Source organism: Stegostoma tigrinum, chromosome 8, assembly GCF_030684315.1.
Source record: "Stegostoma tigrinum isolate sSteTig4 chromosome 8, sSteTig4.hap1, whole genome shotgun sequence".
Classification (NCBI taxonomy): Eukaryota; Metazoa; Chordata; class Chondrichthyes; order Orectolobiformes; family Stegostomatidae; genus Stegostoma; species Stegostoma tigrinum.
The window spans coordinates 54,083,825-54,372,182 of NC_081361.1; positions in this window are offsets into that span (position 1 = coordinate 54,083,825).

Here is a 288,358-nt window from a genome sequence, read left to right on the forward strand (position 1 = left end):
ACTGGTCAGCATCAGCAAAGCACCAGCCTCACTACATCTCGAAACAACTCATGAGTTCAACACTTCATTACTGCAAGTTGCGGCTACTTAAAGTATATGAAGTGAGTCCCTTCAAAGGGCAATTGCATTAATCGGGCACTCATAGATTCCACATTAAAGACATCGGCAATTATGGCATTCTGCATATGCACCTCATGCATTCACCTACAATTAGGATTACAAATCCTGGGCAGAGCAATGCTGACTACATCATTGATCAAAACAAATTAATACTAGTAATCTCTGTGAAGCAGAAGTGATCACAGGCAATCTCAAAATCTTACCTGTAGTTGCAAATTCCCAAACGCATTCCAATGTCTCATGTTCCACAAAGGCATGGGGCCCATGTTTAGAAACACAGTCATAGAGCCACCTGCATGGAAAAAGGCTATGTCGACCCACAGACTCCAAACTACACTAGTCCCATTTACCTCCACTTGGTTCATAGCCGACTATGCCCTGGCATTTTAAGTGCTCATCCAGTTGCTTCATAAATGTTGAGAGAATATCCGCCTCTAGATCTCTTGCAGGCAGCATATTCCAAAGATTTACCACCCTCTGGGTGAAAATAAATTTCCTCAGATGTCCTCTTACTCCCAAACTTAAACTTAAGCTGTCTGATCTTAGACACGTCTGCCATGGAGAAAAGATTTTTACAATTTTACCCTGTCTATGCCTCTCATCATTCTGTATACTTCAATCCACTTCTCCTTCAGCCTCCTCTGTTCCAAGGAAAACAAGCCAAGTCCATCCAGTCCCTCCTCATAACTGAGACTTTACATCCCATTCCAGCCAACATCTCCTCTGTGCTCTCTCCACTGCAAAGATGTCCTTTTGATAGTACGGTTAATGGGACTGCATACACTATTCCAATTGTGGCGTAGCCACTTGACGAGACTTCCTTGCTCCTAAAATCTACACTCTGATTATTGGAGGCAAGGATCCCATATGCCTTCCTCACCACCCTGTTCATCGATTCTGACACCTTGAGGGCCCCATGAACTCGTACACCAAGGTCACTTTATTCCTTAGCACTCCAAAGGGACCTACCATTCATTGTGTATATCCTCCCTTTATTAGACCTCCCAAAATGCATCACCCTGCACTTATCAAGATTAAATTCTACCTGCCATTTTTCTGCCCAATTTACCAGCTGATCAATATCAGACTATCCTCCTCACTACTAACAACACCACCAACTTTGATGTCATCTGCAAATTTACTAATTATAGAGTCATAGAGGCATACAGCAAGGAAACAGATCCTTCAAAACAACTTGTCCGCACTGATCAGTCATCCTAGTCTGACCTGGCCCCATTTGCCAGCATTTTGCCCACATCCCTCTAAACCCTTGCTATTCATATACCCATCCAGATGGCTTTTAAGTGTTGTAATTGTACCCACCTCCACCACTTCCTTTGGCAGCTTGTTCCATACAAGGACCACCTCTGTGTGAGATAACAAAGTGTGAAGCTGGATGAACACAGCAGGCCAAGCAGCATCTCAGGAGCACAAAAGCTGATGTTTCGGGCCTAGACCCCTGAAGGGTCTAGGCCCGAAACGTCAGCTTTTGTGCTCCTGAGATGCTGCTTGGCCTGCTGTGTTCATCCAGCTTCACACTTTGTTATCTTGGATTCTCCAGCATTTGCAGTTCCCATTACCACCTCCGTGTGAACTTCCTTTTGGTATCCTCAAATATGGGTCTTATTGTCAGTTTATTTTTAAATTCCTTGCTTATTTGCCCTCATAGTTTATTTTATCTGTCTTTGTTATGTTTTTATACCTTCTTTGCTGGATTCTGAATGTACCCAGTCTTTGGGGCTTGTACTGACTTTAGCCTCCTTATGTGACATAATTTAACTAAATGTAAGTCATTAACACACAAAACAAACAGTGGTACATTTTATCAGCGATAATGGGAGCTGCAGATGCTGGAGAATCCGAGATAACAAAGTGTGAAGCTGGATGAACACTAAGGCCAAGCAGCATCTTAGGAGCACAAAAGCTGACGTTTTGGGTCCACGCCTGAAACGCCAGCTTTTGTGCTCCTAAGATGCTGCTTGGCCTGCTCTGTTCACCCAGCTCCATACTTTGTTATCTCAGTGGCACATTTAAGGTTTTTTGCAAAGATTTGTTCATTGCTGCTCATAGGTTTCCAATCACAAAAACAACTCTTCAATTTCACCCTTTGCTTCCTATTTGCAAGCCAATTTTGTATCTAGTTTGCCAACCTGGATCCAATGGGGTCTTACCTTTTGGACAAGCCTGCCATGTGGGGCCATATCAAAGGCCTTATTGAAATCCATGTAAACCACATCAATAACACTACTGTCATCATATTTAGCCACCTTTCCAAAAATGAGCTCTATTAATTTGGTCAGACAGAATCTCCGTCTATCAAATCTATGCTGACTACCCCTGCCTTTCCAAGTGATGATTAATCCTGTTTCTCAGGAATTTTAAAATAATTTCCCCTCCACTAACATTAGACTGGCCAGCTTGAAATTACCTGGCCTAACAATGCTGTCCTTCTTGAACAAAGGAACCACATTAGCTGTCCTCCAGTCATCTGGCATTTCACCTGTGGCCAGCAAAGTTTTAAATATTTCCATCAGGGACGTAGCAATCTCCTCCCTTGCCTCCAATAGCAGTTTGGGAAACATCTCATCAGGCCCTGGGGATTTATGCACCTTTGTGCCTGTTCAAATGCCTAATGCCCCTGCCCCCTTTTTAATCTTAAAATAACCTCACCATTCCAGTTGAAATCTCCAGCTAGACTTACGATCTTACCAATGCCATCTGCTCCACATTTTGTCTCGAACAGTCCCCACTCGTATCCTGGTAATCATTTTAGGATTAATGTACTTATAAAATGCCTTGGGGTTTTCCTAATTTTATCTGTCAAAAACACTTTGTGGTCCCTCTTTGCCCTCCCAATTTCTTTTTTGAGCCCCCCACCCATTATTCTCTATACTTTTGAAGGCCTTCCCTGCTTTACCGAGTCGCAAAGTATTGGCAGTTTTTGTTTATTCAATCTTTGGTTTGTCTGCTGTTTAATAAATGCTCATTTAAACAATGGTTTGAAGGATAGCATTTGACGCTCTGACATTCAAGAATGAAAACTTGCTATGTCAGGAGAAATAGCAGCATTTCTTGAGATATAGCTCTAACATCATGTGTGCTTCAAAAAGGTAGCTCGGAACTGCAGTTAAAATGACACTTAATCAAATGGATGAATTAAAGTATTGAACCCCCAAAGTGTGGATGCATGACCATTTGAGTCTACACTGATCCACTGAAGATTCCACCCAGACTACCCCTTTCCCAATAATCCGGCATTTCCCATAGTTTTCCACCGAACCAAAACATCGCTGAACACTATGGGCAATTTAACATGGCCATCCACCTAACCAGCACATCTTTGAACTGTGGGAGCAAGCTGAAGCACCCAGAGGAATCCTGTGCAGACATCGAGAGAATATACAAACTCCACACAGGCAGTCGCAGAGGGTGGAATTGAAACCAGGTCCCTGATGCTGACGACATCCGAGCTAACCCCTGGGCCACCATGTGCTGCCCTTTATAAAGTCATTTTACAACAAGTGTGATATTCTGTGCACAATGAATCCATGTCTCTGGAACAAATTGAAGCTCTAAGTGAGAGGAAAGTGGATTTTACAGCTGTTAAGCATTGGTGTAATTGGTCATGAGGGAAGGCCATGAGGTGTCCCAGGTGAATGGATGGGAAGCATGGAGGGCAGGAAGGTTAATACTTTGGCAGAAATGGTGTGGGTGAGAGCCATTGGAAGAAGATGCTGCCTGCAGCAGTGAGAGTGGTAGACTATTAGCCTTGGTGGGAGATGGGTGCTATAATAGAGCTTGACTGAGTGTGAGGGAGCAGAGAGCAGGTGGTGACCCTCACCCTTTTGGAGCACAGAATGTCATTAAACCTTCTTGTGCCTATGCTGCGCATTCCTCGGGATTATGGACGCTTCACTATCTTGGGTGACAAAGTTGGGCTAGGCTGGCAGGATCTGATGCTGTGGTCTCCTCTGGCTGTCATGGGAAAAGATGATGGCCCTTGTCAGCACCACTCTATCCACCAGGACCTCCGTTAGCAAAACAGGATGCTAATTTACTTCTGTCAATCACTTACTTGGAATAGTAGAGTCATGTGATCAGTGAAAGGCAACTTCTGGCCTGCAGTGCTTGAAATAGTTGTGCTGCTGAAGTTCAAATATGGCAGCTTACAGCTTGAAAGCCAGAATGTCCTGACACCAGTGAGCACTTTCATATCTGTTGAGCTCAAGGTTGTGTGAGAGCAGCTTGTGGAAGCAGGGTGCATATTTATAGAAGAGCCAAGAACTGCAAGAGAAGAATCACCATAACTCATGAAGGGAACTCCCCGAAAAATATGGGCACGTACTTATTACCAGTGCTTTGTAGTTTTGCAGCATGTAGCTGTGGTTGAAATTGTCAGTAGGTTTAACATCTAATAATAACAACTGATAACATTCAATGTCTTAGTTATATAATGACTGTGATTCTTTGGTCGGTTCCAAGGCACATTATTTTTCGAAGATATAGCAGTTAGAGACTGTGTTTGAAGCAAGAGTAACCGTGCATGATAATTCCCTAATTTCAGGCACTACATCCTCCCTGTTCTGTTAATCATATCCAGCCACACTGAAGGAAAATTGCAGAGAGTACATGCTTTGTTGGTGGAAGGGATTGGTAACATTGAGGTATGTGTGAGGAGTTTTGAAAGAATTGCTGCTTAACATCTAGGCCAGGGCAGACACTTGGGCAGAATTTTCCCAGCCCCTGTACAACACTGGCTTTAGTGGGTTAGTTGGCAAAATGTGGTGAAATTGGCAGAAATTAGGTTCTTCATGTCACAAAGAAAAATTTCAATTCTCCAATCTAACATTGAACACTGAGACAAGAATCTCTCAAGTGAGCAGCGAGTGGTCTGTTTGTATCGATTTGAATGCAGTAGCAAGTTATTACTTCCTAATCTCACCTCGCTGATATGCAGTTTCCCATTCTATAAATTAGCACATTGAAATTAGATGGTGACAACTCCAAACATGAACATCAGAGTCGGTAGACAAACAGGAAGCTGGAAGAACACAGCAAGCCAGGCAGCATCTGGAAAAAGGAGCAGTCAGCATTTCCTGTATTACCCTTCTTCAACACTGGATGTGGGGCTAGGGGGAGCTGCAGATAAAGGTGAGGAGGGCTGGTACCTGGCAACTCTAGCTCGCTGCTTGCTTCTTCAGGTTTTTTTTCTTTGGCATTAGCCACCACCATTTCAGGACAAGCTCTATGGACAGTAATTGTCTACACCCTGTCGAAATTGTTGATATTGGAAACATACCAGCCTCACTGCACTATTACCTCCAATCCATGACAATACCCATTACAATACAATGCTGCACTTTGGTGCAGTGGACTGGTACCTCTGATTCTAATTCTGCTGCTAGGACAATTTGGATGTAGGGCAGGCACCCAACTCATGGATCGGACTAAGTGGAGTTTGCACATTCTCCCTGTGTCTGCGTGGGTTTCCTTCAAGTGCCCTGATTTCACCCCACAGTCCAAGGATATGCAGGTTAGGTGGATTGACAATGCTAAATTGCCCACAGTGTCCAGGGATGTGCAGGTTAGGTGGATGAGCCCATGAGAAATGCAGGGTTACAGGGATAGGGTGGTGGGGGGGGAGGGACATTGGGTCTGGGTGGGGTGTTCTTTGGAGGGCCAATGTGGACTCAATGGGCTACTTCCACGCTGTGTAGGGACTCTATGATTCTAAGGTGCAATCCGGGACTCCTTCCTTGCATGCTGAGTGCTCATTCACTTGGTGCCTACTAGAATACTCAGAGCATTTTCTGTTTTTCTCATTTTTCCTCTTAGCTCACAGTTAAAGCCTCAGAGGACTGTTTGGCCTTACCTTTTAGTACTAAGCAAAGCCAGACAACTTACGATTGTCAACTGTTATCAGTCAAGGTGGTGGACGGTTACTGTACCTACCATTCTATGCCCCTCTCACACCTAAATTGTCCACTAGCAGCTTACATGGCAAACACACTAAATATGTTTTGACCAAATGGCCATCCCACAAAGTCTAAGCAGAAAAGTCCTCAGTGAAGCCAAGGGCAACCGATTTCAGTCAGTTAGGATCTTGGCACAGTTAAGTCAAGGGCAGTGTCCAAACTCAGGGATCATAGGAGGCAGTTCAGAGAAGGTCCATCTGGATGATTCCAGGTACAGAGGGATTGTCTTATGAGCAGATTAAACAAGTTAGGACTCTACTTATGGAAGTTTAGAAGAATGAGGTGATCTCGTTGAAACATATAGGGCTCTTAAGGACCTTGACAGGGTAAGTGCTGAGAGGATGTTTCCCTTCAGGGGAGAGTCTAGGACCAGAGGGCATTGTCTTCGAATAAAGGAGCTGCAATTTACGAGCAAGCTGAGGATGAATTTCTTCTCCGAGAGTTGTAAGTCTTTGGACCTCCTTGTCACACCGACCTGTGGCGGTAGAGTGTATTTAAGACTGAGATAGATAGATTTTTAGTCAATAGGGAAATAAAGGGTTATGGGAAAAACAGATGGAAGTGGACATGAGGAATGTTGAATCAGCCATGATCCTATTGAATAGCGAGCAAGTTTGAGGGGTCAAATGGTGCAATTCTGATCTTATTACCTATTGTCTTATGGCCAATAGCTGAACCATTGATGAAACAAAAATGAAACTACACAGTCCAGGTTGAAACAACATTCAAGATTAAGGATATGTTACACCTAACATTGCAAGACCAACAGCATATGAGAATTGAAAATGTGTCTAATTTACAGTCAACACTCCTCACTTGTGACCCTGCAGGCATCTCTTGGTCTCAATGTTTTTTCAGTAGCAGGAGGATTTTGACTGGTAGCCCAAAAACAATTATTTCAGTCATGCACTGTTGACAAATAACTGGCCAAGGAGCAACCAGTAGAAGATTACATCAGACTTCCTGGATCTATGGCAGAGCCTGAACCAAAGAAAGAATATGTTGACATTACCTATTCAGGTATAAACAAATTAGAAACACAGAAACTTAGAATATAGGATGAATAGTAGGTCATCCAGACATAGAACATAGAACAGTACAGTATAGTACAGGCCCTTTGGCCCACTATGTTGTGCCGAACTTTTACCCAAAACCTAAGGCCTATCTAACCTCCACCACTACCTTATACTATCATCCATATGCCTATCTAATAGCCTCTTAAATGCCCCTAATGAGGCCGACTACCCTCTCCGGCAATGCATTCCACGCACCTAACACTCTGAGTAAAGAGCCTACTTCTGACGTCCCCCCTATATCTACCTCCACTCACTTTAAAACTATCTCCTTTCATAAAAGCTACCTCCACCTGAGGAAAAGGTCTCTGGCTGTTTACTCTACCAATACCTCTGATCATTTTGTATAACTCTATCAAGACAAAAGTCTTCGAGTCTGGTCCACCATTCAATATGATCATGGCTGACCATAGCATTTTATAGTCCACCAGATAAACTGAACTGTCAGGAGCCATAGAATCCTCTGCTGGGTTATATGTTTGATAGCAGCACTGAACAGTTACAGTCTTCACCTGAGCTCCTGCCCTCAGAGAAACAACTTCATAAATTATTTTTCCCCCATCGAATTCCTACATACTTGGGTGGAACTCAGAGGTATGACTACCCTAACATCATCATCATGCCTTTTATTTCAAAGTAAAATCTTTGGCAAAAGTACAATGTGTAGAAGTAGGGCGTTAAAAAAAGCATTTACACAGTTAAATTACATCGTGACACATGTGGAATGCAGTTGAAACCTTTCAAGTAATGATTCAAGTTATTTTGTGCCAATGTTGCCTGTAAAAGAAATTGAAGACTTCTGAAACCTGCCCCAGTAGTATCTCAAGGGCTTGAAAGAAAATTAAATTAATTCTTTGTAGCCTGTCACATTTAAAAGTATCCAAGCATATGGTATCACTAGTTATCATATCTGACTCATTCTTACCTTGGAATTTCAAAAATGTTTTAATTAAATTGCTTTATTTATAAAAAATGATTATGTTAGTGCTTTGAGCAAAAGCCCAGAGTAAGATGCAGAGTGGAAGCCAATCAAATCGCTTCATGTATGGGCGACTTTTTTTGAGTTATGTTGGGTTCATCATTAAAGAAAAACATTATTATCAAAACTGAAACATCTGGCTTAATCAACACTCAGTGAAAGAAAAACAAGTTACTGGTCACAATTGTTTTTGAAACAGCATTTATGCATTTTAAAACCTGCAGCAATGACTCTAGCCTTCAGGCACCCAGATTGTTGGACATGGGACATGCATTGAGAACCAACTCCAGATACTGGGGAAGTCCTGAATAGTAAATATACATGGAAGTGTCCAGAAAGATTTGATTTCCAATGGGCTCCTTTCTAGTCTCCTAGATTCTCTGGGAAAATCCTGGGTTCAATGCCTGTGTCGATCCAGTTATGATGCCAGCTGATAATATTACAGACAAGTCAGATCTTTCACTGAAATTTGGCTTGGTAAGTTACGTTTTCTTTACAGATCCATAGGCCTACAGCAGATCTGACAAGAGATCAGATGTTTGTTGTGTAAGAGAAATGAAGATAAAATAAAACAAATCATTTACACAAATCATTTACTCTGATGAAGGGTCTAGGCCCGAAGCGTCAGCTTTTGTGCTCCTGAGATGCTGCTTGGCCTGCTGTGTTCATTCAGCTTCACACTTTGTTATCTTGGATTCTCCAGCATCTGCAGTTCCCATTATTTCTCATTTACACATAACACCAGTTTAATTATTTGAAAATAAGTAAAACTATGATCCTATTCATCTTAAAAACACACTATTGCAATACTCTCACTGAAGAGAATTTCCTTCTTTTGATACCTTTACAGTGGCTTCAATTCACAATCTTGATAACGTAATAGTCTCTTCCTGGAGCCTTCATATAACTGAGCTGACAGAATAGCCTTTATAGTCATGCTCACATTCAAAGTTTATATTATGAAACAAAAATGAATTGCTGTTCTGATGTAGAGTTGCCGGACTCAAAACGTACTTCTGCTTTCCACTGCTGCCCCCCCCACTCCGCCACAGACACTACCAGCCTTACTGAGTTTTGCCAGCAATTTCTGTTTTGTTTCAAATCTCCAGGATCCACATTTCTTTGCTTCATTTGAATCTGTGCTTTCTTAGCTTCAAGGGACCCCTTAACAGTTTTAACCAAATATCTGGAATTTCTACTAAACTCTGTATAATTGGGTGACCAATTTTAACAATTCTAAACTCCCTTCTCCCTTTCTTAGGAACACCTGCTTTATGTACCAGCTTCTACTGCAATCCCAGTGAAACTGTCAAATCTGCAGCTGAAAACCATTTTTCTCACATCAAACCACGGGTGGTTCCACTAATCAACAGGGAAGAAAAGAAATCATTTTTTCTCCAGGATATTTTGCTTTCACTTTGAATTTTAAAAGAAATAACCGTGCCTACAGAAAATACTGCAAGTTAATCGGTAAACATAGAACATAGAACAACACAGCACAGTACAGCCCCTTCGGCTCATGATGTTGTGGTGACCTATTATCCTACTAAGATCGAACTACCCTGCATACCCTACATTTTACTATTCTCCATATGCCTATCCAGGAGTTACTTAAAAGTCTGTAAAGTATTTGACTCCGCTACCACTGCTGGCAGTGCATTCCACATGCCACAACTCTCTATGTAAAGAAGATACTTCTGATATCTCCCCTGTACCTTTCTCCAATCACCTTAAAATTATGCCCCTTCGTAATAGTCATTTCTACCCTGGGAAAAAGACTCTCTGACTCTCCACTCTATCTATGCCTCTCATCATCTTGTAAACCTCTATCAAGTCGCCTCTCATCCTTCTTCCCTCTAATGAAAAAAGCCCTAGCTCTCTCAACCTTTCCTCATAAGCCCTGCTCTCCAGTCCAGGCAGCATCCTGGTAAATCTCTTCTGCACCTTTTAGAGAAACTTTTTGAGAAACACAATAAAATTATATGCCACTAGTTCAAGTCCAAAAATCCAAACGCAAAAATAAATGAAGTTAAGATATTAATAAATCTTGCACATTACATCAAAATATACAAGGTCTGCAGCTTGAGTTGATTTCTAATTCATCATTGTCAGCAAAAGAGATTCAAGCTGATAGGCTACAGCTTCTAACAAGTATCTACATATGCAACTTCTCGAATGCTATGATTAACAATAAGGCTGGCCATTCATTTAACATTGTAAGAATTGCCAGAGGTAAAGTTAGCTGGCACCAACTATAAGTGTGAATAGGAGATGTGTCTCAATTACAAATGTCAGCCTGAAAATCTTCCAAAATTTCTCATTTGATTACCTTGACCAAGCTAGTGGTAATTTGTGGAGCCAATTTAGGGATCAATTCCAGCACCAGCTAACTGACGTAGCAAAGTAGGGGATGGTGGGGCAAGTATGGGGCTTGAGTCTAATCTAGATCAGACAGGAGCTCGTAAAGATGAACTTGGGAAGATGCACTAACAGTTTTCTGGCAGCAGTTTCTCAGGCCTCAGCAAACAATTTTGCTACCTATGGCCCTTTCCTTCACCCACTTTCTTAAGGGGTCCCTTAAAAGGCGTTGGGCATTTGTAAACTTCTTTAATATGTCTGATGCTTGGTTATGGCAGTGCCTGGCATTCTGAAATGTCATCTAGGGTTGTACAGGTGTCAGACAAGCAAGCTTGAGGTCCCGGCAAAATTAGTCTGTTATTTTCATTTTCTGCACTGCAAGTTCTTGAATATTAACATTTAAAGCTCTTTTCACCTGGTATCAGAGGATTTTATATCTGTCAGGTTAGACTTTTCTGCTTGGTTGAAAATTGTTTGCAGCATGCTACATATGCCAGATAAAACCAGAGCATGCGTAACTTCATATCGATGTGATGTGATATTACCGCATTTGTTTCATACAGTGCAAATCATTGGCTCTTTTTGTAAAGAGGTGTCACATTAGCAGTTTTACAATCCTCTAGGACTTCTTCAGAACCAACAATTTTTGGAAAATTACTTTAGTTGAATATGTTCGCCAGTTCTACTCCTAGATTTCAGGTCAAAGCAACATTCTTGATTAATCATACCATTTATTATTTTGGATACTGCTGTAAGATCCGATCTCCAATTCCATCTTTCCAAGCTAAAACAAAACAGGTAAAAATATCTTTCCTGTAACTAACATCAAGAATCAGATGTGTGATTCTATTCTGAACTTTAGTGTAGTGCAGATATGAATTCCTACGAATTGTATTCTGTGTTTTGATTATGTAGATTATTATACAGGCCTGTTCTAGCTAATTGAAATGATTGAGCAAGTTGAGTACTGAGTCAGCAGAATTATTCACAATTAAAAGCTCTCAGAATCACAGAATCCCCACAGTATGCGGGCGGGCTATTGGGCCCACTAACCCTGCAAAAACATCCCCACCCAGACCCAACCCATCCCCTACATTTCCCGTGGCTAATCCACCTAGACTGCACACTATAGGAAATTTAGCATGGCCAATCTACATAACATGCACATCTTTGGGCTGTGGGAGGAAACCAGAGTACTCAGCAGAAACCCACACAGACACAGGGAGAATGTGTAGGTTTCACACTGACAGTCACCTGATGCTAGAAACAAACCTGGGTCCTTGGCGCTGTGAGGCAGCAGTGCTAACCACTCAGCCAATGTGCTGCCTTAATGAGCCTTCATGGACCCAGCAGGTTACCCATTATAATTCTTTTGTTCAATATTTTACACTTCTCCATGTTAAATTTGTCATTACGTGTCTCATTCGTGTATTTAATACATTGAGTGTGAAAATTTCTGAAAGTTTATGAGTTTAAATCATTAATGTATGTTGGAAGCAGCAATGGGAACAATAGTGAACGTTTGGAAATTTCACTCAGCACATATCGTACCATTTCAACCTGATAATGCTAATCTAACCAGTATACTTTGCTTTCTAAACATTCGAACTTATTTTATCCATTTCCAAATTTTTCCCTGAATTTTTCCAGCTTTGTGTGTAACTATTAATCTCTCATGTAGAAGTCTAAGTATTCATCTTTATAGAGTTTACTTGAGTTCCCTCTTCCTCAAAGATATCCACAATATAGGTCAGGAAGAATGATCCTTTTCTAAAATCATGAAGTGGCTGTTTAGATTGCTGATACGTAGAACCCCCTCAGTTTTACTGTTGATTGATTATATAATTTTACATAGAACTTAACAGGTTTGTAGTGGCTAGTATTTAGTTTGTTAGCCTAATTTAGATTTGGGCATTACACTTGCTTGGTCCAATCTATTAGTACCTCACCCCTTTCTGACTCATGGTCTAGACTTTTCAGATGAGAATTGGGTAATGAAAGTGAGGAAAACTTTTGATTCTCTGCCCTGCCCCAAAAGAAACTCACCCTGGAGCAAGAGCAAGATGGAGTCAGGCCCATTACCCCTAGGTGCGAGCTAATGGCGGCTACAGGCTGCTGGACCCTAATCCAGCCTGGTTAAAATGGCGATCAGCGATAATGGGAACTGCAGATGCTGGAGAATCCAAGATAAGGGTCTAGGCCCGAAACGTCAGCTTTTGTGCTCCTGAGATGCTGCTTGGCCTGCTGTGTTTATCCAGCTTCACACTTGGTTATCTTGGTTAAAATAGCTGTCCAGTTCTCTGGAACTTGGTCCCAGTTGTTTTATTAAACATCAGCTCCTCTAGCCCTCGTCCTCATTTTTTGCCCTTCACAATCCCTCACCCACCCAGTCATTCCTCATGCCTCATCTACTCCAAAACATGCTTCCATTCTTAGCCCCAATGACCCCTCATACCATCAATGCCAATACATGCTCCCTCTACTCACCCCCAATAACAGCTTGCTTCCTCTGTGTCCCATTTTTTTAAAAAACTGCTTTTCATGAAAATCTGATCAAACATTTAAAATTCCAGACGTGCTTAATTTCTTATGAAAGCAGACTTGAATTCATAAACACGTATCAGAACAGCTAATTCTTTAATAGCCTCTTTAAACTGTCAATCCAACAGTGAATGGACAATCTCATATTGGGATTGTTGTAGAAAAGAATGTGGTTCAAGATAGCTTGTGGAAAGCAGCTAAACATTTATAAAGACATAATATGGGAGTAACATCAAACAATCAGAACAAATACACAAACTAGAACAATTACAACAAAACAAGAACAAATTTCATTTTGAACTCTCATTGAAACAGGCAACCTATTTTTAAAGGGTTAGAAATTAATATAGTTTCACAGCTAGACAATTATGCAGATTTTATCCACTTTTCAAGACTATTTATGACTATTCTAAAAAATTGTACTGCACTCTCTGAGTTAAGGATCTTGCTTCCCCAAAAATGGGATTTTTCAAAAGTGAGCACTGAATTCAAACAGCCCTGCTGAGTTCATGTTTCCTGATGTGAATCACATTATGTCCCCTTTCCCCTACTGGTGAAAGGGAAACCTGTTGGAAATGCAAGCAGTACTTATAAATCATCACCCCACCAACAATTCAGAATCCCCAAACTGAAACTGTTTGCAGAGGGCAGACTTTTTCCATCCCTTGTGAATACCTTGAGAAATAATTAGTTGGTAAGCTTTTCATTTTCTGCATGCTCTTATTTTCCAAATCAGTTTTGTGTTTACTGTTGTCTTCTCTAATAGCCATTTTGCTACTGTAAAAAATGTTTTAGTATTCCATTTTGCCATTGCAGCTGTGTGTTTTTCTAAGTATCTCTTTCCCTCTTGCCTGTCTGTCTGATTAACCTTGTGCAACATGAACTGACAGTTATTTCAGTGAACTCCTCCCCTTTTCTTTGCAAGATTCATTAAGATGCTGAGCATGCTATCTTCACCATATATTAGTCCTGAATATTCAATGAAATTCATTGCAAAATTTCTATTTATCATCTGTTGAAATGCTGATGAACATCATCTTTGAATCCGTTTGTTTCGAACCCTCCCTCATATCTTTGAATTTAGCCCATTATAAAGTTAAATATCTGGCTGCTGTTCTTCGATGTAACTGAATCCTAGGTCAGAACCTCTTCTTTCTGTGTCAGTGTTCAACCAGAATGATTTGTCTCCCATTTCTTGGGTCACTTACAAATGCTGGGTCAAGATAATGGGGGCCTCTTCTGGTTTCCCTCATGCATTTAATCATGATTGAATCAAGAAGCAGTGATGTATTACATTTTATCACATTCTGCTCTAAAGTGTTTGAGGTTTTCAAATATATGGCCGGTTGGTTGAAATCTAATATTAAAATAATTTGCCATTTCCGGCACACCTTAATTATATCTTTGTAGAGGCAAATCTATCTTGTGCTGACTTAGTGGTCTTGAATATAATCCTACTATTGACTTGTTTTTTTCACATTCCAGATTTATATTCAATATGGTCCTTTATGTAATGTATGATCAACTTTGTTTACTTCCATAACATCCCATGCATATATTTCTATAATATTTCATTTCTATCCTTCTGTACTGACAAAAAACTAAGTCATGATCCAATAATTTCTGCTTCTTGGTTGTGAGTTTAAAACCTGGCAAACTGTCACATCAGGGTATGACTGACAGATAACAGGCTGCAGGTTTACTGTATCTTAGCTTTGTCTTCCTAAATCAATTTTCCAAGATACTTCATTTAACATCCTCTATACCAATCATAAGCACAGTATGAAACATTACCCTGAGAATAAAGAGCAATGTTTTGCCTCTTATAGATTAGATCTAATAATTTATTTGAGATGGGACAATAATTTCCATGGAGCGCAATTGGTGATAATTATGTACCTCACAAGTTTTTTACAAAGCTTACAATTGTCTGTTGGAAAACTGCATACAACTTAACATATTTTTGTGTTTGCTAAAGCCCATCTTTTATATTGGTCATTATCATCTCTAACCACTACCACGGCTATTACCATCTGTGATAGATCTATAACTGTTATGACTACCCTGGTTTTAATCATTTGAAATATCTTCTGTCATCATAACCTAAGTTTGGAGTAGAGTCTTGTTATATAAGCATGCAAGTTGGGAGCTTAAGTAGCACATGCAGTGTCTAGAATTCGCTAGGATCACGACTGATCTGACAGTAACCTCAAATCCATATTGCCACTTAGCCATGATAACGTTTCACCCTCCCCCCCCCCCCCACCCGCTTAACAAGAACCTATCTACCCCCGGCTTAAAAAGCTTTGTGATCCAGGGTATCTGTTCTAGTCAGGAAATGGACAGGAGACTGCTGCTGTACTCAAGAAAGCAGAGTAATGTTTGCACTCTTGGGCAGCTCATAGCTGCATGAAGCCAGGAATGAAGGTTTATAGAAAGCAATCCCAGAAGGACCTTGCATTAGGGGTAGGGAGGAGAATCTGAGGCATTGAAGATTGTAGTTTTTAGAGCCTGAGATAAAACTTCAGCTCTTATCTGAAAGTCGATTCAGCTGTTTAGTATTTGGTTCTTTGTGTGTAATATCTATCTCTGTCCTCAGGGGATATTGCAGAAACAGAAAATAAAATGAAGTATGCAGCTTCGTGTTTGAGAACAGACATTTGAATTACATATAAAATTTGTGTACATACAGAAACTTGTGTGCTATTTTTGCCTATCTCCATAAAGCAAGACATTTGCCTCTGGCAGACACATTTCTAAAAGTACTTAACTCTTCAAGTACCCTCACAAACCTGAAAAATCTTGGCTACCCCCAACTTTCCATCCATTGACTCCATCTATACTTCTCACTGCCTCGGAAAGGCAATTTACATAAGCAAAGACCCCTCGCACCTGGTTAGAATCTCTCCCAACCTCTTCTATCAGGCAGAAGATAAAAAAAAGCTTAAGCACATATACCAACAGATTCAAAAACAGCTTCTTCAGGAGACTGCTGCTGTACTCAAGAAAGCAGAGTAATGTTTGCACTCTTGGGCAGCTCATAGCTGCATGAAGCCAGGAAAGAAGATTTATAGAAAGCAATCCCAGAAGGACCTTGCATTAGGGGTAGGGAGGAGAACCCCTCCTCTCTACTGTTATTAGATTTCTGAATGGATATCTCAAATTTCAAATTTAATGTTGGCCTCGCTTTTTGTAAAGCTTCTCTGCCACCATAATAATGTATTCCTCACTCTGTTCTATTACCCCAATGTGCTTTGTATAGATATGTTCTACCTGTACTGCATGCAAAACAAAACTTTTCACTGTACCCAGGTATATATGACAAAAATAAATCAATTATAAAAAAAATTACGTTGGAAAGTGAAAGCAACTTGCTTACTGAGGCCACACTGAAATATCACATGTGGTGCAATTACACTACTAAACCCACATCTGCAGATTTAAAATCATTTTCAATAAGATGACCAAGCAACCCATCCAGTGAAATGTAAAATATTAGTGAGTGACCATGAACCGCAAATATGTTTCAAAAACCCAACTGTGGCTTATTTACTTTCATAAGGGAGGGAAACCTGCCATCTCTACCCAGTCTAGCCTAAATGTGCTTTCAGCCACACACCAATGTGTCTGACTTTTAACTGTTTCCTGAAGTCTGTCAATGTTTTCACAAAATACCGAACGATCTTGTGAGAATTCACAGAACAGTACCTAGCGCGCTCCAGCATTGACAAAGCAGGAGGTGGTCATCCACACAATGACAAACAGCATTTGTTTACAAATCAGGGTTCCAAGAATCTTGCTTTCCAAGGATGATTCTACATTGAAACAAACTGGTATAGGGAATATTTGCAGTTTCATCAATTAAAATCTTGATGATCCATCTTTAAATTGGGTAAGCATTTTCATTATGTGTACTACCATCTTAGCAGATAATGCTTGTTTAGCTACCCATATAAATGTTGGCAGAATGCAGATGTTAGTCTGTGATGTTGACACCAGCAAAGCAGAGGCAGAGGGACGTGACATTTGGAATAAGTGACAACTCCTTTGCTCCCAGGGCTGCAGTGCAGCTCGATGAAAGCTTGTTGGCCTGACTACAGCGGTTAATACATTGGTTACACTTTTCTTCCTTGGAACTGACGAAACTTCACACTCGACCGTCTATAATGAACCTTTCATAGCGTTTTCTGGTTAAGGCAGGGATGGTGGGCTAAGTCAGGAGCTACCCTATCTGTAATTCCTTTAACAAAGTGAAAATGCTGCTTCCCTTATTTCAGTTCTCCCATGCTGATTAACACACACACATTCCCAAACTGCTAGCCTTCAACTGTTTTGGCTGATGAAGGTGAAAAATGCTCAAGTTGCAAATCAATTGTTTTCTCGTGCTTTGTGAAATGAGCAGATTGAATGTTCACTTATTCACTTAAATGTTGCACTGTCATTAAAGAGACTATAAAGCACTTCTCTGTAATTGCTGTGTGCTTACTTAACATAAGATGTGGTGAAATTCATCAACTATTCCCAAGAATATACATTCTATTTTCAGAATTAAATTAGGCCATGTGCTTTATTGGCACAAAATGAGTAAATGCTATTAATGCAAGTTTTCCACTTGAAGTCAACCCACCAAATTTCTTCACCCTTCAGCCCCTGGCAGATCTCTGCAGTCTGATTACCAAATGCCTTCATTTGAACATAAAGAGAGCCAGAAAAACTTCCATCCTTGATCTTACATCTCTCCTCAATACTTCTTACTTCTGTAGTATCCATATAAAAATTGGTACATCACCTTAAATCTAATCCCAACATAGAACCATTACATTATAAGTATATTTGTATGTGGATGAGGAAGCATTTAGTGAACCACAGTGACCGGTCAAGGCGGAGATTGATGATAAATGAACAGATGCAGGACAGAGATCCATACAGCTGCCTACTTCTCCCAGTTTATCTCAGGTTAGAGACTCAATGAAGCAATCACTTGTTTCTGTAACCTTTATAAATGTAGCCAGAGATAAATAGAGCCTAACGGTAGGAATGACTTCAAATTGCTTTATGCATGCTTATAAATAATCATAAGGCAGGGTTCAGGGAACTTGTACTTGTCAAAAATTGGAGTCTCTGAAATCAGTGTGCTCAATGATATGTCCTCAAGTAGTGACATGTACACAAAGGCAGCTTGCTGTCACTTATACAACTTCCAGTACTATGAAGTCACTAAACAGTCTGTCTTTAAAAACTATGAACCTTAGACAAATATTGTTAAGTAGACACCTAAAGTTAATACTGAAATCACAGGTAGTGGACCTTCTAAGCAACCACATAGAGCAACTGTACTCAGCGACTAGAAAATTGTTGCCTGAAATAAATTGAAGCCCTAATAATTACTTGGTTCAAACCATTCAGAGGGAATATCTGAGAAGGAAGAAAGAATAGATGTTGGTTTGGACAATAAAGATCAAACTGAGGGAATGGTTAGCAAAGCTATAAGTGTTGAAATATCATGGTGAATGGAGGGCCAGAAGTGAAACAGTTGGGATCAACTTCCAACAAGAGCAATGAGATAAATGACCAGTTAATTAGTTTTGATGGAGCTAATTGACAGAGGACTTGCCTTTCTGATTTTCAGACAATAAAAGTCCCATGTGGTCTTTTAGATCAACTGAACAAGTTGTCTGAACTTTGATTAAGTGCCTCACCCAAATATACTCAGTGGAGCTAGCAGTGGGATGTGAGTGAAAATGCATGTCTGGCAAGTTAAAACAAGCAGCTGATTCTTTTCCAACTATATATCCCTTTATCGCTATCTAACTCAGATAATACAGCAGATCACTGTAATGGCCACAAATTGTATCCACAAATGCAACTGCTGCTGTGGTGGCAATTCAGAAAATGGTCAAACAACTTCATACACTTCTGTTGCTGCGAGGACAAACATCACCAGTGTATTGGGGTCTAGGCCCGAAACGTCAGCTTTTGTGCTCCTGAGATGCTACTTGGCCTGCTGTGTTCATCCAGCCTCACATTTTATTATCTTGGATTCTCCAGCATCTGCAGTTCCCATTATCTCTGATCACCAGTGTATTGCCATGTTTACATGGATGTCACTCCTGGCAGAGCATGGATGCTGTAAAAGTACGCAGAGTTGGTAGATTGTGAGATCATTCGCGTGAAATGCTGATTATATCCATCTGCCTTTTTGGGCTCCTAATCAATCCTATCAAAGCTGTTTCTGCAACATTGTCAGCTGATCATACATTTAGCTTGATGAGGAACCACCCAGTCAGTCTATTTCAATGGATTAGTCTAGAATTCTTAGGTAAAGTGCTCTTGGTTTTCTTTTGTTTCTGTATATGAGGTGGAAACATCAGCTTTCCTGCTCCTCTGATGCTGCTTGGCCTGCTGTGTTCATCCAGCTCTACACCTTGTTATCTCGGATTCACCAGCATCTGTAGTTCCTACTAGCTCTGGAACTGTTGCTTTTAGTTTTGTTGGAGGAATTCTGAAAATTTGTTGAAGTTGCTGGACATTTTTTAGGAGCTCAAAGAATTTGGATGGCTAACTAACGGAAAGTTGCTGACACTCCAAGGGACTATCGTTGCAGTCTCCTATGAAATGCAACACACTTGAGTCCAGGAGCACAGGAAGTACAGAGATAAACTGACAGGCTGTGGGAGGAGGAAACATGCTCTTAACATATATCCAGAGAGCTCTGCTATTTCTATCATGGTTAGAAACAGTGCTTAACATAGTTAAAACTACATGGAGGTGGCCACTGAACTATACTATGTCTGTCTCCTAGATTTGTAAGCTGCAGAGCTGAGCAAAGACAGTACCACCAGTGGATATCAAGATCACTGTACTCTCAGCATCTCTGCAAGCTGACCAGTCCAGGTGGGAGCTGGAAATATTGCCAACATCTCACAAATTGTTTTGAATCCCTGCACTAGAGAGTTAAGAGAGACCTTTTAAGACAGGAGAGTGAACTTGATGGTGTTCTCTCTGACCACTCAGAAAGAGGAGAAATCGGCTTTTGGCTTTTACAGAGCAGCGGGTTTCCCAATGGTACAAGGAGCCATCGGCTGTTCATATGTAGCTCTGTAGGTGCCAGAAACAAAGGAAAGATGTAGCAGATCTACAAGGACTAAAACTCCACCTTTAAAGTAGAATTGGCTTGTGAATATCTTCTTTCATGTTGGTGAATATCTTCTTTCTGGCTGTAGCCACATCACTTTTTTAACATTCATCTGTCTTCATCTCAAAGCAGATGATAGTTTCTTAATGATAAGGCTGCCCACTTTATACACAGCTCATTGTTACCTTTCTCTATCTGAGCAAGCGTGGACAGTTTGCTGAAAAGTAGAGGCATGCTGCCACCAGAAATGTTATGAAGCTAAACATTTGCCTTCAAATGCAACAACTCAATCACCTGGATCTTTTGGGAGGACTTCTCTAATACTAACTGGTGCATGCATACAAATTTGTGATCCTACACAACCTGGCTGTCATGATGTTGCAGCCTTGGGAGGAGAAGGAAGAGGAAGAGGAAGATCCATCAGGACTCCTTCACACCAAACCAAACTAATCAGACTCTTCTTCCTCTAATATATCATTCCTTAACACCATGATTACAATTCTTTATCTTTCCAGGTATTTCCATCAAGATTTCGTTTTCCTCAAAAATCCTTTAAAAAAAGACACTGTGATCACTCCAATGGCTGCAGCATGATTGGAGGAAGACACTGACTTTCAGTGCAGGAGAATACAGACGGCTTTGCAGGACATCCTCAACTGACTCTGGCTCCTGAGGGACCATCACCTTGATATAAACAGAAGTAAACATACAAACAGCAAGAATACTAGTCTAATGTCAGTGGAGCATATATTAACTGAGAGAGATCAGCAGGACGATGTGCCATGGTTCAGTTATAATCTGCTGTGTAAGAAGCTGTGTGATGATATCTGGGGGCCATGGTATCAGCAATCTGAGCTAGTGGCAACAGCCACAGATCTTGTGAACTCACTGTGAATTTCAATGATATTGGGTGCTTTCTGTCTGTTTTGTTGTGGAAGCTGAGACATTGACCGCCAGATGCTGCATCATGGTGGGGTCTGCAAATGCTGTTACCAACTTGACAATGGACCTGAACACCCAGATCTCACTGTACATCAATTTTCCCCAGGACTTTTCCATTTACTGTATAGTTCACTCTTGAATTAGATCTTCCAAAATGCATCACCTCACGTTTGCCCGGATTGAACTCCATCTGCCATTTATCTGCCCAGCTCTCCAATATTCTGCTGTAATTTCTGACAGACCCCTTCACTATCTGCTACTCCACCAATCTTCATGTCATCTGCAAACTTGCTAATCAGACCATCTATACCTTCCTCCAGATCATTTACATATATCACAAACAACAGTGGTCTCAGCACAGATCCCTGTGGGACACCACTGGTCACAGGTCTCCAATTTGAGAAGCCCCCTTCCACTACTACTCTCTGTCTCCTGTTGCCTAGCCAGTTGTTTATCCATCTAGCAAGTACACCCTGGACCCATATGACTTCACTTTCTCCATCAGCCTGCCATAGGGAACCTTATCAAATGCCTTACTGAAGTCCATCTACAGCCTTTCCCTCATCAATCAACTTTATCAGGTCTTCAAAGAATTCTAATAAGTTGGTATAACGTGACGTTCCCTGCACAAAACCATGTTGCCTATCACTGATAAGCCTTTTTTCTTCCAAATGGGAATAGATCCTATCCCTCAGTATCTTATCCAGCAGCTTCCCTACCACTGACGTCAGGCTCACCAGTTGATAATTACCTGGATTATCCTTGCTGCCCTTTTTAAACAAGGGGAAAACATTAGCAATTGTTCAGTCCTCCAGAGCCTCACCCTTGTTTAAGGATGTTGCAAAGATATCTGTCAAAGCCCCGGCTATTTCCTCTCTCCCTTCCCTCAACAACCTGGGATAGATTCCATCTGGACCTGGGGACTTGTCCACCTTAATGCCTTTTAGGATACCCAACACTTCCTCCCTCCTTATGCCAGCATGACCTAGAGTAAGCAAACATCTATCTCTAACCTCAACATCTGTCTTGTCCCTCTCCGTGGTGAATACCGATGCAAAGTACTCATTAAGAATGTCACCCATTTTCTCTGACTCAACGTATAACTTTCCTTCTTTGTCCTTAAGTGGGCAAATCCTTTCTCTAGTTACCCTCTTGCTCTTTATATATGAATAAAAGGCTTTGGGATTTTCCTTAACCATGTTTGCTAACAATACCTCATGTCTCCTCTTAGCTCCCATAATACCTCTTTTCAGATTCGACCTACATTCCTGATATTCTTCCAGAGCTTTGTCTGTCTTCAGTCACCTAAACTTTATGTGTGCTTCCTTTTTCCTCTTAGCTAGTCTCACAATTTCACCTGTCATCCATGGTTCGCTAATCTTGCCATTTCTATCCCTCATTTTCACAGGAACATGTCTCTCCTGCATGCTAATCAACCTCTCCTTAAAAGCCCCCACATATCAAATGTGGATTTACCTTCAAACAGTTTCTCCCAATCTACATTCCCCAGATCCTGCCGAATTTTGGTATAGTTGGCCTTCCCCCAGTTTAGAACTCTTCCTTTAGGACCACTCTCATCTTTGTCCATGAGTATTGTAAAACTTACGGAATTGTGGTCACTATTTCCAAAGTAGTCCCCTATTGTAAGTTCAACCACCTGGCCGGGATCATTCCCCAACACCAGGTCCAGTATGGCCCCTTCTCGAATTGGAATACATACATACTGCTCCAGAAAACCCTCCTGAATGCTCCTTATGAATTCTGCTAATCTTGACCCCTAACACTGAGTGAATCTCAGTCAATGTTGGGAAATTTAAAATCTCCCATCACCACCACCCTGTTGCTCCTATACCTTTCCATAATCTGTTTACATATTTGTACCTCTATCTCACGTATGTTGTTGGGAGGTCTGTAGTACAGCCCCAACATTGTTACTGCACCCTTTCTATTTCTGAGTTCTACTCATATTGCCTCACTGCTTGAGTCCTCCATAGTGCTCTCAGTTGTATAGGACTTTGGTTTGGCCACATTTAGAGTACTGCTTACAGTTCTAGTCAACACATTACCAAAAGGATGTGGATGCTTTGGAGAGGGTGCAGAGGAGGTTCATCAGGATGTTGCGGGTGCTAGCTATGAAAAGAGGTTGAGTAGATTAGGATTATGTACATTAGAAAGATGGAGATTGAGGGAGGACCTGATTGAGGTCTGCAAAATCATGAGGGGTATAGACAAGGTGGATAGCAAGAAGATTTTTCCCAGAGTGGGGGACTCAATTACTAGGGGTCATGAATTCAAAGTGAGAGGAGGAAAGTTTGAGAGAGATATGCTTGGAAAATTCTTTACACAGAGGGTGGTGGGTGCCTGGAACGCATTGCCAGCGGAGGGTGTAGACGCAGACACGTTAGTGTCTTTTAAGATGTATCTGGACAGGTACATGGATGGGCAGGGAGCAAAGGGATACAGACCCTTAGAAAAATAGATGATAGGCTTAGACAGAGGATCTCGATTAGCGCAGGCTTAGAGGGCCAAAGGGCCTGTTCCTGTGCTGTAATTTTCTTTGTTCTTTGTTCTTTTACGTTCATATCCATGCTGGGTACATAGGACTCTTGTATGAAGCCCTGAACTGAGTTGGAGCTGAACCCCTCAGTACTCCTGAGAATGATAACAGGGTCTGAGGCAGAGCTTCCGATGCACCAAGTATGTCTATATGGTTTCCATCAATGTTCTCCGCTAAATCAAACCATCAAAGTCCTTGTCTCCTGTCATCTCTTGTAGCAGACCTCACCTTCAAGGACTTCCACTTGCATCCTTTTCACCTGCCCTGGCTTCAGACCATTTGTGCCCAGTAGCTTACCAGGTGTTCACCAGGACTCCATACTATCCTATTCAAGGAAATACCAGCTCAGTATCTGAGCTGAAGGCTGTGAGTGCCAGATTGAATAATGATGTTTCTGAGGGGTGAAAGATATAGGACAGATGTTAGAGGTAGTTTCTTTACTCAGAGTAGTAAGCGAATGGAACGCTTTGCCTGCAACGGTAGTAGATTTGCCAACTTTGGGTACATTTAAGTTGTCATTGGACAAGCATATGGATGTACATGGAATAGTGTAGGTTAGATGGGCTTGAGATCGGTATGACAGGTCGGCACAACATCGAGGGCCGAAGGGCCTGTACTGTGCTGTACTGTTCTATGTTCTATGTCTGCTTTTAGTTGTGATCTCTATGGTAAAATTTTCATGGTTGGCTGCATGTGACAATTCTTGGACATTGAAAACATAAATGGAGGTGAGTTGGAGGGATCCAAGGGTCTTGAGTGGATTTGTAGCTCAGATTGTGGATGCTGTGGTTGGTTCACTCACCGAGCTGGTTTGTTAATTTGTAGACGTTTCATTACGCTGCTGGGTAACATCATCAGTGCAGCCTCCAATGAAGTGCTGTTGTGTTTTCCCACCTGGTGTTTAAACTCTGGGGTCCGTTGGAAGTGGTTACCTCATTTCCAGTTTTTCTTCACAGTAGTGTATATATAGGTCTAATTATACATGTTTATTAAAAACCAAAAGTCGTTATACATGTCATACGTGCTTATTGATGGCCTTCTTGGTGGAGGGACAAATCCCTAGAAATTCTTGGTCTCTGCTTGGCCTGTCCGAGGGTCCTGATGTTGTCGCAATTGAACTGGTAGTTGCTAGTTGGTGTTCATGTTTCCTTGTGGGCAGTTTTCTTCCTGTCTGTCCAATGTAATGTTTGCCGCAGTGTTTGCATGGGATCTTGTGTACCACATTGGTTCTGTCCATTGTGGGTAAGGGGTCTTTGGTTTGAGTTAACAGTTGTTGTAGGTTTGAGTTGGTGGGAAACAAGTAAGAAATGCATGGTTATGCTATCTGCAATTTGCACTGCATGTTAGATGGTAGGGAGAGAACCACTCGGAAGATAACAATGTGCACACAGCAGGAATACATCTGCATCATGACTGTTCTCATGAAGGATGTAGAGCCTTAATCACAGAGAAGTCTATTAATGTAGAGCACTGTCTTTTCCAAGAAATATAATTTTGTTTGCTCCCTGCAGTTCTCTGCTGCTACCTCCTGTTAGTGGCCACCTTGTCCTGCAACGGAGACTGAAGAATTTCTGTGACCGTAGTTTTGATAATATATCCAATACAGCTAAGTAGCTAGAGGTAAGTGAATGCTGTGAGATGTGGATGTGAGGCTTGCAACATCGGTAACTGTAAGGGTAAGGTGGAGCACCTAAATACCAGGCTATCGATTGCTGATGGATGAATGATTAATCTATACTATAGTGAGCAGCACTTAGTTTTACAGAGTATGGGAGATACCATTGGAAAATATGTGCACTTACCTGGATCATTTGTGAGGTCATTGAACTTTTTGTGACAATGCAACCAGGTCGTCAGGGTCAGATCCCTGGAAGTTGCCTTACTGGTGACCCGCTTCATGTTCATTGCAGTAAATTGCCTTGTGTGCTTTATTTCTTCCTTCACTTAAGCTTTTCACAAACATTCTAGCACAACAGCTCCTGCAGCCTAAATACACCTGATCTTTAAAATGGGCAGGTTGCCTTCAAGAAGTGAAAGGTAGCTGTGACTTCTGTTGATCAAGCAAGCACCTGGGTCCCTTGCTGCTGGTGCAGACAGTCAATCAGCTGGGCTGAATGCCACAGTCAAGTGGCTCAGGATATCATTAGATTAAAACAAGAGGCTTTCAACATTGCTAAAAAAAAATGATTGTGCAACACAGTCTCAGGGACCTGGCATTTCAGACTGTAATTTCTTCATTCAGAGGCTTGAGAATCTTTGGAATTCCCTACACTAGAAAGTTGTAGATGTTGGGTCATTGAGCACCATCAAAATTAAGATACATAAGATTTTTGGAGTCATCAGGTTGAATGAATGTGGAGTGGGCTGTGTACCATGTTCATGGCAGTAAGCAAACAGCAAGAGTTTTGTCTATTACCTGCATAACTGTGATGGGACGTAAGATCATTGTGCAACACCATTTCTGCACCTGCTGTCTGGTTTAATTGCATTTTCACTCTATTTTTTTCAAAGTTCAAGTGAAATTCCATTATTAAATTAATTTCCAGAAAGCAGGTTCTTCTAGTACTTCAGAAGTGGAAGAAAATTAAGTCATTCTTTGGATGTAAATGTTATACTGACTACAGTCACTGAAATTCATTGTGACATGGAAGAAGTAGGGCTAGATAGAGAGGGAGGGGGTCAAAAAGGAATGAATTCTTGTGAACATCAGGCAGGACGTTAGCCAGAAAAGTGAGTCAAAATCATACCTCTCACTGGATGGCAGATTGGAGTTAGGCTGTGTTCTGTTTCTTTGTGAATGATGGCAGTGACCAGTGGATGGGTTGGTTTGATGAAATGACCTGTGTCTCAAATAAACTTTGCTGCTGAGATCAAAGTATCTTAAAATAAAATTCAAAATGCATAACATCATAACAGTTGGCATACGTTTACACTTGAAGGAACTGTGAGTTTCACCTGTGTCTCTAAAGATGTCACTGCATGTAAAATAAGCCAGCGATGACTAGTGCAGTACCAGCATTTCTTGGGAAGGAATACCAAAAATCTTATACATCCTGAAATATTCCTTTTATGAAATCAGACGGACAAGCAGTTCTGCAAAACTATAGCAGGCTGCTTTAAAACTATCTTATTTTTCTCTCCACCTTCCCCGTCCCCTCCTGCGGTCAATAGTCTACTAAGAAATGTCTGTCTCTGTCAGTGTCATGTGAAATCGGTAAGGGCCCAACAGGTGAGCTGTACTGGGAAGCTATACTACAGCCTAATAATTGACATACAATTGCTTAAAGGGAAAAAGCAGCAAAATAATGCAGATCAGAAATTGGAACAAAACCAAAAAATGTTGGAAATATTCAGCACACCAGGCAGCATCCATGGAGAAAGAAACCGTTATAATGTTTCAGATTGATAAGTTGAATTGTTAACTCTGGGCTGAATCTTATGGTTTTGGCTAAGTGTGAGTTGTGTTGAGTTTCTCACCACAGATGCTGCCTGATCTGTTGGTTATTTACTGTGTCTTTGTTTGAACTGAAGTGCAAACATATAGAAATGTTTGTCCTAGTTTGCCACAGCCATGTTACCATTAGGCACATGTCTTAAAGGCAGAAATCTCAATCTTGACTTCAATAAAGTCCTCATGTTGAACACATTGCTGTGTTTAACAGTTAAAACATGACACCAGAAGAGGTACTGAAGTAAACGTCCAGAATTTGAATAAGCACAGCTGCTGAACTGTGATTTGCCAAGCAAAATGACCAAAATGAAGTTCAGAGTGAAAACACTGCTGAAGAGAAAATAGCTGTAGTGTTTTTTTTCCATAGCAGCACCTGCTGAAATTATTGGGAATTCTTCTGTGAACAACAGCAGAATATGCAATAGATATGGATTTTGTTGATCAAAGCAGAATAAGTACAAGTCACTGCGCTGTTACTACTGTTAGAAAAATACCATTTAAAAACATATTTCAACCTAAATCTGAACAGCAAAAACAAAACACACGGCAGAAATTCTGAATGCTTCAAAGGCACACTTTCAGGCCGAAGTGGAAGTTACAGATGAGCGGTATATATTCAATGCTAGGGAATAACATTAAAAATGTCCATTGATCAAAATGCAACATCGTTAACTCAGCTTGCAGAAATCTGTCAGTTTGCAATTTTAAAAGATGAGCTAATTAGAAACAGGATTGTAGGAATAAGCGACTCAGAAGTGAAAGCACGTCTACTGAAAGAAGGCAAGCTTACCCTCTGGAGAGCAATTGACCTGTTAGGAAATGCCAAGATTGTGAATCAACAATGTGAGCAGATTCATGACAGAACAGAGCAGGTCATGCATTATGCTGATGGTTACTCCAGGCACCCGGGGCAGCACTATCACAGACAGACAGCAGGATGCTAACATCATCAGATGGCAATTCCAGCATATGGAAACTGGGGTTGTTTCTGGAAAAAAAATGAATCATTTTGCAAGCAGATACAGATGGCTACTGGGGAGATAGTGGCTGAAGATTCTGATGCATTATTACACCCCATGCAACACCTTGGTTCAGTAAAGTGGATAGGAGAGATGTGGTCTGTGACTGTTGGAATGAGGACAGAAGTAGAACATACACGCTAGCATAAAGTGTCAGATAGATACTAGTATATCATAACCTTCACAAACCTGTGCAAAGTGGCTCAACATGGCAATCCAAAAATGAAACCTTTGAAAATAAGCTTCAGAATGTGTGATAGCACAATATAGATGCTGAGGGAATAGGTTACTCTGCAATGACAAGAATTCCACATTGTAGACAGTAAATAAACACTACTCATCTTGGGTGGAGCAATCCTAGACATGGACAGGTAGCCCCCAATGTGTCAAAAGAGGTTTGCGAAATGTAACAGCATATGAAACCATTGACCGTATAACACATCCTAAATGTGTGCAAAACTGTTCACAAGGTTAGGCTGTCTTCAAGGAGAATATTATCTCAAAGTAGGCAAGATTGCAAGATCAATTTAGCTGCTTTCAAGGTCAGCCTGAAAAGTGAGATAGAAGAGCTGGAAAAGAAAGAAATAATCAAGAAAGTGACAACTCCTACGCAACAGATTAGCAGAATGATAGTAATGAAAAACCTGGCCAATTATAGAAGGAATTTTGTCAGAGCTTGCAAAGGCAAAAATCTTCACTATCTTAGATGTGAGGCATGGTTACAGGCATATGAAGTCAGATGCAAGTAATGCTTTCTCAATATGTTATGGAAATCCTTTGGGAGATACAGATAGATGTAAATGCCATTTAACATTTCCACTGCTTTGGAGGAATATCGATGTAACTAATATTAAGCAAACTTCTGGGGATGGAAGCTGCAGTGTATAATCTGTGTATGGATACACAGACACTGTGAGCTACTGCTGGCCACAACCAGAATCTAGTGCGACTCTTTGACAGAGATTGCAGACGAATCTCAAGTGGAATAAGAAGAAACTACAACTAAAGCTGCTTGAAATCAAATACATCGGATACAAAAGGTCTTAGTATGGATCCCAAAATAGTAAGAGCAAGGCAGCAACCAGCAGATGCAAAAGCAATGCCATGGTTTGTTGGATTTATCAGCTATTCAGCAAAGTTCTGAACCACTTTGTCTTTGGAATGTCAAAAAACCTGCTAACCTTAAGCAAAGACATGCAGTGGTATTAGGACAAAGAAGAAGAAATAGCTTTCAATAAAATCAAGCTGCCATTGACAGCAATGCTAGTCTTATATTACATTTTAAATGATGAAGTCAACCTGCAGTGTGATGTCGGTGGGACAGGACTTGGAGCAACATGTGCAGCAAGACAAACAATTTGCATTTGCATCTAGGGAGCTAACACACAGAGAAAGATGATTGAGAAAGTGTGCACAGCCATTTTTTTGCTAATAAACACTTTCATCCATACCTTCTTCGAAGAGACAAACTAACAGTCGGGTCCTACCACTGCCAATTTCAAAGCATTTTCCCTAAGCTGCAAATATGTATTCTAAAACTCCTGGAAAGAATGTTACTCCAGTCACAAAAGTATCATCTGGAAGTGACTTAAAAGCAGATGGATATTGCAGACTTGCTGCTGAGAGCAGAAAGTGGAGGATGAGACAATGGTGTGACTCCATGTGAGACAGCAGTTTGTCATGCTTTAGAAGTCACCAACCCTGCAGAGATGTTGCATATACCTGACAAGTGCCTTGCTTAAATCAAGCAGACTATCCTACAAGATTCAAGTTTCCATTTGTTGCAAGAAGTAGTGCTAGAAGGATGACCAGAAAGCATCAATAATGCACTTGCTGGGGCTCTTGTGGTGCAGTGGGGTTGTCTTTACCTCTGAACTAGAAGGCCTGGATTAAAGTTTCATCTGCTCCAGAGGCGTGTTATAATACCTCTGAACAGGCTGACTAAAATAACTATAATTGTTGTGACATGAGCATACCTGGCATATAAAGATGAATTGACATGCTAAGATGGGATATTTTACAAAGCAATTAGAGTAATTATCCCGAAGGAGTTAAGATGAGAGACACTATAGCACTTCCATGCTAGCCACTGAGGAATTGAGTCGAGTTGAGGAAGTCAAGTGTTGATCTCAACTGGCTAAATGTGAGAAGTGAAATCAAGGACCATATCATCTAATGCAGAGCTTGTAATGAATACCAAGCTGGAGAGCCACTGAGGACTCCTGAAATCCCAGGCAGACAGTGGATGAAGCTGGGAGTAGATCTCTTCACACTCAGAGGAGCTGTTTATCTTGTCACAATAGGCTCACTAATGCTGAGGTGGACCAGTTGACTTTAATGACTACCACTGACCTTACTGAATGTCTGAAAGCAATCTTCAGCCATTAAGGCATGGGTGACATTGTTATGATTGACAATGGTCCAGATTGGGAAATTCAACATGAAACGTTATGTCCACACTATCCTAAGACAAATGGAAAGGCTGAGATGGCAGTGAAATTGACAAAGGAACTATGAAAGTATCAACCAAATCAGATGTAAACAAGGCAATCCTTGAGAGGAGAAAACACACCTACTGATAGCATGAAAAATAGTCCTGTACAAAGGTTAAAATCATGCGACACACACATTACTATTCCAATAACAACTGAAGCAAGAAGCAATAACAAACATTCAACAATCTGTGAGGGGTAGTTACCACCTCAATTGGATGTGCTGGAAATGAAAAACTAAATATTCCATTACAACCACTGGCTCATACTTCCAGCGGCACAGTCTGTTCCTCAACAGCGGGCAGTTGATCACAGAGAATTGTACATATAACACACCTCAAGCATCAGACCCAGAAGTGCACAGCAACTGACCAAAAGAAATAGTATACAAGACAAAGATACTGATGGATAAAGACAAGTACAGTTGTCAGGTAAAGGATCTAAATTGGGGGAAGGCTAATTACAACAACATTAGGTAGGAATTGAAGAATGTAGATTGGAAGCAGATGTTTGAGGGCAAATCAACATCTCATATGTGGGAGACTGTCAAGCGCAAGTTGCTGGACGCTCAGGACCAGCATATTCCTGTAAGGATGAAGGATAAGTATAGAAGTTCAGGGAACCTTGGATAACGAGAGATGTCGTGAGCCTAATCAAAAAGTAAAAGGATCAATTATCAAGGCTGGAAGGCTGAGAATGCACAAAGCAAGGGTGAAATACAAGGAAAGTCAAAAGAATCTTAAGCATGTAGTCAGGACCACTAAAAGGGGTCACAGAAAGTCATTGGCTAAGAACATTAAGGAAAATCCCAAGACTTTTTATACAAATATAAAGAACAAGAGGGTAGCTGGGGAGAGAGTTGGCCCACTCAAGGTCAGGGAAGGGAATTTTTGTGTGGAGCCAGAGGAAATGGGGAAGGTATTAAATGAATACTTTGTGTAAGTATTCACCATAGAGATGGACTTGATGGATGATTAGTCTGGGGAAGGGCGAATAAATAGTTTGGATCATGTTGAGATCAAAAGAGAGGAAGTATTGGGAGTCTTGAAACATTAAGGTAGAGAAGTCCCCAGGAACTGTTGGAATATATCCCAGATTACTGAAAGGCAAGGCAAAAAAAGTGAGGTAATGCATTTCAAAAGGCCTAATCCAGATGGAAATTATACAGTAAATTGCAGAACCCTTAAGAGTACTGATAGGCAGAGGGATATGGGTATACAGGTCCATAGGTCACTGAAAGTAGCAACGCAGGTGGAAAAGGTAGACAACAAGGCATATGGCATGCTTGCCTTCATTGGCCAAGGCATTGAGTTTAAAAATTGGCAGGTAATTGTGCAGCTTTATAGAACCTTAGTTAGGCCGCATTTGGAATATTGTGTTTAATTCTGGTTGTCACACAACCAGAAGAATGTGGTGGCTTTGGAGAGGATACAGAAAAGATTTACCAGGATGTTGCCTGGTATACAGGGCATTAGCTATGAGGAAAGGTTGGAGAAACTTGGGTTGTTCTCACTGGAACGGCAGAGATTGAGGAGTGACCTGATAACACAGGAACACTCCCTTCAAAAATTATGAAGGGCATGGAAAGAGTGGGCAGTCAGAAGTTTTTATCCCAGGGTGGAAGAGTCAGTTACTAGGGGGCATAGGTTTAAGGTGCAAGGGCAAGGTTTAAAGGTGATGTTTGTAGTATGTTTTTTTACACAGAGGGTGATGGGTGCCTGGAACACACTGGCGGTGGCGATAGTGGAAGCAGATGCTATAGTGACTCTTAAAGGGGGTCTTGACAAATACATGAGTAGGATGGGAATAGAGGGATACAGTCCCCAGAGGGTAAGGGGTTTTGCTTGTGATAGACAGCATGTTGGTGCAGGCTAGGAGAGCTGAAGGGAGTGTTCCTGTGCTGTAATTTTCTTTTTTTTTGTTCTGCAACAACAACTACCGCAGCTACAACAAATGACACGGGAACTGGTGAAACAACATACTCAAATAAACAGCTAATGACAACAACACACATATAAACACTTAAGAGACCAGCACAATTTATTGACAGTGTTCTGAGTGTGATGGAAATAACAAACTGCCAGGGCATGAGAATACTGATGTATGTGGTTGGTAAACCAGGTAACGAGAAATGGACATAATGATATAAGCCATTTATTTCTTTGTTTTTGTCCAAATGGGGATGTTCAGATTGAAGTGTAATTATGTACAAATGTCTCTCCAAGTCTACCATAGTCATGTAACCCTTACCACAAACACACACCCAATAGTCAGAATTGGAGTCATAGAGTCATACAGCACAGAAACAGGCCCTCCTATCCAACCAGTCCATGCCGAACATAATTCCAAACTAAACCCATCCCACCTGCCTAGTCCTATCCCATATGCCTCCAAATCTTTCCTATTAATGCACTTATTCAAATATCTTTTAAGCATCATAATTGTGCCATCTTAAACTTCATTTCAATAAAACTCTTATGTTGTACACACTATTGTATTGCACACACTGTTGTGTTGTCCACTAGAAACAATTTTCTGCTTTTGTTACATGTTTTAAGGAATTCAGAGAACTCTTTAAAATCAAGATGGTTCAGTGACTGAGACTAAGGTCTAAAGAGATGGTGTTTTGAACCAATATAATGGGAGGGCAGTCATGGGGATCTTGAGATGCAATACCAGTGTCCCTGTCTCTGGACCAGAAGATCTTCATTCAAATCTAATCTGTCTCAGAGGTTTGTTATAACATGTCTGTACAGGTTGATTAAAATAGTAAAAGGAGGGAGGCCTCTACTGGATCCCTTTATTACCATTGAACAGCTTCAGAGGTTTATTGTAATTGCCCCAGAGCCTGGATTAAATTTCTCCTGGCAGACCTTGGCAGTTGATGCAGTTCTGGTAGAGAGGAGAATTGCCTGGAAATCTGGGGTCTCATGTATGAACTTATAGCACTGGCATTTACTGCAGTTACACATAAAGGATGTCTGGAAACCTAACAATGAACAGAACAAGGTTTAAGTACCTCTACTTTACTTTGGCCCCGGTGCCATTTGATTTTGTCAGGGGTAGCTGAGGAAAATCCAGCCTATTGTTCTGAGCATTCTGTCTGAACAGCCAATGGGGTTTTGAGACTGTCACCATGGTGATGTACTCTGCACAAAGCAATTACGAGAGAAGCACTTTTGCTGCAACACTCAGACTGAAACATGGGCTGATGCTGAAGCGATATTTTACTGCACCTGGTCAGATGTATGCTGTACTATTTAAGTTGCATTAATTGTGTACACAGCAGTATTTACTGTATGCAGATTGTTTCCCAATGGAGCAGTGAACAGACCTGAAGTACAATGTAACATTGGGCCATGAGATGCTATTCCTGTGTTTCAAATTATATTCATTTGTGTCTAATTGGTCTAAGGGATGCATCTATGACAAAAAGCCCATGAAAATCTCTTCTCCAAATGAGAAAAGTAATGTCTAAGTCACATGTGTTACTTTTACACTGAATTTTTAAAACAAACCCAGATTTTGCCATTATCCATTAAACCATTGTTATTTCAATGGATGTGTAGCGTATTACAAAAAAAATTAACCCATGATCACAGCAATGAAATTTGGCTGGGGAGAGTGAATAGAAAAAAGTAGTCATAGACTCAAGTATTCAAAGCAGGGAAGACAGTTGATAACCCCATTATACTGCATTAATTGGCAAAGAACCGCTCAGTCCAATGTCAATTTGCAACTTTGGTCTTTAGCTTTGTAGATTATGGTTTTAATTACATATTTGAATATTTCTTAAATATTACGAAGGTGTCTGCCGGTAACACCCATTTCAGGCAATGTTTTGCAGATCTCTATCATCCTCTGGGTGCAAAGATTTCCCCTTTGATCCAATCAAAACATCCCAAACTTTATACCCCTGGCATAAATATCAGTGGCAAGCTTAGACTCACATACCTGGCTTGTCCCACATTTGTTTAAAGGCTGATATGTTGTTAACTGACATGGGGGAGGCCATTCACCTCCTTTATAATGGATTTCTCAACTCTGAGAACTGCAATAAACAGCACCAGAGGGAGCTGTTTCTGGGTCTGCATCCAGCCAGCACTGGTGACCATCAATGGAGCTGGATATAAAAGAATTAATAGATACATCTCCAGGGCTGCATTCGCAGGCCTCATTGGGGAATTTTTTTTGGAGTGTTTGGGGAAGAAGAATGCAGTGGGTGAGGAGAAGGCCACGAAGAATACAAAAGGTATGTAAGGAGGTATTGCCTGGAGGGGCATTCTAAACATTAGTGATTGACTCAACTATGACATCTGAGTCTGCTATTTTGCATATGACTTTAACAGAGTCTTCTTTGAGATTTTCCACCATTCCAACCCTTTTAGACATTGTCCTTGATAATATATTGGGAGCTCCCTCTCTATTACTCATATTTAGTTTTTAAATCTTTCTTTCTAATTTACAGTTTAGTGATTTATACATAGATATACATATATATGTGTGTGTTAAATTTTTAATATATGAGGAAAATATTTCTTTGATTATCTTGAAGAATCTTAATTAAAACTTACTTGTAGTATTATAACTGATTCATTAACAAACATTTAAGAGAAATAACTGATTGGTAATGAAATATTCTTATCTTGAGAATAGCAAAGAATGTTGTACATCCAATCTTATTCAACAGACAGCTATTGTTTTAAGCGTTGAGAAAACAAGCCTTTTTCACATTTTCTAATTCCTGTTAAACATACTGCAAAGCTTGTTGAGACTTCTGGTGGCCATTTTTTGCTGTACTGTCATGGGCAGCCCTAATATCAATGCTCAGTTGGAAAGGCTTCTGTGTCTTTATATGGAATCATACACTGCCAAAAAGGCCTTTCACCCATTGAATCTGTGCTGACCTATCTACACAAAACCCACTTTTCAACACTTGGCCCATTGTCTTGAAATTTAGTACATTTCAAGTGCTCATCCGTGAGGTTCCTTATCTCTACTACCTACCAGGCAGTGCATTCCAGATTTCCACCACCTTCTGGGTGAAAAGAATTTTCATCAAATCCTCTCTTAAACTCTTGCCTTCTGCCTTAAAATTATGCTCCCTTGTTAATGACTCTTCTCTAGGGATAAAAGCACACTGTCAATGCGAATCACTATCTGATACAACTCAGTCAGTACATCCCTCGACACTTTTCTGCTTTAAAGAAAGCAAACCAGCTATTCAGCCTCTCTCCCTCAATCCAGGCAACATCCTGTTGAATCTCCTTTGCACTTCCTCCAGTACAATCACATCCTTTCTATAGTGTGTTACCCAGAACTGCACTCAGAAATCTAGTTGTGGCTAAACAAAGTTTTGTACAGCTCTAACATGAGCTCCTTGCGCTTATAATCTATACCATGGCTAATAAGGGCACATGTCCTGCAGGCCTTCTTAACTGCCTTTTTAACCTGTCCTGCCACCTTCAGGGATCTGTGGACAAGAAGCCCAAGATACCTGTTCCTTTGAGCTTCTTAATGTCCTACCATCCACTAAGCACGCCCATGTTACTTTTTCAAAAGTGCATCATCTCATACTTTTCAGTGTTAAATTCCACTGACCTGCTCTTCTGACCAACCTATCTAAGTCTCTGTTACAACATAACCTACCATTACACACCGCCTCTTGTTAATCACTAATAGTCCCCATTAACAACTATTCACCCTCCCAGCCTAATGATAATCAACTGTTTGTCTGTTCAACTGCTCTTCTGTCTCTTTAGGGTCTATCCTATTGTTAACTCCTAAATCCCTCCTCCTCCATTTTTTCTGCATATAGACCGACATTTTCCCAGCCACTATCAGTTCTGAGGAAGGGTCACCAGGCCCGAAACCTTAACTCTGCTTTTTCCTACTCAACACCATTTCCTGCCTAATATAAATACCCTTCAGTTCATCCATTACCCTTGGTCCTTCAGCCACTACTGTAGTCCAGGTACACTACATCCACTGGCTCTCCCTTATCCATCTTCATAGATAATTGACTCCAGCATCTTTCCCACCCAGAAGCTGCCAGACCTGCTGGACTTTTCCAGAAACTTTGTTTTTGTATTTATGTCTTCCTATAATCTTAAACTTTCTTCCTCACTATTAACCACACAGCCAATCTTCATGTTCTGCAAACTATCTTAACATCCCCTCCACATTCTCATTGACGTTGTTTATATAAATCATGAACAACAAGGGACTTAGCACAGATCCCTGTTGTACACTGCTGAACATTGGCCTCAGTCACATAAACAGCTTTCTGCCACCATACTATGTCTCCTATTACTAAGTCAATTTTGGATCTACCTTGACAAGTTACCCTATATCCTGTGTGCTTTTACCTTCTTTGTCAGTTTCGCAATAGACAATAGACAATAGGTGCTGGAGTAGGCCATTCGCCCTTTGAGCCAGCACCACCATTCATTATGATCATGGCTGATCATCCACAATCAGTATCCTGTTCCTGCCTTATCCCCATAACCCTTGATTCCACTATCTTTAAGAGCTCTGTCTATCTCTTTCTTGAAAGCATCCAGAGAGTTGGCCTCCACTGCCTTCTGGGGCAGAGCATTCCATATATCCACCACTCTCTGGGTGAAGAAGTTTTTCCTCAACTCTGTTCTAAATGGCCTACCCCTTATTTTTAAACTGTGTCTTCTGGTCCTGGACTCACCCATCAGCGGAAACATGCTTCCTGCCTCCACAGTGTCTAATCCCTTAATAATCTTATACGTCTCAATCAGATCCCCTCTCATCCTTCTAAACTCAAGAGTATAGAAGCCCAGTCGCTCCAATCTTTCAACATATGATAGTCCCGCCATTCCGGGAATTGACCTTGTGAACCTACGCTGCACTCCCTCAATAGCAAGAATGTCCTTCCTCAAATTGGGAGACCAAAACTGCACACAACACTCCAGGTGCGGTCTCACCAGGGCCCTGTACAGCTGCAGAAGGATCTCTTTGCTCCTATACTCAATTCCTCTTGTGATGAAGGCCAGCATGCTATTAGCTTTCTTCACTACCTGCTGTACCTGCATGCTTACTTTAATTGACTGATGTACAAGAACACCTAGATCTCATTGTGCTTCCCCTTTACCTCACTTGACTCCATTGAGATAGTAATCTGCCTTCCTGTTCTTGCCACCAAAGTGTATAACCGCACATTTATCCACATTAAACTGCATCTGCCATGCATCCGTCCACTCACCTAGCCTGTCCAAGTCACCCTGTATTCTCATAACATCCTCCTCACATTTCACACTGCCACCCAACTTTGTGTCATCAGCAAATTTGCTAATATTACTTCTAATGCCTTCGTCTATATCATTAATATATATCGTAAACAGCTGCGGTCCCAGCACCGAACCTTGTGGTACCCCACTGGTCACTGCCTGCCATTCCGAAAGGGACCCGTTTATCACAACTCTTTGCTTCCTGTCAACCAGTCAATTTTCAATCCAACTCAGTATTTTGCCCCCAATACCATGTGCCCTAATTTTGTTCTCCAATCTCCTATGCGGGACTTTATCAAAGGCTTTCTGAAAGTCCAGGTACACTACATCCACTGGCTCTCCCTTATCCATCTTCATAAATACATCCTCAAAAAATTCCAGAAGATTAGTCAAGCATGATTTCCCCTTCGTAAATCCATGCTGACTCTGACCTATTCTGTTACTGTTATCCAAATGAGTTGTAATTTCATCTTTTATAATTGACCCAGCATCTTTCCCGCACTGACGTCAGGCTAACCTGTCTATAATTTCCTGTTTTCTCTCTCCCTCCTTTCTTGAAAAGTGGGACAACATTTGCCACCCTCCAGTCCGCAGGAACTGATCCTGAATCTATAGAACCTTGGAAAATAATTACCAATGCGTCCAAAATTTCTAATGCCACCTCCTTAAGTACCCTGGGATGCAGACCATCAGGTCGCGGGGACTTATCAGCCTTCAGACCTAACAGTCTATCCAACACAATTTCCTGCCTAATATAAATACCCTTCAGTTCGTCCATTACCCTCGGTCCTTCAGCCACTATTACATCTGGGACATTGCTTGTGTCTTCGCTAGTGAAGACAGATCCAAAGTACCTATTCAACTCATCTGCCATTTCCTTGTTCCCCATAATAAATTCACCCGTTTCTGACTTCAAGGGCCCAATTTTATCGTAACCATTTTTTTTCTTTTCACATACCTAAAAAAGCTTTTACTATCCTCCTTTATATTTTTGGCCAGTTTTCCTTCAAAGCTCAGTTTTTCTCTGTGTATTGCCTTTTTAGTTATCCGCTGTTGCTCTTTAAAAGCTCCCCAGTCCTCCAGCTTCCCACTCATCTTTGCTATGTTATACTTCTCTTTTATTTTTATACAGTCCTTAACTTCCCTCATCAGCCACGGCCGCCCCTGCCTCCCCTTAGGATCTTTCTTCCTCTTTGGTATGAACTGATCCTGCACCTTCTGCATTATATCCTGAAATACCTGCCATTGTTGTTCCACTGCCATCCCCGCTAGGGTATTGAACTATGGAACTTTGGCCAGCTCCTCCCTCATAGCTCCATAGTTCCCTTTATTCAATTGCAATACTGACACTTCCAATTCTCCCTTCTCCCTCTCAAACTGCAGATTAAAACTTATCATATTATGGTCACTACCTCCTAATGGCTCCTTTACTTTGAGGTCCCTGATCAAATCCAGTTCATTGCACAACACCAGATCCAGAATTGCCTCCTCCCTGGTAGGCTCCAGTACAAGCTGTTCTAAGAATCCATCTCGGAGGCACTCTACAAACTCCCTTTCTTGGGGTCCAGTACCATCCTGATTCTCTTTGTCTACCCACATGTTGAAATCTCCCATAATAACTGTAGTGATACCTTTGTGACAGGCCAATTTCAACTCTTGATTCAACCTGCACCCTACCTCCTGACGACTGTTTGGGGGCCTGTAGATAACTCCCATTAGGGTCTTTCTACCCTTAGAATTTCTCAGCTCTATCCATACTGACTCTACATCTCCTGACTCTATGTCCCCCCTCGCAAGGGACCGAATATCATTCCTCACCAACAGGGCTACCCCACCCTCTCTGGCCACCAGTCTGTCCTTTCGATAGCATGTATAGCCTTAAATATTCATTTCCCAGGCCCTGTCCACTTGAAGCCACGTCTCAGTTATCCCCACAACATCATACTTGCCAACTTCCAACTGAGCCTCAAGCTCATCCACCTTATTTCTTATGCTTCGTGCATTCATATATAATATTTTTAATTTGTTTCTCCCCTCACCCTTCCTATCAATACCTATTTCACTTGGCCATACTGTACGATCCCTTCTTGAGTTTTCTGCTCTATTGATTCTGTTGTCCTTCTTAATCTCTCTTATTCTCACTTTCCCTGTAACTTAATTCTTAAATTTCCAGTTTGGCCCCTCCCCCCCCATTACTTAGTTTAAACACACCCGTGTTGCAGTGGCAAACCTGCCTGCCAGAAAGCTGGTCCCCCGATTATTAAGATGCAAACCGCCCCTCCTGTGCAATTTATTCTTACCCCAAAACATACCCCAGTGATCCAAGAATTTAAATCCTTGCTTCCGACACCAGTCCCTCAGCCACACGTTCAGGTCCATTATCTCTGTTCCTGCCCTCTCCAGCCCGAGGAACTGGAAGCAAACCAGAGATAACCACCCTGGAAGCCCTGCTTTTCAGCCTTCTTCCGAGTTCTCTGAAGTCCCGCTGTAGAATGCTCCTCCTTTTCTTCCCGACGTCATTAGTGCCGACATGCACCACCACCTCGGGGTCTTCACCTTCACCCTCGAGGATTCTCTGCACTCTATCAGTGACGTCCTGGATCCTGGCACCGGGAAGGCAACACACCATCCTCAAATCTCGCCTTTTGCCACAGAAACCCCTGTCAGTCCCTCTCACAATGGAGTCCCCTATTACCACAGTTCTCCGTGATGTCTGACTTCTTGGCTCTGCCTCTACAGCAATTTTTGACTTGCAGACCTGCCCACCTCTCGGACTGGCAGTGTCGTCTGTCTCGGCAGTTTCCAAGACAATCAGCCTGTTTACAATAGGTGCTTCCCCTGGGGTCACTTGTACTTCATTCATGTCTTCCTTTATCATCGACATCCCCCTTCTCTCTTCAGGTATCCTCGGTGTAGTGAACTTGCTGAAGGTCCTGTCCAGAAAATTCTCATTCTCTCGGATGAGCCTGAGGTCTTCTAGTTCTTCCTTCAGGGCTGCAACAACCTCCTTCAGAAGCTGAATGTGTACACACTTACCACAGCTATAGGAGCCAGAAACATCATCAGTGTCCCTGACCTCCCACATCATGCATGCAGCACACTGAATCAGCTTGGCAGTCATGTCTTCACCCTCTTCAACAGTGGCGTAATCTCCTCACTGAGCCTCTTCACTGAAAACTCGCACTTTACTCACCAGGCACTTCCCTCAGCCCTTGTGTGTTTGCTGTGAGTCTGTGGACTCTTAATTAGGTTGGAGGAGGAGGGTGGGAGGGAGGCCCTACTGTGTAGGACCTGGGGCTAAGAACACACCTACTTAAATAGCACTCCGCTGCAAAAAGGACCCGGTGGCTTCGAGGTAAGTACTTAAATAGCACTCACTTATCTTCCCAACTGCCCTGACCTCACGTCCACCCGGCTCGCGCCGCTCTCTGCTGCATGTGGATCTTGTCAAATTCTTTGCTGAAATCCTTATAAACTACATCAACTGCACCTCCTTCATCTAAACACCTGGTCATGCCATCAAAAAACAAAATCCATCAAATTCGTTTGGCATGACTTCCCTCTGACAAAGTCATACTGACTATTGCTAATAAAACTTTACATTTTCAAGAGGAGATTAATTTTCCCTTGCATAATTTTTCCAATAGGTTCCCTACCACTAATGTGAGATTCACTGGTTTCTGCAGTTCTGCAATTCATTGTAATGCTCTAGTTTGTCTCTACCACCCTTCTTGAAAAATTGAACCACGTTAGCGTTCCTCGACTCTTCTGGCTCCTTTCCTGTGACTAGCAAGTGATTAAAAATTTGAGTCAGAGCTCCAGTAAGTTCTCCCTCACCTGCCAAAGCAGCTTAGGCTACAATTCATCCAGATCTGGGGATTTGTTCAGCTGTAAGACTGCCAGAATCGCCAGTACTTCTTGTGTATCTGTACTGGAACCTCGCAGTTCATCTCTCCAAATTGTCTATCCACCTTCTCCTTCTTTTGAGTGAAGACAAAAATGAAATATTCATTTAACACTCCACCAATATATTCCAGCTCCATGCGCAGATTGTTACCCTTGGTCCCTAATGTGCCCTACTCATTCCCTGGTTATCCTCTTCCCCTTAATATACTTGTAGAATATTTTCCATTCCCCCAAATTTTACCATCCTCTGTTTTTATCATGCCCTACCTTTGGTTTCCTAATTTCTTTCTTAAGTTCCCCTTACACTTTCTATACTCCACTGTGACCTCCGTCGATTTACACCCTTTGCGCCTTAGAAGTCTCTTTTTTATTCTTGTCCAGTGTTGAATATTCCTAGGCATCCAGGGTTCTCTGGGCTTGTTGCTCCTACATTTCATCTGAAGGGAACATTTATGCCTGAATGCATCCCATTCAAAGAACAAAGAAAGTTACAGCTCAGGCCCATCGGCCCTCCAAGCCCACACCGACATGCTGCCTGTCACAACTAAAACTCTCTACCCTTACGGAGACCATATCCATCTAAAACCAACCTATTCATATATTTGTCAAGACACCCTTTAAAAGTCACTATGGTATCTGCTTCAAATACCCCCCGCAGCAGTGAGTCCCAGATACCCAACACCCTCTCTGTAAAAAAACTTGCCTCATACATCACCTTTAAACCTTGCCCTTCGCACCTTAAACCCATGGCCCCTGGTAACTGACTCTTCCACCCTGGGAGGAAGCTTCTGGCTCCATGCCCTTCATAATCTTGTAGAGCTCTATCAGGTCCCCCCACAACCTCTGCCGTTCCTGTGAGAACAACCCAAGTTTCTCCAACCTCTGCTCATTGCTAATTTTCTCCATACCAGGCAACATCCTGGTGAAGTGATAATGGGAACTGCAGATGCTGGAGAATCCAAGATAATAAAATGTGAGGCTGGATGAACACAGCAGGCCCAGCAGCATCTCAGGAGCACAAAAGCTGATGTTTCGGGCCTAGACCCTTCATCAGAGAGGGGGATGGGGTGAGGGTTCTGGAATAAATAGGGAGAGAGGGGGAGGCGGACCGAAGATGGAGAGAAAAGAAGATACGTGGAGAGGAGAATATAGGTGGGGAGGTAGGGAGGGGATAGGTCAGTCCAGGGAATATACCTCCTCCCACCCACCCTCCTGCAAAAATTCCATCCCTTGTTCCCAATTCCTCCGCCTCCGCTGCATCTGCTCCCACGATGAGGCATTCCACTCCCACACATCCCAGATGTCCAAGTTCTTCAAGGACCGCAACTTTCCCCCCACAGTGGTCGAGAACGCCCTTGACCGCGTCTCCCGCATTTCCCGCAACACATCCCTCACACCCCTCCCCCGCCACAACCGCCCAAAGAGGATCCCCCTCGTTCTCACACACCACCCCACCAACCTCCGGATACAACGCATCATCCTCCGACACTTCCGCCATCTACAATCCGACCCCACCACCCAAGACATTTTTCCATCCCAACCCCTGTCTGCTTTCCGGAGAGACCACTCTCTCCATGACTCCCTTGTTCGCTCCACACTGCCCTCCAACCCCACCACACCCGGCACCTTCCCCTGCAACCGCAGGAAATGCTACACTTGCCCCCACACCTCCTCCCTCACCCCTATCCCAGGCCCCAAGATGAATTTCCACATTAAGCAGAGGTTCACCTGCACATCTGCCAATGTGGTATACTGCATCCACTGTACCCGGTGTGGCTTCCTCTACATTGGGGAAACCAAGCGGAGGCTTGGGGACCGCTTTGCAGAACACCTCCGTTCGGTTCGCAATAAACAACTGCACCTCTCAGTCGCAAACCATTTCCACTCCCCCTCCCATTCTTTAGATGACATGTCCATCATGGGCCTCCTGCAGTGCCACAATGACGCCACCCGAAAGTTGCAGGAACAGCAACTCATATTCCGCTTGGGAACCCTGCAGCCCAATGGTATCAATGTGGACTTCACTAGCTTCAAAATCTCCCCTTCCCCCACCGCATCCCAAAACCAGCCCAGTTCGTCCCCTCCCCCCACTGCACCACACAACCAGCCCAGCTCTTCCCCTCCACCCACTGCATCCCAAAACCAGACCAAACTGAATCTGCCTCCCTAACCTGTTCGTCCTCTCACCCATCCCTTGCTCCCACCCCAAGCCACACCTCCATCTCCTACCTACTAACCTCATCCCACCTCCTTCACCTGTCCGTCTTACCTGGACTGACCTATCCCCTCCCTACCTTCCCACCTATACTCTCCTCTCCACCTATCTTCTTTTCTCTCTATCTTCGGTCCGCCTCCCCCTCTCTCCCTATTTATTCCAGAACCCTCTCCCCATCCCCCTCTCTGATGAAGGGTCTAGGCCCGAAATGTCAGCTTTTGTGCTCCTGAGATGCTGCTGGGCCTGCTGTGTTCATCCAGCTCCTCACATTTTATTATCTAACATCCTGGTAAATCTTTTCTGTACCCTCTCCAAAGCCACCACATCCTTTTGGTAGTATGATAAACAGAATTGAACGCAATATTCCAAATGCGGCCTAACTAAGATTCTATACAGCTGCAATATTCTCTGCCAATTTTTAAACTCAATGCCCCGGCCGATGAAGGCAAGCATGCCATCTGCTTTGTTGACTACCTTTTCCACCTGCATTGCCACTTTCAGTGATCTGTACACCCAGATCCGTCTGCATATCTGCAGACTTAAGGGTTCTGCCATTTACTGTCTATTTTCCATCTGGATTGCACATTCCAAAATGCATTACCTCACATTTTTCTGGATTAAACTCCATCTGTCATCTCTCTGCCCAAGTCACCAACCAATTTATATCTTGGTGTAATTTCTGATGGTCCTCACCGCTTTCCGCTATTGCACCAACCTTTGTGTCGTTGGCAAACTTAGCAAGCAGTCCAGTTACATTTTCCTCCAAATCATTTCTATATATTACAAATGACAAAGGTCCCAACACTGATCCCTGAGGAACGCTACTAGTCACAGCCCTCCATTCAGAAATGCACCCTTCCACTGCTACCGTCTGTCTTCTATGACCAAGCCAGTTTTTTATTCCAATTTTGAAATGGGTCATGCAGTCTGATTAAACATCGAGTTGAGTTTGTATAGTTTGAGGAATGGAGGAGTCAGATTATATCTTGAAAATGATTCCATGCATGCCTCCAAAAACTAATGATAACAAAGGGTATTATATAATCAAGGAAATGACCAGGCCAGAGCACTTGGCAACTTTAGACCAAGTAGGTGTGAAGCCAAGTGAAGACAATTTCTTAAAATAGATAACAGGAGAGGATACTGGAAGTCAGCTTTAGTCAGCATCCAGGTGAGGTCAAGGGAATTATAAAGGCTGAAGCTGGTGACTTCACCTGGGGTTGTCTCTGCTGTGGGCATACACATTTGTGGATATTGAGCAAGCAGCTGTTTGATAATTGCCAATTTGGAGGTCGTAAAGGAGAAAGAAATGAGAAATTATGTTATCAGATGATAGTTGTACCAGATGCCATTTTTAACCGACAGAATTCTTTTCCCACAGCTGTGAAAATAATGACCCAACCAGCATAAGAAATAAACTCCTGTCCTGTAATGTTACTGCAGCAGGACAATTACAAGAAATGCATTTAATTTCAAATGTCATACACTTCCTAATCTGAGTTGCTATGATAAAATAAATTGGCTTTCAGGATGAAAAATCATTTGGTTAAAAATCTAAATCCATAATTTCCTTAACGGCTCATTGTAGAAATTTTCAGGGCCTTTATGAGATATTAAATTTATTGGATAATGTCAATGATAGAACAAGTTATTGATGGCCAAAAATATATAAGCCACATGATAAACAAAATTGTTCTTCTCGCATTTCATTTTCTTTTTAATACCATCCAAAATCTAAATTAACTGAACCAGAACAGTATGTTTTTTTGAAAAGTCCAAACAGACGAAAACCTGCTCGATTCAGATTAAACTGGAATTTGAAACATTTTCTCTGCTTAACCCTAGCGACCTTTTGTTTATGCTGCAGTGTGGAAGTTGCTGTGTGAAAACCATCAATTTGGTAACAACATGAATCATTATGTGAAACTGACTTTAAGATCTGAAGTCATCCATCAAGGTTTCAAAATTCCTTCAGAACTTCTTTGCAGAACTGTCAAATCTGGAGAATTCTTGCAGCGATCTTTTTTTCAGAATGCATCTAACAAGTAAACTAGGTGATTACAGCACATATTATGCTGCTGACATTTCATGATTGTGCCCATTACCAAAAATTCAAGAGTATAATTCTGAAGTGTGTAATCATGTTGATTAGATCAATACATATTCAATTATTTCACTGATGAAAAAATCAATTTATAAATTCTCAACTGGCATTTTGTGTCACATTTGAAGATTAAAACCAAATACGTAACTCACCAGGTGACATGAGAACCATATTCTGTTCGGGTAACTACCTAATCTAATTTTTGAGTGCATTTTAGGGATATATAGAACTAAATATACAATCATTTGAACAATTTGTTTAAAAGTCACGTAGCCCCTTACCCCTGGGCAAAAAGCAGAGAATGCATACACCTGCAATGCACCTGAAAAGACTTGATCAACTTGGGTTTAAAATTTCAAGTGAATTAAATAATGCTTTGGCAACTTTGGTTTGAGAATGATGTATCATGTATCAGGGTACTGGTAATCCATCTTTTGGAAGAAATCTCAGAAATTTCAGAGACGTATAAGTAGAGACCTAGAATTATGGGCCTCCCTTACTTTGCAATAATGGTCCATTTGGTAAATGTTCCGACCTTTCCGGTAGAAATTCCTGTACAGATGAATTGTTCATTGTGACCTTCAAAAAAGGGCCAATCAAGCACAAATTTGGGTAAAATATGTAATGATGAGTTTTGCTATATCTGATATTTTATTTTCAAGTTGTTCAGATTTGTAATGTCAACTGTTTTTCATAAATTTGCTCCTCTCCTGTTTTTCCTGTGAAATAGATTGGCACTTTTCTGGAACATATTTCCATAGAAACTATTTTACCATTAGGATCTTGGCTACAACTTTTCTTCATCTAAAGCTTGAAAATGAGTGTCAGTTCAACCTCAGACTAGATGATCTTAGTCTTTGTGGCAGTATGTTTAATACATTTAGCCTTAACACATTAAGCAAGACTGGGGAAAACTTTTTTTTTAAATGCCAAGTTTTGTGTCCATGATCATCAGTCGTCAATTCTGGCCAGAAGTTTGCAATGTATAGATAAGTTGTGGAGAAGGTTGATCTCAGTTAATGTGTCCACTGTAGTCCGATAGTTACCAACATTTTTAAGACTTGAGGACAATGATCATTTGGCTGGAGTACCTGAAGTTATCTGACTGTAAGGGAAAAAGCACAAATGAAAGCAATTGACTATAGCAAAAATGTAAACAAGAGAAAGATACTACTCATTGTGCACAAATTTGATTTGATTTATTATTGTCACATGTACCCAGTTTTGTTCTGTGTGTCGGACAAGCAGATCATACCATACAAAGTGCATAAGAGTAGTAGAACAGAGCAAGGAATACAAGTTGTGGCTGCAGAGAAGGTCACAAAGAGTGAGATCAACACTAAATTTAACTTGCGAGACCTATTCAGAAGCCTAATAACAGCAGGAAAGAGGCTACTCTTGATTCTGTTGAGCAGGTTTAAGCTTTTGTAACTTCTGCCTGATGGAAAAGGTTGGAAGAGATTATAACTGGAGTGGGAGAGCTATTAGGTAATGTTGGCTGCCTTCCTGAGCAGTGAGAAGTACAGATGGAGTCAATGGATGGAAGGCTAGCCTGCGTGATGGACTGGGCAGTATTCACAACTCTCTGCAGTTTCTTACAGTCCTGGGCAGAGCAGTTGCCTCCCCAAGTAGATGTCTCCGGATAGAATGCTTTCTACAGTGCACCTGTAAAAATTGCTAAGAGTATCCAGAGACGTGCTGAATTTCCTTAGCCTCCTGAGAAAGTAGAGGAGTTAACAAAAACAGAAGTTGCTGGAAAAGCTCAGCAGGTCTGGCAGCATCTGTGAAGAAAAATCAGAGTTAACATTTTGGGTTTGGTGATCCTTCCTCAGAACACATTCCTGATTTACAGCTTCGGCAGTTCTTTTTGGATTTTTTTTAAAGTAGAGGAGTTGTTACGATTTCTTGACTGTAACATCAACATGGGTGGATCAGAACAGATTGTGGGTGATCATCACTCCCAGGAACTTGACGCCCTTGACCATCTACCACTTGAATACCATTGATGTAGACAGGGACGTGCCCTACACTTTGCTCGTTCTGTAGACTATATTGAGTGACAGTCCACGCTGCATAGAAAACTGATGTAGCCTCAAAATGAGTATTAAAGGTATTTTTAAAAAACGCAATTCTGTTGCTATGTATTTGATGCAGTAAATGAATACATTTGCCACGTGACGTTTGTAATAACAGAATGGTAATAATAGCTGAAATTTTTTTTCTTACACTGTTTGCGGACCATGCAAAAATAATAATGTTGGCACTTAGTTTCAATTCAGCAGTATATCTGTTATAAATTGATGCACAACACAATGCACTTGGAAACTTACATTTCTAGAGGGTCCCCAAAAGAGTTCAGATCCCTGAATTTTATCCCAGAATCATGAACTTTCTGCATATATTTTCTTCTGTTAAATGGTTTTGAAATGAACTGCTCACCAACAAACTGCTGTATCTGATTTTTTTTATCCACAACCATATTAATGTTTCCTGTCGTGATAGATTGTATCAGTTTTGAGTAGAATTGAGAATATTTGGTGGCGGTGTTAAGTTACTTAAGATTTGTGCAACACAATGGCATAGTAAACCAATATATCAAGGAAGTGTTCAATACGGGTTTTGAAATCATTTGATTTCTTTATGCTTTGCAATGTAAGCATAGGGAAGCTGGCTGACAAGGTCAGCAAACATGACCTGAAGTGTATTTGTAACTGAAAGTTGCATCTGTCATTGTTCCTTTTTTCATGAGTATCATACGAGCATTTTCCCAGGAGCACTGACCTCAACACTGTGAGCCGTGAATTGCATACTCATCAGCTTATCTCACTCCTTGGTTAAATCCTGCCAGTACTTGGCCAATTATAGCCATAGATACATTGATAATGATGTTTTCCTTTGAATTTGTAGGATTTTTTTATTTGAGACCTTTTAGAAATTCCTATCTGATCAGTGTATATGTTCCCATAACAGTCAGTACCACATTTCTCTGAAGCTATCAGATAACAGCGAGACAGCAGGACCACACTGAGTAGGTCGTGTGAGAGTCCTGCTCTCCTATCCCTTGCCCTCATTGTGTTCACCCCCACTTTTCCACCTCTTGTGTTTCACTGTTGAAGCAGGTTAATTTTCAGGTTTTACAATCGGGTCACTGTAGGATGAAGTGTGGCAGCCACTGTCAAAGGTATTTCTGGAGTCCTCCTTCTGCATGTAGATGCCCCACTATTTCCGAAGAGGTAGTAGCAGAGGTCAATGGAACAGCTGCTTGTGGTAGTATGGATATATAAAGAGCACACCAAATGATCAGGAGCTAAATGTAGGGCATTTTTGTTTTAAGGCCAAATACTAATACGAAAAATGCTGGCCATTGCCTGGTTTCTGAATTGTGTTATCCTCTGCCAACCAAAAAGTGATGGAAATTGGTTCAGTGTGTCTTGTATTTATGACACATAATTAATTTAATCTGTTAACAAAGTTTGCTTCAGTGTTTTGGAAATTCTCATTGGAAATGAAATATTTCTTTGGCTACAAAAATGGAAACATAATTACGAGGAGGAAGCATATGTTTGAGAAACATTTTAGCTGCATGTTGTATGTTTAATCTAACAGAGCTGGGTAATTCCTGAAAAGAATTCATCCACACATTCACAAATTCAATGATCACATCCTAATCAAAACAAGAAAGTTAGGCACAATTGTCCATTTGCTTATAAAAGAGTTTATAATAAAGCAAACTTTGTTTTAACCAGCATCTTATGAACTGTTCTCTTGATAAACTGACAAAAATTACATCAAATATCGTAAAGTTTACTATATTATTCTATCCAACTTTTTTTTTAGATTTATTTATCTCAATGTAAATTTATTTGTTGTTCAATTGAATGACCACATGAAATATCAATAATTGATTCAATTTCGAGTCAATTTCTCCTTAATTACCATAACCTACTGCAATGCCTGAGTCATCAGTTAGGGGTGTGATTGAGAAGGCTCTCAGCTGGTAAGTTTTATTTAAGGCAAAGTTGCATTATTATTTCAGTGATTTATCCTACAAATAAAGTATAATAGTGATATGTGTACCACCCTGCATTGCATTTCCATTACCCAGTGTATGTTTTTACATTGGATAATTGAGAGGTCCACGTAATCAGAATATTCGATCAATCAGCACACTCCTGGTCCCATTGGTGCCAGTTAATAAAAAGTTCGCTGTAAGTTTTAAGCGAAGGGCAACAACATTGATGCTGAAGGAGGGGAATGAATGACAGGCAGTAGAAGACGATCAGGCAGGGAGTGCAGAAGTCCCCTGACTGCACTGCACACGTCTGAATGCTGAGTGATGGTCTGCAGAGTGCAGTCAAAGCCAATTTCACAGCACTGTAGATGGCTGAACTGTAGAAAGGAACAGGAGGAAAATGAGAAAGCCATAGTGATAAGGAATTGTACAGTTTGGGCTACATATAGGCATTTCTGTGCTTGCTGCTGTAAATCCAAGATGCTGCATGACCTTTCTGTTGCCATCGGTTAAGAAGTCACTGACTGCTGCAGGTGCTCTGAGGCAAGGAGTGGAGCTGGAGTGGTGATTGGGATGTGCGAGTGGCCAGCAATCAGCAGGCTGGTAGAAGTAGGAAAAATGTAGGAAAATTTGTTCCCCTCAAACCTGTTTGACATGAGATGCTTTTGTGAAGCAGTTTTCTCAAATGTAAGCCAGATAGCATTATCAGAGAAGAACTAAAAAAGCTATTAAGCAGACCTTCAGGTTCCAGAATTCATGATGTCAGTCAGTCTTCCTAAGACTGGATAAGTACAATTAATTACTAGCTAGCAAACAAACAACTCGATCGTCATGTGTGGAAAATTGTTAACTCAGTCAACCTGAACTGAGTTTAACCAACATCAGAAAATGAGGATCCAGCCCCAGCATAGCACATGCGGATGGCAAGTTAACTGTAAATAACACAGTTCCTTTGAATTTTGGTACTGCAGTCAATAGAGGGAGATTGGTATTGTCAATCAGTGAAAACTATAATCAATGCCAAACTGACTATTTGAGGGGAATTTCTAAGTCTAAGCTTCTTATAATGCCACTTCTCTGTGTGTTTTATCACATATAGAGTCATAATGTCATACAGCATGGAAACAAACTCTTTGGTCCAACTTGTCCATGCCAATGATATTTCCCAAACTAAACTAATCCCATTTGCCTGTGTTTGGTTCATATCCCTCTAAACCTTTCCTATTCGTGTATCTGTCCAAATGTCTTTTAAATGTTTTAACTGTACCTGCCTCTATTACTTCCTCTGGCAGCTCATTCCACTTACAAACCACCTGTGTATAAGAGTTGCTCCTCAGGTCCCTTTTAAATATCTCCCTCTGACCTTAAAATTATGTTGTCTAGTTTTCAACTTGTCTATCTAAAGGAAAGGACCTTTGCTATTCACCCTATCTAATGCCCCTCATGATTTATAAACACCCCAGTATAAGGTCACCCCTCAACCTCCTGCGCTCCAGGGAAAAATTTCGCAGTCTCTCCTTATAACACAAACCCTACAGTTCTAGTAACATTCTGGTAGATATTTTCTGCGTCCTCACCAATTTAATCATATTCTTCCTATAACAAGGCAACCAGAATCTACACAGTACTCCAGAAGCACATTGAATGTGATGGTGTCGTAAATTCATCCTTTGAGTCTGAGTTGCTGTAGCCTGTATTTTCACTTTGAACAAAAACAGAAGTTACCGGAAAAGCTCAGGTCTGGCAGCATCAGTAAAGAAAAGTCAGAGTTAACGATTCAGGTCCGGTGACCCTTCCTCAGATGTTCCTGAATGTTCTGAGGAAGGGTCCAAAATGTTAACACTGATTTTTCTTCACTGATGCCAGACCTGCTGAGCTTTTCCAGCAACTTCTGTTTTTGCTCCTGATTTACAGCATCTGCAGTTCTTTTGGTTTTTATTTTGTGCTTTTGCTTGAATGCAGTAATCTGGAGCTATGGTGAACATTCTGCCTAACACATGGCAGACAAGGTATTTCTCCTGCTCTTATTTCTTGCTTTTGGAATATCTGTAAAGAATTTGCAAGTGTATACTCAACATGTTCGATCATGTTATGAACAGACCTGCCTTGGCTATCAGGTCCCTAGGTTGGGACTTGAACCTGGAGCTTCTGAACTAGAAGCTATTCACTGCATCACAAGACTTCCTCAAGTTGAATGTATTGTATTGGAAAAAAGTAGTAATGAATTTTACTGTTTCACTGAAGCTTCTTAATGCAATCTTATCAAAACTGTAATTCTTGGGTTGGAATTATAAAATGTTTTACGTCTGAGAAAAGTCTTACTCTAGGGCCTTAAGGGGAGACAATTCTGGATTATTCCTTGTGTTACATATAGGTGTGTATTGAAGTGGGAGGCTGCAGCAAACAGTGGATGACTAAAGCAGTGAGCGAGGAGAGGCTCAGACTTCTGGACATTAAGGCTGTTTTTCTTTGGGGAGTTGGCACCTGTACAGTCCTGATTAGGTGTTCCTCGATATGACTAGAACCAATATTCTTGTGGGATGGTTTGCTTATGGTGTTCGAGAGGGTTTAACCTTGGCAGTGGCTTGGGAAACAGGACATAATATTAGAATGGATAAACATGGACTACAAAAATATATATTTAGTTAGTAAATGCAGTCAAACTAACAGGAAATAATGCAAGAACAAATTTAGATTTACAAATATTGCATGTACTTGCATGTAGAATGGTAAATACATTTGTTAACCTGGAGGTGGATACAGCCCCATTTGAATATGGCGGATAATAATGGATATGTAAATCATAAAGGTGTGGGACTAGGTACTAAATATCTCTGAAGACAAGCATTTGGATTTTCACAGAATCAGCCTTGTCGGCCAAAATACTCGATACCCGTTTCTCTCAATCTTGTTGCCTAATTTCTGCCGAGGTTTTATCATTACTTATGAAAGGGAAATAACAAAAATTGCAAAAAAATGGTTGCTTTTACAAGCTTTTGGAATTTATATGTCTTTGTGCACCGTGGTTTGTTTTCTTTAGTTTCAAGGGTGGAAGTTTATCATTGAAAGAAACTACCTGTTCGTTTCAAATAGATGAATTAGTTGAACAAAATATCCTGCAGATATGTTGCCTCTATTCTGGGAGCTGGCACGATTTTTGTATTCTGCTCAACTCCCACATTCCCAAACATTTTGTCTCCAGCATCAAATCAAAGGCTGGCTTGTGGATGCCGAGGTGTGCCCTCAGATGGCATAGCTAACGGCACCAGTACACAGCTCTCTGACTGATACAGAACAGTGATACAATGCAGCCAACGAATCCATAATGGGACGACCAATTGGGATTCTGATGTTGTGCTTCTGCTATTACTTGAACTACTCAGGAGGACCACCCAAAGTGATCATCTACAGCGTTTCTAGTATAGCCATTTTCTGCAGCATCTAGCACCATAAGGAACAGAAGATAGACCAGCTATCTGTCTCCTCTGAAGAAGGTTCACTGGACCTCAGATGTTAATTGTTGCTGGACCTCTCTCCACAGGTATTGCCAGAGAATTCTCAGTATTTGCTATGTTTGTATGTCTCCTCAGGGTTTCCTGGCCAGAAAATCCAGATGGAATTACGCAGGGTGGCAAGAAGGATGCTCTTATATTACTCAGATCTCTGTTTGAAAGGATCATTCATCTATTACAGACAAATAGTGGGGCTAAACTATGCTGAATGACTCATGAAACTCAAACACATAGTTGAAGTCCCCATTTTTTAGAGATTATATTCCTTTTGGAGACAGCAGTGACTAAGAACCTCAGCATTCTTTGCACTGCTACAACTGATGGATCTGTGGCATGTAAAGTCATCACTGAACCTTTAGGGTGCTCAAAAGGGAAAAAGTAATAAGTCAGAAGTTTTAAAAGATCATCCTCTCAACTGAGCTTGACAGGATTCTATTTTCCAGCATTCTCCAAGTACCAAATATCTCAGTCATTCTCTCCTCTTCTAGCTGCAGACCTGTACCAGTGTTATGCTCACCAGAATGTGGCCCCATGCCTTCTCTAGATAGATTATCCACCAAAATAGTGGAGCATCTGTGCTCGTGGAGGGTGGGAGGAAGGTGACCTCTAAAGCTCAAGTATTTCTTCAAAGACACAGAATACTGTTAGAATAGAGAGAAAGTGCACAAAGTTGCAACACAAAGAGATTTGGGCTTACTTACAACACACAAAGCTAGATTTTAGATTTTTGATTTAAGTTTTATTGTCATGCGTACTGAAGTACAGGAATACCATGAAAAATGTATATTGTCATCACACATGGCACCATCTTAGTTACCTAGTAAAAGAGAAACAAAGTTAGTATTGTTCTTAGTATAACCAGAAAAATAAAGAAATGAAGTTCAAAGTTAACATTATAGTCCTTCATAGTGTTACATGGAAAAATGAGGGAAGAACATAAAACTCAATAGTCTTTCATAAGTGCACTCACTGCGAGGGCTTGATCTACTCCATGTAAACCTCCAGCTTCTAGCTTCCCCCTCTTGACACCACAGATGCAGGGGTAGCATCTCTTACTGACATTTCAGGCTTGCTCTGCCCATGTTAGGCTAGCACACAGGTGCAGCAGGTAAGCAGGAAGGCTAATGGACATTAAGGCTGTTTTTCTTTGGGGAGGTGGCACCTGTACAGTCCTGATTGGTTGTCCCTCGATATGACTAGAACCAATATTCTTGTGGGATGGTTTGCTTATGGTGTTCGAGAGGGTTTAAACTTGGCAAGGGCTTGGGAACCAGGACATAATATTAGAATGGATAAACATGGACTACAAAAATATATATTAAGTTAGTAAATGCCGTCAAACTAACAGGAAATAATGCAAGAACAAATTTAGATTTACAAATATTGCATGTACTTGCATGTAGAATGGTAAATACATTTGTTAACCTGGAGGTGGATACAGCCCTATTTGAATGCGGCGGATAATAATGGATATGTAAATCATAAAGGTGTGGGACTAGGTACTAAATATCTCTGAAGACAAGCATTTGGATTTTCACAGAATCAGCCTTGTCGGCCAAAATACTCGATGCCCGTTTCTCTCAATCTTGTTGCCTAATTTCTGCCGAGGTTTTATCATTGCTTATGAAAGGGAAGTAACAAAAATTGCAAAGGAAGTTGGAGTATAACAATAGTGAAGTCTTACTGCAACTGTCCAAGGTGCTGGTGAGATCACATCTGGAGTAATGTGAGCAATTTTATTTCTCTTATTTAAGGAAAGATATCATTTCATTAAAGGCAGTTCAGAGAAGTTCCACTGGGATGACCTTTGGTATGGAGGGATTGTCCTATGAACAAATCTGGGACTCTACTCATTGGAGTTTAGAATGATAACAGGTGATTTTATTGAAACATACAGGATTTTTAAGGGGCTTGACAGGGTAAATGCTGAGTGGATGGTTCCCCTTGTGGGACAGTCTCGGACCAGATAGCATAGTCTCAGAATAAAGAGACGCCAATTTAAGAGTGAAATGAAGAGGAATTTCTTCTGAGAGTTGCGTTTCTTTGGGAATTCCTTGCCCCAGAGACCTGCAAGGGCAGACCCCTTGTGTACATTTCAGGCTGACATAGGTAGATAGATTCTTTATCAGTCGGTGAATTAAGTGTTAAGAAGAAAATATAGAAAAGTGAAAATGAGGCACGTCTGATCAACCATGATCCTATTGAATGGCAAGCAGGCTCAAGGGGTAGAAGAGCCTACTACTGTTCATATTTCTTGTATCATATAGTCTTAAAGGAGTTAGACAAGATCTGCCTTCTTTTTCTTGATTAGACTGTAGGGTGGGATTTAAAGGCTGCATAGATACCTCAAAGTGCAGTCCCATTGTGGCTAAGCACTTAAGAAAGTCTGTAATGTTTGAACTTGCAGCTTCGTTTGTTTATTTTCTACTTTAAACTAAGGAGGTCTGCAGTGTGTTACTTCTAACTTTATTTTGTATATTTTGTGCCATTCTATAATTACTGCAATGTTTAATCTTTAGCTTTGTTCTTTTTTTTCTACATTGTTCTTCAGATTCTGTACCTAAGTACTTGTACCTCAGATAGAGCCTTGCGTGATGACATTATACACTTTTCACTGTACTCCTGTAATTTTGTAGTTGAGGTCACGTGACAATAAAATCAAAATCAAATCAAAAATAATTAGCATTGAGTCACCACCCTTAAGAAGATGCTTCATGTGCAGCTGAGAGTAGTGGAATTAAGGTTTCTTGTCAGATGACAATGGATATCCAATCTCCCCTATAGCACAGGCTCATTTTATTGCCCTCCCAACTGTTCAGTGGCCTGTTGCTACCTTGCAAATCACAATTTTGTGAACGGCAAATTCTGTTGAACCAACCTGATGGAACCTTTCTTGAAAGAATTGTAGCTGATGCCTTGATTTTAGATATGACATCCAAAACGTATTTGATAAAGTGCCATGTAACAGGCTTGGCAGCAAAATTAAAGCCCTTAGGAATGAAAGAGTCAGTGATAATCTTCAATAATAGCTGGATGACATGACACAGATGGTAAACATAAGATCGAGAATTAGAAAGAGGCCATTTTGGTCTTTAAGCCTGCCCCACTATTCAGTATGATCATGGCTGATCCTCTACCTCAATGCCATATTCCTCTTCATGTCCCTTGACGTCTTTAATGTATAAAAATATAACAATCTCTTTCTTGATATGCAAGTGTCCATAGCCTTCTGTAGTAGCAAGTTCCACACGTTGACCACACTCTTGAGCAACAATATGTTTTTTCATCTCAATCCCAAATGGCCCACCCACTATCCTGAATCTATGTTCCCTATTTCTAGACTCCCCAAAACAGAGAAACATCCATACTGCACTTTGCAATTAATGTTTTTCTTGTTTGAGGAAGGAATACAATCGTGTTTCTTGAGGGATTATTTTTCTCTTAATGTATGTTATTAACCTAGACTTGGCTGCATAGGTTTAAAAAAATCAAAATTTCAGACAGTACAGAAGTTGGAAGTATTATGGCTGAAAACAACAGATACTGGAGATCACAATGCATCAGATGGCATCCATGGAGACAGAGCAAGTTAATGTTTTAAATATGGGTAACTCTTCATCAGAGCCATCTAGACTCAAATGCTGCTTTCAGTACAGGTTCCAGCATCTGCAGTAATTTGCTCCTACATTTTACAAGTATTGTAAAGTGTGAAGGTGATGGTGATAGACTCCAAGAGGACATAGATAGGCTGGCAGCTGTGGTACGGACAGACAAGCAGCAGATATACTTTAATGCAAAGAAATGTGGAGCGATTTCCTTTGGGAGAAAAATGAGGAAAAGGATTTGTGAAGTGGTTCATCTAAATTGAAAGGGGATAATATAATTCCTGACTGATCTTAGAATTATCAGTTGTAGTTACTTATAATCAACCTATTCCAACATGTTATGACACACCTTGAGGCAGGTGAGACTTGATCCTAGAGCTTCCACCCTAGAAGTAGGGGCACTACCAGCTGCACCACAAGACCTCACGCCCCAGTATCTGTTACATTCTAGTTTCTTTGGTACCCTTATTACAATAATCATTCACAAAATAATCTGAGATTGAAAATGCCTGGCACAGGCAGCATAATGATCCTGCACAGATCTTTTACTGAGTTTGATAAATTTTAGTTCACCAAGAATTTTGTTAGATAAATGAATTTACAACCAGGTTCTACCTTTCATTGTTTGACAAAATAGCAGGAATATCTAAATATACCTTATACTTATATTTTGAAACCAATAAATGGAAATGTTTAGGTGTCTCATCTTTTAGCCTGAATTTTTTTTTGAACCATTGGTCAATTCAGTAGATATTGAATTACAGAATGACAACTAAATGAAGTAAAGGCTGAATGATGAAATGCTGAAAAGAAATTGGTATTGTCCTTGGATTAAGGAAGAATAAGTGGAAATTTAATGAAGGTGTTCAAAAACTTGCAATGTTTGATAGAGCAGGTGAGCAGAACTGGTTTCCAGCAGCAGTAAGTTTGGTAACTAGGGTCAAAATGTTGCAAATCTTCGGTTGTTGGTGGATAGAGGGAATAAAGCATCAAATTCCCCAATGACTTTTCAACTATCCTCCTGTCTTCTCCACCCTGACCCGCCTGTAATTCAACAGGGAGTTGGCAAAGTCTAGACTGCCGTTAATATCAAGTCAATTGCATTAAAGTTAAGGGTAAACATATAATGGATGTTAATTGATCATATTTGAGCACATTCGTATGTGAACTTCCATATAATCAGTAGTAGCATCTTTACCTCTCTGCCAGGAGACCTAGGCTCAAGTGCCACCTGTTCCAGACATGTACAGTAACACCTTTGAACACGTTAATTAAAACTATCTGAGCACATCAAAGGGCTCTTATGGCGTACTGGTATTGCCCTTAAATTTGAGCCAGGAGACAAAGATGTAAGACCTGTATGCCACAAGAGCTTTTAACAGATTGATTAGAAAATATCTGAGCATGTAAAAAATGGGATTGGCAGGTACATTGCGGTATGTATTCAGGAGGCCTGTGAGACTGCATATACACGAATGAAGTTCCTGCCAGGGAAAAGCTCTATGGCTTTAATTCACCATTAGAATTGGATTGATTGTCATATTCTACCCACCCACATCCCAACAGAGGCTTTTAACTCACTTACAAACCGCCTTCCACTTGAGAGGTGGCAGGAGGAGTTAGGACATGGGTAGAATAGGGATTCACCTGCCTCAGGTGTGCTTTCCATATTGGGTGGCATTTACCTGACACAAGTTCTGCCCCTTGAGAGCTCCCTTGCTCCTAACCTCTCTATCAAGACTTGAAGAGCTCTCTTGTAACCTGCCCATGCCTCACCTCTCCTCCCCACTGTGGTAACATCTGCACTTACTTTGTTCTGTGTTTTGGGATTTTGTATCTGGAGTTTGCTTGTGGTCCCAGCCCTGGCCACTACACAACTGATGCAGTTGGGGTCATTTGGCTGCCAACCAACTAGTTTGGCCAACAGCTCTGTTCTCAGCAGCACAGGATTTCTTTCCTAGAATAGCAATTTTAAAAAAAATTCAAATATGGGATGTAGGTAATGCTAGGAGAACCAGCATTTATAGCTCAGCCCTTGTCGCCCATTACAAAGTGATGATAAGCTCCCTTCTTGAATCATTGTTATTCATTTGCTGCAAGTAGGCCCACAATGCCATTTGGTGGGGGAAGTCCAGAATTTTAACCCAATGAGAGTGCAGGAACAGTGATTATTTCCTTTGCTGTCCTTCTTCTTCTGGGTTATAGAGATTATGGGTTTGGAAGCTGACAATGAATGAGCTTTGGTGAGTTACTGCAGCTCATCTTGTATATGACACATGGCTCTGCTTTGCCAGGGTTTGTATGGAGTGAGTGAATGTTAAGGACAGCAAATGGAGCACTAATCATATGAACTGTTTAGTTCTGAATGGGTTACGCTTCTTGAAAGGTTTGATTTGCACTCATCGAGGAAAGTTTTCCGTCACGCTGTCAACTTCTGTGTTGTAGATGGTGGACAGCTTTAGAAAGTCAAGTCTTGGAGCTGATATTGCTGTAGTTTGTCCAATTAAAGGCAAGTCAATATTGATCCTGCAGGATATTGATAGTGGGGGATTCAGCAATGGTGATATTGTTGAATGTCAAGGAGAGTAGTTAGCCCTTCTCTTGTTGCAAGTTGTCATTGGCACTTGTTTGGTGTGAATATTATTTGCTGCTTATTTACACAAACTTGAATGTCATCCACATCTTGTTGCATGTGGACAAGAACTGCTTCATGATCTGAGAGTTGCCAATGGGTCTGAACATTGTGATAATGGGAACTGCAGATGCTGGAGAATCCAAGATGACAAAGTGTGGAGCTGGATGAACACAGCAGGCCAAGCAGCATCTCAGGAGCACAAAAGCTGACGTTTCAGGCCTAGACCCTTTCAAGACCCTCTGATGAAGGGTCTAGGCCTGAAACGTTAGCTTTTATGCTCCTGAGATGCTGCTTGGCCTGCTGTGTTCATCCAGCTCCACACTTTGTTATCTTGGTCTGAACACTGTGTAGTCACCATTTGAATATCCCCATTTCCAATCTTATGTTAGAAGGAAAATAATTGATAAAGCAGCTGACAATATTGGATTTGGGAGACTACCCTGAAGAACTCCTACATCACAACCTGGTACTGACGTGATTGGTCTCTAACAAGCGAGAACAACTTCCTTTGTGTTAGGAATGACTCCAATCAACAATGATTATTTTTTCCCCTGATGCTGTTGACTTTAACTTTGCTAGGGCTCATGGATGCCACATTCAGTCAAATATTGTCTTGATGGCAATGACTGGAATACAGTGAATTTAATGTGAGATCCATAATTCCTATGAAAATGCATTTTACAACAGAAAATGGACTTTAAAATTGCCTTAACAACACAGAAGCTGCAATTTGGAGTAACAAACTCCTCATGAGAGCATCATGACCAGCAGAATGAGAACTGGTTGTGCATTGAATGGATCTGGGACACAGCAAGGTTAAGATCCATTGTGCAATTGGTGGGTGTACTCAGCATTAGAATGACAACTGACAAGTGCTAATGCCTCTGTGGAGACTTCTGGGAAAATGTTTCAAGACTATTATCAACCGCACTAATCACAGTTTGCACTAAGAGGAAGGGTTGTCCTGAGTGAACATCATTTCTTTCATTGTGCAGCAAACCACTAGCATACACCACATCATAGTCACTCTTAATCTTCATTACACAATGGAGATTAGCAGAGTAGTTATGCATCACTTACTATTTTATTGTCCTATTGAGGTATTAACAGGTAACGTTCAACATTATAATTAACTGCACATTTCAGCAGCATTAATCACAGTACAGCTTATAAAAGCCAGCTGTGCATATGGCTATTACAACTGTCATAAATGGCTGATAGTTTCTGAACACATGAGGTAAGGACACATCTCATAGGATGTAAAAACAGCAGATTAGTTTTATAGATTTCTAAACAATCTGCTGACCCAGTATTTTAGATGAAATAAAACCTACCTGCAAAAAAGAATTCGTGCAATATGAGAACAGTGTCAGCGTTCACCTTCTCCTGTTAGACTCTAGTTCACCAGACCATCGTTCTGATAAAGGGTCACTGGACTCGAAACGTTAACTCTGCTTTCTCCCCACGGATGCTGCCAGGCCTGCTGAGCTTTTCCAGCAACATTGTTTTTGCTCCAAGATGTTTCATTCAAGCTTATCAAACACAATTTGACACCAAGCCACATAAGCAGGTAGTGGAGCAGATTACCCAAAACCTGCTGAAAGAGATTGGTTTTAAAGAGCAGTTTAAGACAGAAGAGAGGTTACGAAGCAAGGGTGTTTAGGAAGACCTTGTTAGTGTACCTTTTCTTTTGCAGTAAAATCAGAAAAAGATAGTGAACAGAAATTGGGTCCTCCCCACAAATTGCAAAGGAAAAGTAAAAAGTGAAGATGATGAACTGATCCTCCACTTCAAATCAAGTGGAGATTGCCAGAAGATGTGGGTGATGAGGATTACTGCCGTGCATTGACTCAATGGGGAGCTGATGACCCAATGGTATTACCACTAGATCTTCAGTCCAGAGCTGCAAATAACCTTCTGATGAATTGGGTTTGTGTCCTGCCATAGCAGATGGTAGAATTTGAATCTAATAAAAGTCTAGCATTAAGAATCTAATGATGACCCTTGCGGATTTTTAGAAAAAAAAAGAAATCTAGTTCACTAATGCCTTTTAGGCAAGGAAATTTGCCTTCTTACCCAGTCTGACCTATATGTGATTTCAGAACCTCAACAATGTGATTGACTCTTAACTCTCTCTGAGCAATTAGGGCAATAAATTCTGGTTTTGCTGGTGATGTCAATATACAATGAATTTATTTTAAATGTTCAAATTTCCCTTCCTCCACCCCTGCTAGGACCAAGACTGAAAATGGAACTGGTCTGCAGGACCTGTTGATGCATTTCCCTAATGCTTGCCCCACTTGCTGCCACTCAGCCTAGTTCTATACGCAAGGTAGCAGCCTCCTTTGGGAAGGTCTCAAGACCTTACATATCTTTTAAAAGCATTCACTACTTTTAAAACCATAAGACCAAAGAGCAGAAGTCAGCCATTCAGCCTATCAAGTCTCTCCACCATTCAACGTGATTATTGTTGATTGGATCATCTTCAACCCCACTTTCCTGTTCTTTTCCCCCATAATTCTCAATTCCCTTAATGATTTAAAATCTGTCTATCTCAGCCTTGAATATAATTAATAATCTAGTCTTCTGTTGTAAACAATTCCACAGATTCACACTTCTCTAATGGAAGAAATTCCTTCTCATTTCTGTGTGACTCCTTCATCTGAGATTTTGCAATCTGGCCCTAGACTCTTCCACGAAGGGAAACTGCCTTGCCCCTCCATCCTGCCTAAATTCTCAGAATGTAGGAGATTATAATAAGGTTGCCTCTCATTTTTCTTATTCTGATGAGTACAAGCCTCACCAACTCTCCCTTTCCTCATAAGACAGTCCCTCCAAAGCTGGTTTTAACCTATTTGGCTAACTGATCCCTATTTAGATTATCGCCAATGCCAATACACCTTTCCTTTAATAAGGGGCCAAAACTGTTTACAGTATGCCAGCTATAGTCTACTAATGCCTTGTATACTTTTAGCAAAGCCTCCCTACTTTTATATTCCATTCCCTTTGAAATAAAGGCCAAAATTCCTTTTGCTTTCTCTATTACCCACTGAACTTAAATACTAGCTTTTTGTGATTTCTCAAATCCTTCTTATTCTATAGCTTTCTGCAATCTTTTTCCGTTCAAATAATAATTAGCTCCTCTATTTTTCTTGCCAAACTGTATAACCTCACATTTCTCCATGTTATATTCCATTTGTCAAGTTTTTACTCACTCACATAACTGGTCTATATCCCTCTGCAGACTCTTTTTGTCCTCCTCACCACTTGTCTTCCCATTTATTTCTGTGTTGTCCACAAACATGATCGTAATACATTCATTGTCCATTTCCAATTAACATACATTGTAAGTAATTCATTAGTCACACACTGTGGGAAATGGACATCAACTATTGAAATCGGAGTTTGTTTCAACTCAGCACCAAGTCTAAATATTCCTGCAAAGTTCAGGAATCCCCCGTGTGTGTATCATATCACATAGAATCCCAGCAGTGTGGAAACAGGCCCTTCATGTCCCATTCCGTGTCCTTACTGGCGAAAATAAGATTTATTGGAAATGAAGGTAGGACGTCCAGATCCGGGGTCTCGCTGTTGTTTTATTTTGAATAAGTCACATTGCCTCTGAACACTGCAAAAGTCTTAGCCCTACTCTCCGAAAGTACAAATGATATCTTACTGTAAACTGTGCTCATTAAAGGCTTCAAATTCCAATTCAGAACAAAGCAAACAAAAGTAACTACAAAATCTCCAAAAAATACCAGGGTCAAAATCAAACTGTGACTTGTAAAAGCAATAAATGAGGCTAAGCATTTTTCCAAGCTTTTAAAGACATTTAATGCATATTTTATCTACACTATTTTTGACCACCATCCAAATACGGCATCATTGTTTTCAGATATTTGCATCATCCTTTGTTGCTGAGGTTTTTAGAATGTTAGGATTGAATGAATATATACATGAGTCTGAGTAAACTGTGATTTCACAGCGATGTCAGCAGTCATATGTTAGAATTCTCCTCATAATTGGAGCCTATGCAACTCAACAGCCTGCTCCTCCATGTTCTTACCATCAAGTACAGTGTCACAATAAACACGGTTTAGCAGTTAATGAGGAGTTTGATCTAAGCTTGGATCAAGACCTGAAACATCTATATAAAAACACATTGAAACATGGTGTCGAGTGTAAGGTGGACAATGTTTGAAGGGCCTAAGGAACCACAAGGCAAGTTTAATCAACAATAAAACAATTTAAAGTCATGAAGCTAGAGAATTCCCAGAAGATTTTTCAAAGATAGTGGCTCAATGGCTTACCAAAGTGAGGTGAAGCAATGCATTATTCAAAATGGCAGCATGCCTATGCTAGTTCAGGAGCCCTGCCCTTTCCAAAGCCCTTTGAGTACTTAGGTATAGAGGAGGCGTAGTAGACATGGTTACACATGCAGAATCGTCTCAGGTCTCCATCTGAAGGAGCAGCAGTTCGAACTGTATGTAAGTACTTGTACATACACAACAGACTTCTTATCTGAACTTATCCTTACCAGTCAGGTGTTAATGAAAGCTCAGTAGATTTTCAGTCAGTCCTTACAGCCTTCAGCACTTACTTCAGTTCTGAAATGTTTTTATTCAGTGTAGTCAGTGTGACTAAGCAACTAGTCATTTCAGCTGTTTCCATTGAAGATTTAGATAGTGTCATTAATTCATGCAAATTTGCAATGTTGACATGTAAGCTCTTTCAGGCTCTTGATGGTATATACTTCCTTACTTATTGGAGTCAGATCAAGAAGTAATGTTTGAAGTTGTGAGCCAGTGTATGAGGTAGGCTAGGTGCAAAGCTGAACTTGGGGATGTGAAGGGAGTTGATTTGATGTGAAGTTGAGGCACAGTCTAAGCTATGGGTAAATTAGGTCCAAAATAGATGCTTCTCCTGGCAAGGAAACTGTCAAAATGAGGAAGAGGCAGGAGCCACCATTTTGAAGTGTTTTATTTGTCATGCAAGGTAGCAATGTAGCACCAGAATTGTCCAGCAGAGCATGTTCAGTGTGTGCACTGTGGCTTATTGGACAAACATCAGCAACTTTGCAATGTGAGATCATCTTTTAAAAGTAAGTGACATAGATCGTCTCCAAAGCAAGGGAGATTTCTTCAAATTGAACAAGACAGAGCAGAAGACATGGAAGTTATATGTTTCTTTGATCAAGCAGATTTTGCTGGCCCTACAACATGGAGGATGATATGGACTAGGGTTATTGGACTAGCAATTACTGTGTCCCCTGACAGTTTGGAATGGCTTCACAGCATACACCTTTCACCAGGATCTAGAATCTGGGAAATGGACCCTTCCAAATAAAGACTATTCTGAAGACCAGCTAACTATAATGATAAAGTTATTAAGGGGTTTATTTATAACTTGCAGAATCAAAACAAATTCTTGCTGAGTCAACAAACACATGTCCAATTAGGTCACTTCCTGCAGGTAGCAGTTATTCCAGCCCAGACTTTACAAGCCAAGATAACTATACTCCATTCCGTGAGGAATTACCATGTCCAGATTTCATTCCATTTCTCATTTTTACTCGATCCAAGAATGAGAGTTTTAATTTAAAAAAGATTGGAAGACATATTTTGAAGACTTCCCAGGGCATTCTCACCTACTCAAGTTCCATAACATGAAGAGTAGATGACATTTTATGCGGAACTTCCTTAGTTTTTCCAGGAATTTGATCAACATTATGATCACTCCCCAGATATGTTAGAAGAGGATGAACCTCTTTCTTCTTCAGATGAGACACGCTTAGGGTGAACTTGATAACACACTATTAACAGATTTTGTTTTGCCATTTGCAGAGAAAGATCCCGTGGTACTTGTCTCTTCTGTTCTTTCTATAGTATCTCATGTTTCCTCTGGTATGTTTCCTGATCAGAGAGAGCAAAATTCTTCATCTAGTGTTGTGGTGGAGCTAGTTTGTATGATTGACAATCCAAAAGAGGAAGTACAAGAAATTGAAGAGGGAATGGACGTTGCATACTTTCATCTTTTAGAGGTGGCCAATCTGATGAGTTTACCCAGGAGCAGAGGGAGCAGGAAACTGAGTATTTTCAGGAGCAGAATTGAAGCAAAGGCATGACATTTTAAATTTGTACCAGAGCCCAGTGATTACTTCCTCTTCATCTCGAGATTTTGAGACACTGTCAGGTATGCTGGTAGGTAATCCCAAACTTCTTCATGTCCCATCATGTCATCCAAACTGCTTTGTGGTGCCTCCGGATGCAGTCTTGCAACTGACTGCAACTCCTCAAGTGAAAGCAGCAATCTCTGAAAAGATTTTTGTCAACTCTCCATAGTGTTTGTGTGAGTTCTTTGAAGATACACTCAGCACTCTTCCGAATGGCTCATTTGTCTCTTTCTCCTTAAATTGAAAACATGACACCATCGACAAAGCACAAATCAGGAGTGTGAATGAATTCTCCCTACTTACTTTGTGAATGCAGTTCCAGTAACACTCAAGAAGCTTGACATATTCCAGGACACAGCAGCCTGCTTGAATGGCACAACAGCACAAACATTCACTCCTTCTGTCATTGGATGGTCTGTAAAAGTGGTAAGACACAAAATGCATGGCAGAAATTCACCAAGGCTCCTCAGAAAGCACCTTCCAAACCTCTGGTCACTACTACCTAGTGGAAAATGGGCAGCAGATCTAAAGGAACATCTGCAAGTTCCCCTCTGAACTACTTAAACAACATTATTTGGAAATATATCATTGTTCCTTCAGTGTTGCTGGGCCAAAGATCTGAAGCTCTCTCTATAAGAGCATTGTGAGTTTACTTTCACCAAATGGACTGCAGTGATTCAAGAAGGCAGGTTACAATCATCTTCCCAAGAACAACTGTAGATGAACAATAAATGCTGGCCCAGAAGCAACAGCCACATCCCAGCAATGAATTTAAAATATTTCAAGACGTTATTGTCCTGCTTTTGCAATTGAATGGTGATCCCCCTCAGCTGTGCTTTGACAAAGCAACTTCATCATTCTACAATAAAACCCGAAGAAACTGAGGAAGGGTTTTGAGGAAGGATCACTGGATCCGAAACGTTAACACTCTTTTTTCCTTCACAGATGGTGCCAGACCTGCTGAGCTTTTCCAGCAACTTTGTTTTTGTTCTCCATTCAGCAGCTTTTCATTATCAGATCTTTTCTCTGCCAGAAGTTGTCACAAAAATGACAAAACATACAGTCAAGCGGAGGCTGTATCTTGTTGATGAGCATCCAACTGTCTTTATCCTTTTGCTGCAGCCCACTAATTGCATGTTTTTTCAGTGCTTTGGGCATTGGATTATTGTCACGTATCCTACTGTTTCTATTTCAACTACTCAAGGCTAGCATTCCTGCCATGTCCTGAAATGACAAACTCAGGGAGAATTAGGAGATCTCTGCAATGCTCAAATGCCACTGCAGGAAAACAAAAGTCAATGCAGAGCCAAATTTAACTAACTGTTCCTTTGGAACTCCTGTAAGAGTTGAGCAGAATAGCCCCCGGACCAGGATGCACTGGGTCCTGACGTGAGTTGGAATATCCTGTTGAGTCTTCATAGATTTCAAAAGCAGCCCCATTAGAGAGAGTGGAACTACCTACACCAAGGGCTTTCTGCTTCCAGCCCAAAAGAGAGCCAGTGAGAGTCACTGGCAGAAACTTGATGTGACGTGTGGTACATTGGCCTTCGGTAGGATAGAAAACTGCATTTGTGGGAAATGGTGCATTGAAAATATGTTCCAACTTAAAGAAAATGTCATTAGCTAAATATTTCCATTAATAACATCAAAAAGGTACTTCCAGTTGTAAAATGTAAAGGTACTTTGCTGGTGGGGTGAAGCGGTGTGATGTAGTGTTAGGGTAAAATGAATATGTAGGTGAGTCTCTAAGACTGACTGAGTTATCATTAAGTCATTATTGGTCACTTGGTCCTGGTCCACTAAGATATTGAACTCTATATGACTTGGACTACATTGCTCCATTGCCATACCAACATGTATACTGTAGCAATAAACATAGTTTTCTAGTTAATGAGAAGTCTGCCTGAGCTTGTATTAAAACTTAAAGAACCCATACAGGAAAACAATGAAACAGCTTTGGCACCAATGTCATGAGATATACTGAAGAATTATTCTTAATTTTCCCTTTTTTTGAAGGGGAAGTGACTCTCTCTAATTGTATTACCAAGTTTTAAAAAAATGGCAGCCTGACAAATATCTACAAAACCTTGTATCCTATGGCATACTGCTAACTTATTGGGGTACTATAATGTCACCATTACAAAAGATACATAACAGCTAACAGAATAATTATATTTACATTCTGTATATCTGCATTGGGTTCCATGGATAAACACTAGAGTTCTGCAGGTTCATTCTCACAGTCTGAAAATCAAAACCCCAATGTAGTACTTAAAAAGAGTCTGCTGTATTGTGTGAGATACAATCGGATCCTTTATGGATTTAATGTCAAGGCTTTCACTTCTAACTGGCACTTTATCAAACTCAAATATAACAATTTACCATCAATGATAAGAATTCTCCAGATAGTCTAGGGATAAGGTAGCAGAATGGATTAGATGCTAGAGGAAAAAATTGTTATAATCCATTTTCAGGTATATAACTGATGACAGGGTTTCGGTGTGTCTTCCAACAAGGAGGCTGGACGCTAGCCAGAAATTGAGCCTCGGGCCTTAATTAGCAATTAACAATTTGGCTGCTTGCCTTACCAACAGAGGCTCTAATGTAAGTCTTGGAATAGAGCATCAAGCCAGAGCAGGGTGCATGGGGAGTGATTATGGGAAGATGGACACAGATGTTGATTTGTACCTGAAACAAATATCACTGCAGAGCCAAATTTAACTGGCTGTTCCTTTGGAACTCAAGTTAAGCAGAATAGTCCCAGAAAAAGACATTGACCAGAATGCACCGTGTCCTGACCTGAGCTGGAAAATCCTACTGGGCCTTGTTAGGGTAGAAGTTCAATGATTACAAAAGCATCCTCAGTAGAGAGAGTGGGACTACCTACACTGAAGGGTTGAAGCTTCCTCCCCAAAAGAAAGCTGGTGTGTCATGTGTGGATACTCGATGTTTGATAAGGTACAATGGCCTCCAGCAGAAGAGAAGGAAGCTTCTTCATCTCTCTATTGATGGCCTGCATTGCTCTTAATGGGCTTTGCATGTAAATGAACAAATCAGAAAACATTGAAGATTTACTGGTAGTTCTTAATAAATGAAAAACAGCCATGGGTGATTTGGTGATGGGAAAAGATGTTCAGTTGTGTATAAGAACACTTCTGGATGTGGATGTGAGTTTGTTCGCTGAGCTGGAAGGTTAGTTTTCAGACGTTTCGTCACCATTCTGAAATTCACGTCTGAAAACTAACCTTCCAGCTCAGCGAGCAAACTCACATCCAGAAACTCAACCTGAGCTATAAATCTTCTCAAAACTCGATAGCACTTCTGGATGTTAAAAAAAATTGGAAGAAAAACATAGAAGGGAACCTTACATTGACACTTGGTCCCTGACATACAAGTAACAAATCTTGTATAATAAAACAATTTCTGCTGCACAATATGTAAATAGCTAGAAAGAAACTACTGAATGAAAATATAATTAGGATTAATAAGAAGCTTAGCAGACTCCTGAAAAGTGTTGATTAAAGCAATGATAGATATTTTCTAATCAACCTGTTTCGAGATGTTATTATACACTTCTGGAGCAGATGGGTCTTGAACCTGGGCATCCTGATACAAAGACAGGGACAATACCAATGGGCCACAAATGCCCCTCAAGGCAATGATTTAATATCTGGTTTGAATATGATCAGATGGTCTGTTCTCATTTTCCTTTCTTAGCACAATTACTAGCAGTTTAGCTCTTGACACCTTGTTTCAACGTGATGCTTTTTAGTTGTTTCATTGTGCAATTTACTTAATTGTAATTTAATCAGTCAAAGCTGTTTTGTAACTGTTCATTATTATGCACACCTGCTGTTTCCTGTCTTTATTTCTCCCCATCTCATCCTATCCCGACAATATTTTCTTATTTTGTTTCTGCTGGAGAATGTTGTTAATGGACTAGAAATTGCAGACATGTTGCATTGTTGAAATGAGGCATTAATTTTCTTCTCCATTATTAATTCACTTCAAAATCCACTGATTCAGAAAGATACAAGAGATAAGTCATGAGTTCTGAGTGCTGAACAATGTGTGCCACTCTACCAAAAGCTGATAATTTGAATAATCTGACCAAATGTGACAGTAACTTGCTGAGCTCAAATTCTTCTTCTAACCCTAGAGAGTCTCGAGAAAAGGGATAGTCCTACAGGACAATCTTGGAGAGGATTTGTGTACTCAGAGTGTATTTCTGGAAGAAGACAATTGAACATCACTCTGAGACATACTGAAAGAGGACCTGAACCCACATTATTCATCCCATAGGCTGTTGTCAGTGTTCACAAAATTACTGATGAACTTCTATTAAGCATGTGGTTTAGTCCAGAGTGGCAGCAGGTTTTCACAATGAACTTGAGTTCATGAAGACAGATATGGCATGTCCCTAGTATGGCAAAAATATAGGTCACTGGGATTTCTGGCTCTCCAAAAGATCAGGTGACCATGAATAGAGCCCAAAAGTTGCAAAAGACACTACCTAATAAATCTAAAGGGCTTCACCTTGAGGAACACATGGCAGCAGCAGACCAGTGAGGAGCTTCTGGGCCAGCTATGTGGACAATACTAATTCTCAGAAGCCAAAATCCACCTGCCCAAGACTCTCCCAATGGAATAGAGGAACAACATAAAATTTGGAATATGTGCATGGAATGACTCCCAGTGGTGACATGAAAGTAATGAAGGACCATCAATGTTTAAAGTGAAGTAATGCACTTTTATTTAATGTAATAGATCAAATAACTGGAGTGAACAAATTATCACATGGGAAACTGCAATTTTGTCAAGAAAAAATAACTAAGTGTAAAGTCAGGAGGCACTGCTACCCACAGGAGGCAGTCAACTTTGTTAAAAACAAGTGAGAAGACAAAACTTGACTCCCCTCTTTTTAACCCCTTGCCATTAATCACAACATATAACTCTTAGCCCTTTTTAAGATAGCTACCACTCCTCTTTTAAACATAGTGGTCAAAATTAAGGAGTCAAATACAAATTATTCTCAGTGAAGGGAAGAGGAATTTTAATAGCTGTTAACCCCTCAAACACACCTGGAGAATTGTGTGCAGATTTACTGTTCTTAGGTACAGAAGATATACTTGTCATAGAGAGAATGTATTGAAGGTTTGACAATTAGCCCCTGTGATGGAGGGGTTGTCTGAGGAGAAAAAAATTACTTAGACAGGATCTAGATTATGAAATAATATGCATATAAATTTAGAGATGTAAACCACTTGACCTATGAGTCCCCTCTGCCACTCAATAAGATTATGACTGATCTGTTCGTGTTTCAAATTCCACACTTCCACCTATCTCCGATGACCCTTGATTCTGTTACCTAACAAAAATCTATCTACCTCTCGCTTAAATATATTTAAGGACCTTGTCTCTACTGTTTTCTGAGGCAGAGTTCCAAAGTTCCACAACCCTCAGAAAGAAGAAAACTTCTCCTGATTGCTGCTCTGAAGGGTGACCTTTCATTTAAAACAGCATCCTCTGATTTTGAGTTCACCTTCTTTTTCACATCCACCATGTCAAGACTTTGCAGGATTGTATAAATTTTAATGAAACCACCTCGCACTCTTCTAAACTCTCTTAAAAACAAGTCCAACCTGTCTGATTTTTTTCCCAATAAAGCAACCTGCTGTAGCTGTTTATTAATTAAGGATAAAAACCTCACTTTTATATTCAATATCAGGCAAAGTGATAAGTTTCATATTTTTCCACATTATGCTACAACAGCCAGATTTTTTGTCCACTCACTCAACCTATCCGTATTCATCTGGAAACTCTATATTTTCCATTATATCACTCTAACTTTGCAAATTTGCTAACCACACAATCCCTACAGTGGAAACAAGTCCCTTGGCCCAACCCCAACAAGTCCACACGAGCCTCAGAGCATCCCACCCAGGCCCATCCCCCATAACTCACCAAATCTACACATTCCTGGACACTATGGGAAATTTAGCATGGCCAATCCACCTAGCCTGCACATCTTTGGACTGTGGGAGGAAACTGGCGCACCTGAAGGAAACCCATGCTGACATGGGGAGAACGTGCAAACTCCACGCAGACAGTTGCCCGAGGATAGGATCAAATAGAATCCCTGAGGCAGCAATGTTTACCACTGACACACCATAACCACCATGCCTTTGACCTCTGAATTAAATTATTGATATGAATTGTAAAAGGCTGCGGCCTCAGCATAGATCAATGCATATCTCCATTAAGAGTTACTGCCAATCATAAAAAGATGCATTTCAGCATATCCTGTGCCTTGTATCAACTAGCCAATTACCTATTCATATTAATCTTTGATCCATGATCAGGGTGGGGTTTAGGATCAGAAGACACTGTCTTAGAATAAAGGGCAGACCATTTGTGACTGACCCTCTGAAAGCCATCGCACCCAGACACATTCCCTTAACCTATCCCTATATCCCTACATTTCCCTTGGCTAATGCACCTGACCTACATATCTCTGAACACTATGGATGATTTAGCATGGCCAATCCACTTGCACATCTTTGGACTGTGGGAGGAAACTGAAGCTGACAGTAGAAACCCACACAGACATAGAAAGACATGCAAACATGCAAACCCCACTCAGACAATCACCCAACGGTGGAACGGAACCTGGGGCTCAGGTGCTCTGAGGCAGCAGTGCTAACCACTGAGCCACCATGACACACCTCCATCAATTACTCCATTACTCCATCAGTTTCAGCATGACTTGCACTGAGCCAAGAAACTGTAAAATTCAGCTGTTTGTGATTTCCTCCTTATCTGCCTTGTACAGTGACAAAGATTGTCATATGAATTGTTTAGTTGCATCTTATCATGTGCCATTTCTCAATCTCTTTAAAGCTTTAGATTGATTGCACAACATTTCCATAAAACTGCCTAAATATTAAAACTGGACTTTTGGGCCAGACAGGTTTTATCCTCTTGTATTCTACTTTGTCCAGTCAAGAATTCCAATCTTAAAAAAAATGTCATATCCACTATCCTGTTTGAGACTTCTTCTGGCTACCATCATCCTGCAGGTAGCTATGTGAGATTTTGTTTCTCCTGATATTTTAGCTGATAGTCATGATCTCTGTACCTCTTGTTCAACTTATTCTAAAGCCTTTGTCAAAATTTGTTTTGAACATTCAACATGTGCATACTTCAGTGAAATTGTTCCTTATCTGTCATCTGGTCTACAGAGATTCATTTCATATTCTTTGTGATTCTTATTACTGAAAGCATTTGTCTAACTTACCTCTTGGTTGCCTTCAATACCCGCACAGCCCTCTTGTAGTCACACCTTTATGCAGTATTTCACCCAGACCAAAAATACCTCATATTTAAAGCCATCATCCTCATGTCTAAGTCCCCATGTAACCTTTCAACTCTGATCTCTGTAACCTAACTGAATACTACAGTGTTTAAATATTCCACAGATTCTAATCTTCTATATATCCCTAACTTCCTTCACCCCAACATTTGTGGCTGCAATTTCAGCTTTCTAGGCTTTAAGCTCTGAACCCCCTCATTAAACTATTAACTCTCCACTCTTCTCTCCTCTTTTAAGACACTCCTTAACACCTAACTTTTCCATCAAAATTTCAGGAATATTTCCGTCTTTTGTTTGGTATCAATGCTGTGTCTGTTTACGATCCTGTGGAATGAATCAAAATATTTAACTAGGTTAAATAAGCTACATAAATTCAAGTTGTTATTTTAATTATCCAGCATTGTACAACATTGATATGGCTTCATCTAAATTCTACACTTCTGATTGTACATGTTGTAATTCTTTTCGATTTTAACATTGATTTCCAGGGCTCAGATGGCAATGCCTGGCGTCCAATCTGCTCTCAGTGTAGTGGTTGGAATGAGGTCAGCCACGTGGGCCTCATAGAATATAAATTCCCTGATTCGGGCCGTTAATCTCGTCCAATAAGGGAGCCCTGGCTGACAGATATAAACAGGAATATCAGGGGTTCTGCCCAGCCTAGGAGCTAGCTAGATCAGTGCCATGTACTATACTTTGCTGTAAATAAAGGGTGACTCAGTGACAGGATACTGGCCTTTGAGGAGTTATTTCAGAGACGATGAGAGAAAAATATGCCTTGATAAGATTCTGTCTCAACGGTCATCTTTGAGTTGGGGTAAGCATTTCTGACATCATGCTGCTATTTGGGAAGCTCGACTCTTTCAATGCTGCTGTTGAATGCGCGGCCCAGTATGTGGGAAGACTGCATTATATTTTACCAAGGGGGAATGGCTGAACCCCTCTGACAATTAAACTAAAACACAAGCCCCAATCTGCTATGATGGGATTCGAGGCTTCCTTCTAAATGATTGCTCCCGAAACAGGCAGAGAAGCTCATTTTGCCCTTCATAATCTATTAAAAGAGTGATTAAAAGAAAAAAAATCCCTGATCTCCACTTTACAAGTAACAAAATTCAATTTATTTATTTAACTCAAAAGTGAACAATTTAACAGAATTACTAACAAACTGACTATTTTTCCTTAAACTACTAACTACTTCCGAACTGGTCTAAATTCCTCAGAAATACTGTTCACATAAACACAAGTCCCACTTAATAAACCCAATTAATAAGAAAACAATCAATTCGAACTCAATCTCTCCAGGTTTGCACAGACTGTCTTCTGAATTTCCTGTCTTCTCCACTCTCTTCACAAATGCCTTTCTTCCGCTAATTCTGCTATCAGGGATGTTTTATCTCTATAATTTCTTCAATGAGGACTTTGAGCTAAAATGCTTCAGTGCCTTTAATTAATCAGATAGGCTCTCTCAGAGAGCTGAATGGTGCTAACTTGACAGGTGGCAGATGTCTTTCTTTGCTGATTTTCGAAAAACGCTTTCTTAATTACCACCGATAATGCAACAAATTCACGCAATATTATTGGGTTCAGGCTGTCAGATTTAAATTTGATAGGTTTTAGTTTCTAAGGGCTTGGTTTAAATTGTCTAAATTTGAACTGGTTGTCAAAACATCAAAGTCTGAGGTTTTGCCTTTCACCAGTAAGGCCCTTTATTCTCTAATTAATTGGGTTTATTAAATTGAGCTTTTGTTTATTTGAACAGTATTCCAGCAGAATTTAGACCAGTTAGGAAGTAGTTAGTAGTCCAAGGGGGAATTGTCGGTATGTTAGTAATTCTGTTGATTTGTTTGATATTGGGTTAGACAAATAAATTGTTTCTGGTTACTTGTAAAGTAGAGATCAAGGTTTTTTTTTTCTTTTAACTACTTTTTAAAATAGATTAATAGGGGAAACGTGAGTTACTCAGGGTGTTTTGGGGATAAGCATTACAAGGGAACCTTTAATCTCACCAAAGCAGATTGGGGCTTGTGTTTTAGTTTAAGCATCAGAGGCTCTTTTGCTACAAATGTTTTCGTTTCAAGTATTACATTTTTAAAATCTCTACACACTGAGAAAGCACAAATATTTTATAGGAACCGTGGCACTGCTTTTTCCTGCTATCATTTTTACCTACACATTCTAACTTCATGCCTTCCATTTCATAAATACTTCACAACTTTGCAACACTGGGCAAATGACACTGGGGTGGATGAAAAGCAATAAGTAATTCTCCTAATTGCATGGGGACCTACAGCTTTCTTATTTAGGAGGATCCTGACTTTCCCTGAGGCACCAGATTCTATAACCTTTCAAGAACTGATGAATTTAGCTAAGGAGTATTACAACCCCAAGACTCCCCCAATTCTGAGATACTATCAATTTTATTTGATAGTTCGAGAACCAGAAGAACCTGCATTGGGATTTTTGATGAGGTTAAGAATACTGGCAGAGCCATATAATTTTGGTTTATCCCTAAGTGAGATGTTAAGAGACCATGTGGGATTAATGACGTGACAATGCAAAAGTGTCTACTAGTTGAAGCCCAACTGGGCTTCAAGCAGGCACTACAACTGGCTTTGTTACTAGAACATGTGACAAGTGGAGCACGTGAGTTACAGGGTTTGCTGATGGAGGTGGACACCCTTGCCAGGCTGACTGATCTTGGGGAACAACAGCTAAATGAAAACAATTTCATAGCCACACTCAGGACATATCTATAACAGAGGGACTCTAGGGCTGCCCACAGCAAAACTCGAAAACAAAGCCAAGCCTTGGCCAAAAGGTTAAAATTGTTTCAAGGACTTGTGCCAGCAAGCCTTTATTGTCACTGCTGGTAATCGGGCTTGAGACATCAAGAGTGCCAGTAGGCCTGACTTCAGCAAGAGAGCTCATAGGCCGGTATCCAGGAGAGTGCATTCACTGGAAGGTCCACATATAGCTGGTTTGAAATAGTTAAATTGCTCAGAACATTTAAATGAGAACCAATTAAAATAAACAGAGAAAGTAGGAACTGCCGATGTTGGAGAATCTGCGATAACAAGGTGTAGAGCAGGATGAACACAGCAGGCCAAGCAGCATCAAAGGAACAGGGGAAAGCTGACATCTTGGATCTGGACCCTTCTTCAGAAATGATTTCTGAAAAAGGGTCCAGACCTGAAACGCCAGTTTTCCTGCTCCTCTGCTGCTGTTTGGCCTGCTGTATTCATCCAGCTCTACACCTTGTTATCTCAATTAAAATAAGTGTCTGGTTAAATGGTCACTCAGTTCTAATGGAGGTTCATACTGATTCAGTGGTATCCATGATTATGGAACCAGTCTTAACCAAAATTTGTTGTGGACTCTACCCTTAAGTTTGTGTAAGAGCTCAGCCAGGCTGAGAATTCATGCTGAGGAACCCCGACAAATTAAGGGGACAATTTTGATTGCGCTCTCTAATGAGAAGCAGTTGGTTGAGTTACCGCTAATTTTGTAGCAAAAGGCTCCGCCCGAGCTTAATGGGATGAAATTGTTTGAGAAAGATTCAACTTCATTTGCTCAATGTTTTTTTATTAGAAAATGGCTGCGCTAGTGAAGTCCTAATTAAATATCCAGAATATTTTCAAGAAGTTCTAGCGACTGTCATAGGTGTTGAGGCCACCTTACATGTTGACCAAGAAACAATTCCATAATTCTACAAAGCCTACCTAGTGCCATTTTCCTTATGGACAAAGGTAGTGGCAGAAATCAGGAATCTGGAAAGCAAAGAAATCATCAAACCAGTCCAGTTTGCAGAATGGGCAGCACCAGACATACCAATTATGAAGCTCAATGGGTCAGTTCACTTTTATAGGGATTTTAAACAAACTGTAAACCACTTTTTACATAGAATATGCACTCAATCCCCCGCATAGAGGGAGTATCTGTAAAGCTGGTGGGCTGACTTTCCTTCTCAATGCTGGACACGAGCCATGCACACCTGTAATTATGGTTAGATGAGGATTCCCAGAAGTGTGCTACAAATAAAACCTATTCGATGAGACTGCCATTTGAGGTATCATCAGCCTGTGCCATTTTCTAGTGGATAATGGAAAACATTTCACAAAGTCTACCCCAGATCATCATTTATCTGGATGATGCGCTAATAACCTGGAAGACATACAGTAGGTGGCAGAATCAGGATGGAAATGGGATGGAAAAACTGGAAGAATAGAATAGTCTTTACAGGAAGCTGGGTGTGAGGATGGAAAGTCAAGGTATCTGTGGAAGTCAGTAAGTTTCTGATAGACATTGGTGGTCAGCTTATCCACAGAAATGGACACAGAGATATTGACAATCTTACTTCTGGGACACAATGGCCCATCCGTCCTCCACTTCCAACACCTCCTGAACTCCACATTCCTGAACTTCTTCCACCATGTTGAAAATTGAGGTTGGGTCAGAAACAATCCTAAGCTTCTGAAGTAGGTTCAGAAGAACTGGAGATGGTGTGGAAAAAGCCCAGGAGAAACTACAGGGAGAAAAAAACTAGCCTACATCCCAGACCTTAGAGGGGGAGGGATATAGTGATGGATATGAGTTCAGCCAGGTGGATCTCATAGAATAAGAATTCCCTGATTGGGGCTGTTAATCTGGTCCAAGCAGAGAGTACTGGCTGACAGATATAAACAGGAGTGTCATGGATTCTGATCATTCTAGGATCAGAGCTCTTTCTGAACTAGCTGGGTCAATGTCATTCATGCTATGCATATGTAAATAAAAGGTGACTTGGCGACGGGATACCAGCCTTTGTGGAGTTATTTCACCCAAGTTTCTATCTGTGTCATCCTGTGTTAATATTATTCGTTCATTTAGTTATTTATATTCCACATTGCTACATTCAATATACGATATTTTCTGTTTGTTAGGATTAAAATTTCATCCACCATCTGTCTGCATAAATGATCCAAATCCTTAGCCGCATTCTCAGTTTCTACAGTTCTGTTGATTTTATTTTCATCACAAATCTAATAATCGGGCAGTTGGTTTCAGGACTCGGGAAATTTATTTCATCATATTTGATTTCTATGAATATTAATGTGGGTACATACATAAAGCTTGCATAAAATTACAATAGTTTTTGAACAATACAACATGCTGACAAAATACACTCCGCCAAAGATTTCTTGATAAATTCTCAATCTATGCAACACAAGGAGATACGACAGTTCTAAAAAAATTATTAATAGATCTAAAATACTGTTTAGGAACCTGTTTTCTGATTTTGTTGACAAAGCAAAGATGAATTGACCATCTGTTGCAGTAATGATGTAGTGAATGGTGTCGGAGAGAAAAATCAACATCTTATTTTCCTCAAACTTATTGCTGACCAGGGGCCCCTATTAGTCTCTGCACTCAAGCTACTTCAACTGCAGATGGGTATCATGGTTAACTGCCCGCATTATCTTACCCATTGCCTGTTTTTGGCTTGTAAGCCTAGACCACGAATATCATTTATACATAAGACACTACAAGCTGGGCAATTTGTGTCCTTAGTTCCAGCACAGGCCACTTGATACGTCCCTCCGACATTTTCTCCTCATCTGCAAAGGAAGCCTCAGGCAAATAGGGATACTCCTATTGCGCACCGCGACCCCCCCCCCCCCACCCCCCACACCCACCCCCGATTAAGATTGTATCACTCACTGGGAGATGGCACCAGATCAGCTGACAATTTCACACATTATGTTCGCACACTAGCCACGTCCTACCTCCAGAGGCAGGTTGAAAATGAGGTGCCGAGGGATTAACAATTCCGAGTGGTGGGTGGCCAAGTTGGGTATGTAAAAGGCCAGTTGTCAGAGGCTGGCTGGAATTTTCCCATGGGTCTGTGGGGCCCCATGGGGTCAGGTCCACTGCCCAGGGATAACTTCCAGCAGAATGTCAGAGAGTCAGCTTTAATGCAATTTTGAGCCCTCTAAGTACATTTACTTATTTTGTATTGGTATTATTCAGGATGCTGAGTGTTCAAAGACCTGCAATCTCGTTCCTCTGAATATCGTTTTATATATTCAATGCAAGTTCATTTCTTTTTGAAGTCAGTCTGCCGTATTGGCTCACCATAGTCTCGATGTGGTTTAATCAGTGAGACATGCTGAATTGATTTGTAATTAAATGGCCTACAGAAACATCCCAGTACTTGATTAGCATTTGTTGATAACTGCCTTACCATCACTGCCAAGAACTGTTGAGTGCTCCAGAGCACTGTGTAAGATTACACCTTTTGCTATGAATTTACAATACATTAGATTCACATATACTGGTTTCATTAATACGGCATCTAACCCCTACTGTGATGATGAAGATTAATAACAATTCCATAATGAGGCACATGGAATAAACAATAAGTTAAAGTAGTGACATAATTATTTTAAATATTGCAGAAAATTTGATTTTCTTATTTGATTGTAGATGCCCAGTATGGCGCCTGTGACTGAAGTTTAGACGCATGCTTTGAAAATCATGGATTATTATTATGCCATTAAAGTCTAGAATGGATTCCGCTTTTTGCTTTTTGCCCAAAGATTATTCCTTTTATGAATATCATGTCCTTCCTTTCTTAAAACAGAAATCACAACATCCAAATACAGAGTTCATTCCAACTATCACATTGCTTTGAATATGATAATCCTGTGGTGTGAGGGCCAGCTGATATCTGAGTGAACCTTTTCAAATGACCCAAGGAATTGCATCTGTACAACGCCCTTCATGAGCTCAGGTCATTCACATCCAGTTCTTCACAGCCAATGAATAACTTTGACGAAGAGTCAGTGTTATAATGTAGGAAGTATATCAACCAATTTTTGAAGACTATCTTTATACAAGTGGCATTGTGTTGAAGACCAGATAATCTATGTTTTATTGCTGAGTATTGAGATATATGTATATATGTAGGTCAGACACCCTGGGTTAACTGCCTGGTTCTTCTTCAATATCATACTTTGGATCTTTCATAATTACTTGAGAGTGTGGATGAGGCCTTATGTGTCTTATCCAAAAGGAAACACCTCTGAAGTGCAACACTACCTCACTCCTGCACTGGATGGTCAGCCTAGATTTTTGAGCTCATCAATGGATTTTATGCTCGCACACCAGCACCTTTTAGGGAAGGGGAGCATGTAACCTCCAGCAGGTGGCCTTTCCACTCGCTATCCGACTGCCCCTGGCCTGTTTGAAATTTTAGAGGTGGTGCGGAATGTGTCAGGTACCTATTTGCTCTTGGGTCTTTTGAGGTTCTTAAGTGGTCAATTAAAGGCTACTTAAGAGCTTCATTCAAATGGACCTGTATTTTACCTTGTTGGATGGGGGGAAGCCCACACCATGAGGGAAGCTCAGCAACTTTAGCTATATAGGCTTGTGTTGGACGCAAGTGGGAATAAGCTCCTTTTTGATTGGAGGAGCCTCCTGCCTCAAGGCTGTTACCCTCTTTAATCCCCTTTTCACCTCTTGTGTCTGACCTCCCCAGCACCCTTCCACCTCACATTGAGACCCTTGATTCCCAGCCTAACCTGGTCAGTAGGACTTACTGTAGCCTCGACAGTGGCCACTACTCATGGCTGACAATTCTGGGGCTGCATAGATGATGGTCATCCAGTTAGTTGGTGAGGGTTAAGTTGCTATGGGGCAGTTGTCATAGGGATCTCTTGTGGGGTTACCAATTCCCCCTCAGCTTTGTAGCTAAGGCATGGGGACTGTGACTGGGACTAGTTTTCAATAATGGATGTGTGCTGGATATTGAGGGTGGAGAATACAATATGGTAAGTTGGGAAACCAGAGAAAGAGAAAGAGAGAGAGAGAGATCAGTGGAACTGAATGACTGTAGGTGGGGAGGTGTGTAAGGGTGAGGCTGGGCACAGGACTCTCAGTAGGAGGGGATCAGTGATGACCAGGAGTATCTGAGGAGGTCAGGTCAGTGCTCCAGGTCAAAGCTTAAAGAAAATGTTAGCAGATTGGAGGGCTGCAGGGTTCTCAAGCGGAATATAAGTTGCGGAATATGAGCCCAATGGTATCAATGTGGACTTCACAAGCTTCAAAATCTCCCCTCCCCCAACTGCATCACAAAACCAGCCCAGCCTGTCTCCACTTCCCTAACCTGTTCTTCCTCTCACCCATCCCTTCCTCCCAGCTCAAGCCGCACCGCCATTTCCTACCTACCACCTCATCCCGCCTCCTTGGCCTGTCCATCTTCCCTGGGCTGACCTATCCCCTCCCTACCTCCCCACCTATACTCTCCTCTCTACCTATCTTGTTTTCTCTCCATCTTCGGTCCGCCTCCCCCTCTCCCCCTATTTATTCCAGTTCCCTCTCCCCATCCCCCTCTCTGATGAAGGGTCTAGGCCTGAAACGTCAGTTTTTGTGCTCCTGAGATGCTCCTGGGCCTGCTGTGTTCATCCAGCTCCACACTTTGTTATCTTGGATTCTCCAGCATCTGCAGTTCCCATTATCATTGATGCCATTAACAATTACTAGGGTGCATGGTTCACTCAAAAAGGGAAGGAAAGAGAAAGAAAACATTAAAGATAACCACCATTTTTAGCCATTAATTTTTTCCAAATGATTTTTTCGAGAATCCACAATACGGAATGAAAAGGCACTGCTGACATGCTTTTGGGAACAATGAACACATACTCAAAAGATTCTGTCAAAATTGAAAGTGCCAAAAGCTACTGCATAAGCAGTCCCTTAAGGCCTTTGGATTAAAGATAAACAATCACAGCAGACATTTTTAATCAACCTGTTCTGATGTGTTATGACACATCCCTCATTAAGAAAACGGAAATCTACCACTACACTACAAAAGCCCTAAACTCAGTAAATAGTAAACATGATTAACATCTAAAAGCTGCAGACACCTACTACTGAACCAACCCCATTCATTAACCTTTAATCATTTGGTAGCACTGAGCTTCAGAAAAAAAGATGCATTGTATCAAAGCTTTTTGTCTTGCGCTCATCAGGGCAATTTGCAAGAAATACCAAATGGAGGGAAAACCAAAACATCATGCAATATAAACATAGGTTTTCCCCTTGACTTTGTATCATCATAATTTGTCCAGGTGAATGCATTCTCAGAAGTTTTTTTCCCAATATGTGTCTTTCATCATGAACCTTTCATAAGACCGACAGCTAAAATTCACCAGAAGTAATGATGATGGATATTTGGGGTAGGGGAGTGAATTAATGCACAAACATTCATGCTGAGCCATTCACAGGCCATGAATATGCGGTTAATGACTTGGAAGTGAAACATTATGCTGGTTGAACCCTTGGTTATGTAATGACTGCATCACAGAGGGTAATGAAGAACAAATACATTCACATTGCACACATTAACGCATACAAGCAAAGCACGTTTAGGGTAAGGAGTGCAAAAATGCATCAGCATCAGGAATGGAAAGAACTAATTGTGGGTTATAGAGCTGTCCATGGACAAATGGTGGCAGGCAGGCTTTCATTCAAAACAAAACAATCTGAAAATGATCTGAAGTTGCTGTTAACTATGTTAGCCACGTCTCGCTTCTGCTCTTTTTTGACAGATCAGCAGTTCCATACCAGATGTTTTGCCAGATGTTTTCTGTGTGGATTAAAGAGTGAAATAGATTCTTGATCAGTAGGGGAAATCACAGGTTATGGGGAAAACGTAGGAAAGTGGATGCGAGGAATATCAGATCAGCCATGATCCTATTGAATATCAAAGCAGGCTCAAGGGGCCAAACAGCCTACTCCTATTTCATATGGCCTTATGTTAGAAAGACTGATCCCAGCATTTGGCTTAGTATTGAATAAAGTAAGCAAATGAGGAAAAAGAAGAAGGCATCAAAGGGAAGAGTAACAGCATCAGAACCAGCAGCCAGCACGGTGGCTCAGTGGTTAGCACTGCTGCCTCACAGTACCAGGGATCTGGATTTGATTCCAGCCTTGGCTGACTGTCTGTGTGGAATTTGCACATTCTTACTGTGTCTGCCTGGGTTTCCTTTGGGTGCTCTGGTTTCCTCCCACAGTCCAAAGATATGTAGGTTAGTTGGATTGGCTTGCTAACTGTCCATAGTGATCAGGGATGTATAGGTTAGGCGCTTTAGCCACGGGAAATATAGGGTTAAGGGATAGATGTGGTTGGGATGAATTTCAGAGGGTCGGTGTGGACTTGTTGGGCTGAATGACCTGTCCCCACACTGTGGGGATTCTATGACCTATGAACCAGAGACAAGCCTCAGGCAGCAGTGACTCTGCCCTTATAGGCTTGTTTTTGTTTTTTGTTGTTTCCTATGAGAGGAAAGAAAAGCTTGGTTCTTCCTCAGTAGGGGTTGGCTTCTGGATGAGGAATGATCTAAAGGGAAAAATGAAAGCTGATGCTTGTGCTAAACTGTAGGTTTATGATTAAAACCCTTGTAAATCTCTCCAATCCTTTTGTTGCCTAATTCAAATTGGATTTCAGGCTGTTAAGCACAAGACAAACCTTCAGATGATTAAAGAGGTCATCATCTATATCTGTCACTTCCTGCAGGCAAATCTGCACCTGCTCAGTTTGGGAGTAAGTGCCATGCCTTTGGCCCTGAAGATCACAACAACACTGGGCTTCCTGACCTGCAGATCCTTCCACAGCTCAACAAGGGGCTCATGCAGCATCTCCCCATTGGCAGCACCTCATAAGTGCAATTGTGCACTTACTGAGACCAATTTTATTTGTTCAGATTCGCCATGAACCCAGATAACCAAGCTGCCCAAGCTGTGCCCACCTTGTTTGCATGTTCATGGGAAAAAATTCTGCAAGTGTGCAGCCCCTATCAAGGAAACTGGTGCAGCACTTACATTCTAACAGATCCCAGCTTTCCCAAATGTTTTCCTCCCAACATCATCTCTGGGGCTGGCTGAACGGTGACAAGGACTTGAAAGCACGGTTAATGGACCAAGGCAAATTGAATACTGCCTTCAATGCTGGCCCTGCATCCAATTAGGCCATTCAGCAAACAGGCAATTCGGCTTCAGAAGAATTGTTTCCATTGCCTGGACCGCTGAGGAGTAGTACTGAAACACATGTCAGACAGGGTCTCCTGAGGATTGACTGTTAGACATTATACAACCTAGCTCACTGGTGATGTGAGAACTTAAAAGAGGCTGGGGTGGACTTTTGACTGCGGATAAAATAGAAGGGACATATGACAAAGAGGAAGTCAATTATCAAGTGGGATGATTGGCCTTTAAGGTATTTCAGAGGGAAATGCAAAACTATTAGAGTTATAACCAGATTGCAAGAGATAATATGAATGTGAAAAATTATGGTGCATTTATTTACGTTTCATTGCTTTAAAAAGTTGATACTCATACACCAAAGGTGACTTCAATATCTGCTCACCTTTCTCTGTGTAGCACTCTGTCTGAGTAGCCACAGCTAAATTAGTGGAAGCCTGCTGAATGCTTCACTGCCTTGCCACAGTGAGTTGGCAAGGCGTTCTTTGGTGGTTCAGGACCCAGATTGCCCCGGCCATGGCAGACTCCTGAATTGTGCATGTACATCCTTCCCACCTGAACTGATGGGAGTTTGAGTTTCCCGGCAGCGTGGATCCAGGGAATCTCTAGTGTATGTTGAGAAGGATATTCCCTGGAGCCTGTCCTCCAGTCTGTGAGTATGTTCCTCATCTTGAGGGAATGGGACAGCTGTGGTGAAGTCAAGGCCTCTAAATCCTTTCTTACTGATTCAATTAATGTAAACATCAGCAGCTCTAGTGATGGAGTGACGTTTCAGGGACGTATCCAACTGACCTTGGATTTCAGCCTTCATGGTAGCCACCACCCATTCTGTGAAGGCATGCATGCGCTCAAATGCTGGAGTCATGACATAGACAGAACATGGACAGTCTCCTCTATCCTTTGCTTCAGTCTGCACATGATCTCTGGCACCTCTGCCCACATTATCTAGGCATCTGTTTTAGCGCAATAATGGCTCAGTCCTGGGGCTCACCATGTGCACCAGACTCCGTGGAGGCTTGTTCTCCAGCTAAGACCTCAGTCCTTGTAGTGGGACCATACTAATGCTATGCTGACCAGAATGTCACTCCCTGAGTACTCGAGATACATTTTCCATGGAGTTGAATTTCTCTGCGCTGCTAAGGGATGGAATGGCTGAGTGGAACTTTGGGTTGAGTCTCCTGGCCCTTGTTTCTCTCAACCCTCCAGAATCCAAAGGTATGAGCATTGTCTTTAAGGTATGTCTATTAATGCTTTTTGTTAACGGAAATCTATCAATCTCCGATCTGAAATTAACCATTTATCTAGAATCAAGTATCATTTACAGAAGTGAATTCCAAATTCTATAAACCCTTACTGGTAGATGTGTTTCCCAATTCCATTATTGAAAGGCCTGGCTCCAATTTTTGAATGAGACTGCTGAACTTTGAGAGTTGGGACGTCATGTTGCAGTTGCATAAGACATTGGTTGGGCCCCCTTTGGAATACTTTGTACAGTTCTGGTCACCCAGCTGTCAGAACAGTATTATTAAATTACAGAGGGTGCAGAAAAGATTTATAAGGATGTTGGAGGGTTTGCATGAAATGAGAGTCTGGATAAGCAGGGATATTTTACACTGGAGCTTAGGATGTTAAGGGTTGACCTTGCAAAGGTTTATCAAACCATGAGGGACATAGATAAGGTGAATAGCAAAGGTCTTTTCCCAAGGGTAGGGGATTTCAAAACTACAGAGTATATTTTTAAGGTGAGAGGAGAAAGATTTAAAGGGGCGTGAGGAGCTAGCTTTTCGTGCAGTGGGTGGTTTGTATATGGAATGAACTACCGGAGGATGTGGTTGATACGGGTACAGTTACAACATTTGGATATTTGAGCAGGTACATGAGTTGGAAAGGTTTACAGCGATAGAGGCCAAATGCAGGCAAATGAGACTAGTTTGGTTTGCGAAACATGGTCAGCATGGATGGGATGGACTGAAGGATCTGCTTATGGGTTGTACGGCTCTATGACTCAATACAAATTTGTTTGTGCCTTGATGAATTTTCCTTACCCAAGGTTTAGTGCAACATTGATGCTTGAAATGTAGTGGCAGTAGCTTCCTCACTCAATGGGCGGATATATTCAGCGTATGCATGTTCCTCTTATTCACTACTAAGCTCGGCATCTGATCCTTAAAGGGGGCCAGGAGCCTTACGTCTGGATTCATCTCCTTGTCCCGAGTGTTCTCATGCTAGTTGTGTTCCTGCTGTTCTCCTGCAGAAGGTGAGAAGGATATAGAGACTTTAACATGGGCGAATGAGTACAAGGCCTGCATTATTAGATATGCACAGAGATATGAATCTCTAGAACAATGATTGTTCATGTGTGTTACTTGTAAGATGCATGTGATAGATGGGGTGTTAAGAATTAAAGGGGTTGGAATGGAAGAAAGCTTATTTTGGTCAAAGAGCTAGAGTTTATTGGGACCAAAAATAAAACTTTGCACAATGCCTGATGCTTCCGAAGTCACATTTTTTTAGTGATGTCCTTCTCCCATTCAAACTTTAAGAGAAGCAGTGTGATGTGTATATTCTTTTAGTTGTGAGGAAAGATCAATGAGCAGGTAGTGCTTGAGTTGCTGAGTGTTGTAGCTCCTTTTTCTGTGCGAAGTGTGGATATCGGAGATAGGCTGTAACGCTGAGCTGCAAGACGTATGACATGTCTAAGCACGAAGAACAGACAGACTTTTATTTGCACATGGCGAACTAGAGATCTAGTCTCTCTTCGCTCTTTTACTTGGTTTGTGGTGACACTCTCTCTCTTCTTTCACAACCAGTGGCCATTTTCTGCTCGTGTCATTTCTTCTACATTTATACTTTGTTTCTCCCATCTCATTGGCATTTATTTTTTTTCTACTGTTATCCTTCACATTTTATCTCTTGTTATTTATTTCCAGTTCTCCTTTGATCATCATTTCCCTCAGTTTGTTCCTATCTGAGTGCTGAGCTATTGGTGCAAGTGCCACTAAATGTTTGGAAACCCAAAATCAGGATATTATTCAGTCAATTACCCAGTTTAGTGAAAGAATAGTAATACAATAGGTGATAAAGAGTATTGGTTCACAGGTTGCAAATTAAATCTGAAGGAACTGACGATGATGCATCAGCGAAGTGTATGTCTCAGAATGATTAAGGCAGGTTTATCAAGGGAACGCCACACATTCTAAGATAAATTACAATTCGTAAATAGCACTTTTCATGAAGAGGATTCTTCACTGCAAGTATCAGACCTTTACTTTCAACTTAAGAAAAATAGCACTAACCACCTTTTCTAAAATTTTCATAGGTGTTTGAATGAATAAGTACAGTGAATGTAGCCAATGAAATGTAGACATTCAGAAAACACTTGATTAGGTCCCTCACGAGTGGTTTGCTAGGAAATGTCTGGCAAATTGTACTAGACAAAACATAGAAACATGAACAGAAACTTGATATCAAACAGGAAACAAACATGACGTAATACATTTTGCAAGAAAAATAACATGTGGGGCACATACCTCAGAAAATGTTCAGCATAGATTCACCAAGATGGTGCTAAAAATGAGAAATTATGGTTATGATGAGACAAAAACGAAATTAGAACCACTTCCAACTGAGTGGAGATGGGCTATGACAAGATTTAACAGAGGTTTCTAAAATTATTTTTAGAGCAAAATTAGGAAAAGGCCCTTTCTTTTATTTGTTGGACTCAGCAAGATTGAATCATCGCTAGCTAAATGAGAAGAAAGAAAAGGAAAAACCTTGGGATATGAGATTGTTAGAGTATAGAGTGCTTTGCCACACAAAGTAGTTGTAATGGTAGCTATTGTATCGTCTAAGGAATTATTGGATAAACAATTTAGAAAGAGGAAACGTAAGATTACGGGGAAGGAGGATTTGATGGAATTAGATTTCAGTTTCTATACCGAATATCTGGGGTTGACATGATGGGCTTAATGGCCTTTGTCTGGACTGTTAACCTCTGAGTTCTATAGGACCCTCAGATATAAAGCTGTGAGCCAAACACTGCTACACAGCTACACAGCAGCACTGAATCTGTCTGTTTTCACTGCTTTCAAGCTCTTTGTGAAGCCTTTCTTTGATAGCATAAGAACAGAACTGATTGTCCCATTGTGAATCATAAAGATCAAAAACATCCCAGGATCCATTTATTCTGAGTTTACTGATCTTGATTAGTTCAGCATCTGGAACACCACAATTGACTGTAGAAAGAAATGTGATGATAAATTGGCTACCTGTTTTAACTCATCCAATAAACTGCTGATTAGCTCTTACCAGCTTCTCACTCTGCGATAAAGCTTAATTTCATACCCCTCTCCCCTACCACACTCAGATGTTTGGATATGAGGCCAGGCAAAATGAGCAAGACCTTTACAATAAATCAACTTGCCAGTAGAAACAGACCGGATACACAATGTGAATGAGCATTTGACAGTGAAAGAGCTCAAATGTCCACAGAAGTGAATTCAGTGAGAATCATTATCATCAAGAGCAGAGAGAAAAAGTCAAAAATAGAAAGGATAAGAAGTATAAGACAGAGAGAATCGCTCTTTGAAGTGTATTTCAACATGTATTATGTATGAATAACATTAAAAGGCATTATTATTTATCATTTTGAGTGGAAAATGAAATCCTGAAACAGGTTTCATTTTATAATTATTCTTAGTAAATTAAGTTATTTTGTTAAGGAAGTGAAGCAACAGAAAAAAAAACAGAAAACCTAGGGGTTTGAAATCTGTAGACAGCTTTTTATTCATGCAAAGCTTCTAGTCTATTATTAACTTTGAAGCTGATTCCGTTAACACTCGCAGATGATTTAACAATGTGTTTTGTGCATTAATATAAAAGACTAATCCATATTTTTCCTGCTGTGTATAGCAGCTTGTTTAAATTTATAAGAAACTAGAATATTAAAAATCACAGTAAAATTGAGGAAACTTCAGGCAACAGTAATTGATTACACAGCATATTCAGTATGAACTATGAATGTATTGTACAGCACTGCTGATTTGCCAACGTGTCCAAAACAGATGGCTGTAAAGAAGTTACAAGGCAGGTACAGAGCTATGATGTTCAGATGATATAATGGTGTGAAAATTGTTTTCACTCAAGCATTTTATATCCCAGACCCGAAATTCATCCTTTATTCAGGCTCATTAAAGGTCACTTGTAATACATTGTTGTATAAAATGCACATAAATGGCGATGAATTTGGTGGCTGCAAATTATAAAACATTTCCTGTTACTTTTAATTATTGTGAGCTCCCAAGTATGCACATTTCAGGCTAGGTAAAGTATACTGGGCAAGAATTTCCATTAGATGTCATGTGTGTGATGTGGGGCCATTTTTCAGAGCAAAGATCCCAGGAAATCATGGTATAAGTGAGTTAGGAGAGTTATGGCAAGTGTTTTAATTTCCCGTGTGACCCTTATGCTACTCTGCTGAAACTTTTGACATGAAAATGTGATTATCATAACTTATTTCACTACTGAAGTCAGTGGCAATTACAAATCTCATGGATTTACCCCAGATTTCTTCTTTCAACCATTTAACAGAAAAATATGATGCAGGTATGCCCTTGATAACCCAGTAACAGTGAGATTTATAGCTCTCTCATAATTATCCGATGAGAACCATTAAGGTGCTGCAGCAGTATCTTGGCTGCCTGGAATTTAACTCTCAGGTTTGGTTCTCAGTGATGCTATTGTTGAAGGCTTCAGGTTTGCCAGCTTTCCTAGTGTTAGAGTGTCTGATGTTAGTTTCAGCATCCTTAATTTTCTCTCGCTAAATTTCAATGATTACAATGGCTTTATGTTTGAACTTTCCATTATTTTGAACTATGCGGGTGAAGAAAAGGAAGGGTAGAAGGAAGAACAGATCCAGGAAGTATGGTAAGTGAGGCACCATATCCACAGATTGTACCAGACTCACACGGGGCAAACAGGTGCTAACCTGAGGAGCTTTGCTTATGCTACAGTCCAATCTCAGTGAAATGAAGGCAGACCTGAAACATCACACTATTTTGCAAAGAACATTGCTAGTTGAAATAAAGATGACCACAATTTTCAAATTCCACAGTTCATTCCTTTCCATCACCCGCCGGAGATTTCTTAAAATATCAGCTGGGGAGCTATGAACGTCTACGAGGTGTTGATGCTTTTTTCTGGCTTTAGTAAATGCGGCATATGCATTGTGAGAAAGGATGGGACAATCAATTTCCTCCTACTCGCTGACTTCCTCATGGTGCCACATAATGGTCCATTCAAGAAACTTGTTACAGGCATCAACAAGGAGAAATACTCTCTTTAAATGACCAAGAACAGATTTGGTATTTAAATTTGAAGCACTGGGGAAGCAGACATGCTTTCCTCATCTTTCACAGATGCATACAAGGAGGTAGACCAATGCTGGAGCAAGAGAGCTGAATAGAAGATGAGGCCTAACTCCTGAAGCAGCGCCTGATGAACCATTTTGTGTCACCAAAATGGCAGTACAGGAGGTGTACGTACATCAATGCACACATGCCAATCCAGAAAGTGAGAGAGAGAACCATAAGGTTGCTGAAAGGTTAGGTTACTTAAGGTTACTTCAGGTTAGAAGTGAGAGTGGGTATGAAAGTGGGGGAACAGTCCATTAGTGCGTATCCCCTGATAGAGTCTGAAAGGTTATGGGAATCTGCTGCAGACTGTGTAATTTCCTGTGCAGGTTCAGTCAGTGTAGATCTGGATGACAAGACACCAATAAAATTCATGGATCCCAATCTGCATGTCACATGACCAAGTAGACCAGCTCCTTGAAGAATCCATGTTCATACTTGTCACTGGAACTTGAAGGCAGTTGGGACTCCAGGCAAATGCTGATGATAACTCCCAAAACATATTAATATCTGCATATTAAACCCACTGAACCAACTGGAATGAGAATGACCAAAACCAGGGTGCCATTGACTAATCTTTCATAGGGTTACAAAAACAAGCAATGACAGACAACATAAAAATGGCAGAACTTTTATTTAGTAAAACTGAAATTAAACTTGTGTTCAACAAATGATGTTAATTGAAATTTAACTTAAAATACAAAATTATTAATCTTTTAGCCAACAGATTATATAACAAAAACTTACATTTAAAATGTAGCCATTGTATGAATAATTTCAGTAACAGTAACACTTGGGACATCCTTATTCCACATTATACTTGCTGCAACCTATTCATGCATTTTTCCAGGAAATTTTGAACATAGAACATAACAGCACAGTACAGGCCCTTCGGCCCTCGGTGTTGTGCCGACCTGTCATACCGATCTCAAGCCCATCTAACCTACACTATTCCATGTACGTCCGTATGCTTGTCCAATGACGACTTAAATGTACCTAAAGTTGGCGAAACTACTACCGTTGCAGGCAAAGCGTTCCATTCCCTTACTACTCTCTGAGTAAAGAAACTACCTCTGACATCTGTCCTATACCTTTCACCCCTCAATTTAAAGCTATGCCCCCTCATGCTCGCCGTCACCATCCTAGGAAAAAGGCTCTCCCTATCCACCCTATCTAACTCTCTCTGATTATTTTAAATGTTTCAATTAAGTCACCTCTCAACCTTCTTCTCTCTAATGAAAACAGCCTCAAGTCCCTCATCCTTTCCTCGTAACACCTTCCCTCCATACCAGGCAACATCCTAGTAAATCTCCTCTGCACCCTTTCCAAAGCTTCCACATTCTTCTTATAATGCGGTGACCAGCACTGCACACAATACTCCAAGTGCGGCCGCACCAGAGTTTTGTACAGCTTCACCATAACCTCTTGGTTCCGGAACTCGATCCCTCTATTAATACAAGCTAAAACACTGTATGCCTTCTTAACAGCCCTGTCAACCTGGGTGGCAACTTTCAAGGATCTGTGTACATAGACACCGAGATCTCTCTGCTCATCTACACTACTAAGAATCTTACATTAGCCCTGTACTTTGCCTTCTGGTTACTCCTACCAAAGTGCATCATCTCACACTTGTCTGCATTAAACTCCATTTGCCACCTATCAGCCCAGCTCTGCAGCTTATCTGTGTCTCTCTGCAACCTATAGCATCCCTCGTCACTATCCACAACTCCACCGACCTTAGTGTTGTCTGCAAATTTACTAACCCATCCTTCTACGCCCTCATCCAGGTCATTTATAAAAATGACAAACAGCAGTGGACCCAACACCGACCCTTGCGGTACACCACTAGTAACTGCTCTCCAGGATGAACATTTCCCATCAACTACCACACTCTGTCTTCTTTCAGCAAGCCAATTTCCGATCCAAACTGTTATATCTCCCACAGTCCCATTCCTCTGCATTTTGTACAATAGCCTATTGTGGGGAACCTTATCGAACGCCTTGCTGAAATCCATATACACCACATCAACCAGTTTACTCTCATCTACCTGTTTGGTCACCTTCTCAAAGAACTCAATGAGGTTTGTGAGGCACAACTTTCCCTTCACAAAACCGTGCTGACTATCCCTAATCAATTTATTCTTTTCTAGGTGATCATAAATCCTATCCCTTATAACCTTTTCCAACACTTTACCAACAACTGAGGTAAGGCTCACTGGTCTATAATACCAGGGTTGTCTCTACTCCCCTTCTTGAACAGAGGAACCACATTTTCTATCCTCCAGTCATCTGGCACTATTCCTGTAGACAATGACGAGTTAAAAATCAATGCAAAGGCTCGGCAATCTCCTCCCTGGCTTCCCAGAGGTTTCGAGGATAAATCCCATTCGGCCAAGGGGACTTATCTATCATCACCTTCTGAAGGATTTCTAATACCTCTTCCTTCTGAACCTCAATCCCAACTAGTCTAGTAGCCTGTATCTCAGTATTCTCCTTGACAACATTGTCGTTTTCTAGAGCGAATACTGTTGAAAAATATTCATTTAGCGCTTCCCCTATCTCATCTGACTCCACACACAACTTACCACTACTATCCTTGATTGGGCCTAATCTTACTTTCGTCATTGTTTTATTCCTTAAATACCTATAGAAAGCCTTAGGTTTTACGCTGATCCTATCCACCAACAACTTCTCATGTCTCCTCCTGGCTCTTCTGAGCTCTCTCTTTAGGTCTTTCCTGGCTACCTCGTAGCTCTCAAGTGCCCTAACTGAGCCTTCACATCTCACCCTAACATAAGCCTTCTTCTTCCTCTTGACCAGAGATTCCACCTCCTTCGTAAACCATGGCTCCTGCACTCTGCAGCTTCCTCCCTGCCTGACAGGTACATACTTATCTAGGACACACAGGAGCTTTTCCTTGAATAAGCTCCACATTTCTAATGTGCCCATCCCCTGCAGTTTTCTTCCCCATCCTATGCTCCCTAAATCTTGCCTAATCTCATCGTAATTGCCTTTCCCCAGCTATAACTCTTGCCAAGTGGTATACACCTATCTCTTTCCATCACTAAAGTAAACATATCAGAATTGTGATCGCTATCACCAAAGTGCTCACCTACTTCCAAATCTTACACCTGGCCAGGCTCATTACCCAGTACCAAATCTAATGTGGCTTCGCCCCTTGTTGGCCTATCTACATACTGTGTCAGGAAGCCCTCCTGCACACACTGGACAAAAACTGACCCATCTATAGTACTCAAACTATAGTGTTCCCAGCCAATATTTGGAAAGTTGAAGTCCCCCATGACAACTACCCTGTCTCTCTCACTCCTATCGCAAATCATCTTTGCTATCCTTTCCTCTACATCTCTGGAACTATTCGGAGGCCTATAGAAAACTCGCAACAGGGTGACCTCTCCTTTCCTGTTTCTAACCTTAGCCCAAACTACCTCAGTTGACGAGTCCCCAAACATCCTTTCTGCAACTGTAATACCGTCCTTGACTAACAATGCCACACCTCCACCTCTTTTACCATCTTCTCTGCTCTTACTGAAACATCTATATCCCGGAACTGCAACAACCATTCCTGTCCCTGCTCTATGCATGTCTCCGAAATGGCCACAACATCGAAGTCCCAGGTACTAACCCATGCTGCAAGTTCACCCACCTTATTCCGGACGCTCCTGGCATTGAAGTAGACACACTTCAATCCAACTTCTTGCTTGCCGGTGCCATCTTGCTTCCCTGAAACTTTATTTTGGACCACCCTACTCTCAACCTTTTCTATAGTCGAACTACAATTTTGGTGCCCATCCCCCTGCTGATTAAGTTTTTGGGGTGAATTCACAATAGAAAGTTACATTGTGTTGTTACTGACTACTTTAAAGGAACTTTCAGGTCATTATCTTGCATAATAAGCCTCAGTTAGGTACTGGGTGTATAAGAAATTGACTGAGCCCTGGAAACAGATATGGGATAATACAACATGACTAACACATGCCTGTTTATTACTTTGCAGCTCATTTAGTCAATTCATGTTGCCTGCTCTTTTAATAGCTGTGGACTTCAATGGCCAGGCTACAGGAGGATGTAAGAAACATTATGATTGCCAGATTAACAAGCATTCCCCTCCATGAATTCCTGCCTGTATTGAAGGAATAGAAATCTCCTTACTGTGTGAAAATTGCTACGTTCACATCAGCTGCACACAAAAATCAGTAAACAATCAGTAAAATCCCTCACCATGGCAACACCTGGAAGTTGTACAAATTGCCATGGAGATTCAGCTGTTTGTCTCTGTCAGGATGGCATGAGATGACACAGTATATCTGTTCATAGAGAACTTCAGTGATGCGCCCAGTGTAGCTATGCACTTCAAACTCTAAGATGTTCTTATATCTCCAGCAACAGCCTGGTACAAACCAGAGGCATAAAAGCTAAAGACTACAGCCTCAGGTGGTTGTAGTTGTTTAAAGTTGTCGCTGTGGCGGCAGCATATGCATAAATCATGACCTCTTTGGCAAAGTGATGGTATCTCACTAGGTATCTCAGCCATTAGTCCTTATTCAAATTGAGGCATAAATATTGTTCTTTAAAGATCCTCAGCATATCAGGCCTCCTGCTGATATCCCCTCCCCTCCTCGTCCTTTCCTCTCTTCCAGCAAGTTATCCTATGCCGCATCACCTCTCTTCATTCTCTGTGCCATGCTTACTGCCACTGGTTGATCTACCAGAAACTCATGTCCCACATTTGGCTTGGGCCCAAGATTAAACCAAACAAGAAGGACCTCAATAGCAACCAAACCACTACTGAACACTATTCAACCTTTAGTCAAATACAGAAAAGCTGGACAATTACACCAGCAGTCAGAAAAAGTAATAAAAACATAAAGTATTGGCGTACTAGAAGAGTCTAAATGCTAACTCTGAATCTCTCTTCACAGATGCTGACATTGTTTCTCCAGCATTTGTTATTTTAGATTGCCATAATCTACAATATTTTGCTTTTGAGAATAAAATTCATAGCCACTTCTCTTACAAGTCTGACCACCTTGAAGAAATTCTGCTCTTCTCCGCAACAGAATCTTAGTTTTAAACTTTTAGCATTTTCATCTTCATTGCTTTCTATTTGCCACATCGTGTTTGAGTAAGAGTTTGTCAAAATTCACTTTCACAATTGCATCTCCTTCCTCAGCGCCAGTCTCCAATTTCTGTCTTACCCCATGTGGATTCCACCTGAAGTTTCATCATTCATATTTCACATCCATTCAGGATTACAAGTATCTCTGTGACACACAAATGCACCTCAAACTGTTGTTTCCACCACATACTGAGATCCACACATAGTGCCATGCACTGCTGTATGCACCCTCTCAACGTCTTTCTCCAAAAGCACCACCCCTCAAGCTGTCTCTAAGCTATCTCACCTACTTCATTCTTCATCTCAATGGGCAATGCCAAAGAAAAGTCACTGGACTCAAAACATTAACATTGTTTCTTTTACCATAGATGTTGCCAGGACTGTTGCGTTTCTCTAGCACTTTCTGTTTTAGTACAGATCGCCAACATTCACAGTATTTTTCTTTTTTTTTGTTGGAAGAAGCCATCTAGTTGTCTTATAAGTAGTTTGCTATCACTTTAAATAGTGTTGACAGAGGGGTGGCAGTAGGTGGGGACATGCCCTTCATTTTGGTTAGCATGTATTCAGCTTTGTACAGTTAAGGCAGAATGCAAGTCGGAGAATTGAGTTTGAACAGTAACATTGCACTCTGATTGATATCATAATCTGTTTGCTCCTAGCCATCATCAAGCATACAAACCATTCCACCAAAAAAAATGCCCAGCTCACTTCCCATCTGGATATTCACACAGAAGACATTTTCAAGTATTAGGAAACTGCATTATATTTAAAAAGCAAGGACTGTGCAGCCTATTTTCTCTCTCACTGACTTTTCCTTTTTGTAAAGTGGGGTAGGGATTGAGATTATCAACCAGCCTATATAACTCCACTGTCTGTATCTGATAAAATGGCCTTCTGTCCTCTGAAATTCCTTCCTTAGACAAATTTACAACTGGCAGTGATGATTGGTGCAGTGAACATTTCTGATTGAAATTTTATACATTCCAATGAAAATAACAGGTAGCGGACAAAAGCAATGTCAAAATGAAATTATTAACCACATCACTTATTACAAAATCAATCTGAGTGGTGATTCTCCATTCATTAACTGGGGGAGTATGCCATTCCCACAGATAAATAGACGTTGCTGCCTGCAGTCACAAAATACTAAATCTCAGCCTGTGTGCTGACTGAATCATTAATGCCCAGGCTTATATTGAATTTTGGATTGGATGATATAGGACAAATTCAAGTGCAACTGGTTCAAGCGAATCAGGTTGTATAATTTTACTGTAAATTGTGAACATGCTTGAATTATCCATCAGTAATATGCATACATGGATCAAGAGAAATCTGTAACTACATAATTTGTTGTAAATAATGTCAATATATTCAGTTTAATCCACTGAGCTGATCTAACATGAGTGAACACCAAACAAAGTTAAAAGATAAGGCTGCATTGCTGACCACAAAGTTTCCAAGTAAAATCCAGACTTACTTCTTAGTTTGTTAATATTGCACAGAAGAATGAGTGTTACAGTAATCTGGTCAAGAATTAGCATGAATTCTTGCTCCCAATAGCCAACCAATGACAATTTTAAATATTTGTTGAATTTTAACTCCTCAGGAAGGATTAATTGTGCATCTCTGAGAGATCAAAATACAAGAAATCTGTAACAGGAACATCTGCCATCTTGAACCCACCCTTCTAGCTTTGAATGGAGGCAAGACAAAGCATAGGTGATGAAACCACTTGAGGAAAACGTTTATACTGAAGCTGCATCCTTGATGTAAGTTGTCATCTTATTTTTAAACCCATGCCTGAATTGTCCCATTGTATCCCTGATCATAACTGCATTACTTCCCCATTCCAAACTACATGAGATCCCTGCCCGACTACCATCAGACTCTATTCCTGGCCAATGCCGTATCCTCACATGACCCCTGTCCCACCAGAAGGACCTCGAGCCAGTCAGTCAGGGTGCCTGTAGGGAGGACTTCCACTTAAAGATGCCTTGCAATTAAATAAGGACATCCTCACAGGTCACCAGCTTGCAAAGAACTCAGCTCCTGCTTAAGACACTGTCCAGTCTGGGACAGACCATGTTAATAGTCTCAAACTTAGTTAAAAAGTTTTGGCAACATTAAATAATCTGTCAACCGCCACACACCTGAAGGTGCTGTGATGCAAGACACTAGAAAGAAGGTAGCATTAATCAACTATTCACTAACATGACATGGTAACAGAAAGGAAAAAAAGTAGCAGCAGAGAACACAGTTTAAAAAAGCAATGCATTCTTAGACACCCCCCAGCAGATGATGGCAACTTGTGTATGGCACATCCAAAATATATTGCTGCAGAACTGCATTTACCTTCTTTTTGCATTGCCAGGGATAGAATGTATCACCATGATACCGATTATTTATGTCTGCAAGTAGTGCTATTACAAATATATGTATAAAATATTACTACATTATACTACAAATAATATTGTGGTTGGTCACCTTGATTTTATTTTATCTTCGTTATTTTTAGCACTGTGCATTTAGTCTTCGGTTTCTTATTTTGAAAGTATTAGATTCCCTTGTTGCCTCATGTAAACTGTATTTTTTTTGCTGGTAAAGTGGTTAGAAGTGAAACTAAATTAGAACTGAGTCCAGCTCGTTACTACAGATCAGCTGGCTATAAATTTCAACAGCCAATTGAAATCTTCCCTGAGAGCAATCAACAATGTTAATGAGTCCCTTAAAGTATTAAATAAGTAAGTTTGGTTTTAAGAGTAAGGAGAAAGACTTCATGGTACATAATAGCTTTTTGCTTTTTCCTCCATTAATGAGTGCAACTGGGGGCATAAGGAAGTAAAAATGTAAGTGGAACCCTTTGCATGGAAACCCCCTGACAATACAAAAAGAGCAGAATTCTGGCATAATTTGTTCTTCCACATTTTCTCTGACATTTCTGTTGTGCAGTAAGTGTTCCTTAAGAGAAAATGTCAGGAAAACTGTTTCTTAATTCAAATAAAGCATTAAAAATTCAGGTTCCATGTGTAAGTCATTGACATCCAACTCCACCTTAGCTCCCTTCTGCTCCCGAATGAGCAGAAATATTCTCCAGCTCAATGTTGGGAATACGATTTGGCTTCAGCTCCTGTTTCTCTCTAATTAAAACTTAAGTACTGCAAATAATGGAGACCTGGCACAAAAAACTGAAAGGGCTGAAGAAACTCTGCAGGTCTGGCAGCATTCGTGAAGAGAACCAGAGGTATCCCTCTCCCTGGCACTATCCAGGTTGATCCAGGTAGTTAACATCTTTGGTATCCTAGCTGATTCAGAGCTGGGCTTCTAACCACATATTTGCTCCTTCACAAATTTGATCCACTTCTATTTCCGTAGCATCCTCTGCTACTATCTCAGGCAACCTACTTCTGAAACCCATCTTCTTTGAGTTCATCCATAAATCTAATGTCTGTAGATGAAATCATACCAAGACCCTGTGTCTAGTGACCACTGGTTCTGGTCTGGCAGTATCTTAATTCTTAACATTTTCATTCGTGTTTTATTAGTTCATACCCTCCCATCTTAGTAACAGCCATTACACCCAAAACCTTACGGGATATCAGAACTCCTCCAATTCTTATCTATTGTGCGTCATTTAATTGCTTAAAATCATTGTAGTGGTCTTTGCTGTCTAGAGATACAGCTCTGAAATTCCCACCCTAAATACCTCGTTATTTATACCTTTCATTCATCATTTAATATGTTCCATAAAACCTATCTCTTACCAGTCCTATTATATTCCTTACATTGCTTGATGTCAAAATTTTTTTAACAATTTCCCTCGAGAAGTTTCTTGCAATGCTTTGTTACATTAAAGGATGTTCTTGCTGTTGCTGTTGAGAACAGATTTACAAACATATCCTTACAAAAGTCGGCCACTCAGTCCTCTGAGCTTATTCCATCATTCAATAAGATCATGACCACTTTGATTTTAACCTCAACTCTACATTCCTGCACATCATTGATAATCTTTCATCCCCCTCATCAATAATCTATTTACCTCTATCTTAGAAATATTTTTAAAATTGTGCCTATTTTTAAAATTCTGCCTTCACTCCCTTTAGAGGAAAGGAATTCCAAAGACTCTCAACCCTCTGATCTGAGAGAAAAAATATTCCCTCATCTCTGTTTTAAATAGGTGCCCCTTATTTTTAAACAATGATCCCTAGTTCTTGTTTTTCTCACAAGAGGAAACATGCTTTCAACATCCCCCTGATTAATCCCCCCTCAGGATCTTGCACATTTCAAGGGTTAGAATTCCTGGTGATGCCCTACCACACAACTATTGAATTGCTTTTTGGCATTCACTGTGCTATCCCAAATGAGAAGTGGCCTCTGTCTGAGATATAATGTCATAAAGCTGCGCCCTTGCAAGAGTCAGCTCGCAGGAGAGAAGGGGCAAAGTTGAAAAATAATGTGTAATGGTGGGTCAAAGCAGTATTTGTGGAACTCAGCAAAATCTCTGAACATGATCAAATGTAATGGCAATCTTTTCTAGGGTGCTGGATTACAGGAGATGTCTTAGATTTGCTGGCAATGTTTATTTTATGATTATAGTCTTTCCTCCTGCCCCATTTCCAATCTGTTGAATTAGTCGGTGTGTCAACTGTCAAACAGGACATTTTCTCATACTGGCAACTGGCTCACATTCACAACTTCAATATCAGGCTAAATGAAAGCGAACAGTTTGCATGTTAAGTTGATGTAGGAAATTCTGTCATTTAAAGTGACAATAATAAGTAATCAAGAAAACAGCATTCTCTGGGTAAAAAAAAACATTTCTGCCAGTATCTAGATGGTTTCTGAGACTCTGCAACATGTTTGGCCATTAGAAATATGTTTACATCTTGGCTAGTTTAAATAATAGCCAGTAAAAAATAATTTAATACACTGGGATTCAATACTTGGATCCAGTGTGAAGTCAATTAGAAAGACTCATTAGTATTGGAACATCCACATGCATAGTAATTAAATGAGCTGTAATCTATCAACGGAACCATAAATTTCAGTTAGAGTAACTTAAATAAAGTAATTGCAATCTTCTTTATCTACTCCTTCCGGAGTTCTCTACCTAATAGCAGATCCAACCCACAGCACCATGACTGGGAGATAGATACCAACTCCATACCAGCTGAGATCTAAACCTCTCCTGTTGGTGTCAATCTAATTGATCCCAGCCATTCAGCCAACTGTCTTCCACAACCACCCACACCCTCATGGAGTCTGAGTTGAGTGTAAAAGTGTCACTTTTACATGCAGGTTGTAGCTTAGATTTGAGGATAGCAACAGTACAGGCTAAATTTCATTTTATCAGATGGCTGACCAGACTGTCTGCCATGGGCATATCTTGGAAGGATTTACAAGTTTTATACTCAAACTGTTCAGCTACATTAAGTATGCACCTTCTGTCAGTATCACATCCTGGAGAGGGACCTGAACCCAGGCTTTCGGACTCAGAAAGTAAAACAGCACCCACTGCACAAGCAGATCTCTACCCATTTCTTATAGTAGCTTCATTTTGTCATTTTGCAAATGTGTTTGATGTTACGGAAGCACTGAAGCACACATAGTATCTAGACCAACTGTGGAGAATATAATGGTACTTTATAAACATCAAAATGCCCAGAAACTCCCTGAAGAATCCTATACTAAGCTAAACTTAAAGACTTTGATGCTGCAAAATGTGTTTTCCAGACAGGTTTTTATAAAAAATTTCTACCACTTATGACAACTGACAAATGAACAGTCCTTGTATATTATCTGCACTTTGCCTCACCTAAACTATAAAAATGAAGTGAAATGCACACTTATCTCCACTCTCAAGCCCAAAGGAAAGTAAATACTCTGCAGGGGAGAAACCTGCAGTGTGGTAATTCAGTGAAAGGGCTTTGTATTACAGTCTTAAAATATTGGAGAGATATTGCTGGGTGTGGTAACAATGGTAATGTGTCTGGGAATGGGGGCAAGCTTAGAGCTCACTAACAAGCTAATTTATTGAAAAGAGAATGGTTCGGCATGTGCTGCTTTTAATCAATTGTAACCCTTCAAACATTTCTTTAAAAATCTTCAGGGTTATTTGATAACTGTAATATGTCAGATATAGGGGCCCCCAAAATAACTACTATTCCAGATGGTCTCTCTGTTAAAAGACAGGGAACTTCTGTAAAGGGTAATAAAGACTAGTGTGATCGATGGCAAAAGCTGCAAATCACACTGATGCTGCCAAGCTGGTGGAAGAATATATCACCAAAGCACACCATCTAAAAAGGGGGCTGAGCATAAAAACAATTGCTGCAGGTTTTCAGTCCCCACCTGGAGGTGAAGGCATACCAATGCATGTTCAACCTCTCAAAGATGGAGATCCAGAACCTCAGGAGTATCAGAAGAAATCTGAGCATCTCTGAATCTTTGTGACAATATCCAGGACAGGGATCAAAGTGACCAACTGGTACCACAACATGGTGATGATCAATTTGTTTATGACCAGAAAACCATCAGAGCAGTCCTGTGCAGTGCCTGAGGTTAGTAATAACTTTGGTGTCCAGCTCCTGCCAATTTACTAGCTAGGATTTGTCAGCAAGGCTAAGATAGACTACTGAGTAGGGGAGATGGGTAGTATTTGATGTGAAAGACCCAAGTTTCTCTGGCAGGGAGCCCAGACCTCACTGACTCCCAGGAGTCAGAATGTTTGTCCCAGTTAATCATTGCAGAGGAAATTGCAGAGTGCATTTCCTGACACTATTGCATACTCTGTAGATCATCTGGGTCTGTGAACATGGGCAATGCAACTTCACTGTTCGCTAAAAAGACTACCACCCCGTCAACCACATGAGATGTAGGAAATATCCCATGCCAATAGACTATAATTGGTTGGATAAGGGCAGCCCTGACTCACTCCTCTCCCAAATGGATGGGATAGCATCAGTGACCTATTAATCTTAATTAGACATCCATACAGAAGTCTGATCCAATCTGCATCCTGAACCTGAATGCTTGCAGCGTACCAGACAAATAGTTGTGATTAATCCTGTAGATTGCCTTCTCGTCATCCAAGCTGAAGATGGCACCAATAAACCAGTCCTCTGGGAAAAGTGTATTAAGATCTTAAAATATTGAAGAGGTGTTGCTGGGTGTTGTAGCAATATTAATGTATCTGGGAACTGGAACAAGCTGAGAGCTCACTAATAAGATCATTTATTGGAAAAAGAATGGTTCAGCATGTGCTGAATACCTACCTCAGCTCCTGGGGCACCAAACCTGGTTGTAGGGACTGTACTGGTGGGTTTGGTTCCTTAACCTAAAAACTGCAGGGTGAAGGGATTTTAGGTGGCACCACTACTTCTTTTGTGGAAGGGCAGGTTTTATTAATAGCTTTCTCTGTTTCCAAGAAGTGTTGAGATTTTCATGAAGAATGAGGTGTATGGGAGCCCTCTATTTTGCAGGAGACATCCTGCCTCCCCCTTATCCTTTCTACCAACAACATCCAAAAATAATGGTATTGTGTGTGGCTTGGGATTACTCAGGGGCATGTGGGGATATGCGGGGGAATAACAACCTTATGGCCACAAAGGGATATATCTTGGGTGCTGGAGGAGGGCACTGTGTTTAATACTTCTTTGCGTCTTTCTTCTGCACAGACAAAAAGAATTCAAAGTTACAGATTGTGGTGCAAGGTATGAAATATGTACTGGGGGAGTACCAAAAAACAACCAATGCATACTTTAAGATACCAGACAGTGGAGCAGAACAAGAAGATTTAGACTTTAAGGAGGTTGAAGCCTATTCTTCAGAAGTTACTTAAATGCCTGATGGCTACTGAGAAGAAGATGCCAGAAATGCAAGAAGTTCACAAACAAGATAAAGAATATAGCCAAATCTGAAATTATCACCTGAAAGAGCAGCCAGACTATACCTGACAATCCATAACCATGTCATTGCTTTGAAAAAGGCAAACATTTCACTATCATTGATTTGCTAGTCTCCAACAAGAGATTAGAAACAACTGGAGCTTTTTGACCTGAGACTCTTCCAATAATTCATCAGGAGATTTGGAAGTTGCAACATAACATGCAATGATCAGCCTGTTGGATGGGTATCACTAAATATCTCTCTATATATAGAGGAAATGATTTCTAACTGAAGTCTGCATGCTGGAACAATATTACTTTAATCTTTCCCATCAAGGCCATGGGAGCATTAGGAATAGATATGTTCAACTCTAACAGAAGATCTTCAGTCACATTATGGACCAAGGTGGATTGAAGTCAACTTCCTGCATAATGTCTCTGGCAGTTATAAAATCACTTGAGAATCTACTCAATTCCCGGCAGCCATGATATATTGTAACGTCAGACAATGGGCCACAGTTTGCAAATAAGCAGGTGAAAATGTTCACATCTGAACACAATTTCACTTGTTTTACCAGCTCACTTCATGATCCTCAAGCAAGTGGCGGAGCTAAGTGAGGAGCGCAAACTAGAAAAGCATTAATGAAGGAAAACAAATTTGAATTTTTCTGTTAAATTACTGATTCTCACCATGAGAATGGGGTATCACACTATCAGAGTCACTGATAGGCAGGAGATTGAGAAGGTATCATCCATTTCTGCCACTGCTGTCAACATGCCACATTATGGGGAATAACCACAATAAGAGGGAAACAGCTCAAAGGAGAATCAAGGGAACAACTAGGTTCAAAACTTCACTAAAAGTTACACAGCATGAATTATCAGAGGTGCAGGGCAGTGGGAGACCATCAAGAGATCAATAGAGGGAAGTAATGAGCAAAGCTTACAACCAAGATTGCAAATGGTTGAATCAATCCATGAATTTTAAGGAGAAATCATAATGCATTGATATCATTCAACAAGATGCCAAAATACACTTGTAACAATTTCTCAGAAGAGGAAGAAAAAAGCTCTTTGATCATCCAGAAGAGGTACACTCACTGCTTGGAGTAAGAATGCAGAATATCCTTCACCTCAGAATGTGATCAAAACCAGATCAATAGGGAGATGCTTAGTGAAGTACATCAAATGCAGATAAATATTGGAGGAAATGTAAAAGTAATGGGATTAAGATCGAAGCACAAATGATATTGCTGTAATGGTGGTGTCAGAATCACATGATTAAGTAGAAGAAGCTGGAAGGGAGTAGAAGTTCTAACTTTTTCTAACTGTGTATGCAGGTCAAACTAAATAGGATTCTTGCTAGCACACACTAACTACATTCACCCCTGAAAAATAGTATCTTCTTGTGAGCTACTGAAAGTATTGAGACAAATGAACCCATACCCAAGCCATATCAAAGTCAATATGTCAAAGGAATTATTAAAACTGTAAACCTTAGGAGTTTTACAGGTTATTGGCATTTTACTCTATTTGAAATATGGGTAATTTAGAATATAATCTTGTCAATTTTAATAAAATGTGAAAGGTCACATTTTTACTTGTTTATAAATGGCAACGTGCTACTTGGGGGAATCCAGATATTTCATTTCCGAGAGGAATACTGTCGTATTACTTTCTGTAAATTAGCCTACCTGTGTAAGAATCTAATTTGACAAACTTAGCTTTCCATCTTGAAATATGCCTTTCAGATTTCACTAGATTATACATGAACTGTCATCTCCTTTGTAGCATTATTTCCTTGACTGTCAAATTTACTTCAAGCTTGCTCAGATACCAAAGAATTACTGTGCTCCAAGAACGCTTGGTTGAAAACCAAAGAGTGCAAATTTTATCTGTGGATCCTTTACCTACTTTTATGACTGAGAAGGTGTAAGTGAAGAAGGATAATGCCAAAAGATTTTCTTCTGTTACAGATTTTAAGCAGAGTAGTAGAGATAAACTAAATACCTTTGACCACATTTTTCAACATAACTCCATAAAAATCGTTGAATTGTGTGGCTCAGGAGGAAAGCATTTTACCTATCATATCTGCGTCTAGTGTTTGAAAGAGCCATGCAATTTGATTCACTCTCTGCTCTTTCCCCTTGTGTCTTCTGTTTTATTTAAGTCTATATCTTTTGAAAGTTACTTCCAAATTTGCTCATACAACCCTTTCAAGAAACACATTCCAGATCATTAGTTCATTTAATGATAAACTGTCCACATTCCATCTGGCTCCTTTGGCAATTATCATGACCATCTGATGTAAAACTGGACACTGTTTGACTTGCTTGCTAAGGTACAGGATGCAGGGAAGATAAGTGTGGACTACTACAATTAGCAACCTTTTTTATTTTCAATTAGTGGCTGAATGGAAGGATTGTCCCAAGTAGATTTTAAAGACAATTTTTTTTAATGCAATTTTTTTTAAAAAATCATTCTTTTCAGAAAGCTTTCCAAATTTGAAATGGTTGTGCCTGTGTTTTGAAGGTCTGAGTACCCTCCTAATATTTAGAGGATTAACTACATGGGGGGATGTTATATTCAGAAGACAGACAACATTTTTAAGCTTTACATCTTGCAGTCATCAGATAATTTGCAAGAAATACCAGTGCAAAAGGGAAAAAGTTATATTGTATGACAAGACAGCACAGATTGGTTTGCATGCAAACTTGATTGGTAGAGGCATTGCCAAGGAGAATACATCGTTTTATGTTGATTGACAGCTAACTGTCAGGCTTTATTAAAATTTTAAGCCAGGCAGTTTGACCAATTTTTAAAAATACTTCATTGTAACTTGTAATGAGTTGTGACTTTTCCCAGTTGGTGAAAAAAAAAGCAGTTAAAATTAAATGTTTCAGTGGAGTTGGAGTCTTGCCTGAAACTAAGAATTCTAGCCTGGGAGCTTTCATGCATAAGAAAATTACTACACATGCTGGAAATTTGAAATATATCTGCAGAAAATGCTGGAAAGGTGAACCCGGTCTGGGAGTATGTGTGGAGAGGGAAACCATCAGCTTCCTATTCAGGTCTCAGACCGTGTGGTCTAATAGAATGTCTATCTACCTAAAACAATATAACACTGTTTCAGAACAGACCCTGGATGAATTGCTGACTAATTCCTTTTCTGTAGAACTTCCACTGCGCCCCTTTATTCTGATGAAAAGCATCCAGTTGCTTATTGAATCTATTTGCTTACCAACTCAATGGTTACTTTGCACATTTCTGTCAAAAACAAGTCCATCCAGCATCCCTTCTTGTTCTTGTTCAATGTCCTGTCTGATGTTTTAAACTTTTTACCAGTCCTAACAGTAATAAAGTGTGTAGGTACATGCGTAGGAAACCTTATTGTATTTCTGACAGTTCTAGATGTTTGATAACTGAGCTATTTAACAGAAATGTCAATCTGATACTGTGATTCATTTATTGAAGGCGGATTAACTGCCTGAGTCATTGATTCTTTATGTTGCACCTACACCATTTTATTCGTCCTTCATCCGATTTCTTTAAGCCAACACTCTGCACTTTGCTTCAGACACAACCAATCCCTATTCTCAATTTATAGTAGGATTTTCACTATCATTCACTTTATCATGAGAACTAAAATAACTGTATTCTTTGTGTTTAAAGTGAATGTTATGGTATTTAAATAAAAAGTAAGAGCCAGTCGTCCTCAAATATTGCTATTGATGATAACAGATGTAATTTATTTATCTGTGTGTGATAACTTTTGTGTAGAAATCTCCACAATGAATACATTACTATGTTTCCAGATACTCAACATAATAAATACTTTATTAAACAAGCTTTTGTTTAATCTCAATCCACCAGTCACTAGAGGATGCCAGCAATGCTTGCAATCATAATTTTCAGATATAACCCAGCTGGGTTATTAAAAGCTGTGAAATGGGTAAAGGATTCAGTGCCATAATGTGCTTACACATAGGAGCAGCAGTGTGCTTCAGTGTAGTTTTGTATGCTTGACATTTTTCTTCTCCATAGTGAAATCCTACGCTCACCAGAGCTAACTGTTTGAGGCAAGCAGCATATGTGTGACACTAGATTGCACTGAAGGAAAGATCAAGGGAAAAAATTAACACATTTCTGTCAACAACACATAACTGCTTGGTTTAAAGGAACACTGTGTCCAAGAAAATTGTTCGACACTTCTTCAGGAGAAAAGAGGAAAGGTTAAGAAAAAGACATTATATTCACCTTAAATCTACAAGAGTACATTTTAAAACGTGTGTCTATTTTAAAATAGAAATGCAGTCCATGAAAATTTTGTTCATTGGCTTCAATTTCTTTTTCCTGATCAACCTGTTCAGAGATGTCATTACTCATCTCTGAAACCGATGGGATTTCAACCAGGCTCAGAGGTACAGACATTAACACTGCAGCATAAGACCATCCATTTGCCTTTACTGGTATTTTCTAATCAATCTGCACATCTCTGGAGTAGGTGTGACTTGAACGTAGGCCTCCTGGTTCACAAGTAGAGACATTACAACTGGTCCAGAAGAATTTGACTCTTAGCTCCAATGAAACATCAAATCGACTGCACAGCTCTGATTTTCTGATGCATATTGGTTGCACATGAGCTGTCATAATACCTTTGGCATAACAAGCAATTGGTAGCCTATAGTGCCTGTGCCAAATCTTTAGACATTTCAAATTAATTCACACTCCCCAGGTGTTTTGCCACGGTCCTGAAAATATTTCCACTTCAAATATTTATCCTAATCCCTTTTGAAAATTTTTACTGAAGCTGCTTCGGCCACCCTTTCAGATAATGTATTCCAAGTGATCATGGCTTGCTGCATTATAAAATCTCATCCTCATGCCATCTCTCTGTTTTTGTCTTTTAAGACTGTGTCCCCTGGTTACTATCCCATTCCCCACTGAAATCATTGTACCTTATTGGCTCTGTCAAAACCAATCATGGTTTTGGACACCTTATTATTAAGTCTATTTTTGCTCATGAGAGTAACTCCAGTTTCTCCTAATAACTGAAATCCCTCTTCTCTGGCACCATTCTAGTGAGACACGCCTGTATCCTTTAACTGAACAGCTTGACACCTTTGCTGAAGTATGTCTCCCAGAATTGGAGCTAATAGACTCACATTTAAAATGGAAGAGTGTGTACATTTGATTACAGGGAAGAGGTTAAAAAAGCAGAATTAACATCTCTTTGTGAAGCCAGCTCCAGCCCACTTACTTCCACAATTGACGCTAATGTACTAGGCAGGCTCCGTGCAACATCTTCAAGAGACAAGTTGCCCATTTTGTACGGTAATTGCTCGCTTAGAACAACAGTGGTATTCATGCACTCACTTTAATGTTGGGCCTGGGTTTCCTAGGCTTCCTGAAACTCAATAGTGAAGCCAGAGTGAGAATGCAATGCCATCGAGGAGATTGAAGTATACCAATAAAAATGAGTTTCTCATCTGCAGGTGCTGAAGAGTTTATTCACAGTATTTCTTTTGCTGAAATCACTTGGTTGGATAAGCATTCTTCTACAACAGCAAGTAGACTTCTTTAGCTACTGCCTGCTGAGTTGAGTTCAACATACATTCGGATCAAACCATTAGTTTTGATAAAGCAACTATGCCAAAACAACTTTATGGTTTTGTCAATAATGAGGGGATGCACACGTTGGTCATCTCCTGTAATTAAGTCTTTTTTTTTGTTTTGTTTCAACAATCTGAAATCCTGCTATCTGTGAACAGCATATTTGAAATCTTTTCTTAATGTAATGCTATATTCTATGTTATGTTTACCTAATAGGGGATAATTTAGGATATTCTTTCTCAAAACATCCCTTATGTCTGTTTCAAAGTTCTTGTACTTTTAGGCTTTTCTTTTCACTTCCTGTGGTCCATTGAGTTTATTCTGGGTATCGAATAACTTAAGGTTGTTCTAAAAAAGGATATACTCAAAGTACGCTACATGGAATATTGCAAAAAAACCTTACGCATACAATGCTTCCTACCAAAAGTGGAGCCATTTACAAGGACATGTCTGAGGATCAGACTAGAGCTGGTGATCAACCTGCTCCATCTCAACCTCCAGCTGCTGACCAGACAAGCTTCTTTCTGAATTAGCTAAGTATGCTCTGAGACTAAACTTCTTTGTACCCTTTCCTTGCAAAAGAAGCTGCGTATTCAACATTTACGCTTTCCAATCTCCAGCAAATCATCAGTTTGATCACTAGTGTACATCACCAAGCATGTCATCCACCACATCAGTTTGATCAATTAATGCATTAAGATTTGCTTGTGTCTGCCTGAAAAGAGGCTTAACACTTGGACTTAAACTCTGACCTCAGCTTTATCTTGCTCATGCTTCATGTCATCCAATCACACAGCACAATTCTATGACTGTCTCAAATTGTCTGCTGATTAATAGTCCACATTAGCACATTTGGTTCACTCACTGACTGTTTTTAAATAGAACTTCAGCCTTTTCTAGAGTTAGAGTCAGTCCATTTCTGTCAATCTTACAACACTTAATATAAATGCACACATTACTTCAGCAAAACATAAATACATTAAAATCAATTTCTGATCATTCTGTCATCAACAGCTCTTAGGTTATTTCTTCTCATTTAATTTCATTTAACTGAATGCAGCAAATTTCAGGTTAATATCTGCTACAGTGACCAACAAACTCTGCTGATTATGGATAATGGTTGCCTTTTTCTGTCTAGCGATGATTTCCATTCCTCAACAATATTAACATCCTGTTTTTAAAAAAAAGGCTTCTTCCATCCAAGTCACATAACATTACATCAGAAGGTTACAACTTTTTGTTTTTTCAAGTGTTTTTTTCTTAGCAAATGCAGTATCACTTAGCCCAGTGGCAAAGTTGCTCACCCTTTCCATAAGGGACTTAATTCTAAATTGGGTATCTGATATCATTCACTGTATCACAGATATATGATTTATATTTTTTCCCCCACTCAACCATTACCATCAAGCCAGGGGATCAATCCTGGTTCAGTGGAGAGTGCAAGAGGGCATGCTAGGACCATTACCAGGCATATCTAAAAGTGGGATGTGAGGCTACCAAGGAGGACTACTTGCATGCCTAACAACTTAAATAGCAAGTACTAGACAGAATTAAGTGATCCCACAATTACCGGATCAGACCTAAGCTCTGCAGTCCTGCCAATATGGTTGTGAATTTTGGTGGACAATCAAACAACTCACTGGACGAGGACACTCTCTCTCCCATTCCCAATAATGGTGAACCCCAAGAAATCAGTGCTACAGGCCGAAACATTTCAAGCAATCAGATAGAAGTGCCGAGTGGAAGATCCATCTTGACCTCCTCTAATTGTCCTCAGCATATCAGATACCAGTCTTCAGCCAATTGGATTTACACCACGTGATATCAAAAAACAGTTGGAGGCAGTAGATACCGCAAAAGCTATGGGCCCTGACAACATTCAAGCAATAGTATTGGAAATTTATGCTCCAGAATTTGTCACACCCCTAGCAAAGCTTTTCCAATACAACACTGTTGTGCAGTTACAACACTGGCATCTAACCAACAATGTGGAAAATTGCCCAGTTATGTCCTCTACACAAAAAAAAGTATGACAAATCCAACCCAGCCAATTACTGCACTATCAGTCTGCTCTCAGTCAACAGAAGAGTAATGAAGGTGTCACCAACAGTGCTATCAAACACCACCTGCTCAGCAATAACCTGCTTAGCGATGCCCAGTTGGGGTTCTGCCAGGGCCACTCAGCTCCTGGCCTCATTACAGCCTTGGTTCAAACATGGACAAAAGAGCTGAATTCCAGAGATGAGGTGAGTGTGACAGCCCTCCAAGCCACTTGCCATCTTGGCTTGAAAATATATTTTCATTCCTTCACTGCCACTGGGTCAAAATCCTGGACGTCACCTTCACCCCATCACCAAAGGGCATTATGAGTCTACCTACAGCTCATGGACTGCAGCAGTTCAAGAAGTTCATACTACATTTTCAAGGGAAACTAGGAAGGGCAATAAATGCTGACCCAGCCACCAATGCTCACATTTTATGAGTTTTTGTTTTAAATCTCATGCCTGGATTAATAGTTTGTGTAGTTTTGGACTCCTGAAACTATTTTAACTTGAATATTAATACCACTGTTAACACAAAGGCAGAAGAGTAACACCCAGATTAAATGTTCGTTTATCAATAGCAGCAACTATAATTTCATTGTTTTTATTTCACAAAGGACATCAGGTTGTATGTCTTTAAAATGTTGCATTTTTCAAGAACAACATAGGTGGGCACCTATAAATGAGCTTGCTATTTGTTCCATTAGTTTGCAAAATGATGTCTGTTGTGAGTGATTATTGCTGTCCAAGCAGAAATGCAAATATCAGTGCTGCAATGTTACAAGAGTATTGAAATATCCTTTCCAGTCAAAATACATTAATTTTAATAATGCACATTCTGGGATCTGAGGAACATTCTGATGTTGATCTTTTCGAGCAATCATAGAAATATTCCCCTGAACATGAGTAAAATTGGTTTTAACAGTTATTGTGTTGAATGTTAAATCCATATTGTCCCAAAAACTGTTTACTTCGCTCTAAACAGCAATGTTAATATTCTGTTATGAGCCAAGTGCGTTTTAGATGGTATGGAGGCTTTCAGTTTCAGACACTTTCAGAGCTGTAATGGCATCTGTAGCTTACTGAATCCACAGAAGTGAAGATCACTGAGATAACTGCAAATGTAGGAAGAGATTACTGAGCAGGGGATACTCGGGTGAAATGCCCCTGAGGAATGATGAAGTGCTGCAAAGAATGTATTGATTTTACGTAAGCAGTCAAGATAAAATCTCGTCTCTCAAATACACTTCTTACTAACAGCATCACCAAAACCACCTCAGCACTCTGCACCTGACTCCAAACAACACACTGGCATTCTCACAGGCTCACAGTCACAACTTACATCACAGATACAACCATGCTACACATGCCAAAAATTGACAACAATACCTATCTATGAACAAGAAACAAAAGTAGTCCCTTCAAACCTGCCCCGCCATTCAATAATATTAGTCAATCCAATTGTAAACTCAACTTCTCTCTCCTATATATCTCCAATAATCTTTCATCCCCTTACTAATCGAGAATCTATGTATTTCTGCCTTAAAATTGATTAAAGATTCTGCATTCACTGCATTTTCAAGAAGGGAATTCTAAAGACAATCACCCCGATCAGAGAAAATTGTTTCCTCGTCTCGATTTTAAATGGGTGTCCTTTAGTTTAAAACTATGTACCGTTCACTCTGGATTCTCCCAGAAGAGGAAACATGCTTTCAACATCCACCAGGATCTTGTGTTTCAATTAAGTCAGCTCTGAATCTTCTAAAGTCCAAAGAATTCAAGCCTAGCCTGACTAGCCCTTTCTCATCAGGCAATCTGCTTATTCCAAGTATTAGTCTAGTAAAGTTTCTCTGAACTGCTTTCAGTGAATTGACATCCATAAGTACAACGACCAGTATGGCATGTAGTACTCTAAGTGTAGTCTCACCAGTGCCCTGAAATAGTTAGATAGGAGGATAGACATCCTCCTACAATGGTCATCTATGCTGTGCACTAAGTCTGCTAGATTTATCACTGAAGGCTCCTGGGAATAAGATCCACCCAACATCCCATCATCCCACCCCATGCATTCCCCCAACCGCTGCAACACTTCCAGAGAAGTAGACAAGAAGGAAATACCACAATCAATGCCCACAGCCAGCACAGAGGAAGAAGAGGTAGAGAGCAAGGAAGCAGACATTTTCTCAACCATTACTGCTGCCAGACACTAGCTCAAGGACCAGCAGAACATGTAAATTGGATGAGAGGGTGGAACAGGAACGATTATAGTGGTAAAAGCAAGGAGCCTGTAGGCTAGTGAAAGAGTTTTACCTTTCTTAGCTGGCACTGAAATTCCTTTACCTGTTGTGCTAGAGGTGTTGCACCTCAAGACTGCTACCTCAGGGGTTCTTTTTAATGTCTAAAGCAACTTTGGAAGTTTATTCCTGGCTATTTTTACATTTTCTCCACTTTGAACGTTCTCCTCTTTCTTTCTGTCCCTCTTTAGGGCAGTGATAATATAGATGTAATGTTTCACATGTGCTTGTAACTATATCTAACTGATCTGCTGTGCGCGGAAGTTGGAAATGAGTCAGAAAGTCATGTGAATGTGAGGTTATAGAAAGGCAGCCTGATTTAATAATCACCAGGCATCTATATATGTTTTCTCTTAGCAGGAATCACTAGATAATGTAAAGGAGCCACAACATCTGTTAATTTTTCTGTCCTCTCACTTGAAACAGCTCCACCATCGCCCTGGACCATATGAACTAATACAGCACTGGCCAGATGGCAAACCCTGACCTTAACACAACATTGGACATTTACCTTCTGTGCAACTAAGAACCTAACTTCTATTTTACCTTCATATCATTGCACTTGACAAATCAAATAATTTATTTTCATCATTAGCCTCAATTGGAACTCCAGGTGTGAGATGTCCTGGAACTTCAGAGATCCAACAAAGATTACTGTGTGCAAACCAAGTCAGAAGTTGTGCTCTGTATCCATACTCTTACATCAGTTAAGTAGACCACTCTCCCATACGAATGAATAATTGTGTGTGCTGTCTCCTTGATGATTTATATTTCTGTGAAGTCACAACAAACATCAATTAATAAGAAGTAAATAATTTACATTTTATGATATAGATTAACTTAACATGTTGATGGAAGGTGCCATTTACAATGGAAATGCTGTCATGGGTTGTCTGTTATTTAATAGTTCCCTCCATAAAATGCTGTAATTATAACAGTAGACCATCCATGAAAATATAGGAATATCAACTGGAAATGCTGAGACCAGGGTTGTGACAAATATTTCGACCCATTAGCAGTGTCTAAAAACTTTGTACTTGTTCCTTCTGATTGGTAAAATGTTGTTTTGTATTTCTAACACGTATGTGCCATTTATTTTAATGAGATCAACTAATCAGCATAATCATAAACTCAGATACAAATCATGGGTGGAATGCACTTAAAACAGGAAGGCTTTTGTGGATGTGTGCTTGTATGAGTTCAACCAGTCAGAGTGATTACAATCTCTGAATGATGCTTTTCACTGCACAGCTGTGATTATTTGCCTAGTCTCAGTGACCTTAGTGACGTCTTATGTCAAATTAGAGTAAGGGTTTTTAACAGTTCGTCAGTAAAGTGTTGCCAGCAATATTTGAACAGTGAAATGTCATATCCCAGGGTTAAAACAACCAATAGTTTGTAAAGCCAACTTTAAAAGATCTACTCAAAGCAACATTAGTGCTCATGCTTCCATCAATTAAACATGTCAGTTTTGCACCATGTATAATGCATGAGAAGCACGGGAATAGAAAAAAAAAGAAAAATTCAAAACGAGTGCGCATTTTAAGGAATGGTGAAAAGCACAAAAAAAAGTCGTTAGAATCATCAAATAAATTAAAATTAATGTTTTGTTTAACAAAGTGTGGAGCTGGATGAACACAGCAGGCCAAACAGCGTCTTAGGAGCACAAAAGCTGACGTTTCAGGCCTACACACTTCATCAGAAAAAGGGGGATGGGGAGAATGTTTTGCTTGTTTGGTCTTTCTCTCTCTTTCCTTTCCCCTGAATATGACTGTAAGACTTTGGAGCAAAAGTCAGCCATCAGCCCATTGAGTTTGCTCTGCCATTCAATGAGATCATGGTCGATCTCTTATTCTTCAATTCTACTTTCTTGCCTTTTATGCATGTAGTTGGGGGTGCTTCCCCTTTCAGAGAGCAGGTCAGATGATCGTGAGCAGCAGAGCTTGGTCTAATCTAGAACTGGCTTTGTGCATGTGACCATCATCAATAGTGTTCCTGTTCAGATATGCAATTTGTCTAAGTAAAAGAAGCACCCCTAACACCACCTTTACCCCATAAGCCTTGATTCCTTACAGATTAAAAATCTGTCTATGTGATAAAGAATTCCATACACTCACCCTCTACGAGAAGAAATTCTTCATCTCCATCTTAAATATGCAAGCCTTTGTTCTGAAAACATGCCCTCTGTTCCTAAACTCTCCCACAAAAGGAAATATCTTTTCCACATTTGTCCTGTCAAGCCTTCTAAGAATCGTGTATATTTCAGTAAGGTCACCACCCCAGCCTGCCATCACTCCCACCCTACTCCCACCCCACCTCCAATTCTTCACAAATCTACTGAGCACAGGCCCAATCTATTCAACCTCTCTTCATAAGATGATCTGTTCTTGACTCTGGCAAAATCCCAAAACAAACACGCAATGAAATGAGGTCAGCTGAGTATCACAGGTGAGGTTAGCTGTGCAGTCAATGATTCTTGGCCCATACCAGAGGCATATTGCATATCAGCCCATGGGTTTATTGTCGAGCAGTCCGAGTCCAGGGACGTTTACTCAGGTACAAATCATTCAAACACAACTTAACTGGCTTAATAAAATCACAGATGTAGTGTAGCACCTCTATTCAATAACGATGATGCAATAAAATACAAAGTAGCATGATGCCAGGTCCAGTTGACGTCATCTTGCTACCATCTATTGGTGAGGCAGAACATTCTTTGGCAGAGATTGAAGTTCTGTTTTGAACTCTAGAGACTATTTCATATATCATGTTTCTGTCAACTGGCGAAGCCTAATAGTTTGATTTCTGAATTGATACAAGTGGAAGCCACAATTTGACAAGGTTTGCACCTGAATTGATGTTGTCTGCTGTATAGCCTCGTTAAACAAGCCCCAAATGTTATTGCATTGAGTTTACTTATGACATCACCAGAATGTCAAAGCAACCTCTGTTCCTTTTTATGGAGATGAAAGCCTGCACACTGTGTGGTGAGGTTGTACAGGATTAGGTTTGGAGTGTGGTTGAAGTTAGGGAGCTGTCCTAGTGATTACATATGAATCAAGGGCTAGTCTGACCAAAGACAATTCCTTATTCTCGATACTGTTCTGCAAAAATGATGATTTAATTAATATTAAGATGATTTGCAGATAACATTGTTAACAGTACCATCTTTCAATATTCTGTGACAGATAAAACATCGCTCAAAATTAGGATTCATAAAGGTTATAATAAAAATACGACAAGCGATAATGAAAATATATCAGTGCTTCACATGGTGAGGAATGATAATGCGATTGTTACAAGTACTTACATTATACATCTGGACAGCCAAAACAATAAGAAAATGATGTGGTTAGCATCATTTTCTGTTTTAAATAAGGCTCTCCTCTATTGCCTCAAGCCAGGTCTGGCAGGAGGAAGATGATGATGCCTGTTGGAATAATTAAATGGAAATGTACATTGCTCAATATTCATTTTCCATCCACAGGAATTAAGACTGCTGCTGACCACTCCCTCTAAAAAATGAAGAAGATTAAAACAAGGCGCCTACGTTTAGAAGCTACAACTGTTAATTAAAATTGTCAGAGAGATCAAAAAATTGTGTTTTTGGCTGATAGACCTGTCTTCAATAAAATGTACAAAAGAGATAATTAAATAGTGACTCATGAATTGCATTACAAAATGAATACAAGTGATATACACACATCATATGACTGAGTAAAGTTGTCAAGTGTAAAATGGAATTTCACAGAAGGTCATTTGGGCTGGATGATCAGGGGAAGATTGATATAAGAGTATAGTGGGAAGGTGATCAAAGTGTAGGAAACATAGAAACATAGAAAATACCAGCAGGAGTAAACAATTCAGCCCTTCAAGCCCACTCCATCATTCAGTACGATCATGGCTAATCATCAAACCCAGTACCCTGTTCCTGTTTTTTCCTATCCTACCCTTTTGTCCCTTTAGCCCTATGAACCAATCTAACTCCCTTTTCAAAACATTTATTGTTTTGCCTCAATCACATTATGCGGTAGAAAATTCCACAGGCTCATCACTTCCTGGGTCAAGAAATTTCCCTGCAACTCAGTCCTAAATGGCCCACTTCATTTCCCTAAATGGTAATCCCTGGTCTGAAATGTCCAGTTCTCTGAAATATCCTTCCTATGTTCACCTTGTGTAGTGTTGTTACAATTTAATAGGTTTCTATGAGATCACCTCTTATTCTTCTAAATTCCAGTAAATAGAGCCCTATCATTCCAATGTCTTTTCATGCGTTAGTCCTGACCTCCCAGGAATCAGTCTGATAAACGTGCATTTAATTCCCTCCGGACAGAACATGTTTCCTCAGATAAGGTGATAAAAACTGCACACAATATTCCAAGTTTGGTCTCACCAAAGCCCTGCACAATTGAAGCAAGCCTCCTCTTCTCCGGCATTTGAATACCCTTGTTATGAAGGCCAACATTCCTTCTGCCTCTTTCACTACTTGCATGCTTACTTGCAACTGCAGGTATACAAGGATACCCAAGTTTCAATGGAATTACCCTCCCCCAACTACCCTTTCAAATCTGTCACCATTCAGATAATTTCCTACTTCCAGGTTTTGCACCCACGTAGTTAAGGTCACATTTATCTACATTATACTTTATCTGCCAGGCACTTACGCACTCATTCAACTTGTCCAAATCATCGTGAAGTTTTTCTGCATCGTCCTCATATTTTGCCCTCCCACCCAGCTTTGTGCCATTTGCAGACTTGGAGATATTACATTTAGTTCCCCTGTCTAAAGCTTTAGTACATATTATGAGCAGCTGTGGCCAAGCACTGAACTGTGCAGTACCTCACTGGTCACTGCTTGCCACTTGGAAACAGACCTAGTCTTTGTTTCTTTTCTGCCAATTAGTTCTCTATCCATATCTGTACATTATCCACAATCCTATGTCATTTAATTTCACATGCTAATCTCCACTGTGGGACCTTATCAAAAGCCTTCTGAAAGTTCAAGTAACTACACCCATTGCCTCTCCCTTGTCAACTCTACTAGCTATATCCTCAGGAAATTCCAGTAAATTTGTCAAGCATGATTTCCCTTTCATAAATCCATGTTGATTCTGTCCAATCCTGCCTTTGTTTTCCAAGTACATTAGCATTTTCCCGACTACCAATGTCAGATGTAACAATCTGTGATTCCCTGTTTTCTCTTTACCACTTTTTAAAATAGTGGCTTTCTATTAACTACCTTCCAATCCATAGGAACTCTTCTAGAATCTTGGAAAATAACCATCAATACATCTATTATATCTCAGGCGACTTTCTTGAGTGTACAGGAATGTAGGATCTATCGACCTTTAATCTCATGAATTTCCCTGTCACAGTTTCCCCCCACTTATACTGACTTCTGCAGTTTTTCCCTTTCACTAGGCCCTGTGTTCCCAATATTTCAGGATGTTATTTGTATCCTCCATTGTGAAGACAGAATCAAAGTATGTATCCCATTGGTCAGCCATGTCTTTTTATAACCATTCTAAATCCTGTTTTGGACTGTAGGGGACCTACTTCTCTCATCCTTTTCTCTTGATGTGCTTATAAAACCTTCCACAATCAGTTTGTATGTTCACCGCAAGATTACTCTTATACTCTTATTTCCCTCTCTTCATCAATCCCTTCGTTGAATCTAAGCTTCTCCTAATCCACAGGTCTGCTAGTTTGTCTGCCCCTACCATGGATCTGATACTAGCCTTAATATCCCTTGTTACCCATGGTCAGGCCATCAATTATATCCTGATATTATGGAAGAAGAAGCACAAGATGAGCTATCAATTACACATGCATTTTGGGAAGATACTTACTGAAGGATTTAAATGTATTAACACATTACCTATGCCTATTTCAATCAAACACTTGATGCTGTGTAGTGCCTTACCATTACACTCTAGTATCAATCATCTTTGATTTGAGCTGCCTCTAACTGATAAAATTTGAAATCAAATGAGCTAGCCTATTCCTCTCAAACTGCAGCTAAATATCCTTGGAAGAAGCACGGACTGCCCTTAAGGTCTCTGGCATGGAGACTGTACGGCAGATGGTACTTGCTGTTGCCATATGTTTCAAGGTGCATTTTGCAGTGTTGCAAAATCATCATGTAAGACTACGTTAGTACAGCTATTGAACTCTTCTCTCGGAATTACCATCTGCAGCCTCAAGCTTGGCTGGGTTGCCAATGATATTTAGAAAACCTTCTTCTCTGAAAGAAGATTCTGTCAAATATAGATGCAAGTTGGGCTTCCTGGTAACACTTTTCTTCTGTTCTGTCATCCATACTTTATCTGTTCATTTGTACTGATGTAAGGATTTAGACTATTATTGTCTGATTTGGAGAAATGCATTTGTACATTGTATACTTGATACAATCATGTGGTAATTTTCAGTTTAAACAATGAATTGCAAACTTACTAGATGAAAGATGGTGACAGAAATGTGCAGCTAAATTGCATGGAATATGAGCTTTAAGCAAGTCGGCTACATTCCTGCAACTTTTAACTGTTCAATGATTCAGAATGGCTGTGATGGGGAATGAAAAGTGAGATGAGGCAGAATTGAAACTTTTCCAGTGTCAATGGCAAAAGCATGAAGTAGCTACAGTGTTGAACAAAAAAAGCCTGAAAAATTAAGTGTGGCAACTCTGTTGACAGTGCTGGGCAATATGGTGCTGCATACCCTGTTTCACTCGAGACCTCAATGAGGAGGAGGTAGTTCAAATGGAGGAGCTTTCAAGGCCTTGAAGACACAGTTTGCACTCTCCTCTGATGACACCAATGAACAGCATGTGTTCAATGTATGAAGGGGAGAGATAGAATATTGAACAGTATGCAATGACGCTGAGGCACCCAGCTGATGCCTGTGAGGTTAAACAACCGAAGGATGATCTTGTTCGAGATGGGATTGACATATCTCATTATGAGTGCCATATGTTGAGAGGAGGGCGACTTATTCACAAGAAAACTGCCAAAGTGTAGGAAGTCTGAAATTGTCAGTAATTGGTAAGAGGATATTAACTGAAAAATAGATCAGGCTATTCAGGACAACACGATTGAAAAATAGGAAGAATTATTTGCAGAGTGCCATCAGAAAGACCAAGTCCAGAAAACTGGATGCAAATATTGGTGGAGACAGCACCAAAAGAAAAGAAAGGTGCCCAACATGAAGGAAGCAATGTTTCAAATGCAAAAATGAGAAACATTTTACATTCAAGTTAGAATGAAGTCCCACTACAAAGAATCAAAGCAAGCCTATAGAGATAACTGCTGGAGAGATGTCAGACAATGATTCTGACAAGTTACTCTCCATCTTACAATAGATTGGCATTGTCAGGTCTAAAAAAGATAAATGGCTTGTGAATACTAGAATGATGGCTGCAGAGGGAGAGCTTCAAGTGAACATGATGTCAAAATACATGAGAGTGTCACGCAACATCATGGGATTCACTGATTTCTGCGAGTGACTCAAGATGGTGAACCAAAAATGAAACCCTCAAATGTAATGCGAGATGATGTAAACAATCTGTAATATCTCAAAAGAAGTAGTCTAGTTGAGAGCCCAATGCAGTAGGAAGAATGAAGATTTGCAATTCCTGGTAGTAAATGTTAAACAACATCCACTGATCTCAACAAGTCTAAAGCTTGGTCTATTAACTCTATACCTGCCAGAAAAGATTCGTAATATTTCACAGGTTACCAAGCCATTGACTGCTAAATAGGTCCTAAAAGACAAAGATGGTTTTATAGATCTTGACATCTTCCTGTTAAATAATATACTGGAATGGTTAAAAATGTGAGACCAACTTAGCACCTGGTGAAGAGAGTTCCAATTGCTTCAAGGGCAGCCTGAAAGCCAAGACAGAGAGGATGGAAAAGAAGAGAGTAATCAAGAAAATAATGATTCATACAGTCTGGATCAGCAGTGACAAAATCTTAAAAATGGATAGCATGCAGAGATCCAAAGGATCTCAAGAAATCTGTAAATGATAAATGCTAAAAGAAAATGTGTATGCATTTTTGTGAAAAGGGAGATGTTTGGAGAAATGCATTTGTACAATGTCTGCTCTGACTTGCCACAGCAATTTGACATGAGCAACACTAATTAGGAGTTCAGTGTTCCAACTAATACCCTCTCTGAATCTTGCAAAACATAGAACATAGAAAAATACAGCGCAGAACAGGCCCTTCGGCCCTCGATGTTGCACCAACCTGTGAACTAATCTAAGCACCTTTTCCAATGCTTCCACATCCTTCCTGTATTGGGGCGACCAGAACTCCACACAATATTGCAAGAGAGGGCGCACTAGCGTTTTGTACAGTTGCAGCATGACATCACGGCTCCGGAACTCCATCCCTCTACCAATAAAACCTAACACACTGTAAGCCTTCTTAACAGCACTATCAACCTGGGTGGCAACTTTCAGGGATTTATGTACATGGACACGAAGATCCCTCTGCACATCCACACTACCAAGAATCTTTCCATTGACCCAGTATTCTGTCTTCCTATTATTCTTCCCAAAGTGAATCACCTCACATTTATCCGCATTGAACTCCATTTGCCGCCTTTTGGCCCAATTCTGCAGTTTATCCAAGTCTCCCTGCAACCTGCAACATTCTTCCACACTGTCCACCACTCCACCGACTTTAGTGTCATCTGCAAACTTACTAACCCATCCACCTATGCCTGCGTCCAAGTCATTTATAAAAATGACAAACAGCAGTGGCCCCAAAACAGATCCTTGAGGCACACGACTAGTAACTGGACTCCAGGCTGAATATTTTCCATTAACCACCACTTGTTGACTTCTTACAGAAAGCCAGTTTCTAATCCAAACTGCTAAATCCCCCTCAATCCCGTGCCTCTGTATTTTCTCCAATAGCCTACCATGTGGAAGTGAACACATTTTCAGCAACAGGAAGGCATCTCCACCAATTCTATTCAAAATGACCTACAACTTGATTTCTGGTTAATATCTCCTGGCTATTGCTTTGATGCAACAAACATTGGCACTTTGTATCACTGTTTTTAAGTTTGTCAAAGCTTACAGGTGGTATCGTAGATGCTGAATGAGTTTTGCTGGCATTGAGGGGGCGAGTGGGAGATGGCTCAGTACAGGCTTCTCCATAAAAATGCTGGTGCGTCTGTCCCTTTCCAGTTGGTTGCTGGCAAAAATGTACAAAATGGCAGAAGAAGTTTATCATTTGGCCTCTCAAGCCCGCTGCAACATTGAATAAGGTCAGCCTGATCTGCCTGTGTTCTGAATTTCACATTGCCAGCTACCCTCTAAAATCCTTGATTGTCCCTGCCTAACAAAAATCTATTCACTTCCGTCTTAAAAATATTCACTGACCCTGCCGCTATCACCTCCCATGGCAGAGAGTTTCAAAGTTGCTCAAACCTCAGAGGAAAAGAAAATCCACCCCAGTCCTAAATAGGCAACTCCTAATTTTTAAAAAAATGCAACCTCCCCCTGGACTGATTCAAAAGCAAAAACATGCTTTCCATATCCACATTTTCAATACCCTTCAGAATCTTACACACTTTAATCAAGTCACCCTTTCATTGCTCTAAAGTCCAGCCTGGCCTGTCCAACCTATCCTAAGACAGTCATTTATTCCAGGTCCCAGTGTAGTAAACATAATCTTTACTGCCTCCTTACATCCTTCCTTAAATATGGAGAGTAAAATTGCACACCATGCAATCTCACCATTGTCCCATATAACCGATACAGAGCATCCTTACTTTTATGTTTAAGTCCTCCTGTAATAAAGGGTAGAATCCCATTAGCCTTCTCAATTACATGCTGTACCAGCATACTAACATTTTGTAACTCATGCAGCACTCCAACAAAATCCCTCTGCCCCTCGGAATTCTGCAGCCATTCTCTATTTAAGTAACTCTGCTTTTTTCATTCTCCCTGCTGAAGTGAAAAACTTCAGTTTTTTCCCATGTGATACTCTAGCTGCTAGATTTCGCCCATTCATTCAAATTACTTATTTCTGTCTGCAGCTTCCAGTGTCTTCTTCACAAAGTGCTTTTCAACTTACCCTGGTGTCATCTGCAAATTTAGCCACCATGCCTTGACTCCCCTTATCTATGTCACTGATGTAAATTGTAAAATATTGAGGGTCCTGCCCCTGGATCTCCACTACTAATAATCCTACAGGTCAAACAAAGGCACATGAATGCATACTCTTTGTATCCTGCCAGTGAGACAATCTACTGTCCATGTGAAAGTGAAAAAAGGACAGTATAGGCTTTTTGATAATCACAAGAACATACCTACTTTTAGAATATATACTCATACCTAGAAGAGGTGAACATGTTATGAAATTATTAGATATCAAATCCAATGTGCAATCTTTTGATTGGAAATTATTATCTGCAGAAACAGCTGACTGGAACCTTCATAGAAATAGTATAAAACCTTTCTTTTGTATTAAAGTTTGAATTGTATGCCATCTTTTCATATGTGCATCTCCTGTTCGTGCATGAATACATTTTTTAACAAAGAAATCGGAGTCTCATTTGGTCTAAGGAGGGAATAAAGGGTTAAAATACCCTTTCACCATGCCAGTATGTTATTTACTACACCCTGAGCTCCTACTTAGTGCAATAATCTGTGGTATGGCACCTTATCAAATGCCTTCAGGAAATTCAAATTTAGTACATCTATATGATCCACCTCATCCATAATATATGTTACTCCTTCAAAGAACTCTAATAAATTGGTTAAATGTGATTTCCCCTTCAATGCTGACTCTTCCCTATTTCCTTGAGCTTTTCTAAGTGCCCAGCTATAATCACTTAATAATTGATTCTAACAACTTACTCAGGACAGGCATCAAACAAACTGACTTACTGTTTCCTGTTTCCCATTTCCTTCCCTTAATGAAAAAAGGAATTTCCTTTTTCCATTCCTGTCTGATGTAACCTTTCTTGAATCTGAGAAATTTTGGAACATTTAAAACCAACATATCTACTACCTTATTCACAACCTCACAAGCCTCTAGTCTTAGGTAATGTCTGCCCCAAATAGTTGTCTGTATGTTCAAAGTCTGAAAGTGGGTGTGAGGTTTGTAGCAGCACTAGGTGTTTGAGGATACAGCAGAGTATGTGCACATTATATGTGAGTCCTGACCGATTGAGGTTGCTGGTAGCTGATTAATATAGGTGCAGTGAACTGAGCAGTATCTCCAGTTAATTGCGCATTTTATAGGATACGATCTTTGAAGTCAAATTGACCTTGATCACATGTGTGAGACCACTGAACATTTTGAGAAACTCCATCCTGGTTCCCCTCTTTTATCTCCTATTACTTATCTCCCATGCAAACTCTGAAAACCTCAGAGTCACTGTGTCCTAGGTTGTGGTATTCCCAATGTTTCCAAGGATACATTAACTGATTGTGCAATGGCTAATACCTGCTTCAGCCACAATACACTTTCACTTTAAAAGGAACTCAGCAGTTCTTCCGAATCTGCAGGCGAGAGAGTCAACATTTCAAGTCCAATGGATCTTCTTCCTCTGAAGAAAGGACATATTGAACTTGAAACATTAGTTCTATTTCTCCCTTCACAGATGCTGCTGATCTGTTGAGATTCTCCAGCCCTTCCTGTTTGAATTTCAGGCCTTCAGCATCCAGAGTGCTTTGCTTTATTGTAGTCCCGTTGAAGAGATGCAGACTAATTTTAAGCAGTATAGCTTAAACTTCTGGCTTAAACTGATGCTATCCAGTTTTGCTATTGACTTCAGCTAATACACTCAGCCAATGATCAATTTGTTAATGTTCACTGTCAAAATAATTGAAATAAGTGGGCAAGTGCAAAGCCCATTTGTGCAATCTGTGGGTGCAGGTTAATTACACATTGCTATCATTGTATTCTGAGGGTTCAGTGAGTAAGGTCATTGACACCATCATTGTAAGACCACATGACTACTATGGGAAATGGTTCTCTTTAGCAGCTCTGTAGCAAAAGTGATGTCTTGATCTGATTATAGTTAGTGTTTGTTGCACTTCAATAAAAAAAAGTAATGCTTGACCCTACATCATAAGTCTTCTACAATATTTACCAACCACTCTCCATGATCCAACCAGTCTATAATCACCAAGCCTGTTTTCAGGTAATATTGAATTTTATCACTAATAACATAAACTTTTGGCAATCCAATTCCTGGAAATGTTTTCTTTCTGCTGTATGCAGCCATTGTAGCTTTTTTCACATTTTATGCTCCCTGGGAATTTTGCCCATTAGAATATTTCTTTCTCATAGAGTTAAACATTTGTAAAATTTAACATGCAAATTAAATTGGGTGATATTTCAAGGCTACAATTCTGAAAGGGTCAGATTTTTTTGAATCTTTGTAAATACCAACGAAGTGCTTTTATCATGTAGGGAATCTTTAAAAGCCAAAGGGGAAAGAAAGAAAATTATAAGACACTGGACAAGGGAAAATGGTCAAAGAAAGTGACTTTCTGAAGAAACTTTCTGGCAAGATGGAGATCATTGATTGAACTCCTGAGGCCCAGTCATATTTGAATCTGTCATTCTTAACTGTAATACTTTTTGCCCATTGTTATTTGGGATCAGAAGGGTAATTTCAGCCTTAGGTGAAAGGAAAGCCTAACACTTATATGTTCTTTCCTTCTGTACTTAGCTGACCTTGTCGTGGAGTTGACAATCAGAAGGCCACAGCTCAGTGTATCTTGCACTTTGCAAACGTTGTGAACAGAAATTGCAAAATAAAACCTTAAAATTAGGTGAAAAACAACATTGTTCAAGAAATGTTTCCATGACCTTAATTTGATATTTGAACTTAGAGAAAATGAAGTTGCTGGCATTGGTAAATAAGACTTTAAGGGAATAGGCCATGTGTCTTATAAAAACTGAGCAGAATCAAGGATATCAGCATGTTAAGAGCAGAAAATGGCCATTTTAGTCAGCAAGGTGGTCATTTTTCAGCAGACCAATCTCACCAGCCAGTTTATGCTTTTTCACCATGTTTTAATCTTTTTCTCTCCACAAGTGTCCACGATTGTCATCTGGATTCGACTTTAATGCTCATTTAACAGTTAGTTCTGGTATAACATGTTATAAAAGCATTTTTAGATGATGCTTTTTAATCCATAATTGTATTTTTTAAAAAGTGCTTTTCCTGGTGTTTAAACCATTAAACGCCCTAACAAGTTTAGCAAAATCAATTTAAGTGTCCACTTTGTAAAAGAGATGGTGTCCTGGAATTCTTAGATGTTGGTTTCCATCATTATCAAAAACACAGTTCCTAAAGAAGCTTCATGTTCAGTAGGAATCCCCCACTATCAACATCCGGGCAGTACCATTAACCCTGGCAGCATTGGGGCTCCATGGTTAGCACTGCTGCCGCACAGAGCCAGGAAACCGTGTTTAATTCCAGCCTTGGGCTGCCTGTGTGGAGTTTGCACATTCTCTCCATGTCTATGTGGGTGTCCTTTGCGTGCTCCGGGTTCCTCACACTGGATAAGTTGGCAAATTCTTGAATTGTGCCGAGAAAGTGGTGATGATGAAAGAGAATGGAAAACTACTTGCGAAGCCAACAACAATGTTACCCATCATGGCAGCCAAGGTCATAAGAAATAAAAGCAGGAGTAGGCTATTTGGCCCATTGAACCTGCTGTGCCATTCAGTAAGATCACAGTTTTTCAAATTGTTTGTTCCCATAATCTTTGATTTCTTTACAGATCAAAAAATCTGTGTTACTCAGCCTTAACTACGTTCAAGACCTAGCTTCTACTATTCTCCTTGGAGGGGAATTTCAAAGATCTGAACTGAGAAAATAAAATAAAATTCCTCCTCATCTCTGTCATAGAACATAGAACATAAATGAGAGACCCTCCATTCAAATATATTCTTTTTTAAGTAGCAAGCCAAAATTATACGCTGTGCTCTCTGTACAATTTCACCATTGTATGTATCTTTGGAGCAAGACCTCCTTGTTATTATACTCCACCTCCATTGGAACAAAGGCTATAATTTACTTCCCTAAATATTTGTTGTAAGTGCATGCTACTATTTTGTTATAAGCACCCAGAATTCTCTCTGCTCCAATGTGCTACAGTTTCTCTGCACATAAATAATGTTCTGCTCTTTTATTCTGACCAAGACGAATAACCTCACATTTTTCCATTTTTTTCATATTCCGTCCACCATCTTTTCCTCTGCTCAGTTAGTCCATATCCCTGTTCAAACATTTTGCATTCCCATCATAACACCCTTTCCTACCTATCTTTGTATCATTAGTAAATTTGACTTCCGCACAATGTGTCCCTTTGACCAGGTCATTTATATAGGTCATTAATAGTTGAGACGTGGTCTGAACTCCACTAGTTACAGTTTGGAAACCTGAAAATTATTTATTTATTCCTCTGATTGTCTCCTGTTAGCTGACATTGTTGGCTGTCCCTCAATTCAAAGATGTTGTTTGCTCAGAATTTTTCACAGGGTTGTTTGTGTGTCTCAAAAGGCCAGTTCTCAACTCCTTGACCTATGGCAGGACAAGACAGTGTAATCTACAGAGCTAGATTTGCTGCTACTTCTTTCCTTCTCTGTCACTCTTCTGCGTCATTATTAAGGCATTTGGTTTTATTTCCCTCTCCGTGTCAATACATCTCCTGCAATGCCATGTTGGACACTTACCTTTTCTGCGAAATCTTATCAAATGACATTTGGAAATCCAAATACACTAAATTTGCTGATTAAACCTTTATCCATGCTGCTTGTTACATCCAGAAAGAACTCCAATAAATTTGCTAAACACCATTACCCTTTTACTGAAACATGTTGATACCACCTCATTGTACTTTAATTTTGTTGACATCAGCTGTTATTCTGTAATGATAGATTCCACTATTTCCCCAAATGACAGGCTGTAGGCTAACTGCCCTACTGTTTCTTGCTATCCCTAGTTTCTGTAACAAAGGTGTTACATTTGTGATTTTACAATTGGCTGGGTGCTTTTCATAATCTCGGAAAGTTTGGGAGATTACAAACAATGCACCACCATCTTTACAACCACTTACTTGAAGACCCTTAAGATACGAGCTTTTCGATCCTGGGTAACTCCAGCTTCATTCGCCTTTGTAGTATTTTATCTCCACTAATTATGATTGCTTTCAGTACCTCACTTTCGTTTGCCTCTGCTTTCAACTATTCCTGAAATGCTTTTATTTTGACTACGAAGATGCGTAGAAATCATTTATCAAAAACTCTGCAATGTCCTTGTTTCACTGTCAGGCTCCAAAGAACCAATACTCACATTTGTCACTCTTTTAATTTTATAGAGTCATTGAGTCATATGGCATGGAAACAGACACAGTACAACATGTCCATGCCAAACAAGTTTCCCAAACTGAACTAGTCCCGTTTACCTATGTTGACCCATATCCCTCTAAATCTTTCCTTTTCATGTACCTATCTAAATATCTTTTAAATGTCATAACTGTACCTACATCCTCCACTTTCTCTGGCAATTTATTCCACAAATGAGCCACCTTCTGTGTGAAAACATTACCCCTCAGGTCCCTTTTAAATCTTTCTCCTCTCACCATAAAATTATACCTTCTAATATTAAACTCCCCACCCAAAGAAAGCACCTTATCTATGCCCTCATGATTCTCTAAACTCTGTAAGGTTATCCCTCAACTTCCTATGCTCAAGTGAAAAATGCCCCAGCTTATCGAGCTTCTCTTTATATCTCAAACACTCCAGTCCCAATAACATCCTTGTAAATCTTCTCTGACCCCTTCCCAATTTAATAATATCCTTCCTGTAGCAGGCTGACCACATCTATAGGCAGTACTCCAAAGTGGCCTCACCAACATCCTGTACAGACCCAACATGGCATCCCAATTCCAATACTCAATAGTTTGAGCAACGAAGGCGAGCATGCCTTCTTAGCCACCCTGTCTGGCTGTGATGCAAACCTCAAAGACCTATGAACCTGAATCCCTAGGTGTCTCTGTTCAACAACATTACTCAGGGCCCTGCCATCAACTGTATAAGTCCTACCCTTATTTGTTTAAGCAAAATGCATTACCCTGCATTTATCCAAATTAAACTCCATCTGCCACTCCTCAGCCTATTGACCCAATTGATCAAGATCCCTTTGCAATCTTAGATAATCTTCTGCACCATTTGCCATACCATCAAGTTTGGTGTCATTTGCAAAGTTACTAACCATGCCACCTAAATTCTCATCCAAATTATTTATTTAAATGTATATAAAATTATATTTGCAGAAGTTTTCACTGTATTTTTTTTTTCTTTTTTGCCCTGGTTATCTTTCATAGCTCAATTTCTTGCTTGTTAATTTTTAGTCAACCTTTGCTGGTTCTTAAAATTTTCCCAATCTTCTGAACTACCACTAATCTTTGCCATTCTCTGTGTTCCATTCAACTTCATACAAACTGTAACTGCCTTAATCAGCTATGACCAGTAATTCTTTTCTTGTTGTCTCTCTTTCTCAATGGAATATATATATATTTGTTGAAAGCCATGAATTATCTCTTTAAATATTTGCAAATGCTTCTCAACCATGTCACCTTTTAAGCTGTTTTCCAATTCCACTTTAATTAATTCTTACTGCTGTAGTTTCCTTTCTTCAATTTCAAAACATTAGTTACAGACCAGCTTTTTCACTCTCAAACTGGGTATGAAATTTTATCATGTTATGAGTACTCTTACCGAAAGGATTCTTTACTATGAGGTTATTAATTAAATCTGCTTCATTGCATAAAAATAGATCTAAAATGGCCTGTTCCCTGATAAGTTTGAGGATGTATTACTCCAAGAAACTGTCCTGAATATATTTTATGAGCACATAGTCTAGGATAGCAATGCCAATTGGTTTGTTCTTTTAGTATGAAGATTTACATCATGCACTATTATTGCAGTGCCTTTCTCAAATTTTGTTGAATTATACACTGTTCTACTGTCAAAATTCCTGTAAGAGTTTTCCCACCAGTTACTTCTCTGCTTTGAAGTGTCTTATTCCCATCTAAAGGAAAGTAACTTTTAATCCTCTGAAACAAGTTCACTTCTCATGTCTGTACTGCTCTCATCCTTCATTGACAAAACCACCTCAACTCCTTTCCTTTCTTCCCTGCATTCCGAAATGTCAAATATCTTTAATTATTCAGATTGAACTGTGATCACTTTGCAACCATGCCTCAGTTATGGCTATCACCTCATACTGATCTATTTTATTTGTGTTATCATTTTAACTAGCTTCTTATGAATACTGTGTGTATTTAGGTAAAGAATCTTTACTCCTGCCTTTGTAATGACTCACACGCTTGTATAGTTCATCTTTTCCTGTCACACTCTGATTATCATTACTCATGTTGCCATTCTGCCCCGTTGTTTTATCCTTTCTCTCCCTGCATGTAAACCTCTATCCCCACTATTTTGTTTAAACCTCTCTCGACTGCCCTGGATATATGATTCACCAGGGCACTGGTCCCAGTATAGTTCATGTGAGGAACATACCAACAGTTCAACTTTCTTTTTTTGAGGAACTGTGCTTGTGCTCATGAGCTAATACCCGCTTCTCCTGCACCCATTTTTGATTTACTCAAGCCGGTGGTTGAGTTAAGAGGAAATGAAGTAAGCAGGATCTGAACTTCATGCAAGTCAAGAATATGTAGAAGGCAGAGAAGCACAGAATTCTTATGATGGAGAAGGCGGCCATTCATCCCATCATGTCTGAACCAGCACTGTGTATATTTATATTGTGTGAATCACCTCTCTATTCCCCATAACCTGGCAATTTGTTTCTATCAAAATAAGCATCCAATGCGCTCGTGGTTGCCTCAATTGAACTTACCTCCACCACACATTTAGGAAGTCCATTCCAGATTCTAACTGAATAAAAGAAAAACAAAGAACTGCAGGTACTGGGTATCCCTGAAACACAAAGATATTGCTGAAAAAAAGCTCAGCAGGTCTGACAACATCTCTAGTGAGTAAACAGAGTTATGCTTGTTAATAAAATGTGAGGCTGGATGAACACAGCAGGCCAAGCAGCATCTCAGGAGCACAAAAGCTGACGTTTCGGGCCTAGACCCTTCATCAGAGAGGGGGATGGGGGGAGGGAACTGGAATAAATAGGGAGAGAGGGGGAGGTGGACCGAAGATGGAGAGTAAAGAAGATAGGTGGAGAGAGTGTAGGTGGGGAGGTAGGGAGGGGATAGGTCAGTCCAGGGAAGACGGACAGGTCAAGGAGGTGGGATGAGGTTAGTAGGTAGCTGGGGGTGCGGCTTGGAGTGGGAGGAAGGGATGGGTGAGAGGAAGGACCGGTTAGGGAGGCAGAGACAGGTTGGACTGGTTTTGGGATGCAGTGGGTGGGGGGGAAGAGCTGGGCTGGTTGTGTGGTGCAGTGGGGGGAGGGGATGAACTGGGCTGGTTTAGGGATGCAGTAGGGGAAGGGGAGATTTTGAAACTGGTGAAGTCCACATTGATACCATATGGCTGCAGGGTTCCCAGGCGGAATATGAGTTGCTGTTCCTGCAACCTTCGGGTGGCATCATTGTGGCAGTGCAGGAGGCCCATGATGGACATGTCATCAAGAGAATGGGAGGGGGAGTGGAAATGGTTTGCGACTGGGAGGTGCAGTTGTTTGTTGCGAACTTAGCGGAGGTGTTCTGCAAAGCGGTCCCCAAGCCTCCGCTTGGTTTCCCCAATGTAGAGGAAGCCACACCGGGTACAATGGATGCAGTATACCACATTGGCAGATGTGCAGGTGAACCTCTGCTTAATGTGGAATGTCATCTTGGGGCCTGGGATGGGGGTGAGGGAGGAGGTGTGGGGGCGAGTGTAGCATTTCCTGCGGTTGCAGGGGAAGGTGCCGGGTGTGGTGGGGTTGGAGGGCAGTGTGGAGCGAACAAGGGAGTCACGGAGAGAATGGTCTCTCCGGAAAGCAGACAGGGGAAGGGATGGAAAAATGTCTTGGGTGGTGGGGTCGGATTGTAAATGGCGGAAGTGTCGGAGGATAATGCGTTGTATCCAGAGGTTGGTAGGGCGCACTGACCTCTACATCGCCGAGGCCAGACGCCAACTCTCTGACACCACCTCCTACCGCCTCCTCGATCATGACCCCACACCTGAGCACCAAACCATCAACTCCAACACCATTCACGACCTCATCACCTCAGGGGACCTCCCACCCACAGCCTCCAACCTCATTGTTCCCCAACCCCGCACGGCCTGTTTCTATCTCCTTCCCAAAATCCACAAACCTGCCTGCCCTGGTCGACCCATCGTGTCAGCCTGCTCCTGCCCCACCGAACTCATCTCCACCTATCTGGACTCCATTTTCTCTCCTTTGGTCCAGGAACTCCCCACCTACATCCGTGACACCACCCACGCCCTCCACCTCCTCCAGGACTTCCAATTCCCTGGCCCCCAACACCTCATATTCACCATGGACGTCCAGTCCCTGTACACCTGCATTCCGCATGGAGATGGCCTCAAGGCCCTCCGCTTCTTCCTGTCCCGCAGTTCCGACCAGGTCCCCTCCACCGACACTCTCATCCGCCTAGCTGAACTCGTCCTCACACTCAACAACTTCTCTTTTGACTCCTCTCACTTCCTACAGACTAAGGGGGTGGCCATGGGCACCCGCATGGGCCCCAGCTATGCCTGCCTCTTTGTAGGTTACGTGGAACAGTCCCTCTTCCACACCTACACAGGCCCCAAACCCCACCTCTTCCTCCGGTACATTGATGACTGTATCGGCGCCGCCTCTTGCTCCCCAGAGGAGCTCGAACAGTTCATCCACTTCACCAACACCTTCCACCCCAACCTTCAGTTCACCTGGGCCATCTCCAGCACATCCCTCACCTTCCTGGACTTCTCAGTCTCCATCTCAGGCAACCAGCTTGTAACTGATGTCCATTTCAAGCCCACCGACTCCCACAGCTACCTAGAATACACCTCCTCCCACCCACCCTCCTGCAAAAATTCCATCCCCTATTCCCAATTCCTCCGCCTCCGCCGCATCTGCTCCCATGATAAGGCCATCCACTCCCGCACATCCCAGATGTCCAAGTTCTTTAAGGACCGCAACTTTCCCCCCACTGTGATCGAGAACGCCCTTGACCGCGTCTCCCGCAATTCCCGCGACACATCCCTCACACCCAACCCCCGCCACAACCACCCCAAGAGGATCCCCCTCGTTCTCACACACCACCCTACCAACCTCCGGATACAACGCATTATCCTCCGACACTTCCGCCATTTACAATCCGACCCCACCACCCAAGACATTTTTCCATCCCCTCCCCTGTCTGCTTTCCGGAGAGACCACTCTCTCAGTGACTCCCTTGTTCGCTCCACACTGCCCTCCAACCCCACCACACCCGGCACCTTCCCCTGCAACCGCAGGAAATGCTACACTTGTCCCCACACCTCCTCCCTCACCTCCATCCCAGGCCCCAAGATGACATTCCACATTAAGCAGAGGTTCACCTGCACATCTGCCAATGTGGTATACTGCATCCACTGTACCCGGTGTGACTTCCTCGACATTGGGGAAACCAAAGCGGCTTGGGGACCGCTTTGCAGAACACCTCCGCTCGGTTCGCAATAAACAACTGCATCTCCCAGTCGCAAACCAGTTCCACTCCCCCTCCCATTCTTTAGATGACATGTCCATCATGGGCCTCCTGCAGTGCCACAATGAGGCCACCCGAAGGTTGCAGGAACAGCAACTCATATTCCGTTTGGGAACCCCGCAGCCCAATAGTATCAATGTGGACTTCACCAGCCTCAAAGTCTCCCCTTCCCCCACTGCATCCCAAAACCAGCCCAGCTCGTCCCCTCCCCCCACTGCACCACACAACCAGCCCAGCCCTTCCCCCCCACCCACTGCATCCCAAAACCAGTCCAACCTGTCTCTGCCTCCCTAACCGGTTCTTCCTCTCACCCATCCCTTCCTCCCACCCCAAGCCGCACCCCCAGCTACCTACTAACCTCATCCCACCTCCTTGACCTGTCTGTCTTCCCTGTACTGACCTATCCCCTCCCTACCTCTCCACCTACACTCTCTCCACCTATCTTCTTTACTCTCCATCTTCGGTCCGCCTCCCCCTCTCTCCCTATTTATTCCAGTTCCCTCCCCCCATCCCCCTCTCTGATGAAGGGTCTAGGCCCGAAACGTCAGCTTTTGTGCTCCTGAGATGCTGCTTGGCCTGCTGTGTTCACCCAGCCTCACATTTTATTATCTTGGAATCTCCAGCATCTGCAGTTCCCATTATCTCTGATACTACAGAGTTATGCTTGTATCCAGTTCTGAAAAAGTATCACTGGACCTGAAAAGTTCATCTGTTTTCTCTACACTGATGCTACCAGATATGCTGCGTTTTTTCAACAATTTCTACTTGTGTCCCTGACTGAAGAATGACAGGGTATCATGGTGGAAATGTGAGAAGAGAAGCCAAGGAGAGAACTAAAGATAGAATTAGAACTTGATGTGGTGATGACTCAACCTTCAGCTGAAAGAAATCCTGAAGGAGTACATATTTTGTGTTAAAAGTGGAGAAAGTAAAGGAAATGATCTTAAGGAGACGATTAGTTGTGGACAAAGGACCTTACATTATATTTGATCTAATAATTTGGAGATGAAGTAAATGGTTCTGGTTGATGATTGTAGTGTACTTCACTGCTTAACATAATTGTACCAAACCATTCATGCAATTCCATGCTGAGCTGGAAGCGCATGTATGTTGTTGTCAGATAATAAAATGTGAGGCTGGATGAACACAGCAGGCCAAGCAGCATCTCAGGAGCACAAAAGCTGACGTTTCGGGCCTAGACCCTTCATCAGAGAGGGGGATGGGGGGAGGGAACTGGAATAAATAGGGAGAGAGGGGGAGGCGGACCGAAGATGGAGAGTAAAGAAGATAGGTAGAGAGGGTGTAGGTGGGGAGGTAGGGAGGGGATAGGTCAGTCCAGGGAAGACGGACAGGTCAAGGAGGTGGGATGAGGTTAGTAGGTAGCTGGGGGTGCGGCTGTTGTTGTCATGTATCTATGAGGAATTAGGTGAGAAATGTAGTACGTTTATGGCCTTTTTTTAAACAAAAGACATTAAACAATGTGTCACGAAATTGGTTTGCGAGATAAATTGAAACCTAAGGAATCGAAATTACAGTAGAAACATGGATACGGAAGACATGATTGGAGGAAGTTATGCAATGGCGTACCAAAAAGTCGGTACTAGAACCACTGCTTTTCTTGTAAAATCTTAATGACCTAAATATTTGAACATAGAGCACAATTTCAAAATTTGCAGCTGGGGATAGAACTAGAAGTTCGTAAGATAATGGTAGACTTCAAAAGGACACAGACATGCCAGTGGAATGGTTGGACATGTGGCAGGTATTTTATAATACATAGCCATGTGAAGGGATATATTTTAGTAAGAAGAATGTTTAGTAAGAAGTAAGTAAGAATATTAAATAAAGAGATGCATTCGGAAAGGACTGCAGGAACGCAGAGATCCCAATGTAAATTTGCACAAACTGTTTAAGATGGTAGGGTAGGTTAAGAAAGTTGTTTTAAAAAAGGAATATGACATCCCAATCTTCATAATTAGAGGCACAGAATAAAAAAAAGTTATGATGACCCTTTATTAATGGTTGTTTTCAAGATGGTGAAGAAAAAATAGTTCCGGGGTTGTGGAAATTGAATGATGTGGATAGATTGGAGAAGCTGAGATTGAGAACAGAAGGCTGAAAAAAGAAATTAGGAGTATTCAATGTCATTACAGTCAGAACAGAGTAGAGAGAGGGAAAGTGTTCTCATTGACAGAAAGTTTGAAGACCAGAGAACACCAATTTAACATGAAAGGGGGATAAAACCAACAATGACATGAAAAAGAACCTTTTTACACAGTGAGCAAGTAAGGTCTGGAATGCACTGCCTAATAATCTGTTGCAGGCAAACTTAATTGAGTTCAGGAGGTAAGTAGCTGTTTTTGTACCAAATGTTTTGAAGGAAGTTGATCCAGTGAAGTTCTGCTTGGTCGGGGTTATGCGTATCTTTTGATTATCCAGAATATTCGATCAACCAGCAAACTCCTGGTCCCATAGGTGCTGGTTAATAAAAGGTTTGGGATGAGCTGAGCTGGAAGGTTCGTTTTCAGACGTTTTGTCATCATTCTAGGTAACATCATCAGTGAGCCTCTTGTGAAGCGCTGGTGTTATGTCCCACTTTCTATTTATGTGTTTAGGTTTCCTTGGATTGGTGATGAAGACATCACCAACCTAAACAGATAAATAGAAAGTGGGACATAACACCAGCGCTTCATCGGAGGCTCACTGATGATGTTACCTAGAATGATGACAAAACATCTGAAAACGAACCTTCCAGCTCAGCGAGCAAACTCACATCCAGAACATCAACCTGAGCTACAAATCTTCTCAAAACTCGCTAATAAAAGGTTTATTGTATTAAGAAAGTAAAATATAACCATCATTTTTAAAAGGCTTTGAAAAAGTGTTGGATCTTTGTAACAAACACCTGAGTTTCTCAGAAAAATATTTCACAGTAATTGAGCAGCTGTTATGTGGATGAAACAACCGTCTCTGGGAGTGAAGAGCTGAAATGTTGGAATACAAGATTATATTAGGACATGCTTCCATCAAAGGCCACCTGTCCCAGATAATGCTGGCTTAGGCTTATAATGATTGTTTTCATTCATTTTCTCATTTGATGAGTCCAATTTTTTACCTGCTTCATAATGCCATATTGAGAACTACCCCATAGCAATGAATGGTCTCAATTGTACAATTGTCAATAAGATCTCACAGAAACAATAAAGTTGACAAAATAGCTCATTTTAGTAGGATTATTTATTTGAAAGCGCTATCAATCACTTGTTGTGCTGGTTATGTCGTTTCCAATGTAATGTTTATTAAATCGTACTTGTTTTTTTTCATGCAATTATGTAGTTTTGAAAGGCTAAAGCTGTTTCCGGCTCATAAATACATCTTTCTAAAGCAAAACATTTTACAGGAACTGGCTTCATACTACTATGTTCAGGATAGATTCTAACCATTCCAGCCCAAACAGTAAATGTTTTATCTCCCTTTGGGGAAAAGAGCAATCTTTTGGATTGTCCATTAAATAGGATCTCTGAATATATTTTTGAGCTTTATTGGGTGTTTTCAATTATCTGTAGGAACACCTTTGTATTGAATCTGAACATTTAACATCACCATCCAATTCAAAAAGGATTATCTGAGAAATTGAACAAATAAAGTTTCCAATTAAAAGCAAAACACAGCAAGTGTTGAATATTTGAAATAAAAGCAAGAAAACCTAGATCAATCAACATCTGTGGAAAATGACTTCTACCTGTGGACCTAATCTACACCCTCACCAGTTCCACTTTTCTGCTGTTTCATCATTGGAAGTAAATCTCACCATTAGATGTTTGTTTAAATTTTTTGATTAGACTTTGGGCATATAATACTTTAATCATCTCATACCCACCATCAAAAACATAACGTTCATCAGACACTGAGGAATGTTTTCTTTTCTTATGTGACAATCCACTGCCCGAGGCTTTGAAGATGCTGTGTATTTCTGGGATAAACTGCCACATGCTCAACATTGAATGAATGTGCTGTTTGATCATGAAAGGCATCATAGTCATAGCTGAAAAAGCAAGAACTGTGGATGCTGGAGTCAGAGCCAATACAGTGTGGAGCTGGAGGAACACAGCAGGCCAGGCAGCATCAAAGCTGCAGGAACATTTTGGGTTTACATCCTTCATCAGGACTGAGCTCACTTTTTACTTTTAATAGACATATTGAATTCCGAATAACCAGTTCAAAGGAATTGCCTAAGATTACAAGTTCTAGGACTTTTATTGTAACAAATGAAACAAAAATCAGGCTTGACTAAACATGAGCTAGAAGGCAATCAATATCCTAAAATATACCTTTTATTAGAATTGAACACACTTAAAAAACCCACGCCACATTTCTATGCCGAAGCACATTCTCCACTGAATTTACATGAACCTATTCAAAGTTACTGTCAGCTTCTTATGATTTCACTTTTCTGAAATCTGTTTGGTTGAAGGCCATTTTATTGTATGTTTGGAAATATCCTGAGCTAATCAGGGTGGCACAGTGGCACAGTGGCACAGTGGTTAGCACTGCTGCCTCACAGCGCCAGGGGCTGGGGTTCGATTCCCCTCGGGCGACTGTCTGTGTGGAGTTTGCACATTGTCCCTGTGTCTACGTGGATTTCCTCTGGGTGTTCTGGTTTCCTTTAGCAGTCCAAAGATGTGCAGGTTAGGTGGATTGGTTGTACTAAATTGCCTGTAGTGTTTAGGGAGGTGTAGATTAGGTGCGTTAAAGGGGGATGGGTTTGGATAGGATGCTCTGAGGTTCGGTGTGGACCTGTTGGGCCAAAGGGCCTGTTTCCACACTGTAGGGATTCTATGATTCAATCCCCAGTACCAGGCATGCTCTGGTGATTGCTTCATGCAGCTATAGTGGGGTGAATATCCCAACATGTTTAAATTTCAGGGGTTTCATCTCTTCAACCACAGACCTACCCTCCCACTGCAATCTGCCTGGTAACTAACAGGAAGCTACTCTTTTTCCCTCATTAAGCTGTTCCTTTCCCTCTCCCTGGGTGTCTGTCTCCTATCTCTCGGTCCAAGGTTTTAAAATCCGACTACCTTAGAATCTTTAAACTGATCCATGGCAAAGCTAAATGTACTGTACTTAGCTTTCAGTTCTTAAACCTCAATTTCAGTTGTACCTGGTCTAGGCCTCCTGTACCTGTAGTACTCAAGTAAAGCCTGTTAGTGCACATTTTAAGGATAAAAGGGGAACCTAACTTGTTTTACTGGGAAGAAGATGTGAGGCTTTCAACCTTGTAGATAATGACAACAGCTATTGGTAGATGGGCTGTTAATCTTAAAAGACTCAAAGGTGTTAGAAATGCCAAGCCTTATAATATAAATGGTTTTGATTTGAACAGCTTATTTCATTTCAAGATAAAATTAAGTTGTTGGTCTAAAGATGAACTCATTTCTACTTGAATGTAATACCTAAGGGATTCCAATTGCATGGGATTTGAGCGAAGAACAGTCCAGAAGAGCTATTGTAGGATTCGGTTCTAGGCTGTCATAAATATTAATGAATAAACAGAGTCAGTCTGCAAGGAAAGGGAATGTCTGTGTGTGTGTGTGTGTGTGTGTGTGTGTGTATATGTTTGTGTGTGTGTGTGTGTGTGTGTGTATATGTTTGTGTGTGTGTGTGTGTGTGTGTGTGTGTGTGTGTGTGTGTGTGCATGAGTGTGTGCTTGTGTGTGTGTGGGTGTGACTGTGTGTGCTTGTGGGTGTGACTGTGTGCGTGTGGGTGTGATTATGTGTGTGTGTGTGGGTGTGTGTGTGACATTGTGTGTGTGTGCGTATGTGCGCATGTGTGTGTGTGTATGTGTATGTGGGTGTATGTGGGTGTCTGTGTGTGCGTGTGTGTGTGAGAGAGAGAGAGAGAGAGAGAGAGAGAGAGAGAGAGAGAAAGAGATGGTGGCACGTCAATTAATCATACAGAGGTGCCAGTGGGAATTTGCACTCAGATTGAAGAAATTGAGTGTTTAAATGACACTGAAAGATTCACACAAATTTGCTTGAAGGAAGGAGCTGTAAATAATCTTCAACATGAAAGCCATTTTGTAAATTTGAAATTATCCAACTGGTAAAAGGAATAAAAAGGAAACATGTTCTTAGGGAAAATAAATTACTATGGACTGGTTCTGGGAGAGGAGAATGTCTACTTAAGGAACTATTTTGTTTAAAGTATATGTTCATACTGAAAGATGTGCTTAGTCAATATTTATTTTAGATTATGTGTTATAGTAAAAGTCTTAAAGTTTGAAACTTTGTGCAATCTGGTTTTCTGTCTCTCTCTGGAGTTATAACAATAACAAAGACAGTAATTGGATTTCTAATGATAGTCAAAAGAACTGTTGAAATTAAACTGGCTTTCAGGATCATAGGCGAGCTTTCGTCAGGTTAGAAATGGAAAGTTATGTAATTACAGCCTGAATCACAGCAGATGATGTCAGAACATTTTGTTACTATGGTTGCAGCAATTGTTTTTCTTTGAATTCAATGTAGTTTGAACATTTATTTTGTATATGTTCAACCTCCCTTGGTTACAGGAATATTATTCATCAACATTTTTGTGAAATGTATCCAAAAATCGTTAGAAGTGGAAGACTGAGAAGTCTTAGGTCCTTGATGTGAGCAAGCTTTAGAAATTGCATGAATCAAAGGAGTATAATCCCAGTAGAAATCCCATATTCAGATAGTTTAATTTGTTTGATGCTAAAGAAGGAGGCAGATCAATGCCTAGCTTCTCCAAGCTTCATGTTTACGTGCTACTGGCTAAAACTAAACAAAATTAATATTTGTCATTGATGGAAAATGACACCAAAGTCCATAAAAAGTGATTTGGAAAAAAGTTACTGTGTCTGTGACTGAGATCAGAAACAGGAGGTGATTTTAACCCCCCGACCCCAGAGGGAGAGCGCTGGAAGGCATGTGTGCATGTGAATGACAAAGCAGACTGGCTAGAATGTCCATCTAGGATTTCCCCCAATTGCTTTAGAAAACGTTTCACTTTGCAGCTACTCACCCCTCCCCTCATTTCCAAAGTTCTGGCCTTGCCAATGTGCCCCTACCTATTTCACTGCCCCTATAATGAGAACTCATGAACCCTTCATGCCTTCCATGCTACCTCCATACTGTCTCATGACCCTGTGTTATCTCAATAGTCACTCACCCAGTATCCACTATGGGTAGACCTCAACAGTTATCAGGAGATGAAAGAAAACTTCAATTAACCTAACAGAGCACAAATCATATACAATTAATGCTAAGGAAAAGCTCCCTGGTCAAGTCTTTAATCTGTTATAAAAATAAAGTTTCTTTCAGAAAACATAATAGACTTAAATAATCCTTTAATAGCCCGTTCAAAATGTCAATCGAAATATAAACTCAACACAAACCCCCAGACCGTACTGTGATATAGTGCTGTCAATTGTATTGACTGGCCTTGGAAAATTCCAACAAAGAACCCAGCTCAGTCTGAAAGAACAAATAACAATATCTTCTAACCTAGACTGGATGGCCTGTTAAACAAAGCAATCCAGCAGATAGTGTTTTATTTTAAACTGTCAATTGACAGCTTCAGACTGTTTTTGTATATTTAAAGGGATGGTGGCTTTAAAAAAATCAGATGATGACACTGAATCAAACACATTCATTTCTCATCATTATTTTACATCTGGTCCATACATGTGCGATTTCCACATTGCAGGTTAGAACTCTTAGAACTGTACAAGTACATTCTGTTTGAATGTAACACTGATTTCAAGTAACCCTGCTAACTTCAGCTTTGTTCCATCTACATGAATCACAGCCCTCTGACTTCCATGCCATGAAAATTGGAAGGTATTGTAAATGGGGCACAACATCCACAACAGATCTTGTCCACTAAATTTAAAGGCCTTCAGAGTTGGCCAATGCCACAAAAATCTAGCACTACCTATATTCTGGCACGATACTACGGCCTCAGTCATCAGATGCTTTCAAGATCTTGCCTGGTACATCCCTTTGAGCAAGTAGTCAAGAACGGCATTGAAACAAGGCTGAGCATCTACAATCTGATAGGTGTTAGATCAAGCTTTTCATTTAAGATTACCATATGGTTTCTTATCAAGAGTTATAACCAGCCATTACCACCTTTTCAAGAAGATAGAGTCATAGAGTTGTACAGCACGGAAACAGAGTCTTTGGTCCAACTCATCCTTATTGACCAGATATCTTAAATTAATCTAGACCCATTTGCCAGCATTTGACCCATATCCATCTAAACCATTCCTATTCATATATTCGTCCAGGTGCCTTTTAAATGTAATTATACCAGCATCCACCACATCCTCTGGTAGCTCATTCCACACACATTTCACCCTCTGTGTAAAAGATCCCTTTTAAATCTTTCCCCTCTGCCTCAAACCTGTGTCCTCTAGTTTTGGACTTCCCCACCCCAGGGAAAAGCCGTTTAGTATTTACTTATCCATCATTATCTTATAAGCCTCCATAAGTTCGCCCCTCAACCACTGAGGCTCCAGGAATATCTATCCAGCCTCTCCCTATAACTCAAACTCTCCAACCCTGGCAACATTCTTATAAATCTTTTCTGAACCCTTTCAAGTTTCACAATACCCTTCCTATAGCAGGGAGAGCAGAATTGCATGCAGAATTCCAATCTTGGCCTCACTAATGTCCTGTACGGCTGCAACATGACTTCCCAACTCCTATACTCAATGCACTGGCCAATAAAGGCAAGCTTACCAAACGCTTTCTTCACTACCCCGTCTACCTGTGACTCCACTTTCAAGGAGCTATGAACCTGCGCCCCACTGTGTGGAGAAATATGTTCCCTCACCTAATTCTTCTTACCTTCCCTGAATCCTTGTGTCTTCCTTTTATCTTCAAGGTTCTATAAATCCAATTTCCCTATCACCTACATGCTACCTTATGATTTATCTTCAGTTAAACTTTGTTTTCAGCACTGTGAATGTAGAGCTTTATACAAGTTGAATGCATATCAGGAGCTGAGATGCTCAATGTTCCATCCATTAATTTTGATTTGGTCACAGGTGCAGCCAATATCTTTAGCGAACCGATGCTGACATTGTGCAGTCATGTTTGAATTGATTAAATTGTTACCTCTGAAAGACTCCCATCGCTTCCATTATACAAGGAGCTAAATGGTTCATTTTCTCTAAATGAATGGGAGGGAAATAATTTATTAACTGTAGATCTGGAAATCAGTCCTCTGCTTACATTTCTTTCTTCAAGGGTAGCAGGATGCAATTTTTATCTATTTCAAAACCCTAGCTACATCCTTTTACTTCAAAAGCATGATGCTGGTTTCTGCTTTATAAATATAGATTATAATAGATTAAACATTAGACAGTGTAACAGACTTATTGTTAGGCTTAATTTTGCCAGCAGAAAGATTGAGGACAATGAATATCAACCAAATAATAAAATTTCAAAAAAAAGTAACAGACATAGAAACAAAGAAATTGGCAGGATAAGCCCTTTGACCCTGATTCTCCACTCAGTACGAACGTTGCTGATCTCCATCTCAAAGTCATGTTCCCACTTTCACCTAGAGCACTTTGATGCTTTTAAAATCTAAAAATATATCTATTTCTTAAACATATATTCTGTTATCTGACCTCAATAGTCTTCTGCGGTAGAGGATTCCACAGTGAAATTATGAGTGAAGAAATGTTTACTCGTCTCAGTCCTAAACGGTCTATGCCATATTCTGAAACTGTGTTCCCTGGTTTTTGACTCCCCAAATAAGGAAAACATTCTCCCTGTAATCAGTCTGCCCAGCCATATTAGAATTGTATAACTTTCAATTCAATACTCTCTTGTCTTACTCATCTTCAGTGAATATAGACCCATTCAAATCATTTCTCTTCTCATAGATAGGTCTTTATATCCTCTGTATGAAACTAGTGAACCTTCACCATACTCCCTTAATGGCATGTATATCCTTTCTCCCATAGAGGCCAAAACTGCTACTATGTAACATTCCACATATCTAATGTCTCCCTATCTGGCATCGTGTCATATTTTATTTTATGATGGTTCTATGAAGTGCCTTGGGGCATTTAATTATGTTAAAATGTTGGATAAATGTAAACTGATGTTGCTATTGCAAGCAACCATCTAGCCTCTTCAACATTGTTTTACCATTTGTTCCCATCAACTCATCCATACAGCACAGGAATGGGCCCTTCATTGTTTTACATTCATCACCAAACAATGTAACACCAAGCACACAAAGAAACAAATGAAATGAATAACATTCATATGGGTTAATTAAAGAACAAAAAATTATCAAACTCTTTCAGGAGCCAATATTTATATCTTTGTGCCATACTCTTATATCGAATCATACATGATTCAGTTCCTATGGCTTGAGCAAAGGTAGATACAGGCTGCTCGCATCCCTGCTCTGACTGTTGAAACACTATTGATGAATGTCCTAAACATTCTGAAATCTGTGGAGCTGGAGATTACACATGATGCACTCAGCAGGGGCAGACCCTACCATCAGGAGGCAAGAGTGAAAGAGGGCAATTAACTAGGAAAGGGCTGTGGGTGAGAAATGAAAGTATTTTGAAAGGTATTTGTACTTTCAAGATGTCTTTCACCTATGCCTCTCTCACGGCCCTGCCTCAATTCACTGCTATCACTGTGCACTTGCACTTTGGTACAATCAATGGGGCGCCCTATGGCCAAGGTTAAAGTATCTTATACAAAATAGTAGATAAATTGTTTCTCAGAGTCTATTCTGTGATGTTGAACTCATTTGGTTGGATTATATGATGTTCCATAGTGCAAGACACTCTGTCAATGAACAAGGTACATTATTTCAGTGGTTTGCACCATCACAATGCATGATCAGATTCCTCCAATCTTTTTTTCACTCGACCAGTAATTCCACATTGAAGGCCTATCAGTGCACTGTCTGTTGCTGGTGAATGATTCTCTTCTTTGTTGACAGCCCTCAATGTACTGCAATGTTTAATTGAGCAGCATTTCAGATGGTAGCATCCACCAATATGATCATTTCACTCTTGTCCCTGGCTCCACCATCTGTTCGTAGTTGCTTGTACTGTGTGAGTCACCAGGTGAAAATCTAAATTTCTATTTTATTGTTTCTACTGGAGTGTGGTATCTGAGCTGATGTGTTGTCTGAATGTATCCTGTAATGGCACAAACTCAGACTTCACTCCTCTGAAGACCTGTCACCTGCTATGTCCAGTGACTCCTACTGCATATTTGAAAGTGCAGTGGGAGATAAAAGGTATGAATTAATTCTGACAAGATCAAAACGTGGCACATTATCATCATGAAATTTTATTCAGTGTTGAAACCAAATCAGAATGACTGAGTGTCATCTGATGTGTTTGACTTTTATTTAATTGTGTCAGCACTGAGCTGGAGCTGTCCATCTCCAATAGTCAGAGATCATCTATCTCTGCCACTTCCTCTTTTGTTATTGACCTGCAAAGGACACCCTTCTGGTTTAGTTCCCTCTTGACTGGCAAAAAAGGAAAGAAGTCACTATTGAGTGAGAATTATGGCACATGTCCATCTGGTGGATAGAATGCATTGGGTGAGGGTTATTATGAGGAAGAGGCATAACATTGCTCGATGATGGGAATAGTGAATGAATAGATGAACATATGCAGGATAACATAGAGAATGATAGATATGTGTGCAAGATGAGTGGGTATGAGTAGTGATACAACGGAATCGGTTTGACAAGGAAGTGTAAAGGTGTGAGTGATGTGATCAGTTAGAAGCAGGAGAATGTGCCATTCTACTCAACTTTCTTGCTCTGCTTAGGTCAGTAAAGCACTTTCTGCACTGTTTCCAAAAGCAGGTACCAGAATCTTACTGCCAGTTGTCTTGACTACCTCCCAACATACATACTCTTGTTATCAGTAACTGATTTTGTCCTCCTGTGGCTTGGCAGGTGTATCTTTGTTTTACTCTTTGTGGGCCCCAGCAACACCTTCAAGAAGGCATCCATAAAAACCAAGATTTTTGCCTGCTTTGACTTTATTTTGCCACTTCCAGTTCTCTGAGTGCCAGCTCCAATTCCTACACTTGCATGTCTAGATTATATCTTTAAATTCTGGAGCTGTGATCACATCAGGGGTGTCCACATTGGACCTGCTGCTTGTGATTGGACAAGAAATCTGGAAGTAAAATGATGACTGTATTCATGTGAAATCTACAGTCTTGTGAATGAACAGCAACAGACTTTATTAGTTATAGACAGAGGTTATTATGAAAATACAACTTGTTTTGAGGCCTATGGGCACAGGCTTCAGCTCCATGTGATCTGATATCACTATGACATTACTCCTTTTGCAAATGCTAAGTAGCTATCATTAATTTTCCTTACCCGACTGTAGTAAGGTATAGCAGTTAAAAAAAACCTCAGATGTATACTGAACTTATGCCCATTATCAGCTGACCCCTTTCCCAACACAACTCAGATTTAAAATCAGAGCCAACCTTCAAAAATGAATTGCATAAAAATGCAAATGGAATGATTTTGCAGGGCTAATTTTCTGAACTAACTGGATTGTTCTTCCTAAGAGCCTACATAACTATGATGGGCCAAACATACTTCAGATGTTGAAAATAACTTCATGGAAACTTGCTCCTTAACCTACAATTATTTTGTAAGCTTTTTAGTCAACTGAGAAAGAAGAAATTCACATGTACCAGTGTGGAACAGGAAGCATTTGTGATTATAGAGTTAAATTACATTGTCAAGGGGTTTTGCTCCACATTTAATTCTGCCAAACCTGATTTTGAAGAGTTGACTGGGTCCCAAACGCTGAAACATCAATTCAGCCATACTTGAAAATTCTCAATTTAATGATTATAAAAATCAACATGCAAATAAAAATATTAGAATTATAGTTCTTTATTAATAAAATTACATTTCTTTATGAAGTAATTCTTGGCTTATGCATGGCTTCAAAACAGATCAGCATATTAAAATGAAAGTACATATGCAAAAAATATCCTGACAGATTCAGCTGAGTCAGAAATTAAATTAATAGCACTCAATTAAATACTCTGATGACAAACCAGCCAGAATAAGAGTGCATATTAGGTGGAGAATGCTGATTGTCTTTGTAAGTCATCATCTCAAAGAGCCTATTATTCTCTAATGTCCCACACCATTTTATGTCAGCAGCCTGATATTTTGAGAGTTTCCATGTTACTTTGCATTACCATAACAGTAACAGTGGAAAGGACAGTGGTAGAGGTTAATAATAATTTTGAATTTCCCTTTTGCTGCACTCATGATTGATAAAGGAGTTGATGCAATTGAAATGAGCAGTAAAATTACAAATAGAGAAGCTGAGATTTCTGAACAGCAGTTCAGTCTTAAGCAGGAGATATCAGTGAGGCTTCTTATTGTTTTGTTGCCATACAGAGCTATCATTTGAGAAATTCCACTAGTTGTCAATTTAGGTGCCAAGTTAGAGGAGTGGGTGCTCCACTCACTGATATAACCAGTCCTGGGGTAAGACCTAAATTCAGCTTTGGGTGTCACATAAATACATTATGCATGTTTAAATAATGATGATCATGCGGGGAAATGGTGTTGAGGTGGGTGATCAGTCACAGTCTGGAACGGTAGAGCAGGCTTGAGAGCTGTATGTCCAAATCCTGCTCCTGTGTTCCAAATGCCAGTGAGATGTACTTACTTAAAATAATTCAGTTATAATTCAAGAATTGGGTAAATGGATAGGAAATCAGCCAGCTTCTATTCCGAGCTGAAAGGCCTGACCTTTCATGGAATTTGACCCTGGGCTTCACCAGAACATCCAATCTCTTTCTCCACAGTCAGGCTGCCCCAGATGGATGATGTTATCTCCATCTGGTCGGCAGTGAGCCACGGTTAAGTCCTGGGAGGAGGATTGAAGCAGGATAGAAAGAGATTGTGGGGAATAATCATGACTCCTAGAACAAGAGGATACAATTTAAAATAATTTGCAAAGAAGTAATTGTGGTGCAAGGAGATGTTCTCATACAGTCAATGGGAAATGCATTGAATGCATTGCCTAGAAGTATGATGAAGCAAGGTTCAATCAAAGCATTGAAGAGGACATTAGATGATTATTTAAATTGAAACAACGTGCAGGGTTATGACGAAACTGCAAGAAAATGGCACTAAGACATTCTGCTGCTTTAGACAGCCAATGTAGACATGAGGGTCAAATGACCTTCTTAGCACAGTAGCAATTCTGTGATTCCTGGTTTTCGAGGATGGGCTTTTAAACTCATGTTTTGCCTGCAGTTGGGATCCAGAGAGGCTACTGAAGAATTCTAATTGAGATTCACTAAAGTGGAATATATTGATTAAGTCCTGAACATGATCTTTCAACAGCCATTAGATGTCTAATTTACATATTTCAGTAACCTACTGGACAAGGCAAAAATGTCTGTATAAATTTAATATGATATAAACTGTCCCACTGCTAAGTTCATTTATTTGCACCCATTTTATACCAAGAAATGTCCAAATGATTGTCAAGAACAGATGGAAAACAAGTAACATGAGAACCATATTGTGCATATGAATGTCCCATGAACAGAAATTAGATAAATTATCTGATAATCTATTTTTGTTGCATTGGTTGCCAATTATGATTACATGAATTCTTGGGGGCTCCATCTCAAATGACTTGCCCTATGAACCAGCCATTAGGCAGCCAACACATCCATTCACGTGCCATACTGCCTTCCCACACCCATTGATAAAAAGAGGACTCATTAACTATTTGTATGACCTTTAACTATTGACATTTAATGGTACTTGGTTAGCAACATAGATTTAACTGAGAAATAGGTACAACTAACATAACCTATAACTAGACACTCAAAGGTATTAAAAAACGTTTAACAATAAAGATTCATGTGGAAGTTGACAATGAGAAACTCCACCCCATCTATAAGGAAAAAGATACAACTAGAAGGAGGCAGGAAGGCAACATGCTATGAATTAAATTAGTATTCAGTGCAGACAGTAAAGTATAAATTATAGTTTAATCACTAAATAGGAAGTCAAGGAAGAAACATGGCAGCATCATACCTGGGCATGAATATAAAATGTTAATTAAGGGAGAAATACTGGAACCATCCAACTGATAAGAATGGAGAGGCTCCTTTTACATTAATACTATCAGAAACCAGAATGCAAAATTTCAGTGCAGACGGGGGAATAAAACTTACCTTGTCAACCTATAATAACAAATTCTTTTGAGAATGAAAGAATAAGGGAGAGATATAGGGAATATTCAAATACAAAGAACAAAACATCTTCCCCATTAAACCTTTGTTGAAGGATTCTTTCAGATTGAAAGAATTATGGAGAGATTCAAAGAATACAACATCTTGCTGATAAACTTTTAACAAAGAATTATTTTAAAGTTAAAAAGATAAGGAAGAGATGAAAGGTCTATAAAACATTACAAATAAATTGCCTAGATAAAAGTGCAGAAGTCTTCACTGAATAATTAAAGAATAATGTCAAATGATATTGTTTAATTTGAAAGTGAAAGGGAACTATTCAGAGGGTTGGCACCGATAATTTCAAAGCAGGAAGAGTCACATTAATATGTACATATATGAGACCCCTTCACTGAAATTTCAGAAGTACTCCAAACTCTCAGATAATACTTCTCAAAAGTTATTTTCCCTTACCTGGAGAAGGTATTATACTCACTCAGGGCTTCAAGGCAAAAGCCTGGCTTTAAAGGTCAATAGAAATTCTAAACTTAGATATTGCTATATATTTTATTCTTAGCTGTTCCTAGACATTTTGAAATGTTCTTATACATCCTTGAATAGTTTTAAATAACATCAAAATAGATTCAATTAAATTTGGCATTAAATCTTTTAGTATAATCATATATTTAGCTATTAAAGTGTATGCTTCTCAATTTCTGTTAATAACATTGTAAAATCAGTAAATTGCCTCATCTCTTTCTGATACAATTGAAATGAACCCTTGTACCTTATATACTTTCTTAAGAGCAAAGTATATTTTATGAAGGGAAAAATCCTGAATGCTAAAATATCTGGGACATTTATAGTATAGCTAAGGCTATTAAGGTTATGCAGGCTGTTTGGAGGATAGTAACATTCTTGGGCAGCTTCTAATCCTGTGGAATAGCTATCTAAATTTTGCAAACCCAAAACTACGCATTCGTGGAATTGATTAACTTGATTTCAACAAATTGATTAAATCAAGGATACAGTCCTAAATAAGTTATCGGTAAAAGGAAGGAGATGAATCACTTCAGGCCAACCAGCTCTTCTCTTCCCATTTTCGATATTCAAACTGATAAAGAGAAACTTTCAAAATCAATGATATTACAGCATATTTTCTCTGTCCCTCTGATTTGTCTCCCGTGTGTCATTCAGTACATTTAGGAGATTCGTGGAGAATGTAGGCCAATTCTGGATGATTGTCATCTTTGAGGGATAGATATTAGCCAGGACACCACAATTCCTCTGCTCTTGTCCAAATAGTGTCACGGGGTCTTCTACACCCATCTGAGAGGGCAGACAGAGTTCTACAGTTTAACATCTCTTCCAAAAGAGGCATATTTGACAATATAACATTCCTTCACTTCTGCAATGAAATGTCAACATACATTACATCCTGAAGTCAATGAAGAGGAGCTTGAAAACACAACCCTCTGAGTCAGAGGCGAGAATGCTATCTCTGAGCCAAGGCTGACACCTAGACAGCAGCTTGTTTTGAAAATCAAGGCCTCTTTTTGCTAGTAATGATGACACCAGCTGGTTTTATTGCTACTGAGGCAGCCACTTCCTGATCCCAGGGTGCTTCTTGCATCAGATATGGTTGGAATCCTGTTTTAGCAGGTCAAGGCACCATCTGTTCATTGTATTAGTAATAGAATGAGAAAGTAACATCTTTCTAATTAAAACTACTGTAGAAATATTATGCTTGGTTACACTGCCAACGAACACTGGCTCGAATGCACAAAATCCACAAGGAAGACAAAAGGCACTTTCAGAGATAACAGAAACAGATTTTTTTCAGATTGCTCAGTCAAGGGAGCTCTCAGCTGCGTCTAACTGTAATGTTCTTAATCTGTTCTATTTTCTGGCACCCAGTAACAAAACTTAAAAGAACTCCATTTCTCACCAGCGATACTCTTCACATTAATGAGTATGAAAATCCTTGCAACCCACTCCTCCCTGCCCCACTCACACGTACTCACAAATGTGTTGCCCCAATTCCTTAAATGGCATCTCCTTCTCAACTGATCTATATACATATAGAATTCAAAATTAATGTAAAATTTATAATGAAAAATGCAACATATAAACAAGATTGCAAGTGATATTTGAAGATTGAAAAGGTTGGTTATTCCAAATTCAGCAGAGAGAAAATAAACACTTCTAAGATAATGTAGTCAGGTGCCCAGCAACAAAATGCTTCAGCTTGGCTGATTATTAAAAAAAAGTCTTTACAAGAAGAAAACACCTGGCTTCTTTCTACTTTCTGGCACCCTCCGCACATGTCATAAAATTAAGTAGAAAGAATTCAGAATGATTTAATTTGGAGATCTTCATTCATGTTGCTCCCGGAGCAAACAGTAATATATTAATGTGCAAAAATACTGAGCATGGTGCTGCCACAGTCAGTGAATATTCTGTTCAGTACTAATGGCATCGTTTTGGTGTCTTGAACATCATGAAATGCAAATTACACACACAAAATTATTGGCTAACGATTCATGAAGTGCTTCAAAAATATTGCTGATCTTTCTGCCTTAAATTATTTCCATTGGAAAGTACTTTTAGTCAGCACCATTTGCCCTCTGTTCATCCTGTGTTTCTCCAACAAGAAAATAGAACAGATAATCCTCTGGGAAAAGTATTGGGGTAGATATTTATTTAATGTTTATTCTCTTGCTTTCCACTGTTAAACTTTCACCAAGCCGTATGACATTATTTTTATCTTTCAAAGAGCTGACGCAGACACAATGTTCTTGACTTTCATCCTGAAGGCAGGTAACAGGAATTGGGAAAGTGCATGCTCACCTGCAGACAACTAGTCAGCAGGGACAAGATTTTCATTTAGGGATAGGGTGGATATGGGTACAAGTTAAGGCTAAAGTCAGACCAGCCTACCTGCCTTGTGCTTCTTCCTAGTTGTACTAAAAACAGAAAAGTCTTTCAGCCTTCATTCCTCGCACACACTCATTCTATGCATTTCTCATGCCCTATCCAATTTATTTCACGCTTTCTACACAAACCACCTATGACTCTCATGCGCCTAGGCCAAGCTATGCCCTGACTATTCATACTTCCATGTCGCACAATACCACCTCATTGTCCATTCACTCACTATACACTGTATAGAATCAAAAACCTCTATAGTAACAATTAGATGTTTAAATGAAAACTTTTAAAAATATGTCATTGATAACTTTCCACTTTCTTACGTAAAATTACTTTTCAATATAGCCTAATAACGTTGTCAATTATCCAGGCTTCTTTAAAGTATCAATAGCTGAAACAACAAGCCCTTGAAACCTTTTAATCCTGTGTAAATAAATGTTGAAAAATTGGCTGCACAGATCGGAGACACAAAATTGTCATCTAAATAAGATCTAAATAAATCAGGTGCTTTAACAGGGTAATGGGTTTATGGGATGTCAGCCAAAGTTACATAATGATCTCTGCTAACAACTTTTTTAAAGGGCCCAGATGATTGACACTTGATTTTTAAACATCTATAGTCACAATGAAATTTAGTGGGTAAAACGTCATAGAAGTGTAATAGTCTGGCATGGGGATAAGGAGGACTTTTTGGGCTTACCTTTCAAAAGAGTCTTGCAGATTATGGTTCATGATACCGCTGAGGTACCATAGATCATAATTCTTTCAAAATTGAGCCCACTTGGTAAAACCTAATAGACGATTAGCACATGCTGATCTCTGTGCTGGAGCTGATCGAATCAGGAGTATTTGCTGTGGGTTTGCAAGCCTCTATTTCATCTAGCATGATTTTCTGTGACTCAAATAAAGCAGACAGCTCTAGGAATCAAAAGAAAATGGAGAAATAGAACAGTGGCCCAGATCTTCCATTCAGCGTGAGAAAGGTACAGTACCTCTGGAGTGAGATTTGGTGGGAGGTGGCATGTGATGTGTTAATGGGGCAGGCAATAAGAAGGTTTGGTAGGAGAGAGAGTAGAGTCTACAGTGAAGGTAGGGAGATGTGAACATTATTCCATGATGCCAGAAGGTGGTGCAAGTTATGTCCAAGGATGGGGTAGGTGGGTGTGAACATTGCTGAGTGCTGGAGTACTTTCACATTCCTATTGATCTACCTAGAGTTATGTAGGTTTTTGGTTGCTATCAGCAGTTTTATGAGCATCTGTGTCAAATGAACGTGTTAAGTGAAAACAGGCGAAGGGCAGAGTCTTAAAGGACCAAGACAAGGGCTGAAAATTTTTATTATCAAGTAATTATATTTATTTAGGAACTTTAAAATAGTAAGATACTGGTTCAACATGGAAGAATTGGAGAAGAAATCTGGTCAGATAGAATGAGGAAACACGTTGGGCCTTGTAGCAAGAGACTGTCTATGAAACAAAACAAAACTGACATTGAATGCAAAAGTTAAGATTCAGCCCCAAATCTCCATAGTTTTGCCATTCATTCCCAGGAATCAAACAGCAGTGTGGGCAAGGTAAAGCTCACAATCAGAAGTTTAGCTTCCTATGTAAGTACCCAGATGTCCATAAATCAGTGCTTCCTCAGAGTCCTGACACATATTGATGACATTAGTTGATTCAGAGTTCTCTCCCTGTAATGGAAAATTTTGACCAATCTTTCAAAGCAACAACTATCATGTAGCTCTGATATTTTCAAAATGGAATGAGCAATTATCATAATTTAGTGCCTACTTTTACCACAATGTAACGAGAACTGATACGTTAATAGAATCACTAATATTAAGCAGGCGTTAAGCAGATTAAAAATCTGGCCTTCACTTCTGCCATGCTGATGTGGATTCTGGTCTTCTCTACACCCTTTCAACGTAAAGAGTGTTTGACTCATCGTGGTACAGCAATCTGAGACGTGTGCTGTGAATAAGCACAGAATGTCGAAAGACTTCCAGCTTTACCGAAAAGATCAAAGATCAAGTGAACTGGAGAATAAGGAAAAATTCATCGTTCTGTCACAAATTAGTTGAAGATCAGGACCCTCTGGTGCTGCAACAAAGCCACTGTATCTCAGAATGAGTTAACTATTTCAGGGGAGGGGAAGAGGAGAATATTGGAGCTGGAAATAATTCAATTTTAAAAGAAGCAAATGTTAATCAGCCTGAATTCTTACATCTCACTGTTAGCCAACAAATGGTGCATAATTCTCTATCAGCCTTTTCTACTTGATATCAGTAGTAGTGTGGATCTGGCTCCTTATAGATAGCCACCTTTCAAGGCTGCACTCTATGAGTGACAATAGCACCATCACATTTATATTGCATTTTCATTGTTATGGCACAGTGAGGAGAAGACTCAAAAATAATTTTTGTTATCAAGTAATCACATTCATTTAAGAATTTTAAAAAAGTAAAACACTAACTCACAGTGAAATTTTAGAGGATGTATTTAAATGATCCAAAATTTAATGGTTTAATAAACATATCTTTAAATCAATTTACTCCATTATTCAAAAACATATTGTGTAGTTAATTAAAATGGCAGGATTTTCAAATTGATTTAATTGAAGCTGTTGCATATTCTAATGGAATTTTGTACTTCGAAGAAAATTTAGTATCCCTTTCAAGCGAGCATTTACCAAGAATCACAGTTCTGATCTCTCTTTCCCTGTTAGAATTACAAAACTTTGGATAAAAGTTTCATTCATTTTAGTCATCATTGGCACTCCCTCGCAGATGAGGATGACTCTCTTCCAATCTCAGGGTGAGTCGGTAAATGGTTGTACAGCCTGATGTGGGCTCTGGTACACATAGGGTAGAAAGTGGCCATGGGAAGGGGCGGGTGGGGCATTAATATGGCAGTGCTCTCCTTTCACCTAACTTCTGCTTTCCCCAATGACAAATCTTGAGGTGCACGATGCCTTTCTGGATGCTTTTTCTCCACTTTGGACAGCCTTGGGCCAATGATTCCCAGGTGCCTGTGGGAATGCCGCACTCCACCTGTGATACCTTAAAGGTATCACTGAAAGTGGCTCCTCTTGTGCGTCTGGGGCTCGCCTGATGTTTCGTAGATGGGAGTACAGCACCTAGTTGGGGAATCTCCTGCCAGCCATGTGAACAATGTGCCCAGCCCATTGCAGTTGATCAAGGGTGTTCGGTGCCTCAGTGCTGGGGATGTTGGCCTGGTCAAGGAAGCTGATGTTGATACATCTTTAAGCTCAGCAGATTTTCAGGATCTTGCACAGGCAGCATTGGTGGAACTGCTCCAGTGCTTTGAGGTGTCTGATGTAGCCTGTCGGTGCCTCAGAGCCATGTAGGAGGATGGGAACCACCACAGCTCAATAAATCATGAGATCGATGTCAGATGTGATGTTGTTATCCACAAATACACTTTTCCTTAGGTGGCCGAAGGCTGCACTAGCACGCTGGAGTCGATGCTGGATTTCTTCGTCCATAGCCGCTTTGGCCAACAGAACACTCTCAAGGTACTAGAAGTGGTCAATGGTCTCTAAGGCCTGCCTGTGGTTAAAAGAATCAATATGCTGATCCACTACATCATGTCCACCTGTATCACCATAAATTTCATGAAATATATTTAATTTCTGACGGGACTGATTAAGTACGCATAAAATCAGAAAGCAAAAACAATCAACAGAATCCTGATCCTAATTAAGCCACCACCTCCCAATGGAAATCCTACACATGGGATGAGGGAGAACAGGATCAGACTTGAAATATTTCCATCATAAGTGAAGAGTGACGAATGAAGAATGGTTTATTTTGGGTTTCAGTCATTTTATTCTGAGGCAAAGCTTGCCTCTTGATTAGATTGAACATCCATAGTTTTTTTAAATTTCAATTTCACTGCTATATCCTGGGAACCACGCTTCTATCATTTTATCTGTGTTGTAACATGGGAATGAAACATTCACATAGCTTTCATAAAATCCAGGCCTCTCTACATGCTCCTTGCCAAGATTGAATTTGAAGCCTTCAACTTGAGATGTTCCCATTTACAAAAATTATAGGCAAAACTTATAATCACACATAGAACATAGAACATAGAACATAGAACAGTACAGCACAGAACAGGCCCTTCAGCCCACAATGTTGTGCCGACCATTGATCCTCATGTATGCACCCTCAAATTTCTGTGACCATATACATGTCCAGCAGTCTCTTAAATGACCCCAATGACCTTGCTTCCACAACTGCTGCTGGCAACGCATTCCATGCTCTCACAACTCTCTGCGTAAAGAACCTGCCTCTGACATCCCCTCTATACTTCCCACCAACCAGCTTAAAACTATGACCCCTCGTGCTAGCCATTTCTGCCCTGGGAGCATGTAGACCATTCTCTTCATTCTGTTGTCTCTGCAGACACTCTACTATGAATTTTCTCTCTCTGAGACCCTCCCCCATCCCCAGTGGTGTGGCCAAAACAATATGTCAGGCTCTGTGCATCTCTGTCATAGGCTGGTGTCTGAGAGGTCCTATGTTATGATCCTGGCTGATTTTATTACTCGATGAGTCAGATCCCAGTCAGAAATCGAACCTGATACATTGTATTTTGTTTTTTTTTATATAACAATGCGCTAGTTCAGAGAAAGACAAACACATATGCTGCAGATTTGGTTTTAGCAACAATAAATGTTTAAAATGCAAAATAAATGAAGATAAAATAGCATAAACTACACTATTTACAAATCACACAATTTGAAATATTTTAAAACACACAGCAAAATACAATACTCCATCTATCCCAAAAGGATCCCTCTATAGGAGGCAAACATGAGAGAGGATTCCTTTCTCTGTCATGGCTAAAGACTGTACTCAACAGTTCTTTCAGTTCCTAGTTTTGAGACTCTGATTGCTTTTTCTTTAAGTATTCACACAGCTGAATTTAGACTTTATTTAGAAGAACCCCTTTGTGGTTTTAAACAAAACACTTCTGACCTGGAAAATTTAACAAAGCCCTTACACTGGGGTATCAGAGATAATGGGAACTGCAGATGCTGGAGATTCCAAGATAATAAAATGTGAGGCTGGACGAACACAGCAGGCCAAGCAGCATCTCAGGAGCACAAAAGCTGACGTTTCGGGCCTAGACCCTTCATCAGAGAGGGGGATGGGGGAGGGAACTGGAATAAATAGGGAGAGAGGGGGGGGCGGACCGAAGATGGAGAGTAAAGAAGATAGGTGGAGAGAGTGTAGGTGGGGAGGTAGGGAGGGGATAGGTCAGTCCAGGGAAGACGGACAGGTCAAGGAGGTGGGATGAGGTTAGTAGGTAGCGGGGGGTGCGGCTTGGGGTGGGAGGAAGGGATGGGTGAGAGGAAGAACCGGTTAGGGAGGCAGAGACAGGTTGGACTGGTTTTGGGATGCAGTGGGTGGGGGGGAAGAGCTGGGCTGGTTGTGTGGTGCAGTGGGGGGAGGGGACGAACTGGGCTGGTTGAGGGATGCAGTAGGGGAAGGGGAGATTTTGAAACTGGTGAAGTCCACATTGATACCATATGGCTGCAGGGTTCCCAGGCGGAATATGAGTTGCTGTTCCTGCAACCTTCGGGTGGCATCATTGTGGCAGTGCAGGAGGCCCATGATGGACATGTCATCAAGAGAATGGGAGGGGGAGTGGAAATGGTTTGCGACTGGGAGGTGCAGTTGTTTTTCCTCTACATTGGGGAAACCAAGCGGAGGCTTGGGGACCGCTTTGCAGAACACCTCCGCTCAGTTCGCAAAAAACAACTGCACCTCCCAGTCGCAAACCATTTCCACTCCCCCTCCCATTCTCTTGATGACATGTCCATCATGGGCCTCCTGCACTGCCACAATGATGCCACCCGAAGGTTGCAGGAACAGCAACTCATATTCCGCCTGGGAACCCTGCAGCCATATGGTATCAATGTGGACTTCACCAGTTTCAAAATCTCCCCTTCCCCTACTGCATCCCTCAACCAGCCCAGTTCGTCCCCTCCCCCCACTGCACCACACAACCAGCCCAGTCCTTCCCCCCCACCCACTGCATCCCAAAACCAGTCCAACCTGTCTCTGCCTCCCTAACCGGTTCTTCCTATCACCCATCCCTTCCTCCCACCCCAAGCCGCACCCCCCGCTACCTACTAACCTCATCCCACCTCCTTGACCTGTCCGTCTTCCCTGGACTGACCTATCCCCTCCCTACCTCCCCACCTACACTCTCTCCACCTATCTTCTTTACTCTCCATCTTCGGTCCGCCTCCCCCTCTCTCCCTATTTATTCCAGTTCCCTACCCCCATCCCCCTCTCTGATGAAGGGTCTAGGCCCGAAACGTCAGCTTTTTTGCTCCTGAGATGCTGCTTGGCCTGCTGTGTTCGTCCAGCCTCACATTTTATTACCTTACACTGGGGTAACCTGTTTCTATTTTTTTAAATTTACAACTGGTTCCAGAAAATTTGTGTGTCACTTCATCCATGATTTCTACAAATTGAAATCAAAATGTTTCTAAGCTGTGAATGTTTCCCCAAGCAAAAAAAAATCTACCTCTGACCCTTCATAATGAAGGTAGGCTAATGCTCTTCAATGTTTATTCTGTTTATTGTGCACATAAAGCTCCTAATTTAAACAAAATCCTATTGGTACCCCAGGAGCTATTTCTGTCACGTTGTTTTTAAAAAAACCACTGATCCAGGTATACTGACAAATTAATCAACCCCCTTATAAACACGGATTAAAACCCACATGATTTAAATTTAAAACTCTAAGACGCATGATATTGAAATAGTATGAATCAAACCTGCTAAAGGTACAAAGATGTGTTCTGAGTGAAATGGGCGAAGTGGGCAGTAATGGGAGTTGCACAAGCCAAGCCTAGGAGAAGAATTATCAGCCATAAACTTTGCCCTGCAGTTTCATGTTTGTTGATGGTGTAGCAGCTACAGACCTTTAAAATGACAAGTGCCATGCTTTCAGTCACTTCAGGAAAAGCCTACACAATCTGTGCAGACAAGCTATACAACAGAAACTTTGACTGTGGGCAAGTTGTGACATTACGCAGTCTCTCAAGTTGATTTGCTGAGTATTCTTCCAAATCTGAACAGAAGTTCAGAAACATTTTGCCCTAATGACCCACAACTGAAACAATAGCAGAAGGGACCCCCAACTAATATAATTTAAACAACCAACCATCCAACATGCTGGTAAGAAGCTTTTAAAGAACTGAATTGCTGTGAAAGTACAGTGATGTGTTCTCAGTGACTTTCTGGCTTTGGAAGGGAATGTTACTGCAGCCTGACAGGGAGGTCTGAGGTCATTTGTGAACTGTCCAGAAAAAATATCTATCATTTCAATCCCTCTTGTTTTAAAACACCAGGGAATTGAAGCTAAGGCTGTTGAGAGGGCAACCTGTGCACGGATGGAAGAAGAAAAGGACTCTGTAGATGGCTGCATCCAAAAGTAGTTTTTGGAGGCCACTTCTACCTCCTACCTCCTTCTCAGACAGGGGCAATGCTTGACATATCTACATTTTGCCCCATGAAAGGTCACAGATCTGTCACTTTCTAGAGCATAACAAAGGCAAGGGACAGTGCTGCCAGAGGGTCACGGTTCACTCAATTTCTTTATAACCAGATTCTTCTAAGTCGAAGCAGGTAACATTGTCAGTTTACTCTACTCATCAATGATGGAGACAATGTAGGCCTAGAGAACTGATACATCACAATTTCTCTATCCAAGGAGAAGGAGAAGTGGGATTATCACCTTGTCCGTGTAACTGAATTCCCAATGGTAACAAGTGTCATCAAAAGTAACATAGCACAACTGGAAGAATACGGAGTTAACATCTTTGAAAATAGATAAATCACACATCTAAACTAAATTCATCCCAGAATATTCATAGAGAAAGAAAAGAAATGGTAGTGACTTTGAGTCTTATATTTCAAACCTCAGTAGCTCTGATCATGGTAACCATGGACTAGTAGACAAATTGTTTTGCAGCATTGTTTTAAAAAAAGATAGAGAGAAAGCCCATGGAAGTACATGTTGATCAAGCTCAACCCAGCTGTCGAAAAGTTATTGGATCAATTTCTGCTGAACAAGATTTCATTTAGACACTGATTAATGAAGTACAAACAGTCAGCATGAAACTCTTGAGGAAGAGTTTGGGCTGAATCTTATAGTTTTATTTGGCTGTGTCAGATTTGTTGAGTTTCATAGAGGGCTTCTTGCCTGCGAGGCCTAGGAAAAGCTCTTATTGGAGCTTACCCAACTAGCCCAATAACTACCTGACCAACTCCAGTGCCCATGCTCTGTCCCAATTCTAGCCTCATCCAACAACTCACCATTCTTGGAACAATTCTCCATTGCTGGGATATCCTAGAATTGATCAACATCTCTGGCACCTGTGCCATCTTTGGGCACCTGGAGAGACATTGGTTGTCCAGAGCTGCCTTTCACAGTTTTTGACATTAGCCCTGGATGTAGCAGACAAGGGGAGTATTGGCATCCCACTTTGCGAGCAGGGACAGGATGGGGAGGCAATGGCCTAGTGATATTATCGCTGGACTGTTAATCCAGAGACCCAGGGAGTGTTCTGGGGACCCAGGTTTGAATCCCGCCACAGCAGACGTTGGAATTTGAATTCAACAAATGTCTGGAACTAAGAGTCTAATGATGACATGAACCCATTGTCGATTGTGGCAAAAACTCATCTGCCTCACCAATATCCTTTCAGGAAAGAAACAGCCACCCTTACCTGGTCTGGCCTACATGTGACTCCAGACCCACAGCAATGTGGTTGACTTGTAACCACTCTCTGTGCAATTAGGGATAGGCAATAAATGCTGCCTAGTCAGTAATGCCCTCATCCCATGAATTAATAAAGAAAACAAAAATTGTCCTACTGGACAGTGTGGTGCAAAGGACGGACATCCTCTACCCTCAATCAGCAAAAGAAGTCATGTCACCAAACCATGCCAGCCTGGTCCAAAGTTGCCATCTGGATCAGTGTAGTCTCAGCCATTTGGAGGAATGCCCACCACTGTAGATGGAAAGTCATTGACCATGTCCACTCCACCAGTGCAAATGCCACCATCTTCTCTGTGAAACCTCACACACATTCTATCTCTACTTCTGTATCCCTACCTACCAAGGCTCATGTACTACCAATCTTACTGTTACCCGTGATATCTTCCCTCACCCACTGTCACCCACACTAATATTACCAGCCCTCCATACCCTCTTCACTGCTGATTCACTATGCAGAAAATATCTCTACTTCCTCCAAAGGTTTCAGCACTACCACCCACTTCTATCTCCGTAATAGCTGCCTGTCTCTTATTGCAGGATGAAAGAAGCTCACAAAAAGTGTCAGAGTGAGTTGTGGCTGCCCCATATTTTGTTACTCACCCCTTATGAGGAGAGGATCCTGAATCTGATTACCCTGAGCAACTGATTGCCCGTGTTCAAGCCCTTGGACTGGTAGAAGAGGTTGCCCTTAACCTACTGTGCTGGGGCCCCGGACATACCTCCCTTGACTTGTTGAGAACCATGACAAGCTTCCTGGCTTTGAGTCTCTGTTAAAAAGCATGGCAAGACTTCAGTGCTATGAGCCTAATAGCTCAGGCTGAGGGCCAAGGCACAACATGCTAAGAGAAGGGACAATTTGGTGAGCGTTCATATTCGCACAGAGTCAGTTAGTGAGTGCTATGAGAGCAAGTAAACAGCCCATTGATATAGCCTGCACCAGTCCATGAGCTGGGTGCATGCTGCTGAGTACAAAATGTCCTTGCTGTGATAATAGAAGCTATTCTTCCCTGAGATGCAGCGTTGAAGGGTAAGTGGATCTGAGATGAACAGAGAGAGTTCTTAAAGTCTGATGTATGTCAGATGCAATTTCTTAGGTGCATGTGGCCAGTATCCCTGTAGCACACTTTGAGACATTGGTGCCCAGTGACCAACATGGAGGTGTTATGGAGTGAGACTTCACACAAGGGTCTGAACACGTTAAGTCAAGGGCTACCTTTTATACAAGGGAAGCCTCCCAAACCAGTCCAGGGATTCAGCCATGGTCAGGTGTCCAGTCAAAATGGCTTTGCTCAGCAAATCCATTGTCTGATCTATAGAGAGGGCCATATTCAGCTCTTTGTCTCCATATCAGACTCTCCAAGGTGCGGGTGTTAAAGGTTAAGTTTGTTGCAGTCGTGGACAGGTCAGGGGTCTGCACATGTCTCATCCAGCATTGGCCAGTCAGGTTGCTTGAAGAGGTTGGATATATAATAAATGATAGGATACGTACAGGGATAGAGGAACTACAGATTTTTAAAGGTAGCTAGATGGCTACATTCAGTAGCCAAAAAGATATGTATTTTTATCAATGAGATAAAGTTGTCAGAGAGCTTAGGCTGCAACTTCTAGCTAGATCATAGATGGACTCTATGTGCAGTTTTCTCTTTAATTATTGCAGGAAAGATATGACCACATGAGAGGCAGTGTAGAGAAGATAGTGAGGATGCTACCTACACTGGAGAATTTTATTTTTGAGGAAAATTGGATAGAATAGGTTTGTTCTTTTGGAATAAAGGAGACTAAGGAGAAACCTAAGCAAAATAAATAAAAATATATGGTGCACATAGGTGGAGTTTGATTGAGTTTTCAAAACTAGGTAACATAGATTTTAAGGTAGGAGGTAAAAAGCTTGGAGTGGAAACGAGGGGGAAACTTTTCACCTGCAGGGTGGTGGGCCCCTGGGACTGAGGCAGAAACCCTCCAAATGTTTAAAAAGTACTTGGATATGCAGTCAAAATGTCACAACATAAAAAGTTAAGGATCAAGATTTTGGAAGTAGGATTAGGCTGGATGACTACTTGTTGGATGGGCTGAATGGTCTCCATCTGTGCTTTTTTTTTAATGACTTTTTCTATGTGCCTGCACATGACTCTGCCCATCAAGGACCACCCCTTCCCCTACTAACTTTCTCCAAACCAACTGGTAAACACTCACAAAGGCTAACTTCTTACTTTAACCTTTGTGAAAGGCCATCATTGAGACTTTGTATAATATTGGGAGCAGGATCAGAATGAAACCTCTTGCAGTGATCCAATGCCCATTCCACTCTTAGCAATTCCAGAAACCAAACTCTGGTGATTAACACTCAGTTTTACAAATTAAGCCATATGTCTTTCTCAGTCATTATAGTCAAATCGTTAAGAAGTAAAATTTAAATAATAATGGTAATTTTAAATTCTTAAAAGCTACTTCTGCCATAAATGGCTTGTGAGCCTTAATTAAACAATTTGACCTGTGGCTTTAACAGTTAATTAGCAAGACAGTCATTTATTGCCTTGTACATCCTTATCAAACAGAAACACTCCTGTATAATTTTCAATCCCTTCACTGTCTCTAATAAATTACTGTTTGATCAAGTCTTGAGTCTTTAGAGGGAAAGTTTCTACGCAGCATTTCGAAATTGTCCACAAAATCCTAACTTTCAAATCTTCTTCTACCAAAGTTATGACTGACAAACCTAAGCAGAAATTCACCCAGGAATGTATGCAAGATTTGGATTTAAAAAGTACAATGGGCTATAATTTGGTTCCAGTCACCTTTTTTTAATGCACAGATGCCTAGGGTTGTTGCCATGGAAGTGAGCAGCTTATTGACTTATTTCCCTGGTCATTGTGTTGGTTTGAGCAAGACCTCTTCTGCTGTCTGATAAGGTGTTCAGCAGGGGGCCAAGCAGCAAGTGCAGGAAGAAACATAGAAAATAGGAGTAGGAGCGGGCCATTCAGCCCTAAAATAGGTTCTTGATTAGAAATAGGATTGAGGGTTACAGGCTGAAGGCTGAAGACTGAGGTTGAGAAACAGTTACAACTTTGAAAAGACATTTACATAAGCAATAATTAGAAAAGGATATGGAGGAATATGGGCCAAGCGCAGGCAGGTGGGAGTAACTTAGTTTGGGTCTATGGTCGGCATGGAGCGGTTGGACAGAAGGATTTGTTTCTGAGCTGTGTGACTCTATGGCTCAATGAATTTAGAAGATTCAATAGGCTAAATGGCCTCATTCTGCTCCAATATCTTATGATCTTTTGAAACCTGCTCTGCTATTTATTTTGATCATCCAAACTCAGTAATGTGTCCCCCAAATTCTTTGATTCCTTTAGCCCCAAGTACTATCTCCAATTCCTTTGCAAAAACCATACAATGTTTAGGCCTTGACTGCTTTCTGTGGTAGCAAATTCTATGGGCTTACCCCTCTCTCAGTGAAGAAAATTCTCCTCATCTCATTCCCAAAACGGTTTACCCGGTATCCTTAGACTGTGACCTCTGGTTCTGAATGCCCTGCCATTGCAACATCCTTCCTGCGTCTATCCTATACAGTCCTGCTCAAATTTTTTAGGTCTACATGAGAACAACTCCTCCCTGCACCCCGCTCCCACCTTTCCCCACATATTCCCTCTCCCCCAATTTCTTCTGATTTCCACCGATTTCCTCTATTTTTTGCTATTCGGGTGATAAAATGCCTTCTCTGTTTTTGCTATCAAATTGGATAACCCCATATTTATTCACATTAAACTGTACCTGCTACACATTTGCCCTCTCACTTTGTCCAAATCGCAGCGAAGCATTTCTGTCTCCCCCCTCACGGCTCACCCTCCCACCCAGCTTTGTGTTGCCTGCAAGCCTACAGATATTACATTTTGTTCCCTCATCTAATTCATCACCAAATATTGTGAATAGCTGGGGTCCAAGCACTGCTCTCTTCAGTACTCCACTAATCATCGCCTGCCTGGGATGGTATGCCATGTCAGGAAGACAAGGTGCTCTACTTAAAGATATTCCTTACCTCAAAAGGAAGCTACACCGAGTCATGGGAGATTGTTGCTGAATATGTTTCCTGTAATAATGAACAGGGAAAACGGAACAACGGAGCAGAGAAAGGTCTCTGAATTTCACTGATGAGACACCGGAGGCCATTAAATGTCATAAATTCATAGTAAATTCAAGAGACCCTCAGAGACTATTCTAAAAGGATTGAGAGCATCTGGCCACAATGTCAGTTCTCAGACCCAATGATCTGGCAGCGATGCAACAAGAGTTGAAGGACACAAGGTAATTGACATATGTCCAAGTTAGCATGTTGTTGGTGCTGTGAGTATGGCTAAACATCATGGGATCTTCAATGAACAGCCCTTGACTTAAGCTTATGTCAAAGTAACGGTCAATGATGAAGCAGCTGAATGTGGTTAGGCTTAAGGTGTTTCTGAAGAATTCCTGCAGTGATGCCCATGAGCTGTGGTAACTGATTACGGCCTTCCGCAGCCAATTACTTTTGCTTTTGACATGACATTGGCCGTTAGAGCCCTTGGCCTTTGGTCACCATTGATTAAAAAATTACTTATCTCCTTGTTGGGTCAACTAGTACCTTCACATCAAGGTTAGTAATTCTGTCTTTTCTACTGGCATTTAGTTCCTGAATCTAAATTTGGAGGATCTCCCCTATTGACCATCATAATTAACTTATTATTGGAATTAATGTAACCCGCAGCTAACAAAGGCCTTAGAGGGAGAAACATAAGGGAGAGCAATTGAATCACATGGAGAAATATGCATTCAAACTATTACAGGAACTAATGAGTCTGTTGTGGTGACAATAACACATTGAACTGTGTCAGCAGGAAGCACCACCGAATGGGCATTGGTTTTTACACTATAACTTTCTAAACAGGATTCTCCTGATTGGAAGATAATAAAATGTGAGGCTGGATGAACACAGCAGGCCAAGCAGCATCTCAGGAGCACAAAAGCTGCCGTTTCGGGCCTAGAACCTTCATCAGAGAGGGGGATGGGGGGAGGGAACTGGAATAAATAGGGAGAGAGGGGGAGGCGGACCGAAGATGGAGAGTAAAGAAGATAGGTGGAGAGAGTGTAGGTGGGGAGGTAGGGAGGGGATAGGTCAGTCCAGGGAAGACGGACAGGTCAAGGAGGTGGGATGAGGTTAGTAGGTAGCTGGGGGTGCGGCTTGGGGTGGGAGGAAGGGATGGGTGAGAGGAAGAACCGGTTAGGGAGGCAGAGACAGGTTGGACTGGTTTTGGGATGCAGTGGGTGGGGGGGAAGAGCTGGGCTGGTTGTGTGGTGCAGTGGGGGGAGGGGATGAACTGGGCTGGTTTAGGGATGCAGTAGGGGAAGGGGAGATTTTGAAACTGGTGAAGTCCACATTGATACCATATGGCTGCAGGGTTCCCAGGCGGAATATGAGTTGCTGTTCCTGCAGCCCAGCTCTTCCCCCCCACCCACTGCATCCCAAAACCAGTCCAACCTGTCTCTGCCTCCCTAACCGGTTCTTCCTCTCACCCATCCCTTCCTCCCACCCCAAGCCGCACCCCCAGCTACCTACTAACCTCATCCCACCTCCTTGACCTGTCCGTCTTCCCTGGACTGACCTATCCCCTCCCTACCTCCCCACCTACACTCTCTCCACCTATCTTCTTTACTCTCCATCTTCGGTCTGCCTCCCCCTCTCTCCCTATTTATTCCAGTTCCCTCCCCCCATCCCCCTCTCTGATGAAGGGTCTAGGCCCGAAACGGCAGCTTTTGTGCTCCTGAGATGCTGCTTGGCCTGCTGTGTTCATCCAGCCTCACATTTTATTATCTTGGAATCTCCAGCATCTGCAGTTCCCATTATCTCTCTCTCTTCTCCTGATTGGATATGGTTATGCCTAACTGAGGGCTGAAACCATTTGTGAGTTCCTTATATGCCTGCGCTTCTCTTGGGGAAAAAATACTAATGAGTTTACTTCACAGAGAACTAAGGGTTAATCAGGATTCACTTTTGCCCACCTTTTCCTCTTATAGTAATATAGGGTTCGAACAGTCATGCAGGGAGTGTTCCATGCAAACAAAATGACTTTCTTATGCACATTCAGTCACTTGATGCAGCATTTACTCCTTGAAGGACTTTTCCTTTCGACGTAGGTATTGGTACCAGGGAGTGTGTCCATTTACCCAGATCATATTGGGCCTGTTAAGGGGCTGGATTTCATTGGCTTACTTGCTCAAGAGTTTCCCTACATCTTGTCATTGATCTAATCTGTCCTCTGGACTTGCCAGGTCTGATGCTGTTTTCTTAATTCAGTTTGTGCGTTGACTTCCAATCATTCCTCCTATCTCTCCTTGGTGTGTTTATTAAGCCCATTCCACCATACCCATTCAATGCAGAGTGTGAGTTCTGAGGAAGGGTCACCAAACCCAAAACGTCAATGTTTTCTCTGCAGATGCTGCCAGACCTGCTGAGCTTTTTCAGCAACTTCTGTTTTTTTCCTGATTTACAGCAATCTGCAGTTTTTTTCAGTTATACTCACTTAATAACTTTGCAGAAGATGGCAAGAGACAAAATACCTCTACGGGGTTTACCTTTACTGAAAAGACAGTGGCACACGAACCACTGAAGTGACATTTGAACTGTAATTTGAAACAGCTAAAATTCAGAAGAAACCATCAGAGAGATGTGTTTAAAGCTCCACTCTCTCCTCACTCATGATCAGCAACTTGTCCCAGAGGTAACACAATTTTGTACACTACTTATATATCTAATTAAAAGTGACCTTTTAGCCTGAAGTAGTTTAATGTATTCTCTAACTATTAATCTACCACAGTAGCCAAGCTCATCATTTGGTTTAGAAATAACAAGTCAAGACAGGCAGTTTACTGCTGAATGGCAAAATATGCTGTGTTTATGAAAAATTTCTAACTTTCACCTAATTGCCTCTTTGGTGGAGTGAAAGTGCTTATCTCATGGTAGTGCATTAGATAAGAGCTGGAGGATCTCTCAGCATCTTCACCAATTTTTATCCATCAACCAAAAGAACAATTATTCACCTCATTATTGTGTGTGGGACCCTTCCATTGCATAAGATTGTTTGATATTTGATTAAGCAGAATTTGCTTGCAGTAAGTGTCCTTGGTAAATCTAAGGATATGTTTAGGTAGAAGATATGAAACTATAGGAGAAGAGGTAAAACCAGCCAGAGTGGATTTGCAAATGAGGATCAGGGTTGTATCTTCAACTCATTGGAAGTTGGAAAGATAGAAAATGTTCTATCATGAAGTTGGAGGATTTAGTGGAGCTCTGGATATGGGCAATCGAAGTTTTAGGTAAAGTGAAGTCTACATGGGATGGAGATCAGACAGTGAGAGAAACAGATTCCTGAAATCAAGCCTGAAGCTATCAACGACCATAGATCAGGGATGTCCAACTTTTATATATAATTCAAATTTCATTTTTACTTTTATTTTACAGGGGGGCGTAGTGTGAGCAGATTGCATTAAGACAACATTTGCCATAATGGACGACATGAACTTCAGCAAAAGAAACAAAAGTGATTAATTAAACCTTTAAACAACTAATTGTTAGAAATTACCATTATGAGGCGTTAAACAATGGAGTTAACTGCCAAATCCTTTCAAAATTTTTTTTTAGTTAAGAACCAGAGCTGGAGAGAGAAAAAGACCCAGTTCCAAGACCTTACTAGCAGAGAGGGGAAAGGGGACATGGCCACGCTCAGGTTTGATTAACACTGACCATGGAGGGGATCTTTGCAGAGTTCACATTAAAGTGAGAACCAGAAGTGGGTTGTGTTTCAGCCAAGGCTTTCCTCCCAGAATGTGTATGCGTGTGTATAGTGCATGTATAGAATGGTGGTTGGGTGGCACCACACAACTCTGTCACATTCATTCACTTGGCCATCCCCTCAGTCAACTTCAACTCAGCCACACCCTCTCACCCATCCAACATCCTAGTCACTCACTTAATCCCTCACCCTACATCTCCATCATAATGCAGCAACCCGACCTTGCTAGCACCATTAGCCCATCAGATTTCCATCCACCCCTAACAACCTAACCATTATCTGCCTGTTATTGCCCTACTCCCCAAGCCAGTATCTCCCTGCAATCTTCTAGATCCCATCCCACAATCTCAGCCCTGCAGTCTCCAGGCATCAGACCGAGTTAAATTGCTCACTGACTTGAGACTGCATATTGGTGAGTCTATAAGTAGGAAACAGAAAAGAGAACTGTCTTTTGATTGGTGAAGCAGCTCTTTATAGCATCCTCCAGTTATTCTTACCTGTATTTTATTATTGGCTTGGTGGAATATGTAGACCATATCAATGGGCTGTACCACCTTTCAGACAAGCCTGCTATAGCTAACAGCAGCGATTTATTGGAAGATAATAATGAGCCAGTGGGGTTTCTGAGCATAAGATCAGTAGTTGGGGCCCAGTCTCCTGACTATGTGAGCGTTGTCCCTTTTAGTGCTTAAAGTGACTTATTTTGCTGAGGGGTGGGTGGTTACGAGAACACTTTTTAAAATTTTGCATGTATTTGGATTTGTAATAAGTCCTTTATCCTCTTTTTAAAAATCTGTTCTGATGGATATAACAATTCTGAAGCCCTAAGTAACAAACAAAATAATTTGTAATTTTAGAGAAATTCAAAGGCAGGTTTAGCACCATATTTCCTGAATGTGTAGAGGTTTTTTATGTATTACAGCATAAATTGTTCAAATTGATCAGAGAATTTTATTTAAAAGATCGGTTCCTGACTATTTCATCCATCCCCAGGACATACATTCATGGAACTACAATTAACCATGCAAATTGTAAACTGGACAGTTTTGTCCTGAAAATCCATGTCTGAACTAATTACTAGCTGTGATCTTTCACTTTGGTTCTTCAGCATGAAAAAGAAAATAAATTGGGCAAGCTATATCCTGTCACATGCTTCAAAGATTACCTTGCAGCTTCAGATTGGATCGTCCCTCTTTTGTGCTATTTTCTAATGATATATCTGTAATATTATTAGCTGTTCTGTCTAGCAGCGTTTGGGAATACATACTTGTTCGCTTAAATTTTCATGAACCAAACATTGAGAAATAATTCCTAGGATAGATCATATACATGTGTGTGCTATGAATAACGATTTGCAAAATCAATTCTAGATTAAGGCTTTAATAAAATCTATCCATCTCTGGCTTTTGATTTACAGAAATGCATTGCAATTTTTTCTGAAGCTTATTGAAGTAGGTTCCAATTTTGCCACATTCAGAAGAAGAATGCAGCAGGCCAGGATTTTCTGTTTTGCAGCTGGTTCAAGGGCTTGACAGAATGGAGACACTTTTCTCAAATTCAGGCACAAGCTGCTCATGATAATTTGTTACACACAGAGCGCAATCTGGTCTTAATGTCATGACTCCCACAGAATTGCAGCAATTTAGCTTTCAATAATTATCTTTATCTTTGTGGTGCGTCCCTTTTCAGTTAACTCTTTATCATGTACGCTTTTCAGTCTTGAAGGGAAAGAAAAACCCTGAAGTTCCTATTTTAGTAAATGTGGGCTTTGTCTGAATCATGATGCATTTGAAAAGAACACTAGCAGGTCAGAAAGAACATTAAATCCTTAGGGAGTAGGGCACCAGGATACAGATAAGGGTGATAAATTATATCGGAACTTTTTCGACTGGAACAAAGAGATCTGTAAGGTGGTAGCCATGACGTGGAGGTGTCAATGTTGGACTGGGGTGGACATGGTCAGAAATCACATGACACCAGGTTATAGTGTAACAGGTTTATTTGAAAACACAAGCGTTTGGAATCTTATTCGTTCTTCAGGTGTTAGTGAGAGGGGTAGTATCAAACACAGAATTTATAAGCAAAAGTCAAAGGGACACAGCACTGCTGCGGACATACTAAACAAACCTAAAATGCTGTTAAGTCTTTAATCAGTTAGAAGGTTTTAATTGATTAATACATATATGTAAATCCCCAAATTCCTTTGAAGTCATGGTCCTGAGAGAACTAAAGGTTTTTTTCCATGTCAAGAGGAGGTGACATTTTAGGTCAGACAATGCATGTTAGGTGTGAGGCCTGGTTTACAATCTGTTAGTGTTTTGGTTTGGAGTCAGACTGGTTATATTTGTAAAGTTGGAATGCTACATTGCCTATAAACTGCGTGTGATTTTGTAAGAATAGGATGTATCTGCAAATACGAATTCACTCCAGAGATTCACCTGTCTGTGACAGTGTGGGAGAGAGACAGTTTGTGTGTGTATGTGAGAGAGAGTGTGTGTGAATGTCAGAGACAGAGAGAGTGTGTATGTTTGCGTGGAGATGGTGGAGAATGTGTGTGTATGTGGGAGACAGAATTTGTGTGAGTCTGTGTGGAAGAGAGGGTGTGTGTGTGTGAATAAAAGAGAGACTGTGCGTGTGTGTGTGTGCGTGTGCGTGTGTGTGTGTGTGTGTGAGAAAATGTGTGTATGAGAGAGGATCTATGTGAGTGTGTGTTTGTGTAAGCGAGTATATGTGTATATATGCATGTGTGCGTGTGTGTATGTGTGTGTGTGTGCGTGTGTGTGTGTGTGTGTGCGCGCGGGTGTGTGTGTATGTGTGTGTCTGTATAGTGCGGTGGGGTCACCTGTAGTGTAACATGAACCCAAGATCATGGTTGAGGCAGTCCTCATGGGTACTGAACTTGGCTATCGGCCAAGTTTGGGCAGCATCATAGGAGTAAGAAAGTCGACGTTTTGGGTCAGGACCCTTCTTCAGAACTTCTCTCCCATGTGTGTGCGTGCACGCACACACTGCACACGCTCTCCTCACACATGCACACAGACACAGTCATACACATTCTTGCGCTCTCTCTACACACACACACACATATACACTCCAAACCCGCATACAGACACACACACACTCCACCCCCTCATGCAAACACACACACAAACACACACACACACACTCCACCCCTGCATACAGACACATACACACTCCACCCCCGCATGCAAACACACACACACACACTCCACCGCATCCCCCAACACACACACTCCAACCCCCCTAAGCACACACACACACACACACACACACACACACACACACACACACACACACACACACACACACACACACACACACACACTCCACCCTACCCCCCCCACACACACACACACACTCCAACCCCCCAAACACACACAAACACACACACACACACTCCACCCCCGCATACAGGCACACACACACACTCCACCCCCGCATGCAAACACACACACACACACTCCACCGCACCCACCCCCACACACACACTCCAACCCCCCCTAAACACACACACACACTCCACCACACCCCCCCCACACACACACTCCACCGCACCCCCCCCCCACACACACACACACACACACACACTCCACCGCACCCACCCCCACACACACACTCCAACCCCCCTAAACACACACACACACACACACATACACAGTCAGTCAATGTGGCATTTTATAAATTCCTACTTTAGAGATATAACCAGTCTGACTCCAAACCAAAACACAGTTTGTAAACAAGGCCTCACACCTAACAAGCATTGTTTGACCTAAAATGTCACCTCTTCTCCACATTGATAAAACCTTTAGTTCTCTCAGGACAGTGACCTCAAAGGAATTCAGGAATTTACATGTACGCATTAATCAATTAAAGCCTTCTAACTGATTAAAGATTTAACAGCATCTTAGATTTGTTTAGTAAATCCTCAGCCGTGCTCTGACCCTTTGATTTTTACTAATAAATTCTGTGTCTGATACGACTCCTCTCACTAACACCTGAAGAAGGAGAAAGACTCCTGTTAAACAAACTTCTCTCGCTCATCTGCAAATAATCCTGTTGGACTATAACCTGCTGTTGTGTGATTTCTGACTAAAAGGTGTACTGTGATATTTTTGAATGATGGAATGCTTTCCTCATATGATAGATACAGACATTCTTTTTGCTAGAGAGTCAAAGATGATATTTTTTGTCACAAAGAATGAAGAACGTGGCTGGGAGAAATTTCTTTATATGGAGAGGTGAAGATCATTATATTGCAAAACCAAATTAATAAACACTTGAAGCACACATTGATCCAAGTCTATGGGGACAGCACATACAATTGGGAATTTTTTCAATTGCTTTAATCAAGAACCAGCAAGAACAATACACTCTCATTCTGTCTTCTCCTACAGTTCATTCGAAAATGCCCACTGAGCTTAACATGTGGCACACTCAGGCAGTAGAGAAAAATGATAAAGCAGCAACTTTCATCACTTCACTAAAGAAAAGATTCATGTTACACAGACATTTGGACAGCATCACTACATTTAATCCTTGAAAGGAGATTCCTTATGGCAATAAGTGCACAAATAAAGAGAAGCTGTACTTGGGGTTTAGAATGTCTTCCGGTGAAATTTGCAGATACGCAAACAAAGGTTTCTAACCGAGATCAATCCATTGAACTTGATTTCAAGGGAAAGAATTTTGCCAGTGTAAGGAGCAAAGTAAAAATGATCGTATATTTGTACATTTCCCATTTCTTACAGAGTCTCATAATCACAAACCTCACTTTGGGATCATACAGACACATCTGAATGTAGCACTTGAAGTATTGTACACAATTACTGCCTGTTTGCTGCTCCCTGTTTACCTTTAGGAAATGTGCATTGAATAGTTATTAACAGAGTGAATAAGTACAAAAGGGCAATGGTCTTCAGCTGCAGTTTAAAGTTTCTCAATGCCGTCAGCAACCATGCAGAACATTGTCCTATTATCCAAAAAGCGACAGGCCTATTTTCTCTTCTCCTGCAATAAATGCAAACATCATGTACTGCCACATAACGATGACCTCTTGGATAATGATTACTAATATATTTAATTATGCTTCTGAGACTGGATACCATTTGAGATGTAAATGAGTGCAAAAGTGTTCTTGAAAGACCAAGGATTTAAAATGAATGGGCCTGAAAACAAAATGAATATCATCTGGAGTATCATGCTGTTAAGGGAATATTATAACCCAGTGAAGACATTTTCCCAATATAGTTTGTGCTGCCTTTCCACAGATAGAGTGATAAAACGGCTGTTAATTGTTACAACTATTATTTGTTATTTTCACTGTACAGGTGACTGAGGGATGCCGATGGGGAACTGGTTTCCCCCACAGTCCGCAACCCCTGTTATGAAATAGAATCATGTTGTAGAATGAAAGCCTGACATAATGATAAACTCCCTCCTATTGGAAGAGCTGTTGCTGTTCCAGACATACTTGAGGATTACTATTGGCACCTTACAGCTATTCCAATAAAATCATATTAACCAAACAATGTATTTGGATCATCTTTCTCCTTTTTTCTGTGAGATTTAAATACCAACAATAATAACTTAGTTAAAACGATGTGAAGCTGGATGAATGCAGTGGGCCAAGCAGCATCAGAGGAGCAGGAAAGCTTGACGTTTCGGGTCAGGACCCTTCTTCAGAAATGGGGGAGGGGAGGGGTTTCTGAAATAAATAGGGAGACGGGGGAGGCGGATAGAAGGTGGATAAAGGAGAAGATGGGGTGAGAGGAGACAGACAGGTCAAAGAGGCGGGGTTAGAGTCAATGAAGGTGAATGTAGTTGGGGAGTTAGGGGGGATAGGTCAGTCTACGGAGGACGGACAGGTCAGCGGGGTGGGATGAGGTTAGTGGGTAGGGGATGGGTGTGGGACTTGAGGTGTGATGAATGTTTAGGGAGGCAGGGACTAGCTGGGCTGGTTTTGGCATGTGGCCAAGGGAGGGGAGATTTTGAAGCTTGTGAAATCCACATTGAGCTGCAGAGTTCCCAAATGAAATATGAGATGCTGTTCCTGCATCTTTCGGGTGGGTAATTGTGGCAATGCAGGAGGCCCAGATTGGACATGTCGTCCGAGGAGTGGTGGGGGGGGTGGGGGGTGTGAATTGAAGTTGTTCGTGACTGGGAGGCATAGTTTTTTGTTGCGAACAGAGCGTAGGCGTTCCGCAAAGCTGTCCCCAAGCCTCCTTTTGGTTTCTCCGATGTAGAGGAGATCACAACAAGAACAGCGGATACAGAATATCACATTGACAGATGTGCAGGTGAACATCTGTTTGATGTAAAAAGTCTTCCTCGGGCCTGGGATCGGGGTGAGGAGGGAGGTATAGGGGCAGGTGTCGCACTTGCTTCAGTTGCAGGGAAAAGTGCCTGGTGTGGTGGGTGTGGAGTGAACAAAGGAGTCACAGAGAGAGTGGTCCCTCCGGAAAGCACATAAGGGTAGGAGGGAAAAATGTGTTTGGTGGTGGGGTCGGATTGCAGATGGCATAAATGTCGGAGGATGCTGCGTTGGATTTGGAGGTTGGTCGGGTGGTACGTGAAGATGAGGGGGATTCTGTTTTGGTTATTATTGCAAATAGAGGGTGTGAGGGATGAGTTGTGGGAAATGCAGGAGGCACAGTCGAAGGCATTTTTGATCACTGTGGAGGGGAAGTTGCGGTTTTTGAAAAAAGAGGACATCTGGGATCTTCGGGAGTCGAATGCCTCATCTCAGGAGCAGATGCAGCGGAGGTGAAGGAATTGGGAATAGGGTGGCACTTTTACAGGAAGTTGGGTGAGAAGAGGAATATTCCAGGTAGTTGTGGGAGTCGGTAAGTTTAAAATGGATATCGGTTTCCAGGTGGATGCCAGAGATGGAGACAGAGAGGTGCAGGAAGGAGAGAGAGATGTCAGAGATGGCCCAGGTAAACTTAAGGTTGGATTGGAACGTGTTAGTGAAGTGGATGAACTGTTCGAGCTCCTCGTGGGAGCACGAGGCGGCGCCGATACAATCATCAATGTAATGGAGGAAGAGGTGGGGTTTAGGGCCAGTGTAGCTTTGGAAGAGGGATTGTTCCACGTAACCTACAGAGAGGCAGGCATCGCTTGGGCCCATGTGGATACCCATGGCCACCCACTTTGTCTGTAGGAAGTTGGAGGAATTAAAGGAAAAGTTGTTGAGGGTGAGGACGAGTTCGGATAAGCAGATGAGGGTGTCGGTGGAGGGGGACTGGTCGGGTCTGCGGGACAGGAAGAAGCGGAGAGTTTTTAGGCCATCGGTATGGGGAATGCAGATGTATAGGGACTGGATGTCCAGAGTGGAAATGAGGTGTTGGGGACTGGGGAATAGGAAGTTCTGGAGGAGGTTGAGAGCATGGGTGGTGTCACAGATGTAGGTAGGGAGTTCCTGGACCAAGGGGGAGAAAATGGAATCCAGATAGGTGGTGATGAGTTCAGTGGGGCAGGAGCAGGCGGAGACAATGGGTCGACCAGGCCGGTCAGGTTTGTGGATTTGGGAAGCAGATAGAAGCAGGCAGTGCAGGTTTGGGCAACAATGAACAATGAGGTTAGAGGCTGTGGTTGGGAGGTCACCTGAGATGATGAGGTTGTGGATGGTTTGGGAGATGATGGTTTGGTGCTCAGGGATGGGGTCATGATCCAGGGGACGGTTGAAAGAGGTGTCGGAGAGTTGGCGCCTGGCCTCAGTAATGTAGAGGTCAGTGCGCCATACTACAACTGCACCTCCCTTGTCCACGGGTTTAATGATGAGGTTGGGATTGGAGCAGAGGGAGTGGAGGGCTCCCCATTCTGCGGGGTAGAGGTTGGAGTGGATAAGAGGGATGGAGAGCTTGAGGCAATTGATGTCTCGACGACAATTAGAGATGAAGAGGTCGAGGGAGGGTAGGAGGCCTTGGGTGGTGTCCAGGAGGAGGGGGTGTGTTGGAGGTGGGAGAAGTGGGTCAGTAGAGGAGGGGTTAGTTTCATGATTAAAGAAATAAGCACAGACGCAGCGTAAAAACTGTTCATCCAGCTTCACACCATGTTATCTCAGATTCTCCAGCATTGGCAGTTCCTACTATCTCTGAAATAATAACTTAGTGTTTGGAAAAATGCAATTATATTTAGTGTGCTGGCTGGCTTGGCTTCGTCATGGTACCTCTGTCTCTGCAATAAGGGCATCTGTGTGCAGCCATTGTCTTTGGCAGCCATTAATCACATCACTTCTGACATGAATGATGCAGCTGAAAGTGTGTGAATTAAGCCTCAAAAAGATCACATTACCTCATGGCAACTATTGAAGATAGCACAGCTTGTTCTGACAAAGTTCTTTACTTGATATGATGACAACTGAGCCAGGGTGAAAGCAATTGTTATCTAATCACATTCTGGAAGCCATTCTGGAGAATCAAATGGTTTGCATTCCAGTCGGTATTTCCACTTCCCTGGAAAGACTATCAGTGCAGACAGCACAAGATAACCAGTGACTGTCGCAGTGTGTTAGTTATTGTGGATGATCTGCTAGGTGATTGATGGGAAGACACAATGGAAGAAGCCATCATAGATCATGATCAGAATCTGGTGTGACTGCAAAATATAACTCACCAGATTAGCCAGAAGATACACAAGGAAAACAGCAATTGAGGATGCCTGGAGTCATGTATATATGTCACGTTGTGACATTAAAAGGGCTTCACTCAGATACAGACAAGGTGAGAGTTGGAGCAGTGATGAAGTGACCAACAGATGTGAAAGCAGTGTATATCTATTTATTGGATTCTGTAACTATCTAGGAAAGTGCTTGCATAATTTGTCATGAGACTGTGAACATTTATGCAAGCTCATTATTAAGAGCATGCAGTGGTATTGGGATATAAAGTAGCTTTCATCAATGTCAAGTCACTACTGATGACAATGCTCTTGCAGGGTACTACAATGTCAGTGGTAATCACATTCCAGTGTGATGCCAGTGAGACAAGGCTTGATGCACCCATACTCAGGAAGGATAACTAATTGCATTTGCAATTAGGACATTAACACAGCAGAATGACATTCTGCTCATATGAGAAAGAGTGCCTACTTTCTTTGTATGCAGGCGTTTCAATCAATACCTGTTTGGGAGAGACAAAGTGATATTGGAATTTGCCCACAAACTATTTCAAGCATCTTCCTCAAATCGTTTCTATCTGCTTTAGAGCAGCTGCAAAGAATGTAACATGATTTGCAGAGGTATCATCTGGATGTGAAATATAACCAAGGGAAACAATTATACATTTCCAGAATGCAGTCCAAGGTGGTATCCTCAATGAAGAAAGTTAAGAATGCTAATATGAAGCACTACATCTTACACATTCAATCAAAAACAACAACTCAACGTGCTCTTGAGGTCATCAGCTCAGCATGGACATTGACGCTGAAGCACAAGAGTCTTGCTCAAAGAAAGCAATCAGCACAAGATTTATCTTACCAAGCGCTGCAGGAAGTTAGAGCAACCACAACTTTTTATTGCCTTTATTTTCAGATTATAGACCAAAATGGGAAAAGATATTGCTTTAAATCAAAGAGATTGTACAAAGAGATGTTCGCATTATAAAAAATGGACATGTTTTCTGGACCACACTGTGAGATGTGTCTGTTATGTTCCTGGAAGAGTAAAAGAAAAATTAGACAGAACTGTAGGTTGCTAACCTATGGGACACCTATCTTATAACAGCATTTGAGCTGGTTCCTGGGCAGACGACCATCTCCTATTTGTATGGGAAATAACAAGAGCTTCTAGTACTGCAAAGAGAGAAGCATTTAAATCTCTTTCTCTGCTTCCTGTGTGGATAGTTAAAAATCTCCTGGTAGCGTTCTCACTTACTATTTCCTGTGAACTGCGCATTTTGAAAATACCCTTGCTCAAAGCAAAAAGGAGAAAACAAACCTCATTGAGAAGGATTGAAAGGGCGAATCCTCAGTGAATGTATGAATAAGAATTGGTATATCCACAACCTCATGTCATTTGCAAAAGAAGTGAAAGAGTTGAATGGCAGGCAAAAGAAACAACTCGTCGAAATCTGTGATCCAGCCTGGTATCAGAACCTGCTTCTCGAACTTTGTTTTCCCTCTGCATCCATAATACTGTGTCTTCAGTCTGTGTGTGTCTGTTTATATGTGCATGGCAACTTTAAATTAGGGTAGAGTTCAATTTATGGAGTTATATGTTAGCAATTCATGTTTCATTCTTGCCATTGTTTAAAAACAGTTTGATTACAATGAGTAGTTATTATCTTGTTACTGAAAAAAACCTGTTGTATATATTCTTTTAACCCGAATTGGAAAGTTAAAATTGGGCAGTTTGATTGATTAAACATAATTTCACATTTGTGATGCGATGAATAGAGAGGCTCGATTTCTGGTGCAGTACTCCAGTGAATTCTGACAAAGTCGTAATTAAAGAATGACATGAAAGCATCAAAAATACATATGTACTGAGAAAACAGAGATTTCCTTATACGCAAGGGAAGTAGAGGCATTGTACCTGAGAAGATGAGAAAAGAGATACTGTAGCACATGCATTCAACTCACCAAGAAATTGAGTCTGGCCTGAGGAAGGCAAGACAAGTTTGTTACAAGCCAAATGTGAACAATGAAATTAAGAATCACATCAGCATGTGCTGCACTTACAACACATACTAAGCTAAGCAGGCTGAAGAGTCACTTATGACAGATGACATCCCAGATAGACCTTGGATGATGAAGCATGGAGTTCATCTTTTCAGTACTGCAGGAACCAATTATCTTATTACTGTCGCCTACTACTCTGACTACAGGGAATTAGACTGGCTGACAACAACCATGACCAATGACATTGTAAAATATTTGGATGCACCTTTCTGTCATGACAACAGTCCAAACATTGAAATGAGCTTCATGTGTAAAGAATTCATGCACTTCATAGAAGTTTGGGATTTCAACTCCACGCATCATCTCTACACTATCATAAGTCAAATTGAAAGACTGAGGCAGCAGTGAAACTTGCCAAAGGGATCAGAAACAAAATTGACTAAGTCCATCACAGAGTACAAGCAGAGTCCTTGAGTGAAGAAATATGCCAAGTAAAAGAATGGAAAATTGTCCAGTGCGAAGACTAATGTTACACTACATTGAAACTGCTTTTCTAATAGTGAAACTAATTACTGAACTTAGAATTAGTAATAGGAATGAGGGACAAAATCAAAACAAAATGACAGAAAGACAAGTTCACTTTGTCTGGCACTCCAATACTCAGTTTTGGCAATATCTTGGCAATTTTGTCAATATTCTATGTGCTCAGCCCACATGGAAACTCCAATCATACTTGTTGAATGTGAACAAGTAGATGTATGGCCATAATGATAGGCACCTATGTGAAACTAGAGAAGCTGTGCTTTCACTGTTGGCAGCAGATCAGAAAGTAGTGATCTCAACACTTGGACAGAGTGTAGAGCAATCGTTGGTCCCAGAAGTCCACTGTCCACAGCAGCAGAAAGAGATCAGTGATTACAGCTAGCACAGCAAAGCACATGCCAGTGGAATGACAGTGCCCAGGGAAGGAACATCACGCTAGGGGTGAGCTGATTCCAGACGAACAGCTAACAATGTACACAGCACTGTTAGGAGATCATCATGATTTAAAGGTTTTGTGTGCAATTCATGCGCAGAGACTGACAAGAGTAGACCTGACTATATATACTGTTTGCTAATGAATGATAATTTTCTGTGTGATAGTGTACGTTGGGTAACTTGTGTAACTTGGAACTGCAAATAATGGTGCATGCATTTTTGATTTCTTTTTAATGAAGTGAGAGGGTCTGGAGAAATGCAATTACATTTAGTGTACTGGCTGTTTTGGCATTGTCATTTGGCTACTATACCTGCTGTAAAAGCTTTTATCAGCATTCTATGGACCCAATAAAGCCATAACACTTGCAATACTTAGTAAGCAGCAATCAATACAGATTCAGAAGGACCTGATAGCAAGACCTTGATCAAACTTTTCATTTTCTTGAGGAAGTTGCAATCCTAGAAGTGTGTGGAAAACAATTATATATGATGTATAGCCATCCAGAATGCACTTCATAATGGTATGCATTAAAAGCTATTACTCTTACAATATTAAACTTTAAGTTGGGAATATTCAATATAATCCTTAGGTAAATAAATCAGTTAGAACTTAAAACAGCAGGAAGTAGCTGTTAAGTGAGTAGTCAGGTTGGAGGAGAATTACTGGAAATAGTGCTGGGAGTTCTGAAGTTAATATCAATCCTGTTTCTAATTACTTGCTCAATGCAAAGCTGTCAATTCTTTAAAGGCTACCAAATTCAGTGAAAGCCTAGAATCAAATAAGCATAGAGGGTTTACAGCAAGAAACAAGATTATAATTTGATGATGAAAGATATGATTTATATTTATTTTAATATAATTCAATTTAAGGGTTGGATTTTGAACTAGTGGCCTATGGTATTGGCCTGTATTTATGAAGAAATTTAATGATTGTAACTATTTCTGCGGCCATGGTGATTTATTTTAAAACATAAAATGAGAGGGAGTCTTCTGGAGTGTAATGGGGTTACATTTTCTTTGAACAATTTTTACAAGTGAACAGAGGAAACAGTGATGCATTCAATTTCAGATAGAAGATTCACTTAGGGGAAAAATTCTTTCTGAGAAGAGGTTTTGTTTTAATCCCATTTTGGGAATTTTGCAGAATGCTTGGCTAAAGCTGATGCTCCTAAAGAAGAGAGAAATTTAGAACTATTACGAAATAGATTACCACAATTTAAAATTTCAGACTAAATGTGTTTGGTTAAAATATTGAAGTGGATGTTTGAAGCTGAAAAAAATATAATTTCAGTCCTATGAAGATGCAAGGAAAAACCTGTGAGTTCTTAAGATTAGGAATTGAAGCACTATTAAAGTAAACTCTGCAGTGTTGATAGAGCCTGGAATTCTCTCTGGTATGAGTACGATAAAGAAGTGCTGTGGGGATTAGTGGAATTGTATTTTACCATGGGCCTTGCTATTTTAAAATCTGTCTTTTAAGTAAATAGTTTGGTTCATTGTACATGGATTTCCATTTTTGTACATTACAACCTTCTCTTTTATTATAAAAAAACCAGGTCTACAACATTGTATACTTGTGCTTCAGTGAAAGATTACCTCATTAAAACAGTATATGATTGATAAAGCCATATTTCAGTCTGGGATCTGACTTGCCCAGTAATTATGTGAGGTGGAATCATGACATCCAACTTCTGCCTGCCATTGTTCTTTCCTCAAACAACAGAAATCTAATTGAACTGCGCTGCACTGTTTCCCATGGAACCATGAAATTTCAGAAGGCTAATCAGAAATGATGTAATGAATAGGATAAACAGCGTAAATAGACAGAAAAATTGCAGGTGAAATTTAAGGCAGGCAAGAAAACATATAAGCAACACATACTTAAAGAATGGCGTTTAATTGATAAAGAACAATGCAGGGAGTGTTGCAATTCCTTATTTTAATTGAAGTTGACTCATAACAGTCTATATGTACTTACATGTTTGTGTGAACTGGGTGAAACAATAGTACCCCCTTGTGACCTGGTTGGATATTTGTTTTTATTGTATGCTTGCAAAAATTGAATCATATCGTATTAAATTTTGTTGAGACAAGAATAGAGATTTCATTCTGTTTTACATCACAGCATGATTAATATGTGAAACACCCCCAATCATGAGGCTTACTACGTAAGTTATTTTACCTTATCAATATTGGTAAAAATTAAAAAGCATGCCATGCTACCCAAAGTGAGAGACTTTAGTATAGAATTCATCAATCATTACAGCACTGAAGGAAGTATTCAGTCCATTGTATCTGTACAGGTCAACAAGGATTTGACTACACTAATCCAATTTCTAGCTATTGGTCCAAATCCCAAGATGCAAAGGCAACATAAATGAATATCTAATCACTGCTAAATATTATGAGTGCTTCTGACTCAGAACCCTTTTCAGGCCGTGAGTTCCAGACTCTCGTGACGCTCAGAAAAAAATTTCCTTAGCTGTCCTCTGAAATAACTCCGCAGATACCAGTATCCCGCCACCAAGCCACGCTTTACTTATATATGCACAACTTTTGATATCGATCCAGCTCCCTCAGAAGCAGCTCTCAGAGTGAACAGAACTTCTGGCTCTCCTGTTTATATCTGTCAGCCAGGGCTCGCAAATTGGACCAGATTAATTGGGGAACTCATATTCTAACAGGTCAACCTGTCTGACCTTGTTCCAATCTCTACATCCTTCCACTTGTGAGTCTGAGAATATAGGCTGCTTCTTTTCTTTGCATCTCCTTCCAGGCTGGTTCAACACCATGTCAGGCTCCTCCAACTCTGCCTCTGATACAGGCAGCATGTAACAAACAGTAGCTCGCCTTTGCGACCACAGCATTTCGGAAGAAACTCATTCTCCTTTGTAGGTGGCAAAGGCATCGAGGCAGTGACATCTGCCATATCTATCTCAGATTCCAAACTATCGTCAATGCTTAACAGACTGAGAGAATCCACGGGTTCAGGAACTGCCAGAAAAGTGGTCAAGGAATCAGGCATGTTTTGCTACTGTACTGTTTATGAGTTTGCAGCTTTCATGGGCCATGTGCTCATTCAGGATTATCGCACCTACCCAAACTTTGTATGCCATAGGACCAGAACATGCTTCAACCATGCCCCTTACCCATGCTGGGCCATTCCCATGGTTCCTACACAAAACTTTGTCTGCTGAAGTATCAGAGTCTTGTGTCCAGCATCAATGTCTCTGCTGCCGTTTCATCCCTAGCCCCAGGTCTGAGAAGATTAGATTTAACCTGGTGAGGTGTCTTCTCCCCATTAATAACTCTATTGGAGCTAAACTTGAAGTTGCATCTGGGTGATCCTATAATCAAATAGGAACCAGGGCAGATTGGTATCTAGAGTACCTGTAGGCTGTTTCTTTAACCCTGCCTTCAAAGTTTGGACTGTTCTTTCTGCCAGACCATTGGATGATGGATGGCATGGAGCTGTCCTTATACAATGAATACCAATTGACTTTAGGAAATACTCAAATTCCGTGCTGGTAAGCAACGTCCCGTTATCTGAGATCAACAATTCTCAGATGCCATGGATTAGGAAAGATGCACATGGCTTTTCTATCATCGTCCCCATGCTTGATGATTGAACTCTATGCACATCCAGCCACTTTAAGTGGGCGTCCACAGTGACTAAGAATATTGAACCCATGAAAAGACCTGCACAGTCAATGTGTAATTGAGTCCAAGGTCTATCCAGCCATTCCCATCAATGTGGCAGTTTTTATCCTTTTAACCTAAGCTCCATCACAGACGTGAGAGGTGGGGCACCTTTGATCACCATCACTTTATCTTCCAAATGGCATAACCTGATCTTGTCTTCTCTGCAGCTCAAGTAGGTCACTTGGTGTGACGGGAACATCCATTTCTCCCTGGGAGAAATATCTAACAGCAGTCAGGCAGGAATTTGCAGGGGTCATTTGGAGTAGTTTGTTTGCAGGCAAAGTAATCTCTGGCAAGTGGGAGGCCTTTAAAATTGTTATAGCTAGAGTTCAAGGTTGACATGTTTCTGTGAAGGTGAAGGTCAAGGTTGGCAGGAGCAGGGAACCCTGGTTGAAAACAGATATTGAGCCTTTGATAAGAAAAAAGAAGGAGACATGTGTCAGGTACAGGCAGTTGAGATCAAGAGCATCTCTGGAGGTATAAAGGGGATCCTGCAGTTTCCTGAAGAAAGAAATCAGGAGGGTAAAAAGGGGGCACAAGATAGATTTGGCTGAGAAGATTAGGGTGAATCCAAAGAAATTCTTCAAGTATATTAAAGGAAAAGGAACAACTAGAGAGAGAATAGGTACCCTCAAGGACAAAAGCGAACATATTTGTATGGAATAGCAGGAGATAGGCAAGATCCTCAATGAATATTTCTGCTCTTTGTGAAGAAAGAAAATGGAGACTTGGCAACTTGGGGAGTTATTGGTGATATCTTGGGGACTGTCCGTATGACAGTAGAGGAGGTGTTGAACATCTTAGAATGTATGAAAGTGGATAAATTTCCTGGTCCTGACCAGATATATACAAGAATCCTGCAAGAAGCTAGAGAAGAAATTGCAGGGGCCTTGGTTGATATACTTGCATCATTGGTAGCCATGGGTGAAGTCCTGGAAGACTGTGGGATAGCGAATGTTGTGGCCTTACTCAAGAAGGGCTGCAAAAATAAAACCTGGGAACTATAGACCAGTAAGTCTAACATCTGTGGTAGGTAAATTACTTGAGAAGATTCTGAGGGATTAGATAAACATGCATTTGGAAAGACAGGGTTTGATTAGGAGTAGTCAACATAGTTCGTGCGTGGAAGATCATGCTTCACAAATTTGATAGAGTTTTTTTGATGAAGCGGCCAGGCAAGTTGATGAGGACAGGGCAATAGACATAGTCCATTAGGATTTCAGAAAGGCCTTTGATAGGATTCTAAATGGTAGGCTGCTCGGGAAGCTTAGATCATGTGGAATCTCGGTAGAGTTGGCAAATGGGATACATAATTGTCTTAATGGTAGGAAGCAGAGGGTAATAATGGAAAGATGTTTATCACACCAGAGGCCTGTGATTAGTGATGTGCCCCAGGGGTCGGTGCTGGGCCCATTACTGTTTATAATCTATATCAATGATCTGAATGAGAATTCTCAAGGTATTATTAGTAAGTTTGCAGATGACACTAAAATAGGCGGTATCGTAGACAGTGAGGAAGGCTATCAGAAAATGCAGCAGGGTCTTTATCAGCTGGGGAATTGGGCTGAGAACTGGCAAATGGAATTTAAGATAGGTAAGTGTGAGGTGTTGCATTTTGAAAAGTCGCATCAAGGTACGAGTTGCACGGTGAATGGTAGGGCCTTAAGGAGTGTAGTAGAACAGAGGGATCTTGGAGTTCAGGTGCATGGTTCTTTGAAAGTGGAGTCACAGGTAGACAGGACAGTGAAGAAAGCCTTTGGCACACTAGCCTTCATCAGTCAGGGCATTGAGTACAGAAGTTGGGAAGTTATGTTGCAATTGTACCGGAAGTTGATGAGGCCGCATCAAGAGTATGGTGTTTAGTTTTGGTAACTTTGCTATAGGAAGGATGTTATTAAGCTGGAAAGAGTGCAGAAGAAATTTACAAGGATGTTGCCAGGACTCAAGTGACTGAGTTATCGGGAGAGGTTAGACAAGATAAAATGTTTATCTTTGGACTGTTGGAGACTGAGGGGGAAACCTTTTAAAGTGTGTAACATCGCGAGAGGCATGGATAGGGTGAATGGAATCAGTCTTTTTCCCAGGGCTGTGGAATCGAGGATAGGAGGGCATCAATTTAAGGTAAGCAGGGAAAGAATACATAGGAACCTGAGGGGCATGTTTTTTAACACAGAGGGTAGTATGCATATGGAATGAGCTCCCAGCAGAAGTGGTTGAGATGGGTACATAAACAATGTTTTAAAGGCATTTGGACAAACACGTGGTTAGGAAAGGTTTAGAAGGATATGGGCCAAGTGCAGCAAAATGGGGTTAGCGTGGATGGACATTTCGGTCAGCATGAACCAGTATGGGCCAAAGGGCCTGTCTCTGTGCTGTAGGACTCCGTGACTCTATAAATTCTCTTTCCAAATTTCTTCTGTTGAAAAATGGCCAAAAAAAATCAGAGTCCTGTCTAGAAATGTTTTGTAATCTGCCTCATGTTTTAAGTCGGACACATTTTCACTTCACTTAGACAACTCATAAAATGTCATAACTTAATGTACTAGATGGCTGCCAACACCTTAAAAATTGAATATTTTCAGTGTTTTATGCCTTCAGGAAAGGAAACTGCAAAATAAGAGTGAGCAAAAACATTTTGATCATGCTTTAATCACATATAAGCAAAATCTTGACAAAGAAGCATGGAAAACATATATAATTGAAAATGGAAATTAGTTTCAAAATGTATTATTTGACAGTTAATTATAGTTACTTATTTTGCTTTTCTAATTACTGCAAAATTAAGCACCATAAGAGCCACGTAAATGTCAAGATTGAATCCCACTAAATTCTCTTTCTTTGAAAACTGTTTTTGTCAATTCCATTGAGTTAGAAGTGTAAAACATCAAGAAAAGCAAACTATTAAAAATGAATTGGCTAGTGGTTGTTTACATATTTATAGAAGTGTAAAGCCATTAGGGAATTATAGATCCCCTTGTGCAATAATAGAAAGCAGGGATCAAAAATTATCATCTGACACCAATCACCAAACATTTGAATTTCTAATTGATGTTGGCAAAACCTGATCAGATGCCCTAATACATTCATTTCCATCTCCTGTTGCTGTAAATGTCCAATTTGCATAAACATCTATTTTTGGCTCTAATACTGTTAACTAATAATTAGAATCTTTACAATAGTTGCTGATGCAGCTGTACTTTGAATTGACATTGTTTAGAATGTAATATTTCACTCAAAGCCCCTCAGTATAAAGGCTTCTCTGTATGGTCAAGGCCATAGCATTGCAGCAGGATCATATCAAATATTAACATGCTTCACAAAGTTTTTAGAACAACATGTCACAATTAATTTTTCTGCAGTAATTAATGAGTTCTGATACAGGATTATATTGGAGCTGGTTTGTTAATTGGAACTGTTTTATTTTCATCTAGAAAGAGAATGACTGTCCATTTATATCTCTTTTCTTTCTCAATCCCGTCTTGAAAAACAGTTGGCTGATGTTGGGATATAATTCAAGAACATTAATTATCTACAAGGAATGTCCATTTTTCATGTATGTGACTACCTTCACACTTAAGGGACACAGATTTAATTGTATTACAGTATGAACTTGACTGGGAAACTGATAGCTCTGTTGAGAGCAAACTGGGATTTAGCAGCACTAGAGTTTGGAGATCTTGGGAAGTGAGGTCACTACATGGTACTCTTTATTTTTACAATTCTTTGAAGACTCCTCTTGCTGTCTTAGTATACTCAGACCCTTTTCCCTGCCTGACTACAGCTGACTCTCACAGAACTAAAAGAGAGCCTGTGGAGGCCGTGGCAGAAAAAAATGACCTTGGGTAGTGCCTTGGTTTAACTGATAACTCCGGACTGATTCCCCCCAGGCTGCAAAGGCAAGGTGTGAGATTATCCTCTCAAATTACAGGACTAGGAGTCTGGCCTGCCTGACCAAGCATGGCCAGGATGTGGATTGCAAAGGAGGTCAGCAACCAAGAGGAGACCCTCCCAAACCTGGTTGCAGTGACATAATGATGCACTCTAGTCTGTCAAACTAAGCTCTCACTTCACTCTCTTTTCCAGGACTTCCATGTAGCAATGCAACAAGGTGGAATAGGGAGACAACACCCAATCAATGACAAGGGGAAATAGAAAAATGCAAATCCCATTTGATGCAAGCCTCAACAGCAACCGTATGGAAGTATTTGCATCACCCCTCACATGGATCAATAGGGTCCTACCATCATCCCATTTGGTTCACCAAAGTCCTTCAAGGAGGGAAATCTGCCCTTCTTACCCAGTCTGGTTTACACGTGACTCCAGGCCCACAGCAATGTGGTTGACTATTAACAGTCTTCTGAAATGGCCGGCCAAGCCATTCAGTTCAAGGACAATTAGGGATGGGGACTGATTGTTGGCCTTGCTGGTGATGTCCACAGCCCATTAAAGAATAAATAAAAGAAATAGCCCAGATGTTGTATCATTCTTTGGGCCAAAACTAACAATGTTCCATGTGTGTTTGTGAAAGAAATGGGCATCCAACCGTGCAGAGAAGGCCAGGACTGATGGAGGGGTTCCAGACCAGTGTATTCTGATCTCAATGAAGGAGCAGGCCTGCAGGTGGCTATATTTCAGGGCACTGCTCATCTTCTCTTGAGGAACAGGAGTGGATAAGTCAGGGAGTAGGTGAAGGAAAAGGGGCAGGGTCCCTTTTGAAGAAATTCATCCAAACATGGATAGATGAGAAAAAGCTATATGCTACTAAGGGTCAAGACCTTTTGGTCAGGGCATTTCACGCTGCCAAGAACGGTGACAAGATTTTACAGGAGTCAGATATATAATGTATGCAAAAGAATTCAGGTATTGGGAGGGAAATCAGGGAGGCAACAGGAACTTGCAACTACTGAAATGACAGGTGGTGAACTCTTCTTTCAGAGAGACTTTCTGCTGCTTGTGTGGCTGACCACAAAGAGAAACAAATTTGACTTTCCGCTCCCACAGAGCCAGAAGCATGGTTGAAACATTTAGGAGATAATTTGGCATGATTAGGAGAAAGTAAGAAAATAAGTTGGAAGACTTACACTAAATGTAAGTTACAGTGTGACATGAAAATTAAGGAGAAACTTAAATATGAATATGGGAAGTTTGGTTTGAGTATTTTATTGAGGTGGAAAACTTTCCTGCTTGAAAGTGGTTTTGTTGTGCCATTGAAACAAGCCAGTGTCAATGTGACTGAACTAAATGTTCATTACTTGAGATTTTGCATATTGTTTAAAGATTTTCTTGCGTGCTTTTAATATATATTTTTATTATGGTTGAGTTTTTAAATAGATTTAATGTTTAATTTATTTTCTTTCTCCTGGAGCTCATGATTTTGGGATACATTTGACACTCTAAGCTTATAACTCAAGAAAATCATATTTCTAAGGTTCATCGAAATATGGAAGTGTGGATGATTTATTGAGTGTGCCTTGGCTAACTTAACACTATGTAAAGTTAAGCTGTGGGTCCATGTGAATAATTAGTGTTGGGATTTTATTATGTTACTACATGTCTCCCAGCAAAAGTCAGAGTTACAATGAAATATAAATTAATTAAAAGTTTGAGAGATTGTAAGGCGCTGTCTCTTTCAGAAACCACAGTTGTGAAAGAGTGTTATGTAATTGAGGAAACAATGCTAAAAATTCCCATGAGAATTCACATCTTCTTCAATTTTAATTGCAGTCATATGAAAACCAATTAAAGAAAGATAGATGACAAAATTTATTTCTTCCCTTTCTTTTCAAAAGTTGTATTGTGCTTAATTTAAGATAGAAAATGTTTGGTGGAAGTTTAAATTCACGATTATTAACACTGAGTTGTCAAATTTGAAATTTTGTTTTCTGGACAAAGGGGAACTTCCAAATATTATTTAAACATTTTGGTAAACCTTTAACTTCAACTAATAAGGATTGCTCATATTAAATGTTTGGTCATTTGAATTGGTACTATAGACAAAATAAGGAGAGTGAGAAGACATTGGGAGGCAGATTTTATAAAAAAATCACCTGAACAAGTATTTTAAAACCTGAGAAAGGAGATATCAAAGAGTTTGTTTTTATTTGGTTTCAATCTGGCAGGGAGGCAGCTTTTCATTTGTTTAAAAAGTCAAGACAAGTGGCTTTTGTCCTTGGGGTTTTCTGACATTACATCAAAGAACCTTTAGCCCAAAATATACAAATTAAAGAGAAATGAAGTAAATATTAAAGGAAACCTACTTGGATTTGGGATAATTTTGAGATATGAAAAGCCTGGTGTAATTTAGCAAGTTACTTCACAAACAAAAGGCCTGATTTTTACCCTAAAAATCAGTTAAGTGTCAATTTCAGGGAGGTTCATGGAGGGATTGTCTCCAAGATCTCCAGCAAGTTATCCACTGCTCATTCAATTACGAATGCACCCCGTCTATGTAATCCCACTCATGCTATTAGGTGCTTGCCTGCAGCGGGAGAACTCCCCGTTGACAGAATCTCCCAGGATTGCCAGCACATTGTTAAAAAGCTCAACCATGCACCAGTCAGGCTGCCATCTTTATTGTTGTGCCATGTTAGAACCCTGTCTGAAGGAATGTTACTCTCTCCCCAACATCCAGTTTAGCATAAAATCTTCACATTGCTTAATGCAGGCGCATCACATGCTGGGAAGCCATCGTATGGTTGAAAATGTTAACTTTTTTTGAACAACTTCAAAAATGAAGAAAAAGTGAAAATAAAGCCACATTTTCCCCTGGGAATAAAATGGGATCGCTTACCTTTCAAGCAATAATAATCTTAAAGTCATCAAATTGTCACTGCACTCAACTCACATTGCATTGGAACTGGGTGCCAATCTGTCTAGCTTTTTGCACCCAATGCTGCAGTGCTCCACCATAGTGAAAGTAATCTTCCTCCTGTTCAGTGTCTGAGATATCAGGGACAATTGTCTAAGAAGAAGACCAGGAGAAGCAAGTAGTGAGCTGGAGCCACCTGATACCTGCTCTGAGTTTTAGGTCAGGAATACCTATAGAGTACTGTGTATAATTCTGGTTGTCCTCTATAGGAAGGAGGTGATCAATCTGGAGAGGACGCAAAGGAAATTCATAGAAACATAGAAATGAGCAGCTGGAGTAGACTATTCTGCCCCTTGAGCCTACTCCTCCATTCATTATGATCATGGCTGATCATCAAACTCAATACTCTGTTCCTGCTTTTCCCCATATCTTTTGATCCCTTTAGACCCAAGTGCTATATCCAAATTCTTCTTCGATTCATACAATGCTTTGACCTGGCCTGCTTTCTGTGAGAATTTCACATGCTCACTGCACTCTTGGTAAAGAAATTTCTCCTCATCCCAGTCCTAAATGGTTTATCCTGTCTATTTAGACTGTGGCCTTCAGTTCTCGACATCCCCACCATCGCATTATCCTTCCTACATCTATCCAGTTTGGTGCTGTTAGAATTTTAAAGGTTTCTATGAGATCCCCCCTCATTCTTCTGAACTCCAGTGAATATAACCTAAACTATTCAATGTGTCCTCATACATCAGTCCTGCCATGACAGATATCAGTCTGACAAGCTCTCACTGCCCTCCCAATATCAAAAGCATTCTTCTTCAGATAAGGTGGCTGAAACTGCACACAAAATTCCAGATGTGGTCTCAGCAAGGCCCTGGAGAATTATAGCAAGGCATCCCTGCTGTTGTACTCTAATCCCCATGCTGTGAAGGCCACCATACTATTGTTGCCTTTTCTGCCTGCTGTACCTGCACTGCTTCCCTTTAGCAACTGGTGTAAAATGATCCTGAGGTCTTGTTCCACATTCTCCTCAAGTTATAGCCATTCAAGTAGTAATCTGCCTTCTGTTATGCTGCATCTGCTATGCATTTACCCACTCACTCAGCATGTCCAAATCGCACTGTGTATTCTCCTCACAGTTCATCCTCCCACCCAGTCTTGTGTCATCTGCAAATTGACAAATATTAAGTTTAGTTCCGTCAACTAAATTATTGTGAATAGTTGTGATCCTAGCACTTATCCTTGTTGTACCCCACTGCTCCCTGCTTGCTATTCAGGAAAAGACCTGTTTATTCCTATTCACCAGGTTGTTGCTGTGGGCTGAAGTGTTTCAGCTTTGATGAATGTCTACTTAGTTTAGGACTGTTTCACTTGAAACAGGGAAAGCTGAGGAAGGACCCAACTGATGTCTACAAAATTATGATGGGTGTAGATGGGGTCAACAGGAATAAACTTTTTGTCGTGAAAAATTGATGTCTCAGGACACAAGTCAGGGGATAATAGTAAGTGGCATTAGTGGCCATTCCATTTAAGAGCCAATAAGATTGATTGAATGCAATACTTCCAAATGCTGCTAATGTATCATTCATTTGATGGAATTTTCAAATGTAAACAAAACATTGGAGAAATACTTTCATTGAACTAGGACAGGACAAACATTTGTCAATCTCTTTCTCATATTTTTAAATACGATTCTTTGCCTGAAGCTTTAGTTTTATTATTGTTTGTGAGTTGTGGGCAAGCCTGGTATTTATGGCCCTGATAAGGTAGTGTTGGACACTCTCTTGACAACATTGCTGTTTGTGGTTCTGTTCTTTTTTAACAAACAATAATATTTCCAGGCTGCTTCAGAGGGCAATACAGAGTCAACCAACCACATTAGTATGGATTGGTGTCACAGGGGGTTAGATTGGGGTAAGGACGACAGTCTTCCTGCCCTAAAGGGAAGATAGTGAACCAGTTGAGCTTTTACAGAAAAATTATGGCTTCATATAACAGCCAATGCTATTCTTGTAGGGCCCAGAGAAGCATTTCAGCACCACCTGACTCCAAACATTGTTTCAGGCATCCCCCAGCTCATGCCAATGGGCACAGAACAACTATGGTAGGTGTGTCCCCAGTAAGAATCTGGGAATCTATATACAACATACTATCCTGAGCTTCATAAATTGAGGAGGGCCCACCTGATTCAGCTGGTGATCTGGTCTACTGAGGTGAAATCTGTGCACAAAATACCGAAAAGCAATGACCCATGTTTAAACTCATTCTCTTTCTAAAAGATGGAGAGAGGTACAAGTTGATAATGGATTAAATGTTCATGGTTAGAACTTGGGAGGTAATCTGATGGAGCACATCTCATATAATAAATCCCATTTGACTACCATTTCATTGCCCAGCATCTGAAACCAAAGATTAACACAGGTGGCAGGCTGTTTGAATGGTAGAAGTGAGCCCTACTTCAGGCTGACACCATAACCCTTTTGTCAAAATATTTCCAACATTTTCAATAAGCTGAGGCACTAGCTGGCCAACAAGAGATTTTTTTTAAAAAATATATTTTTCACAGTCTCTTCCACAATGTGCCTGAATTCACGATTGGCCCTCTCCCCACTGGTACCACTTCTTGCTAACACTTGCTACTTCAACATGTTTGGAAACGTGTCAATGACATTAGCTCCACCACAATTTCATAAATGTGTAAGCATGAGAAACATATGGAAAGTTATTGTATCACACAAATCTTTCTCCATCATTCTATATAGTGTAGCTTTAAGAAGTTAAGGTGGCGCCTCAAACATTTGCAGCAATTTCTGAGAAATAAGCAGTTAACGACTCTTATGCATTAATTGACATGTGAAGAGGCATTCTACATCAGAAAGTACAGTTACCAAAAAATAAAATTGCCTGTCTTACCTCTGATGTAAGGCCCTACAAGATAATCTGTGATCTGCATGACAAAGGAACATGGGGTCTGCATGCCTGTTTGTTTTCCTATTGACAACTTATCACAGCACTCTTTATTCCTGCTTCCTATCATTCTACTTCAGGAGGTAAAAGGCCACATGAATGGTAAATGAAGTGCAGGGGGGTATAACACAAGACTGAAATAATCATTTCTTCAAATAATACATTGTCCTTTGTAACCATGAATAAAGATCTACAATTGGAGGACCTACAGACAGTCCTCTGTTACAACCCATATAGAGGAAGCTGTAGAGATCCTAGGCAACACGTCATCTCAGAAAGTACAAAAGGATAGAGAAGTCCATAAGTATGTCCTTTATGACCATGTGGTGTACATATATTGGGGAAAGCAGTGATTATATCCTATATCTTCCTACCAGTTGGTGGAAACCTTAATAGGATTGGTAAAGAAAACATAATCCTTAATGTGATCTTTCTTATTTCTGTAAAATAGAACGTGAGCTCAAATGCAAGCGTGAGAGATACAATTACCAGGACCACGAGCAGCTAAGGGTGAAAAGCACCCTGTATGACATCACAACTTGCTCTTCCAACCCTCCCCATTACCATTCACCAGCACACAGAGCTAAGCAGATTCATTAGATTAAGTGAATTGTCACTGGTGAGTCACAGAACTCAAGGATGCCAAAAAGGTGTGGGAGTGTAAAAAGGATCATGCTGTTCCTGAGTAGAAGACCAGAATTAGATCCACAGCTTTGGAACATGATAACATTTCGATTTAATTTGGGGGAAGAGAGGGCAGGTGATTGCTACTGAAGAAAATCATGTTTGCTTATACAGCCTGTGGGCTCTGCATAAATGTACAGCACGTAGCTGTGGTTGCAGGTAAAGCCAATTTTAATTTTTGCACCAGCAAAGTGAATTTCTCCTTAATATAATGTTCCTGAAACTAACAGTAGTTGAAGGAATATCTTCCTCTTTCCCCAAGTTACTAACTATGGGGTAGATATCCTGTTGTATAGGTTCCCAAGTTTCAAATGTTCCACTGACTGTATTTATAGGATTTGTGGTGAAGTCAACGTCTGACTACTGTGTCAAAAATCACACGACAGCGGGGTATAGTCCAACCGGTTTATTTGAAAACACCTAGTGTCGTGTGATTTTTGACCTTGTCCACCCCAGTCCAACACCAGCACCTCCACATCAGACTATTGTGGTAAGCAGACATCATACCATCCCACAATTCCGTCTCTCTCACCTCCTCAAAAAGGATTCTGGAGCTTCATTGTTCTTAGAAATGTCAGTTATTGACACACAAAGCATACATTTATTTCAAAATGCCTTTTAAATAATTTGATTAATTTTCCAATGAATTATGGTTTGCAATGCAGAGCCCATAGGATCTACCTGCATACAGTGAGCTTTGTTTTAACCAGTAACTTATCAACTGACGCCCTTGATCGACTGGAAAAATTACATGCCTAAAATACCACAATCTACCACAATTTCTGCGTATGCATGCTGCAAATACAGTATAGCAGAGATGTATATACCCCCGCATTATGTTTCTATTAATTATTGAGCATTTACATTGATTTTAAGAAGTGTGTTGATGTTCTTACATAGATCTTTTGAAGGGTATTGATATCTCAAAGCTTGGCTTGGTCAGGGCTTACTGCTGTTAGGTGTACCTTCTGATTATCCAGAATTTGTGATCAACCAGCTCACTCCTGGTCCAACTAGAGCTGGTTAATAAAAAGTTTGTTGTATTTGAATTATAACAAAATAATGCAAATGGTTTTCTTATGATTGGTGTTTACATAAATAAGAAAAACTTTACATGTTACAGGAAGTTTCAGCTATGTATGAGAATGGCACTACAAGGTTTTACTGAAATGTTGGATTATTTATTGTCCTTTTGGAACCTATCTCCAATGCAAAATACAAAAAGTTATATTCAACAAATTGAAAGAAAAGTAAGATGTGCTAAATTGAAACTGTCATAAATTAATGAAACAATAAGCAGTTTTCATAATCTGATATTATGTCATCATATTTATACCTGTCTGTTAGCTTGGAGAAATCATTTATTATTTATTTATTATACAGGTCTTTAGTCCAACAAGTCCACATCGACTCTCCAAACAGCATCCCACTCAGATTCACCCCACCTGCCCACTGGTCCCCTCCACCCCCCCAATCCTATCCCTGTAACCCTGTATTTCCCATGGTTAATCCACCTAAACTACACCCTTGTGGACACTGTGAACAATTTAACGTGGCCAATCCACTTAATCTACATAGTTTTGGACAGTGGAAGGAGATCAGAGTACCCAGAGGAAACCCACACAGACACAGGGAGAATGTTTATGTGGGGTTAGCATAGTCACCCAATGCGGGGATCGAACCCGGGTCCCTGGTGCTTAAGGCAGCAGTGCTAACCACTGAGTCCAAAATTGCTCCCAATCTTTTCACTCTCCAATAATTTACCAGTGTCCAAAGACAAATATTGATACTCATGTCACCTGATATTGCAGGGTCACCGGTTACTTTAAGATTAGTGTATTTCCCTTTTAAGAAACAGAGCTTGGCTGTAAGTAGTGGCTATGAATCAGCAGTTATTTTAATCAACATGTTGCGTTACACCTTGGGCAAGTGGGACTTGAAACAGGCCTTCTCATCCAGCAATAAGAACACTGCCACTGCATCTCTTGACCCACTCTCTGACTCAGCTAGCTTAGTGCAATTAGTTTTGATAGTTCACTTAATAAATCCAAATCAGATTCAACCATCAAAGTGATTTGTGTTTTGAATCAATATCATCTGGCATCTCACCCATTGACTTTCCTCTGTGGCATTCATAGGGCGGGCAGTCTCTTTTCATTTTAATCATGTGAGGTACATTCATATCAAAACTACATTATTATTGGCGTTAGTTTCATTTAGGACTTATCTACATTTGCTTATATATACACAAACCTTTATATCTGAAAAATTAAGTAGTTAATAATGCTAACTTGCTTTCTTATCTGTGTCTGTACATTCTGTGAAATTGAAAAGAGGGTATGAACTATCTTCATGATGTCATAACCTCAACATTACCAGAGGATCATTTGTAACAACTTGTATGACACTAAAATTTGCACCATAACGCCATAAAGTGTCTTAAAGTCTTGCATGCAAAGAATTACTTCCTGAAGTGCAATGAATACTATTCTAAACACAATATAGGGCTGTGAAGCAAGAACGTTCCCAAGGAGATCTAGTAATTGAGAGCAATTCAAAACAAATAATTAGTAGTATTTAAAATTGCAATTAATTTTATGAAAATGTTACATTGATTAGTTTGCCACTTGTTTTAATTGCCATTAGTTTTCCTTAATTGGCATTACTTTACGATATCAGTAGTTTAGTGGTTTACCCTTTAGTCTTTATTATAATTTAAGTGATTTTGAATTCCTTAAAAAAAGGATTTGAATAACCTTAAAACCTAATTTTAATCTTGATTAGATTTGTTATTGTTTGCAATTGTTTGTGTTACAGTATCAAGATATTTTTTCTGGAACTTGGGCATTTTGATGTGTGCCAACAGAAATCGTTTTGGTCAAAAACATGTTATCAGTTATCGATAATGAAGTGAACACAACCTAACATTAAAGAAACATTGGAAAGGAGGTCCTGTTATGAGTTAGATTTCATAGGAAGAAAGTATGTTGCAAACAGTAATGTCAAGAAGAAACATATTGCACAGGTTGTGCCAAAACATGAATGAAAGGATTGCAGAACCTAATTATTCTAAGTATGTCTTTTAGAGCCAGAAAACAAGATTTAAAAATAAACACAGATAGAAATACTATTTGGTGATTTTACTTTCCTTGTATAGCGCATGCTTTCATTTTTGGATTTTAGGTTTTTCTCCATTATTACTTTTGTGAACAGTTAAATCACACCTGACAAAAAATATTAGAGATAATGGGAACTGCAGATGCTGGAGAATCTGAGATAACAAAGTGTGGAGCTGGATGAACACAGCAGGCCAAGCAGTATCTTAGGAGCACAAAAGCGGACGTTTCAGGGCTAGACCCTTCTTCAGAAAAGCTTTTCTAATGAAGGGTCTAGGCCCAAAACATCAGCTTTCCCGCTCCTAAGATGCTGCTTGGCCTGCTGTGTTCATCCAGCTCCACACTTTGTTATCTTAGACAAAAAATATCCTTTGGTTTTGGATGTTCAAAACACCAGTGAGAATAACTTTTATGTCATTAGGTATCACTCATCGCAAATTAAAGACTGTATCTCTGTTGGCCAACCCTGCTTCATAACTCTTCACTTAGATGACCACAGAATGAATCTTAAACACATTGGATGTTGAGCAAGCCTAGAAGACAGTTTCTTCAGGAGGTTTCTGCAATACAAGAAATGTAACAAAGTGACAAAATTCATAGAATTATAACGAGCAACAGGATTCAGCAGTGTGTAAGGGCTAGACTATTTAAACTCTCAGACCTTATCTACATGCCGTTGGAAAACCGCCACACAAAATTAATGGGAAGCAAAAGATAGCCTGTTACGAGCAGCAAAGAAAAGCCCATTGACAGTATGCTGGAAACTAGATAGAAGGAGAGCCAGCCTCAGCAATGTTTTCAACATTCTTGGACGGCCTAGAGGAGCACTTGTATTCCTTGGCTCTACGAGTATATTTGAGAAAAAGCTTTAAATGGCCTTGATCTCATGAAGTATTCTTTTCACACCATTGTCATCCCACAGAAAAAACAGTTTGCTTACTCACAACAGGGGTAAAATTTCATTTGCAAATCGATGATGATGCCATATTTGCACATTTAAAGAAGGACACAGTGGAAGATGGGATTCAAGCAGCACACTGTAAGTCAGTTACGGAGAAGGATAATATGTCAGCAAAACATTGTGGGCCAAGGGGTCTGTACTGTGTTTTTTTTGTTCTATATTCTATATTTCTATGTTGATCAATTTTAATTGTCTGTTCACTTAGAGATGGTAGGTTTAAAATAGCCCCATTTATAATAGCCTTTCCTGTCCTGCACACTTCAAGTAAAAGCATAATATGTAATACCACGCAGTCTCTTCGTGTTTTTCGTATGAATGGTATGATTATTATTATCATCTAAGTGTACCTGTGCTGCCTGACCATAGAAACAACATACAGTATCATCAATATTCATTAACCAGAAGCTCCTACAGTTTGTTCATTGTGCAAAATTCATCCACACTCACATCGTTTAAAAGAGAGAATCACTGGCTTGATAATTTGTAGGAGAACAAAAAGGCAATCAATTGATGCTTGCCTCAGCTAAAGAAACCCTTAAAGCAGAATAAAATTCCTAGTCAGGGGCTGTTTGCCTGAGAGAAGGCAAGTGGAGAGGAGTTTTGATGGAGGTATTCACTATCATGAGGGTATGGATAGATCAGATAGGGAATGTCTGTTCCCATTAATGGATCTGGAGTACACTGCCTGAAAGTGTAATGGAGGTAGGTTCAATCAAAAGGGTTTCAGAAGGAATTGGATTATTACTACCTGTAAAGGAAGAATGTGTAAAGTTATGAGGAGAAGTTGGGCTATGGCACTAAATGAAATGTACAGACATGATTGATTAAGTGGCCTCTTCTGTGCTGCAATAAGTGCATAATTTTGAGATACCAATACATTTATTTGCCGATTCTCGGACGTCACATCTCACTTCAAGACAATTGTGACATACAAATTCTGCACAATAAGATTGACCATGAATCAAGAGCTACCACTGCGCATGATAGCTTGAGCAGTTTTCTCTCAGAAGATGAACCAGTTTCCAGTTGAAAGACAGAAGGCCAGCCACCATCAGAGGAGCAGGAAAGCTGGCATTTCGGGTTGGGATGCTGAAGAAGGGTCCCGACCTGAAACATCAGCTTTCCTGTTCTTCTGATACTGCCTGGCCTGCTGTGTTCCTCCAGCTTCACACTGTGTTATCTCAGACTCCAGCATCAGCAGTTATTACTATTTTTGATGCAATGAGGATGTTTTGTCATGTTGGGAAGTTGAAAAGCAGAGCATAGTCCCAAGATACAGAGTAGACCATTTAGGGCCGAGATGAGGAAACATTCCTTTACTTAGTGGGGGGTGGTCAACTTTTGGAATTCGCCAGCACAGAAGGTTGAAGGGCCCAGACCATAACTATGTTCAAGAAAGAATTTGATCAACTTTTAGATATTTAAAGAATTCAAAGGGTATGGAGAGAAAGTGGAAACATGATCATCCATGATCATTTTGAATGGTGGAGCTGGCTCACAAACTCCTCTGAATGGATTGCCCTTTTATTTTGTTCCTACATTTCTAAATTCCAATACCATTTTACCTCATCTGGAGCAAAGCAACTTCAATATATTCAATGGTATTTGTCCAGTCAACTAGCATTATTCTTGTCAATTGGTTGATCCTATTTTCAGGCAGGCATCATAATATATCCTTCCCTTATAAATGGTCCATTAGGAACAACTGCCAACTGGATTTTGTGTTCCCTAATCAGGTACAATACAGGCTATCTTCTTTGAAAAAACTCTTCCCATATCTTCAGTATATTTAAGATAAGAGACGAGCCTTTTATTTGCAAAAATCAGCACAATCTGTTTTAACATATTTATGCAGCTGCATTTGTGGCACAGGTGTGTAGAGTTGCAAGTTTATTGAGCCCAGAGCCTTGTTTATACTCTTTAAATTGTTCATCTCAAACCTGATTGATCCCCAACCTGACATGGTTTTACTGATGGTTCTTAGATTGCTTGTTTGCTCTAAACAGCCCATCAATTAAATTGTCAATTGCATCTGCACTTGTATCCTCAAGTATAAATACTTAGGGAATTTGAGATAATTCATTTCATTGTGAACAATAAAAGGACAATCCAAATCTACAAAAAGAATCAAATTAAATGAATTTACTGAATTCAGTTTAAATTATGAAAGGCAATACTGGCACAAATCAGAGGCAATTAGAGAACTACTTCAAAGTTAGGAAATCAGCTGGAAAGCAAATGCAATTATGTTACAGCTTAGGAAGAAACTGATTGCAACTGGGAAGTTTAAAGGCTTGCCTGTGGTTAAGTTTGACATTGACCAGCTGCGCTTATAGCGGTTCAGGCACTGAAATTTGTACTAAGACAACAAGCTCTTGTAGCTTACAGAATTCATCTAGTTTCACTAGGGTTTTTTTTTTAAAACCTAACCTATGGGATAGGAAACAGCAACCCATTTCACTTCAATACTGAGTAAAATTGAGGGATGTGGAAATTGGGTGGGCATTTGATCAGTGTCCCATGTTCACTTAAAATGGTTCGGTTAGTTGTTGCATCTAGGAGGAAATTGCTCGAAAAAGCTCATTTCAAGGGGCATACTTGTAGAAAAATATGGATTACAGGGAGTGCTAGTGGGAAATTGTAGGCTGTAAGGTCTGACTTGACAGAGGAAGAAACTTGTATGGACTAATATGAAACCTGTATGAAAGTAGATTATAATCTACTGGTGTATGGTGGTTTTGATCTTGTTGGATCTTGATTCGTACAGGAGGTGGCCACAATACTGGTCATTCTGCTTGTTTGCACTCTGGCACCAATAGTTTTAATGAGTCTTCAACATTCCTCAGAGTAGTCTGCACTAAATATCATATTGTCTATTTATGTCATTGCATGTGCTTGTGTATAAAATCCAATTAAGTATAATGTTCATCAGCTCATCATTTTTTTAAGACAGCTCCTCCTCCCCTTAACTCCCCATCCTCTCAGAACCTGTCCTAACCATTCTCAATCCTCACCATTATCAATCCACACAGCTCCAATAAACCCCATCCCTGCTTTGCACCCTCATAATCTCCATTCATTCCCTGCCTTCCCACCCTCACAGCTCCTGTATGCCCCAATTTCACACCCACACATATACCACTGTGATTCCCTATGATACCAGTTTCTGCCCCCTCACTCTCTCCCCTCACAACTTATGCTCCACACCAATCCCTATTCTGTATTCCTTTATGATTGCAGCCATAAACTCGGCCGCACATACATTGTGGTATTTTTCACATTATTACTGAATGAAGAGTTGAGGAATCATATACAAGTGATGACTTATGTTTCCATGAGTGGAAGAGGGAGATGCTGAAACGTGATTATCTGCAAATAGCATTATGGTTTTGTGATCCCAGGTTAGAAAAATAATCACATTTGTAGAAATACAGTCTTTATTGTGCCTTTGTGGACTGATGCAAATATGAAAAAATGGTGCCCCCATTGCATACTTTTAAAATGGGAGCAGTAATTTCAGTGGCTTGCTGCTGAGAAACCTGCCCTGTTCTACCCATTTTAACTTCAAAACCCATGCTCAGCAGGTCCTGGAAGTCTAGGAGCTGGGAGTCCTCCCTTTGTTTTTCTTCCCAGCTCTGAGACCCTCGACAAAATGGTGTTATGTCAGATCCTGACCCTGAGCAGCCTTTGAGATTGACCTGATGAGTGTTGCTCCTGTATGACCTCCACAGACCAAGTGAGCCATGGATTCCTAAGACCAGAACATTTCAGATCATTGTTAATGATTGAGAGTTCTATGATACCATTGAGTGGCATAATCTGAGAGGGCAATGTCCATGCAAGTACCCTCTAATTCCTTTGATGTGATGGCAATTCTTACTTTGTGTCAAGTATGGTTGCTAAAGCCCCTCTAGTATGATATGGGTGGGATGTTGAAGATTAGAATTCTCTCAGTGGGTCTTCAGTTCCAGAGCATGCCATCTGTGTCCATATAGTCTATACATTCAGACGTGAGTCTGCACAATTCGTGGACTTCTGAGACAGAAATCTGCCATCCTTTCCCCAAAAGTTGTAACTGCAGAATGATCTGGAGATCACAAGACACCAAAGGGATAATGTACTTGGCCCCAGGATAATGTTTACCCAAAACCCCGGCATTGAGCTCAGACATATTCTGTAACAGGTCAATCCATGGCAGACTGTGTGCCCAATCTGTATGGTCAGGCTGTGTACAGCAATGTGGGCAATTATCCAGAACCTTAAATGTACACTTTCTCCTGTTAAGGTGAATGTTATTAAAGATAAGCTGTGTTGCAAACAGTTACAGTTTTCTATTGTGTGTTTGCCTATATTACCTTTAACCTTTATTTTGCAGCCTGCCACTGTTGACTTTACTGAGTTTATGTCCATCACTTACTTATCCCTCCCTCTGTGATGATCACCACCTTGTAGTGGTAGAGAGGGTTGTATATATAGAAGCCCGAGAGCTAAACTGCAGCATAGCTCCTGGTAGGGTCACCCATGATGGTAGGATACCGGGGGAGGTTCCAGGCAAAGTATGATCCACGTAGGCCCCAATAGTGGAACAGGTGGAAGATTATAGCTGAATTTAAATTAAAGCATCACAATGGCTGCAAAGGTGAATGAACGCTGCAACAGAGAAGGGCTGCCAGTCACCTTGGTCTTCATGCCACTGGACTTTGATCCCTATCTGCCAAGGTCCAAGGTCCCAGCTGTCAGTGCACCAGCCTCCCCACGTTAAAAGACATCCCACACAGGTATCCTCCTAAGGGGTTCCAGTCCTACTTGCATCCTGGATGAAAGTCCTATGGCAATCAGTGGTGGCAGAGGCGCAGGGATGTGATATCTGGAAGCCCTTAGTCGCAAGCTGACACATTAGGCAGTGGGTGTCAGGTTCAGTCGTGTTGCTCCTGGACAGGGCAGATACAGTATTTTGGTAACTGTGCCCACAACTGAACAGCCCTGTTTGGGATCCACTCTGCACACTCCAGTAAGGGAGGGAGCTGGAAAAGGTACCCTCAAAATAGGCTGCCTCAAAACTCAAGATAACAAAGTGTGGAGCCGGATGAACACAGCAGGCCAAGCAACATCTCGGGAGCACAAAAGCTGACGTTTCAGGCCTAGACCCCTCTCTGATGAAGGGTCTAGGCCCAAAACGTCAGCTTTTGTGCTCCTGAGATGCTGCTTGGCCTGCTGTGTTCATCCAGCCTCACATTTTATTATCTTGGATTCTCCAGCATCTGCAGTTCCCATTATCTCCGCCTCAAAACTCCTGACTGGATTGCCACATCCAGAGGGGTCACTGACATACAAGCAGAAATGAGAACTAATAAACTTTGAAGCCTGAAACATAAGAACCCTGATGAAGACAGCTAACTGACCAACCAGAGAGAAGAACTGCAATCATAACCAGAGAACTGAAGAGATACCAGATCAACCTAGGTGCTCTATGTGAAATCTTTCTTACAAATGAAGGACAACTGAAGGTGGTGAAAGGTGTCAACATCATACAATCTCTCAACATCATATCAGCATCAACAACTCGGAAGATGTGGCTGCAAACTGGAATCACAGCGGAAACATCATCCAGCAGAGAGCTATACGCCACGGAAACCATTTCCACCACACTGCTGAACAGAAGCGACTCTTACACAAAAAAAGACAGAACATCAGGTAGGCCCGCTCACCACCATCTCTGACTACCATTAACACCCAGTAATGCCTACACCACAATAGAGACCATGGATCCTGGACTGCCTCTTCAGCAATCCGCAGACCCACAATTAGTCACCCTTATGAGGACCATCATACTCGGCCCAAGTGATTGCTAATATAAGTATCCCTCCTTCTTTCTCCCATCTGCAACTTGTTTTGCCTGCCACCTACACTCCAAGGACCTGATTGTCAATGAGATCCACAGTTGTACATTGGATAATGAACTTGAACAAACCAAAACTAAGCAAGCCATATTTATTTGGAGAAGGGTTGGGGATTATAGTCCCATTTAGTATATCGTTAACTGTATTTTCTTGTCTTTTATGTTGGCTGTGCACTTTCATTGACGTTCTCAGTAAAATATCTTTCAAAGTTTTGAATGAGTGCAGCAATTGATGCTGTCACATAAACCCTCAGCACAGACTCCCACCAACATGAGCAATACCTAGTTCATTAGACCTCAGGAAACTAGGGAGAATCTGCCTGAACAGCACCTGCATATAGAACCACAAACAGTAACATTTATTGCATACGATATATTGTGTACCTTACCATAATGCACATTCTGACCAACTGCATCATGATAGGCAAGATGACTAGTATTACTGCCTTCATACCAGTATTTGCTTCAAAACCCATTTTGCTCACACAACAACCAGTGCTACTGGTGCAGGATACATATTACTGTAACAATGACCACTGTTACTTGTTTCAGGGTCAGTTTTAGCTAATGGTCTCAAATTGCTTTGGTACACACATTTTTTTCACACATCCAGTACATCTGGATTTTCCTCTGGATTGTTCCAATCAAACTAAAATAATAACTACAAATCAGTCTGGATGAAACCATTGTTATCCAGTCACAGCATCCTAGGTGCTGGTCACTGGAAACATAATTCTGACAGTACAGCATCTCTCCCATTTATATGTTTAAAATTCCAACGTTGCCTGTTCTTCCACTCCATCTTTAAGTAATGCATCTGCTTCGGGACTTTCTGCCAGAACCTCCAAAGCATATAGCTGTCAATGGTTCAATCTAAGCCACCTCCTTCACATTGTCTTTAGATGTTCAGAGGCATTTTTGTGCTTACAACCATTTACGTGACTGCATCTTGAAAAAATGTTGGTATTTCGATATTTCCTCACACTGCATAATGACGAAGAATTCGGACTATGGTTCCCTCTCTATCTTAGAGCTTCTGGCACCATACACTATTCATCAGCCAGACAGAGATCAGCTAACAGACTGCGACTGAATATGGGAGCTTTCTTGTCTGGACAGCTCAATTGCTGAATGCCCTAAATATGTAAGCTCTGATGGAGTTCAGTAGTTTACTTTTTAAGCTATCGAAATCATTTTCATATTTTTGCTGATCTTCAATCAACCATTGTATTATAGCACAATTCTCTGTCCTGTTTAAATAAGCAGCTATACTGTCTTATTCAATGCACTGATGACTAATGCACCTGTATACTCCTCACCAAATTCCATTTGCAAGCATTTATTTCTAAGAGATCTTGAACATTAGAGATTCACTGTACCCTGAAAAATAGTAATAGCATCTAGATCACAGGACAATTACAGAGAAGGAGATTATTTGTTCCATTAATTCATCCACCAACATGGAGTTGGAGAATTTTCAAGCAAATGCCTCTGGGATGATGGGGTTTTTACCTCCATCTTTCTATCCAAGAGTTAGTTATTCCTAGAGAAGCTGTAAAATTGTACAGATTACATTTTGTACTGAGGCCTGCGATTTGTGAGTAAAAGACAGCTTCTGCAAAAACAGGCAGTATTTGCAACAGGTCCAATTTTAGCACAGATGTGCAAGGCTATGTTTGATCATAAAAAATTATGAAGATAGTTGTGTGCTATTACAGCAGCGCTGACATTCTGCTCAATAAATCTATCTGTTTTATTTGCTTTCAGCTTTTCCCCTAGATGTAGTCAGACAAGCAGCATATGGACTTTCATCTGCAGATATTTTGTGATAGATTTCTATTGATTTTACTTAGGAGGAATGATAACTTTTAGCCTTTGTTTGTAGTGGAGAATTAGCCTTTTTTAAAGAAATAAGTAAAGAACTTTAAACTGCAAATGAAACTACAGATCTTGCAAGATGCAGCATGAAATAGTCACCAACTAAGCAAAGCTAATCAAAGGGTGGCAAAGGCAATAGGCAAAGGGTAAGTCATGCCTAACAAATTTGGTAGGATTTTTTGAAGAGTTGAAGAAAGTGGTGGGCAGAAGAATAACAATGGATTTTCTTTATATGATCCCAGAAGGTGTCTGATAAAAATATCCTCAAAAATGAATGAGAGGAATGGTTAAAACTCATGGAGTTGAAAGCAAACAATTGATCTGATTGAGAAATTGGCTGAGTGACAGGAGATATAGTTATATAATTGGCAGGATGGGATTCATGATGTTCTGAATGGTTCCGAAGCCTCAACCATTCGTAATTTTCATTAATGACTTTGGGATAAATGCTCACATTTCCAAATTTACGAATGAGACAAAGATAGGAAGGTATTGAAAGCAGTGTAGATGGAAGCATAAACCTACATTGGTAGGTGTATGGGACAGGCTGAAGGGCTAAACTTGTTGATGATATTTGACAGCTGCTATAGGTGCTATGAACACTCCTGTATGTGCAAAAGATGGCATAATCAATGTGTTTTTCTGTAGCTGTTTCTCTGTACCTTGCTTTTGTTATACCGTGTAAGACGGAAAGTTTCGCTCCAAGCTGTTGGACCTCTCCTCGGATCAGAGACATGAATAGTGCCGGGAAGGAACACATGCCTCCTGGCTAGCCATTGATGGAGGGGTCCCAACGGGCAGAGGGTGTGAGGCTTTTTTTTTCTTTCCTCTCTTTTTCATTCTTTTTATTTAATTAATAAATGTTCCCTTCTTTGTTCGTCTTTTATTATTGCTCAATAAATGTCTGTATTTAAGCAAATTGTTGTTGTTGTTGAGCCTTCTCGTAACTACATTAACTGAATCTGAAAAGAACCATTTGGATACACTCTGTGTTTCAAGACATTGATCATAAAAATGAGGGCAATGTGTAAGAGAAGGGAAAAGCAACTGGACACACTAAAGACCTTTCGTATTCCAGGGTAGAATGCAGCAGACTCTGGATTCGGGTCTGTAGCTAAATATGAGCACATTTAGGACACTTGAAAGGATGAAGGATGGTTATAACCAGAAAAAGAGAACTAGAGGCCCGGTTTCTGTGCTGTGCAAGTGCACTGAACCTTGCTGAAGTGCTAACTCTTTGCAGGCTGGTTTGAATGCACCTTTGTTTGTTGGTTGCCAAGTGGTACAGTTTGTGTGTTTTTGTTCTCTGGAGCTTGGGATACTTTGAAGTTTTAGTTTGCATTTTGGGAATGTATGGTGATTTGAAAGTGTGTTGTGTGCCTGTATTAATGTGAGACACATATGGTTAATATAATGATCAGAGATAATGGGAACTGCAGATGCTGGAGAATCCCAGATAAGAAAGTGTGAGGCTGGGTGAACACAGCAGGCCAAGCAGCAAAGTGCTCCTGAGATGCTGCTTGGCCTGCTGTGTTCATCCAGCTTCACACTTTGTTATCTTGGTTAATGTAATGTATCTTTAAGAAACCATCAGTGGTTGTGTAAAGCAAAAATCTGCGAAATGTCAATTCAAAAATTTGCTTGTAAAACTTGGTTAAAAAATTACCTTTTGGAATTGGCACCATGATTTGTTTGGACTGGGGTAAATTTTAATTCCAGAAATTAAAATTCCAGATGTTTGTAGTTTCATTTTCTGGCCAGAGTGAACTTCCAATCACTGTTTTGACATGAGTGAATCTTTAATTCCAAATGATAAGATTGACTCATTGATAATATGCAAGTAATATGGACATTGGAATGGTGAAAGTGCAACTCCCTGTGTGCGAGCAGATTAGGAAAGGCAAATTTAACAAATGGGCGGGCTTTCCCTGCCTCAAGGAAGGGGAGAGATGGGTGACATATTTAGGTGTAGGTGTTTATGTCCCACCCCCTTTTTGAATTTGTAGTAGATTAATATTTATTAATCTATTCTGCTTGACGTGGAATGGATGGAGCTTGGTTTTTTTTTCAGAAATTGGAGATACTGAAGGCTGAATCCATTTGCAGAATTTTAACCTCATAATACAGTGATGAATGAGGTATGGTCAACCCATCAAGCCATTCATCAAGAACACATATTAGTGCTGGGAATGTACTGCGGAAACATTGATTATAGTGAGTGTCAGGAATCTCGAAACCACTGAGCCTGAGTAAACTTAAGTATATCATGACACCAGCTTCAGTAAGACTCACATGCCCTGGTATTCTAAAATATTTAAATGGAATAGTTACCTGAAAATTTGAAGGAATTGTGGGAAATGGTAAATGCATACACACAGACTCAGCGGTTTCAATGCTTGACAATGGTTAGTAACTTTGATGGAGTAAACACAATATTGCATTTGGATAAATTTACATAGAGAAATATCAAATGTCTAAAATAAGTTATCAAGTAACTTTAAAAGAAAAACATGGGTCATCTTAGAGAAAGAACAAGCAGAGTATGTTGTGTCTGAATCAAACAGAAATGTTTGACTTTTGTTTCAAAATATTGTAAGATTACGTTCCATGGACTACACATTTCTACAGATCTGTGGAATTAGATATGGTGGTAATAGTTAAGTTGCAAAATTGGATGAGATGTAATAATTAAGGGAGGAGACTGGTGGCAGAAGAAAAACAGCTAGAATAACGGGTTGAAATAGCAATTGAGGTTAAAATGCATTTTAGTGAAAAGGAAGTTTAGATGAAAGTATCAAATTGATAGCTTTCTCTTGGTGATGCTTGTATCTTTGTCTTTCTTTCTTAGAAAGCTTGAAATGGTGATCAAACCACTTCCTGAGGCATGAGGACCATATGCGGAGAGGAAAGTAAAACCTTATAGATCACTTGATAAGATCATGTGGAGTTAAGAATAAATGACATGGTCTTGGGATACTGATGCCAGTGTGCAAAAGTGAATGTTACCTCAGAGGTAACAAACATGAGATGGTACAAAAACATGAACTGAAGAATGGGTCTCAGGCATGTACACCTATTTGCTAAAAGGATTGGTGTGATTTGAAAGACCATGAAAATGTAGTTAAAACAATAAAACTCTGACACAAAATTCATAGAAACTGAATTTAAAATGATGAAACTCGTATTAATGAAAAGGATGTAAAAGAATTACAATCCAAATAAAATGTGTGATTGGTTATTATTTTGAAATGTTACAGAAACAAAAGTATATGGACTCTGTGAGGATTAATAGTAGACTGAGTGAAAGGGCCCATCGGATTACAAACAGACATCCCATCTTGAGCACTTGTATGATTAAACCAATAGGTGAAATAGGTGTTAGGACAGTTAGTGTATGTGAAAGAAGGCTAAGCTAAGACTCAGGTGGTATGGAGTCTGTGGTAATGGAACTGTGGGAAAAATAAAAGGCAGGAAGCAAAAGTTGAAAGTAAAGTCTGATGAACGTTAGAGCTGTTTTGTTTGACACTATGTATACTGTAACTCAAAAGGGAGTAAATGCATTCCGAGGTAGTTATCCCTCATTTTCAGACTATGGTCCCTGGTTCTAGCATCTCCAACCAGTGGGAATAGTTTATCTTTATCTGCCTTGTCTTTTCCTGTTAGTGTCTTGAAGGCTTCAATCAGATCACCACTGAACCTTCTATATTCTAGAGAAAACAGCCCTAAGCTCTATTACCTGCCATCACAATTTAACCTCTATAGTCCAGGTATTGTTTTTGTAAACAAATACTAACACTAACAGCTCACAAACATTCAAATACAGGCTTTAAATAAACCTGTTGGACTATAAGCTGATGTCGTATGATTTCTGACCTTTGCGTTAAGACTCATTTGCTAGTAGGTTGTTTTCCAGCTGTTCCTGTCGACTTCAGTTTTGTTAGGACTCATTAGTCCCACATTCAGACAAATGCTTGCTGGATTGATCTCAAAGGCAACCAAACTGACCTCATATTTGACTGTCAGCCCTTCTATCATGTTTGGATCCAGGCTTTAATGAGGTCTGGACCTTGATAGCTTTGGCTCCCAAAATGATCATCAGTAACCAGGTTGATGCTGAATAAGTGCCATTTGAAAGTGCTATCAACACCAGCTTGAAGAGGGGTCTAGGCCCGAAACATTAACTTTCCGGCTCCTCTGATGCTGCTGGGTCTACTGCGTTCATCCAGCTCTACACCTTGTTATCTCAGATTCTCCAACATCTGCAGTTCCTATTATCTTGAGTATATCAGTCGATTTGTTCCCATTAACCACTAAAGGCCACTAGAGTTGAATCTAGAAGTTTTACCCCCTGTGATCGTGCATTTTCAAAGGGAAATACACAAAATGTGTCTGTGTTTTGGGACATAATCCAAAGGAAGTTACTCCCTGTTGAAAAGGGCTTCAGCAGCCCCATGTTTTCTTTGCAGTCACAAGAGTCTAACCTCTGTTTAAGGCTACTTTGACACTGTTAGATGTTATATCTTGACTACCCCCCCCCCCCACACTTTTTTTTACACCTGTACTTAAATCATCTCTGTGGAAGTCTTCTTAAAAAAAAACTCATCATAAATAAGGGCTAAAAATTCATGTAGTGTTTTGAGGATCCAGCCTGTCATTGTTACAATATCTACAGAACTAATAAAAGGAGTAGATATTATCTTGCAACTATACAAAACCTTGATCCAAGAACACATGTAATACTCTGAGCATCACAACTTATGAAGATTTAGAGATAACAAGGCATAGAGCTGGATGAACACAGCAGGCCAAGCAGTAACATTTCCGAACAAGGGCCCAGACCCAAAACGTCAGCTTTCCTGTTTCTCTGATGTGCTTGGCCTGCTGTGTTCATCCAGCTCTACCCCTTGTTATAACAAGTTAGGTGTGATGCTCTTTGATTCCTATACTTCTGGGATGGTGCTTTAGCACCTAAAGGAATGTATATTTGTTGTAAATTATCTATTCAAATCTCGGTGCTTACTCATTCTATATTCTATATATGTTGTTGGCTCTACAAGATTCTCTCTCCCTGTGTCTGCATGGTTTCTGCCAGGTGGTTTCCTCCCAAAATCCAATGATATGCAGGTTAGCTGAATTGGACATAGTAGATTTCTCCATAGAATCCAGGGATCTCCATAGAATTCAAGGGATAGGGTGGGGGGTCCAGAGAGTTGGTGCAGACTCAATGGGCTGAATGGCACTGTAGAGATTCAGTGATTCTTCCCCTTCCAGTCCAAGTTCATGCCCAGCTGAGAAGTGACAGCTGTAATCTTGATACAGGACAGACAACACAATCTGGTTGCAGTTTCAGAGACAAATATCTACTTTCCTGACTAGTATGCCCTCTATCATTAATACACACGTTTTCTCTCCCCACGTGAACTAATTTCTGCTCTGTGGTGCTATTGTCAATTTTCTCATTCACGTCAATAGCAGTCACCTTGTATCAATTGGTCAAAGTCTCACTCACTCTTCATCCATGTTCCTGCTGAACTTGTAGTCACTCTCCTGTCCTTAATGTTCCACCTAATGTAAGGGGGTGGTGTTGCCTCCTGGATCAAAGTGTCTGCTAACTCTTGCCCTTCTCTGATCCACAATGTCTGCAGCCTGGATATTACTGCAACAACTCTGAACTGAGGGTCCTTGAGCTCCCAAGATTGAGCACAGATATAGTTATCTAGAATCGTAATCAGTCTTCAGCTTCCCCATAAGAAAGTCATGGCACACAACCTGTCATTGGGGTTTATACAACAAAATAAGGATAGTGAACATTTTCTGCGCACTAATGCCAGTATAGTCTTCCTTAGTTAAGGGGCCCAGAACTGTTTACAGTATTTTAAATGTATTCTAACTATTGCCCTGTACAGTTTTAACAAGACTTCTCTTTTCTGTGCTCCATTCACCTTGAAATAGATGGAGGCCAACATTCCAACTGCCTTCCCTATTATCTGCTGAACTTGCGAATTCGTGAACCGGGACCCCAATTCACTCTGTGCTGTAGTTTTCTGTAGTCTTTCTTCATTTAAATAATATTTGGCTCTATTCTTCCTGCCAAAGTTCTTAACTTCACAGTTTCCCGCATTATATTCTTTCTGCCAAGTTCTTGCCCATTCATTTAAACTGTCTATATATTTTGTGGACTCCTGTGTATCCTCACCAGATGCCTTCCCAAATTATTTCTGTGCCATCCAAAAATAGCAATAATACACTTACTTGTTTCTTCTCAATCATTAATATATATGGCAATAATTGTGGCCCCACCAATAATCCCTGTAGCACTCCACTATGGCTGCCATCCTGAAAATGCCTCCATTATCCCACCTATTTGTCCTCTACAAGTTAGTCAATTTTCTACTCATGCTAATATATGACCTGCAACATGATTGTCTCATTAAATAGCTTAACGTATGGGACCATGTTGAACCGCTTTTGGAAATCCAAATATATGTCATCTGTTCGTTCCCCTATATCCATCCTGTTATCTCCTAAAAGACATATCAGAAATTTGTCAAGTATGATTTCCCTTTCATGTTGCCATGCTGGCTCTGTTTGAACATACAAGGTGCTTATAAATGCTATATTATTACATCTTTTAGAATGGATTCTGAAATTTCCCAATGTTTAAGCTAGTTGGCCTATAATAACCTATAAAGCTCTGATGAAGGGTCTAGGCCCGAAACGTCAGCTTTTGTGCTCCTGAGATGCTGCTTGGCCTGCTGTGTTCATCCAGCCTCACATTTTATTATCTTGGAATCTCCAGCATCTGCAGTTCCCATTATCTCTGGCCTATAATTAGCTTTTTTTTTAAAAAAGCTCTCCTTTCCTTATTGAATAAGGGTGTTACATTGGCAGTTGTTGAATCCTAAGGGGCGGTTTAGAAAGTAAGGATCATTAGCAGATTATCACCACTGCATACATTATCTCTGTAGTTAAAACCTGGCACAATGGCTCAGTGGTTAGCACTGATGTCTCACAATGCCAAGGACCTGGGTTTGATTCCATCCTTGGGTGACCACTTGAGTGGGTTTACACATTCTCCCTGTGTCTGTGTGGGTTTCTACTGGGTGCTCCAGTTTCCTTCCACTGTTCAAAAATGAGCACGTTAGGTGAATTGGCCATGCTAAATTGCCCATAGTGTCCAGGGGTGTGTCAGGGGTGTGTAGGTTAGGTGGATTAGCTGTGGGAAATGCAGGGTTACAGGGATGGGGTGGTGTGTGTGTGGGTGGGATGGTTTTTGGAGGACTAGTGTGGACTCAAATCGTCTGCTTCCACAAAGTAGGGATTCTATGATTTCTAACAAGGAGAAGATTATTGGCCTTTAGCCCCATCAATTTCCTAGTTTCCCTTTTCTCCTCCATTTAATAATTAATGTGTTTATTTCCTCTCCCCCTTTTACTTCTTGATTATTTTGAACATCTAGACTGCTATGAGTATCTTCTACCGTGAAGATCTAAAGTAATTACTCAACCCCACTTTTCCTGCTTCCCCATTATCATTTCCCTAACCTCATTCTCTAGGGGGTCTATATTCACTTTGGCATCTCTCTTCGTTTTTATATATTTATAGAAGCTCTTGCTATCTATTTTGAAGTTACTTGCTAACTTACCCTCATTTATCCTCTTTTTCTTCTTTTTGGCAATCTTTTGTTGGCTTTTAAAACTTTCCCAGTCCACTGGCTTCTAAGTCATATTTGCTGCACTGGATGATTTTTCTTTTAATTTGGTTCAACCCTTAACTTCCTTGGTTAACCATGGTTGGTGTGTATTGTTTCTTGACTCCTCCTTCCTCACTGGAATATGTCTTTGTGATAAGTCATTAACTATTTTCTTAAATGTCTGCCATTGTTCCTCAACTGACTTTACAGCTAAACTTCTTTCTCAGTGCAGCCCAGCCAGCTGGCCTTATCCTGTGTAATCCTATTAGTTGTGATGCTGAACGGTTGTTTCTGAGCCAATTTTCCTACTCTCAAACTGAATGCTAAATTTGATGATATTATGGTCACTTCCTAGGAGATCTGTTACTCTGAAATCATTTATAGAATCTGCTTCATCACGCATTATAAGATCCAAAGTGGCTAGATTTCTGATTGGATTCATCACATATTATTCTAGGAAACTGCCCTGAATATAATTTATGCCCTTGTGCCAATTTGATTTTCCCAATCCACATGAAGATTGAAGCCAATCATGATTAATGAACTAAGATAATGGGAACTGCAGATGCTGGAGAATTCCAAGATAATAAAATGTGAGGCTGGATGAACACAGCAGGCCAAGCAGCATCTCAGGAGCACAAAAGCTGACGTTTCGGGCCTAGACCCTTCATCGGAGAGGGAACTGGAATAAATAGGGAGAGAGGGGGAGGCGGACCGAAGATGGAGAGTAAAGAAGATAGGTGGAGAGAGTATGGGTGGGGAGGTAGGGAGGGGATAGGTCAGTCCAAGGAAGACGGACAGGTCAAGGAGGTGGGATGAGGTTGGTAGGTAGCTGGGGGTGCGGCTTGGGGTGGGAGGAAGGGATGGGTGAGAGGAAGAACCGGTTAGGGAGGCCGAGACAGGTTGGACTGGTTTTGGGATGCAGTGGGTGGGGGGGAAGAGCTGGGCTGGTTGTGTGGTGCAGTGGGGGGAGGGGACGAACTGGGCTGGTTTAGGGATGCAGTAGGGGAAGGGGAGATTTTGAAACTGGTGAAGTCCACATTGATACCATGTGGCTGCAGCGTTCCCAGGTGGAATATGAGTTGCTGTTCCTGCAACCTTCGGGTGGCATCATTGTGGCAGTGCAGGAGGCCCATGATGGACATGTCATCTAGAGAATGGGAGGGGGAGTGGAAATGGTTTGCGACTGGGAGGTGCAGTTGTTTGTTGCGAACTGAGCGGAGGTGTTCTGCAAAGCGGTCCCCAAGCCTCCGCTTGGTTTCCCCAATGTAGAGGTAGCCGCACCGGGTACAGTGGATGCAGTATACCACATTGGCAGATGTGCAGGTGAACCTCTGCTTAATGTGGAATGTCATCTTGGGGCCTGGGATAGGGGTGAGGGAGGAGGTGTGGGGACAAGTGTAGCATTTCCTGCGGTTGCAGGGGAAGGTGCCGGGTGTGGTGGGGTTGGAGGGCAGTGTGGAGCGAACAAGGGAGTCACGGAGGGAGTGGTCTCTCCGGAAAGCAGACGGGAGGGGATGGAAAAATGTCTTGGGTGGTGGGGTCGGATTGTAAATGGCGGAAGTGTCGGAGGATGATGCGTTGTATCCGGAGGTTGGTAGGGTGGTGTGTGAGAACGAGGGGGATCCTCTTAGGGCGGTTGTGGTGGGGGCGGGGTGTGAGGGATGTGTTGCGGGAAATACGGGAGACGCGGTCAAGGGCGTTCTCGATCACTGTGGGGGGAAAGTTGCGGTCCTTAAAGAACTTGGACACCTGGGATGTGCGGGAGTGGAATGTCTTATCGTGAGAGCAGATGCGGCGGAGGCGGAGGAATTGGGAATAGGGGATGGAATTTTTGCAGGAGGGTGGTTGGGAGGAGGTGTATTCTAGGTAGCAGTGGGAGTCGGTGGGCTTGAAATGGACATCAGTTACAAGCTGGTTGCCTGAGATGGAGACTGAGAGGTCCAGGAATGTGAGGGATGTGCTGGAGATGGCCCAGGTGAACTGAAGGTTGGGGTGGAAGGTGTTGGTGAAGTGGATGAACTGTTCAAGCTCCTCTGGGGAGCAAGAGGCGGCGCCGATAGAGTCATCAATGTACCGGAGAAAGAGGTGGGGTTTGGGGCCTGTGTAGGTGCGGAAGAGGGACTGTTCCACGTAACCTACAAAGAGGCAGGCATAGCTGGGGCCCATGCGGGTGCCCATGGCCACCCCCTTAGTCTGTAGGAAGTGGGAGGAGTCAAAAGAGAAGTTGTTGAGTGTGAGGACGAGTTCAGCTAGGCGGATGAGAGTGTCGGTGGAGGGGGACTGGTCGGGCCTGCGGGACTGGAAGAAGCAGAGGGCCTTGAGGCCATCTCCATGCGGAATGCAGGTGTACAGGGACTGGACGTCCATGGTGAATATGAGGTGTTGGGGGCCAGTGAATTGGAAGTCCTGGAGGAGGTGGAGGGCATGGGTGGTGTCACGGACGTAGGTGGGGAGTTCCTGGACCAAAGGGGAGAAAATGGAGTCCAGATAGGTGGAGATGAGTTCGGTGGGGCAGGAGCAGGCTGAGACGATGGGTCGACCAGGGCAGGCAGGTTTGTGGATTTTGGGAAGGAGATAGAAACGGGCCGTGCGGGGTTGGGGAACAATGAGGTTGGAGGCTGTGGGTGGGAGGTCCCCTGACGTGATGAGGTCGTGAATGGTGTTGGAGATGATGGTTTGGTGCTTGGGTGTGGGGTCATGATCGAGGAGGCGGTAGGAGGTGGTGTCGGAGAGTTGGCGTCTGGCCTCGGCGATGTAGAGGTCAGTGCGCCATACTACCACTGTGCCACCCTTGTCTGTGGGTTTGATTAATGAACTGTCTTTTTTACTTGCCTTCATTATCTCCTGATTTATTCTCTGTCCTACAGAGCAGCTGCTTTTCAAGACCTGTCGACTACTCCCACCAGCATCTTCCTTCCCTGTTATTTCTTGTTTCCAACCATATAGATCCTTCATTTTCTAATCCAAGAATATTTTTTGCTCTTGAACATATTATATGTCATTAAACTACCTTACCACCCTTTCCTTCCTAACAGTCCTTTCAAAAAGTCACATACTGCTGAATATTTAGCTCCATAGATCATAACCTATTGACTTCTATTTGTATCATTAATTAATTTATTTTGGTCCATATACTACATGCATTTAAGTAAAGTGCTACTAATTTTGTCTTTTTACCATTTTCCTCCTCTGACCCTAATTGCTGCTGTTTTTCTATTCCTGTACACTCTGTCCCTGCCTGTTCCACATAGGGTATCATCTAAATAGCTGCATGGCAATGCTGCAATATCCATGTGATTAGTAAGCCTTCATTTCCTCTCTCTCAAAACATCCCACTTTCTATTTCATTTAGACATGTCTTTACAATCCTAGTTATTCAATTCCTCAGGACAATGGCCCAGTACGGTTCAAGTGAAGCCCACCCACAGAAACAAGTCCCTTGTACACCAGTTCTAGTGCCTATGAACGAAACATGTTGCTCCAACGTATTGAAATTATTGACTTTACTTGCTCTTTGCCAGTTTGCCTGCGGCTCAGATAATAACCCTGAGATGATCACTTTTGAGATTTTGCTCTTTAATTCAGCTCCTAACAACTAAAATTCTTTCAGTAAGACCTGCTTTCTAGTCCTACCAATGTAATGGTACTGACGTGATAACAAAGTGTGTGGCTGGATGAACACAGCAGGGCAAGTAGCATCTTAGGAGCACAAAAGCTGACGTTTCAGGCCTGGATCCTTCATCAGAAATGGGGGGAGAGGGTTCTGAAATAAATAGGGAGGTGGGGAGGCGGATCGAAGATGGACAGAGGAGAAGATAGGTGGAGAGGAGACAGACAAGTTAAAGGGGCGGGAATGGAGCCTGTAGAGTTGAGTGTAGGTGGGGAGGTGGGGAGGTGGGGGGGGTGGGGGGGGTGGTGGGTGGGAGGGGATAGGTGAGAGGAAGAACAGGTTAGGGAGGCAGGGACAAGCTGGGCTGGTTTTGGGATGCAGTGGGGGGGAGAGGAGATTTTGAAACTTGTGAAATCCACATTGATACCATTGGGCTGCCGGGTTCCCAGGCGGAATATGAGTTACTGTTCCTGCAACCTTCAGGTGGCATCATTATGGCACTGCAGGAGGCCCAGGATGGACATGTCATCTAAGGAATGGGAGGGAGTGTTAAAATGGTTCGCGACTGGGAGGTGCAGTTGTTTACTGCGAACCAAACATAGGTGTTCTGCAAAGCAGTCCCCAAGCCTCCACTTGGTTTCTCCAATGTAGAGGAAGCCACAACGGGTACAGTGGATGCAGTATACCACATTGGCAGATGTGCAGGTGAACATCTGCTTGATGTGGAAAGTCTTCTTGGGGTCTGGGATTGGGGTGAGGGAGGAGGTGTGGGGGCATGTGTAGCGCTTCCTTCGGTTGCAGGGGAAAGTGCCGGGTGTGATGGGGTTGGAGGGGAGTGTGGAGCGCACAAGGGAGTCCCGGAATGAGTGGTCCCTCCAGAAATCAGACAAGGGTGGGGATGGAAAAATGCCTTTGGTGGTGGGGTCGGATGGTAGATGGCGAAAGTGTTGGAGGATGATGAGTTGTATCTGAGGACGGGGGGATTCTCTTTTGGCAGTTATTGCAGGGATGGGGTGTGAGGGATGTGTTGCGGGAAATGCGGGAGACACAGTCGAGGGCGTTCTCGACCACTGTGGCGGGGGGGGACATTGCGGTCCTTGAAGAACGAGGACATCTGAGATGTATGGGAGTGGAATGCCTTATCCTGGGAGCAGATGCGGCAGAGGCGAAGGAATTGGGAATAGGGGATGGAATTTTTGCAGGAAGGTGGGTGGGAGGAGGTGTATTCTAGATAGCTGTGGGAGTTGGTGGGCTTGAAATGGATGTCGGTTTCTAGGTGATTACCTGAGATGGAGACAGAGAGGTCCAGGAAGGAGAGGGATGTGTTGGAGATGGTCCAGGTGTACTTGAGGTTGGGGTGGAAGGTGTTGGTAAAGTCGATGAACTGTTCGAGCTCCTCTTGGAAGCACAAAGCGGCGACGATACAGTCATCAATGTAACGGAGGAAGAGGTGGTTTGGGGCCAGTGTAGGTGCGGAAGAGGGACTGTTCCACGTAACCTACAAAGAGGCAGGCATAGCTTGGGCCCATGCAGGTACCCATAGCCACACCCTTTGAGTGTAGGAAGTGGGAGGAATCAAAAGAGAAGTTGTTGAGGGTGAGGACGAGTTCCGCTAGGCGAATGAGGGTGTCGGATGAAGGGGACAGGTCTGGCCTGCGGGACAGGAAGAAGCGGAGGGCCTTTAGGCCATCTGCGTGGGGAATGCAAGCCCTCTCCCCATCCCCATTTTCTGATGAAGGGTCTATCCCCGAGACGTCAGCTTTTGTGCTCCTAAGATGCTGCTTGGCCTGCTGTGTTCATCCAGCTCCACACTTCGTTATCTCAGATTCTCCAGCTTCTGCAGTTCCCATTATCTCTGGTACTGATGTGAACTTTGACAGCTGGATCCCTCCTCTCCTAATCCATGTTCCAATGCTGAGGAGATGACCTTAACCTTGGTACCAGGCAGCCAACACATGGATGCAGAGACCAGTATCTGTCCCCTTAATTATACTGGTCCTAGGTAAAGGAGAACAAAAATCACATACATGCTGAAATAGGCGATGTTGATCTCCTAATTAACTGCAGAACAGAATGAAAACCAAACTGAATCTTGGATTGCAAGCTCAAATTTGTTTTTTCTATGTATTAACGATCAAGGAAATGAATGTCCATGTTAATTAAGGACATTGGACATATTCATTATGCACACAAAATAATGGCACAGCTTGCCTTTGATGTTAAAAGAATGCCTCAAGGATCTTCACTGGTGAATAGAAAGCTCAGTAGGTTAAATTTGAAAGGAGCTGCGAGATGCATATGATAGATATACAAGAAATCTTTTAGACCATTTGTTGACGGCAAAAAGCTAATACAAGTTCCCACTAAACTTTTCACAAGTCATCAACCAAATCCCATTCCAGTCATCATGATTCCGCTGCCCAGCCTATTTTAAAACAAATTATTTAATTGATGGAAGCTGCAGTGAAGACCTAAAGGAAGAAAGTATGGAGCAAATGTTAACAATTATACTTTTCAAATCTGAAGCGGGGAGGCCTCATTTCCTCCTTTTTTTACAGTAAATTGAAGATCCTAATTTTTCAATGGCCATTGGCAGTTCTTCAGCATGTTATAATGTTCATGGTGCACGCTCATGCAGTTTGTTCAACAAATTCTGTTGCCCATATTAAAATTTATCATCTGTTCCCACTGGAAACAGTCTGACCCCTGCACACAGCACTGCTGCTGGCCTGGCATGCTTACAAATCTGTCCATTGCACACACTCACACACACATAGCAGTCCCTGGAACTAGGAAACTCCTTTCCTCTCTTTCCCTCCATACACATCCTCTGTAGTGTTCAATTTGTTGAGGAGTAGGTTTCAGGACTTACAAGCATAATTGTGCAATTCTAACAGCTGTTTAGTTAAGAATTAAACTTCTTCACTTGTAGCATTGGGCTGCCTTGGAACTAGTTTTAATGCTAGACAAATATTACCCAATTAAATACAACTGGATTCAGGGCAGGGTCAATATACCCCAACCCAGATCTGTCCTTCTGTACACCCAACAACACAATGCAATGGAAAGTTTGAGTCTTTGATTTGTATCAAAAGCCTAAAAGCAGTGCAAAAAATAATTACAATGTCAGAGGTCTGAGATTTCAGAGCAGTGTGGAAAAGCTGTACTTTTTAACTGGCGAAGGCAACTTTACAGATGTAACTAAATTACTAAAGGAAGTAACAAACTTAATGCGCAGCACCATTTCATGGTGTATCACAGGGTGGGTGAAGAGATTAGTTCAAGTTGGTCAAGGTGATTTAATAATTGATATTAGCAAGGATTTCTTTTAATAAAGAAAACTACTACATAAGGTTAGAGAGAAGTGCTTGGAGGTGTAGGGGAGACATCCATAAATTGTGGGGATTAGTTCAAGTGGGAAGTTAAACAAGCAAAAAAATTGAAAAATAGGAGCCTGACCTGTCTCAAATTCATACACTTCTGGTGGTGAGAGTATGGAGCACAACCAGGATCAATTTTTTTCAAGGGCTCCCCTTGAGATTTTCTGAAGGGCTACTTTTTGATTTTCAGTATGGCTCTTCTTCACTCTTACTAACTCCTTCATTGCTAATTCAGTCATGTAATAACATATATTATGTACTCGTGTTGATTTTGTTCTTCTGTATTCTGTTGTTGTGTTGGGATTTTGATTCTCACAGTCATAGAATTGTAAGAGTTCATCAATATTTTCAACAATAATCATGGTTTCATTGAATGTAAGGACGTATACACAATGAAAACATTAATTTCCTTGACACAAGGGTCTATTAATAGACAGTAGACAATAGGTATAAGTTAGCAACAAATGTTTTTCTGACAAAACCTGACAGACATTTTCCTTGGGCATTGAGATTACTGCTAAAAAGGTAATATGTGTATTTCTAGCACAGTCACTGTACCTCAAATAATTCACAGTGTACAAACTGCTGAAGTGTGATAACGTCTAAATACTAATTGCTCTGAAATAAAACTTTCAATCTTCATTATCCTGTTGACAGTGTCCATTAAAATAGAATCCATTACATTTACACTTCATAAAGTATAATTTTCAGACCCTTAACCCCTTTGCAGGCTTTCACACCACTTTGTCAACACTGTAGTGATTATAATGAAGTCAACCAGGTGGACCTCATAGAACATGAGGGAGGCAATGGCCTAGTGGTATAATTGCTGGACTGTTAATGCAGAGATCCTGAAGATATTCTGGGGACCTGGATTTGAATCCCACCATGGCAGATGTTGGAATTTGAATTCAATAAAATATGTAGAATTAAGAATCTAATGATGACCCTGAATCCATTGTCAATTGTCAGAAAAGCCCACCTGGTTCACTAATGTCCTTCAGGGAAGAAAACTGCCATCCTTACCTGGTCTGGCCTACATGTTGACTGTGAACTGCCCTCTGGGCATGGTCATGCTGTAGTGGAATTTTGAAAAACATAACACTTTTTTCAATAAACTGGTAATTTAAATTAGATAAACGGATTTGATATAACTGAAATAATCAACTCCATTCATAATTAATTAACCAAGTATGGAGATATTGACTTAATGAGGAGCAGTTGAGTAGGTTGGGACTGTACTGTTTGTATTTAGGAGAATGAAAGGTGAATTTATCAAAATAGGTTAAATGTTGTTTCCACTCATGGGAGAGTTTAGAAGCAGAGGTCACAATCTCAGAATAAGGTATCATTCATTTAAGACAGAGATGAGGAGAAATTTCTTGCCTGAGGTTAGAAGGTCGATGGCATTCTTTACCTTAAAGGCTGTGTCTTTAAATAAATTGAAGGATGACCTGGATAGATATCTAATCAGTAAGAGAATCAACTGTTATGAGGAAAAGGCAGAAATGTGGAATTCAAGATTATCAGATCAGCCATGATGCCATTGAATAGCAGAACAGTCTTGATGGGCTGAATGCCAACTTCTGATCCCATGTCATATGGCCTTATTATCCAATTTTCACATTGAAAGTTCTTTCCTATATGTTTTACTCATTGACAACATTTACAAAGTGAAATTTCTCTGAAAAAGTAAATACTTCACATTGTTGAAAATCTGACCTTGCACACTTAAAATGCAAGGTAGTTGGTCCCAGTGAACAATTTCAACAGTTAATCATGTTATCATTGATTTTGCATGAGACGTTAATGTATCCCGATGCCTTTTTCAGTTGCAAAATCATCAATGTTTGCCTTGACTACAAATTGGCTAGAATAAACGTGCAGATAAATCAGATCATGTTACTTCACTTAGCTATGCACCACAGCAGGAGTTACTGGGTATCAGAGTTGGGAATATGGGTTGCTATTTCTCCTCCTGAGGCAATTTTCTAAAGGTCAATTGCAGTACACTAATAGTGCTGTTCCATCTGAAATTAGTCAATCTAGGAGGACCTGAGAGTCTTATGATCTCTACACTCTCTTAATCCTTCCTTGGAGCTAACTTTAAATTTTTAGCAATTCAGCAAAGGTAAAATTGCTCAAAAGAGAAATATATTAGCATAGCTTTTCATGTTGCACTTGTTAAAGCAAATACAAGAATACCAAATTTTGTAATTTATGCCACAGGGCAAATCAATACCGATTGTTTAACCACTCAACTCTTATTGGCCAAGGAATTCCCATGGAAAAAGAAATTAGGAACAGTCAGCTCCTCAGCTCCTGGTAAATTGGCAAAATGTGAAAGGCTATTGTTTCCAGAGAACAGGTTCCTGTGTGCAAAAACAGCTGTTCTCATGCTCAGGATTATTCAACAAATGATACTGAATGAAGGAATAATGAGTATGGACTGGCTGCGTACAGTCTGTCTTCTGCCTATTAGGAATAAAGAAATGAACAAATTGTCTCATTTGACCAGCTAATCACTGTGATTTATGGGCCAAATGCCTAGGTCACATTGGTTCAGCGATTCACCCATGACATTGCTCAATTGTGTGGTAGGCAGAATTTCTTTTGGCTGACAGCAGCATTCTATTAGGCAAAAATACTACTTATCCAGCCACAACATAATAACAGTGTGAAAAGACTCAACTTTTCCTGTAGCTCAAATTTTTGAAATACTTTGCTTTACCACGGTACTTTGAGGTAGAGCGGACAATTCAAGCTCAAAAGTGACATCTTTGACTCATTTACTATTTGCACACACATAGTGAAAAACAAACAGTTCTCCACTATCTTATCAAGTGCAACCAGACCCAGCAAACAATACCCAGGGTGGAAGAAAAAGTGCTCTATAGCATTGCTCCCATAGATTAGTTTTGCTGCAGAGTACAAATCATATTCAATCACCTCACACTTGCAAAACCCAAAACAAATGTCCACTGTTAAAATTTATTTTGTGATTGGGCACACGTTGAGTGTGCTAATAGCTACATGAGCAACCAATTTGAGATAATCAGTTGCGTTTGTAACTTAGCTTATTTTATACTTGCTGGCAATGACCTATATTCCTATGCAAGGACCCAGTCTCTGCAAATGAAAGGCATATGTTCACTTTGTTTCCCCTTTGTTTTGTTATGACAATGACTCAACTAATAAGAGTTGACTTCCCAACCAATTGTAGCACTATTTTCTCTTTTGTTCCAAATAGTTGTGGCAGTTTGGAATTTAGTATTCTTATATTTACCCTGATCAGTACAAGATGAAAAGTTTAAGCAACATGTATTCCTTTTCAGCATCATTCAAGTATTACCAAGCAAAATGTAAAATTATTTGGAATTGAAGCACATTATTTCTTCAGGGTAGAGACCAAAGAGTTGATTTTAGACCAAAAACTGTTTGCTTGTTTGAAAGTCTGGATTTAGCTCACAATTTTGGCGATATTTGTTGTTGAACATAGTTTAAACTGACCTGAAGGTACTAAAATGGAAACTTGTAAATTTAGCACTCAAGTAGCAATTAAATGAAAATCATAAAGCAATTTCGACTTCCAAGAAAGTGCAGACTTCCTAGCATCCACATTCTTGTGGGTGTGGGTGGGTATCGGGATTCAGAGACAGAGTTACCAAAGATTGGGCAGTTGACTATTCATAAGTAACTTTGAAATCATTTATTTAAGTTTATTGAGAAGCAACAGGTTAGATACAATGCTTAGATAATTTGACAGATGGAGTGTACAACCTGTGGTAGTTGGGAGTGGTTCACTGAAACCAAAGGATGACAGATGGGTTGCACAGTGTGTCTATGTTATTAAAGTTGAAAAGGCAGCATACTGCTCTCAAACCGAAGCATTAGGGGACTGTCCCTGGGTCTTCTTCCATCTTTGACCCATCTCTAATCTGAAGAAAGCGGTTTCTGACAACCTCAGCCATTTGAAAAGAGAGGGCTGGCCCTAATGTGTAACATTAATGTCTTTTAATTCGAATGGATTTTAGTTTACATCATGCCAATCAACAAGTTGAACAAATAAACACAGAATAAATCCCAAGATGTCAGGATAGTAAACTTTCCTTTTGCCCACCTCTCAGTTTGAGACCAGATTACATCGTATCAGTGTTAGGGTGAGAAGATTGCTCTTGGGCCTGTGGGGTTCAAATAAGCAAAGGTTTTCAATCAAGCATAAATATAAGGGAACAGGTCAGCCTGAAAGCCTGACTTCACAAACAGGACAGCCTGACTCCACAAAATGTGAAGTTGACATTTATAGAACTTGAATCCAGCTCCCCATTATAATTTCCAGATGCATTAGCTGTCTGGCATTCTGATTCTAGAACATTCTGCTCTGCATGTAGCAAGCACGCATCATAAAATTGACCGCATGTAGTCTAAAGTTATTTTCCCTTATTTTGCCCCCTATTCCAGGATCATTTCCTGGGTCTTGCTAAATAGTTTCATACATCATTGCACCAGCCAACCTATCTGGATTCACAAAATGAAATCCTAATCCAAGTGACACAGACACTTTCTGAGACTTTTATGTATTTTTCTAGAGGAAAAAGAAACTAATTCATTTTTTTCCAGTAGTCCATTCTTAGTTGAGACTTTGGAGATCCTGAATGATGCAGAATCATTTGGTAAAAAAATCAATTTTGTGTAATGAAGGAAAAACAAATTGAGAACATAACTGAGAGTTGTGTAAATATTTTTCGTGCAACTTAAAAATAGTTTGGTGGTTAAAACCACAGCTTATTAAGTGAAGTAAAAACATAGGCCCACTTAGCTTCTCCTTATATGGAATTCTATTTTATCTTTAATCATGTAAAGTAGAAATGTGCAAATTTTCTTCCCAGCATAGAATTGTAGACTGTAATGTGTCATAAAGAATTCATAGAGGCTTAATCAACCTAAAATACTGAACTGAAAATTGTGACATTTGATGCCCAAACATCAGCTGTGATTGTAGGTACTAGTTAAAAAGATGTTGGCCCTTAGTATTCAAGTGATCCTCATCTTCATTGTAATACGCTCATCTTTGAGTCAGAAGGCTGAGACGTCAAACCCCACTCAGAGGCTTGTGTGTAATCTTGGTTAACATTTAATAAAGGCAAAGGACTCTGGGCTTTTTAGGCCAAGGAACAAAGACAAGTTCTAAATGTACTAATAATAACACAATTTGAGTCAGAGTCATTCACTGAAAGTGACCATTCAGCCCATCAATCAGTCCTGAGTTTCCGTAGTGCAATGAAATTAGTCCCATTCCCCCATTCTATTCCTGTAGCCATGTAAATTTATTTCATTAAAATGCTCATCCTTTTAAAGTCATTCAATATGTACACGTCATCACTTTTGTTGACATGAGTTCCAAGTCATTATCACTCACTATGTTAAAAAGGGTATTCTTCTCAATCCTGCCTGCATCTCTTGCCTAGAACCTTGAATCTGGGCCCTCTAGTCCATGTATCATCAGCTAATGACAACAGCTGTCTTTCATCTGCTTCTTCTGTGTGCCTGTCTAATCTCCACTCATTGTCCTTTGCATCCTGGTGAACAATGCAGAATAAGCAGGAAGCCCAGAACCAGGGGTCACCATTTAATTTGTGGTATGGATAACTTAGGAATGAGATGAGAAGCTTTATTACTTAGAGAGTGATGACAATGTGGAATTCTCTGCCACAGAGAGCAGTTGAGGCCAAGACATTAAATGCTTTCAAGCAGGAGCTAGATATGGTTCTTGGAGCTGAAGAGGTCAAAAGGTATGGAGGGAAAACAAAAACAGGTTACAGAGTCAGATGATCAGCCACCTTCATATTGAATGACAGAACACTCTTGAAGGGATGAATGGCTAAGTTCTGTTCCTATTTTCTATCTTGCTAACAACGTCAGCTTCTCTAGTCTAATAGCTTAGCTAAAATCCCACAGTCTGAGAACCATCCTGATAAATTCCCTCTCAAGTATACTCATATCTCAAAGGTCCTTCAAGTGTGATGACCAGAAGTGAAGGCAATACTGTAGTTGGGACCTCACCAGAGCTCCGTACAAGCTCATCAAAGTTTATTGCCTTTATCAATAATACCCCTGTTTGGAAAGTCCATGATCCTATAAATGTCACTAACTCTGGGGGAACAGCACAGAATGTACTGCAGCTGAGGGTTTCAAAATCCTTCACTGAGTTCGGTTCAGTAGCACCATTATGGACTGAGCTGGCTGAACCCAAAAGGACACAGCTGCTGCACTGGATGTGTAGCAAATGGTGAGAGAACCAACAAATGGGAAAAATCTATTAACATCATTCACATTAATCTACTTGTCACAAACATGTGCACCTATGACAGTATCAATAGGATTGACCAGCACACAGTCCTTGTGGAGTCAAAATCCCATCTTCACAGTAATGATACCCTCCATCATTGTGGCATTATCATTGCGCTAAATAGGACAGACTTCAAACAGACCAAATGACTCAAAACTGCGCATTCACGAAGCACTGTGGATCATCAGCAGCTGAAGAATTGTGTTCAAATACAATCTGTAACTTCATGGTCCATATTCCCCAGTTCAGTATTACCATCAAACCATGGATCAACACTGATTCAATAAACAGTGCAGGAGGACATGCAAGGAGCAATACCAAGCATGCCAAAAAATTGTGTCAACTTGGTGAACCTACTACACGAAACTACTTGCTTGCCAAACAGTATAAGCAGCATGCAACAGTAAGGGCTAAGCAATCTCACAAACAATGCATCATGTCTAAGCTCTGCAATCTTGCCACTCCAGTTATGGATGGCAATCGACAATTAAACATGTAACAGGAGGAGGAGGCTCTACAAATATGCCCTTCCTCAACAATGAGGCAGCCCACATCAACAGTGCATAAGACAAAGCATTTGCATTTACCTTTACCAAGAGGCAATGACTGGATGGCCCATCTCAGCCTCTTCCTGTGATCCCCCGCATCACAGATGCTAGAATTGAACCAATTCAATTAACCCCACATGATATATAGATGCAGTTGTATATTGAAAAGGTTTTGTGCCCTGACAACATTCCAACAATAGCAGTGAAGACTTGAGTCCCATAAATAGCTGCTCCGTACTAATCAGTTTCAGAGTATCAAGGCAGTATCTGAGAATGATATCAAGCAGCTTTAGAGAAAACTAGAGTCAATCGGAATTGGATAAAAACTCTGGTAGTAACAGTCACACCTAGCATGAACCATTATGGCTGTGGTTGCTGGGGGTCAATCATCTCAGTGCCAGGGCATCTCTCCAAGACCTCTTAATGTTATTATCCTAGACCTCACCATTTTTGGCCACTTCATCAATGAACCTTCCTCCATCAATAGATCAGAACAGGGAATGTTCACTGGTTACACAATGTTCAACACCATATGCAACACCTCAGATTCTGAAGCCATTTGCAATAAGACCTGGACAACATCCAGGCTTGGACTGAAAAGTGGCAAGTGGCATTCGCACCACACCGGTATTGCAATAATGACCATCTCCAACAAAAGGGAATCAAACCATCATTCCTTGACATTTCATGGGATTACCATTACTCAATTCTCCACTATCAATATTCTAGAAATTACTGTTGACCAGAAACTGAACTAAACTAATTACATAAGTATTGCAGCTACAGAAGCAGGTTGGAGACCAAGTCTTCTGTAGTAAGTAACTCATCATCTAACTCCCCAAAGCAGCAAGACATCATACAACATAGAACACAGAACATAGAACATTACAGCACAGTACAGGCCCTTCGGCCTTCGATGTTGTGCCAACCTGTCATGCCAACCTGAAGCCCATCTAACCTACACTATTCCATGTACATCCATATGCTTGTCCAATGATGACTTAAATGTACTTAAAGTTGGAAAATCTGCTACCGTTGCAGGCAAAGCGTTCCATTCTCTTACTACTCTCTGAGTAAAGAAACTACCTCTGACATCTGTCCTATATCTTTCACCCCTCAATTTAAAGCTATGCCCCCTCGTGCTCGCCGTCACCATCCTAGGAAAAAGGGTCTCCCGATCTACCCTATCTAACACTCTGATTATTTTATATGTTTCAATTAAGTCACCTCTCAACCTTCTTCTCTCTAATGAAAACAGCCTCAAGTCCCTCAGCCTTTCCTCGTAAGACCTTCCCTCCATACCAGGCAACATCCTAGTAAATCTCCTCTGCACTCTTTCCAAAGCTTCCACATCCTTCTTATGATGCGGTGACCAGAACTGTATGCAATACTCCAAGTGTGGCCACACCAGAGTTTTGTACAGCTGCAGCATAACCTTATGGTTCCGGAACTCAATCCCTCTATTAATAAAAGCTAAAACACTGTATGCCTTCTTAACAACCCTGTCAACCTGGGTGGCAGCTTTCAAGGATCTGTGTACATGGACACCGAGATCTCTCTGCTCATCTACACTACTAAGAATCTTACCATTAGCCCAGTACTTTGCATTCCGGTTACTCCTACCAAAGTGCATCACCTTACACTTGTCCGCATTAAACTCCATTTGCCACCTCTCAGCCCAGCTCTGCAGCTTATCTATGTCTCTCTGCAACCTACAACATCCTTCTTCCCTATCCACAACTCCACTGACCTTGGTGATGATGGGAACTGCAGATGCTGGAGAATCAAAGATAACAAATTGTGGAGCTGGATGAACACAGCAGGCCAAACAGCATCTCAGGAGCACAAAAGCTGATGTTTCGGGCCTAGACCCTTCATCAGAGAGGGGGATGGGGAGAGGGAACCAGAATAAATAGGGAGAGAGGGGGAGGCGGACCGAAGTCGGAGAGAAAACAAGATAGGTAGAGAGGAGAGTATAGGTGAGGAGGTGGGGAGGGGATAGGTCAGTCCAGGGAAGACGGACAGGTCAAGGAGGCGGGATGAAGTGGTAGGTAGGAAATGGAGGTGCAGCTTGAGGTGGGAGGAAGGGATGGGTGAGAGGAAGAACAGGTTAGGGAAGTGGAGACAGGCTAGGCTGGTTTTGTGATGCAGTGGGGGAAGGGGAGATTTTGAAGCTTGTGAAGTCCACATTGATACCATTGGGCAGCAGGGTTCCCAAGCGGAATATGAGTTGCTGTTCTTGCAACCTTCGGGTGGCATCATTGTGGCACTGCAGGAGGCCCATAATGGACATGTCGTCTGAGGAGTGGGAGGGGGAGTTGAAATGGTTCGCGACTGGGAGGTGCAGTTGTTTGTTGCGTACCAAGCGGGAGGTGTTCTGCAAAGTGGATCCCAAGCCTCCGTTTGGTTTCCCCGATGTAGAGGAGGCCACACCGGGTACAATGGATACAATATACCACATTGGCAGATGTGCAGGTGAACATCTGCTTGATATGGAAGGTCATCTTGGGGCCTGGGATGGGGGTGAGGGAGGAGGTGTGGGGGCAAGTGTAGCACTTCCTGCGGTTGCAGGGGAAGGTGTCGGCTGTGGTGGGGTTGGAGGGGAGTGTGGAGCGGACAAGGGAGTCATGGAGAGAATGGTCTCACCGGAAGGCAGACAAGGGTGGGGATGGAAAATTAGCGTGGGTGGTGGGGTCAGATTGTAGATGGCAGAAGTGTCGGAGGATGATATGTTGTATCCAGAGGTTTGTGGGGTGGTATGTGAGGATGTGGGGGATCCTCTGGGGGCGGTTGTGTCGGGGGCGGGGTGTGAGGGATGTGTTGCAGGAAATGCGGGAGACGCAGTCAAGGGCATTCTCAACCACTGCGGAGGGAAAGTTGCGGTCCTTGAAGAACGTGGACGTCTGGGATGTGCAGGAGTGGAATGCCTCATCCTGGGAGCAGATGTGGCGGAGGCGGAGGAATTGGGAATAGGGGATGGAATTTTTGCAGGAGGGTGGGTGGGAGGAGATGTATTCTAGGTAGCTGTGGGAGTCAGTGGGCTTGAAATGGACATCAGTTTCTAGATGGTTACCTGAGATGGAGACTGAGAGGTCCAGGAAGGTGAGGGATGTGTTGGAGATGGCCCAGGTGAACTTGAGGTTGGGGTGGAAGGTGTTGGTGAAGTGGATGAACTGTTCGAGCTCCTCTGGGGAGCAAGAGGCAGCACCGATACAGTCATCAATGTAAAGGAGGAAGAGGTGGGGTTTGGGGCCTGTGTAGGTGCAGAAGACGGACTGTTCCACGTAACCTACAAAGAGGCAGGCATAGCTTGGGTCCATGCGGGTACCCATGGCCACCCCCTTTGTCTATAGGAAGTGGGAGGAATCGAAAGAGAAGTTATTGAGGGTGAGGACGAGCTCGGCTAGGTGGATGACCTTGGTGTCGTCTGCAAATTTACTAACCCATCCCTCTACGCCCTCATCCAGGTCATTTATAAAAATGGCGAACAGCAGTGGACCCATCACTGACCCTTGCGGTACTCCACTAGTAACTGGTCTCCAGGATGAACATTTCCCATCAACCACCACCCTCTGTCTTCTTTCAGCAAGCCAATTTCTGATCCAAACTGCTATATCTCCCACAATCCCATTCCTCCGCATTTTGTACAATAGCCTACTGTGGGGAACCTTATCGAACGCCTTGCTGAAATCCATATACACCACATCAACCGGTTTACTCTCATCTACCTGTTTGGTCACCTACATCAACAAGACTTAAGTCAAAAATGTGATAGAAAAGTCCCAGGGAACTTGAAACCATCCAGGGCAAAGTAACCCCTTTGAAAGGCACCTATTCATCACATTTAACATTCACTGCCTTCAGCACACACACTGCAGCAGCAATGTGTGCAATCTACAAAATGTACTGCAGTAATTCACCATGACTCCATGGTACCATGGTTGATAGCAACTTCCAACCCACAACCTCCACCACCTGGAAGGGCAAGGGGAGAAAATACGTAGAAATACTAAAATCTGTGAGTCTCCCTCCAAGACACACACATTCCTGACTTGGAACTATAATGCTGGTTCTTCATTGTCATTGGTTTAAAATCCTAGAACTTTTAGTCTCGAACAAAGGCATCATATCTGCCATTCTCCACTCTTCTGGCACCTTTCCCAAGCATACAGAAGAATAAGACATAATGGTAAAACGTATACAAAACGGTTCGCAACAAACAACTGCACCTCCCAGTCGCGAACCATTTCAACTCCCCCTCCCATTCCTCAGACGGCATGTCCATCATGGGCCTCCTGCAGTGCTACAATGATGCCACACGTAGGTTGCAGGAACAGCAACTCATATTCCGCTTGGGAACCCTGCAGCCCAATGGTATCAATGTGGACTTCACAAGCTTCAAAATCTCCCCTCCCCCTACCACATCCCAAAACCAGCCCAGTCCGTCCCCACCTCCCTAACCTGTTCTTCCTCCCATCTATCACCTCCTCACACCTCAAGCCCACCCCTATCTCCTACCTACTAACCTCATCCCACCCCCTTGACCTGTCCATCCTCCCTGGACTGACCTATCCCCTCCCTACCTCCCCACCTACAGTCCCCTTTACTGTCTCCATCCCTGCCTCTTTGACCTGTCTGTCTCCTCTCCACCTATCTTCTCCACTATCCATCTTCTATCTGCCTCCCCCTTTCTCCCTATTTATTACAGAACCCCCTTACCCTCCCCCATTTCTGAAAAAGGGTCTAGGCCCGAAATGTCAGTCTTCCTGCTCCTCTGGTGCTGCTTGCCCTGCTCTGTTCATCCAGCTCTACACCTTGTTATCTCGCAACCAACTAATAGACTATTTTCTCTTCCATTATCTCTTTAGAGTTGATTTTCTTCCCCCTGCGGGTATACGTCTCCAGATTGTATATTGAAAAATTATTATTATTATTCACACTATCAGCCTCAATTGTGATTGTTGACATGATTATACAGTAAATTCACAAATTGCTCAAAACCAATGTTGGCTTGTATTTCCTTTAACCTCAGCAGTTCATTGGGAGTGTGAAATCAGTGCGCTATCTTGTCCATGCAACAAGGTAGCCAAATAGAATACAACAAATTGCATACTCACAAAAAACAGATGCAGAAATTGCAATGTCAGTTGCTTCAATATCGAGGCACCCTAGAAAAATCAATTTGAAGTTTAAAAATAAGTGGGGGGCTGATTCCGCAAGAACGTACCAGTCTACATACCTCCATGCAGTAAAACCCTGGAACGTTAGCTGCATGAAATTGCCAACTGTTGTGGATGAAAGCGGTTACTCCACTGCTGAACAAATGCCAGTAACCACGGAAAATTATCCTTACATGGACTCTTAATGCTTTAAATTGACTGCCATCTAAGTGGGACATACAGTGTGTCAAGACCATAAGATATAGGAGTAGAATTAGGCCTTTCAGCCTAACAAGTTTGCTCTGCCATTCAATCATGGTTGATACATTTCTTAACCCCTTTCTCCTGCCTTCTCCCCGTCATCTTCAATCCCCTTACTAATTAAGCGACTATCAATATCTCTCTTACATACACTCAATAACTTGGCCTCCATCGTTTTCTGTGGCAATGCATTCCACAGATTCTCCGCCCTCTAGCTAAAGAAATTCCTCCTAATCTCAGCTCTAAAGAGTCATCCCTTCAACCTGAGGCTGTGCCTTTGGATCCTATTCTCTCCTATTAGTGATGAATCAAAGATATTCCAGCATATAGGCCACTGCTAAGCAATTTCCCCTAGGGTTATGTTGCTTCAGGGGGCAACTATATGTAACTCTGTAGCATTTTGCTGGTCACTCCTTTCCCAATTCATCAGCAGATGGGTGATAAAATCACAGTCCTCATCCCCTCTAGGATTCTGTCGTGGTCACTTCCACCATTCTTGTTTGGGAAGAAAATATATTTGGCAGATAGAAGATGAAGATGGGGATCAGGTTACATATTTCCTCATACTAGTTTTCTCAACATCTGCTGCAAAACCTGTCCAGCAGCTTTATGCCTCTAAACATTCTGGTAAGAAATCCCTCATGTCTTTTTTATTTGGAGAAAATATAATGAGGTGGAATGAAGGGATCAGAACAAGCTATTTTGGTAGATTCTTGCCAGACATTGAGTGTCAATCCACTAGAACAGCTGTAAACTACACAATTTCAGCTAAAACACTGGTAACTATTAGAGACACCTTAATTTGTTTTTGTGACCAGTTATAGGATACTATTGATGTTTGCCATGATGTAGAACTTATTTCTGATTTTTCCATTTTCCTCATTAATTAGGCACTAAATGCACCTTTGACATGTTCGTCCCATTTGTCTAAGGTTGATTGATGTGCAGAACTTGGAAAAAGCTCAAGCATCACAATCATGACTTACTTTGATCAACATGCAGCACATATTAACAATACTGATGTAATTGTGGTCTTAATTAGTAGTACTGGGTAAATGAGTATACATCGGCAGCACAGGTACAAGCAGGCATTATCAGATTTTTATTTCACATTTTGGTACGCAAACCCAATGACTGACAATAGATAAATGAGGCGGCAATCAAAAATTTCAGCTTGCTCCAGGCGAGGTGAAACTCGTTTGTACAGCAGCCCCTGTTATTATTTGCATTGCATTCTGCCACCTCGACCCCATATGCTGCAAAAAAAATCGTTGACCAGCATCTAAAACATGATTAGAAAATGCATGATATCATAGGATGCACCTGACTTATCACCTTCTTCTTTCAAATTTTACAAGCACTTCTGCATTATTAAGCTACTGTATCATAATTACTCCTTCATAACCTGAAGGGAAAGCAATTTTATTCAGTCTTCACCAGTCCTTGATATTGTCTATTTTGTTCAGTTGAGCTAGCACAATAAAATCAAGAAGCTATTCCTTAAAAGTTCATAAAATGACACCACTGAACTTTACTGGTCTGTTCCCTCTTTGACCCAGTTCTTGCTGTAGCTCAGAAGGTGTTTTGAGCAAATAGTGTACTTTACTCTGGAATGCTGAAGATTTCACTTCATTCCAACTACAGGGAATTAGAGTGTGGGGAAAAATTGAGAGAATATAAAGCTCAGGAACACAGTGATCACAGCTGACCAGGGACAGAATGATTTATTTTGTCTGCAGTCAATGTTCCTAACCACACTAGAGATAGCATCTGTTCCTCGTCAGTCCACTTTTCAATTACTTTTAATGAATGTGTCCAAAAGCTTAGACCAGAAGCCTAAGTATGATGTCAGATGGCAAGTCAGTGAGGAAAAAACAATAACTGATGTGGAACAGAAAACTAAGTCAATTCCCAAATCACAAAGCAAAGGCCACATTACAGAAGTAGATTCAGCTTCCCTCAAGAAATGGAGGCTTCATAGAATTTCGCCACTACTGACTATTGTCAATGTTTTGAGTAAATCTGAGTTGGATGTTTTCCTGATTTTTACTTTGGAATAGTTGAGACCTGAGTATTCAATATTACCCCCATGAGCTATTGTGGAAGTCTGTGTTGGAGAATAAGGGCATGCTTTCTCAACACACATTGTGCACATCACCATGGAGCAATTAGCATGTTATTGCACTGCCAAAAATAAGTTTCTCAATGAGAAAAATCAGTCTGTGATGAACTTATACTAAGGTCCATTGTAGCGTTTAATTGATTAATGGTAATTTGCTAAAGCTTTCAATATATATCTACTTGATTGATTAATACCTAAAACTGACCTTTGTTTACTCAATCCATAGATTGTTAACTAAAGTTATTTGTAATGAGGAACTTCAGTACAGCTTTCAAAATGTACATACTTGTACATGTTTTGAAACTAAATCCAAAGTAGTTAAAATTGGCTGAACTTGGGTTCACAAAGATGAGAAACTTCCAGATTCTATTCATCTAAAACATGGCTTAAGTTTGGCTGAATTGTGTAGATTTGCCGAGGAACTAGAACCTCGTCAGTTGGTTACAGTCAATCACACGATTGTCATAGAACAAGCACATTTTAACAAGCCGTTCTACAAGAACATGAAATAATCAAGATGGTTGTTGAATGAGATGCGAAGGTGTTAATGAATGATACTCAGCATGTCAAAGCAAATATCAACAATACCTACTTGAATTATCAAATATTCTAAGGCATGCATACCTGATAATTTATGAGTATCCCAATATTGAGTTGTTTGTTCACTCCATGGTTTCTCCATTAGTTATTGTATACATGACTTTCAGCAGCTCCAGCTAATTATTGACATTGCTTTATACCTTCCTTAGATTTAGATCTGAACATGACTTAATACAAAACTGCGCTTTGAAATCACATTGTCAAAACAACTCAAATATGTTTTAAATGTTTAACCCATTTCCAAGATATTTGAATGATTTTCACTTTTTCATGAAATCATTCAAGAATTGCACTTTTACTTGCACTTTTAACATTCTTTCACCTCAACATATATATAATGCGACATAATAGATTCCAAGAATGTTGTCACGCATACTCATTACTTGGAAGCTGTGAAATTGGAACAGAGTTCAACATATTAAATTTTAATGTAAATAATACAAATATTACACAATATTATATATCAGATACCTAACCTCAAAAATTATTTCTTATATATGCTGAAAGAGAATGAAAGTGAGATTTCCAGTTTCTGGACTTTTGGTTTTTGTACACTCTTCACTCAGAAAGATTGAGATGGGCAATTTTGGATTATTTCTCTCAGCCATTCAGAAGCATGAATTGGCTGACTATTTGATTATCACACTGCATAGCTCTTAGGAACTTCTGGTGCTTGTTAGTTGGTCCTGGAACATTTGTAAGACTAGACTAATACTGCAAAAGTATAAATATAAACAATTCTGTTACAAAAAAGAAATGTTAAGCAATTCAGCTTGCCCTGTTCCCCTTATTTTCCTTTTTAATTAACACTTGGTTTGGAATAACTATCTCATCTTCACTACGCGAGAGCTCCAAAATAGCAGGGAACATTGAGCAGAGTATGTAATTGACCAGATATTACCCACATATCACACCTGCTGAAGATAAATTGTGCAGTCTTTCTATTTAATTCTTTTCCAATTAAATAAGCCTTAGGCACTTTTCCCTCAACACATCTAGTTCTCATGAAATGGTTCTGAACTTGAAATATTAACTCTCTTTTTCTATCCAGAGATGCTGCCAGACCTCTGTTGAGTTTCTCCAGCACTTTCTATTCAGTCTCAAAATTGTTCTTATTTACCTTTTTCTCTCGCCTCCTGACTGATACCATCATATTTGCAAAAGCCTTCACCCATGAATGAATTTAAAAAGGGGTTCAATATATTTAATGATAGCTCACAGATCAGAGTCTGCCTCTTCAGAATTTGCATGCTATGGAAATGTCTAAAAGAAACTTACAGCTAGAAGGACATTGTATACAATACCAGATCACCACCTCTGAATTCTTAGAATAGAAAGTAATAAACAACAAAGTTTATCGAATATAACAACTCTACATCTCATTTTATGTCTGCCTATTTTAAATTATGCTTGAGCCAACATGTTTTTAATTTCAACCGTTAACATTCCCTTGAAAACTCCCACTTCCAACATGATCTTCTATTGTGATGAAGATGTTGATATCTGTCTTAGATCATAAGGTGTATCTAAATAGTTCTTTGGATTTGGTTAACTATAATGAAGAGAAGACGTGACAATAGCAATTTTTTTAAATGTGTGTGTTTATTAAGTAATAATAATAATGATACTGGATAATAATAAATGGAAAGGAAAAGAGAAAAAGCAACAAGTCTCACGCCCTGCTGCTCATCGGGAACTCGTCGATCGATGGATTGTCTGGAGGCTTAGGTTTGTCCCTGGCACTGCTCATGTTTCCAGTCTGAAGTGAAGTCCAACTCTCGGAGCAAAACTCTCTCTCTCTTATGCAGTGTAATGAACAGCCAGCACAGAAAACAGCAGATATAGAAGACAAAACTACTGGCTAGAGCAGAAAACACAGCTACAGAAAAACAAGCTGCCGGTGTCATCTTAGGTCCTTAGAGGAATCTTCACAGGACTCATCCAAGGTCATGCAGCTTGCTGAGTATAATCATTAGCTCTCCTAGCCTATTTTCTCATCCTATACAATCTATTTTCTCATGCAGGTGTTGAATATCATCATTAACTTTTACCTATTCAGCCCATCATATATAATACCTTAAGATATGACACCCTTGCACATTTTATTTCATACAAATAAGTCTATTACGCAATTGATTTATAAATGATTTAATATCACATATTTGAGCTTAGACTTGAATTTGAATCAGTGGCATAGTGGTTTTCAGTGGGTCTAAAAGGGTTAGGATTAGGCTCCAGTTTAGAACATTACAGATCGATTTTTTTTCTTTTTATTCAAGCAAACACCAAGAGCTTAGATAATTGTTTCAACTTGGGTAACTCTGCAGAGTTTTTGATTGAAGCTGGATATGAAAGCCTTTGATCCTGACAAAAGCAGAATACAGTTTTAAATTGTAAAGAGTAGGGTACCTCCGTTTAAGGAGCTTAGTAGAGTTACAGATCAGAGTATTTAGTTAACATCCTGGAAGGGTTATTTGAAGCTGAGAAACTTTAGGCTCAGTTACATAAAGGCTCCCTGAAGAGGCTATCGGATTCTCATGACTAAGAGTTGAAGCCAGAGTGAAATTAAACTACTTAGGGTTGACAGAGAAGGGAATTATATTTGTTGTGGGTACTGTTAAATGGTGTTTTTAGAATTAATGGGATTGTGTTTTTAAGTCTTTATGTTTGCATCCTATGTAAATAGTTTGGTTGATTTTTTTTTCATTCATTTTATTTGCATAACAGACTTTTACTATATTGCTCACGAAATCTTCAACGTTGCTTGATTATGTTTCAGTGAGAGAGAACCTCATTAATACCAAAAAAAATCTATGAAGCCAGGTTTCAACTGGAATCTGATTTTTCCAGTAATAACGTCAACTCGGATCATAACAACACCAGCCCTTGCTAGAAAGAATAACTCCAATAAACACTTTCACTTACACCGGCTTATGCACGTGAAGATTTGTGAAAGCCAGATTTAACAGCATTATTTCTGACAATCAGATGTACCTCACTAGCTTGGAATGGTCAGTACAAGTCACTAAACCTTGGTCACCTACAGATAGATATCATGGTTGCTAGTAAGGCTAGGAAGTGTAAATTTGCATCAAACAACCACTCTGTAAACGAGGAAACGTCAAGTCTTCAGCAAGTTCTTAGTGCCTCTGAAACAACAGCACTACCTAACTTAATTTAGGATACTGGGTGTAAATTTGGACTTGTCATTGCTGGCATTGTAGGTATTTCAGTGTAATAAGGCTTGATAGTCTCAATCCAATGGGAATGGGTTGATACCACAGAACTGTCACTGATGCAAAACTAGCTAGCATTCTCATCCAGGAAAGATGTAAAAAAAATCATCACAATTGTGCAAAAACAAGTTCACTTATGAGGTTGGAATAAAGGAAAATTGAGAACAAAAAGCTTCATTTTGCTCTCAATCCTTGTAGTCTCTCCTTGCCAATGCTCAATGCTAAATTTGACATCCAAATTCTGTCATCACCTTTCTGTGATTAGTATGACATATCATTAAAATAAAATTCAAAATTCTATTAATCCTGTTAAGATACTAAGCCAGGTTAAGACATGCTTTGATTATCTAGCTATGAGCATGCATCTACATTTACACTGATTATGTGAACAAAATGGGCTTTAAATATACCATGCACTGATAATTTTTAAAAGATCAATGATTTTTTTCTGAAATCATTAAAAATATTCATTCAGAGCATGTTCATTTTGGTGACTGATCTTGAAAGATTCCTTTACTCAGCCCATATACTGTTATGTACATTTTTCAAAATCAAACACCCTGAGTTATGACTGTAGTCTTAAAAAGAGACAGGGAATTTCATCTGTAACATTCATTTTCTTTTTCTTTAAATGTTGAGTATTTGTGACATGGTTAATTTTGGTTAAAAAAAAGGAACTGAGTCACTTTTTAAAAAAATATTAACATAAGTCATAGTAGAAGAGACAACTTCTGAAGTATAAAAACGGGTTAACATTTTGGAAAATAAACCCTCCAACAGAATCCACAGTCAGAATGAGGAAGTAGCTTTGCTAAGGCGAACAAAGTAAGGATCTCCCCAAGGGGATTCCTTCTCTGGGGGGAATAAGGGGGGGTGGGGGTATGCTGGAAATAGAAACTAGATTTTTTGGAGTTAGACCAATTCTGGAGACAATTTTAAAATGGTGGGTGGGACCTAGATGCAGAACCCTCACTTACATTCAGAATGGCACAGCAAGAAACCTAAGCTCAGCAGGACTTTTAAAAATTAGTGTTAAGTTAAAATTGGCACTCTTGTTGCTGTTTCAAAAGTCATAATTTACAGTGAAAAGATGTGGATTTGTTGGAGATTTAAATGATCTTGTAAGCTGGATAAAATCTACAAGTACCATGATCTGAAGTTATTTAAATCTGCAGTGTTTTAAACATAAACAAATATTGCAGCTGTCAGAGTAAAAAATATCAAACACAGGCTGTCAGAGTGTTATTAACTAGTGATCTGAATGGCCAATAGTTGTAGCCTGAAAATCCTACCATCTGTTTCTGCAGTTTCAATAAACATAATTGCTGACATTTCCCAAGGGCCACAATTACAGTTGTTGCCAGTATGAATGTTTGAGTAAGCTTCAAAACTTTCAAAAACACACCTCAGTAGAGAGGCTGAGTGCATAGTTGAAACTGTGACAGTTGACAGTTTTAAAAGATTTTTGTATAGAATTGCTGTCATAGATAGTATCGCAGATACAAGCTTTTATAACAGATGGACCACTTTAAGAAATTTAAAACCTTTGAATGGGTTTCATGATTGAGTTGTCTTTTCTTCAAATGTATACAAGTGAAATTCTTTTTAAAATTTAGAAACTCTTTTTTTAACTTCCACATGGGTCCTAAATTCTGCCTACACTGAGCGACTTTAGAGGCAGCAAACAGATATGAGTAACAATGAAAGTGTCATTGGTAGGTAAGGAAGGATGGAGGTGGCATGTGGGTATGTGATCCAAGGGGCTTATAGAATGGCCTGGATATAGAACAAGTAATATAAGGTAGTATAGAGTATGTAAGAGGTTTGACAGGTAATGGGCTTAAAGGCCTAACAGCATTTCATAAAGCTGGATCAAAATTCTAGTGCTGAGGTGGACTTTCTAACCAGAACATTTCAGCACTCACCTGCCCCATCTCTGCCCTCAAATTGCCTCTATAGTGACCAGCACAACCCAATCAGCCTCTGTCTACACCATCCATCTTCAACCCCAGACCCCCTGCACCACCCCCACCCCCTCCAACCCCAGGGTGAAAATTGTGTTTGTGGGGGTAAATTTGAATGCACATAAATGGCCTGCAGATGATTTCCTGATCCACATTTCCTACCTACAAGGGGAAACTCAAGAGGTAAATGTATGATTTCTTGTTCCCTCCCTTCTCTTGGTGTGAGATAAACTAGGAACCGTTGACTGTATTGAATGTGGCCCAGAGAATTGTACATAATGTAGTTTGGCTCCTCTTCAGTAGTAGTGAGAGAGTATGGCACTATTAGACATGTTGTTTTTCAGATATGTATTTTTCTCCTTGAGGTGACCATAAAAATTCCCAAGACAAAATTTGAGGAGGTTCCTCCAGGTTTACGGCCACCATTTATCTCTCAGTCAATGTTGCTGAAACTGACGATCACATCATTCATCTCACTGCTATATGTGAATCTTTTACGCAACAATGGCTAGAATTCAAAAACACTTCATTGATATAAAACCTCCAACCTATAAAATATGCTATAAAAATCCACATTCTTCCTCTTCGTGTATCAATGATTATTAAACTTTATTGATAGCCTTTACAAAGTCAGATTCCAAAAGATAAGAGATAATGGGAACTGCAGATGCTGGAGAATCCGAGATAACAAAGTGTGGAGCTGGATGAACACAGCAGGCCAAGCAGCATCTTAGGAGCACAAAAGCTGACGTTTCGGGCCTAGACTCTTCATCTGAAAAGGGTCTGATGAAGTATGCTGGGAGGCTTGGGCATTGGTTAAACTGCAGGAAACAGCATTGGTTCACCTTGCCCAATACAGTCCCAATGCTGTGGCTCTTGCCCTAGAGCAGTCTGGATGCAGGAGGTGGGCAATTAAGTACTTCAGTTAAAGGTGGAGTAAAAGCCCATTACAGGACATGCCAACACTGGCATGTGCCCCCGACACCACGTGGTGGAGCTATCAGCTAAATACACAGGGAGTCGCTGCAGCAACCTGACAGAATCACCACAGCCAGCAGCAGGATGAGGGGTCAAGGACAGAGAAGAGTGTGGGGCTGAAGTGTAAGACAAGGACCAGGAACCCCTAAAATACTATAATCTCCCTGGAAGGACTTTTTCACTCACCTTTGGTCCCTTGATTTTTCCAAACTTTCCTCACTTGTGTGAGTCTCCACCATGCCTGAACATTAGCCACTTGCCCAGGAGAGATGCTGCGGCCATCTGCAGCAAATTGCAAAGGGACAAACCTGCCTGCCAGCAAATTCTAGTTTAGGACCCACTGCCCAACATGACTTCAGTGCTCCAAAGCCCAAAGCAAAATTCATACAGTGGATGTCAAATTGAAACAGGGGAATCAGCATCTCTACTGAGCATGCCTGCTAGATTCAGTTTTATTGGTGAGAAAATTATACGGCGTACAAATAAAGAATTTTGACCTTAGTGGCAAAATAATTGTTTTGTAGTCTCTTTATGCAAAGCCCAAAACCAGAGGAGCTAAACAACACTTACTCTTTGATTTTAATGCAAACAGCAGCTGTATAGGACTTGCTGTCTTCCTTTCTCAATACAGAAATGTCAGTCTGTAGACAACAAGTCTTGAGGATGCTAATTTAAAATTAGGAACTCAATCTTGTAGGAACAGCAAGAAAAAAAACAGGCCTATCACTCCACGTTACTGCTGTTCAGAGATGAAAACATTGAGGTAGAGCAAACAGAGAAAAAATACAATGCGATAATAAAGGTCAAGGTGAGCATCACTTCTCATGGTTTCTCTGATCCACTGAGACATGAACCACTCATTATAGATACGAAGTCTGACTCTAAACCACACAAGATATCCCAATTTATATTAGGTTGATTGAAGTGACCTTTTCAGCTAAAGCTGAGGGGAGACTTTCATCTTATGTGTCCAGATTCAATTCAACCCAGGTTCCAGAGGTGAAATGACAGTGTGTTAAACAACTGCGATTGCATCATCCTCACTCAGCTACTTTTAAAGGTCTAATACTGTTTCTTTCAGTAAAAGTTACAACAAAGTTGCCAAAAGCAAACCCATACAAGGGAAAAAAAACACTCCCGATTTCAATTTAGATCATTTATCAGCAGAATTTTTCAAGGTAGACTTCTGTTTTGTCTCCAAAGTGGGAGATAAGAATTCCTATGCCACTGTTTCTGTATTGTAACGGGTTTAGTTCTAGGCATATACAGTTTAAAAACACACCAGTGAAGCCACCCTATAGAATCCTTTAAAGCTCACATTACGGTGTAAATGACTTCACTCCTCTAGATCAAGAAGCCTGCCTTTACAAGGATTTAACATAAGATGGTGGGGGGGGGGGGGGCGGGGGGGGGGGGTGGAGAAGCAATCTACAGGGTTATAGAGAACCCCATTATCTCTCACAGGGTTATAGAGAATACAGCCCACTTTCACCAATTGCTGTACTGAGTTAAAATTGACCTGCTCATTCTTTATGTTCATAAGTGAAGAGTAATCTGGGTGAGATTTCAGAATGTGGCCAGTGGCAATTCCCCAATAACAGGGGGCCACATTAAGAAAGAAGAGGAAGCCAAGGCAGAAGGAAAATATGATCAGTGACTGTAAAATACTACATTTCAAAAATAATACCTCACGTTACAATATAACCAGGACAAATGTACATTCTCCTGACATCCCCTGTTAAAGTTTGAAAATGTTTGCACTTAAAAAAATAGTGGTTCAGTGAGCGTTGCTGCAGTTTCAAGGTCCCTGAACTGTTTTGCACTTCAGAAGGTGCTCTATTAGATTTGCACATTATAACATTTTCATTACTTATTCTCTTTTTATATCACATGTATATATACTGTATTTAATATTTTTCTCTCTGGAATAACAATGTTATTAACAGTGATGATATCAGAGTAATAGGTCAACGTGTAAATAGTTAAATTTTATTCCAGGTTGTAAATCATTGTATTTGATGGTGGCAGCTTGTCTTCACAATGGAATTGCTTTCAGTTGATTCATGAGTTTTTTTTATTGTTTTCAGTTGGTATGTATTTAAACTGACTTTTTTTTTGCCTCGAGTACGGAAATGAAGGCACCAGTCTAATGGTTTTCTTAGCCTGGTGTTTCAAAATGAATTTGGTGAAAAAGACAGACAAGATAGCAAGAGCTCCCCTGGTGACCTCATGATCAAGAGGACATTATTAGCTGAATTAGTTAGTCTAAAGCATCTGGCAGTGGGGTTGTGGAGTGAATATGTGCTATAATTTGCCTTCCTTCTTGTTGGTTAGGAAAGCTAAAGATCAGTCACGGTTCTTATTTTCATGCTGTTTGGTAATGCAAAAATGTAAAGGATGATTTGTCGGCGTCCAGTGACAATAAACTAGGTTTGGACAGAGTTGTCACATCTCTCCACCTTAGAGCCCACACAACCTCGTCAATATACCAGACTGTTGCTGTCATCATTAAGTCTATGCTTCATCAATTTCAGGAAAGGAAGGGAATAAATTAACAAGAAAGAAAACATTCATTAAACACAGATAAAGCATAGTTGATTTTAACATACATTAAACGTGGATGATGTGTAGTTCGGCAGGAGCTGGGGAATGTGAATTGGGAGCAGCTGTTTGACGGTAAATCCATATTTGATATGTGGGAGGCTTTTAGAAAGGTTGATTAGAGAGCTGGACAGACATGTCCCTGTGAAAATGCTGGATAGAAAGGTCCAGATTAGGGAACCATGGATGACAGGTGAAACAGACTTGCAATAAGGAAAAAGGAAGCATACATAAGGTCTAAGTGACTGAAAACAGACGAAGCTTTAGAAGAATATCAGGAAAGTAGAACCAATGTGAAAAGAGGAATTAAGAGGGCTAAAAGGGATCATGAAATATCTTTAGCAAACAGGGTTAAGGAAAATCCCAAAGCCTTTTATTCATACATAAGGAGCAAGAGAGTAACTGGAGAAAGGGTTGGCCCACTCCAGGACAAAGGAGGGAAGTTATTCAAGGAGTCAGAGAAAAGAAGTAAGATTCTTAATGAGTATTTTGCATCGGTATTCACCGAGGAGAGGGACATGACAGATGTTGAGGTTAGGGATAAATGTTTGATTACTCTAGGCCAAGTGGGTATTCTAAAAGGCATTAGGGTGGACAAGTCCCCAGGTCTATATGGGATCTATCCCAGGTTACTGAGGGAAGCAAGAGAGGAAACAGCTGAGGCCATAACAGATATCTTTGCAACATCCTTGAGTATGGGTGAGGTCCCGGAGGACTGGAGAATTGATAATGTTGTCCCCTTGTTTAAGAAGGTAGCAAGGATAATCCAAGTAATTATAGACCAGTGAGCCTGACGTCAGTGGTGGGGAAGCTGCTGGAGAAGATACTGAGGGATAGGATCTATTCACATTTGGAAGAAAATGGGCTTATTAGTGATAGGCAGCATGGTTTTGTGCAAGGAATTTTGTGCAACTTGACAGAATTCTTTGAGGAAGTGACAAAGTTGATAGATGAGGGAAGGGCTGTAGGTGTCATATACATGGACTTCAGTGAGGCATTTTATAAGGTTCCCCATGGTAGGCTGATGGAGAAAGTAAAGTTGCATGGGGTCCAGGGTGTACTACGTAGATGGATAGAGAACTGGCTGGGCAAGCATAGACAGGGAGTTGTAGTAGAAGGGAGTTTCTCAAAATGGAGAACTGTGACCAGTGATATTCTTCAGGGATCCCTGTTAGGACCACTGTCGTTTGTGATATACATAAACGATCTGGAGGAAGGTATAGATGGTCTGATTAGCAAGTTTGCAGATGACACTAAGATTTGTGGAGTAGCAGACAGTGAAGGAGGCTGTCAGAGAATGCAGCAGAATATAGACAGATTGGAGAGTTGGACGAGGAAATGGCAGATGGAGTTCAATCCAGGCAAATGCAAGGTGATGCATTTTGGAAGATCCAATTCAAGAGAGAACTATATTGTAAATGGAAAAGACCTGGAGAAAATTGATGCACAAAGAGATCTGTGTGTTCAGGTCCATTTTACCCTGAAGGTGGCAATGCAGGTCGATAGAGTGGCATGCTTTTGTTCATCAGATAGGGTATTGAGTACAAGAGTTGGTAGGTTATGTTGCAGTTGTATGGGACTTTGGTGCAACCACATTTAGAGTACTGCATACAGTTCTAGTCGCTACATTACCAAAAGGATGTGGATGCTTTGGAGAGGGTGCAGATGAAGTTCACCAGGATGTTGCCTGGTATGGAGGGCGCTAGCTATGATAAGTTGAGTAGATTCGGATTATTTTCATTAGAAAGATGGAAGTCGAGGGGGGACGTGATTCAGGTCTACAATAATGAGAGGTATAATCAGAGTTCATAGCAAAAATCTTTTTCTCAGAATGGGAGACTCAATTACTAGGGGTCACGATTTCAAAGTGAGAGGAGGAAGGTTTAGGGGAGATATGCGTGGAAAGTTCTTTACGCAGAGGGTGGTGGGTGCCTGAAACCCGTTGCCAGCGGAGGTAGTAGAGGCAGGCATAATAGCATCATTTAAGATGTATCTAGACAGATACATGAAAGGGCAGGGAGCAGAGGGATAAAGATCATTGGAAAATATGTGACAGGTTTAGATTGAGGATCTGGACTGGCGCAGGCTTGGAGGGCCTAAGGACCTGCTCCTGTGCTGTAATTTTCTTTGTTCTCTTTATTCTTTGATATTACATGTTTCCTACTTTTAAGTTTTTTTTCTGTTCATTTTGTGAGATGTGGGCATTGCTGGCTGGCCAGCATTTCCTGCCCATCCCTAACTGTCCTTGAGAAGGTGGTGATGAGCTGCCTTCTTGATCTGCTGCAGTTCTCCTGCTGTGGGTTGCCCCACAATGCTATTAGGGATGGAATTCCAAGATTTTGACCCAGTGACAATGAAGGAATGACAATATATTTTCAAATCGGGATGGTGAGTGACTTGTAGGGGAACTTGGAGGTGGTACTGTTCCCATACACCTGCTGCCCTTGTTCTTCAAAATGGAAGCGGTCGTGGGTTTGGAAGGTGCTGTCTCAGCATCTTTGGTGAATTTCTGCAGCGTATCTTGTAGATAGTACACACTGCTGCTACTGAGTGTCAATGGTGGAGGGAGTGAATGCTTGTGGGTATAGTACCAAGCAAGCAGGCTGCTTTGTCCTGAATGGCGTCAAGCTTCTTGAGTGTTGTTGGGACATAGTTCTAGAGATAGAAACTAGGAGCAAGCCGACGTCATTCAGGTCTTCAAGTCTGCTTTCCCATTCAATAGGATCATGGCTGATCCCTGATTACAATGCCATATCCCTGTTTTCTCTCCACAGTCATTGTTCCCTTTAATATAGAAACAGTTTTGATCGATATTATGGTGGAGCAATTTATGAATTAATAGTGTATTTGCTGATATCTGCGCAATCAATTGAAACAGCAAGTTAATAATTTGAGTATCTTCTTTTGAGAATGTCCTCTTATGAGAAGATATGAAACCTTTGATAAGAATTCATTTTTTCCACAGCTCTCAAAAGAACCAATTTTCATTGTTGCTTTCATAAACACAGTAGAGCATTCTACACATGAAAGAAGTAAGTTCATTTAATATAATGTATGGTTTCATTAAACATCACCTATAAACTTATGGCACAAATAAGATTTGATATTATGGTATTTTATCTTTGTAGAAGTTTAACATTATCTGGTGAGGGTTTTACTAAATAAACAATGCTCTTCACTTTATAGAATTATAAAGCGCTTAAATTTAGTCACTCTAATGCTTTCAAAGAAGTGGCCATTGTCTCCTATCCTGTCACCTCAGCACAAGCAGTAAAACATATTTTCTGCTGGACACATTACAAATGTAATGCAATAGATTTAACATAGTTAAATATGAATAGCTTTATTGATGGTAATTAGAGAAAAGTATAAATTCAGTACACTTATTGTCTTTGCAAGAGGTGTAAATAGGCTGTCAATTTGCCATCATTCACATGTTCACATATGGCTAAAATTGTAACCTCTTCCTATATATTTCCTTCAACCAATGCTTTTTATTTTCGGTGGCTTATCCTGCTTTTACTCCTCTGTGAAATGTCAGACTAGGATATAGCCCTGAAGCTGAGATTTTCCAACCAATTTGGTTAACAAAACAGATAGTTGACTGGAAAAGAAAATGGATTGTGGAGTTAAGGTTGTCTGACCAGTTAGTTCAAAATAATTCTCTTCTACGTTATTCTATATTTTATATATCCACCTTCCTCTATTTCTTATGCCTTCTTTTTCCAGAACCATATGTTTCTTTCAAACCCATTTGTGTTATTTACTTCAGTGACTTTGCTGATAACTTAAATCACCACTCATTTGTCTTTTTTTTAATAATCACTGTACGCAACTCTCCTAATCACCTACTTTCAAATTTTCACTACCGCATAAAATTGACCAGGTAGATCGAATTGATCTGCATCATAACTATGCATAAATCATATTGCTGTGTACAGATTAGTTGATTTTATTGACTACCCTCAACTCACTAAGCCCCATGAACCTCCACCATCAATGTCCTCCCAAATTTATGGTCTCTCTTGGTCTCACTTCGAGGCAATCCTTTAATATTTCCTTCCCCCTTCTGCAATCCTTGACTGTAGTCTGCTGTCAAATGCCAACTCAGTTTTGAACACTGGACTTGAAATTTTAACTCTGATTTTCTCTCTGCAGATGCTGACGGACCTGCTGAGCTATTCCTGCAATTTCTGTTTTTGTTTCAGATTTCCAGCATCCGCTTTCATTTTGTTTTTGTCACAAAGGCCAACTTGCCTGATAAGCAGGGACAGGAATTGAGGAGAGAAATGGTATTATTAACCTGTGTGAATTTCGCAGGACTTGAGAGAAGCTCACAATTCTGGTTTTCCCACACATCTGCAACTGTCTCCACCCTACAATCCCCATTCCCATCTTGTTAACTTAAGGACTGCTCTCCTTATTTGAATTCATTCCGATGCATTAATCTCATCATTTCAGAAGATAATATATTAGCACAAATTTCAGCATTTATGTGTCAGGCTACAAAATTTGTCAAAATTAAAATCTGGTTAAAAGTCTTATTTATTTTATTTCCTTAAGGTTACAGCAGCGTTGTTTTATGTTTGATCTGAATAATAATAAAGTTTATTCTTAATTTCATTATTTCTTCATTTTTCTAACTTTTTTTCCTAAGAATTTGTACTTAAGAATCTGTAGCTAGGTACATTTGCAATTAAGATGGCGTTGTAAGTGACAACTTGTAACCTTTTCACGTACTTGTTTGAGTATGTGACAATAAAGCTAATTCTAAGATTCTAAGATTCTAACTTGATGGATGTGAAAGGCAATTTTCATTCTGTGGTCATCTCCAAACAAGCTTGAAATTTTGCATTAACACAATATTGCTGTTCAGTGTCAATGAGGGCTTCTCATTTTGCATGAGTTCTGAGAGAGAACAGAAGAGCTTTTTATTTGCATTTATTCTTTCATCCATTATACTCTTCTTCCATTATTAAATCTAATTCTTGTGATATAGTTTATCTGCAGAGCTATATAACTTAATTTTAGTTATGATCCTAGAAAATATGGATTATTTTCCATCCCTTGGGAATTTCCTCTCAACAAAGGCAGACATGGATAATGAAATTTATCATTATCCATAAAGTACCACCTCTGAATTCGGCCAATTGAAGAAAAGAGTATTTAAGGGCTAGGGTGTCAAACATGACACTAAGGTGATGGTTTACTGGGCAGCAGTGATCCTCATGTGTTTATGTGCTTTAGAGATAATACTTAAAGTCCGGTCCAAAACTGAGTTGGCGTTTGGCATCAGACCACAGCCAAGGATTCCGGAAGGGGGAAGGAAAAATTAAGGGATTGCATTGAAGTGAGGCCAAGAGAGACCGTAGATTTGGGGGAGGAGATTGATGGATGGCTTAGGAGATGATGTTGTCTGGGAGGACCAGAGACTGGGAAAAAATTGCTGGGAGAATCTGGAAAACTGCGTGAGTTGAGGGTGCTGTCAAAGAGAATTTGCAGGAGAGGATCATGAAGAGGCTGGACAGATTGTACGGTATGCATTGGAGACACAGAGAACAGCAGAAGAAGGGTATGGCATGACGTGGAGAAATAAAAAACGGTGAGCAAAGAATAGTTAGTAGAAGGATCACTAGGGCAGTTAACATGACAGACTTGGGGTGGGGCACCCCTGCTCCACCTGACTCATGAGCCGTACTGGAATAGCACTTACCTGTTCCAGGCAGTGGTCCTGCTCAATTTATTGACTAGGTTATAACTGGAACATTGAGAAAAGCCTTATTTAATTATCAGTAAGCAAGCTGCTTGGCAGGTTGGTTGCTTGCCCTTGAATGAAAGCAGAAGTAGGCAGTTTCAAAGCAGAATATGTTTAGGTTTGAAATGTCTTGCCTTTTTTTAACTTGGGTCCAACACAAACCTGCTGGGTCTGGTGGGTTAAATACACCTATTCATTGTCCATAATGAAGAGGTCTGCCGATGTAACACACACATTTCTAACATCCGGATATGTTGTGTATGTTTCCAGTAGAAATCTGCCTTGAATTACAGAGGCCTTTGCAAATGGCAGGGAAAGATCTCCTCATCTAAACTAACTGGCCAGATTTGAGAAAGCAGCATTTAGCCTCTTCTGGACCTCAGCAAGGAGAACAGTCCTGATGACCTTTGAAGATTTACTGTTCCAATCTAAAATAATATTTCCTCATTTTATTGACATGATTCTCCCAGTTTAGCACCTACAGGCAAAAATCTATGACCTAAGGAGATTACGCATTGCTTTCATTAGTCTGAGCAAAGTCATATGAGGGTTAGGACTAGGCTTCTGAAGAAAATTACCTGCCCATCAAAACAATGCAGTATGATCTCTTCCTATGATAGCATGATGGGTAAGGTCAGCTAAGACAGGGCAACATCAAATACTTTAAGATGTGTAGTGTTGTGAAAAAGGTTGTCTTCAGGCACTGGCACTTTTTGGAATATCCTTTTTTTGTTGGTGTCAGACACATTCGGATCTTCTAAACTAAGGGTGTGTCAAGTCTTCACCAGAGTTTTATCCTCCACTAATCTTTACACATTAGCATTTTACACTGAGGAACACCTTCAACAGCAAGTGAAAAGGCTCTCACATGCCTGTAAACAGTTTTCTTTGAACATCAGGCAAATAAATGGTCCAGGGTGTTGCTGTGACACAATCTAACCTCATTAATGATATGATCCTGAGGGTTACTCAAAGCTTCGCATACTGTTATGACAAGAAGGGGAGGGATGGTCAGCTCCTCTTATTTGAACGCTCTCTCAGTTGGTCAGAACAAGTACTTTATGTCTATTTTTAGCCCACAGTTATCACATTTCAATCAAACATAGCTAACCAGATCAAAATGGTGAAGAGCCATTTCAAAGTTTTCTCCAGTTGAAGAGAGTGATGTTTTGTTACTGATTTAACCTGAGAAGAAAAAACAGAAAATACAACATCAAACATACAAAACAAAACATACAATCTCATTGAAAGTTAGCACAGGCTTGAGGGGCTGAATGGCCTACTTTTGCTCCTACATCTTATAGTCTTATGGTCTAGCATCGATAATAAGGTTATAGAGAAGACAGTGTCCATACAAATGGAAATGTAAGGGCTGTTGCGGATAAACAAAATCTATGTGGCCACTGGAGGAGGTCCTTGAATGGACATTAGTTCACTCCTTAAGAGCTACAATTGTGACTTGGGCAAGCAGGAAGCCCAAGGTACCTTGGTAATAAAATGTGAGGCTGGATGAACACAGCAGGCCCAGCAGCATCTCAGGAGCACAAAAGCTGACGTTTCGGGCCTAGACCCTTCATCAGAGAGGGGGATGGGGTGAGAGTTCAGGAATAAATAGGGAGAGAGGGGGAGGTGGACCGAAGATGGAGAGAAAAGAAGATAGGTGGAGAGGAGAGTATAGGTGGGGAGGTAGGGAGGGGATAGGTCAGTCCAGGGAAGACGGACAGGTCAAGGAGGTGGGATGAGGTTAGTAGGTAGGAGATGGAGGTGCGGCTTGGGGTGGGAGGAAGGGATGGGTGAGAGGAAGAACAGGTTAGGGAGGCAGAGACAGGCTGGACTGGTTTTGGGATGCAGTGGGGGAAGGGGAGATTTTGAAGCTGGTGAAGTCCACATTGATACCATTGGGCTGCAGGGTTCCCAAGCAGAATATGAGTTGCTGTTCCTGCAACCTTCGGGTGGCATCATTGTGGCACTGCAGGAGGCCTATGATGGACATGTCATCTAAAGAATGGGAGGGGGAGTGGAAATGGTTCATGACTGGGAGGTGCAGTTGTTTATTGTGAACTGAGCGGAGGTGTTCTGCAAAGTGGTCCCCAAGCCTTTCCCCAATGTAGAGTAAGCCACACCGGGTACAATGGATACAATGGATACCTCCGCTCGGTTTGCAATAAACAACTGCACCTCCCAGTCGTGAACCATTTCCACTCCCCCTCCCATTCTTTAGATGGCACGTCCATCATGGGCCTCCTGCAGTGCCACAATGATGCCACCCGAAGGTTGCAGGAACAGCAACTCATATTCCGCTTGGGAACCCTGCAGCCCAATGGTATCAATGTGGACTTCACCAGCTTCAAAATCTCCCCTTCCCCCACCGCATCCCAAAACCAGCCCAGTTCATCCCCTCCCCCCACTGCACCACACAACCAGCCCAGCTCTTCCCCTCCACCCACTGCATCCCAAAACCAGTCCAACCTGTCTCTGCCTCCCTAACCTGTTCTTCCTCTCACCCATCCCTTCCTCCCACCCCAAACCGCACCTCCATCTCCTCCCTACTAACCTCATCCCACCTCCTTGACCTGTCCGTCTTCCCTGGACTGACCTATCCCCTCCCTACCTCCCCACCTATACTCTCCTCTCCACCTATCTTCTTTTCTCTCTATCTTCGGTCCGCCTCTCCTTCTCTCCCTATTTATTTCAGAATCCTCTCCCCATCCCCTTTTCTGATGAAGGGTCTAGGCCCGAAACGTCAGCTTTTGTGCACATGGGATGCTGCTGGGCCTGCTGTGTTCATCCAGACTCACATTTTATTATCTTGGATTCTCCAGCATCTGCAGTTCCCATTATCACAGCCCAAGGTACCTTTACTGCTGTTTGTGGGAATTGTGTTGTACGTGTTGTGCTTAAATTTAACACCTTGCAGTTGCTAGGAGTGTTGTTGGGAGGTGGGGTGGGGGTGTGGTGTTAAGAGTATTCAAAGTCTGATCCATGCGTTTGCTGCAGTGGCCTAAGAGCAGCCAGAAATTTTGCCTGGACCACTGTGTGAACTTTGGTTAATGAAATGCAGTAGGATGAAAGGAGACCTACTGTGCAAAAAATAACACAGGAGGGTGAAGCAGTAGTAAAAGACATGCAATTGGGAATAGTTCCATGGGAACTGTAACTTCAAACTGAACACTTCAGTTAAAGCACCTTCAAAGATGCCACATCACCTCTGTTCTTCACTGACATGTTGATCTACATTTCATGCTCAAGTTCCTTGAATGGGATTTGATCCCACAAAGCAGCAAGGATATTACCAGAAAAGTTAAGCTGGCACTCGAGGCTCAGAAGAAAAATGCAAAGATAAATTTGATTCCAGACACTAGATGAACAGAACCAGAATAAATTATCTTGACCTGATAAAACAGCAGAGATTTTAGTGCTCCAGGATCAGCAAGGAGATCACAGCTAAGCTCTCCCAGTTATAATGATCTATTTGAGAGGTCATCACTGCCTAGTTGATCAGAAACAGCATTGTTAAAATCATTTCGTTCGTATCAAAATGGATGAGAAAATCTCCATTGTATTTTAACTCACTGATAGCTCAAGGGCACAAGAAAATAATATTGATATCAATTTTTCAGCTCACTAGTGATGAAACATTGTCTACCCAGCCAGAAAATGACCACAAATTTATAGCAATAGCCCCAGGCTTTCATTTTCAATATTTTATCTCTGTTGTACTATAAGCAAGAAATAACTTGCTGTAAAAAGTTAATTATAATATAAAAGTCTTTGCTGTGGAAAATCTTCAAACTATTGCTGATGTCTGAGTGAAGAAATGCAACATGCAGCAATCAGCCATTTAGACTAGGGAAGTCCTCGACCATAATCCCCAGTCTAGAATTGTGCAAGTTCCTTCACCAATTTACAGTGTATGAGGTGGTGTTTGTAAAATCCTGTGTGCTTAATCCTTAGCTTTACTTCAGTTTTGTGGTAGCCTTTGAAGTGGAAGTTATAGGAGAACCTCAGCATATGCAAAACGTGTGGGATGAATATTTAGGCCAAAATGACACTGGGATAGACGCAGACTGCAGCTAAAAATAATGAGGCCAGATGATGTGCCAGCTTTGATTTTGACTCTGCTCTCAATCTCGGCCATCATGCCAGATAGGAATTAGGGGTGTGAGACCACAGCACAGCCAAGTGAGGGGGATTGGCATCTTTTCTCATTAAGAACCAATTTAACAAGGCATTCTCTAGTTTGCTGAGGATTCTAGGGCAGATGATTTGGATTCAGCTGGATAACCAAAAGCACGTGATAGAGTTGGGAAAGCAGACTGTTTTTGCTTGCTTGCTTGTTTGGTGGGAGTGAGAGGAGCAGCCAAAGGCAGTGGAAGGATTTACCACAGCAGTGATCTTGCTGCTTTCATCTCTTTAGTATGAGAGCTCACCCTCCTTCTTGAAATGACATCCCATTTACTTATACCTTGAGGGAGTGCTTCCCTGAAGTCCTCCAGCTTTGAGATCCAGCCTGCTGCCCTAACCATGGAAAAAAAAACTCCATGCTACTTTAGGGCTCATCAACTGAAAATCTTGACATTATAAATTTCCCACTGGATGTGGATTCCTTATCTACATACAGTCCTCACTGCCATGTCTCATTTCCTATGGAAGCTATTCAACTTTGACAGAGAATTAGCAAGATTGCAGAAGTAAGGATTGTACAACTATGCCAGTCAGACAGAGAGAGATAGGTATGTCACTTGGAGTTACAAAATCATCTGGGTCTATAAGGAGGTAAGATTTCAATCAATTAGTCCAGATATAGCTACCAGCTCAAACAGGGAATTTACTTAGGACCAGAGAATTCAGGAAGAATGGGTAGCACAACTACATTAGAGATTCACCTGAGATTCAGGTCCAGGACTTCGATCCTTCATAAGATTAACACTATTCACTCAGAGCAAGACAGGTTATCTATGTTAGCTCACAAGGACAAAGGGATGAACCTTAAGTGCTCTTGGCTGATTTCCAGTTATGTCAAGTTTTTGGAGCAATTTTCAAGGTTTAATGAGCTTTCTTCCCATATCTTGCCGAACTTATATCCTTAGCCACCTTACCCCAAGGGCCCTCCCTCTTGCTGATTCTATCCCCACCTTACCCTGCGCCATTCCCTGCATAACTCAGCATCTGCTTTGACTTCATGTCGAGAATTCACAATATCTAGATTGTTCACCTTGTTTGATAAAGATAGGAAGTTATTAATGAGGTGAGTTGTGCCATTAATAAGGTGTTTACTCTGCCTTAATTGGCAGCTCACCACTGCCGAGTGAAAAACTTGCATCGATGCCTGGCGGATGAATAGAAAATGCAGCAACATGCACCCCTCCTGAGACAGGCCTCATTGGTGGTGGGGGGCGTTCATCTGGTAAGATTCTACCGTATATCTCACCACAGCTCATGTCGTTCAGGGCCTTATAAAATTTTACCCTCGTTTTTATCAGCTCTAGCAATATTGCTAACTCCAACCTTATTGATTTTAATCTATTTAATACAGTAGATCATAAATACCAACGCATTGTCAACTAGTGAGAGACCAATACTAAATGAACCACACAATCTTTGATCAGCATCAAGGCTAATCTCAAATGATTTAAAATCAGATAGTGCTGAATTGCAATGGCATAACTAAACTGCCTTTTTATATCTTGTGAAGTAACTCAAATTAAAACTTCTGTATTTAGTGTTTAAATGTAAGTACTGATCAGTATACAAGGTTAATGATTTTTCTTTTATGGTGTCATTGCCTGATTATTATGACTTGAACTGGCTGACGTAAAGCAGCTAAGTGAGCGAAATCTGAACATCACTAATGTCTTGGTACAGATTGGTGCTAAATACCAAACAGTTCCTTGATAAAAATGTCATTAAATGTTCATCCAGCATCTTTGATGAATATTTTCATTCTTGATCCCAATGTTTTAGTTCCCCTCAAATGTGCCTGGAGTATATTTATTCAATAATGGGATATGGGCATCATTGGCTGGGCAAGCATTGATTGCTCATCCTGGATTCTTCCTGAGAAGATGGTGGTAAGCTGCTTTCTTGAACGCCTGCAGGACATGGAAGGTAGGAACACCCACAGTGTTGCTTATAATGTAGTTCTGGATTTTGACTCAGGAGCGGTGAAGAAACAGCGGTATATTTCCAAATCATGATAGTGTGTACCTTGGAGGAGAACTTAAAGGTGGTGACGAGTCTGCCACCCTGGTCCTTTCTGGGTGGCAGCGATCACATGTTTGGAAGAAGCTTTCAAAGGTGCTTTGGCTTATGTTGATTTTACAAATTTACTTTGAAAATAAGATTGTGTTTTCTTGCCACTGCCAGAAGCTGATGAAGGTTTGTGTCATGCTCATGTTTCGATCTTTTGAGAACTGCAATGTCGTCTGTTAAATAAAGCCAAGCTGGTACATTTTCAACAATTCAATCTTTAATAATATTTGGATCTGTGCACACTGCTAGACCACCAATAGGAGGTCCATCTGTTTAAATGATGTAAATGGTTTGGGGTACCCAAACTTAGGATCTGATTTGGCATTTAAGATAAACACTGGCATCAGACCAGTTGTAAGGAATATGCTCATCTTGTGTGTGCTGCAACACGTTGAGCTACTTTCGCTGAGTACATCTCACATAAAGGGATTGGATTTGTGGGGCACCAGTGTTAGCCTTGGCATATTGTCCAGGCTATCTATTTCTTTTGAGGTACATTCCTTAGATAGAGGTAACAGTTACAGTTTTTCTGACAGTGTGCGTGTGGTTTATCGAGTTGACCACATGCATTGTCCGACTGGAATCTGAAAGTTATAATGTTGTGATTACTTTGTGAACTTTGTTGACATGCTTGTGTGGCAAGGTTAGAATTTTGAAAGCTTCTTTGGCATTGCTCCTTGATTGTTTTTTCTTCACATGGTCCCTGGGGAGCATTGTGCTACACTTTGGATGATTGAATATCTTCCACTTTTCAACTCAACATCTTGGTAGGTGAGACAAGCTACACTTCATACATGATTTGGATGTCCTACTAAACCTATTGATGACTACAACACCTGTCCCAGAGTCAAACCTTTGTAGATGCTGCTACCTTGCTACAAATGCTTCAAATATACATCCTACTTCAGCAATGTTACAATGTTATTTTTTTTAGCTTGTCCAGAAGTGCTTTTTGGAAAGATTTGATACTTGTAGTGCAATGGCCAGTTCCATCAGCCTTTTAGCAAAGTTCACTTCAGTGAAGTCATGTACTATAATCTTTGCATCAATATCTACCTATGATGTAACTGATCATGTCACCTCCCTGTTGTTAGATTGGTGTGAGCTCAAGCCTGTGAATCCTGAGTTTGATTCAGACTTTAAGTTGATCTTTGATAGTCTGGAAGTGTTTATCAGGATCTTTGCTGTAGACTTTATTTTTCTTAATTCTTCCTACCCAAAGTCAGATGAAGTCACTGCCTTGTCATTCTGTGTCAGCTATTGGATGATCCATATAATAAAAAATCATTCTTTAAAGAGGTGAAGGATGGCACTGGATTCCTTATCCATTGTGAGATGTTTACTGAGATAGTAGGAGCTGCCAATGCTGGAGAATCTGAGATAACACGGTGTAGAGCTAGATGACCACAGCAGGCCAAGCAGCATCAGAGGAGCAGGAAAGCTGACATTTCAAGTTGAGACCCTTCCTGCTCCTCTGATGCTGCTTGGCCTGAGGTGTTTGCTTTCTATTTGCCTTGCACAGTTTTATGCTGTCTAAAATGTCAATTATAAATCTGTGTTGCACTGTATTGATTATTTCTCTTTCTTTAAATTTCTTGTTGGTGGCCTGAAAAAATATTTTATTCCCTTTTATTTATTGCTGTTCTAAAAGTAGAGTTTGGTTGCTGTTTGTATTGTCATTGTGGGTTTAAAAGTACTGTTGGTTTCTTCATTTTTTTTCTCTCTGTACCTTTAAATGTCGCAGGTTTGTAGTAGCAGATTTATGTGCGTAGGTGGCATTTATGTCTTAAAAGGAGTTATGAAATTACATGGGATGTGTTATATTTTTGCACTCTATCAGAAGAAAAATGGCAGAATTGACTAATATCTGGTCACTGGTAAAATCTAATTAGTATATTTTCTTTCTGCAGCTTTTATCCACATTCAAATCTTAGAACATTTTCTTAGGTCAGAATTGTCTCCTTTTTTTAAAACTCAGAACTGTCCTGGATGTTTCTTTGTGTTTTGAAGAACATGAGATAAAGTACTCATTGTGCTACAGATTTTTAGTCTTTACTTTTGGTTGTAGTGGTAACTTCAGCTCTGAACTTGAATTGAATGATAAATGACTGTTAGGAGTAATAGCTTTTCACAACTTCTATGTTGTTGTCATCCTGTCAACTTTTCAGTCTTTAGCACCCACATACTGCCACAAGCCAGATGTCAAAACTAGCTTTTAGTGTACACTTATTGCCACCATGATTTACTTTGGAGTTTTCTATGTTTCAGTCCACTTAACAGTGACAGATGTCTTGAAGATTACTAAAAATGCTAACATATTTACGCAGCTAAAATCACATAATTACGCACAGACAGTTTTGGTTTCATACTTACTGATGTTACTGTACATTACATATTCATAACTGACCGGCAATTCTGATTTAATTATAGGGAAAGTGCCTGAGGGCAAGGTAGGTATCTTCATATTGGAATGTCAGATGTACTTTCATAAAGGTACAGATCTGTCATATCTGGAATCTATGCCATGACAAATAAACTATTTCAAATAAACTATTTGTGGGACAGACAAGAGTAAACAACATTGGAAAGAGCACTAAGACGCTGGTAAGGAAGACAACACAGGGTTGACAGGTTTGGGTACATGATTGTTATTTCTGGTGCTTTAGTCAATGCCAGATAGTCCAACCATTTCTTTACTTCAGTCTTTGCCATGATATGGTCAAATGGAGATTTTTCTTGGCCATTTCAGAACAAGTTTAAAAGTCAACATTTTTGCTTTGGGTCGAGATTTACATGTCACCCAGAGCAGGGAAGGACGATAGATTTCCTTCTCTAAGGAACATTAGTAAACCAAATGTATTTTTATAACAATTACCATTGTATCATGGCCAACTCCACTGAGACTAACATTTATATCTGGAATGATGAGTTGAATTTAAACTTCACTCACAGGCACAGTCAGATTTGAACATATGTTCCCAGAGCATTAGCCTGGGCCTGCAGATTGTAAGTCTAGTGGCATGTCCATTTTGCCATCATTACCTCCTAAAAGTGGCTGCTGTGCCAGGCTGAGCATAAAATTTAGCTGGTCCTTCCATTTCAAATCATTATATGGTGATCTTTATGAGAAAGTATGTATCGTTGAATGTTTCACAAAGACAGAATTAGGGCTCAATCTCATGTACTTCTTGTAGAATATTTGGGGCATGCTCACTATCCAAGCTTACATATGATGAATAGCTACATGGGCAAAGTAGCAGGAAAATGGGGATAATAAAATGTGAGGCTGGATGAACACAGCAGGCCAAGCAGCATCTCAGGAGCACAAAAGCTGACGTTTCGGGCCTAGACCCTTCATCAGAGCTTCATTCAGGAAAATGGGGAGCTGGGTGGAAAGACAGAATGGAGTGGAGAAATATTCAGTCTTCGTTTCCTTAATTACATTGGTGTCTATCTTCAAAATCTTCTCTTTAAAGTCAGAAAGAAACGTAATTAAGTAGGTATAAACAGAATTAGTAAGTAGTTAAGACATTTTACTTGAAGAAATCGTTATACTTTCTGTTTTGATATTAACGGGTGCCGCAAAGGAAAAATTACATTCCAGAAGAGATGAATCCAACATTAATTGCCATTGCAAAGATAAACAGGGAGGATGTCTTGGATTGAAAACACATGGGGAGTCTAACTCGACCAGCTGGTTTCAGCACAGATTAAGCGATTCTAAATGTCAGAAAGTAAAATTTGATGCCTCTTGCACTGTATTATCCTTTCAAAATGAGTTAACTCTAATAGTTCCTTGTGCAAGTGCTTAAGTCTAATGTTCTTCAATTTTCTGTTTGGGGAGGGTAGTTTTGTGCCACAAAAATAAAGCAGAAATCATATCCTTGGCAGATTAATGGGCTGCTCATACTTTAATTCTAGCTGAGAAGTAAATAGGGTGCTACAAAAGGCTACAGCAGTATGATGTCAGGGAAGTTCCTTTTTTTATTTCTAAGCACTGAAATGCGTCAGTGTGAGAGTGTGGATGCGACTGTGTAGAAGGGCTGGGAGGAAGGGCAGTATTTCCCTAGCCCCACGGAAGCAGCTTTGAAGGCAGGAGCAGGAGAGTAGGGAAAATTAGGAATAAAAACATACAGCTAACTCTCCAACAGTTCTCGGCTCCTCAGCAACAGTGAGAGTCCAATTAAAGAATTTAATTAATCATGATTTTATTGCAGCAATGCAATCTACATGCATTGCATAGGCCCCTCACTGTGTCAACACCATGGCAACTCTCAACAAAAGGATACACAGCAAGACAGCAGAGATGGAGTAAACTTAACAAATTTTAAATATGAACTGGAAAAGAAAGGCAGGATTTTTTTCTCCTGGGTGAGTGTCTGTGCCAGGGTCTCTTAAGGACTAATGCCTCTGATTGCTGGGTCTTATACAGCAGTATGCAGCCTCTCCCTGGATAAAATTCGTATCTCTACTGAGTTTCTACCGATGAATCTCAACAATGCTGTCACTGTTGAGATTATAAAGACTGGCATCCAATGTATCAGCTTGTTATGCCAACCTGAACACACCCATCATTTCTAACATGGAATGTTAGATTTGCCACCTTGCACAAAATTAAACTGGAATGTGCCTAGTTGGAGGGAGCATGATATGTTAAAGGTACAGCCTCCTGAAAGTTTTCAAGGTTGGGTAAATTCAATCTAAAATCTTAAAACAAAGTGGATTGACAGTGTGATGCAATTCGGAAGTCAGTAGGGGTATGATAACTAGATTACGAATCAGCATCAACACTGGAGGCTGTGCTGAGCAATCGAAAGAATGTAATATGTTAATATAGAAACATTTCAGTCTGTCAAATGTTTAAGATGTGGACAATATGTTGTTAATGTGACCTTAAATATTGAGATACCTAGACGGTTATAGACATTTGACAAGGCAAGGAATTCCACTTAATTTTGAAATTGGTAATGTAAAATACCGCAGCTCAGAAGTGAAATGAATTCACTGCATGCCCGTGTTTTGTAAACCTGATTTACAAAGGCAGAATAACACTGCGCAAAAGAGATGTGTGAGCTTCATTTCATTAGTGTATTCATTGAAATCACAACAAGGCAAGGATCCTATAAATAGTGATGCACAGCTACTCCTTTGCTGGTGTTGTCTAAGGAAGGGGCATAAGGCAGGACATCATGCAAATTCCTTGGGGTAATTTTGAAAACATAAAATAGGTAAAATTGATTCATGCATCTTCTATACATCGCTGCTCACATTCATTTCAATTATAATTGAAGAGAATCCAAAGAAACAGATATAAAACAGATTTATCTGTTTTTTTTAAAAAAAGAAAACCCTCACTGGGATAACATTAAAACTGATAATGCTAATGATGCTGTATTAATAAGTGAGTTCACATAAAGTCAAAGATAAGTGCAATTTTCCTCCACTGAATTTGAATACTAATTCATTCAAGACAACAAATCCAAACAAGCTGCCAGTGTAAGCTTCTACATTATATCTAAAGGTCAGAACTGTTCAACCTCTATTAATAGACTGGAACATCCTGCTTTAATGCAGTTGAGTTGACAGTGACAAAGTTTCTACTGGAAACAGTATTGCTTTATTTAAATTGATCTTTATGAATTGTAGCTAATAAGCAGACTGAGTAATGGCCAACATTTTAAATGACTTACTTCTGAGCTTTCACTATTATTTTTTATTTATTACTGTAGTCAGTTTCAGAGGGATCCAAACATCACTCATTTTTGGAATTACCTTGTTTTCCCTAAACTTAATATGACTCCAAAGAGTTATATGGAAAAGGCAATGTAATAATTATTTAATGTAGCATTCAAAACTGATTTTAAGATTCAGAAATGGGGAGCTTGAATTTCAACAGTCCTGGTTTTGTTGCTGTATTGAAAATTGCACCTTGGGCTGTTTATGATTTCTGCCCTGACTCTTTCCCATTTTGAAATATGATTGTAGGAATTGGTTGGGTCTCACACTATTAGCAGGCCAAATGAGAAGTCTGTGGTTATGTTGGTGGTGGTGGTGGTGATGGGGGGAGGTGGTAAAAACACATCTGACACCTGACTAGAGTACGAGGCCAAAGATTTTGGGTTAAAATCCTGGAATCCCCTCCCATAGCAGACTTGTGTGTCTATTTACAACATTAGGACCACAGCGGTTGAAAAAGGAAGCTCACCACTACTTCAAGGGCAACTAGAGGCAGACAATTAATGCTGGCCAGCCAATGACCCCCAACATCCCACAAGAATTTACAAAAATTCTCATGCTTATTCCCAGGGATTATATTGAGATTGCTCATGGCCTCAATCACCAGAGTTCATGAGTAAACTTCACACGGTCGGGTAGGAGAGATCAAGTGTAGAGTGAAATGCATAAGGTCATAGAGTCATAGAGGAGTACAGCATGGAAAGAGACCATTTGGCTCAACCCATCCATGCCAATCAGATATCCTAAACTTATCTAGACATTTGGCCCATATCCCTCTAAATCCTTCCTATTCATGTACCAATCCAGATGCCTTTTAAATGGTGTAATTGTACCAGCCTCCACCATTTCTCCAGGCAGCTCTTTCCATACATGCACCACTCTCTGCGTGGAAAAGTTGTCCCTAAGGTCCCTTTTAAAACTTTTCCCTCTCGCCTTAAAACAATGCCCTCTTGTTTTTGACTCCCCCCATCCTGGGAAAAAGACCTTAGTTATTCACCCTATCCGAGCCACTCATGATTTTATGAAGCTCAAAAGGTCACCCCTTAGCTTCCGACACTATTCAGCCCTCCCTCCAGCTCAAACCCTCTAATCCCAACAACATCCTTGTCAATCTTTTTGGAACCCTTTCAAGTTTAACCACATCCTTCCTATAGCAGGGCGATCAGAATTGTATCCAAATTGTAAAAGTGGCTTCACCAATATCCTGTATGGCCACAACATAACATCCCAATTCCTATACTCAGTGCACTGACCAATGACAAGCACACCAAATGCCTTCTTCATTTGCTTGTCTACCAGCGACTCTACTTTCAAGGAACCATGCAACTGCACTCCTAGATTTTTGTGTTCGGCAACAGTTCCCAGGTCCCTACCATTAACTGTACAAATCCAGCCCTGGTTTGCCTTACCAAAATGCAATATCTCACTTTTATTTAAATTAAACTCCATCTAATGTTTTAACGAAGATCTGTAGCTCGGGTTGCGTTTGGAGCTGTCGGGGTTGTTTCACCGAGCTGACTGCTTTTCATGCAAACATTTCACCTACCTTCCAGGTGGCATTGTCAGTGCTGTGTAACCTCCATTGAGGCGCGGTTGTTCTGTCCCACTCTGAATTTATATTGGCTGGTCTGTCATGGTAGGCATTCTTAGTTCTGGTTTTGTAACGTAGTGGTATGTAGATGGGGTCTATTTCAACATGTTTGTTTATTGCACTGATGGCTGAAAACCAGGCATCCAGGAATCTTTTATCTCGCTTATCCTAATACTGTAACTTTTTCCCAGTCAAACTGATGTTCTTCCATGTCGGAGTGTGTTGCAACTAGGGAGAGTTGGTCATGCTGTTTTGCTGTGAATTGGTGTTCATGTATCCTGGTGGTGAGTTACTGGTCACCAGTTACTCTCAAAGATGAAAGACCCCATACCCACAATGAGCAGAACAAATGTGATGTATAAAATACCATGCACCAATTGCGAGAAACACTACATCGGACAGACAGGCAGGAAACTCGCCACCAGGATACATGAACACCAACTCGCAGCAAACCAGCATGACCAACTCTCCCTCCATTCAATAGACTCCAACATGGAAGGATGTCGGTTTTACTGGGACAACATTACGGCACTAAGATAAGCAAGACAAAGACAAGTACAATAATTCCAAAATAATTCCAAGTGGCCTGATTTTCAACCATTGATGCAATAAAAAAGATGTTGAAATAGACCGCATCTACATACCACCCTGGTTAAAAAACCAGAAACAGGACGGCTCACCATGACAGACGGGACCATATAAATTCAGAGCGGGACAGAACAACAGTGCTTCAACAGAGCCTACAGAGCACTGATGATGCCGCCTAGAATGGAGATGAAATGTTTGCATGAAAACCAGTCAACTCAGCGAAACAACCAACAACTTAAACTCCATCTGCTGCTCTTCAGCCCATCAGCCCATCTGTTCAAGGTCCTGTTGTATTCTTCGCTATCCACTGCACCATCAATTTTGGTGTCATCTGCAAACTTACTAACCAATTCACCTATATTCATAGCCAAATCATTTATATAAATGACAAACAGTGATCCTTGCGGCACACCGTTGGTCACAGGCTTCCAGTTCAAAAAGCAATCGTCTACCACCAACCTCTGTCTCCTACCTTCAAGCTGATTTTGTACCTAATTGGCGACCTCCCTCTGAATCCTATGTGTTCTAATCTTGCTAACCAGTCTACCATGCAGAACCCTTTCAAACACCTTGTTGAAGCCCATATTGACAATGACTACTGCTCTGCCTTCATCAGTCTTTCTTGTCACCTTTTCAAAATATTCAATCAAGTTAGTGAGATATGATTTCCCACGCACAAAGCCATGTTGACTGTCCCTAATCAGTCCTTGCCTTTCCAAACACATGTAAATCCTGTCCCTCAGCATCCCATCCAACAACTTACCCACTATTGACATCAGCCTCACCAGTCTACAGTTCCCTAGCTTTTCCTTAGTATCTTTCTTAAGTAACAGCACCGCATTAGCGACCCTCCAGTCTTCTGGCACCTCATCCAAGGCTCTAGTTGATCCACATTAATGTATTTTAAGACCTGTAGCACCTCTTCATTCCTGGAATGATTCTTGTAAATTGCTTCTGCATCTTCTCTAATGCCTTCAAATCCTTTCTTAAATGTGATGCTCAAAGTTGGACACAATATCCCAGCTAAGACTAAACCAGATTCTTGAAAGCATTCCTGTTTTTATACCCTATGCCCCAATTTTTAAAGCCAAGAATCTGCTCTGCCTTATTATTGTATTCTCAATCAATCTAGCCACTTCCAACAATTTCTTCATTTATCCCACCAGGACCTTTTCTACTGGATCCCCTTTCGGGCTGTATTCCAATTTTGTACTATTGCTTCTCATTACTCTTTCACCTAAAATGCATCACTTCACAATTCCTGATTAATAAATATCATCTGCCATTTGTCCACCTATTCCACCAGCCTATTGAAGTTCTATTGAAAATCTCCTCACAGTTCTCCTTACAGTTCACAATATTTCCAAGTAGTTCAGATTTGGATGAGCAAAGAATGAAAGCTGCTTTGCTTCCTATCTCATACTCGATTCCAGTCACCCATTATCAGCGGCTGCATTGGCTTCTACTTGTATCCCGTTTCCCAGGCACTGCCTTCAAGATCTTCATTTACAGATAGAATTTCTCATCGATCTTTTCAATCCTCTCCTGTGATCATCTCTAGTTCAGCTGTCATTCTGTGCCCTACTGAATGTGAACTACTGTGTGCTCCTTCTTCCCTCTAATCCACTGATGGCTGAAGCTTCAATCATTTGACCATGATTGAATACCCTTGCTCAACTCTTTGTTTCACTGACTTTCTTAAAAACTTCAAAATCTCTTCAAAACGTGCTTATTCAATCTGCCTTAATCTCCTCCTCCACCTCACCTCCCAACTCTTACTCAATGTTCAAATTTCTTTGTCTTTTGTGAAACACGTTGAATGTTTTGCTGCATTTAAGATGTCACAAAAGAAACTCTGCATTTGAAGTTTTAGAATGGGTTTTACATTTTTTGAGTGACAAATTGTGAATTTCATTCAAAAGTATCAAGTGCATCTGAGGGGAGATTATTGGAAAATGAATTTCTGTACAGGAAGGAATTTGTGATATTCTAATACTGTACCATCATTCAAATATAGAGTGTTTTTTTCTGGATGCTTGTGATTTGTGTTTTATATTTCTACTTGTCAATTTGTAGAAAGGACTTCATTTTAGTTGACAATGTCACTTTTTGTTTGTATTTTATTTTCCAAAAAAAAGCAGAAAATGTGCAGGGGTGTGCAGAGGTGCAGAGGAAGAAAATCAAAGGGAATGTTTAAGGTTAATGATTAGAACATAGACATGGCAGGTCTGAGCAAATATGAAGGCAGAGAAAGAAGACAAGGGGGAGAGAACAAAGGGGAGACTCTTTGATGGAATATAAATTGGAATAGATTAAATAACGAAAGGGATGATGTGACAAAGTGAAAGTTTGGTAATGGGGTGAGTAAAGATAGAAAAGATCAAGCTGTAAATGGGAACAGCTGAATCATTGCCAACAGCTGTTCAGTGGTTACGGACTCAATGCACAGGCACAATGTTTCAAAGTTACTAATCAAACGGTGAGGGATTATTCTTCAAGTTTCCACAGATCTTCACTGGAAAAGTGTAGGAGCCTGAGAACAGAAAGGTCAGAGTGGAAGTGGAGTAAAGAATTAAATTGACAAACAACCAGAGGCTCATACTGTGCAGTCATGTTTGTCAAAGTGATCATTCAACCTGTACTCAATGTGTACCCATCCACCCCACGTACAGGAAATTACGTTGTGAGAGCACAGCAGGTCAGACAGCTTCTGAGGAGCTGGGAAGTCAATGTTTCAGCCCGAAACACTTTGCCAAGACCGGGGTGGGGGAGGGGAGCCCAGAAGTAAATAGGGGGAGGAGTGTGGGGCTGGGGGAAGGTTGGTGGAATAGTGATAGGTGGATGCAGGTAGCATGTTATTGTGGTTGGTCAGTGGGAAGGGTGGAGTGGATAGGTGAATCAGAAGATGGACAGGTTTTGGGTGGAAAGATTTTGAAGCTGGTGAAGTCAATATTCAGGTCTCTGAGCTGTAAGCTCCCAAGGCAAAAGTCAGGCCAAACATAAACTGGTACATTCTTGGGCTCTTCCGCTGTCAGAGTAAGGCCAAATGTAAACTGTTAGAAACAACAGCTCATATTTCACCTTGGGAGCTTACAGCCCAATGGCCTGAATATTGACTTCACCAGCTTCAAAATCTCTCCTTCCCCAAGTGGTCCATCTTCTGACTCTCCTAGTCACTCTACCCTTCCCACCGACCGACAACAGTAACCACCTACCTGCATCTTAATAATCTCCAGCTCACCTACTTTCCACCCGGGTCCCACCCCCGCTATTTATCTCTGGTCTCCCCTGCCCCTCCCCAGTCCTGATGAAGTATTTCAGCCTGAAACATTGACCTTCCTGCTCCTTGGATGCTGTCTGACCTGTGATGCTTTTCTAGCTCCATATTTATTGACTCTTAACTTCCAGCATCTGCAGTCCTTACTCTCTCCAAATTACATTGTGAGCATTGAGTGCCATAAAATACGAAATCATAAGAAGTGTGCCATTTCACCCAGAGGGGTTTAGGCTCCTGGAAAGTGAGAAGGGAGGAGATAAAAGGGCAATGTACACATTGTGAGATGGTAAAGGAGCATTTGGAGTGATTGAAACATGGACCTGTGTTTGATGGATAAATTATCCCCATAGGATGTTGAAAGGGAAGGAGAGGAGTTCTGTTTGATGATGAAATCATGCTGTAGGTGCTGGAAAGGACAGAAAACAACGTGTCATATATGGAGGGAGAGAGAGATAATGGGAACTGCAGATGCTGGAGATTCCAAGATAATAAAATGTGAGGCTGGATGAACACAGCAGGCCAAGCAGCATCTCAGGAGCACAAAAGCTGACGTTTCGGGCCTAGACCCTTCATCAGAGAGATGAAGGGTCTAGGCCCGAAACGTCAGCTTTTGTGCTCCTGAGATGCTGCTTGGCCTGCTGTGTTCATCCAGCCTCACATTTTATTATCGTGTCATATATGGAAACTGATGTGGTGAAAGGTGAGGCCAAAGTGAAAGCTGCATTGAGGTTCTGGGATTCAGGAAAATTCATAAGAGCAGAAGTGCAGGAAATGCACAGACTTAATAGAGAAACCTGACACTCATGATGAAAAAGTTGAGGGTTGATAAATATATCAGTAGCAAGTAAAATTGACATAATAGATGCAACAAAAGTGCATTAGCTAGGAGAATGCTATATAGTCCTGACTGGAAGAGTTATAGTTGCCAAGGTAACTCGGGATCAGTGGATCTAGAATGGATATTAGTTTATGGTCAAGTCTCAGAAATGTATACAGAGAAATCGAGAAAGGGAAGGGAAGAACCTAAAACAGGCCATGGAAAATGAGCGAAGAGTGTAAGTTGAAAGAAAATTCAATGAAATTTTTCTAGTACTGGCTAAGAGCAGAAAACAGTAACAACACCAATGTACAGGGTAATATTGGGCGGGGTTGGGGGAACAATGGGTGTTGGAATGAATGCGGTTTCGGTGTGCAGCATTGGGTCAGGTGGTGAGAAGCAGGTCTAGAAGAGATGCAAGGAAAATATTTTTCACAGAGAGAATGATGGGAATCTGGAACTCTCTGCCTTTAAGGCAGAAACCTTCATAACATTTAAAAAGTTCTGGATGTGAGTTTGCTCACTGAGCTGGAATGTTCGTTTTCAGATGTTTCGTTACCATTCTAGGTAACATCATCAGTGAACCTCCGACGAAGCGCTGGTGTTATGTCCCGCTTTCTATTTATCTGGTTAGGTTTCCTTGGGTTTCCTTGACCCAAGGAAACCTAACCAGATAAATAGAAAGCAGGACATAACACCAGCGCTTCGTCGGAGGCTCACTGATGATGTTACCTAGAATGGTAACGAAACGTCTGAAAACGAACCTTCCAGCTCAGCGAGCAAACTCACATCCAGAACCTCAACCTGAGCTACAAATCTTCTCAAACCTCTCTATTTAAAAAGTTTTTAGATGTGTACTTGCAATGTCAGATATACAAGGCTAGGTGTGTACATGTAATGCAAAGGCATATAAGACTATGAGCTAAGTGCCAGAAATGGGATTAGAATAGTTAGCTGGTTGTTTTTGACAGATGTTAATGTCATGGATCAAAGGGCCTTTTTTGTTGTAGATTTCTATAACTCTATATCTGAAGTAAAGAATGTTCGAGACACTCCATGATAAGCCATATTGAGCTAGCAACCTCATTTGTTCTCACAGCAGCATTGAATTGAGAAGAATTCAACCAAGCAGAGAAGGGTTGCGTTGGACAGAGACTGGGACTGGATTCAGAGAAAAAACAAGGGCTCCCAAATACATTGCTATATATCAGGTTAGAAATGAACTGAAACAATAAACTGTGAATGCTAAATCTGGGATAAGGATCTAAAAAATTGAAAGACATTTAGCAATTTAGGCATCAATGGGAAAGAGATAGGCTTGACATTTCTTGTCAATAATAATTCATCAAAATTGGATCGGAAGGAGAGTTGAAAATTTGTTTGAACTGGTTAAACTGGATAATACAGGACTTTTACAGCCAGTAGAAAAGAGGATTGATCCTATCAGATTGAGCAGGATTTTTCCAGCTCACTGTAGTGAAAGACATTGTGCTAATTGCAAACCCGGTCCCTTACAAAAGTCTTAATTTTCTCTCATCACATGAGCCAAAACTATTTCATTTAATTAGTAGAAAGTCAATCACCTTATGTTGAATTTAGTTTGAAGAAATTAAGTTTGCTATAGTTCCTATAACAAGATTAATTATTCATTGTAATTGAAATGTTAATTTAGCATTTTTGTGGTAATTTGCCTCTGTGTAATTTTTTTAAGGGCAAATCAAACTGGCTATAAATTGCACAGTGATTCTATTTAATTGGCTTGTAGAAGAAGACTAAGTAAGGCATGCACAATGTGGATACCCTTTTGATCTTTCAACCGAAAATTTCTGTCAGCACTATCTTGATTTAACTAAATTATTATACAACTCAAATGTAATGATTTTCCTTGCTTCAAAGAGCAAGGTGCATAGCATATCATTTCTGTAGGTGCCAACATCAAAAAAGTAGTACACTTTAATATACATATATATCACACATGCACACATAGTATTAACTCTCATGTAGTATTTATTTTGCCTTCTCCATCCTGCTTTTCTAAAAAGAGGTTGAACTGGTAAAACTGCCTTATATTCTAAAGATTTCCATAAGGAATCCTTGTTTCTTCTGCCACTTGCTTCCCAAGATCATTTGTGAACTCTTCCCTTCACTCACAGGGTCCTGTGCTCCCTCGTTTCCCAGTAATGGCTTTTGGTGGCTTTGAGCTAACTCCTGCCTGACAATCGATACCATTGATGTTAGGTTTAGGCAGGAGGTGGGCTTGGTTTATAGAAATTTACCCAGGTTTTGGGTCAGTTTAAGCCTGACTTTTCCCCCTGACAATTCTGTTCTTGCCATGGTCTTTGTTAAACTTGGAAATAGATGATCATGTAAGGACCTGATTTTCTTTGCAAAATGTATTTTAAAGCTGCTGTCTGGGAGCTTGGTTATAGAGGTAAAATCATGGAGGGAGTTCTACAGAAAATTACGTCAAACACTTCTCAAAATTTATTGTACGTTTCAATCTTAATGTCTCACATTTGTGAGAGATTTTTGACTCACTGGATACAGAAAAATAACTTAAATATTCTGTCATTACCTTCAACTCCTCCACATCATTGTCTTGCATTTCTACCTGTCACTATTCACTCTAAAAACAGTGTAAATCCCTCCGATGCTGCAGCTTGCCTTTTTCATAATGCGTACCTTCTCACTTTCATTGTTGCTTTGAAAAGACTGCTAATATTTTTCTATTCTCAATCTGTTTTATTTTTCTCCTCCCTACATAGTAGGTGCATAGTAGGTGACTAAAGCTTAGAGCAGGTTAGGTCATTATGGAGATGGCAGGAGTTTAGAAAGTTCTCTGTTGTCTATATATCTCAGCATTTGTTGGAAATATGAGTTGCAGTTCAGACTAGATGTGGCCTGCAGCTTGCTGAGAGAAGATAGCATAAGTAATTTACAGATCTGCACTGTAGGCCAAATTACACATCTTGTTCATTGGCCATATGGAAGGCAGGTGAGGCTTCAGCTCAGTCTGAATTTTGAGTGGGAACAGAATCTTAGAGATTACCTATTTTGATCCAGTGGGAGAGTCTACAATTGGCCCCTCAGTATCTTATAGCAGAAGAAAAAACCCATCAGGTAAATTTAGAAGTACTGGAAAAACAACCAGCACGTAAGATTGATACCTTTGAATTCATGAGAGGGTAAATTAAAGTTTTACCTGTGAGAATAGTGGAGTTGAGGATAATTTTCCAGAGGTCTGTGCCAAGTGATCCCTACAAAAGTAAACCACTTTAAGACCAAGATATCAAGGCGTAGAGCTGGATGAACACAGCAGGCCAAGCAGCATCGGAGGAGCAGGAAAGCTGACGTTTCAGGTATAGATTCTTCTTCAGAAAAACTTATTGAAGAATGGTCCAGACCCAAAATGTCAGCCTTCCTGCTCCTCTGATGCTGCTTGGCCTGCTGTGTTCATCCTAGCTCTACACCTTGTTATTTCAGATTCTCCAGCATCGACAGTTCTTACTAACTGTAAGGCCGATGCCTCTTACAAAATAATTTTTTGGGCAAGTAGGAGCTAAACCTGAGTGCACAAACATATATAAGTATAGAACATATTGTTAAGCTAATCACATTTTTAAAGACTTCTATGTACAATTAAGTTAATTTTGTTTAAAAAAAAAGTTTTGTAACAAAGTTCTTTTGATTAAAATGACGCATTTGATTTTTTTTAATTTCAAATGATAATGGTTCCTAACCAGATTTTAACAATTTACATTGCACTGTTCACCACCTCAGGGCATTACAAAGTGTTTTACGATAAAATACATTCAAAATAAAGCCACAGTTGGAATAATGCAATGGACAATTTGTGCGCAGCCAGGTCGCTCAAATATCAGGGTGATAATAACTAGATAATCTGCTTCTGTGATATTGTGTGACAGCTCAGTGTTGGCTTGAGCACTAGAAATGACTTCTCTGCCCTTCTTTGAAATAGATGCATGGAATCTTTAGCACCACCTGAGAAAGCAGGTGGTAAGGTAGATAAACAGGTAATATTTTTGTTTTGAGGCACATTAACAGCAAGTGAAGTCTTTCAGGATTCTTCCTTGCCTTGATTATACACAGATTTATGATATTCCAGCAACATTTACTCAGCCAAATGCCCACAGCAAAAGTCAATGCTTATTTCTCATGGCCATTTCAGACCAAAGTTCCCTGGCTGTAGGATACAGTCGGCCTTTTGAGAATTTTTACTGGAAAAATTCCTAAATTGTTTTAATTACTGCTCTGAAATTTTCTTCAGGTTTATGAATATTGAATTCCTACTCAAATCAAACAGCTGTTATTGTCATCGTTACTTTGCATATCTTACACCACCTACTCACCTCTAGATTTGTTTTGATTTATATTTCATTCAGTTCAGGTTTCCAGTTCATTTTCCTCTTAATGACACTCGCTTTAATTTCCTCTCCTCACTTCCACTTCTCTTCCAAAGAATGCAGAATTTGCAAGGTCCTAGGTTAGTCAGTTTATATTATTTTACTGGTTTGCATGTCATCGTGGAGGACAGTGACAGATCAGCAGAATTCTCGCAGTCCCTGAATGACTTGGGCAATGTGAGTCAGTTTGAAAAAGACAGTGATCAGAAGACAAAATTCTTAATGTGGACAAAAACAAGTCTTCATTTGTATTCAAGGTTTGAACAATGAGACAAGATGTTCTGTGGGCCTGGGTTTGAATCCCACCGCGGCAGTTGGTGGAATCTGAAATAAATACAAATCTGGAACTAAGAATTTAATGGTGACCACGAAATCATTGTCAATTGTTGGAAAAATCCATCTGGTTTACTAATATCCTTTAGGGAAGGAAATTGCCGTCCTCACATGGTCTGGCCTATATATGACTCCAGACCCACAGCAATGTGGTTGATTGTTAACTTCTCTCTGGGCAATTAGGAACGGGCAATAAATGTTGGCCTAGCCAGTGATGCCCACAATTGGGGCATTGGAGCAGGATGTACCTGAGGGTTCTTTACCTGCTTTCTTCACACTCATTTACATTGTGCATACTTGAGTGCTCACAGCATTTCTGCTTTGCCTTTTTTGCACTTTCTACATCATTCAGAACTTACAGCCTCACAACACTTCTGTCTTGCCTTGCCTTTTAGCATGAACACAAAGCCAGGTAGCTTATCATTATTGTCAGCAGTGATCCGTTAAGGGGCTGGATATGCAGCTCTATGGCACTGTGTTACATCAAAGTCAAACCTAAAGTATGTGCCAGCAGCTTATGTGGAAGATGCACTGAATGTGCTTCAATCAAATCATCATGTCTCAAAGGTTAAGGGAAGTCATCCTCACCGAAGACATTTGGGACCATCGATAGTCAGGGTATCTTGTCTCAGATCTTAGTCTGGGGGTTTCAATCAGCTGCTTGATGCGTTCAGAATTCACAGTTCTGTATCACTACAGTCCAGGCAATGGGGCACTTAGTCCAGCAGGTTCAATGTCACCAGTAACGATGTGCATTTTCCGACAATGCTCAGCACCCATTCACGATTCTTCAGATAGTGAAGCAGTCCATGTCCAAATGCAGCAAGACCTAGATAATATCCAGGTTTGGCTCACCAGTAGCAAGTAACATACGTGTCACGGAATACAAGGCAATATGAATCATTAACAAAGTGAAGCTATTGTCCCATGGTGTTCGATTCCATTATCACCAAGCAGAGTAGAGAAGCAATGAGGGACACAACACTCTGAGGAGTGGATGCGAGTTTGCCTCCAATTCAGCTGATGCAGCAATGATTATGTTATCTCTCATAATATTAGAATACTATAAGATACTATAATAGAGTAATAATATAGAAACTGGAAATAGGTATCATAATAAAAGAGAGGCAATAGCCTAGTGGTATTATCACTGGACTGTTAATCCAGAGACCCAGGTAATGTTCCAGGGACCTGGAATCAAATCCTGCCATGGCAGATTGTGGAATTCGAATTCAATAGATATGTGGAATTAAGAGTTTAATGATGATCATAAGTCCATTGCCGATTGTCAAAAAGCTCATCTCGTTCTTTAATGTCCTTTAGGAAAGGAAACTGCCATCTTTACCTGGAATGGCTTGCATGTGACACCAGATGCACAGCAATGTCATGGGCTCATAACTGCCCCCTGGGAAAATAGGGATGGGCTCTAAATGCTGACCTGGCTAGCAATGCCCTCATTCCATGAATGAATAAAAAAAATTGAGGAATCCAACAGACATTTATTACATCTAACTATGGTGAGCAAATTACACTTACAGGCACATCAGAGCCTAGGTTAACTTTAAACTATCAGATTACAGCTGAACAGTAGCATGTCATCCAGGTTAAGAAGAGGCATGAGAACTTTCTACCTCCAGGTCACACACTGTAATACAATGATCATATCATAAGCACTGGCTGTTAAAAGTACACTGATAGAATGACCATCAAACATACAACAAGGCCAGCAAAAACAAAGCGTGCAGGAAGGGAAGCAGTTGAGAGTGGAACTTTAGTGGGAGCGGTCAAGCTCACAGGAAGCACTGCCCATGTGTTATCATTTATTGGCAGAGACTGAACAATCTGCACTTCTTGAAAGGGTAATGCTTCAGGAGCCTAACGTAGTTGCATCAGCTGCTGCCAGATAACTGCAGTATGCTGAAGTAATTCTTGTTCCCCACTGGGCTGAATGGCCATAATTATCAATGGCAGTGAAAATGATCACCGACCTCAACTTGTTTTGCCCCTGGATATTTGAGGGCTCTGCCAGAGGCCTCTCCAGGAACTTCCAGTCAGCTGCACACAAGCACGTTAGGTAGGTCATTGACAGCATATTTACTAATCATGTAAACTTTGCCAATGAGTACAGGCCTAGGTCTACATCTCTGGCTGGAATTCCACCGTGCAGAGTATTTTCAACTGCACAGACATGAAAATCTATGTGTCCTCCTAGATCAGGATTTTCATTGGATCAATGTTAAGATTGGACGGAATGACAAGAAAAGGTTAATGCAGGTTGTATGTCAGATTCTTTAGAGAGCATTATAATGCTTCTGGCTTTCAGTTTCACTGACATCTTAGATTTAAGGGTGAAACGTGAGAGATAAGCGATAGCCCACTGAGATATAGTTGATGATATCCATCAGACGTTCATACTGAAGCCCATGAAATCTACAATGAAGGACATTTGCTCAGCCCTTGACTTCAGTGTAGTCCAAAGCAATGAAATGGGTAAGGAGCTATTCAGCCATCAAGCCTGTTCCACCATTCAAAAAGATCCTGGCTGATTCATAGTGTAGTTGAGTTTACTTCCGTTCCATTGTTTTCTCAGCCTCAGAGCATTTAATCACCGAATTGTCTTTCACTTGAGGTTTCTACCTCAGGGATGCATCCTCTGGTGCAAACTTGATGAATTGCCCAGCCTCATTGTAACTCTTCGTGATTATTTTTCAATCCAAGTTCAAATTCCCAATCTAAGCCATAGAGACTTTAGGCATCTTGGTTTTTTGATCTCCTGGACCAGGGCAAACCAATCCAGGCTGTAAATTTTCAGGAATGACTTGAATGCCTCTCCTCTCAATGCCCATGATGATGTGAAACACATGAGCCTTGAATTAGGTTTGCTGTCTATGAGATCAAAACTCTGTTTTATTTTGGAAATAATTGGACAGTTTAAAGCATAGCTGTATGCAATGCCAGATTCTCAATTCTTTTTCTGGGACTGGCTACTCCCAATTTCTCCATTGTTATCATACAGGCTTCTGCAGAGTCTCCAAAAGTATAAAATGCTTTCTACCTGCTTCCCAATAAAACACTATGGTCTCTCTGTAATCTTTAATAAAACTGCCTAGATTTACTGTCAGATAAATTTTGGAAGAGTTTATATAACCCCTTTATTTTACCTTAAACTAAAGAGGCCATCTCAAAACATAATGATATTATGGACATCATAACTGTCACAATAACCATAAGGTTCAGTGAGTTACTACCACTGAATTAGTGTCATAACTGCATTCAGTGGCTACTCTCATTCCTCACCATTCCTTCCGACTGAAAAAATGTAGTACTGCTACAAACCAAGCACATACAGCCTATATCTCACAGGGATGCCCTCCAAGCTCCTCAATTCCTATCATCCAATTCAAAAACAAGCAATCTACTATCTCACAAGCATGTACAGACAATATGGCAAAGTGGTGGAATACAATAAACTTAATGTGATTCGTACTAAAAGATAGAAATTTAATAACAGACCATTATCTCAGACACACATGGTTATACTCTTGTACAAATAGAAAACTTTACTGTGCCTTTTCCGACTGTTCATAATTGGCGCAATCTCAGAGACTTCAAATGTGGTAAAGGAAGATTGATTAGATCCCTGCTTGACTGCTGACAAGAAAAGGCACCTGCAGACAAATGATGAGAGAATGCTTAAGTTTGATTAGATTCATTTTGTATTTTGGATGTGTTATTAGATGAAGTTGGTACAGAATGATCATCTGGCAGAGACTTCTATTGCAATATTGTGGCCTAAGGGACACTGTGATGGTGTATAACTGAGGAAATATATAGTGTTTAACTATTCTGTAATGGGGATTGGGGGTTTTGCTTACTAAAACTATAGTGAAATGAGGCAATCATAGAGAGGCCAGGTGAATGAAGCACAAACACAACTTGCTGGGAAAACTCATTGGTCTGGCAGCATCTGCGGAGACAAAGCAGGCTTAATTTTGGGGATGCAGTGACCCTTCTTCAGAACTGGTTGTCGTTAGGAAAAGGTTGGTATATATGCTGAAGATGGAGTGGGGAAGGGGAGCAGAGAGAGATGGAGAACAATACTTGGAAAAGCAAAAAAAATGGGTAAAGGCTAGCTTAAAGAAATCAACAGCTGTTAATGGGCTCCATTAGTAGCTGACGGTGGGATGGTTGTGATAACAGCTCATGTGATGATGAGGTGTGTGGGAGTTGGAGTAAGGATATGACCTCAAGTCCAAAAATTTTTGAACTTGATATTGGCTTAATGGTAGGAGGCAGAGAGAGATGGTTGAGAGCTGTTTTTCAGACTGGAGGCCTGTTACGAGCAGTGCTCCACAAGGATCAGTGCTGGCTCCACTTTTGTTTATTATTTATATCAATGGCAATTGCAGAGGAAGGCGCAGTGGGGGTGAGGGGGATGTGGTGGGAGTGGAGGAGGAGTGGTTCTGGGTGGAGCGGAGGGAACAGCCCCTGCAAAATACTGACAAGAGAGGAGTAGGAAATATGTGTCTGGTGGTGGCATCCCACTGGGGGGAGTGAAAATGGAGGCTTATTGTCCTTTGCATGCCAACGCTGGTGGGGTAGAAAATGAGGACGGGGGGGGGGACCCTATCAGTTTTGTAGGGGGGCAAAGATAGTGAGGGCTGAAGTGTAGGAAATGAATGCAGCAGAGGGCCCTGTCAATCACAGTGATGGGGAGTCCTCAGTTGAGGAAGAAAATGGACATTTCTAAAGCCCCCTTGTTAAAATTGGCACCATTGGAATAGATGCGCCAGGGACAGAGGAATTGAGGGGATGGAATTGAGTCTTTACAGGACACAGGGCGTAAGGATATTTGTCAAGGTAGCTGCGAGAGTAAGTGGGTTTATAGTGGAATTTGGTGGCCAGCCTATCCCCAAAAGTGGAAACAGAGATGTTGAGGAAGGAAAGGGAGCAGTCAGAGATGAACCAGAGAAGGTGAGAAGGGTTGGAGATCAGAAGTGAAAGTGATGGGCATTTCCAATTCCAGATGAGAGATGGAAGCAGCAGTGATGATTTCATCGACACACCAGAGAAAGTGGGTGGGGGCTAGAGTGGGACTGGAAGAAGAAATGTTCTTTGCACCCCACAAAAAGACAGACATAACTGGAGCCCATACAGGTACCCATTGACCTGAAGAAAGTGGGAAGAGTTAAAGGGCAAGTTGTTCAAAGTGAGGACGAGCTTGGCCAGGCACAGGAGGTTGGAGAATGGAGCTAAATGGGGAATTATTTTGATTTCCTCCTATCTTTGTCTTTCTCACTCGCTTTCTCCTCCTGCTCTTTAGCTGCTCACTGTATCCTCAAGTACAAGGAGGCTGCAAGGTAATGAATTTGGGCAGGATTTAGTGATTAATTTGGAAACACATCCCAACAATTACTTGAGTTGGTGAATACTGCAGGGCTTGTCCTGAATAGTTCAGACAGCAGAACCATTACTTGAACATGCCAGTGATCTATTTGATGCTGGTTTGTTAAACAGCATAGCTCTCATTGTATGCATACTGGCAATTTCTGATTAAGTTGTGAACTCATGTGCCAGATGTTAATCCCTTGTCGCCCAGCAGCTTCCCCTCTTGTTCATTATGGTGACTCAAGTATTGATGGAACAATAAGTGAATTCGTGAAGAATAAATGTGTCATGTGCATGCACCTACTCTGCATACTTTCAGTGCATGCTCCTACTAAAGTTTCAAATGTGTCATCTAGCACAAGCTATGCTGAAAATTGTGCATACACACTGCAGAAACCATTCTGGAGCTAAAATGATAGCTGTGGCACGAGAACTATGGATTCAAACAAACTGGATTTTGCAGCCCAATTCTCTCCATCTCCTCACTGGCCTCAGCAGAACATCAAGGGAGCTTTCATTAAAGCAGCCTGCACTCTTCCAACATCCTGTCTCAATTTTCTGCATTAGTATTTATGTTTAATCTCTCAGGTCCTCTAAATTTCATCTTTGAATTGCTCTTTTAAAAGTATAAGTTTTGGCATGATGTCCTATGGAGAAAGGGAGGCACTGTAATGTTCCAATAGTGCAGGAAAAGAGGAACTTGTAAATGGTCAGATTCGGAAAGCACCCCCAAGCTCTGCTGGCAATATCCTGGAGTTTCTAAATGAAGAGTGAGGTGAGGGGATAGAGATTTGTCTGGTTCCTTTGCATATATACTAAAACCTCTGTTTTGTATAGTTCCACCATACCGCTTGCAAATCCGAGGGAGATTTCTCCTGTTCTGTTCAGTTCCGTTAAGAAATTAATCTGCAAGGAATAATTCAAGAGGCATGTCTAAACATGAATTTCTGATTTTAACAGGCCACATTGCTTACCTACCCTTGACCACATTCAGTCTACAACCCTCTAAGTCACATGACTCTTTCCCAATACCTGTTATAGACCAGCATCTTTTCAATGTTTAATGCTGAGCCATCTCACACCAGAAAGATTTCAAATAGCTCACAACACTCACCAACATCAAAAGCAAACAGAAATCAAACAAACAGAAACTGCATTTGCCTCACGAAACAGCAACAAACTGCATTTCAAGCACCAAACAAATTTTCAATCGATGAATGGTGACTACACCAGTTCTCATCTAGTGGAACTGGCTGTTAATTAAATCATGTCTAGATCAGAGCACTCCAGCATCATAATGAAAGTGATGTGCCTCCTGCTGAAATGTCCTCACCCTCCTCAGAAGACTTCTCCCATTCTCCCAGTACCTCAGTGTCTATAAGATCCCCTTGTTGCCTGCTCCAGCTGTTCAGGGCATAGCACGCTAGCATTATGCAGCACACTCTGTATGGAGTGATCTATAATGCCCAACCCCAGAACGGATCTAAGCAGTGGAACCTCATCTTCAGAAGGCCTATTATCTTACTCATCGTGGTCCTGGTCAATGAATGGGCCTCAGGTAGGGGCTCGTGTATTGGAATCATCAGCCAAAATCGCAAAGGACAGCTCTTGACATCCAGTAACCAGCTTTATAAGCTATCTGGCCCCTGAAATTCAGCAGGATTATTGGTTATGCAAGGATGTAGGCATCATGGCAGCTCTCAGGAAATCAGGTAAAACTTTTGAATGGTAGCATTGGTCACAGATCACTTACACTTTGACAGAATGGAACACTTTTCGATTGATGAACTCAACTGCATTATGAAATGGTCCTGAAAGTGTGATGTGTGTATAATCTATGGTACCCTGCACCCTGGGGAAAGCCAGCTATGTTTCCCAAATCTACTGCCCAGGCTGCAGCACTTACCTTGTCATGGGGAATAAGACAAAGCTGTGTGGTCTGAATCAAATTGTTTTAGTAACAGCTTTGATACATTTGTGGGTGGATGATTGAAAGACCCCCTAGAGGTTCCCAGTGACTCCTTGAGGGGATCTAATCACAGAAGTTCAATAAGTTGTCACCTTATAGGATAGGATGGCCACTATCCCTCCAGGTCACAGGTCCCACTCCCCTACGTGACACAGTCCTGTGACAGTGCCTGAGCCATCCTCAGTCTACACCAACACTGCACATCACTTATCCAGAGGAAACGGCACTGAGTACAATAGACTCTGGTCTTCCTGTACCTCCTGTCCATCCAGAGGGGATCTTCAACTGCAAAGCCTTCATCTGCAGGCTGTTCATTGAAGGTTGCTGCTGGTTCTGGGCTTGCTTACACATCTGTTACTTTTCTTTTCTCTGTATCCTCTTTGTACCACAGCAACAGCAACAACAGCAAAAATAACCTCTGTGGTGGCTGGGTCCATATGTCACACTTACCATGAACCTGTGTGGGGAACATATGCATCAGAAGAAGTCCTTGGTGATATGAGCAGTCAGCACTTGCAACACAAACAAATGCCAGCTTTATGCATTTTTCCATACAGTGGGACATAGAGCACACTGACAAGAGGGGCATGGAATGATTCCACATGAAGCTTTGAGATTGGACATTATACATTGGAATACCATTAAAATATATACTGCCAATGAAGACTGTCCAGAGAAGGTTCCCTGGTATTTTCTTATGAGGTGAATTTGCGTAGGTTAATCTTGCTCATTAGAATTTAGAAGGAATTGAGAGGAGACCTTATTGTAACATGTGAGATTCTTAGGGGACTTGAGGTTGTTTCATCTTGTTGGAGAATCGAGGACCGCAGATCGTAATCTCAGAGAAGGGAGTCACCCATTAAAGACAGAGATGAGAAGGATTTTGTTCTCTCGAAAAGTGGTAAATTTGTGAAATTCTTCACTTCAGTGGGCTGCCCAGGTTGAGCCATTAAGAATATTCAAGGCTGAGATAGATTTTTAATCAGTAAGGGAATCAAGATCTGTGGGTAAAAAGCTAGAAAGTGGAGTTGAGGATTATCATATCAGCCATGATCCAATTAAATGGCAGATTGGAGTTGATGGACTGAACAGCCTACTTCAGCACCTACATTTTATGGTTTTGTGATCTCTCAGCTGTACGTCATGCATAAAAGCACATTGCATATAAGAGTGTCCTCCATTATATATACAGCTGAAGTTGAGATGTAGTCTGGTCTCTGGTCTTGCATCAGTTTTGTGCTTTATGGCCCACAGGTGCCACTTTTAAGGTCACCTGGAATTGCTTCTGCTTCACCAAGATTATTCAATCTGCAATGACCAATGACATAGTCAAGGTTGCTTGAGTGCCACAAATTTGTGTACTCCACATATTTTACATACACAATGAAATGGCTATAAATGACTTTGTCCTGTCCTCTGAAAGTGCACAATTGATGCAGTTGCCCCTTGAAGGGCCTCCTGTTGCACAAAAGTGGAGCCCTTGTTTTGACCCAGAAATAAAAACTGATTTGGCCCACTCCAGATGTGGTTGCAGCCATTTCCCAGTCAAACATTGCATTTAGGAATTGAGAGAACATGGAAGACAATGCAGGGTGTGCTGCCCCCACATTTTACCACCAACCACCTGGGAATATGACAGCAATTCTCATTGTAATCCCCTGAAACAGTCACTACAGTTTAATCCTGCCTGCCATTGTGATGCACCCTCCCTCCAGCAAGGCCATGGTAGATCACCTTGACATGCATTACTAGTTCCCTCCTTATATGGCAGATATCCCCCTTATCACCCCTGTTCCCTCAGCATGCCAGGTTGCTTCCTCCAATCCCCAAAATTGATGCTCCCCATTCCCTACTGCACCAAGGATGCCAATACATCTCCACCTTTGACATTCATTGCACTGTCACCTTAGGACTGACCATGACCCACCATTCAGACTGACCTGGACAGACAACCTCACTGAGGATTGACCAGCCCTGACCACTCTCCATACAGATACTGGACTGACTGTCTGTGAATCCCCTGCCAGCTTGCACTGGACCTGTTAGACAGGCTGTCTACCACTCCCTGGACTGCAATAAGATGCAGGCCCTTATGCTGACCATCAAAAGTAGATGACTGAACATGCCCAAACCCCAGAGCTGTAAGCAGACAGCGTATTTGACTGCCTGTGTTTGAGATATGGTTATTTGGATGAAGAAATGAAGAAGGGTCTAGGCCCAAAACGTCAGCTTTCCTGCTCCTCTGATGCAGCTTGGCCTGCTGTGTTCATCTAGTTCTACACCTTGTTACCTCAGATTCTCCAGTATCTGCAGCTCCTACGATCTCTGAAACAATTTCAACCCCCTTGATTGATGGCTGCTGACAATTATAACAAGCTGCCTGGCTTTGTATCTGCATAAAACTACAAGACAAGACAAAAATATGATGAGCATTTAAGGCCTGGCTGAGGTTGCAAAGCTCAAAAACCAAGGCAATGCAAAGCAAGACAAATATGGATGCTGTGAGAATTCAAGAGAGCACAAAGTGAGTGTATGTTAAAGGATTGGGAAGCCTGGGCAAATCTGTGAGTTGGTTACCTGTCCCTGCCCACATTTCAACTACATGCATTCCATAGTGGAGCACTGAAGTCTAGAAGTATGCTTTAAGTGGATCATGATGGAGCAATGAGGGTAGTGTAGGATGGAGGTCAACTTACATTGATGAGTGATCTGTGCAACAAGCATCCATGGAGCACATTCGGTGACATTGGTGTAAAGTGTCTAAGTGGACATCATTTATATAAATGATTTGGAAATGAACACAGGAGATGTAGTTAGTAAGTTTGCAGACAACACCAAAATTAGTGGTGTAATGGACAGCCAAAAAGGTTATATCAGAGGACAACAGGACCTTGATCAGATGGGCCCATGGGCTGAGCAATGGCAGATTGAGTTTAACTCAAATAAATGTGAGATGTTGTATTTTGGAAAGTCAAGTCAGGGCAGGACATACACTTAATGGCAAATGGGGAGTGTTGTTGAACAAAGAGACCTTAGAGTGCAGGTTCATTGTACCTTGAAACTGGAGTCACAGGCAGATAGGATAGTGAAGAATTTGTTTGGTATGCTTGCTGTTATTGGCCAGTGCATTGACTATAGGTGTTGGGAAGTCATTTTGTAGCTGTGCTGGACATTGGTTGGGCCAATTTTGGAATACTGCTTCCAATCTGGTCTCCCATAGGAAGGACATTGTGAAACTTGAAAGGGTTCAGAGAAGATTTACAAAGATATTGCAAGGGTTAGAGGGTTTGAGCTGTAGGGAGAAGCTGAAATAGGCTGGGGCTGTTTTCCCTGGAGTGTCAGAGGCTGAGCGGTGACCTTATAGAGGTCTGTAAAACCATGAGAGGCATTGATAGAGTGAAAAGACAAGGTCTTTTCCCCAGGTGGGGTAGTCCAAAACTAGAGGGCTTAAGTTTAAGGTAAGAGGGGAAAGATTTAAAAGGGATCTAAGGGGGTGGTGTGTGTATGAAATGAGCTGCCACAGGAAGTGGTGAAGGCTGGAACAATTACAACATTTAAAAGGCATTTGGATGTGTATATGAATTGAAAGAGTTCAGAGGGATATGGGCTAAATGCTGACAAATGGGATTAGACATTTAAGATATCTAATCGGCATGGATGGATTGGACCAAAGAATCTGTTTCCATACTGTACATCTCTATGACTCTAGGAATCTTGAGGTTGATGGGGTAAACAGTGAGCTTCAGTTATCAGTATCCAGTCAGACTTTAATGTAAGGAATTCTCAGCTTCTATTTCCTGATGCAGTGAATGGGGGAATGTGAGTCCCGATATTAATCAGGTGAGATTAAGTCGTAACAAGGATAATAATTTGCAATAATTGCTGTCAATTGACCTCTCACTACTCACTGATAAGAGTCTCATCTTGAAATCATGGACTTGGTGGAAAGTTGATCCTATTTTGATCCCAACATCAGAAAGGGCCTCATTCAACATTGACATCTCCCAAATTTGTTGCAATAGCTCATGTCATTTCAGGTCCACAGAAGATTCTGCTCTTAGTTTTCACACATTCTTGGCTTAGTTTTAGTTTTTAATTATTCTGTGTTTTACTTCACTGGAAAAGCTAATTACATCATTCCACGGTTCCTGCCTTCCTAAATTCATTTGTGTTTAAATATATAGTACCTTTCCTGTGTTATTTTCTGAAAGTTTGACTATCTGTGATCACCACAGATGGCAGTTGATAAGTTGTGTTTCAGCTTTTCCTATTTTAAGACTTCTTGTTTCTGAAGCTTTTTGTTACTTAAAAAAATTTAATTGGCATTACCTAATTCCTCATCAGCCAGTGGTCCCATCTTAGTGTTATCCATATTCCCTACACACCGAGGCAATATAAATAAGTAACCTGATTACTGGACTATTGAGAAAAAGATAGAGCTGTTCTCTGTAATTACTGACCTAGGCTATCATTGAATTTCCCTTCAAAAAGATGTTTGCCTGCCGAGGCACAAGTTCTTTTTGTCTTTGATATTTTTTGACTTAATTCAGTTGGAGTTATCTGCTAACACACCAAGGCCTGGATATTTTAAATGTGCCCAAAAGTGACTGCAGCTGTTTGGATTGGTCAGTGGCCTACCTGATATCAAGATTCGAGCCTCCTAACGTTCAAAATAGGAAGTTGTGACACCCAAGGCAAAGATGGAGCTTCAGGCAGAAGTCAGCAGATTAGTTCTAAAAGGGGTTGGAGAGAGCATGCAGGGTGAATGTGAGGACGATTGTGTAGGACTGGGATGGAGGACAGATCTGTCTGGATTTGGACAGCCAATGTTGTCAACAATCGAAGAATGTAAGATCAAATTACTCAGCCAGTACTTCTTGACTGCTGTCAACTCAGCACAATTATCTGTGCAGATTACAGTGTCAAGAAAAAGTTCCTCAAGCAAAAAGACGTACACTTCATAAACATTCAGCTTATGATGTTAGTTTGATAGAATGACAATTTTGAACTACTACTGAGAATAAAGAAAATACTAAAAATTTGCCTGCAGTGCTGCCTACAGGTAGTGGAGATAAGTTAATTCATTCTAGAATGAAATTGTAAACACTAAAGATGCATCCTGTGTCGACTGCCAACCCACAATGGAAGTGTGTGCAAGTCAGGAGCCAGTTGAAATAATAAATGTTCTACTGTTAAAATCATCAGTTAAATCATTAAATTCAAATAAGCATTATTTAATATAGTTAGATTTAAATTAACATCTATTTATTGCTTGATAATTTTTGATGATCATTATAAATAGAACATCTGTCTCGTAGAATCTAAGCACCAATAATTGGCAAAAAGAATTATTACATGTGACTTGCCAGGCTCATAAGCTCAAAGCAAGGTTTGGATAGCATAGTGAGGATATTAAAATGGGCAAGGGGGTCGGAGTGGGGGCTACACTGAAGACTGGGCAAATCTGATCATAGATTAAAATATACTGCTTTAGTCATTTTAAAGTAAGAATACAGAAGAGAAAGAAATAAGCACAAATTGTTTTTGGAATCTATAGAGTCAGGCAGGTTTCCATGTTAGCTAAGCCTTGGGAATGTGAAATATCTATAACTCTAATGGGACTATGGATAAGTGCGAGCTCTAAAAGTTTATCTAGTAGTTGCATGAATGTGACTATGTCAAGTTAAAACTAAACACTTAACAATGATAAATCCTACTCAAAGGAAACAGAAACATAATAGAGAATGGTGTTAAGAAAACCTTGACATTTCTGCATGTAAGAAATCTATTGGAAATGTTTATCTAGCTCTAAAATGGCTCTCACGACAAACGTACTGTTTCTAATATATAGTTAGCAAATAGTTTACGAAGTCCCGTTTCTAACAGAGAGCCTTTATCCATTAGAAGAGCAAACCTTACTGGCCCATTATTGATGAAACGTTAAACCTCACCAAACAGCCTCAGCACCTGTTTAACTGGATGCAAAATTAAAATAAAATGCAGAGAGGTTTTCCAGGGTTGTGGTGCTATTTCTTCCACAGTGAATGCCACCCGTGCCAGGTTTTAATGTGTCCACCCTGACATTATGATAGTGCTCTCAATTCTGAATCTGGAAGTTATGGATTCAAGCCACATTGAGTAAGTAATGTCCCTGAGAGCTGCTAAGTCACGTTCCACAGCCGCACACCTGCTGACGGCCCTTCATTGTTCCTGGCTCAAATGACCATTTTTTATAATTGAGTTTAGACACATACCAGAATATCAGCAGTCTATTTGGCCATGGTTCATGGCTTTCAGACCCGACCCTAATTCATTCCCCATCCAGCATCCATACAAATATTACCAGCAGCAAATTACATTTTGTAGTCAGAATGCCCCTTCAATCCATCCACCTATGACCTCACTACACAATCCAATATCCTTTTTAAAATAAGACTGCTTTGATCAATTATCTAAACCCTAGTACTAACCAAATTGGTGTGATCTAGTTCAGCTTTGATTGGATGTGAAACCTGTCAGTTGCGGCAGTATTTCAGGTGTCCTGTCCTGTCGTTACACTCTCTGGTGTGGAGGCGGGAGGCCAGTCCTGTGTTAGATGCAATTAGCATCATTCAAAACACCAAGGCCCTTTTTCAAAAGAACTTCAGAGGATGTCTGCTTTGGATCACCTTTTCCTTGCTATATTTTCACTCTTACTCTGAGTCTGCTTTTCATA